The following is a 288358-nucleotide window of genomic DNA, read 5'->3' as shown; positions in this document are numbered from 1 at the left end:
TTTGGACAGAGTGGAGCAGTTCAGACCTGGAGATGAAAAGAACAAAAGGTCAGCTGGAGCAGGAAAAGCTACTTACCACACAAATGGACATGGTTACACAGTCAAAGCCCGAGAGGTAAGCGTGTTATTGTGCAGTGTGAGGCATTTCAGAATATTAAATTATCTTGAAAAAATTGTCCTTGGGTCTTTGACCTTCTTTATTTCTTCCACTTGGATGCCTTATTTATTTACCCCAAACATAAACCACAGCCTTGTTCTGAGGCTTCATCTATTTTGGGGGGTTAGTATTTAACTAAGCTATGAACGATTTGTCTCAAAGAACAATCAATCCTCATCCTCACGTTCCATCCTCCTACCCCATCCCCACAGCTTGGCCACTAACCCCTTAATGGAGCTCCAAATCTCTGTTTCTCCTTCACTCAGGAGGATTAGGCTTGTGGAACTGAGACCAGTCTCTGACAGCAGACACACTCTAGGCCAACGTCTATGGCAAGTTCTCCCCAACTCATGATATCCTTTCAGAGTCATGTGAGCTGCAGGTAGGACACTACTTGATTCCAGGACGCCTTCTAGTTGTTTCCAAGTTCGTGGGCCTGGTAGCACAGGTAGGATATTAGCAACCCCAAATATACATTAGGTTGTTAGGGCTGTGAGGAAGAATCTGTTCCAGGACTCTCTCCTAGCCTCTGGTGGTTATCTGTCAATCTTTTTTTTTCTTTTTTTAATTAAAAAAATCTATACATTTTCTAAAGCTTACTTTCCATTTACAGTTGTAACAAAATATTGGCTATATTCCCTGTGCTGCCCAATACATCTTTGAGCCTACCTTACACCCAATAGTTTGTACCTACCACCCCACCACCCCTATAATGTCTTTCCCCTCACTCTCCCCACTGGTAACGACTAGCTTGTTCTCTACAACTGTGAGTCTGGTTCTTTTTTGTTATATTCACTACCTGGTTGTATTTTTTAGATTCCACATGTGATATCATACAGTATTCGTCTTTCTCTGACTTATTTCACTTAGCATAATGCGCTCTGAGTCCATCCATGTTGCTGCAAATGGCAAATTTTCCTTCTTTTTTATGCCTGATTAATATTCCATCACACACACACACACACACACACACACACACACACACACACACATATATATATATACACACCACATCTTCTTTATCCATTCTTCTGCTGGTGGACACTTCAGTTGCTTCCATATGTTGGCAATTGTATATAATGCTGCCATGAACATTGGGGTGCATGTATCTTTTTGAACTGGTCTACAAATAACAAATGCTGGAGAGGGTGTGGAGAAAACGGAACCCTCCTACACTGCTGGTGGGAATGTAAGTTGGTGTAGCCACTACGGAAAACAGTATGGAGGTTCCTCAGAAAACTAAAAATGGAATTACCACATGATCCAGCAATCCCACTCCTGGGCATATATCTAGACAAAACTGTAATTCTAAAAGATACATGCACACCTATGTTCATAGCAGCACTATTCGCAATACCCCAGACATGGAAACAACCTAAGTGTCCATCGACAGATGAATGGATAAAGAAGATGTGATACATATATACAACGGAGTACTACTCAGCCATAAAAAAGAATGAAATAATGTCATCTGCAGCAACATGGACGCAACTAGAGATTATCATACTAAGTGAAGTACATCAGAAAGAGAAAGACAAATACCATATGATATCACTTATATGTGGAGCCTAAAATATGGCACAAATGAACCTATCTACGAATCAGAAACAGACTCACAGACGAAGAGAACAGACTTGTGGTTGCCAGGGTGGGGGTGGAGGAGGAATGGAATGGGAGTTTGGGCTTAGTAGATGCAAACTATTACATATAGAACGGATAAATGGCAAGGTCCTACTGTAGAGCACAAGGGATTATACCCAATATCCTGGGATAAACCATAATGGAAAACAATATAAAAAAGAATGTATATATGTGTATAACTGAGACACTTTGCTGTACAGCAGAAGTTAACAGAACACTGTAAATATTTCTATTAAAAAAACATAAATAAATAAAAGGAATCCAAAAGGAATCCAAACAGGAAAAGAAGTAAAATTGTCACTGTTTGCAGATGACGTGGTACTATACATAGAAAATCCTAAAGATGCTACCAGAATGCTGCTAGAGCTCATCAATGAATTTGGTAAAGTTTCAAAATACAAAATAAATATACAGAAATATGTTGCATTTATATACACAAACAATGAAGTAGCAGAAAGAGAAATTAAAGAAATAATTCCATTTATCAATGCACGAAAAAGAATAAAATACCTAGGAATAAACCCACCTAAGGAGGCAAAAGAGCTGTACTCAGAAAACTGTAAGACACTGATGAAAGAAATGGAAGATGACACAAACAGATGGAAAGATACACCATGTTCTTGGATTGGAAGACTCAATATTGTTAAAATGACCATACTACCCAAGGCAACCTACAGATTCAATGCAATCTCTATCAAAATACCAATGGCATTTTTCATAGAACTAGAACAAATAATTTTAAAATATGTATGGAAATACAAAAGACCCTGAATAGCCAAAACAATCCTGGGAAAGAAGAATCCCTGACTTCAGACTATACTACAAAGCTACAGTCATCAAAACAGTATGGTACTGGCACAAAAATACACACATAGATCAGTGGAACAGGATAGACAGCCCAGAAATAAACTCATGCACTTATGGTCAATTAATGCACAACAAAGGAGGCAAGAATACACAATGGAGAAAAGGCAGTCTCTTCAATAAGTGGTGCTGGGAAAAGTGGACAGCTACATGTAAAAGAATGAAATTAGAACATTCTCTAACACCATATAAAAAAGAGAACTCAAAATTGATTTGAGATCTAAATGTAAGACTGGATACTATAAAACTCCTAGAGGAAAATACAGGCAGAACACTCTTTGACATAAATTGCAGCAATACTTTTTTTGATCCACTTCCTAAAGTAAAGGAAGTAAAAGCAAAAATAAACAAATTAAACTTATAACCTTTTGCCTAGCAAAGGAAACTATAAACATAATGAAAAGACAACCTACTGAATAGGAGAAAACATTTACTTGCAATCTCTGATGTTCCTTGGCTTGTAGAGGCATCACCCTGATTCCTGCCTTCGTGTTCATATGGTTGTTCTCCCTGTGTGTGTGTGCACGTGTCTGTGTCCAAATTTCCCCTTTTTGTAAGGACACAGTCATATCAGATGAGCACGCACCCTAATGACTTCATCTTAATTTGATCATCTGCAAAGACCCTATCTCCAAATAAGGTCACATTCACAGGTACTGGGGTTAGGACTTCAACCTATTTGGGAGAGACATAATTCAACACACAACAGATGTCTGTGCACTAATCCCTGGAACCCATGAATATGTTACATTACATGGCAAAAGGAACTTTGCAGATGTCATTAAGCTTACTCAAAGGATTTTGAGATGGGAAGATTATCCTGAATTGTCCAAGTGAGCCCTATAGCATCACATGAGCCCTTAAAGTAGAAAATCTTTTCCAACTATGGAGAGACAGATATGTGAGGATGGAAGAACGGTCAGAGAGATGTGATGAAGGTGATGGAAGAGGGCCCCAAGCCAAGGAATGTGGCAGCCTCTAGAAGCTAAAAAAAAGAAAGAAAGAAAGAAAAATCAAAGAAATTGATATTTTCCTAGAGCTTTCAGAAAGGAATGCAGCCCTGCCAACACCCTGATTTTAGCCCAAGGAAACTTATGTCAGACTTCTGACCTACAGAACTGTAAGTTTCTAAAATTGTCTTCTTTAAGTCACCAAGTTTGTGGTAATTTTTAAGGCAGCAATAGAAAATTGGTCTTAGGTCATGTTCCCTAGAGGCAGAGCCTGAGATGAGGATTTCTGTGCAAATGATTGGGTGGGGGGAGCAGGATAGGATGCGGGCGAGGGAAGCTAAGCAACGATGTGGTCTCTACTGGAGGCTGGCTTCAGCCTGATCCTATGATGAGCTCTGGATCACAAACAGCACCACCAAGTCGGTCAGAATTCCAGAAGGCTTTTCTACCCCCATGCCAGTCAGTGACTGATCAAGGTCGTGGGGGTTTGGGGGAGAGGTTTAAGTAAGGGAGGGGCAGAGCTTGCAGAGACAGGAGCAGCTATGAGTTATCAGCCAAAGCTCCCAGTAGCTGGGAAATGAGGGTCCTACAGATAACCTTTATGACCTTCAGCTGCCTCTAGTATAGACCACCAGGACAATTTTTTTCCCACAAGTTTAGGGCACATTTTTTCCTGTGCCTCTTCAAGGACATGACCTTGCCCTGGTCAGCCTAAGGCCTCTATCTACTGCGAGATGGGGTGGGGCAGGGTGAGAGATTATTTTCCTATAGAGGGAATGTGGTGAGAAAGACCAAAGTAATATTTGGCTTTTGACATTCAAAATTGAAATATGCAGCCGGCAAGGGGCTTGCAAGCCAAGAGATGGTCTTCAGGAAAGATTTTCCAGAATCCTTTGTCACCTCTTGGAGCCAGTCAGCAAATGAACTTGGACGACTCTGCTTCTGGGTTTTTACTATGGTGGAAAAGGGGAGACCTTTGTCTGCCATGAAGGCATAGCTGGAGTCAGGAAGAAGGAAACATGACAAAAGGGAAATAAAAGTCTACCCCTTTCCCAGCCTACGAATTTGTGAAGAGCAGGAGAGTGTGAGGTGAGCAAGCAGTCACAAGGGTGTGTCCTGGGCGCCCCTTTCTGGAACGTGCAGTAGCCACACTGAGAAACAAGAGGGGCTCAGACCAACCTCAAACAGTCACCTTAAAGTCAACTGGGAGGTAATGGGATTGAGCACAGGGGTCTCTGGTCTCCCCAAGCTGCCTTCGTTCCCGGGAGGGTATGACACCTAAGTTAAGAGCGAGAGGGCCCACTACGAGTCTACCTTGGCAGGACAAGGTCACCCTGCAGGGGGCTGCACAGAGGCATCCACAGGTACCCAGGGGGCTGCAGCCAGCAGGAGCCCCGGGGAGGCCTAGTCATCCCGGGAGGGCCACAGGCCTTGACCACTCCCAGAGAATGGTCCGAGCCCAAGCTGCACCAGCAAAAAAGACATCGGTCTAGTGTCCACAAGAGGCTAAGGAACCTGCCCAAGCCCCTTTCCTCCTGGAGTTGGGAAAGTGCTGTGAGAGCCAAAGTTTTCACCAATTCAAAGTCTGAATATCTCCTCAAAGGCCCATTTACATGATCGCAACTGACTACATCAAAACCAGATTGGACATTTCATGTACGTTTTTCCCCACCAACAAGCAGGTGGGGGCCTTAGCAGACTCATTAAGGATCAAATGATAACTTTTTGGCACAGCCCCCGCGCAGGTGTTTGATCCTGCCATGTGCACCATGACGAGGGTGAGCCAAAGGGTCTTCCATGTGCTTCCTAACCTTGACGTTTTGGGATCGTGACCTGCCGCAGCGGGAGGGCCCGGGAGTGGCGAACAAGTAGAGAAGAGGCCCACCCTGGCTCTCCACGGCCGGAGGCAGCCCTGTAGCCCGAGCCCTCGTCCTCGTCCGGGTTTCTGGGGCGGAGCTGAGGGCCCTCGCTTCCGTGCTGCAGCCTCAGGCCCGGGCCCTCCAGCTCGTACTGCTCCTCTACTATTCGCCCCGCCCCACAGCAGGAACTTTGTGCTTTTCAGGGCTCACGAGTACCTCTGTCATCGGAGAGAGGGCAAAGGGCAGAGAGCTAGCCTCTTCTGGTAGTTCTCAGGAAAGGTTTGCTGGAGGGAAGGCGAGGAAGCCCACTGAGGTTACCATGAGGTTCAGAGATGGTCAGTGAGTTCCAGCAGCTCAACCAACACCAACTGAACTTGACATTCTAGAACATGTCAGTTCTGCCCCCATGATCATGGCCTCACCTGCTTTTCCTTTCACTTCGACTGCTTTGCTTCAAGTGCATGGTTTCTCCTTCAAGCCCCACTCAAATGCCACCTCCTCAAGGAAGCAATCCCTGACAACTCCAGGAAGAGATGCCTCCCTCCTCTGGGCTACATTTTGTCCTGGCTGCTAATGCAGAATTAAGTCCCTTTTGAGGGTTTCTGCCTTATTTACTTACTTATTTATTTACTTATTTATTTATTTTGGCCGCATTGGGTCTTCGTTGCTGTGCATGGGCTTTCTCTAGTTGTGGCGAGTGGGGGCTGCTCTTCGTTACCGTGTGCGGGCTTCTCACTGCGGTGGCTTCTCTTGTTGCGGAGCATGGGCTCCAGGCCCACAGGCTTCAGCAGCTGTGACACACAGGGCTCAGTAGTTGTGGCGCACGGGCCCAGCCACTCCAGGGCCCGTGGGATCCTCCCGGGTCAGGGCTCCCTGCATTGGCAGGCGGATTCCCAACAACTGCGCCACCAGGGAAGCCCCTCTGCCTCCCCTTTTAAAAGAAATTTCCGAACTCAGGTGCTGCCTTGGTCTCAGTTCTGTGTCCCCAGGGCCTGGCACATTGAAGACACTCAACAAATGTTTCTGGAATGAAGGACAGGCAGGAGGTGTGTCCCTGGACCAGGGGCATCATCATCACCTGGGAGCTTGTTAGAAATGCAGAAGCACAGGCCCCACCCCCTGGTCATTCCTATATACGGTAATGCTTGAGCACCGCTGCCTCACACACCGTGGACTCAGGGACCTGCTGCCTGCAATGTGGGCAACATTCTTCCTCAACAGCCAGACAGTAAATACTTTCAGCTTTGTGGGCCTTGTACAGTCTCTGTGGCAACTACTCAATACTGTCATTGCAGCATGAAAGCAGCCATAGACCATGTGTAAATGGGTGAGCAGGGCTGTGTTTCAATAAAACTTTATCTACAGGAACAGATGGCTGGCAGGATTTGGCCTGCAGGCCAGTTTGCCAACCCATGGTTTACCAGAAGGAAAGGTGAATGCACTCATGGAAACAATACTGTTTTGTCCCAAGCTCCCCTCCCACCCATGCTTCCACACTGAGCTTCTAAAAGGGGAGAAATTCCCAGTAACTCTTAGAGAAATGAGTAGCTTGACCTCTTAGCAGCTGAGCGCTCTTGTAGAATATCCCTTGCTTTTCATGGCGCCATTCGTAATTTGGAAGTGTTTTCTGTGTGTGAAATTTTTGAGAGGAGAGATGCTTCAGAACTCTCTTTTATTTTTTTTAAATAATCAATAAAAATGTACACGTACAAAAGAATGTATAAAACATATGTACAGTCCACAGAGGAGCAATGAACTGATAACCTATCACACGGCCTAAGAATTCAAACTTTATCTTCCCCCAGAAGCCCTTGCACCCCCATGTCCATCTATAATTGAACTATCCTGTCCACCCCCACCAGAGGTAACTGTTATCCTTAATTGTGTATTAATCTCCCTCTTGGTTTGCTTTCTATTTTTTTTATCATCTGTGCAGTTATTCTTAATTTTTTCATTTCCCCTTTGTTGAACTTCAGGCAAATGGAATCATTCTGCATGACTCCCTCTGTGACTTACGTCTTCCCAGCAACATCTAATTTTTGAGATTCGGCCACGTTGATGTAGGTAGCTGTAGTTCCCTCATGTGCACTGCTGTATAGTATGCCATTACATGCACTATGCTACCACAACTCATTCATCCAGTCTGTTGTTGACAGACACATGGGTTTTTTCCAGTTTGCCGCTGTCATGCGTCCATGAACGTTCTTGCACACACCTCCTAGTGCACGTGTGCAAGAGCTTCTCTAGGGCATACGCTGTGGAACGGGACTGCTGCTTTGTAGGGCATGCACATGGGCAGGTCTACTTGGTAATACTCAAATCTAGATTCGGCCATTCTCCCACAAGCAGTGGCTGAGGCTTCCTATTGGTCCACATCCTGGTCTCACGGATTTACTGATTCCAGTTCTTGCCATCCTTTTGTCTCCCTTTCAGTCATGGTTCTGGCCTCATGACCTTGGCTTTTCCCTTGGGTAACTCTTCAGTTCTCCCACACCATTCATTCAGCACCTACCCTACATCCAGACATCAAGTTGGGGGCTAGAGTTTGGACAAATATAAGATGTAGACTCTGCCCTCAAGGAGCTCAGCGTACTGATTACGACAGACATGTAAGAATTGCCATATGATCCAGCAATCCCATTCCTGGGCATATATCTGGACAAAACTGTAACTCAAAATGATACATACACTCTTAGGTTCATAGCAGCACTATTTACGATAGCCAAGACGTGGAAACAACCTAAATGTCCGTTGACAGATGACTGGATGAAGATATGGTACATATATACAGTGGAATACTACTCAGCCATAAGTAAAAACGAAATAATACCATCTTCGGCAACATGGATGGACCTAGAGGTTTTCATACCAACCGAAGTAAGTCAGAAAGAGAAAGACAAATACCATATGGTATCACTTATATGTGGAATCCAAAATATGACACAAATGAACTTATTTACGAAACAGAAACAGTCTCGCAGACAGAGAGGACAGACTTGTGGTTGCCAAGGGGGAGGGGATTGGGGGAGGGATGGAGGGGGAGTTTGGGATTCGCAGATGTAAGCTATTCTATATAGAACAGATAAACAACAAGGTCCTACTGTATAGCACAGAGAACTATATTCAATATCCTGCGATCAACCCTAATGGAAAAGAATACAAAAGAGAATGTATATATATATGTATAACTGAATCACTTTGCTGTACTGCAGAAATTAACACAACATTGTAAATCAACTATTCTTCATTTAAAAAAAACACAGACATATAAACAAATCTTTGTAAAATAATGTGGTTCAGGCAATGACAGAAATGCTCGCAAGGCATTACGAGAGTTCTGAGGAGGGACACTGCAGGGCTTGGGTCCAAGAGGCAAATGGCTCTGCAGACGGGGCTGGGTGGAGAGCAGTGCCAGCCCAGACACCGTCAACGTGGATTACTGATGCGCACACGTGCGCGCGCGCACACACACACACACACACACACACACACAGATTCCCACCCCCAGAGTGCAAGCTCAGCTTAAAAGGCTGTGAAGTATCAGATCTGAGTCCCTTTCCCACAGTGAAAGGAATGTGAATTAAGTTGAAGTTTCCTTTGAAAATGCTTCTAAGTTTCTAATGGTCTGGCTCCACGTGCCGGGCCACTGCCCTATACAGAGAGGGGCTTGGGAAGCCCCACACCTACAACAAAGCATCTCCCCAACCCAGGCCAAACTCACTCTGTGCTCTTAGCCTAAAGTTGCTATTAACGGCTGTTCCGCGAGGGAAAAGCAGCCTCCAACTGGGCACAAAGTCGGTGATGTCACTTATCCACCCACACGCCCTCAGAGCTATTCCCCATTTTGGCACATGGCACCTGGTGCGCTTTCCCACCCAATCACCAGTACCTGTGTCTCGTTTGGCGGGCTGCTCTGATCATCGACAACGAGCTGCCCAGAGACAGTGTATTGGTGACGTACTGACGGGTGTAGGCTTTAAACACCTCGTCCCTTAATGCGGACACAAACTCCAGAGCACCGTTGCAGGCGTGAGTCAGTTACCCCCATGGGCTGTGCCAGTTGCCTCACCCTTGCCAGGCCCCCTTCCCTCCCCAGCCCCACTTCCCACTCCCCTCCCGGTCTTTAAATACAGCACCGTCCCATGAAGCCTGAGGCCAGGGTGTGCTTTAGGGAACCCATCCTAAGACAAAAGGCGAGTATGACTGGGGGTGGCTGCCTTTCCCACCGGCTTGATTTCGGTGAAGGCTGGGCAGGGGGAGCTGACTGCTTAAAGCCTCCGACCTCTGTCCACGCCACCTGGTGACAGGCACCCTGGCCAACACTGTTCCTTCTCCAGGCTGCAAGCCACAGTGTGACAGGGCCTGACTCCCCTCACCAATGGCCCTGTCTCTCCCCATCCTTGGCCAGGTATTGCAAGCTCACCAAACTTTCTGGGCCAAGACCTTCTCTGCTCAAATGCTAACAGGTCTCCTAGAAGCCATCGAAAGTAGCTTCCTCGGTCAACTTTGCTTGGGCTAGCCCGAGTGGTTCTGCCAGGTGTCAGGGTGACAGCACAAAGGTTTGAGTGCTAAGTACTCATCCTGGGGTTACAGTGGGAAAGGGTGTGGGAGCACTTCTCCCGCGGAGGGAAGACGACCAAAGAACTCTCACTCCACATGGAGCCTTTCCTGCCCATGTTTGTTCTGAAGGCAATTCTGTTAAGAGGTGTCCTTGACCACAGAGGAGCATGAACACACTAAGGGAACATTCCTCATCTGAATGGAGCGCCTCTAAATCATGTATCTTGGCTGCATAGATCCTGCTGACTTGGGATGTCAGAACTGGCAGGTGAGAAAAATCCCTACCGTCCGTCACTTCAAAACTCATCTTCCCCCTGGGGTCCGAAGCTAGCAGAGCTGAGGAAAAAGAAAACACATCGAGGAGGAGACCCTGCAGGAAAACCAGCCAGGGCTTTCGGATTCAGAGACGCCGACATTCATCATCATTAGACAAATGAAGAGTTAAGCCAAGGGTCGGCAACCTACATTACTGGCTCCCTCCTCAGAAGGGCTGGCAGGAAGGCGAGCCACGTAGCTGGTGAGAGGCCCACGGACTGTGGCCCAGGTGCCTCGTGAAGACCTTCAGCAAAGCCATGGCCAGGAACCCTTGATGCTCCTGCCCCAATGTCTGCATCCTAGGCAGAAACTTGGTAGAAGGTCCTTGTCAACCCGAGGAGAGCGTACACGAAGCACAAGATGGGTTCTGGAGAGGGCACAGGGAGGCTCAAGAGGGAGAGGGCTCAGGGAGGAAGAGATCCCCAGGGGCATGCAGGGCTATGGCCAAGGCTGCGACGTGTTCGCCAAATCCCTTTCCTGTCTTCACTGGCACACAGCAGGATACATTTCCCAGCCTCCCTTGCATTAGGCATTGACAAGTGACTGAGTTCTGGCTAACGTAATGTGGACAGAAACGTGGACGACTCGGCCTCGTCTGGCCCACAGAACCTCCTCCAGGAGCCCCTGCGCTCCCCTCCCCCGCCTGCCTTCCAAAGGCAGAGGATCTCGCAGGCAACAGCGAAGCCCGGGAGAGCAGACCCACAGGTGGAAGGGATCTGGGGCCCTGCGTGACCCCGTGGAGCTGAACTCCCTCCCCACATGGCCAGCTGGGCTCTGTGTGAGCCACACACCAATGTCGCCTGTGTTAAGCCCCTGAGACTGACGGGTTTCTTTGTTACAGCAGCTGACATTACCTCCATTAATTCAGCAGGGAAGCTGAACCATGAGAAAAAGCAACCTTTGATGTTTCACAACTGGGACAAGGATGGGCCCCACGGACACTCATCCTCACAAGAATCTTGACAAGCGCTATGCAGGCTGACAAGACGTGAATCGGGCTTGGTCACTGGCTAGTTGTGTGACCTCACAAGGACACTTCACCTCTGAGGCACAATCTCCTCACCTGTAAGCTACAGAGAACCACATCCCGTTTCTGTGGTGGTTGTAATGCTCGGATTCAATGAGACGACACATCTGCTGTGCACACAGTGCCCCCCCTTAAATATGAGTTTCCATTCTCTTGTCTTTCTCTGGAAACTTCTCAACACTACCAGTTTTCCCCGTAATCACTGGGTGCTGTGTGACCTCGGTGAAATCGCCGAAACACATACCTCTTGCAATTTATCAGGTGCAGGAGAAAGACAGGGCCTGGTACTGGTCTGCTCTGTCACGCTGGGGTAACCGGACCGAGGCTTTCATTCCACTGATGGATCACGTTCATTTCAAGCTGCGTTTGGCTGCTCAGAGAAATTCATCCCCAGTCCTCACAGTGAGCTGGAAGGCTGGCCGGGCCCCAAAGACACCTCAGCAAATCTGCTACCCAGCTCCAGTGGCGGACAGCCAGGCGTCTGGTCCCTCGGCCTCACTCGGCCAGCTGTGAGTGACAGGCAGCAGGGAGCTGAAGATCTGCTCTGGCTTCTAGAAAAACAGCGGCGGCGGCAGCAGGCTCTACCGGAAAGCAGCCCTGCCAGCACGGCCGATGCAGACGCCCCGCTGCCCAGGGACCCACACCGGAGGGTAAAACAGCAGGTAATTGATGACTTCCCAAACTAACTTAGCAGACTGAGTCGACTCTGAAGTTTAAGACAGAGGTTTGATTCCAGCCCGACCCTAGTGGGCCATTTCCTGACAGCTCGGAGCAGCAAGCAGGAGCTGACTGTTGCTTCTTTGGCTGCAGACACAAATAATGCCTTGCAAGTGGCGGCGGCTCTAGTCGTGGGTCTCGGCCCTGCTTGCATAGTGGAATCACCTGGGAGCTTTAAAAACCGCCCTGCCTGCATAGTGGAATCACCTGGGAGCTTTAAAAAACCCGCCCTGCCTGCATAGTGGAATCACCTGGGAACTTTAAAAACCGCCTGCTGCGCAGGCTGCTGACGTCAGCGTTTCCGGGGCTGGGGCCCAGGCATCTGGGGGGGCGGGGGGGGGGGGGGTGTTTAAAGCTCCCCAGGTGATTCCACTATGCGGCCAAGGGCAAGAATCACTGGGCTACAGCCTCCAAGTTCTCACCCAGGCATTAGCTCCCTTGATGTTGGCCCCATTTGACAGAGCAGACAATAAACTCAGACAGGAAAAATCATTTGCTTAAAGTCAGATGCTTGGTAAGTGAAGGAGCTGGGACACGGCCCAGGCCTTTGGGTATTTAATTCAATCATCCTTCTCGTCAACCCTTCTGGCCTCACCTTGCTCTTCTATAAAATGAACATATCATTAACCTACCTCACAGGGTTGTTGTGAGGATGAAACAACTCGGTTTTCTTTATTTGTTTTACTTTGTATCTACATATGGCCTTCCGCTGTGCCCAGCACGACTCTAGCACTTTACAAATAATATGAACTCGGCTAGGTTCACTAAAATAGCCTCCTGCACCTTCCTACACCCCTGCGGGGAATTGCTCCAGGGAGCAGTTTAGCAGCCCCACCCGTTGCCTTCAAAATGTGTGAACTTTTTGACCAAGCGAAGTCTCGTAAGTCATGCAGAGGAAGTAATTAAGGATGTCTTTGAAAAAATTTAACCACAAGGGTGATCACTGCAGTTTTTATAATGACAAAATGGAAACACTAATGTTCGAATATAATGGATTCGTTAAATAAATGATTGCACATCAAAAAACCTGAACTCGCATGGCTCAGTTTTAAATGGTGTGTGGCACCCCTTCCATGTTATCTGACTCTGATTCCACGGAAGCTATTTTACAACTCTTTAAATTGTATAACTGATAGCGATGTGAAATACCTCTTGCTTAGAGACATGCAAATCCTGCCCTGTCCTGTCCCACAGAGGTTCAAGTGGCTGACCTCTCCCACTGTGGAAGAGGCTGGTTTTGTCTCCACTGGCACATTCATGCCAATATTCTTGATCTATAAATGTCTGTTCTTTGGATTTTCTTTCGAACTGGTTATACCAATGCAGGGGACACGGGTTCGAGCCCTGGTCCAGGAAGATCCCACACGCCGTGGAAAAACTAAGCCCGTGTGCCACAACTACTGAGCCTGTGGTCTAGAGCCCGCGAGCCACAACTACTGAGCCCGCATGCCACAACTACTGAAGTTTGCACATCCTACAGCCTGCACGCCACAACTACTGAAGCCCACACGCTCTAGGGCCAGCATGCCGCAACTACTGAGCCCACGTGCTGCAACTACTGAAGGCCGTGCGCCTAGAGCCCGTGCTCCGCAACAAGAGAAGCCACGGCAATGAGAAGCCCGTGCACCGCAATGAAGAGTTGCCCCCGCTCACCTCAACTAGAGAAAGCCTGCACACAGCTAGGAAGACCCGATGCAGCCCAATCAATCAATCAATCAATAAAATGGCAAAGGTGATGAGATGTCACTGGTGTGGTTAGATTATAATAGTGATAGAGAGATGTAGACGTGGATATAGACATAGATAGAATACTGATCTTGCTAGCACACACTGGAGAGACTCTCCTGCTGGCCTGGAAGAAACAACCACCATGTTGTGAGCTGCCTAAGAGAGCCGCATGGCGGGGAACCACGGGTGGCCTCTAGGACCCAAGAGCAGCCCCTAGCCAATAGCCAGAAAGAAGCGGGGCCCTCAGACATAAAGCCTCAAGAGAATGAAATCTGCCACCAACCTGAATGAGCTGGGATGTGGATTCTTCCTCATCAAGCCTCCAGATGAGAATACAGCTGGCCTACACCATGACTGTAGCCTTGTGAGACCTCAAACAGAGGCTCAAGCTAAGCCAGGCCTGGGCTCTTAACCCACGGAAACTGTGAGATAATAAATGTGTGTTATTTTAAGCCGCTCAATATGTAGTAATTTGTTACACTGAAATAGAGACGAATAGAGGTGTCATCGAAGAACATTCTCTTACATGAAAGACATTTACAAAACATAACTAAATTATAAGCTCAGATTATAAAGCAATATGATCCAATACCCTCACACACACACACAGAATCTGGAAAAGCAAATATAGTAGAACTTGGGGTGACTTTTATTTCCTTCTTTTCGATTCTCTGTTTCTTCTAAAGTTACTTGCATTATTAGTATAACACTAGAAAACACTGAAAATAAAAATACTGAATAAAATATTCAAGTGTTAACAGTGGTTGTGTCAGGGTGGTAAAATTGTGGTTGAATTTTATATTCCAGAATTCTAGAAAGTTATTTTAATTTTTCTACTTTGAAGAGTTGACATTTCTTGGTGTAATTAAACAAAATATCAATCAATAAATAACTCCCAATTATTTTTTTCAATTATTGAAAAGAAAATTCCACCACCAGTGCTTCCAGATTGAATTAACAGAGGAAAACTAGCCACATTGAGTCTGTCTGCCACACGGAGAGATGCAGGATAACCTAGAGCTAACAGCACTAATTCTAGTACCACATGACCTCGGTTCCAAGCCTGACTACCCAATTGCTGTGTTTTCTGAAGTTGGGCAAATTATTTAGCCTCATCTATAAAATGAGAGAATAATAATGTCTACCTCATAAGGTAAGGATATCATGGAGATTCTATAAGTCAGTGTATATAATTTATTTTTAAACGAGCATGGTATATAGCAAGTGCTCAATAAATGTTTGTTAGTGTTCACCATCATCATTATTATTATTAACCAACCTGCCATTGTAGCGGTGGCCAGTATTTCAGTCCTCGTGTTGTTCTTAGGTTCAGCTTTTAAAACAAGTGCAAAAGATAAACACAGGAATTATAATGATGGCACATTAATTCAGATATTAAAAGGAATATCACAACCCTTTAAAGACCTAAAGTAGATGCTTTGTTGTGGGTTGCTGAAGACACATTTTGCCCACTTCAATGGTAGAAAGAGGTTCTTAAATACAATTAGCGTTACGTTCTGCTAGGTGACATGGGGTGAACTGGCCCTTTAAGAATCTGAGTCAAGCTGGTTTGAGGTTGACTGCATGCTACATTAAACTGGTTAGTTATGGTGTGAGGTGAGCCAACTCTAGGGCAACGCTCTCTCTCAACATTCCAGGGCCCTCTGGGCACTGGGTGGGAGGTAGAAGCACTCCAAGGCCACCATGAAGCACAGCTGAAGAGCTACAGCTGCCCTTGGGATAGTGTCAAAATCTGGGTCGGCTGGGGCAGACCAGGCCAAGGAGACTTGACAAACAGGCTGGAGCAGGGGAGGGGCAGACATCACAGACCTACAGGCCAGGTGTCCGGTTGTGCGGCCACAGGCAATAGGCGAATGGCCAGCCAGACAGGCAGATGGAGTCAGGGATGTCCTACAAAGTTTTCATTGCCTGGGACAGACCTGGCCTTGGGTGTCTGGCAGAGACTGGTGGGCAGAGGCTAGGCCAAGCCACTGATGGCACAAGGGAGCCAAGCTGCTGGTAGCAGTGCCACAGCTAGGAGATGCTAAGGATGGCTTGTGGTCCCAAGGAGCAATTCTAAGGGAAGAGTCTCCCTCAGAAGCGTGTGACTCCAAAACACTTCCAGGGACAGGCATGGAACCACTCCCGGGGGGACAGGGTAAAAAATGAAATCCATCCAAATCTTCCCCAGGAAAACGCCTAAAGGATCCACACATCTCCTCAGGAGGACCTGTCTCCACACTCACGAGGAACTAAGCAGTGAAACAGTGGCATCCATCTTGTCTAGGTTAGGAGCTCGGTAGCACATGGGGAGGAAGGTGCCACTTATCCCCAGGCTTAGAGGAAGAATAGTGCCTCTCTGGTGGGTCAAGCTTTATCTTTATCATCATCATCATCCTTTAAGAAAACCCTTCAGATGTGTTTATTTTTGAAAAACTGGCCTTTTCAGATTCCAATCCTAAAATACCAGGACCCATTTTCTAATTCACAACCAAACAGGTGGAAACCAATTTAGGCATAAGCATTTTCCTGTGTATGTGGGAATGTCCACGATGTAACTAGTTTCCTCCCCTGGAAGGAAGGTGTCTAACTTGAAAGGACTCTCTACTTTGGTGCTATCCTTTTTGCTCTTATGGCCAAGGCCACATCCAGATTATTGTCTCCTTTGACCCAGAATACTGCAGGAGGCTTTTTACCGTGCATTTGGCTGCTAAAGCCAGCATCCCCAAATCACTGCTTTGAGGGTTCCAATACCCCCACTCAAAAGCTTGCGATGGTGCCTACATTAGTCTGGGTGAGTAATACCAGATGCTGTAACAAGCAACCCTCAAATCTCAATGACCTAAAAGTTTAATGTGATAAGGTAAAGTAGAACATGATAAAAGTTTATTTCTTGCTCATGCAAGGACCACTCTGCTGAGTGGTTCTCCTCTAAAGGGAGACTCAGGAATCCAGGTTGTATCCATCTTGAGGTTCTACCATCCTGTGTGTTCGAGGCTGAGCTGATATCACCAGCTGCCAGGTGGGGCATAGAGAGAGCATGGAGGATCTCATACGTCATACCTAGCCATCTCAACCTGGAGGTAACACAGACCCCTACCACTCACATCCCACTGGAGAGAACTAGTCATGTGAAAAGAGAGCTGGGAAAACATGGTTCCTGGCTGGGCAGTCTGCTCCAGCGACAACTCTACACTATGCAATGTGGAACACAAATGTTTGGTCATCAGCCAACCATCTATTCCACAGCACCTCTCTGCCCAGTGAATTACTTTCAAACTCTTTAGGGTGGCATTCAAAGCCTACCCCAGGGACTTCCCTGGTAGCACAGTGGTTGAGAGTCCACCTGCCAATGCAGGGGACATGGGTTCAATTCCCTGGTCCGGGAAGATCCCACATGCCGCAGAGCAACTAAGCCCGCATGCCACAACTATTGAAGCCTGCACGCCTAGAGCCTGTGCTCTCTGCAACAAGAGAAGCCACCACAACGAGAAGCCCGCACACTGCAACGAAGAGTAGCCCCCACTCGCCACAACTAGAGAAAGCTTGCACTCAGCAACAGAGACCCAACGCAGCAAAAATAAATTTAAAAAATTTTTTTAAAAAGCCTACCCTGGGCTTCCCTGGTGGCGCAGTGGTTGGGAGTCCGCCTGCCGATGCAGGGGACACGGGTTCGTGCCCTGGTCCGGGAAGATCCCACATGCCGCGGAGCGACTGGGCCCGTGAGCCATGGCCGCTGAGCCTGCGCGCCCGGAGCCTGTGCTCCACAACGCGAGAGGCCACAACAGTGGGAGGCCTGTGTACCGCAAAAAAAAAAAAAAAGAAAAGAAAAGAAAAGAAAAAGAAAAGCCTACCTCAACTTGGCTCCAATTCAAGTCATGAAGACCATGTTCTAGCCAATCAGGATGACCCAATTTGCCACCAGACATATCGGTTAGCTTGTGTTGCAAAGCAAACCATTCAAAACTTAGTGGCTTAAAACAACCACCATTTATTTAGCTCACAATTCCTCAGACCGGCTGTTTGGGTTGAGCTCACCTGAGAGATTTCTTCTGGTCCAGCGATGCTCACTCATGTGTCTGTGGTCAGCTGCCAGGCTGGCTGGGACTTTGGGTCCAGAGGATTTCTCAGCTGAGCCCGCTTGCCTTTGCTTCATGTGGTCTCTTATCCTCCTGCAGCCTAGTCCAGGCTTGTAGACACAGCAGCGGCGGGCTTGGAAGAATGAGAGGAGACTGGGCGGAGCCACCTAAGGCCCACACTCTCAAGTCACTCACTTTTGCAGCACTTTATTGGACAAAGCCAGTCACAAGGCCAGTGCAGATTCAAAGAGTGGACAAGAGATTCCACCTCTTGATCGAAGAAACTTCAAAACGACTCCACCAGGTAAGTACTGTACTTTCCATGCCTTCCACACAATGTGCCATCTACCTAAAACCTCCCCCTCTTCTTTGTCTTTGCCTGTGGACCATTCCAGCTCAAATGCCTCCTATTCCACGGTGGCTTCTGCCTTAGTTTAGGCTCTCCCCCAGACAGTCTGAGACAAGGGCTTGAGTACAGATATCGAGTGAAGAAGTGTGAGGAGTAGAACAGAGACGCAGGAAAAGCCAATATAAGGATGCTTTACTGAGATCACTGCTATGGGCATGGGAGCTGATTCCACAGGGATCCGCTCAGCTACGGGATGCCTCTCAGAACCGTCCATCCTTCAAAGTGGAGGTGGAGCCTTTATCCACCAGCTCCCATTTTGATTGGTTGAGGGTGACCCCGGAGAGCAGTATCTTCTCTGCACTTTCAGGCTGCTCTTGCATGTGGACTGAGCCAGCTCTGCAGTAGGAGAGGAGAGACCCGAGGCAGAAAGATACACGTGCAGGCTCCAAGTGGGATGCTCTCAGCCTGAGACCCTGAGCTTGCCTGGAACAATCCACTACAGCTGTGTCTGAAATCAGAGACCAGGGAGTGTTTTGTGAGGTACCAAAGAGGTTAGGTATGATTTCTCTAATGTCTGCTTGGAGGGGATTTCTCCCTCCTCAGGGATCCCGTGCTCTGAAATTCCCACCATCCTATGGCACCAATTATACACTGTTTTTAATTGCAGACATTCACATATGTGTATAATCTCTCCTGCTGGACTACAAGCTCCTAAGGACAGTGGCCACACTGGATGGAACTTTTTAGACCCCTGTGCTGGCCCCTAGCGCAAAGCCCTATCAGTTTTGCTGGCTGAGTAAGAGAAGAAACTTCCTAGATCCAAGACATTGTCATCTTTCACTCAGACACTCCTTCAACAAGTAACCGTAGGTACCTACCATGTGCAGTGCTACAAGGGTTGTAAAAAAAACAAAACCCAGCAGAAGATCCACAGTCCCCAATATTGAAAAAATTTAATTGGGTATATAAACCACACATACACCATAAAGTCTAAAAGTAAGCATGTCTAAGGCAGTGCCATGGGCATAATCTGGGGAGACGACGGTTACGCAGGGAAGCCTCAATGGAGGTGGTGATTTGGTCTGGAGGCCATAACGGAGGGTGAGCTGAAGAAGGAGATGACGCAAGAAAAGGAGGTGCCATTTTCACCAAATTGTTCAATATGTCTACAACGCCCTTCTGACCATAAATATGATACATGCACATTACAGAAGAGTTAGAAGAGAAAAAAAAAAAAAAACCCCAAAGAATAGAGCTACCACCCCGTCACAATCCTACCACCCAAAGGTATCTGCTAAAAACATTTTGATGTAGTTCCTTCTCACCTTCCTCCTACACGCTCATGTTACATGGCTGAAGTCATTCCTGATTTACTTAGCATGAGAGCCAGAAGAGACAGAGAAAATTGAGCTCAACCTCTTCACTATATAAGTGAGAAACAGGGAGCTTCCCTGGCGGTCCAGTGGTTAAGACTCCATGCTTCCACTGCAGGGGGCACGGGTTCGATCCCTAGTCAGGGAACTAAGATCCCGTAAAATGCACGGCCAAAAAAAGAAGAAGAAGAAGAAAGAAAGAAATGAGAAACAGGAGGCCCAAAGAAATCAAGGGACGTAGGAAGGCCCTAGGGCTTGAGACCAGAATGGAGGTCCCCCATTCCCAATCCAGGGCTCCTTCTTCATGCTGCTGCCTGTATTTAACTCTTCTTCCTCCCCACACGATTGTGAGTACAGACAAGAAACTTATGTTCGGGGCTTGCGATTTTCCAAATCAGTACGTGATCCTAAAATTGTCTGTCTACATAGGTAAACATTGCTGGGGAGAGAGATCACGGCTGCCGACAGAGTCACTGTGAGAGGTTAAGGCAACAACACAAATGAGAAAGCACCCTGCATGCAGCAGGGGCCCCGGAAGTGTGGCTGGGTGGACACGTGACTGGGGCGGGGTGGGGGCCGGGGAACCCCGTCTTCTTCCACACGTCCTCGGGGATGGGCTCGCAGCGCTCTGCTGCCCACGTCCCAGGACAAAATAACCAGCTTCTCAGCCAGAAAGGTGGCTCTGCCAGGTCCCCTCTGTGTCTGGGTGGATTCAGTTTTCTCTAAACTTCATGGTCCTTTGCAAAGAATGACTACAAGGGCTGCAGATGTCGCATGCTCCTGTGAGCAGATGTTCATGCCTGTAAAAATCTCAGGGAAATTATACCTCAGCCTTTTAAGTTAATGAGCTAAAACCCAACAGAACATTCTGGGCTCATTTATTATTTTCCCCCCGTACAGCAGGCTGTGGATTAGTAGCCAGGAAACAAATACGCTTCCTGGGGAGTAGCCCATGGTCACTGGAGTCACAGAGAAGACCAAGCTCTCTGTGTCTTAGCCACTCTGGTTATCTCTCTTCTGGGCTTTGCTGATGACACAAACCCTCCGGTAACAGAGGAGAAATACATTCAGGGACTCTGTGGGTGGCAAAGGAAACAACACCTCCCCACCTCTCTTCCCACCAGCCACTTCCAAATCCTCCACTGCCATCATCACCCATGCCAGGGGCGAGAATCAGAGCAGCAACAGAGAGCTTGGCAATTATTTAACCTTCCTCCTGCGCTGGAAGCCGGTGCGGTCTTGGAAAACAACATGTGTAACAATCAGGAAGGCTTAAAGGAATTTTACAAATAGAGCATTAGATGAAGTCACAGCTTGCTTGCTCTCTGTCTTTCTTTCTTTTAGTAAATGCAAGAACATCTCTTTTGGAGTGGACATATGTATACGTAAAACTGAATCACTTTGCTGTACAGCAGGAACTAACAATATTGTAAATCAACCATACTTCAATAAAATTTTTAAAAAATTAAAATGAAAAAAAAGAATCAGTGGAGCATATGGGAGAAAAAAAAAGAACATCTCTTTTGTTCACCTATACCTCAGCGTCTAAACACACTTTTGTGGGGAGGGATCAGGTTACCTGCGTAAAGCAATGCATCATTTCTCTTGGAGAATAAGGCCAGGGCATAACCTTCTCATCACCATGAGCAAAGAGGCACCCAGGCTGCTCTCTTTCCTCCCTTCCACCCAACCTCGCCTCCCTCCATAGCGGCCCCCTGCCCAAGCGTGGAGGTCAATGAGTGATGAGTAACAATCTCCCTAGCATGACGTTCTGATATGAGGCCAGGGCATTGTAAACGGCAGACTGCAAGGAACTTTCCAAAGCAGAGTCTGTTCGAAAACGCACTCCACTCCTCCCTCAGGCAACTCAGAAGGGTGCAGGTTGGGTCACAACCAGAATCCCCTCAGAGGCAGAGAGAGAGCGACATCCCTTGAAACAGAACTTGGAGAGAAAGAGCCACATGAAAATGTTGGGCTCACTTTAAATGCACAAGGGGAGAACAAGATTCCCAGGCGTTGAGAACAATTTTTAACCAGCAAACAAACAGGCACTTCATCGCTGAGCCCGTCCCAAGCGAGGCAGCCGGGATCCAATCTGGTTCTGTTGGTGGCAGTGGGCAAAGGTCCAGGTTCCCCTAGTTTCTCCCACTGGTTTGTCCATCTCTCAGTTAAATGTGCAGAGTTTGTTTTTAAAAGGCATTGCCAAAGGCTTCTCTCACAGTCTGACTGACTCACCGGATCTGTCTTCGGGTGGAGTAAATCAGGGCTGTTAGTAAGTTTGGGGGTCAGAAGCTGAGGAAGTTCCCATCTGATGCCTTCTGTTTTCTCTAGGAAAATGATGACAAGTTTATTTCCTGCAAATTCAATGCAGGTGGTGTGTGCCTGCGCGTGTGTGTGTCTTGGTGGAGGGCAGTGCTGAAGAAAATGGAGAAGTTTGAAAATAACTCTGGCAGAAAACGGGAGAGACATCTAAGGACACAGAGAATGACTATATAACAGTTTTGAGGACCCAGTAAACTTGGACAATCTAACTTTGTATATGCCATTGTCTGAACTTTTTTCCATGGGTGCAGCTACAGAGTGAATGAGTCTGAGCGCCAGACTGATCCAGGGTGGGGTTCTGTCGGGCGAGTACAATTAAAAGACAATGAGGACAGGGGGTTGAGGAGATTTTCAAAAGAGTGAAGAGTAGCTAGAGGGAAAAACAGGAACAAGATGACCTACAACTCATACGAGGCAGGATACAGCACCCATTCCCACCAGCCAGAGTGGAAAGTCTCAGAATTCACAGGGTATCAGGTACAGTATTCAGAAGCCTGTTGACTCAAAAGTGGGAAATAATGAGCCTTAAGCTGAATGCTGCCCAGTCCTGCCTAGCAAATCTTAAAAGCAAGACCCAAAAGAATCAAACCGTTTCTAAGTAATTTAACCACATCCCAGAAAAAGGGAAAGCAATTTAGAAGAATGCAAAAAAAATATCCAACACCCAACAAGGTAAAATTCACAATGTCTGGGATCTACTTTTAAAAAAATCAGGAAAGCAAAGAAGCAGGAAAAATCAATCAATTGAAACTGACCAAGAAGGGAGAAATGATCGAATTAGTAGACAAACTCATTAAAACAGTTATTATAACTGTATTCCATACGTTCAAGAAGCTAGACGAAAGAGCACAAGTTAACTGGAAACAAAAATGGTAAAAATATAGGCAAATCATAGTTCTTTAAAGCATGCGTGAAGGTTGAAAGCAAAATATATAACACTGTATGATGGGGATCTCAACATAGGTAGAGGTAATATATAAAACTATAGTATAAGGGGGAAGGAGAGAGGGATCCATATGGTCGTAAGGTTTCTACATTTTCATCGAAGTAGGAAAACACTGATTCTAAATAAAATGTGAAAACTTAAGCATGCATTTTGCAATCCCTACAGCAACTACTAAAAGATAAGTCAACTGTTTAGAACATACCATAGCACTGACCTGATGAAGGAAATACTACCTCTGCTGCAACAAAAAAGCTAATAAAATATCATAAAACTACCATCACCACAATTATTGCTCTAGGACAGGGGGTGAGCAAACTATGGCCCGTGGGCCAAATTTTTGTAAATAAAGTTTTACTGGAAAACTGCCATGCTCATTCATTTATGTATTGTATATGCTGGTTTTCATGCTACAATGGCAGACTTGAATAGTTGCAACAGAGACCACATGGCCCTCAAAGCCACAAATATTTACTATCTGGCATTCTATAGAAAAAGTTTATTCAAATATCTTTGATATCGCTTATATGTGGAATGTAAAAAAATGATAAAAACGAACTTATTTACAAAACAGAAACAGACTCAGAGATTTAGAAAATAAACTTATGGTTACCAAAGGGGAAAGGTGGTGGGGAGGGATAAAACGGGGGTTTGGGATTGACATATACACATTACTGTACTTAGAATAGATGGCCAACGGGGACCTACAACATAGTGTGGGGAACTCTACTCAGTATTCTGTAGTAACTTCAATGGGAAAAGAATTTGAAAAAGAATAGATACATGTACATGTATAACTGAATCACTTTGCTGTACACTTGAAACTAACACAACACTGTAAATCAACTATGCTCTAATATAAAATAAAAATTTTAAAAAAGGAAAAAGTATGTTACCTCCTGCTCAATTACCATACAGCCTCAACAAAACAAAAGCCCCATGATCTGTTCCTCAACACCCATGAAGGGAGGGCTTCATACAGGGACCACTGTAAATGCTACTGCAGAGAAACAAAACTCTACAACTGTGTGTGCCATGAGAAGCATGGTGTCCACCTCATTTCCACTTAAGAAACCTCTCAGGGAGGTTATCTTCACGGCAAAACCTAGGACACATATGGAATCCAAGCTATAAGAGAAAATGAGAAATGACTTTAGCTTTCAAATCCCCAGCATGCAGTAAGGCACGCTATAGAGGGTTGGAATGGAAGTGAGTGGGCAATTCGTACTATCTGTCAAACCGTCCACCCTGGTGGTCATTCAAAATAAGGAATCCACAATCAAGCCAACAGAAGGGGGACCAGGAGAAGGTTTAAAGCGGAGAATAAAAGGCACGTTACTTCTATTATTTAATTTTTCTTGAGATATAACTCACATACCATAAAATTCACCCTTTTAAAGTGTATGATTTGGTGATTTTTAGTAATGTTCACAAAGTTCTGCAACCATCACTACTATCTAATTCCAGAATATTTTATCACCCCAAAGATAAACCCCATACCCATTAACAGTCACTCCCTATTTGCCTCTCCTTCCAACCCCTGGCAACCGCTAATCTACATTCTGCCTCTACGGATTTGCCTACTGTGTACCCTTCATATAAAGAGACTCATGCAATATGTGGCATTTTGATTTGCAGCAACATGGATGGACCTAGAGATTATCACACTAAATGAAGCAAGTCAGACAGAGAAAGACAAATACCATATGATATCACTTACAAGTGGAATCTAAATTACAACACAAATGAACTTATCTACGAAACAGAAGCAGACTCACAGACATAGAGAACAAACTTATGGTTATCAAAGTGGAAAGGTGGTGGGGAGGGATAAATTAGGAGTTTGAGATTAGTAGATACAAACTATTACATATAAAATAGATAAACAACAAGGTCCTACTGTATAGCACAGGAAACTATAATATCCTATAATAAACCATAATGGCAAAGAATATGAAAAAGGATATATATATTCTTTTTACGTATATAACTCAATCACTTTGCTGTATACCAGACACTAACACAACACTGTAAATCAACTATACTTCAATTTAAAAAAATACGTGGCAGCTTGTGTCTGACTCCTTTTACTTAGCATAATGTTGCAAGGTTCATCCATATTGTAGCCTGTTTGTCAATACTTCATTCCTTTTATGGATATGTATAGACACACCATATTTTGTTTATCTGTTCTTTGATTGATGGATATTTGGGGTGGTTCCACTTTGGGGCTGCTATAAATAATGGTGCTATGAACATTTGTGTACAAGTTTTTGCATGGACATTTCAATTCTCTTGGGTATATGTGTAGAAGTGGAATTGCTAGGTCACGTGGTAACTCTCTGTTTAACTTTTTGAGGAACTGCCAAATTGTTTTCCAAAGGAGCTGCACCACTTTACAATCTTAACAGCTTTGTACAAGGGTTCTAATTTCTCCACATTATTGCAAAATTTGTTATCTTTTGCTTTTTCTTTCCTATTACCAACCTAGTGTGTATGAATGGTATCTCAATATGGTTTTGACTTGTATTTCCCTAATGACTAACGGTGTTGAACATTTTTTCACGTGTTTGTTGGCCATTTGTATATCCTATTTAGAGAAAGATCTATTCAAAGACTTCACCCATTTAAAAAATTGGGTTATTTGATTTTTATTGGTGAGTTGTAAGAGCTCTTTACATATTCTGCTTACTGGTCCATTATCAGATAAATGATTTGTAAATATTTTGTCCTATTTTGTGAGTTGTCTTTTCACTTTCTTGATAGTGTCCTTTGAAGCACAAAAGTTCTTAGTTTGATGAAGTCAAAATTATCTACTTTTTTCTTTCATCACTTATGTTTTTGCTATCATAGCTAAGAAACTATTGTCTAATTCAAGAATATGAAGATTTATTTATGTGTATACTTTCTTCTAAGAGTTGTATAGTTTTAGCTTTTGCATTCAGGTTTTTGGTCCATTTTTAGGTTAAATTTGGCATATGATGTGAGGTAGTGGTCCAACTTCATTCTTTTGCATATGGATATCTAGTTGTCCCATCACCATTTATTGGAAAGGCTATTCATACCTTATCGAATTGTCTTGGCACCCTTGCAGAAAATCAATGGATCATAAATGTAAAGGTTTATTTTTGGAATCTCAGTTCTACTCCATTGATCTATATGTCTATACTCATACCAGTACCACACCATCTTGATTACTGTTGCTCTGAAGTATAAGTTTGCAACTGGAAAGTGTGAGTCTTCCAACTTTGTTTTCCTTTTTCAACATTGTTTTAGCTGTTCTGGTTTTTTTTTTTTTTTTTTTTTTTGCTGTATGCGGGCCTCTCACTGTTGTGGCCTCTCCCGTTGTGGAGCACAGGCTCCGGACGCGCAGGCTCAGTGGCCATGGCTCACGGGCCCAGCCGCTCCGCGGCATGTGGGATCTTCCCGGACCGGGGCACGAACCTGTGTCACCTGCATCGGCAGGCGGACTCTCAACCACTGCACCACCAGGGAAGCCCTGTTCTGGGTATTTTGAGTTTCCATGTGAATTTTAGGAGAAGCTTGTCAATTTTAGCTTTAAAAACAAAGCAGCTAAGATTTTTATAGGGACTGTGCTCAATCTATAGATCAATGTTGTAATCTTAACATTAAGTCTTTCAATCCATGAACATGAGATGCCATTCCATTTATTTAAGTCTTCTTTAACTTCTTTCAGTGATGTTTTGTACTTCCTAGGGTACAAGTCTTACACATCTTTCGTTCAATTTACTCCTAAGCATTTTATTCTTTTTATTTCTTTTGTAAATGGAATTATTTTACTTTATTTTATTTTTGGATTCTTCATTGCTAGTATATAGAAATACAATTGATTTTTTAATATTGATCTTGTGTCCTGCAATTTTGCTGACCTGTTGATTAGCCCTAATTGTGTGTGTGTGTGTGTGTGTGTGTGTGTGTGTGTGTGTGTGTCTGTGAGAATTCCTCAGGATTTTCTACATACAAGATCATGTCATCTGCAAACAGAGGTAGTTTTACTTCTTCTTTTCCAATCTAGATACCTTTTATTTCTTTTACTTGCCTGACGGCCCTGGCAATAACGTCCAGTTAACTGTTGAATAGAAGTAGCAAGAAGGGGACACCCATCTTGTTCCTGTTCTTAGGGAGAAAGCTTTCAGTCACAAGTATGGTGTTAGCTGTGGGCTTTTCATAGATGCCCTATACCAAGTTAAGGAAGTTCCCTTCTATTCCTAGTTTGTTGAGTGTTTTTTTTTTTTATAATGAAAAGGTCTTGAATTTTGTCAAATGCTTTTTCTTTGTCTATTGAAGTGATTATGGGGTTCTTCTTCCTTATTAATGTGATGTATTACATTGATTGATTTTCATACATTGACACCATCTTGCATACGTGGGATAAATATCACTTGGTCATAGTGTTAAATCCTGTTTATATTTGGATTTGGTTTCCCAGTGTTTTGGAGAGTATTTATGCATCTATAATCATAATGGATATTGGTCTATAGTTTCTTTTCTTGTAACGTCTTTGGTTTTGGTATGAGGGTAATACTGACCACATGGAATGAGTTGTTAAGAATTCCCTCCTTTATATTTTTTGGAAGAGTTTGCAACAGCTTGGTGTTACTTCTTCCTTAAACACTTAGTAGAATTCATGAGCAAAGTCATCTGGTCACGGGACTTACATTGTGGGAAGTTTTTTGATTCCTGATTCAATGTCTTTACTTATATTTAGATTCTCTATTCCTGCTTGAAACAGCCTCAGTACTTGTATCTTTCTGGCCTTTACAGATTCCAATTTGTTGGCATATAATTGTTCATATTATTCCCTTCTAATCCTTGTTATTTTCACAGGGTCAGTAGTAATGTCCTCACATTCATTACTCACTTTAGTAATTTGAGTCTTCTCTTTTTTTCTTGCTCAATCTAGATAAAGGTTGGTCAATTCTGTCGATCTTTTCAAAGACCCAGCTTTTGGTTTCATTGATATTTCTCTATTGTTTTTCTATTTCATTAATTTCCACTCTAATCTTTGTCATTTCCTCCCTTCTGCTTGCTTTGTGTTTAGTTAGTTCTTCCTTTTCTAATTTCTTAAGGTAGAAAATTAGGTTATTTATTTGAGATGATTCTTTTTTTAATATAGGCATTTATACCTATAAAATTCTCTGTAAGCACAGCTTGAGTTGCATTCCAGAAGTTTTGTCTATATCTGCCTTCAATCCAGTCAGCTTTTGTTTCATGATTTTGGGGAGCCTGTTGTTACATGCACATATATTTATAATTGTTCTATTTTCCTGATGAATTGACTCTTTTATCATTAGAAAACATCCTTCTTTGTCTGTAGTACCAATGTTTGTAATAAAGTGTATTTTCTCTGATATTAGTATAGACACTCTAACGCTTTTAGCTTACATTTTCATGTTATCTTTTTCTTTTACTTTCAGCCAATTTGTGTCTTTGGATCTAAAGTGTGCCTCTTGAAATAAAAGCAAAAATAAACAAATGGGACCTAATTAAACTTAAAAGCTTTTGCACAGTAAAGGAAACTATAAACAAAACAAAAAGACAACCTACTGAATGGGAGAAAATATTTGCAAAGGATATGATCGATAAGCAAAATATATAAGCAGCTCATGCAACTCAACATCCAAAAAAAAAAAAACCCAAATAAAACATGGGCAGAAGATCTGAATAGACATTCTTTGAAAGAAGACATACAGATGGCCAACAGGCACATGAAAAGAGGCTCAGCATCGTTCATCATCAGAGAAATGCAAATTAAAACTACAATGAGATATCACCTCACATCTGTCAAAATGGCTATCATCAAAAAGACCACAAATTACAAATGTTGACATGGATGTGGAGAAAAGGGAAGCCTCCTACCCTGTCGGTGGAATGTAAATTGGTGCATCCACACTGGAAAACGGTATGGAGATTTCTCAAAAAACTAAAAACAGAACTACCATATGTCCCAGCAAATCCACTCCTGGGTATTTTTCCAAGAAAAAACAAAAATAATAATTCAAAAAGATACATGCACCCCAATGTTCATAGCAGTGAGTGTCCATAAAGAGATGAATGAATAGCTGTGTTCCTTCTCCATAAATACAGCCCATTCTGAACTCTCCACAGACTGGCCTGTAACTTGCAACACTGAGCCTTCCAGAATTGCAGTTCCTCTGCTATTCCCCAGTAAACTCAAGTTCAGAAACCCCATCAAGGCTCTGGCCTAGAGTTTCCTCTGACTCCTGTCTTTGCCACCTGAGCAAACCCTGGACCATCCTCTGTGGCCCTGCATGGCATGCAGTAACTCCCCTCTGGGATCTCTGTGTGGCTGACAGGGTCTTGCTGTTCCGGTCGGGTGTCATGCGTGAGCCTCTGATGTGGGAGAGCCAAGTTCAGGACACTGGACCAACAGAGACCTCCTGGCCCCAAGTAATATCAATCGGTGAGAGATCTCCCAGAGACCGCCATCTCAACGCCAAGACCCAGCTCCACTCAATGACCAGCAAGCTCCAGTGCTGGATGCCCCATGCCAAACAACTACCAGGACAGGAACACAACCCCACCCAGTAGCAGAGAGGTTGTCTAAAATCATAATAAGTTCACAGACACCAAAAACACCACCGGATGCAGTCATGCCCAAGAGAAAGAAAAGATGCAGCCTCATCCACCAGAACACAGGCACCAGACCCCTCCACCAGGAAGCCCACACAACCCACTGAACCAACCTTACCCACTGGCAGCAGACACCAAAAACAATGGGAACTATGAACCTGCAGCCTGCGAAAAGGAAACCCCAAACACAGTAAGTTAAGCAAAATGAGAAGACAGAGAAACACACAGCAGATGAAAGAGCAAAGTACAAACCCACCACACCAAACAAATGAGGAAGACATACGCAGTCTACCTGAAAAAGAATTCAGAGTAATGATAGTAAAGATGATCCAAAATCTTGGAAAGAGAATGGAGAAAATAAAAGAAACATTTAACAAGGACACAGAAGAACTAAAGAGCAAACAAACAATGATGAACAACACAATAAATGAAACTAAAAATTCCCTAGAAGGAATCAATAGCAGAATAACTGAGGCAGAAAAATGGAGAAGTGACCTGGCAGATAAAATACTGTAAATAACTACCGCAGAGCAGAATAAAGCAAAAAGAATGAAAAGAATTGAGGACACTCTCAGACATATCTGGGACAACATTAAAAGCACCAACATTCGAATTACAGGGGTCCCAGAAGAAGAAGAGAAAAAAAAGGGGGACTGAGAAAATATTTGAAGAGATTATAGTTGAAAACTTCCCTAAGATGGGAAAGGAAATAGGCAATCAAGTCCAGGAAGCACAGAGAGTCCCATACAGGATAAACCCAAGGAGAAACACGCCAAGACACATATTAATCAAACTATCAAAAGTTATTAAATACAAAGAAAAAATATTAAAAGCAGCAAGGGAAAAGCAACAAATAACATACAAGGGAATCCTCATAAGGTTAACAGCTGATCTTTCAGCAGAAATTCTGCAAGCCAGAAGGGACTGGCAGGACATATTTAAAGTGATGAAGGAGAAAAACCTACAACCAAGATTACTGTACCCAGCAAGGATCTCATTCAGATTCTACGGAGACATTAAAACCTTTACAGACAAGCAAAAGCTAAGAGAATTCAGCACCACCAAACCAGCTTTACAACAAATGCTAAAGGAACTTCTCTAGGCAGGAAACACAAGAGAAGGAAAAGACTTACAATAACAAACCAAAAACAATTAAGAAAATCGTAATAGGAACATACATACCAAGAATTACCTTAAATGTAAATGGATTAAATGCTCCAACCAAAAGACATAGACTGGCTGAATGGATACAAAAACAAGACCTGTATATATGCTGTCTACAAGAGACCCACTTCAGACCTAGGGACACATACAGACTGAAAGTGAGGGGATGGAAAAAGATATTCCGTGCAAATGGAAATCAAAAGAAACCTGGAGTAGCAATACACATATCAGACAAAATAGATTTTAAAATAAAGAATGTTACAGAGACAAGGAAGGACACTACATAATGATCAAGGGACCAACCCAAGAAGAAGATACAGCAATAGTAAATATTTATGCACCCAACATAGGAGCACCTGTATACATAAGGCAAACGCTAACAGCCATAAAAGGGGAAACTGACAGTTACACAGTCATAGTAGGGGACTTTAAAACCCCACTTTCACCAATGGACAGATCATGAAAATGAAAATAAACATGGCAACACAAGCTTTAAATGGTACATTAAACAAGATGGACTTAATGGATATTTATAGGACAATCCATCCAAAAACAACAGAATACACTTTCTTCTCAAGTGCTTATGGAACATTCTCCAGGATAGATCATATCTTGGGTCACAAATCAAGCCTTGGCAAATTTAAGAAAATTGAAATCCTATCAAGTAACTTTTCGGACCACAATGCTATGAGACTAGATATCAATTACAGGCAAAAATCTGTAAAAAATGCAAACACATGGAGGCTAAACAATACACCGCTAAAAAACCAAGACATCACTGAAGAAATCAAAGAGGAACTCAAAAAATACCTAGAAACAAATGCCAATGAAAATACGCTGATGCAAAACCTATGGGATTCAGCATCAGCAGTTCTACAAGAGAACTTTATAGCAATACAACCCTACCTCAAGAAACAAGAAATATCTCAAATAAACAACCTAACCTTACACCTAAAACAATTAGAGAAAGAAGAACAAAAAAACCCCAAAGTTAGCAGAAGGAAAGAAATCATAAAAATCAGATAGAAATAAATGAAAAAGAAATGAAGGAAACAATAGCAGAGATCAATAAAACTAAAAGATGGTTCTTTGGGAAGATAAACAAAATTGATCAACCATTAGCCAGACTCATCAAGAAAAATAGGGAGAAGACTCAAGTCAACAGAATTAGAAATGAAAAAGGAGAACTAACAACTGACACTGCAGAAATACAAAGGATCAGGAGACATTACTACAAGTAACTATATGCCAATAAAATGGACAACCTGGAAGAAACGTACAAATTCTTAGAAAAGCAACATCTTCCGAGACTGAACTAGGAAGAAACAGAAAATATGAACTTACCAATCACAAGCACTGAAGTTGAAACTGTGATTAAAAATCTTCCAACAAACAAAAGCGCAGGACCAGATGGCTTCACAGGCGAATTCAATCAAACGTTTAGAAAAGAGCTAACACCTATCCTTCTCAAAGTCTTCCAAAATAGAGGAGACGGAGGGACACTCCCAAACTCATTCTACGAGGCCACCATCACCCTGATACCAAAACCAGACAAAGATGTCACAAAGAGAGAAAACTACAGGCCAATAACACTGATGAACATAGAGGCAAAAAACCTCAACAAAATACTAGCAAACAGAATCCAACAGCACATTAAAAGGATCATACACCATGATCAAGTGGGGTTTATCCCAGGAATGCAAGGATTCTTCAATATACACAAATCAATCAATGTGAAAAACCATATAAACAAACTGAAGGATAAAAATCATATGATCATCTCAATAGATGCAGAAAAAGCTTTTGACCAAATTCAACACCCATTTATGATAACACCCCTCCAGAAATTAGGCATAGAGAGAACTTTCCTCAACATAATAAAGGGCATATATGACAAACCCACAGCCAACAAACTTCTCAATGGTGAGAAACTGAAACCATTTCCACTAACATCAGGAATAAGACAAGGTTGCCCACTGTCACCACTATTATTCAACATAGTTTTGGAAGTTTTAGCCACAGCAATCAGAGAAGGAAAAGAAATAAAAGGAATCCAAATCAGAAAAGAAGAAGTAAAACTGTCACTGCTTGCAGACGACATGACACTAGACATAGAGAATCCTAAAGATGCTACCATAAAACTACTAGAGCTAATCAATGAATTTCGTAAAGTCGTAGGATACAAAATTAATGCACAGAAATCTCTTGCATTCCTGTACACTAATGATGAAAAATCTGAAAGAGAAATTAAGGAAACACTCCCCTTTACCAGTGCAACGAAAAGAATAAAATACCTAGGAATAAACCTACCTAAGGAGACAAAAGACCTATATGCAGAAAACTATTAGATATTGATGAAAGACATTAAAGACAATACAAACAGATGGAGAGATATACCATGTTCTCGGATTGGAAGAATCAACATTGTGAAAATGACTCTACTACCCAAAGCAATCTACAGATTCAATGCAGTCCCTATCAAACTACCAGTGGCATTTTTCACAGAACTAGAACAAAAAACTTCACAATTTGTATGGAAACACAAAAGACCCCGAATAGCCAAAGTAATCTTGAGAAAGAAAAACAGAGCTGGAGGAATCAGGCTCCTGGACTTCAGACTATATGACAAAACTACAGTAATCAAGACAGTATGGTCTGGCACAAAAACAGAAATATAGATCAATGGAACAGGATAGAAAGCCCAGAGATAAACCCATGCACATATGGTCACCTTATCTTTGATAAAGGAGGCAAGAATATACAGTGGAGAAAAGACAGCCTCTTCAATAAGTGGTGCTGGGAAAACTGGACAGCTACATGTAAAAGAATGAAATTAGAACACTCCCTAATACCATATACAAAAATAAACTCAAAATGGATTAAAGACCTAAATGTAAGCCCAGACATTATAAAACTCTTAGAGAAAACATAGACATAAAATTCTATGACATAAATCATAGCAAGATCCTTTTTGACCCACCTCCTAGAGAAATGCAAATAAAAACAAAAATAAACAAATGGGACCTAATGAAACTTAAAAGCTTTTGCAGAGCAAAGGAAACCATAAACAAGACAAAAAGAGAACCCTCAGGATGGGAGAAAGTATTTGCAAACGAAGTAACTGATAAAGGATTAATCTCCAAAGTATACAAGAATCTCATGCAGCTCAATATCAAAAAAAAACAAAAAAAAAAAACCAATCCAAAAATGGGCAGAAGACCTAAACAGACATTTCCCCAAAGAAGATATACAGATTGCCAACAAACACATGAAAGGATGCTCAACATCACTAAACATTAGCAAAATGCAAATCAAAACTACAATGAGGTATCACCTCATACTAGTCAGAATGGCCATCATCAAAAAATCTACAAGCAATAAATGCTGGAGAGGGTGTGGAGTAAAGGGAACCCTCTTGCACTGTTGGTGGGAATGTAAATTGATACAACCACTACGGAGGTTCCTTAAAAAACTAAAAAATAGAATTACCATACGACCCAGCAATCCCACTACTGGGCATGTACCCTGAGAAAACCAAAATTCAAAAAGAATCATGTATCACAATGTTCACTGCAGCACCTTTCACAATAGCCAGGACATAGAATCAACCTAAGTGTCGATCGACAGATGAATGGATAAAGAAGATGTGGCATATATATACAATGGAATATTACTCAGCCATAAAAAGTAACGAAATTAAATTATTTGTAGTGAGCTGGATGGACCTAGAGTCTGTCATACAGAGTGAAGTCAGTCAGAAAGAGAAAAATAAATACCATATGCTAACACATATATATGGAATTTAAGAAAAAAAAAAAAAGGTCATGAAGAACCTAGGGGTAAGACAGGAATAAAGACCCAGACCTACTAGAAAACGGACTTGAGGATATGGGGAGGGGGAAGGGTAAGCTGGGACAAAGTGAGAGAGTGGCATGGAGATGTATACACTACCAAATGTAAAATAGATAGCTAGTGGGAAGCAGCCACATAGCCCAGGGAGATCAGCTCGGTGCTTTGTGACCACAAAGCAAAGGAGTGGGATAGGGAGGGTGGGAGGGAGATGCAAGAGGGAGGGGATATGGGGATATATGTATAGGTATAGCTGATTCACTTTGTTATACAGCAGAAACTAACACACCATCGTAAAGCAATTATACTCCAATAAAGATGTTAAAAAATTTTTTTAAGTTTAAAAAAAAGAAGAGATGAATGAATAAAGAGCATGTGGTGTATATATACAATGGAATACTACTCAGCCATAAAAAAGAATGAAATTTTGCCATTTGCAACAACATGGATGGGCTTGGAGGATATTGTGTTAAGTGAAATAAGTCAGACAAAGACAAATACTATATAATATCACTTATATATGGAACCAATACAATAAAACGAACTAGTGAACTTAACAAAAAAGAGGCAGACATATATAGAGAACAAATAGTGGTTACCAGTGGGGAGAGGGAAGAGGGGAGGGACAAGATAGGGGTAGGGGATTAATAGGTGTAAACTACTAAGGAGTATAAGATAAATAAGTTACAAGGATATATTGTACAGCACAGGGAATATAGGCAATATTTTATAATAACTATAAATGGAATATACCCTCCAAAAATTGTGAACCACTATGTTGTACACCTGAAACTTAAATAATATTGTAAATGAACTATACCTCAATAAAAAAAGAAAAAATACATATGTGAAATGGAAAACCCAGCTTTGCAGATTGATAAGGTGATAGATGGCAATACCAGGTGTTAAATCAACTGAAAGTTGTTGACTCAGATAAACATGACACACACACAAAAATATATTCTGCTCTATTCGAAATCCTGTTGTCTCCACTAAATAGCTGTGATCTTGCACAAGTTGCTAGAATTGGGAAAAGTAGTGATATCAATTATAGCATCAGTAAAATTATTAGTTTACTAATAATGTTTAATAAAAATATTTGCCTCAAAAAGATGAAGTGTGCCTATTGTAGACAGCATATCATGGATCATTTTTCAAATATCCATTCTGCCAATCTCTGCCTTTTGACTGTTTAATCCACTTATATTTTATAATATAGGATCTACATCTACCATTTTGTTACTTGTTTTCTAAATACATGAACTATGTCATTTTTGTTCCTATATTCCTCCATTACTGCCTTCTCTTGTGTTAAATACATATATTTAGTGTACCATTTTAATTCTCTTTTTACTTCTTTTATTATATTTTTTAGCTATTTTCTTAGCAACTGCCCTGGGGATTATAATTAACATCTTAACTTCCAATTGCCAAAGATAAAACAATTTGAACAACAAAATAACTAATGATAGCATTGGATTTTAACCCAATAAATAATATCCATGAGTCCATACTGAAATAAATAAATGATTGATTTGCATTTCGCTAATAATTAGTGATGTGGAGCATCTTTTCATGTGTTTGTTGGCCATCTGTATGTCTTCTTTGGAGAAATGTCTATTTAGTTCTTCTGCCCATTTTTGGATTGGGTTGTTTGTTTTTTTGACATTGACATTTGTATATTTGGGAGATTACGCCCTTGTCAGTTGCCTCATTTGCAAATATTTTCTCCCATTCTGAGGGTTGTCTTTTCGTCTTGTTTATGGTTTCCTTTGCTGTGCAAAAGCTTTTAAGTTTCATTAGGTCCCATTTGCTTATTTTTGTCTTTATTTTCATTACTCTAGTAGGTGGGTCAAAAAAGATACTGCTGCGATTTATGTCAAGGAGTGTTCTATGTTTTCCTCTAAGAGTTTTATAGTGTCTGGGCTTACACTTAGGTCTTTAATCCAGTTTGAGTTTATTTTTGTATACGGTGTTAGGGAGTGTTCTAATTTCATTCTTTTACGTGTAGCTGTCCAGTTTTCCCAGCACCACTTATTGAAGAGGCTGTCTTTTCTCCACTGTATATTCTTGCCTCCTTTATCAAAGATAAGGTGACCATATGTGCGTGGGTTTATCTCTGGGCTTTCTATCCTGTACCAATGATCTATATTTCTGTTTTTTTGTGCCAGTACCATACTGTCTTGATTACTGTAGCTTTGCAGTATAGTCTGAAGTCTGGGAGCCTGATTCCTCCAGCTCCGTTTTTCTTTCTCAAGATTGCTTTGGCTATTCGGGGTCTTAACACAACATTGTCAATCAACTATACTCCAATAAAAGTTAATTTAAAAAAATGAATAAAGGGAGAAAAAAATGATTGAATAATAAATGGGGATGAAGAAGCAAATATCGCATACAGAAGAATTTCAATTAATTTCATATGCAGAAAGAACGAGAGAAAGAGAAAATCACCCTTAGAACACCACAGCAATACCTGCTGCAGGCAAGATTCATTGATGTGTATGCATATGTCAAATCCATCCAATTGTACATTTTACATATGTGCAGTTTCTTGTATGTCAATTATACCTTAATATCACTGGAAAATGTATTAATCTAATACATGCTATTCTCCAGTGAAAAGTTAATTTGGTGCCTCACTCAACTAGAGAAGGTAACCTTCTGTAGGCAGAGGAAGTGTTCCAATACCTATAGCTCAGGTACCAGAGCATATCCAGGCTCTTTTGGTGGTCTGCCCTCATGCCCACACCCTTACCACTTCCAACAGCCAGCAACTGTGTTTGCCTGATGGATTTCTCTAGCTACTGAAGCCTAGTTTGCCTGCCATATGTCAGGCCAGAAGTGCCAGGAAATTAATGGCCCCAGAGGAACTGCCTTCAACCAGTGACTGCTGGGAACCGATTGGTATATAAATATCCCAGCTTCCTCATCCCTTGGGTGGAGTAACTGAAATGCGTGTTCCACACCATTTTCCAGAGTTCCACAACAAGATTATGCTCTCCAATTGCCTACAGAAGTACCTGATAATGTATCTTTTATTGGCTGCCTTCCCATACTTGTCTCACTTCCTCACTTCCCTACTGGCATTGGCTTTACTTCCAAATAAACTACTTGCACTTGAATCCTTGTCTCAGGACTGGCTTCTGGGGGTACCCAAACTAAGACAAATATGTAGTGGGCACCTTTAGTGAATAATGAGCATCTCTTAGAAATCTTGCTAACGAACATACCCCTCTTGAATAGCAAAGCTACCAAGAACTTCAAGAGCCTAAAATTTGGCCCCTCCCTGTCACGTGCAGGGTGCATGTGCAGAGGCGTCCTGAGCAAGCGCAGTGAGGACCATGTTGCTTTGGAACATCCTGCTCACCGGTACAACAGGGATTGGGAAAACCGCACTAGGCAAAGAACTTCCATCAAGATCAGGACTGAAATATGTTACTGTGGGTGATTTAGTTCGAGAAGTCTGATCACCGTATATCATGGAGTCTGGCAAGATGGCTTCTCCCAAGAGCATGCCGCAAGATACACAGATGATGGCACAAATCCTAAAGGATATGGGGATTACAGAATATGAGCCAAGAGTTATAAATCAGATGTTGGAGTTTGCATTCCGATATGTAACCACAATTCTATATGATGCAAAAATTTATTCAAGTCATGCTAAGAAAACTACAGTTGATGCAGATGATGTGCGACTGGCCATCCAGTGTCGTGCTGCCCAGTCATTTACCTCTCTTCCCCACAAGAGATTTTTTATTAGATATTGCAAGGCAAAGAAATCAAATCCCTTTGCCATTGATGAAGCTATATTCAGGCCCTAGACTGCCACCTGATAGATATTGTTTGACTGCTCCAAATTATAGATTTAAGTAAGTCTTTACCACAAAAAGTACCTACTTCTGCGGGGAGAATAACAGTTCCGCAGTTAAGTGTTGGTTCAGTTACTAGCAGACGAAGTACTCCCCCACTTGGCCCACCAACCCAACAAACCATGTCTGTGTCAACTAAAGGAGGGACTCCAGTCAACCTCAGAGGTTTACAGTACAGATGCCCACTTCAAAATCTCCATCTGTAAAAGCATCAATTCCTGCAACATCAGTAGTTCAGAATGTTCTAATTACTCCTTCATGAAATTAGGTTCAAAATCATTTTCATTACAACTAACATGGTGTCATCACAGATACTGCCAATGAATCATCAAACGCATTGAAAAGAAAATGTGAAGAAGATTATGACGTGACTATGATAATTTGCAATCTAGCTTTGATGCATGTAATACGTATACTTGGTTTTGAATCCATCGCACTGAGATTAAACATGCGTGCTGGCTGTTTCCGAGTTGTGTTTTAAAAAAACAGTATTTAATGAGTAAATATGGTTACCATATTTTTCATCTGAGATGTTGTGTTGGACTTTAATAGGATTAGAAGTGGTTTTTCGTCAGCCTTTAAGTGTAAAAAATAACTTGTAATTCATCAGTTTGGGGAAAAAAAGAAAAAGAACCTAAAATTTGTGGGGTTTTAAAATTTTTATTTAATTTATATATATGTATTTTTTTGGCTGTGTTGTGTCTTCGTTGCTGCGCACGGGCTTTCTCTAGCTGCGGCATGCGGGGATCTACTCTTCATTGCAGTGCTCAGGCTTCTCATTGAGGTGGCTTCTCTTGTTGTGGAGCATGGGCTCTAGGCGCATGGGCTTCAGTAGTTGTGTCACGCGGGCTCAGTAGTTGTGGCTCGCAGGCTCTAGAGCACAGGCTCAGCAGTTGTGGCACACGGGCTCAGCTGCTCCATGGCATGTGGGATCTTCCTGGACCAGGACTCGAACCTGTGTCCCCTGCATTGGCAGGCAGATTCTTAACCACTGCGCCACCAGGGAAGCCCCAAATTTGTGTTTTTTTCAGCCTACAATATGTTTATAATTACTGTCTATAAAACCAGTGTGATTAAAAATAAGCAGTAATATATGCAACTGACTTAGAGTGGATTTGCTCCTCACCGTTTCTGATGGAGAACTCAGGCAATGTTGGCCAACACTCAGTTTATTCTCAGCCTAACAGTATATATTTGTCTATTTGTCAGCAACTCTTCACCCCTGGAGTTTTTGTTTTTGTGATCCCTTACTCATTTGTTTTCATAAGATACATGAGAAGAAAAGACGAAAGCAAGCTCATTGCACAAAACTGCAGCTTTTTAAGGCGATTACTTATCCTAATGAGAGGGGGTGCTGAGCTCAAGGCTTGAACACAGTGGTTTTGACAGTGAACAATTTGCATCACGCATTAACGTGGCAATTACAAGCCTTGAGAAATCTAGATACTGGAAATGAAATGGTTCTGGAAATAGCAGCAGCTGACATGGTTACTTAACACCTCTGAGGGGAGAATGTTGGTAACTGTGAGAGACTGCAAAAATTGCCCCAATTCTTTACCCTTCCCTGTTTCAATATTCTCTTTGCAAAGTAACTTTGCAGTGTTCTGCTGTGCCTTGGGGCTCAGCCATGTGGCTTACTTTAGGACACCCAGACAGAGACGAACAAGACACAAGCAGAGGCTTGAAAAGAGCTTCCATGATTGGACTGGCTCGCTCCTGCCTTCTGCCAACACCACGAGAACATGTGCAGGATGGCCTGCTGGTAGATAAGAGACGTGTGGAGCACAGCCGAGTAACCTCACTCATTTTAGCCAAGGCCATCATGGACCAGCTGACAGTCAGCTAATCGCCAGATAATGTGAGTGAGCTCAGGCAAGACCAGAGATACTGCCCAGTTGAGCCCAGCTTAAATCACCAACCCTCAGACACATTAAATTTTTAGTTAATATTTTAAGCCACTGAGTTTCACCGTGATTTGTTACACAGCATTTTGATGGAGATAGATAATTAATACAGTAAAGATGGAGACTGAGGAGTATATCCTTTCTTGGGCAATAAACCCCAAAATTCACATAAAATGGGTAAATTCAGCATGTCATCCGAATACTCATAAATACCTACGTAAGTGATGGATGGATTCTAAAACACCCAGGTCAGCGGGTGCAAACCGGTGACCCACCATCCATATCCAATCTAGAGATGCGATGCTATGCCATGATGAAACCATGATATCTTGTCTTCTTTTAAGCCAGCAAGAATAATTGAGTCTATTTTAGAGAGCTTACCTCCATTCGTTTAAACTTCTTTCACTGCTACGAATAGGATGTAAAAGCTAAAACCTGGGATCAGGAAAACTTGACTCTGTGTATCACAGGGTTCAGTCAGAGAAACAGAACCATGAGGAGTGACGTAGAGTAGGAATTTATTATAGGGATTTGACCTTGAGCAATTATGGGAAGAAGTGAAACGGTCTCGGTTTGGTTGCTTCTTCTGTGTCTGGTACAGAGCCTGGGATCAGGTAGGCATGAGGTAGGAGAGAATAGGGGCCACTGGAACTGGCAAGGAACAAACTGGAACTTGCATTGATCTCCAAGCCTCCAGCCGCGATGTTTTGGGTGACGAGCAGGAGAAGCTGGTGCTCTTGCCATGAAGCCACACTGACATCTGACCCAGGATTTGGAGAAGCTGAGGAAAGAGATCCCGCGGTAGCTGAATTGTGAACCTGACTGCTGCTCTGGAAACAAGAGCAGGAGATCCAGGAAAATGTGCACTCACTGTTAATAGGGCCTGACCCATGCTGAGTTTCTGAAAGCGAAACATGGCGACTGCGTCACTTCCCCTTTGCAAACCTCCTGCAAATGTCTCCTGTGACCAACTCTAACTAGAAACATACAAGGAAGGGAACTCTGAGAAATGTAGTACCAGCTTTTAGCCAAGTCGACACATCACAAAGCCACCACATCTTGACACTTATTTGAACAAGTGAAAACTTGGCTGGAAATCAGGAGGCCAGCTATTATAACCTAAGCTTTCAATTTTTGGATGAAAACTAGAGAGACAAGAGCCATCCAATTCATACTGTGTGTCTCACGAAGCTTTTGACTGCAAGTGAGTCAAAATGGCTTAAACGTAGGGAGACTTCTTGTCTCACATGAGAAGTTCAAAGGTAGTGTGGTTTCAGAGAAGGCCAATTAATGGCTCAATGATTCCATCAGCATCCTTCCCATCTTCTTGTTCACCATCCTTAGCATGTTGGGTTTGTCCTCAGGTTTGTCTCTTCATGGTCGCAAGGTGTCTGAAGCAGTTACAACCATCACACCCTCACACACTAACATTCAAAAGTGTCTGTTTTTGACTTGTGAGGAAACCTTTCCAAGAAGTCTCCCTAGCAGACCTGTCTTGACATCCCATGGGACGGACTGGCCATATGTCCACCCTAAACCAACCATTGGCAAGGGGAATGGGATTATAAAAAGTGCGCTTCTTAGACTATGATTATCTTCTTGCCACTTTTTCTCTCATTTTGGTTATCTGCTTATGACATATGCTTCAAAGTACAATTATTAGGTCAAAAGGTATGACAGTACTTTTTTATTTTAAAAATGTAAAGCTAAACCAGCCCTGTTATTGTCTTCATTCTTCCTTCCTGAGTTCATCATTGGAGTGTTTATACACTGAGCCAACCAGCGTCTCAATGGTTTAGCCTCCCGTGAATCATATGGCTACCCATTACCTGAACCAAACTGGGTTTCTATCAGCAAAGAACAACAGGAAAGACGGGCGGGCAGTGGCTTTTTGTGTGTCTATCCATTCACCTGGCATTTACTTTACACCTGCAACTGTATCAGGGGCACTAGATATGAACGCTCCACAAATAACATACAGGGAAGGGGGAAGAATCTCTTCTTGGCCCAGAGAAATAAAATGTGAGCATCATGTAAGTTCTGGAGGGAAGCTTTAAAACAGGCAAATGAAATGGCCAACAAACCCGTAAAAAAGATGCTCGAGATATAATTAGTTATTAGGGAGGTGCAAATCAAAACCACAATGAGGTACCACTTTATATGCACTAGGCTTTCCCAGAAAACAGGGTAAATAAGTGTTGGTAAGGTTGTGGAGAAACTGAAACCCTCAAACACTGCCGGAGGGAAGGAAAATGGTACAGTTGCTGTGGAAAACCGTTTGGCGGGCCCTCAAAAAGTGAAACAGAATTATCATGACCTAGCAACTCTACTCCTAAGCATGTACCCCCCTGCCACCAAATACAAATACTTGTCCACACAAAAACTCATTCACAAATAATTCATATCAGCAGTATTGATAATATGAAAAATATGGAAACAACCCAAATGTCCATCAATGAAGGACTAGATAAACAAATTGTGGTCTACCAGGTATACAATGGAACATTACTCAGCCATAGAAAAGAACGAAGTCCTGATACATGCTACAGTACAGATGAACCTTGAAAACATGGTGTTAAGTGAAAGAAAGGTCGCATACTGTATGATTCCATCTACATGAAATGTCCAGAATAGGCAAATCCACGGAGGCAGAAAGCAGCTGAGTGGTTGCCTGGGGTTGGGGGAGGGGGAATGGGCTATGACCGCTCAATTAAACCCCATTTAAAGTATGGGGTTTCCTTTTGGGGTGACGAGGATGTTTTGTAACTAGATAAAGGTGGTGGTTGGAGAACATTGTGAATGTACTGCCACTGAATTCTTCACTTTAAAATGGTGAATTTTATGTTATGTGAACTTCATGTCAATTTTTTTAAAATCTAAAAAGTAATAGACACATGAGAGAAAATAGCTTTTCCCACCTTATTGTTAAGAATAAAGTGGTTGGGACTGCTAAAGCCACCCTGTGGTCAGGAAGAGACAAGTCTGAGGAATTACAACCTTCTAAAGACGGCAGAGCAAAAAGATGGAAGGAACCTGAGTTGTGGATAGGTTGTCAAGCCACTTAATCTGCCACAAAACCACTCTTGCTTAGGACTTTTTATTTTGTAAGATAATAAATTCCACTATTAAGATGTCCTAGGGGTGGGATATTTGCCAAATGCTTTCATTTTTTTCTCTTTTATTTATATTTGCTGCCTGGAAGCTGGCAGGCTTCTGGAGGTTTCCCTGAATGATTCCAGATACTCCCATAATCATTTTCCGGCAACTCAGCTTTTGAAAACACTCCTTTTCTATTTACCTGCAGAAACCAGACATGTACCATTCCTGCTGTTATAAAAGTCAAGCCCTGTGAACGTAACCACTTACAGAACCTAACCATTCCAGCCCTCCCAGAAACAGAGACCAAGGTAGGACAGAACACAGGTGCATCACGTCCAGATCCTATCTGCAGTCCACAGGCCCTTGAGATTCCCCAATCAGGAGGAACCTGACCTTCAACAGAATGGCTCTCTCTCTTTTTAGTCCCAATCTCACGTCAATTAATTTCAGTGTTTCCGTATACGCTGTGGGGGCCTCTTCCCAGGCCCACCACTATACGTGTACACGCATGCACAGGTGCACAGCTCCTCATACCATGCTCCTGGAGAAATGGTTTTTACCTGAAAAATCACTCAGAAATCAAAATGCCACGAATCCCTCAACGTAGCTACCTCAGCTTCCCCCAGCCCTCCCAAGAAAGCCACCTTGGGTGGAAGTGGAAAAGAGGTAGGAGGCAGCTTTCCACGTCCTGCCTCTGCCCCACACTGGAGCCATGAAGAAGGTAGCGATCCTCTGGGATACTGGAGATACGGCTGTGGGGGGGTCCCATGTCGGCAGCCACATCTGCCATCAGCAGGAGCCATGGCAGGGTCTCTTTTATGCTCTCCAAGATGTTTTGTATGAAGAACTCAACTGATGTCTGTTGACTTAAGTTTTGTGTCAGTATCACAGTTGTCACAAATCCCAACCGTGACTTATGTGATGCTGACAAAATGCTTCCACGTGCATCATGTTATTTAATTGGGGCTACAGTTATTTAATTGGGGCTACAGTTCCTTAAGGTGGATCTTCTCGTCTCCACTTTGTGAGAGGAAGCCAAGGAGAAGTTAGGAGAAGTGAATGTCACACAGCCACAGCCTGGAAGTGATCATCAAACCTCCGGCCCAGGCCTTCTGATCCCAGATCTCTTGCTCTTTCTCTTTCTGTTCTGTGTTGTGGACATCTGGGGCCCAGGAGCCAGTACTTGGCCCTAGGATCCTCCTCTGGAAGACGTGGGAGTCTCCAGGGACTCCTAACTCCCACCCCACACAGTCCAGCTCTCTGATGCTCACTTTCCTAATGTCATTGTTACAGCATCTATTTATAACTGTGCTAAGAAATGCTGCTTTCATGGCCAGGCTCATGAACTGGGGAGTAAATAATAACCCTGCAGGACTGATGTAGATAGGAACAGAATCTCCTCTAGAAACCCACTAGAAGAACCCATTGTACCTCTACGACCTTTTTTTAAACTTTTCAAGACAGTCTCGTTAAAAACTATGAATGCTGGGAGAGGTCAGAAAGGGCTTTTTATGTTTTGGCCTCTCCCCTATCCCTTCCTACTCCAAACCCAGGAAATTCTTGGTAGAATAAGGACTTTGTATTAGTTTCCTATCACTGCTGTAACAAATTCTGACAAATTTGGTGTTTTCAAACAACATAAATTTCTTATATTACACTTCTGTAATAAAAACAAAATCATGGTGTTGGCAGGGCTGTATTCCTTTCTGGAGGCTCTGGGGATGAATCTGCTTCCGCGCACATTCAAGGTGTTGGCACAATCAGTTCCTTGTGACTACAGGGCTGATGTCCTGTTTCCTTGCTGGCTGTCAGCTAGAAGCCTCTCTCAATTTCTTTGGCTGCCTGCATTCCTCATCACGTTGCCCCTTCCACCTGCAAGTCCTTCTCATGCTTCACATCTCTCTGTCCTCCTCTTCTGCATTTAAGAGCTGATGTGACCATACTGGGCCTGTTGGATAATTCCCCTACTTTAAAGTCAGCTATTAGCAACCATAATTACATCGGCAAAGTCCCCTTTACCATGTAACATAACTACATGAATCCATTCCTCATGGCCTCCTAGTCCAGATTTCTACTCAGTTTCTCTATGGTATTTAGGCTTTCTCTGTAATTGTCCTTAATCCTTCTGAGCCCCCACCAGCATCCTTTAATATCCGTATTTCTACTAAGAGTCTGTTCAAGGAAATCTAGGCTTTTCTCTATCATGCTGCCATGTCCTAAGTAAGTTACTTCACTTCTCAGGGTTAAAAACTTCCTCATCTGCATAATAATTCTAGTTTTAAATTTTAGGAGAGAGAATACTCCACAGAATGACCTTAATCATCTTCTGATGGGCTTTGGAGTTCAGCCATTACCAGGCTCCACAAGAAAAATGTCATCAAATGACCCAGTGGTCACATTCTGGCCAGTTCGAAGAAGGGGAGAGCAGTTTGGCCAAGCTGTTTGCCCATCTTGAAACCAGGGCTTTGGGGCTCTGAGATGATCTCTGAGATAGGAGCGCCTGTGTCTTCTACTTCCCAACACTGGACACAATGCCAAGGCCTGACAACCACCAACTGTCAATTTTTAATTTAACAAACACATGTCTAATGCTTACTAGGCACTATTCTAAGTGCTTTATATTTATATTAACATATAGGCACTATTACTGGTAACTTATGGATGAGGAAGTGAGGCACAGAGAAGCAAGTAACTTACTTAAGATCACACAGTTATTAAGAGACAGAGCCAGACATGAAAAGATGCTCAACACTGCAAATTATTAATTAGAGAAATGCAAATCAAAACTACAGTGAGGGCTTCCCTGGTGGCAGAGTGGTTAAGAATCCGCCTGCCAATGCAGAGAACTCAGATTCAAGCCCTGGTACAGGAAGATCCCACATGCCGCGGAGCCACTAACTGAGTGCACCACAACTACTGAGCCTGTGCTCCAGAGCCCACGAGCCACAACTATTGAGCCCAAAGTGCTGCAACTACTGAAGCCTCGCACCTAAAGCCCGTGCTCCACAACAACAGAAGCCACTGCGACGAGAAGCCTGAGCACCGCAATGAAGAGTAGCCCCCGCTCGCCACAACTAGAGAAAGCCCGCGCACAGCAACGAAGACCCAGCGCAGCCATAAGTAAATAAACATTTTTTTTTAAAAAAATAAAACTACAGTGAGGTACCACCTCACACCAGTCAGAATGGCCATCATTAAAAAGTCTACAAACAACAAATGCTGGAGAGGGTGCGGAGAAAAGGTAACCCTCTTGCCCTGTTGGTGGGAACGTAAATTGGTGCAGCCACTGTGGTAAACAGTATGGAAGTTCCTCAGAAAACAAAAAATAGAACTACCATACAATCCAGCAATCCCACTCCTGGGCATATATCCAGACAAACTATAATTCAAAAAGATACATGCACCCCTATGTTCATAGCAGCACTATTCACAAGAGCCAAGACATGGAAATAACCTAAGTGTCCATCGACAGATGAACGGATAAAGAAGATGTGGTATGTACATACAATGGAATACTATTCAGCCATAAAAAGAATGAAATAATGCCATTTGCAGCAACATGGATGGACCTAGAGATTATCATACTAGGTGAAGTAAGTCAGAAAGAGAAAGACAAATACCATATGATATCACTTATATGTGGTCTAAAATATGACACAAATGAACCTATCTATGAAACAGAAACAGACTCACAGACATAGAGGACAGACTTGTGGTTGCCAAGGGGGAGGGGGTTGGGGTTGGGGTTGGAGGAGTGACGGAGTGGGAGGTTGGGGTTAGCAGATGGAAGCTTTTATATACGGAAGGGATAAACAATAAGGGCCTACCATATAGCACAGAGAACTATTTTCAGTATCCTATGGTAGGGACTTCCCTGGTGGTGCAGTGGTTAAGAATCCCCCTGCCAGTGCAGGGGACACGGGTTCGAGCCCTGGTCCGGGAAGATCCCACATGCCGCGGAGCAACCAAGCCCATGAGCCACAACTACTGAGCCCGTGCGCCACAACTACTGAGCCCGTGCTCTAGAGCCCGCGAGCCACAACTACTGAACCTACACGCCACAACTACTGAAGTCCACATGCCTAGAGCCCATGCTCCACAACAAAAGAGAAGCCACTGCAATGAGAAGCCCGCACCCTGAAACGAAGAGTAGCCCCCGCTCACCACAACTAGAGAAAGCCCGCACGCAGCAATGAAGACCCAATGCAGCCAAAAATAAGTAAAATTTTAAAATAAAAGAAAAATTTAAAGAAAATATCCTATGATAAACCATAATGGAAAAGAATATTTTTTTAAAAGAATGGAAATGAATAAATAAAAGAGATGGAGCCAGGATTTGAGTCCAGGCAAACTCCCAATCTCATGCTTTTAACCAGTGTGCTATGCTGCCAGAATGCCATCCTTCAGGCTCCACCTCTTCTTATTCATTCTAACAGTGGGATCAGAAGAGGCGACAATAGGAAATTATCCTCCCACCCGACGCCACTGCCTCCAACTGGACCATCAGAGAATTAAGGAAGAGTGGTGCTTGGGAGAAGAATAAAAGGAGGAGGCTGAAACCAGAGTCAGGGAAGGAGGTCGAAAGTGAGGAAGTTGGACATTAATGAGCTCAAAATGTTAAAAGTTTAACCTCTATTTCTCCACGTCTTCTGCCTCACCGCAGCTTGAAGCTGACTTCCAGGGATGCTGAGAAAATTTAGAGTTAGAGAGCAGAGTGAAGAACGGATCAGCTGTGGACTTCACAGAGCCCAGCAGGCTGAACACACAGTGGAGGCCAATTAAAAATACTTGATCAAACTTATGGCTACCAAAGGGAAGGGGAAGGAGGGATAAATTAGAAGTTTGAGAATAAAAGATGCACATTACTATATATAAAATAGACAAACAACAAGATCCTACTGTATAGCACAGGGAACTATGTTCAATACCTTGTAATAACCTATAATGGAAAAGAATCTGAAACAGAAAAAACATATATATATATATATATATACACACACATATATACATATCTGAATCACTTTGCTGTACACCTGAAACTAACACAACATTGTAAATCAACTATACTTCAATTTTTTAAAAACTTGATCAAATCATATTTTAAATATTTTTTTCAATTATTGTGTCAATTATTGTGATAAATTCATTATCAGCCACTCTGCCGTCAAGGGAAAATTTCTTATTATTGAGAAATAGATCTCTACATTGTTTCTTCCCCTTACAGAGGCTGGCAAGGAAAGAATGAGGAAATACAGAAATGTGAGAGCTTCTATCGTTCTCCTATGCCGCTAAAGGTGAGGCTGCAAACTGGCCACGCAGGGGCCGAGCTGGCTCGCAGACATGTTAGCCTGCACAGTGGGGTTCCCCCCCACCCAGTGTTTTAAATTGGAAATAGTGGCCAACATATAAAAAAAAATAGGCAAGAATCCTTTGACAGATGTATTGCAAATAAGTTCTACTGTTCTGCAGTGTGCCAAAACTCTCCTAGCTGTGAATTTTGACAAACAGAAGTTCCTAATTTCAATGAAATCCAATTTATCAGTCTTTTCCTTTATGGCGACTGCTTTGTATGCCCTGTTTAAAAAAAAAAAAACCTCTTTATGAAATTCATGAAGATATTATCCTGTGCTTTCTTGTAGCAGCTTTACTGTTTTACCTTTCACATTTAGATCTAAGACCCATACTGAAATAATTTGGGGGCATGGTAGGGATCCAGGTTCATTTTTTGCCATGTGGATATCCAATTGCTCCAGCGCCATTTGTTGAAAACACCATTTCCCCACCACCCCCTACTGGATTATGATGGCGCCTTTATTGTAAATCAAGGGATCATATATATGTGGGTGTTTCTGGCCTCTCTATTCCGTACCATTGCTCTATTTGTCTAACACGTGCAACAATGCCACATTCTCAGTTACTGTGACTTTCTAGTAAGTTCTGAAACCTAGTACTGTAAGTCTTCCAATCTGTTCTTCAAGATTATCTTGACTATTCATTGGGATGGACACTTAACATTGGTGCACGTACGTATGTATCAACGTTAAGCCTCAATGAAAAATAACACAAAAGGGACTTTCTGGGGGTTAAGGGAGATGAGATACTGAGCCTCTCTCGAAGAATCAGAAAGCTAGCAACACAGAAGCCTGTATGGCAGTAGTCTAGAGCTGCCTTTCTAGACACGGTGTGCAAGCTCCAATCTGTGACAGGCCCCACCTACCGCTCCCCACCACTGAGGAAGATGGGCCACTGACATCTCTCATCTTACTCTGGACTTGCTTCACTCATTTACCTTGCTGCTTGGATCCTGGGCGTATTTGAACGAATGGACTAGTTTAGCAGAGCCTGTTGCCGTAGCTCTGGCCATATGAAGAGGCGTTCCTGGTGATGGTGAGAAGGCTGCATAGCTCTGGATAATTGAGGGAGACGGAAGGATGGCCGAGGGGCTCCTCCAGAGCAGGTTTCTCAATATGCACACTACTGACACTTCGGGCCAAATCATTCTTGGTGGTGGGACTGTCCTGGGCACTGAAGGATGTTCAGCAGTATCCCTGGATCCCACTAGATGCTCTCCCAAGTTGTGACAACCAAAAACGTTTCTAGACGTTGCCAAACGTTCCCTGGGAGCAGAGGCAGAATCGCACCCAGCTGAGAACTGCTGGCCTAGACCCAGAGCACAAACAGGAAAAACGAAGGGAGATGTGTAGGGGGTACGGGCCCTGGGTTAGGAACACAGGCAGGACCCCCGCAGTTCCCATCTACCCACCTTCCCTCAACACGCAGAACAAGAGATCTACAAAGAGGGAGAGGAAGACCGACAGAGAAAGAGTGGATGGTGCCACGGGGAGCTGTGAGCAGGACAGCGGCTTCACAAACTCCAAGGGGCATCTTCTGTGTAAAATATAAGAACAATGTCCCCTAGAGTTGTGCAATGTGTGGCCCTAGATATAAACTATTTAAAAAAGCTCCCATCTCTCTAAATAGTCTATAAATTCTGCCCCTTTCCCATTCCGAGTGACTAGGATAAAAACATCAGCTCCTCCACCATTACCTCTGCCTCTCAGAATCTCCAGAAAGATAAAGATGCAGGCTCTCAGCACACGTGGGTTGAGGTTCAAGCCAATTTCATTTGCATTTCAAAGGTCCTGCATCACGATTCTCCGTATCTGTCTTTAATTTGCTTTGTGGTCCCTTTATTTCATTCCCCAAGCATTATCTTTCTTCCCCTTGGCTTTCCTTCGGCCTCATAGCATTGATGAAGTCTAATGCAGGGGTGGAGGCCTGTACCCTGTTCCCCAGTGATGTACCAAGGATGGGAGCGGTCCACGCAGTTACAAGAATAAGGGGTACATTTTCGGTAGAAAATTTAAAAACATTAATAAATTTGACTAAAAGTCAGTCTGCTTTTATTAATCAGCGTGCACCAGCACTTCCAAAATTGTTTAGACATTTGTCAGTGATAAAACACCCCTCCCCCCGCCCCCGATTCCCTTGGTCTATGTTCCAAATGATTACTGTCGTTATTTTTTAATATACACATTTATAATCATAAGCAACATCAGCAGAGAACATAAATATTTTACACACACACACACACACATATTTATGTCCTCTGCTGATGTTGCTTTTGCTTATAATGCTACAGGATACTCACAGGTGAACCTTGAAAATTTCATACAGCTTCTGTGCCAATTCCTTTTTCCTATCAAATCTGCTAAGAGGATTTCAGGGCAAATAAAGGAAAGTATATCTGGGTTACAATCTTATTCTCAAAGATACTTTTTATTCAGTGTTTGAAAGAAAAATGCAGGGAGGGGAAAACCACTCCAATACCTGCAAACACTAAAGTTGGCTCTTCCAGAACACCTTATATTTACAAAACAATATGGCAGGGCTCTCTGAAGTTGCATTTAGCCATTGAGATGCTATACTTGGAGCATTTCCCCTCCAGGCTCAGGGGTTTTTCAAAATTGTTAAATAAACTCAACTGAGAATCCTTATTCAAATGGAATTGGATATTTCAGCTTCATTTCTAAACTCTTCATTTCTCTACTTTGATAAGCCTTCTTGCCAAAGAAAACGGGGAGAGGGGGACCCTGCACCTCTCGGTCACCTCAGAGCCCCTGATATCTCCCCCTGCCCCCAAAGAAAGAGTTGAGGATGGATAAAGTCTCATGTCATCCGGTAGGACTCCTGCCTACCAGGGCTTAGGCCCTTGTGTTCTGGGCTTTGCCCCTTTGTCCAAACACATGCCAGAAATGTAACGAATCAAACTAGCGGGCTTGGTTCATGACAGAAACACTAGTTTACAGTCTTCCAGTGAAGCATTTCAGGAGGAGGTTGGGGAAAAAAAATTGGGAGAACACAAACCACTCCTTGAATATCAGTGAAGTGACATCATTCACTGTGCTTAAATCTCAAAGCGGGCTGCAATGGCTGGGTGCTTTATGCCTTCCTGGGACATGCCAGGCCTTCTCTTCTGGCCTTGTGCCTGACTCTGGCCACTTCCTCCCCTCATTCCATCCAGAGGAGACTCTTTTGCAGTTCCCAGAAGGTGGCACGCTCTTTTCCAGCCTTGCCTTAGCACACACAGCTCCCTCTTCCTGGAACACCCTCTTTTTCTTGCTTAACGCTCCCTCTTCTAAGACTTCCATGAAGCCTTCCTGGATCGCCACAGTCTGAATTAGATGCCCCTCCTGTGTGTTCTCAGAGCCACCTGGCTTTGTGCCTTCTGGCGGATGCTGTGTTCACCGCAACTTACTCCTCCTGAGCTCACAGCTAGACTACATGTCCCAGTCACCCTTGCAGTTAACTCCTGTCACATGACCGAGCTCCAGGAAATGAAATATGCATAGAAGTGATGTGTGAAGAGAAATTGTATCCTCTCTACAGTTCTCTGTTTCTTCCACACACTGGCTAAAAGGAGAAAACTCTCTAGCCCTAGAGGAAGACGGAAGCACACAAAGAAGGGGTCTGGGTCCCTACATAACCACAAAGCAAAATGGCACAACCATGAACATCCACTCTGGACTATACATTGAATGAGAAACCTTCATTGCGTCAAGCCACTGAACTCTCAGGGCTCTTCGTTATAGATAGCAGTTAGCTGGCACTGACTAATACATCATAGTGCCTACCCCGCACTGCCTTGCAAGTCATCTGGTCTCTGTGAGTTCCTTGAGGGAAGGGACTCTGTCCTATAGGTCTCATCTCGAGCTCTTAACATAGTGTTTGATACAGAGTAGGGCCACAGTAAATATCTGTGGAAGGAAGGTCAGGAGAGGGAACAAACTTATGAATGGACACTGTAGCACAACAGAAAGTCGGCCCTAGGAACATTTTTACCCTTTGCTCAGAATTAGCTGAGACCCTAGATAAGTCACTTTTGCCTCTCTGCACCAGTGTCCCTGACTGTAAAATGTGGTTAGCAAGATCAGTAGTTCAATTTTAGTGAGCAGTCACTGTCCCCTAAAGGGCTTGTTAACAGGAAGATTGCCGGGCTCATTCCCAGGGTTCCTAATTCAGTTGGTCTGGGGTGGGTCCCAAGAATTTGCATTTCGAATTAAGTTCCCTGATGATGGTCCGGGGACCAGGCTTGGGAACCACTTGCCTAGATGATCTCAGATCCCTGGGAACGGTCAGGGCCTGGTGGTCTCCAGTGGTCAAGCTTATAAGCCAAATCATGCATGATTCTTCCAGAGTTAGTTTGGCATTTGGAACTACTAGATTGGAAATATCCTATGTGTGGCCAATTTGCATTCACAGTACGGAATAAAACTCCCACCTGATAGGAGACTGGTGGCTCCTAAAATTACCCAAGTATTAAAGATAAGAAACTGCAACTGGGGTGCCAGGTTACCTGGTGGGAATTTAAAACCAACCCTTCCTGATCCCTCCCCTTCCCTTGCACACTAGGTAAGGGTATTATGATGGAAACATTTCTGAGCACAAAGAATGCCAAGAAGAGAGCTTCCCCGGTGGCGCAGTGGTTGAGAGTCCGCCTGCCGATGCAGGGCACACGGGTTCGTGCCCCGGTCCGGGAAGATCCCACATGCCGCGGAGCGGCTGGGCCCGTGAGCCATGGACGCTGAGCCTGTGCGTCCGGAGCCTGTGCTCCGCCACGGGAGAGGCCACAACAGTGAGAGGCCCGCGTACCGCAAAAAAGAATGCCAAGAAGATGAGGCAAAAAACTTGACCCTAGATTAATCCAAGTTTTCAGTTCGGTGGAACTTTAAAATGCACTGTGAGCTGGCCATGATACCCCATGAATGCCGAGTGTCAGGTGTGCACAGATATTTAAGGACCCAGCTCAGATCACCAGGAGGTGAAAATAACCAGATCTCAGACTTTGATTTAACTGGGAAGACCTCCAACTCCTTTTCACGTCACTTGCATTAAATACACGAGACCAAATGCGGACCACAATATACTGACTGACGCTAAGACTCCACCAGAGCCACGCTTCGTTATCAGACATTTATTTTTTCACATAGCACCCCAGTTTCACAGCATGTACATTTTCCAGAGTTGGAGATTCTCAACCTACTATGTTCTCCACAGACTTTCCAACAAGTGTGAAAGAGAGGCAGTAAGGTTAGCTTGAGTCGACAAGTCACAATCCAAATATAGGACACCCTGTATTTATTTACGTTTAAGATCAATATACATACAGTTCCCAATGCTTAGCACCCGAACGAGACTCTGGCTGAGTAAAATACTAACACAACTTGCTAGCACATTATCATGAAAAGACCGAAGGCATCAAATATATACTTTGCTGTTCCTCATTTTACAGTTCAATGTAACTGTAGTGAAAAAATATACATTTTTACTTTCGAGGTTAAAATAGACCATCAACTCATTATCTCTCCAGGCCCACAGCTACAAGGAGCAAAATGGCTCTTCCCACCTCTGGCTCACTTGAACATTGGATTTGTGCTGAAGACAAAAAGAATGGCTAAAGGTAAGGGTACACCCCAGCTCCCGGGCTGGCTGCAGCTGAAGCCCTCACACAAGTTACCTTAAAACAAAATAAAACCAACACAACTCAGTTGATCCAGTCTCCATACAAGGCGGTCCCTGCGCCACCTGTCCCATTCCCAGGTCAGGGCTCCCTGAACGAGCTTTAGGATCCAGTCCTGATGTCTGACACAGTGCTTTAGGACAGAACTGGGACCAGAAGTTCCCCTACCGCAGCCCTCAAACTCCAGTTCTGGCCTGCTTAAGTTCCAGTGTCCTCTGGTCTTCAGAATCATAAACCACTTGCTCCAACCTCCCACAGTCCTGAACTTAGCTTAGAGCAGGGCAGTAGAACCCCCAAAACACAAAAACTAAACACTCCTCAAGTGCTGAGAGCAGAGCAAGACTTCTGTCACTAGAACAAATCCTGTCGATTGAAACGCTGTAATGCCTTTCGGAAAAGGTTCCTTTATCAATCATGTGCGTCAGTAAATGCAGAAAATAACGAGACAAGCCTAAAAGTGACCGTGCACCTGGGATGTCTCCCCACATTCACAGACTGGCTGTTTCAGGGAACACTTAGTAAGGCAACCTCTGAAAGTCTATTTTGGGGAGAACCAGTTGGTACTGCTCTTCACGTCTGCCCCTCTTGGTCTGCTGTTCTTACAGTTGCTCTTGGGAGGGTCACATAACCAGCTACATTTCTCACTGCAAACAGCAAAGCGGGGAGGCTCCTAGAGTAAGACTCTCATGAACTGCCATCGATGACTAATCTTTGGGCGTTGGTGGGCAGCCTCCCTTAGCCTGGGCTGAAGGGGAAGCAGAATATGCCACTTCAGGACTGCAAAAGCCCACATCCCCCCACCTCTCACCAGGAATTTGAACCACACTGAGGCAAAAATCTGTAACAAAGCACCCATAACTAAAGTGTAAATTCAAGCGATCCTTTGAAATCAGTTTCAAAAGAGTACACTTGAAACAGAGTAAACCAGTCGGAAAGAGAAACCAAAGTTACTAGCATGTTCTCTTTAACTAGAGAAGAAAAAGACCTCTCAACAGAGATTTCATTTTGTTCACATTCATAACGTTCAAACCACAACCTACTGAGCCCTACTTCTCAGCAATATGGGAAGATCTGGGTGCTATGATATCTGTAATTCTTTTTCTTTAATATTTTACAAATCAAATTCCCTTAGCAATATCTTGTCAGGATAGCCTGTGCTGAACAAATGTTTTTAGCTCTAAGGTGTTATAATGAAACTGAGATCTTTCCAACTACTACATTTGCAAATGGCTGTCTTAATTTCAAGGAAAACATCCATTCCAGACTATTTTCTCATTGATATTCTAAGAGCACATCTATCATTACCATGGTTGTGAGCTCATCTAAGAAATGGACAACTATCATTTAGAAACAGACTAGAATCAAGTCACATGAAGAGAAGAATGTTTCATGATAGTTCAGACGCTACTAGGAAATCAAAGAAAAATCCATGTTTTTGATTACTCACCCTAAACTGTACTGAAACTGAACATTTGCAACCCAAGTAACCCAAGATATATTGAAGAAAACTATAACTTACTACATATTGAGTTCATTTCAATCACAGTAGTCTATTTTAAAAACAAACTCCCATAAGGAATACAGGAATGGAATCTATTCAAAGCAACAGCTGTCAAAAGTTCTGCCAAGAAACTCAGGGTAATTTACTGCATCGTGAAAGATGAGGTGTTCTGAAGAACAAATACTTCAATCATATTCTTTCTCTTCAGATTTTAGTTTTTGCTTCAATCCAAGAGAATTATCTAGATCTAAAGCTCACTAAGACCTGTTTTCATATTAAGACTGATAAATTAAGTAAATAAAATTCAACATGGTACATAGAAAAAAACCCTTCTAATCTATTTTTAGTAATGCTCGTGGTGAGAGGACTCAACTGAGAATCCATAAAATCCCAACTCTGCCACCAGCTCCCTCCTTCTATGGATTCTTGGACTAGGAACTGTGGTTTCTTAGGGCCTTGGTCTCCCCACAAGCAAATGCAGGATATGGGAAGGGGTCCTCTCATCCCTGACATCTTACTGTGCAATGAGAAGAAAATGGGCACAGCTCCCAGCTAAGCTGCCTCCTTCTCCTAACCAGACCCAAAGCACTTCTCTAATATTTATCAAGCAGTCAGATCCCTCCAACTAAGGCAAATGCCTGCCTTGATTCCAACACACTCCCCAATTCCAGAAATCTACCTTTTGGGTTTGCTTCATGGCTGCTGGATAGGGAGGTGGCCAAAGCAATAAGCCACATACCAGAGACACTGAGGTACCCAATAAGCTGGCGATCTACTCCTACCGTGTTTTCACCGTTGGGACTGTGGGACTCCCATGGAGGAAGACCACTTAACAATAAGGTTATTAAACCCCCGTGGATGGGGGCAACGTCAACATTCTGCCCAGAGACTTCTGCCCAACAAGCTCTTACGCTTGAGTAGTTTTATAGAAGAGGTATAATGGTGATATCAATAACCCAGCCTTCCTATAAATCATATTAAAGGCTCACAGAAACATTATCAGGAGTTATAATCCTAAATTAAATAAAAGTATACATCCTATGAAAATAGAGAAAGAGAGGATGAGCGCTAGTTAGGTAATATCATGTTCTCTGTGTGTGTGGGGGGGTGTAATTGTTTTTTTAAAAATCCACTTCTAGGCAACTAAGAGACTGTGGTCACTCTTAAGTCCAGTCAAGAAGGTGCGGCGGAGATATTATTGGTGTGGGCTTTAATGCAATGCCTATGTTAAATTACTGGTTAGACTGTGCAATGCATGAGGCTTCGATTGTCCAATGCAAGTTTTTTCATTTAATGAAATCCAAGCTAACTAAACAAAACCCCAACCTCCGAATTTGGCTCACTCTGGCCTTGGCTTGATCGGAGAAAAACATGTCAATATTTTTAAAACGCATAACATAGACTAACATTCTTTAGTTTATATGTCTGCTTAATGGATATGAAGTGCTATCTGGAGTGTGTGCATATGTCCTGGAAGACTATGAGATGAAGTGCATATGCTAGTCTTTCCTGGATTGAATGGAACAAAAGGCAAACATGATAATGAAACGTCTGTGACAAGGACACTGTTGATAAAATGTGTTGCAGCCCCCAGATCTCAAAACAGGTGAAAAGAGGTTACCTAAAAAATGTGCACTCACCCATTCATAATCTTAGGAAGGGTTTAAACTGACTCTGAACCCCTCCCACAGGGACAAAAAAGGCAGCCAAAAGGGAAGGAAAGGGGGACTAGAGAAATAGTTCAAGTCCTGTGATTTTCAAAATCCAAGCAATTCAGAATCCTTTAATATGCACGGAACAGAATCAACAATTTGGTTTGTTTTGGAAAAGCATCATCGGTTGAGCGTTTCTCTTCTGTCATTAAGCTATTGATAAAGCTTAACGGAGTAAGAAAGCATTAAAACAAAAGCCTACTTCTTCTGAAAGCAGTCAACTCTACTGAAATCAAAGGCTTAGTCCCGCGTACCGCAAACCTATCCTAAGCCACTTCAGAAAGGACCTAGCACACCTCACCCCGCTATCCTAAGAATCGGTAAATTAGCAAAGTGCACAAGAGACCGCATGTCTTGCCATCCGTCTCCTGAAGTGATGTTAAAGCTGGCGAGGCCGGATACCTGGGAGGGTCGATCAATCCCCACTTGCAGCTTGAGCTTACAGGAGAAGCAGAGGCTGTGTAAATTTCTAGAGTCCTGGCTCCTGCGATTTGAGCTCACTGCTTTACATCACATTACATCACACTCCACTGCAGTGGAGGCGGCTGGGCGCCTCTGACCTGCACATAAAGCAATCCCTTCCCAAGGGCGCGCTTCACAGAGAACAAAATAGTCACACGTCCAGTGTGAGGATCGGCTTTCTTTCATTATTTCTTCATACCCAACACACTTACGATCCGGGTGAAAATAACAAAGACAAAAATAACTACCAGAGACTGTTGCATTACTGGTAACAACCATCGCCCCTTCTTCCCTAGTTTGAATGCCTGGGTTCAGACGACAAATATTTATCAGTCCAAACAGTCTCATCAGCCGTTCACATTTGACGGGTGGTTTCCAAATTCATGCATTTACAGATACGTTAACCCGTGCAGGATAGAAGTAGAGACCTGACAACTATTTATTTAATTTGATCGGGCAAGGCAGCTCAGGCAGATTTCTCTTGCCCAAAAATCTACATGAAAGGGCTGAGTTGTCTGGGTTGACGGCTTAGCTGGGCCAAGTTAAATAGATCATGGACAAAACTACTACTTTACAGAGGTGTAAAGACTGAATAAGTCTTTGCCATTCAATAGAAAACAATAGTCATGTATTATTTATAGCTAGATATAATATCAAGATGGCACTAGAGAAGCAATTTTTGGCATATAGTGGTGGAGGGCACGGCGCCAGTCTAAAGCTAATGCTTTTGTTTTCTTCTCCTTTTTGTTTTTATTATCATCATGCCAAAGACTATCCAGTTGGAATCACAATTATTATTCAGGAAACCAATCTACTGTATATGATATACATACGAAAATAAAACAAGCATCCTGAAGGTACTGGATTACAAGGTTTTGTACAAGTCATAAATTCTTTAAATAAGTAATGCTCTAAATTGTTTTTATTTGCTAGAAGATTGGTTTTGGGTAAGGAGCAACATCTAACACCTTGAGGAAGTACTTAAGAATGGGAGGTAAATCCCACTGATAGTTACAATTTCAAGTGTGATAATCAGTTGTATTTTTTCCACCACAGTAAAACATACACGTGAAGCACAAAAGAAAAGGTGATATGGGTTATATTCCGCCGCTAAGAGCTTTTGACACAGTCTCAGACATCTATGACAAGTAGTTGCGTTGAAACATTCAAAGGAAAGATCTTGGCAGGAAAGGTCACCCACTGTTACTTGAATCTTGGGGGTCACAACACAGTGACTGGACGAAGTTGTTCCAGTTGGTTTTCCAATGCAATCCGTTCTTGATGAACCTCCTGAGTTGTACAAAACAAAGAGAAGAGAGGGGTCATTTCCTGGGTTCATCCCTACTTCATCAGATACTGAAAAGAAACTTATGACTGGACCCACAAGCATTTAGGTGCCATATGACTCAAGGACAAGTGGACTGGGAGGCATCATATTTAAAGCTGGTGACCGGACACAGGAGGCTTCACAATTTGCAGTCTCTCGACTCCTTTCTTAAGATGATGAAATGAAAGTGATTGACCAACCCTCCCCACCCCCCACACCTAAATCTCACCCTCAGTTTTAACAGCGACTGGCACAGAATGATGTTAAAAATTTTTTTAAATGATTGGAAGGGAGCAGAAAAGCAAAAGCAGACTCCTAATATTGAGAGGCGAGCCATCAGGACTACATCTCTAGTTGCAATCTCTTGTTTCCACTCCAGCACCATACTGGATTAGGACTGAGGGATGAGAAAGGGCACTGGTCATCCTTCCACCAAAGTGTCATCCAGGTTCCTGCATAAATTATGGCTCAAGGTGTGACTTCTTGGCTAAAGGTAGAAAACAGGATCCACAATCTGCTATTTGGGAATTCAAACTTTGAGCCCTAAAACAGACCTACTGGCAGGGAGAGATGGGGACACGTAAAGGCACTCTGAAGTAGAATCAGTCAAGGTGGGAAGGAATTCTGTATAAAGGCTCAATTCTGGGCTTCCCTGGTGGCGCAGTGGTTGAGAGTCCGCCTGCCGATGCAGGGGACACGGGTTCGTGCCCCGGTCCGGGAAGATCCCACATGCCACGGAGCGGCTGGGCCCGTGAGCCACGGCCGCTGAGCCTGCGTGTCTGGTGCCTGTGCTCCGCAACGGGAGAGGCCACAACAGTGAGAGGCCTGCGTACCACACAAAAAACCAAAAAAACAAAACAAAACAAAACAAACAATAAAGGCTCAATTCTGAGACGTCCCAGAAGAAACAACATGCTAATAGTAGCGTAGAACTCAACAAACATTTATTCACCCACCCTCCTACCTACCATCCAACAGTCTTTGAGTATCTATCTACTATGGGCCCGATTCTGCTCTGGGTGTGATGATACCACCAAGGAACAAGATAGATCAAACCAATGCCCTCGCAGGGCTCATACTCAAATGGCTAGAGAAAGACAAGAAAGTCAAAAGAAAAAAGAAAAAAAACGAGATACTTTCAGAAGGAAATAAATAAGATGATGTAATAGAGAGTAATGTGGGGGATCTGGGAGAAAGGTGGAGAGGGTGGTCCGGGAAGGCTTCTCAAAGCAGATGCTACTGAGCAGAGGCTTGAATGAAGTGAGAGGTGAGCCACATGAAGATACAGGCGAAGCATATTCAGGGAGATAAAATGGCAACTGCTAAGGCCCCAAAGGAGGGAACAAGCTTAGTGTATCTGATGAACCAAAAGGCCTGTGTGACCAGAGCAGAGGAGACAATTAAGACCTTGGCAGGAGCTAAAGTCAAAGAGTTAGGCAGGCACCTTGTGGACAGAATAAGGAGTGTGGATGGATTCAATAAGGATTCAAAGTGTACGGCAACGAGGACTTTGAATCAGGAAAGGCATTCGGCCTAACTTAGAATTCAGAATGTTCACTCTGGCTACTACGTAGACAATGGATTGTAGCAGGACAAGAGTGGAAGCAGGGAACAGTTGGGAGGTTACTGAATGGAACCAGGTGAGAAATGAAAATGGCTTAGATCAGGTAGCAGCCATAAAGATAGAGAGAAGGAGATGGATTCTGGACATAATTTAAATCTAGAACTAATAGGAGATGTTGATGAAGGTGATATAGGAAAGAAGGAAAGGAATTTGGGATTGAGCAACTGGGCGGCTGGTAGTGTGGTATTAACTGAGAACAAGAAGATTGGATGAGAGATGGGCATTTCAAGGAGAGGGTTGGGAGTGAAGCATCTGAGATGTGTATCAGATATATTACGAGAAAAGTTGAATAAGCAGTTGTAAATACATGTCTAGAGCTTAGAAGAAAGAGAAGTACGGCTTGAGGCATAAATTTATGAGGTTGGATAGCCTTCAAAGCCATAGGATTATGTAACAACACCCAGCAAAATAATATATTGGGTTGGCCAAAAAGTCCGTTCTGTTTTTCCACAGCATCTTTCGGAAAAGCCCGAACTTTTTGGCCAACCCGATAGATGGAGGCTGCAGGTAAAGACAGAACTTAACATATGTACCAAACTCATTCCCTACTGCAACTCTACTAAAACAATTTTTTTAACTGGCGGGGTGTGCATGGTCATAGACACACAAGGACAGGGAAGACAAAAGGGAAGAGGTGATAACGATAAAATTGGTAAACTGGAAGGCAAACTGATGAATGCTGAATGAATTAGCAAATCCAGGAAAAATAAATGTGGGGATTCTCCTAGGTGCTGAATACGTCTCTTCCAGTTACGCATCATGGAACTGGAGAAAGTAACCACAGGGTGGACTTGGGGATAAACTGAACCCACTGTGACAAGGACCTGAGCTACAACTCCACTGATCACCTAACCTCCATAAGCTCCTACTCTTAACTGGTGGATCATAGTGATGTTTTGGGTCTCCTGGAATAAGTATCAGTTCAGAGCCTGTGTCCAGTAATCCCCCCTAAATCTGATGAGTCCCTTTTCCCCAGTGCACAGTCACACACTTTGGGAAGGGCTGGGAGAAAGATTAACAATATAAGCTTTTGGCTGCAGAGTACGGTCCTTCCTAAAGGTGACTCAGAGGCCCCTTTATGCAAGGGTTCTGTATCTGTAAACTGACTTAGTCTGGGAACTGACTGAGAAGCCATGACTAGAGCTCTGCTTGATGATTCTTCAGACTTCTGTCCACTAGACCTAGAACTTTTTCACTTCTACAGATCAAGTAAAGAAAAGTGAACTGCAAGCTAAGCATGGGGATAAAACAAGAACCAATCCGATTTCACACAGAAGAATCCCTGAAAGATTCAAATTGGCAGCACCAGATACCTATGAAAGTGGGAGTGAAAGAGGGGAGGATGACTGGCTTAAATAAGTTTTGCTTGAAAGTCTGCTTCAGAAGTAATTAGATCCCCGAATCCTTCCTGCCACTATGGTAGAACACTGAAGGTTTATTTCTTTGAAAGGTAAAACAGATGGCCTCTGGATTAGCAATAGAGAGATACAATTAAGGACTAGAAATTGGACTGGAAATAGGGGGGTTAAATGAATGCCCTGAATGCTGAGAACCAGAGCCCTCTCCTCCACTGAACCAGGTCTTCCCTCCATGCAGGAGACCACAAGAGTCTCCTCCCTGAGGACTCCAACCAGACCAAGAGGAAACAGCAAATGACACTGTCTTTGGGGGCTCCCCAACTCTATAGCTCAGCCAAACTGGGGGAGAATGAAGCTCAAAGTTGACAAGCCCCACAACAGGCTATGAACTTGCAATATACATTCTCATCCTCCTCCTAAATATAAGCAGAGAAGGACCATCAGCTATTGAAGGAAAGTATCTAATTAGAAGTGTACACAACAACAAAAAAAGCAAGTATTGAGGAAGAAGAAAAACTACCATTAAGAGAAGATATTACAACACCGAAACAAGAATAGGATGCCATTGAAAAGAATCAGAGAACAACAACAAAAATGAACTCTTGGTTATTAAACACAGGAGATGTACAGTTTAAAAAATAAGTATGTCTCCACATATAGACAAAAGAAAGAAGAGAAAAGAAAGAAACTAGAAAAGAAAAATTAGAAAACCAAACTAAGAAGTCCAGTGTCTGAAAACTTTCAGGAAGGGAGAACAGAGAAAATGGGGGAAGGGAGGTCAATAAAATTCAAGAAAACTCCGAGAACTGAGGAATATGGGCTTCCCAATTAAAAGGTCCTACCAAATATAGAGACCAATGGATAATAGTGACCTACGCCAAAGCAAAGGTAGGGGCAGGGGGAGGCAAAAGCAAACTGCAAAACAGAAACGAGGTCACATACAAAGATCCATAAAACAGAATGAAGTGTGACATTTTACAAATTTTTTTTATTATCATATGGTAAAATTGACTCTTTTCTTTTACTGTACAGTTCTACAAATGTTAACACATATAGATTTGTGAAACCACCACCACAAAGAGGGTTCAATACAGTTCCAACAACCAAAAAGCTCCCTGGAACTACTCACTGATATACAAACCTTCACCTCATGCATAACCCTTGACAACCAGTGGTCTGTTTTCCAGCACTATAGTTTTGCCTTTTCAAAAATGTCAAATAAAAGGAATCATGCAGTACATAACCCTTTGACACTGGCTTGTCTCACGTAGCATAACACCTTTCAGTTTCATTCAAATTGCTACGTGTATCATTCCTTTTGCCTGATGAGTACTATTTCATCATACTCCATTTATCCATTCATCCTTTGAAGGACATTTGAGTTTTTTTTCACGTTTCCACTATCATATAAAACTGCTATGAACATTTGTGTACAGGTTTTTAAATTTTTCATTTCACTAAGGTAGATACCCAGGAGTGGAACTGCTGGGTCACAAGGTTAAATGTATATATAACTTCATAAGAAAATGCCCAACAGTTACTCAGAGTGGGGTATCATTTGGCATTCTCACCACCAATTCACCACCAATTCATCAAGTTGCCAGCACTTGATGCTGTCACGATTTTCTGTTTTAGCAATTCTATCACTGTGTATACTGGTCTGTGATCATGGTTTCAATTTGCATTTGCCTAATGCCTAACAATGCTGAATATCTTCTCACATGTTTACTTGCCATCCTTATATCCTCTTTGGTGAAGTGTCTGTTCACGTCCTTTGCCCATTTTTAAATTGAGTTGGTTGAGCTTTGAGAGTTCTTATTACTGAGTTCTTTATATAATCTGGACACTAGTCCTTTGTCAAATACGTGGGCTGCAAATATTTTCTCCTAGTCTGTAGCTTGTCTCTTAATTCTCTTGACAGTGTTTTTGGCAGAGTAAAAGTTTTAATTTTGATAAAGCCCAATTTATTGATTTTTTTTGTTATAGATTGCGCTTTTGGCATCATTTCTAACCCCGGGTCACAATAACTTTTTCCTACGTTTTCTTCTACAGGTTTTATACCTTTATGTTCTACATTTGCATCTATGATCCATTTCAAGTTAATCTTTGTATCAGGAGTGAGGTCTTCGATCAAGGTTCATTTTTTTTACTGATGGATGACCAACTGCTACAAAACAGTTTCTTGAAAAGACCATCCTTTCCTCAATGAACTGATTTTGTACCTTTGTCAAAGATTGAATGCCTATATTCATGTGGTCTACTTCAGGACTCCCAATCCCTCTCCACTGATCTATCATCAATCCCACACTGTCTTGATTACTGAAGCTTGATACTAAAAGTGATTCCTCTACCTTTGTTCTTCTTTTGCAAATTTGTTTTAGCTATTCTAGTTCCTTGGCCCTTATATATAAATTACAGGATAGGCTGGTCTATATCTACAAAATATCCTGTTGGGATTTTGATTGGTTGCAATGAATCTCTAGATCACTTTGGAGGAAAAAAGTATCACTACTATGTTGAGTCTTTCAATCCACAAACAGCATATGTCTCTCCCTTTATTTAGGTCTTCTTGGATTTCTTTTAGCACCATTTTGTAGTTTTCAGTATACAGATCCTGTGTTTCACGATGAATTTATACTTAAGTATTTCATTTGGTGGAGGGGGCGAGCTATTATGAATGGTATTGTTTTTCAAATTTCTGTGATCAGTTGTTCATTGCTTGTATATAGGAATATAATTGCTTTCTGTATGACTTTATATTCTGTGACCTTCATAAGCTCAATTAGAAAATGAAATTTTAAGAAACAGTTCAATTTGCAATAGTGTCGCCAAAAACAAGGGAACAAATTTAACAAAAGACACATAATACTTACACACTCAGAACCACTGAGAGGAGTGTTTTCTAAAATCTAAACAATTAGAGAGAGAATCTTGAAAAATTTATACTACCTGATTTCAACACTTACAGAAATCAAGACCGTGTAGTACCAATATAAAGATCAACAAATAGGGGCCAGACTGAAGCTGGAATGGGGCCAGTGTGAGGCATCAGGTGAATAAATTTTCTTTTAAGGCCGAAAAGCGAGTTAACCTTACGCAAGGTAACCATGAATTACAGCAGCCACAGCAAGAACTTCTAACCCAGATAAGCTTTTCCATTTACAAGGTGCCCTAGAAAAAAAAGGGTTCTCGGCCAAGCACTCACTAAAAAAAGAAGAGGGCAAACTAATTTTCCACCTCTTCGTGAGCTTCTGGTGGCCAGGATAAGACCAGGTGGGACATCCCACTTGCTCCAGAGCCTACAGAATCCTGGGGGAAACTGGCAGAAGAAAGCAAAGGCTGTGTGGCTGACAGGGGCTTGGTGCTCCAGCCAGGTGTCAGGCCTGTGCCTCTGAGGTGGGAGAGACAAGTTCAGGACATTGGTCCACCAGAGACCTCCTGGCTCCATGTAGTATCAAACAGCAAAAGCTCTCCCAGAGATCTCCATCTCAACGCTAAGACCCAGATCCACTGAACAACCAGCAAGCTACGGTGTTGGACACCCTATGCCAAACAACTAGCAAGACAGGAACACAACCCCACCCATTAGCAGAGAGGCTGCCTAAAATCATAGTAAGATCACAGATGCTCCAAAACACACCAATGATGCGGTCCTGCCCACCAGAAAGACAAGATGCAGCCTCATCCACCAGAACACAGGCACTAGTCGTCTCCACCAGGAAGCCTACACACCCCACTGAACCAATCTTAGCCACACGGGGCAGATACCAAAAACACCAGGAACTACAAATCTACAGCCTGCGAAAAGGAGACCCCAAATACAGTAAGTTAATCAAAATGAGAAGACAGAGAAACACACAGCAGATGAATGAGCAAGGTAAAAACCCACCAGAGCAAACCAACGAAGAGGAAATAGGCAGTCTACCCAAGAAAGAATTCAGAATAATGATAGTAAAGATGATCCAAAATCTTGGAAATAGAATGGAGAAAATACAAGAAACGTTTAACAAGGACCTAGAAGAACTAAAGAGCAAACAAACAATGATGAACAACACAATAAATGAAATTAAAAATTCTCTAGAAGGAATCAATAGCAGAATAACTGAGGCAGAAGGACAGATAAGTGACCTGGAAGATAAAAGAGTGGAAATAACTACTGCAGAGCAGGACAAAGAAAAAATAATGAAAAGAATTGAGGATAGTCTCAGAGACCTCTGGGACAGCATGAAACTCACCAACATTCAAATTACAGGGGTCCTAGAAGAAGAAGAGAAAAAGAAAGGGACTGAGAAAATATTTGAAGATATTATAATTGAAATCTTCCCTAAGATGGGAAAGGAAATAGTCAATCAAGTCCAGGAAGCACAGAGAGTTCCATACAGGATAAACCCAAGGAGAAACACGCCAAGACACATATTAATCAAACTATCAAAAATTAAATACACAGAAAGAATATTAAAAGCAGCAAGGGAAAAACAACAAACAACATACAAGGGAATCCCCATAAGGTTAACGGCTGATCTTTCAGCAGAAACTCTGCAAGCCAGAAGCGACTGGCAGGACATATTTAAAGTGATGAAAGGGAAAAACCTACAACCAAGATTACTCTACCCAGCAAGGTTCTCATTCAGATTCCATGGAGAAATTAAAACCTTTACAGAAAAGGAAAAGCTAAGAGAATTCAGCACCACCAAACCAGCTTTACAACAAATGCTAAAGGAACTTCTCTAGGCAGGAAACACAAGAGAAGGAAAAGACCTACAATAACTAACCAAAAACAATTAAGAAAATGGTAATAGGAACATACATACCAAGAACTACCTTAAATGTAAATGGATTCAATGCTCCAACCAAAAGACATAGACTGGCTGAATGGATACAAAAACAAGACCTGTATATATGCTGTCTACAAGAGACCCACTTCAGACCTAGGGACACATACAGACTGAAAGTGAGGGGGTGGAAAAAGATATTCCATGCAAATAGAAATCAAAAGAAAACTGGAGTAACAATACTCGTATCAGAAAAAACAGACTTTAAAATAAAGACTATTACAAGAGACAAAGAAGGACATTACATAATGACCAAGGGATCAATCCAAGAAGAAGATATAACAATTGTAAATACTTATGTACCCAAGATAGGAGCACCTCAATATATAAGGCAAATGCTAACAGCCATAAAAGGGGAAATCAACAGTAACACAATCATAGTAGGGGACTTTAACACCCCACTTTCACCAATGGACAGATCATCCAAAATGAAAATAAATAAGGAAACACAAGCTTTAAATGATACATTAAACAAGATGGACTTAATGGATATTTATAGGACAATCCATCCAAAAACAACAGAATACACTTTCTTCTCAAGTGCTCATGGAACATTCTCCAGGATAGATCATATCTTGGGTCAGAAATCAAGCCCTGGTAAATTTAAGAAAACTGAAATCCTATCAAGTATCTTTTCTGACCACAACTCTATGAGACTAGATATCAATTACAGGAAAAAATCTGTAAAAAAATACAAACACATGGAGGCTAAACAATACACTGCTAAATAACCAAGAGATCACTGAAGAAAGCAAAGAGGAAATCAAAAAATACCTAGAGACCAATGATGATGAAAACACGATGATCCAAAACCTATGGGATGCAGCAAAAGCAGTTCTAAGAGGGACGTTTATAGCAATAAAATCCTACCTCAAGAAACAACAAACATCTCAAATAAACAATCTAACTTTACACCTAAAAGAACTAGAAAAAGAAGAACAAACAAAACCCAAAGTTAGTAGAAGGAAAGAAATCATAAAGATCAGAACAGAAATAAATGAATCAGAAACAAAGAAAACAATAGCAAAGCTCAAAAAAAGTAAAAGCTGGTTCTTTGAGAAGATAAACAAAATTGATAAACCATTAGCCACACTCATCAAGAAAAAGAGGGAGAGGACTCAAATCAATAAAATTAGAAATGAAAAAGGAGAAGTTACAACAGACACCACAGAAATACAAAGCATCCTACGAGACTACTGCAAGGAACTCTATGCCAATAAAATGGACAACCTGGAAGAAATGGACAAATTCTTAGAAAAGCACAACCTTCGGAGACTAAACCAGGAAGAAATAGAAAATATAAACAGAGCAATCACAAGCACTGAAGTTGAAACTGTGATTAAAAATCTTCCAGCAAACAAAAGCCAAGGACCAGATGGCTTCACAGGCGAATTCTATCAAACATCTAGAGAAGTGCTAACACCTATCCTTCTCAAACTCTTCCAAAGTATAGCAGAGGGAGGAACACTCTCAAACTCACTCTACGAGGCCACCATCACCCTGATACCAAAACAAGACAAAGATGTCACAATGAAAGAAAACTACAGGCCAATATCACTGAGGAACATAGATGCAAAAATCCTCAACAAAATACAAGCAAACAGAATTCAACAGCACGTTAAAAGGATCATACACCATGATCAAGTGGGGTTTATCCCAGGAATGCAAGGATTCTTCAATATACACAAATCAATCAATGTGATACACCATATTAACAAACTGAAGGATCAAAACCATATGATAATCTGAAGAGACGCCGGAAAAACTTCTGACAAAATTCAACACCCATTTATGATAAAAACCCTCCAGAAAGTAGGCATAGAGGGAACTTACCTCAACATAATAAAGGCCATATATGACAAACCCACAGCCAACATCATTCTCAATGGTGAAAAACTGAAACCATTTCCTCTAAGATCAGGAACAAGACAAGGTTGCCCACTGTCACCACTATTATTCAACGCAGTTTTGGAAGTTTTAGCTACAGCAATCAGAGAAGAAAAAGAAATAAAAGGAATCCAAATCGGAAAAGAAGAAGTAAAACTGTCACTATTTGCAGATGGCATGACACTTATACATAAAGTATCCTAAAGATGCTACTAGAAAACTACTAGAGCTAATCAATGAATCTGTTAAAGTCACAGGATACAAAATTAATACACAGAAATTCTCTTGCATTCCTATACACTAATGGTGAAAAATCTGAAAGAGAAATTAAGGAAACACTCCCATTTACCAGTGCAAAAAAAAGAATAAAATATCTAGGAATAAACCTACCTAAGGAAACAAAAGACCTGTATGCAGAAAACCATAAGACACTGATGAAAAGACATTAAAGACGATACAAACAGATGGAGAGATATACCATGTTCTTGGATTGGAAGAATCAACATTGTGAAAATGAGTATACTACCCAAATCAATCTACAGATTCAATGCAGTCCCTATCAAACTACCACTGGCATTTTTCACAGAACTAGAACAAAAAATTTCACAATTTGTATGGAAACACAAAAGACCCCGAATAGCCAAAGCAGTCTTGAGAAAGAAAAACGGAGCTGGAGGAATCAGGCTCCTGGACTTCAGACTATAGTACAAAGCTACAGTAATCAAGACAGTATGGTACTGGCACAAAAACAGAAATATAGATCAATGGAACAGGATAGAAAGCCCAGAGGTAAACCCACGCACATATGGTCACCTTATCTTTGATAAAGGAGGCAGGAATATACAATGGAGAAAAGATAGCCTCTTCAATACGTGGTGCTGGGAAAGCTGAACAGCTACATGTAGAAGAATGAAATTAGAACGCTTCCTAACACCATACACAAAAATAAACTCAAAATGGATTAAAGACCTAAATGTAAGGCCAGAAACTATAAAACTCTTTGAGGAAAACACAGGCAGAACACTCTATAACATAAATCACAGCAAGGTCCTTTTTGACCCACCTCCTAGAGGAATGGAAATAAAAACAGAAATAAACAAATGGGACCTAATGAAACTTAAAAGCTTTTATACAGCAAAAGAAACTACAAACAAGACGAAAAGACAACCCTCAGAATGGGAGAAAATATTTGCAAATGAAGCAACTGACAAAGGATTAATCTCCAAAATTTACAAGCAGCTCATGCAGTTCAACATCAAAAAAGCAAACAACCCAATCCAAAAATGGGCAGAAGACCTAAATAGACATTCCTCCAAGGAAGATATACAGATTGCCAACAAACACATGAAGGATGCTCAACATCACTAATCATTAGAGAAACGCAAATCAAAACTACAATGAGGGGCTTCCCTGGTGGCACAGTGGTTGAGAGTCCGCCTGCCAATGCAGGGAACGCGGGTTCGTGCCCCGGTCCAGGAAGATCCCACATGCCGTGGAGCGGCTGGGCCCGTGAGCCACGGCCACTGAGCCTGCGTGTCCGGAGCCTGTTGCTCCACAACAGGAGAGGCCACAGCAGTGAGAGGCCCGCGTACCGCAAAACCAAACAAACAAACAAACAAAAAAAAACTACAATGAGGTATCACCTCACACCAGTTAGAATGGCCATCATCAAAAAATCTACAAACAATAAATGCTGGAGAGAGTGTGGAGAAAAGGGAACCCTCTCGCACTGTTGGTGGGAATGTAAATTGATACAACCACTATGGAGAACAGTATGGAGGTTCCTTATAAAACTAAAAATAGAACTACCATACGACCCAGCAATTCCACTACTGGGCATATACCCTGAGAAAACCATAATTCAGAAAGAGTCATGTACCACAATGTTCATTGCAATTCTATTTACAGTAGTCAGGACATGGAAGCAACCTAAGTGTCCAGCAATAGATGAATGCATAAAGATGTGGCACATGTATACAATGGAATAGTACTCAGCCATAAAAAGCAACCAAACTGAGTTAGTTGTAGTGAAGCGCATGGACGTAGAGACTGTCATGCAGAGTGAAGTAAGTCAGAAATGAAAAATAAATACCGTATGCTAACACATATATATAAAATCTAAAAAAAATGATTCTGAAGAACGTAGGGGCAGGACAGCAATAAAGACTCAGACTTAGAGAATGGACTTGAGGATGTGGGGAGGGGGAAGGGTGAGCTGGGATGAAGTGAGAGAGTGGCATGGACTTACATATACTACCAAATGTAAAATAGATAGCTAGTGGGAAGCAGCCGCATAGCACAGGGAGATCAGCTCGGTGCTTTGTGAGCACCTAGAGGGGTGGGATAGGGAGGGTGGGAGGGAGGTGCAAGAGGGAGGGGATATGGGGATATATATATATATATATATAGCTGATTCACTGTGTTGACACACCATTGTAAAGCAATTATACTCCAATAAAGATGTTAAAAAAAAGATCAACAAATAGGTTAATAGAGTGGAATAAGAACCCATAAATAAATCACACTTATATAGTCATTAGATTTTTGACAAAGGCACCAGAGTAATCCAAGGAGGAAAAGAAACTCTGTTCTTCAAATGGTTCTAGATTAATGATACTGGTATGGAAAAAAATGAACTTTGACCCTAATCTCACAGCATACAAAAAACTTAATTCAAAATGTATCATAGATATTGGTGCAGCCACTATGGAAAACACTATGGAAATTCATTTAAAAAATTAAAAATAGGGCTTCCCTGGTGGCACAGTGGTTGAGAGCCCGCCTGCCAGTGCAGGGGACACGGGTTCGAGCCCTGGTTCGGGAAGATCCCACATGCTGCAGAGCAGCTAAGCCCGTGCGCCACAACTACTGAGCCTGTGCTCTAGAGCCCATGCCCCACAACAAGAGAAGCCACTGCAATGAGAAGCCCGTGGGTACTGCAACAAAGAGTAGCCTCTACTCGCCGAGACTAGAGAAAGTCCGCACACAGCAACGAAGATCCAATGCAGCCAAAAATAAATAAATAAAATAATAAATTTATTTTTTAAAAAAAGAGTTCCTCTTTAAGACTCATTATAATAAATTTGTCAAAAATCAAAGACAAAGAGAAAAATCTTAAAAGCAGTAAGAGAAAAGAAGCTTGTAACTTAAAAGGGACCTATCATAAGGCTATCAGTGGCTTTCTCAGCAGGCACCCTTTGAGAGAGTGGGATGATAATCCAAAGTGCTAAAAGAAAAAGAAAAAAACTGCCAATCAAGAATATGCTATTCAGCCAAGTTATCCTTCAGAAATGAAGGAGAGAGAAAGACTTTCCCAGGCAAACAGAAGCTGAGGGAGCTCATCACCACTAGACCTGCCTTACAAGAAATGTAGAAAGGAGTTCTTCAAGCTAAATGAAAGGACACTAATTAGTAACATGAAAACATACAATATACTGGGGTAAAGTTAAGTATATAGTCAAATTCAGAATACTCTAATACTGAACATGGTAGTGTGTTAACCACTTAAATCTAGTATAAAGGTTAAAGGAAAAGAATATTAAAAATAACTATAGCTACAATAACTTGTTAATGAATACAAAATATGAAAAGAAGTAAATGATGACATCAAAAACAAAAAGGGGGAAGTAAAAGGGTAGAGTTTTTATACACAGTCCAAGTTAAGTTGTTATCAGCCTATAATAGACTGTTATATCTACAAGATATTTTATGTAAGCCTCATGATAACAACAAAGCAAATACAAAAACCTAGAGTAGATTCACAAAAGATAAAGAGAAGACAATCAAAGCATACCTTTATGGAGAATCACCAATTCACAAAGGCAGGCAGTAAGAGAGGAAGAAAAGAACAAGAGCTACAAAATAGCCAGAAAATAGTAACATGGTATTCGTAAATCCTTACGTATCAATATTCACTTTAAATGTAAGTGAATTAAATTCTCCAGTCCAAAGGCATAGAGCAGCTGGATGGATTTAAAAAACAAGACTGAACTATATGCTGCCTACAGGAGACTCACTTCAGTTTTACAGTCACACATAAGAAAGAATTAAGGGATGAAAAAGATATTCCATGCAAGTAGATACCAAAAGAGAACAGGGTAGCTATTCTTTTACCAGACAAAATAGACTTTTGGCCAAAAACTATAACAAGAGACAAAGAATGTCATTATGTAATGTTAAAGGGATTAATTCATAAAGAAAATATAACAATCGTAAATATACATGCAGGCAACATCGGAGCACCTAAATATATTAAGCAAATACTAAAAGATCTGAAGGAAGAAATAGACAACAATACAATAGTAGGGGACTTCAATACCTTACTTTCAACAGTGGGTATATCATCCAGACAGAAAATCAACAAGGAAATGTTGGACTTGAACTATACTTTATACCAAATGGAGCTAACAGACATATACAGAACATTCCAGCCAACAGAAGCGGAATACATATTCTTCTCAAGCGCACATGAAATACTCTCGAGGATATATCATATGATAGGTTACAAGATAAGTCTTAGCAGACTTAAGAATATCAAAATCGTACCAAGTACCTTTTGCAACTGCAAAGTTATTAAACTAGAAATCAGTAACAGGAAGAAAACTAGAAAATTCAGAAATATGTGGAAATTAAACAAAACACTCCTGAACAACCAATGAGTCAAAGAAGTCAAAAGGGGAATCAAAGAAATATCTTGAAACAAATAAAAACGGAAACACAACATTCTAAAACAAATGGCCAACAGCTACATGAAAATGTGCTCAACATCACTAATCATCAGGGAAATGCAAGTCAAAACCACAATGAGATATCACCTCACACTTGTTAGAATAGCTATCATCAAAAAGATAAGAGATAAGTGTTGGCAAGGATGCAGAGAAAAGGGAATGCTTGTGCAATGTTGGTCGGAATGTAAATTGATCCAGCAACTACAGAAAATAGTATGCACGTTTCTCAAAATTAAAAAAAAAAGAACCATCATATAATCTACCAATCCCACTTCTGGGTATCCAAAGGAAATGAAATCAGGACCTCAAAGGGATATGTGCACTCCCATGTTCACTGCAGCATTATGCATTGATACAATAGCTAAGATATGGAAACAACTTAAGTTTCCATCTACAGACGAATGGATAAAGAAGATGTACATACATACAATAGGGTATTATTCAGCTGTAAGAAAGAAGGAAATTCTGCCATTTGTGACATGGATGGACCTTGTGGGCACTATGCTAAGTGAAATAAGTCACACAGAGAAAGGCAAATACCATGTGATATCACTTATATGTGCAATCTAAAAAAGGCCAAATTCATAGAAACAGAGTAGAATGGTGGTTGCCAGAGACTGAGGGGAGGGTCGTGCAGGAAATGGGGAGATGTTGGGCGAGGGTACATACTTCCAATCATAAGATGAATAAGTTCTGGGGATCTAATGTATAGCATGGTGACTACAGTTAACAATACTGTATTACATACTTAAAAATTGCTAAGAAAGTAAATCTTAAATGTTCTCACCACATAAAAGAAATGATAATTATGTGAGTGATAAAACAGAATGAAATTTTGCCATTTGCAGCAACATGGATGGACTTGGGGCATTATGCTAAGTGAAATAAGTCAGACAGAGAAAAACAAATACTGTATGATCTCACCTATATGTGGAATCTAAAAAAAAGTCAACAAACTTGTGAATATAACAAAAAGGAAGCAGACTCACAGATATAAAGAACAAACTAATGGTTACCAGTGGGGAGAGAAAAGGGGAAAGGGGCATTATAGGGGTAGGAGATTAAGAGGTACAAATTAATAGGTATAAAATAAGCTACAAGGATATACTGTATAACACAGGGAATATAGCCAATATTTTATAATGACTATAAATGGAGTATAACCTTTAAAAATCATGAATGACTATATTGTACACCTATAACTTACATAACATTGTACAGCAACTATAGCAACAATACTTCAATAAAAATAAATACTAATAATGAGGGTGAGAGGGAATTTTTAGAGGTGATGGGCAGTTTTATGGCATAAACTGTGAAAGACTCATGGATTTATAATTATCTCCAAACTCATCATGTTGCATACATTAAATATGTACAGCTTTATTGAGGTATGTACAATCTTATCTCAATAAAGTAGTTTAAAAAAAAAACAAATGTTATCATAGATCTAAATGTAAAAGTTATAACAATAAAGACTTTAGAAGAAAACATAGGAGAATATCTTCATAATTCAGATGTAGGCAAAGTTTCCCTATATAGGAAGAAAGTTAATAAACCGTAAGAGGAAAAAATGATAAATCAGACTTTATCAAAATTAAAAAGTTCTGTTCATGAAAAGATTCAGTTAAAAAAATTAATAGGCAAAACAAAGACTAGAAGAAAACATTCATAAAATATATACCTTGACAAAGGACTGGTAACCAAGATATATAAAAAGCATCTACCTACAACTCCAAAAAAACGGCTGAAAATGATTTTTAAATGGCCAAATATTTGGAAAAGACGCTTCATAGGGGCTTCCCTGGTGGCGCAGTGGTTGAGAGACCGCCTGCCGATGCAGGGGACACGGGTTCGTGTCCCGGTCCGGGAAGATCCCACATGCCGCGGAGCGGCTGGGCCCGTGAGCCACGGCCACTGAGCCTGCGCGTCCAGAGCCTGTGCTATCCGCAACGGGAGAGGCCACAGCAGTGAGAGGCCCGCGTACCGCAAAAAAAAAAAAAAAAAAAAAGATGCTTCATAAAATAAAATATATGAAAAGTAAATAATCACATAGAAAAGTGCTAAGGAAATGTAAAATAAAAACTATCTCACCACAGGACTTGCTAAAAATTAAAACAATAACACCAAGTGTTGGCGAGGATGAGGAACAACCAGAATTCTCACACAGTAGTGGTGGGAGTACTAAACGCTACAACCACTTTGGGAAAAGCTCTAGCAGTTTCTATTAAAACTAATTACACACAATCACCATATTACCTACTAATCCTAATCCTAGAAATTTACCCAAGAGAAATGAGAACATATTCCCACACAAAGACTTATCCAAGAATGTAGTTTTATTCAAAATAGCAAAAACTAGAATCATCTCAGGTGTCCACTAACAGGAAAATTGATAACCAAATTGCAGCATATTCACTCGATAGAACACCACTCAGCAATAAAAAGGAACAGATTACTGAGACATACAACAATGAAAATGAATCTCAAAAACATAATACTAAGTGAAAGAAGCTTTCCATAAAAGTACATGTCAGGGGACACCATTTACATAAAGTTACAGAATAGGCAACAGTATGGCCTAAGAAGTTTAGAATAGTGGTTACCTCTATGTGAGTGGGGCAGAAATTAACTGGGAAGGAGCATGAGGGAGCTTTCCGGGGAGATGGTAATGTGCTATATCTCTGATAGGGGGTTGAGATGCATAAGTAGATGCATTTGTTTAAAAGTCAGCAAGTGTACACTTAAGATTTGTACACTCATTGTATGTAAAATTTACAACATGAGAAAAACTTGTAAAAATATTGAACTCTAGTTAATGATATGCATGTTAAAATATTTAGGGGATGCATACAGATGTCTGCAATTTACTTGAAAACATGTTAAAAATAAGATGGACTGAAGGACAGGTAAGAGGGATAGAAAAACGTGATAAAACAAGTATAACGAGATGTGAATGGTAGAACTGAAGTGGTGGCTATGAAAATATTCACTGTATGATTCTTTCAACTTTCTTGTATGCTTGAAAATGTTCATAATAAAATATTAGGGGGAGCTCCCTGGTGGTCTAGTGGTTAGGATTCCGGGCTTTGACTGTCATGGCCTGGGTTCAATCCCTGATCTGGGAACTGAGACCCCACAAGCCACATGGCGCAGCCAAAAAAAAAAAAAATTAGGGCGAAGCAGGGTAGTAACGAAAGAGAAAATAAAAAAGGAAGGGACAGCAGAGATTGCTAAAGAGGAATCACCAGTGAAGTAGAAGGACAACAAGGAAAGTATGATATCCCAAAAACCAGTGAGAAAGGACATTTCAGAGGAAAGAATGGTCAACGGCCAATGGCATAGATTTTTCTGAAAATCCAAATAATGTTAAAACAGGCCCACTGAATTTGGCTGTAAGAGGGGTGTAAGCGGAGGAGAATGAAAGCCACAACGAAGCGGAGGGAGAGAAAACTGCTGGTGAGGAATAAGAGACAATAAATGAAAACAACTCTTAAGAAACTTGGCTGTGAAAAGGAGACCAGAGAGACGGGGCAGCAGCTGAAGGAGGATGTGGCGGCACTACACTGGACAACACCAGAGCATGTTTATGTGTGGGTGGCAATGATCCAGCATAGAATCAGGGGGTGTCGTGGGTGCCCCGAAAATTTATGTTTAACTCCCAACCCCCCGTACCTGTAAATGTGACCTTCTATGGAAATAGGGTCTTTGTGGATATAATCTAGTTAGAAATGAGACTGGGCTAGATTAAGGTGAGCCCTAACCCAATGACTGGTATCCTTATAAAAAGAGGGCACAATAAAAAGAGGAATTCCGACACAGACACAGAGAGACACAGAGAAAACGCCATGTGACAGCAGAGGCAGAAACTGGAGTGATGCATCTACCAGCCAAGGACTGCCAGCCACCACCAGAAACCAGAAGAAGAAAGGAAGAATTCCCCCCCAGAGCCTTCAGAGATAGCATAGCTCTGCTGACACGGTGATTCAGACTTCTAGCCTCCAGAGCTGGGAGAGAATAAGTTGCTACTATTTTAAGCCACCAAGTTTGTAGCGCTTTGTTAGGACAGCCCTGGGAAACTAATACAGGGGAGATTAATGGTGAAGAGAAACAGGCGATGAGGATGGGGTAATGTCCTTGAGAAGCTGATATGGAACCATTTCCAAGACACCAGGGCAGGAGTTAGCCTTCAAGAGGATCAGGGCCACCCTCTTACACTGAAATAAGTATAGCATCATTCATGGAGGATCTAAACAAATGAGGGGTTTACCCAGAAGGCTTGGACAATAAAGAATGCTTCAAAGAGCCTTTGTAATAGCTTCTCTGTCTTTTTAACTAGCACACAATATGCAGCCTGCATATTAAAGGTACGAGTCTTCCTCTAAGCATCCAAGAACCAACCTATGAAACTTAAATACAGCAACTCTGCCTTCCAAAAGGAGCCTGAGAACGAAGAGCAAGTCTTACCAACAGGAATGGAACCAGATGCTCAACCAATGTTTGTCAAAACACAACACAACAGACAGACACAAAGCTGGTAATCCAAATTCAGGAAGCTCCTTACCTTGAGCTGCTGCTGGAGTTCACTGTTCAACCGGGCCAGCACTGCATTTGCCTCTTTATTTTTGCGGATAGCAGTTTGAATAGCCTTCTTCTGTTTGGAAGACTGTCTACAAAAAAGTACAAACAGTTCACTGAAATAGGACTTAGAGGTCTGGATCCTTGTGGGTCAGAACTCTCAGATTCACAGTAAGTGCTAAACTAACAAGGCGTTAATGTCACAGGGCTCCAAAAATAAAATCAGATATTCACACAGGCAGGCAGGCAGGCACACACACACCAAAGGAAACAAATTTGTTGGGATGAATTATTTACACCTGAAATAATGTCCATTTTCTAACTTGAAGAAAAGCTGTGAATTGGGCCTTTTCAAACACTCTTCGTTCCATTTATCCAAAGACATTTTAATAACTATTTCTTCCCGACAAACGACATTAACTGAAATGCCCTTTTTGTGCAATTATTAATGGTGTTTAAAAGAACTGCAAGTGGCCCCGTGGACAAGTGTGAAGGAAAAGAATAGAAGAATATTCCCTTTAGCAAAAACTCCTACATTAACTTAGCCAGTCTACATACCTCTCTTTTATTTCTTTATTATTTGGCATGAATGCCTGAGTGTGTCTGTGTGTGAGTGCGTGTGTGCGTGTGCATACACCAACATACATTCTGTGGCACTTGAGAAAAACACAAAAGTGTTTTGATACTAGTCTTCCCAAATTAAGTCAAGAGTAAATTCACAGAACAGGTATAACTAAGGGGACCACACATCCCACCCAGCCCATTACCGTCTCTGCTTACACTGCCTGTCTGGCCCTAATTTTTCTCAGCACCCTCTTTCCCCCTCAAAACTGTCAATGTGGTTGTAGAACCTATATCCTTATATCCCACAGCAAGAAATACTGAATCCTCAGAGCAAAAGGGCAATCTAAGTTCCCCTAGAAAAACAAACGTATTTGTAATCACTGGGAGAAGGGTTGTAGGCCAGAGCGACTGAACTAGAATGCATTGTGACCACTAGAGAGATCTGGTGACTGTTCACTACGAATACACACTATGCTAGCCACTCTGCTCACCTGTAGAAGGCATGCTCCCTCCCCAACAAGTTGAAAGATTAATATTTTTTTAACCCATAAATAGGCAGGGAAGAGGCTTCAAAATCTATTTTTTACAAGATATAGATTGCATTTCTGGTTTCAGGATAAGACGGAGTAGGCACACTTCTCTCTATTCCTTCCACTAAATACAGTTAAAACCCTGGACATAATATACAGAATAATATAAGATGACTCTGCAAAGTGAAGTGAAGTGGAGTGAAGAAGGCAAACCAGCTAGGGAACTCAGTACCCAGGGAAAGAATAGCCATGAATTCCCTGGGTTTTCTTTTTTCACTTCATGCATCCCATCAATGCCAATGAGAGCAGATAATATAAAGCCTCCCCAAAATTCTGCTCTCTCTAGCCAAAGGACTTGGAAAGGGGCAACCTAACAAGACAGAAAATTAGACACAATATCCCTCCTGAATATAGATGTAAAATCTTTTTTTTTGGGGGTTTTTTTTTTTTTTTTTTTTTTTTTGCAGTACGCGGGCCTCTCACTGTCATGGCCTCTCCCGCTGCGGAGCACAGGCCCCGGACGTGCAGGCCCAGCGGCCATGGCCCACGGGCCCAGCCGCTCCGCGGCACGTGGGATCCTCCCAGACCGGGGCACGAACCCGTGTCCCCTGCATCGGCAGGTGGACTCTCAACCACTGCGCCACCAGTGAAGCCCTAAAATCTTTAATAAAATATTAGCAAATAGAATTCAGCAATATAAAAAAATTATATATATCATGACCAAGAGGAGTTGATTCCAGGGATGCAAGACTGATTCAATATTCAAAAAACAATCAATATAATTCACCATCTTAACAGGTGAAAGAAAAAACCAAATGATCATATCAACTAATGTAGAAAAAGCACCTGATAAAACGCAACACCAATTTATAATAAAAACTCTCAGAAAGCTATTAATAGAGGTGAACTTCCTCAACTTGATAAAGAACCTCTACCAAAACAACTATAGCTAAACATCATACTTAATGAAAAACTGAATGGTTCCCCCAAAGCTTAGGAACAAGGCAAAAATTTCTACTCTCATCACTATTTTCCACATAGTGCTGGAAGTCCTAGCCAGCCCAGTTATACAAGAAAAGGAAACAAAAGGTACAAATATTGAAAAGAAAGAAACAAAACTGCCCCTATCTGCAGATGACACAACGGTCCACGTAGAAAATTTCAAGGAATCTATAAAAAACTCCTAGAACTAACAAGTGATTTCAGTAAGGACAGAAGTGAATTTGCAAGATAGATTAATCTACAAAAATCAATAGTATTTTGATATACTAACAATGAACACCTGAAAATCAAAAATACAACTTCATTTATAAAGACTCAAGCTGATTTTCTTAGATATATCACAACATATATGTAATTTACATGCTGAGAACTATACAACACTGATGAAAAAAATAAAAGAGTATCTACATAAATAGAGAAATGTTCACAGATTGGAAAACTCAACATAGTAAAAGATGTCAACTCTCCCCAGATTGACATAAAGGTTTAACATAACTCCTATAGAAATCCCAGTAGGATTTTTGTAGCTCAAGACAAAATTATTCTAAAATCAAATGGAAAGTCAAAGGAATCAGAATAGCTAAACAATTTTGAAAAATAATTATAAGTGGGAAAAACAGAAGACATATAGCTATAGTTATCAAGTGGTGAAGTAATGAAGATACTAATCTTCATTACTATCTTGTGTGGTACTGGCAGAGGGAAAGACACATAGATCAATGGAACGGAATAAAGAACCCAGAAATAGACTCACACTAGTACAACCAATTTATTTTTGACAGACGTGCAAAAGCAAGTCAATGGAGAAAGAACAGCCTTTTCAACAAAAGTGCTGAAGCAATTCAATATCCATAGGCCAAAAAATGAACCTTGACCCAAATCTCACACCTTATATAAAAATTAACACAAAATGGATCACCAACTTAAATGTAAAGTGTAAAATTATAAAACTTTTAGAAGAACACGTAAGAGAAAAAATCTTCAGGACCTAGAGCTTAGTGAAGAGATTTTAGAGGTGACAAGTAAAGCACAATCCATAAAAGGAAAAGAAATAAGTAAGGTGGACTTCCTTAAAATTTTTAAACTTTTGCTCTGCAAAAGACTCTTTTAAGAGGATGAAAAAACAAGCCACAGACTGAGAGAAAACATTGCAAACCACATTGATTTGTATTTAGAATATATAAAGAACTCTCAAAACTCAACATTAAAAAACAATTCAATTAGAAAATGGGCAAAGGAGGGCTTCCCTGGTGGCACAGTGGTTGAGAGTCCGCCTGCCGATGCAGGGGACACGGGTTCATGCCCCGGTCTGGGAAGATCCCACAAGCCGCGGAGCGGCTGGGCCCGTGAGCCATGGCTGCTGAGCCTGTGCGTCCAGAGCCTGTGCTCTGCAATGGGAGAGGCCACAACAGTGAGAGGCCTGTGTACCACAAAAAAAAAAAAAAAAAAAAAAGAAAATGGGCAAAGGAGATGAAGAGACATGTCACCAAACAGGACACATGATGGCAAATACACACATGAAAAGATGTTCTAGCCATTAGGGAAATGCAAATTAATACCACAGTGGGATACCACTACACACGTATTAGAACAGCTAAATTTAAAAAACAGTGACAATACCAAATGCTGGTGAGGATGTGGAGACACTGAACCTCATACAGTGCTGGCTGGTGGGAAGATAAAATGGTTACAGCCATTTTGGAAAACAACTTGGCAGTTTCTTTAAAAACTAAATATACACTTAGCACACAACCCAGCAATCACACTCCTGGACATTTAGCCCAGAGAAATGAAAACTTATGTATACACAAGAACCCGTACACAGATGCTCATAGCAGCTTTATCTGTAATACTCGACAACTAGACACAAACAAAATGTCTCTCCATAGGTGAATGGCTAAACAAACTGTGGTACACCCATAGCACAGAATACTGCTTAGCAGTATTGATTTATACAACAACTTGGACAGATATCAAGGGCATTATGCCGAGTGAAAACAAGCCAAACTCAGAAGGTCACATGCTGTGTGATTCTATGAATATAACATTCAGAAAATGACAAAGTTATAGAGATGGGAAATTGATCAATGGTTACCACGGGTAAGGAGTAAAGAAGAAGATGGGGTAAGGGTGACTCCTGTACCTTGATTACAGTGGTGGTTACAAGACACACACATGTGATAAAATGGCAAAGAACTACACATATACACTATCCCAACGTCAATTTCCTAGTTTTGATATTATATTATAGTTAGATTAAATGCAATCATTGAGAGAAACTAGGTGAAAGATACACAGGACTTCTTTGTACTATTTTTGAATTTCCTATGAATCTATAATTATTACAAAACAAAAAGCATTGGTTTTTTTATAAATTTATTTATTTATATTTTATTTTTGGCTGCGTTGGGTCTTCACTGCTGCACGTGGGGTTTCTCTAGTTGCGGCGAGCGGGGGCTACTCTTTGTTGTGGCGTGCGGGCTTCTCATTGCGGTGGCTTCCCTTGTTGCAGAGCATGGGCTCTAGGAGTGCGGGCTTCAGTAGTTGTGGCACGTGGGCTCAGCAGTTGTGGCTCGCGGGCTCTAGAGTGCAGGCTCAGTAGTTGCGGCACACGGGCTTAGTTGCTCTGAGGCATGTGGGATCTTCCCAGACCAGGTCTCGAACCTGTATCCCCTGCATTGGCAGGCGGATTCTTAACCACTGCACCACCAGGGAAGTCCAAAAGTTTTATGAAAATACATGTTGATCAGAACTGGATGCCCCTACTTAAACAAATACCATGCTAAGTGTGCCAGCTTATAACAGTTTCCCCTCCTCTGGGAACTGTCTCCATCCCCTTCCCCCTCCCTCCACAGGGATGGGCCCCAGGCAGACAGTCCTATTTGTCTTAAGAAACGCTCAGCTCTGTTTTCACACTTGAACGGATGCTGGCCTGTGGTAAGCTGACCAGATTCTCTCTCCCAGGGATGTATGGGTCCTGGTTAAGAGTTTGGTTTAGCCTGGGCCCTGCACAGTGAGAATGTAACATCTGGAGCTGAAGGTGGTTGAGAAGTCTTCACAGATAAAAATGACAGAAAACAGAGAAGAATCAGGAGGAGAGCCAACAGGTATACAGTCCTCTCTCCCAATCCATCCCTGCCCCTGGTTTCCATGAGTCACCCCTGTACTCTTATAATAATGAACAGGGTTTTGCTAGCTCAAGTTGCTCTTTATGTTTTACAACCAAATGAGCCCTAAGTAACGCAAAGACAGGATCCGGCCCCAAAAACCTAAGGGTTCAGTAAAGGTGTCTAACTTGCCTCACCTCTTAAGACTTGCTTCTAGAGTTTGTCTCTCCAGGTTCTCCTAACTTCGTTACTCACTGTTCCAAGGTGGGCTCTAAGTGGCCTGGTTTCCAAGGAGGACGATGAGGGAATAACAGCAAAAAGGTGTCTATTTTGCCTGCTGCTGTTGTACGTCAGGCGATCTCTCGGTTTCGAACTGCGTACTGTGAGGCTCATCCACTGAAGGTTCTGTGGCAGACTGTCCTCCAATCCTATTCTCACGCCTTCCTGTTTTCAGTAGCATCTCCTCAGGTTGAGCTAGGCACATGGCCATGCAACTAGAAACTAGTGGCATTTCCATGTCTCCCTGGCAAGTAGATGAGGTCACATGACTAAGTCTGGGTGAAATGGATGCGAGAAGTGATGTATGCCACTTCTGAGTCATGCCCTTAAAAGTAATCTGTTTTCTCTCCATTTGCTCCTTTCCCCTTCCTGGGACCTGAAACACCAACATGTTAGAGGTGAGCCACCTCCGACCCTATGGATAAAGGCAACCCTCACAGGGATCTAAAACAAGACGACAGAAGGTACCTGGGTTCTGGGCAGGTACTCTTCTGGACCACTCACCAACTTAGACTTTTACATAAGAAAGTAGTTAATTTCTATGTTATGTGAGTGACTGTTACCTGGTTTATGTTCAAGCAGCTGAACCAATGTTTGAAGGACTATAAACTGGGGTCTGTAGATGAGAAAAATCTTCTTAGCCTTCACCCTGGGCCCTGATTTCTCCCACGGAATTCTGAGTACAGCTTTTAAGAAGTGAGTTTATACTGCCTTTTCTCTTCTTGGAAATGGTAGGTTTTCATTAGAGATGCCAATCATCAACCCCAAAGATATTCCAGTGTTGCCAAACATGAGGAGGGAAGGGAAACAGAATCCCAGCCACACTGAGAACGTCATACAGACAAGCAGACACTGCCACGCAAGCTCCTTGGAATGCCCTGGGGCGGCCCAGGACAATTCCTGGGGTTCCAGAGAAGAGCAAAGGCCACAGAGGCTGGCACAGGTTCAGTTACAGTACTGCCATACAGCATCCTCTAGTTCTAAACTGTTCAAACAACTCTTTTTTCCCAAAATCGATCCTTAGCAGATACATTAGATATGGGGAAAAAAATCAAGCTAACTTATTTCTAAGAAAAACCCACTTCTGTCCTTACGGGTAGCTCATTAATGATGACACAATCGGAGAGCTGTTTATTACTTGTAACCTGGACTCAGGAGCGCACACCCGGAGAGAATATTTTATTAGTTCCTCTCCCCTAAATGGAGCAGACAGTGATGATATCTGAAGCAGAATTTGTTTCTTATTAACAGATCAGTTCTAACGTTAATTTCCCCAAAGGCTGAAGACCATTTTGCAACTTGATTTGTGACTCTTTTCTCGGTTTTCCCAAAGACGGTATATAGTAACGACCACTCTAAATGCACTGGAGAGAGATTAACTTACTACATACAATGGATGTCTAAGGGCATCAGAGCTTAATTCTCTCCCAGAACCCTAGTTGAGAAAGGGCCATACAGACTAACCATCATGTGTCTGGCTGTCCTCTCTCCAGGTTTTAAAAAATTATGAATGCTAAGTTGCTCCTTATCACTCCAAAATAAACTGGTCTGGGACCTGAAGTAAGTCTTATAAAGTTCCCTGCCATTTACAGCACTATTTATGCTGCTGGTGGGTGCTAGCCTCTCTCAGCCTGACCCCATGTGGTCACCTAACTAGTGAAAGAGTATCATGGTGAGGGGCAGTGACCGAACAGGCAGATAAAAGAAAATATCTCCTTTCAACAAATGCTGCTGGGACAACTGGAATTCCATATGCCAAAGAATGAAGCTAGACCCCTTCATTATATAATACACAAAAACGAATTTAAAATAGACCACAGGGCTCAATGTAAGAGCTAAAACTACAAAGCTTTTAGATGCGAACACAGGAACAAATCTTCATGAACTTGATTTGGGCAGTGGTTCCTAAGGTAAATTTTTTTTAATATCTTTATTGGAGTATAATTGCTTTACAATGTTGTGTTAGTTTCTGCTGTATGACAAAGTGAATCAGCTATATGTATACATATAACCCCATATCCCCTCCCTCTTGCGTCTCCCTCCCACCCTTCCTATGGCACTGGGCAATGGTTTCTTAGGTATGACAGCAAAAGCACAAGTGACAAAAGAAAAAAATTCGATAAATTGGACTTGACCAAACTTAAAAATATTGTGCTGCAAACAGCACCATCAAGAAAGTGAAAAGACAATGCACAGAATGGGAGAAAATATTTGCAACTCATACATCTGACAAGGGACTTGTATCCAGAGTATATAAAGAACTCATAACTTAAAAATAAAAAGATAAATAATCCAATTAAAAATGGGCAAAAACCTGAGAAGACATTTCTCCAAAGAAGTTATACACATGGCCAATAAGCACATGAAAAGATGCTCAACATCACTATTCATTAAGGAAATAAAAATCAAAACTACAATGAGATACCACTTCACACCCACTAAGATGGCTATGATAAAAACCCTAAAAATCAAATAACAAGTGTTGGTAAAGAGGAGGAAAATTTGGAACCCTCATACTTTACTGGCAGGATTGTAAAATGCTTTAGCCACTGTGGAAAACAGTTTGGCAGGTCCCCAAACTGTTAAACATAGAGTTAGCATATGACCCAGCAATTCTACTCCTAGGTATAAATACTCAAGACAAATGAAAAGGTAAGTCCACACAAAAATTTGTAAACAAATATTCACAGCATCATTATTCTTATTAGCTGAAAAGTGGAAACAACCCAAATGTCCATCAACTGATGAATGGATGAATAAAATGTCATATATCCATATAATGGAACATTATTCAGCAATTAAAAAAATTAAGTTCTGACTCACTATACAACATGTATGAACCTTAAAAACATGATGCTAAGTGAAAGAAGCCAGTCACAGAAGACCACATGTTGTATGATTCCATTTAAATGAAATGGCCAGAGCAGGCACATCTATGAAGACGGAAAGTAGAGAGTGGGGCAGGGGAGAATGGAAAGTGACTGCTAATGGGCACAGAATGTCTTTTGGGGGTGATGAAAATGTTCTAAAATTACACAGTTATGATGGTTGCACAACTTCGTAAATATGCTAAAAACCACTGAAGTATACACTTAAAAGAGTGAATTGTATGCTATATGAAATGTATCTAAATAAAGTTGTCTTTTGAAAAAGATGAAGAGGACTTCCCTGGTGGTGCAGTGGTTAAAAATCCGCCTGCCAATGCAGGGGACACGGGCTCGAGCCCTGGCCCGGGAAGATCCCACATGCCGCGGAGCAACTAAGCCTGTGCACCACGACTACTGAGCCTGCGTGCCACAACTACGGAAGCCCGCACGCATAGAGCCCGTGCTCCGCAACAAGAGAAGCCACTACAATGAGAAGCCCGTGCACCGCAACGAAGAGTAGCCCCCACTCGCCGCAACTAGAGAAAGCCTGTGCGCAGCAACGAAGACCCAACGCAGCCAAAACTAAATAAGTACATTTATATATTTAAAAATAAAAGATGAAAAAAGAAGATCTCTGCGTGAACTCCACCAGCGGCCCTGCCATCCGGTTTGGAGGATGTCGTAGCCACCACTGAGTGACTAGCACTGATGTGAAGTGCTGGGGAAAGCTGGGGAGAACATGGAAGCAAGTTTGGCTGTCTGTGCCCCTGACAGAGATGCATCCTCTAGGCTGGAAGGTGGCTGGAAGATGGCCAGAGCTTTCAGTGACTATTAAGGACAAAATACACTTCCTTTATGCACTAATACTACCAGGGACCTGTCTATTTGGAAAAAACAAAAGCCATTACCTGAAGAAGAGTGCTGCACAGATTCAGAATGGGGATTGGCTTCAAAGGCAAGCTGCACCCACAGAACCTGTTGCTTTTCTTCCCGTAACAGTGTAAGCAGGAGTAACTCCGAAGCAGCCCCTGAGACCCACAGGGCCCCTGGAGCGGTGCCGTGACGTATCCCGAGCATTTGTGTTACTGACTAGTCAGGCTCACTTGAAGTAACACGCAGCAGCAGTTTTCTGCCCTGGACACCTGGCTCAATTTCACTGAGGCAAGTGATGGCTCTTCTTAAAGCCAAAGCCTGGAGAAGGATGGTCTTCTCGGTCCCGGGCCATGTCCACAGGTGTCCCCACCCTCCATCCAGCTGATCATACAGACAGATATCTTAGAAGCTCTGCATGTGACCATTCTGTGTGGAGATGCTCAACAACAGAACCCCTTCATGGGGATGAAAAGGAATCACACACCACATCTACTCAAAGTTGGGTCTGAGGGTCTTGAAGCTGGCCACGTGCACTGGGGAACATGAGGTAAGACAGGCAAAGAGGGAAACTGCCATTTATATTACTGTCTTCTTCCCAGGAAAACACACGCCAGAACAAAGAAGAGCGGTAGGAAGGAAAGGAAGAGGAGGGGAGGAGGGGAAGGAAATCAAACCAACCCAAAGCACACGCCAGCCTGGGACTTGCTGGTCCCTGGGGTCAAGTTAAGCCCATCACTTAGAAAGCCTCTTCCTATGTGACCGGGAGACTGTAATCCCATCATAGAAATGAGTAAGGTAAGACTATAACCATTAAAATCACACCTGTCCATGGTGATGAGAGTAAATGTAAGTTTACATTTACATATGTATATGCAGATTTAAAATAAACTTTCCGACCTTTCGCGCATTTATCCGTTCTACTTACTTTTGCACTGTTGGATGGGGTTTCACGGTTGCTACAGAAGCTGGCCCACCTACAGCCGTAGTAGGCTCTTGACTTTCTGTAGCTTGATTTTCAGGTCGGAATTTTCTACGGATGGGCTTTGATGGGGGCTGAGAATACGGTATATCCTGTGGATTTAAAAAAAAAAAAACCAAAAAGTTAAACAAATGCCACCCATCACGTCAATGCCCCATGTTGCTCTCGGCCTATCCCCAAGGTCAGTCGTGTGCTCTATTCAAACTCCACACCTCAGGACAAGTGGCTGATTCGTGGCTTGGCAAGACCTGGAGAGACCCGGGCATCAGATTCCAGGGGCCTTTCCTTCTTTCTTTTTCTTTTTTTTCATGCTTGCAGCCTATTACCTCTTTTGTCACCTGGAAGGACACAGGACTCAGATGCCCTCTCTCCCTCCCCTCTTTTCTTTTTTAAAGGCTGTGTGCATCTCACACCACAGGGCCTTTCCTTACTGAAGACAAAATTCACTCTTGCCTCACTTTGGGGCTTTTGGGAATATGTTCTGAATCTGTTCTAAGTTTTAAAGTTTGTAGGTCTTTGTCATATGCTCATCATTCTCCGACCCCCAGCTCCTACATCAAGCCAAGCTGACGAGCCACTGTGTCTTCTGGAAGGAGACAGCTGGCCTGCTTCCTTGGAGGCCCTGCCTCACCTGTGCTCCCGAGCCCAAGCCCACGTGCTCTGTGATGGGAGGAGGGCCTGAGGAAATGGGCAAGGAGAAAGGAGGGGGACAAGACAAACGGGAGAGCACAGTGAGTGAGCGAGCAAATGGCCCAGGACTTGGTGACATGGGTGGGCAAGGGGAGACCGTAGCAAAAAGACTAGGAAGGGGAGACCACCCCAGCCCCCAGCGTGCTCCTCGAGGCTTAGCAGGATGCAGGGCTCCCCACTGCACCTCTTGGTCTTGCCAAAAGCAAGGCCACCATATTTAGCTGGGAGGTTGAAGAGGGAAGTACAAACTGTCAGAAACATCAAGGTGGAGCCCAGGAATCATCAGGACCCTAATCTTCACAAAGAACCCAGATTCTAGGAAATCTGGACCATAAACATTCATGTCAGGGCATGAAAACTTTAAAACGGTATGTCTGCTAACAGCGGCAAGCAGCCCAGGGGAGGGAGGGGTCACAAGACCATCACAGTAACATCCTCACGCTGGCCTTACCTTCTTTGCTGGACTACTTTCCGCAGCTTGGGAGGGGGCTCTGTTCAGCTGGGGGTGTAACTCGGCCTCAGACGCTTGTTCAGACTGTAGCAAAAGATCACAGAAAGGAAAAAAATATAAAAACATAACCACCTAAACATGTACTGAAGAGAGCTTAGGAAAAGAGTTACTAAGGAGAAAGAGCCAAGGATGGTCAGGGCTGCCAATCCTCGAGAAAAGCTTCTGTAGACCCTGCTGTTCCCTCCCATCCCTCCTCCCAGCATTGTTCAGTCTTAGGGAAAGAAGTCACAGGAACGTCTTCTATAACTGGACGTATGTATTGCTAAAAACTAATGCTTCGAAAGCACAAACTAAAAATAACAAAGCGTATCAGAAAAATAGGGTGGGGAAAGAAGTTAAAATTTCAACCCGATCACTAACAAAAACAATAATTATAATGAAAAGCACTGAAAGTTTTTTAAATATTAAATTTCTGATAAAACACTCTAGTAGATATGACTCTTCACCTTAAAAAAAGGTGAGGGGTAAGCATGATGGAAAGGGTAAACAGAGGGATTCTGGCTGCTGAGTGGTATGGAGTCCGTGAATGAAAGCACAAAGACGGGGGAGGAATGGCCCCAAAGGCCTGCAAGAGAGCGGGGCCACACAGCCCGGCGAAGAGCCCAGGGAGCGCGGGTGCCCCTGCTCAGCTTCCTATCTCCCGGGCTTGCTACATTCAGCGCTGCTGGAGTCCTTGGCTTTCAGCCACTATTAGCCAGTGATGCAAAATGTTAATAACATGTGAACCAACGTGACCTCCACATTATCAGTCCTCTACTGACCCACAAGCTAATCTGCATCACAGAAAAACACACTGCAGCATACAACCTATGGGTCTGAGGGCACCTACCTCGTCGCTAAGCAGCCCTCTTCAAACCCTTGCGGGGCCCGGCTTCTTCCTTATTCTGACCCTACTCCTCCCCAACCACCGCCCCACCCAGCACGTTCCAGCTGCCTCTAGTCTTCAGAGACCAGCAGCCCAGCTCAGCACCCTCAGCTGTGTTTGTAAAGGTCCTGTCCCTGGCATCTGATGAGTCGCAGTCTCCTACTTGGAATCATTCTCTCTTCCTGTTCTGGCCCCTCTTGTCCCTCACGTGAGCGGTTTCTCAAGATCCTGTTTTCGGCTCTCCTGCTCCATGTTTCCCTCCCTGTCCACTCTTCCCCACAGTAAGCCCGTCTGCTCCTACACTTCCACTGCCCGCGCTGGAATCCTTGGTGCCCAAGCAACTCCCCGCCTCTTTGAAACCCACGCTGCAGGCACTCAACATGCGTGATTTCTAGTTCCAAGTTTTTCTTATAGCCTTCTCCTTTCCATTAAGGGTAACTGTATTATTATTGTTGTTGCTGTTGTTATTAATAGATGTGTACTATGAACCACCGAACACTTGCTATGTGTCAACGTGTTGCTCTAGATGTTTTGCATGGATTACTGCATTTCATCATCACAGTCTTAGGAAGTCGGGAAGAAACTAACGACCCAGAAGGTAAGGGACTCACCCAATATCACACAAATAGCAGAGTCCAAACCCAGGCCTCAGGTTCCAAAGCTGGGCTGTGACCACTATGCTCTACCGCCTCCAGCACTCTTGGGCCTGAGTGTTATTCACTCAAGAAGTACCTGTCCAACAGCCACGACAGGCAGCCCCTGTAGTAGCACCGGTGTTCAAGGATGAACAAGCTCTGGACCTCGCAGTCTAGCGGGAAAGCAGAGAATGAGCAGGCAAGCAGGCTTCAGGGGAATAAGCACTACAGCGAGGGTGTCCGGGGGCTACAACAGCAGCCGGCAAAGGTGACATCCCGGCTGCGAGCTGGGTGCAGAGGGGCACTGCACAGGGGTGGCGAGAAAGGAGGATTGAGGGGCCTCCCAGGCTCTGACACCCGGGAGGGCAGGCTGGGGTACCACGAGAGCACGGAGGCCAATCTCCGCAACAGGAACCGAGGGAGAAGCAGGTGGGAAGGGGAGCCTGCTGTGGGACACACTGAGTTTGAAGTACCCGGAAGCATCCAAGTGAAGTCGGTCAAGAGCCATTCACGGTCAGGCTCCCCCACCTTCTCGGGGGTTCGGACAGATGGCATCACACTCCAAGATGCACTAGTCCAATGTCAGCTTTCTGAATGGCTGAGCAAGGACCTGACAGGCACCTAGTGCAGGGCTGCCCGTGACCTGTGCTGAAGAACAGGACCTGGACCTGAGGCCCACACTCGCCTTCCACTGCCAATCCACGGCCTGCCCTGCTACGGCCCACCCGCTCTCCACAGGGACCACAGGTTTGCGCCCACATGGCCCAGCGGCCAGGCAGAGAGGAGAGAAGTGACGGACCAGTCACCCCACCTTTCAGTTGGTCAGTTCCCCTCCGCATCATCAGGCAGGTGGAGAGAGGTGTCCGTCCTAACGCTCCCTTTCCTGGGGAGTTGAGTGAAGTCTCCTTCTTGTGGAAATATTGAGGGAAATGATAAACTTCATCCTCTTTTCAACAAAAATGAGGATTCTAAGCACAGCAAAAGCAGTAGGGTGTCTGTATCACTGACTTCCTTTTCTTGTAAACATCTCTAAATCACCAACAACAATGGGGTGGGGCTTGGGAAGGATGAGGAGCAGTTGTGAGGCCTGAAAACTGTTTTCCATTTTAAAATTTACCTTCCTGGGCTTCCCTGGTGGCGCAGTGGTTAAGAATCCGCCTGCCAATGCGGGAGACACGGGTTCGAGCCCTGGTCCGGGAAGATCCCACATGCCGTGTGGCAACTAAGCCTGTGCAGCACAACTACTGAGCCTGTGCTCTAGAGCCCGCGAGCCACAACTACTGAAGCCCACATGCCTAGAGCCCGTGCTCCGCAACATGAGAAGCCACTGCAATGAGAAGGCTGCGCACCTCAACGAAGAGTAGCCCCCGCTCACCGCAACTAGAGAAAAGCCCGCGCGCAGCAACGGACACCCAACGCAGCCAAAAATAAATAAGTAAATTTATTAAAAAAAATAAAATTTACCTTCCTGAAATTGTATTCAAGGGCCTGGGTTTTCTAGCTCTATGACTAATAACAAACAACTCTGCAGTGTTAAGTCAGGCTGATCTAACCATCAGTCTCCTTAAGAGGAAACTCAAGACCTCCCCACCACTTTCTACTGGTCCAGGATCCATTCTAAATGCGTCCACCTATTAACATTCAAAAGAGCAAATCTCAGGAGGGGCCTAGAACACAAGAATCAGGAAGGACCTGGAAAGGCAGAGCCTCACCCCAGCCAGAACTTATCCCAGGAAAAGAGATGGAAAAAGAAAACTAGCTTTGTGGTTAAAAAAAAAGAAATTAAAAAAACCTGAAGATGAGACTTAGACACGCAAAAGCCCCTATTCCCAATAAACTATTCCACTTCCCTTCATGAAAACAGTGTGAAGCTCACATAAGACTTAGCAGCTGGCAAGCAGGTCAAAGTGGGAGATTCCGTTGCTATTTCTTCAGACTTTTCTAAGTTAACAATTCTGGGAGAATGAAAACCCATGAAAACAGGGGGACCTCGGTGGCTCCCTTTCTTCTCTGTGTATTAGAGAAATGGGGGAACAACTCTGCTATCAATATGGACAATACGTCCTTGTCCAAAAGTTCTTGTTGTCTGAAGCGAAATCCAATGCCTGAACTTTATGAAAGAAATAAATATGTGGATTACAATTATACTGGAGTATCAGTCCTTTCCTCATGGCTCCACGTGTAACAACACATACCTAGCTGGGACGTGACAAGCCAGGAAAAGGCACTTTTAGCCAAGAGTTCATTGAAACTTGAGCTAAGGTCCCTTTTTAAAATATAACTGTCATTTTAATACTCTCCTATCCAGAAATGAGAAACATATTTTCATTCTAAGTTTGCAATGAAAAACCTGGACAGGTCACATGGACTTGGAAGGTGCTGCCACTCAGGATGCTGAGAACTGCTGTGGGGTTTTTTTTTTTTTTTTTGCAGTACACGGGCCTCTCACTGTTGTGGCCTCTCCCGTTGCGGAGCACAGGCTCCGGACGTGCAGGCTCAGCGGCCATGGCTCACCAGCCCAGCCGCTCTGCGGCATGTGGGATCTTCCCGGACTGGGGCACGAACCCGTGTCCCCTGCATCGGCAGGCAGACTCCCAACCACTGCGCCACCAGGGAAGCCCTGCTGTGGGGTTTTGATGGAACAACATGGGCTCTGCTCAGTTGGCTCCCGGGAAAGGGACACAGGCCCAGGGAGGCTAAGCATTTGGATTCTCCACCAGAAGAAGGGATCATTCAGTTATTCAATTATACAGATAATTATATTATACATCTGATGTGTCACTTTCCAAGAATCCTCAGCTCAGGTTCTGCTTCTAGGCAACTGGACCTGAGACACCAGACAATGTGCTCCCAGAAGAGGGGAGTTAAAGTACTCTAGTATGTTTCTCCTTGGGCTGTCTCTTGAATCACTTGCTCTGGGGGAAGCCAGCTGCCAGGTCCTGAAGCCACTCAGACAGCCTTGTGGAGAGGCCTACATAAGAAGGAACTGAGGCCTCCTACCAACAGCCACGTGAATGCACCGTCTTAGAAGTGGATCCTTCAGCCCCCACCCAGCCTTCAGATGACACCAGTCCCAGCTGATGTCTTGACTGTGGCCTAATGAGAGACCCTGAGCCAGAACCACCCAGATTAGTTGCTCCTGAATCTCTAACTCACAGAAGCTATGAGATAATAAATGTTCATAGTTTTAGGCCTCTTAAAAAAATACACTCTAGTAAGTCTGGAACTTGGGGTCTAGTAGGGTGGAATAAGTGTGAACAGTGGAGAACAATGGGAGAGCTGAAGTTGGAGAAGGGCAGTGGATTGGACCACACATGGTCTTACAGATTGTCATCCTGGACTATTTATCAGCCACTCAGTACCATTCCCCACATCTATGCTCTTCCCTACACTGCAGTGGGTCAGAACCTGGGAACTACATTTATAGAATCTCCTTTCAACACAGTTCCTTACTGCCACTGAGAGTCACTCACATGAAACCAAGGAGGTGAGAGAAAACAAGCCATATTACTGCTCCTCTGGCAGCGGCGGGCAGAAAAGCATGGGCTTCAGCAGTCAGAAGATCTTGCTGTGGCCTTGGGCATTTCCCTGCAAATCATGACTTCCATGCTGCAGGCATCCTGAGCATCTCCAGCTGTTTCCTTCAGTTCTTGGAGTATCTGCATTTCCAGTAAGTTGTGGTAAAGCTGATAGCGGCAGCCTTCACTCACCTCTGCTCCTCTAGCACATCTAATTCTTTCAGTAAGCACCTAATTCCGTGAATGAAATCTCTTCCAGTGTGAAACACCTAGAGCAGTTTCTGTTTGCCTGACTACACCTTGGTTGGTACAAGGATTTGGAGCTTATCCCAAGGGCCAAAGGGGCCAATGCAGGATTTCAGGTAGGGAAGTGAGCTGACTAGATTTGTGTTTTAGAAGGATCATTCTGGACCCAGTGAGTAAAACAAATTGGAAGCGACCCATACTGGGGGAAGGGAACTCAATTAGAAGGCTAAAGAAGAAAACAAGACAAGAGACGATGGTCATTCAAACCACTCTGGTGAGAGTTAGGTTAGGCAGATTTGAGAACTCTTTAGACTGGAAACTGGATACCTCCTTGGAGATTGGTGGAGTGCGGGAAGTGAAAGAACAGTGATACACGGAGTCCTGGCTTCCATCTTAGACAATGGGCAAATGGTTGAGACAGGAAACAGTTTACAGCAAGAGCAAAGAAACATGGCAGCACAGTAGCTGAAGAAATAAGCAGACTCATCACAAACCAGTGCTAGAACAACCCACCCAATAAGGGTTCCAAGGGAACACCAGTTCCACGAATTTCTTAGAGGAGGGACTGGCAAACATTTTCTGGAAAGAGCCAGATAGTAAATACTTTCAGTTGTCCCGGTCAGTCTCTGGGTCTCCAGGTCTCTGCTGCCAACCTGCAACTCTGCTGCTGAGTGCAAAACCAGGTGCAGACAATACAAGGAACGGGCGTGGCTACATCCCAATAAACTATTTACAGAAACAAGTGGCAGGATACATTCGGTGTGTGGGTGATAGTTTGCCAGTCCCTGACCTGGAGGGGAGAAGATTCTACACATAAGCTTAGGAAACACTGCAGAGTCTCTCCCTCTTAGAAATCCAGAGAGCGTACAGCACGCCACACACCCTGAACTCCTGTGAGGTAAAGGAAGCCACTGCCCTTGTTTAACCCAGCAGTTCACAAACGTATTTGGCTTCGACTCCTCATTCTCATGTAATTCACATTACCATCCAGCAAAACTAATGTTCTGTGGAACACACTTGGGGAAACACTGACCTACAGACTGGGTTCTAGAGGAATAAAGGAAAACCATTCCATTTGATTTGAATGGCAAACTCCATTCAAGTCAAATGTACATCCCTCTGCCTCTAGCCTTGGCCAAGCGTGTGAGGCAGGGTGAGGACGTGTTGTTGCTGGGCAAGAAGGGCTCCCTCCCTGCCTCTCTGCTTTCCTGCAGTAGCAGCTCTCGCTGCTGCTGCCAACTACTTCCCTGCAAGAATTTATTTACTGCACTCCTCTAAAACCTCCTGGACACAAACACAATAAAAATCATTCCTTATGGTAGTTAAAACACATGAACAGAACACTGATAACTTATGGATTTTTTTCTGAAGTAGCTTAAAAACAACGTCTCAGGTTCCAGTTCCACCCAGGCAGGTGAGCTCACAAAGGCCCTGCGGCTCCCATCTGAGCCCAGGTGCTCATCACACCCACCCACCCACCCCCAACCTGGGCCACTGCAGAAACTTCAGTGGGTCTTTCTCCAGCCTTCGGTTTTTCCCCTGGTCTAATCCATCCTGCATAACACTGAGGAACTCATCTTGTAAAGCGCCTTCTCATCAAAACACTTTTTCTCAAGGCCCCTCGATGGGTCCCTAAGGCCTGTGGCACACAACACAACCGCTCAGCCAGTTAAAGATCTTCCATCGGGCTTCCCTGGTGGCGCAGTGGTTAAAAATCCACCTGTCAATGCAGGGGACATGGGTTCAAGCCCTGGTCCGGGAAGATCCCACATGCCGCGCAGCAACTAAGCCCGTGCACCACAACTACTGAGCCTGCGCTCTAGGGCCTGCGAGCCCCAACTACTGAGCCCGCGTGTGACAACTACTGAAGCCCGCACGCCTAGAGCCCGTGCTCTGCAACAAAGAGAAGCCACTGCAATGAGAAGCCCGTCCACCGCAACGAAGACCGAACACAGCCAAAAGTAAATAAATAAATCAATTAAATAAAATAAAGAAATAGGAAAAAAAATTTAAAAAAAGATCTTCCATCATTTGGCTCCAATTTACCTCTGCATCATAACTGCATTAGTTTGCCAATCGGGAACCCACTCCAGGCACATAAGTATTACCTGAATCTTCAAACACACCACAAGTTTCTTCTCAACTCAATTCTATTTATTCTAGAATTTCTAGCCCAGTGGTTCCCAAATATAGCTACACAAGAGAATTATCTGGGGAACTTTTATAAATTACAGACTTTTAGATACTACCCCAGACTTCTCTAATTAGAATCTACTAGGGCTGGAACATTAGAACTTCTATTTTAACAAGCTCCCTGAGTGATTTTTATGTAGCCAGTCCAGACCAGCTAGGGACCACTGATGGCCCAAACTCTTCATTTAAGAAATGAGAAAACCAAGTCTCCAAGGTCCTGGTCTGGAAAAGGCCACAGGTGCTCCAGCAAAAACTAACCAGGCTTCTTAATTGTTTTCTTCTCCATTTACCATGGAGGCAATAGGTGGTATATGCAATATGGTCTCATAAATAAATAAATACATATTTGAAGCTGTGCAAAATTTTTACCAGTAAGACTTTTATTTAAAAGTCGAGGGACTTCCCTGTTAGTCCAGTGGTTGGGACTTCGCCTTCCAATGCAGGGGGTGCGGGTTCAATCCCTGGTTGGGGAAGCTGGGATCCCACATGCCTCACGGCCAAAAAAACAAAACATAAAACAGAAGCAATATCGTAACAAATCCAATAAAGACTTTAAAAATGGTCAACATTGGGCTTCCCTGGTGGTGCAGTGGTTAGGAATCCACCTGCCAATGCACGGGACACAGGTTTGAGCCCTGGTCCAGGAAGATCCCACAGGCCGCAGAGCAACTAAGCCCGTGCGCCACAACTACTGAGCCTGCACGCGCCACAACTACTGAGCCCACACACGCCACAACTACTGAAGCCCACGTGCCTAGAGCCCGTGCTCCTCCACAAGAGAAGCCACCACAGTGAGAAGCCCGCACACTGCAATGAAAGCAGCCCCCACTTGCTGCAACTAGAGAAGGCCGGTGCACAGCAATGAAGACCCAATGCAGCCAAAAGTAAATAAATTAATTAATTTTTTAAAAAAATGGTCAACATCAAAAAAACTTTAAAAAAAAGAAACATGAATGTGTTTTTAAAAAATAAATACAAGTCGAATTTGCAACAAGCAAAGAATCACATATTCATGCTACTGACAGATTAGAAAAAGAAACTTAAGCTTCATTTACCTCCCAAGAATCCAGGCAGATCCCAAGACAGAATCACAAAGGTCAAGACTAATTTCTAGGCAGATGAGCAGATAATCCTGCTACTGTATCTAGGGGATCTCCAGCATCTTAGTGGTAGTCTCAGTGTCATTTGGTGCTTGACTTTAACCTGACCCCAATCTCTGCTGGTTAAGGACACACCAGAAAGCCCTGTGGTCAAACCCAGGCATAGAAGATGCAGAACCAACAGCCAGCAGCACAGTGGCCACAACAAACCCCATCATTCGACAGTCAGTCTCAGAGAGAAAATCCAGAGGACTGAGTTGTCTGTAAGAACAATAACCAAAATCCATGAGCCAAGTCACTTATGAGAGACAGAAATGGAGCTGAAGCATAAGCACCTGGAGGGCAGGAGCTGGGTCTTGTTTCACTCTTGCTTTCCCAGTGCCGAACTTAAAGACCAGCAAACAGCAGGTCCTCTGATTGATGTATGCAGTGAACTAGTAATGAATCCAACACTGTTTCATATTCCAGTGGACAAGTCAAAAACTTCATCCCACGGCAACTGGGGCCACAGAGCACAACAGGTACAGGGCACAGGCTTTGGAGTCAAATCCAGGCTTGGCACTGGCTCGGGCATGGGCTTAACCTCTCTGAGCCACAATTTCATCATCTGCAAAAGGGGATAATCCATCTAACTCCTAGCATTGTGAAGATTGAGCGAAACATCTGTCTAGGGTGCTAAGCACAACGACCCAGTAGCTATCACTAACGGCAGCTACTAGCATAATCGGGAGTAAAGTTACAATTGGTTTCCCAGGCACAGGATCTACTTCTGTAAGTAGAAGCTAACTCAACACGAGGGACTCTTCCCCTCTTGCCAAAAGATGAAAACCTTGACTGGGAGAGTGCTGACTCTGGCTTAGATAATAAGCAGATCCCATAGAGCAGGCTGCCCACAATCCAAATTTGTGCCACTGGATATTACTGCTACCAATACTGGAGGGAAGACATTTTTACAAATAAAAGCAGATTTCGTGGCTGCCTCAGTACAAACATCTCAGGCAGCTTGCACTGAGTATCTCTGGTGGCCCTTACAGCAGGACAGTCCAACATCAGGGACACTCGGGGGAACACTGACAGAGGAGCTCAGAGACAATTTTAACGGAAGTGGATAATCAGCAACTATAATGGACAACTAGCCCCTGGATACGAAAGTCACAAAGCGTAATCACTCAGGGATTCCTGGAACCTACTGGATTATGGACAACATCCACGAAACAGACTTCCTGTTACAACTAGAGGACTATGGGCACTGCATTTCGGTCTAAAAGAAAACTATTTGACCATAACTAGATTTGGGTTCTTTTCTAGTAATAGAACCAAGTCTGAGCCCCACCCTCTATTCATCCCATATGTAAAGCCGTATTATAACACAGCCCAAAGAGTCAACAACACAGGCCTCACAGATAAGGTGATATACGGCAAGATTCTCCTGAGACCCATTTTCCCCACTGTAGGGTTGAAGAAAGATGCTATATGAATGCCCCTTGCCACACCAAACAGACTCTTACTAAAACAGGTACCCACCACCATCAAAATTCAAAGGCATCTGGTTACGAGGCCTTTAAAAATCTTTTGCTGGTCCCTCACACCTGACATACACAGACTGGCAACAATACAATATAAAAATTTCAAAGCACCTCAAAGTCCTAGCTTCACTCGATGTTTTACCACACTTATAATTTTGAATTCCTTTCCCATTCCCATTGCTCTGTATTAGTGATGGAGTGTTTCAATAACATTTCTTCTAACTGCTGATAGCTCATACTTAGACTGTGATAAATGTCCCCTTTTGGGATGACACGGCCCTTCCTGCATGAGCCAGGTCCATCAGAGAAAAGTGGCTTTAGAAGAAACTCAATTAGAAATAGCTGGCTAGAGAGAGAGCTGTAAAAATTATGTAAGAGTTAGGAACCAGCCATAAAATAAATTCAGTATTGATGAGGATGTGGAAGTGAAATGAGAACACTGTTGATGGAGTATAAATCAGTACACTTTATAAAACCATTTGGCAGCATCCACTAAAGCTGAACATATGCTTACCATATAACCCAGAAATTCTACTCCTAGGGATAGACCCAAGAGAAATGAAAACATACATCCACTCAGAAACTCGTACATGAATATGCATAGCAGCATTATTTATAACTGCCAAAATTTGAAAACTACCCAAATATCCATCAACAGTAGAAAACAGTGATATAGAACGTCCCTGGTGGCTCAGTGGTTAAGAATCCACCTGCCAATGCAGGGGACACAGGTTCGAGCCCCTGGTCCAGGAAGATCCCACAGGCCCTGGAGCAACTAAGCCCATGCGCCACAACTACTAAGCCTGCACGCACCACAACTACTGAAGCCCACACACCTTGAGCCCATGGCTCCACAACAACATAAGTCACCACAATGAGAAGCCCACGCACCTCAATGAAGAGAAGCCCCTGCTTGCCACAACTAGAGAAAGCCTGGCACAGCAACAAAGACCCGACACAGCCAAAAAAAAAAAAAAAAAAAAGGAAAGAAAGAAAACAGTGACATATTTGCATACACAACGGAATACTATACAGCAATGATCTACAACCGCATACAACAATCTGGATGGATCACACAAACAGTGTGTAAGCAAAAGAGGCCAGACACAAGAGTATATACTACATGGTTCCACTTATATAAGGCAGGAAACAAGTAAAACTCACCTATGCTGCTGCGAGTCACAACAGTGGGAACCCTAAGAATAAGGGATAGGAACTGAAAAATAGCATAAGAGGGGCTTTCTAGGCACCAGTAATATTCTGCTTCTTGAGTTGAGTGCCAATAACACACGTGTGTTGAGCTTGTGATAATTCACTGAGTTGAACACTCAATATGTACTCTTCAATACGCATATTATACTTGAATAAAAAGTTAAAAAATAAATCCAGTAAAGCCAATTTCCTGTAATGTCCTTAAAGTGCCACCTAGTGGCACAAGTTAAATGTAAACAAGAAGGAAGATTCATTTCAAGTTGACTTGAAAAACATGGCCCCATTTCTATCAGCACAGTTTGGGACTGGGCTGGAACAGTGCCCTAGATTTAAAAACAAACGAAAAAAAACCCCACAAAACAACAAAAAACCTTTCCCCTGGCACAGAGAACACTGACACAAAGATTCAGTGGCAAAATACAGCTGTCTACCACAGGGCACACTGGTACCAATGAGCCAATGATGATGCACATCCCTTCCCAACTGCACCTGCGATCAACCATGTGGGAATATTTACAACCAGAGGTTGGCAACAGCTACAAATAGGGGCTTTTTCTTTTCTCAGAGAGAAGATTTACCAGCACACAAGTAAGGGATACCTACAGAACTTGCTGAGCAGAGCAGGGTATTCAGGAGGGAGACGGGAAGAAACAACTCCTTTATCGTGTTTTCCCAGGACAAGCTTCTTTCCCTCTTCCTCACCTTAAAGGCAAGGCCTTAGTTGGTTTCTTCTAGTTATGCTTCAGAAACACAGAGTTGAGAAGGACCACCCACAGCAAGCCTTGGAAACTGCCAGGTGAATAAATGATATTTGCTCGAGGTTTTAGTAGTAAAGTTGGAAAGACAGAGCATCTTGATCAGAAAAAGGTCCTCAAGGCAAAGCCGCAAACTATAGACACAGGCATTGCAATCCTTGTGTTTGGAGATGGTGGGTTAAAAGGCTGATGGGGGAACTGTCTTTCTGTTGATTCTTTTCCTTTTCATTTCCACTATTTACAGAAACAGGTGACATGTGGATTTGGCCTATAGATTGTAGTTTGTTGACCCCTGATGTAGGCAGAAGGCCAGCCGTGAAAGGTCACAGAAGGGAAAGAAGGTGGTTCAAACACAAGTAGTTTAGTAAGCCAGCCCGGCACTCATTCTGGGCTCGTGATCATGAAGTTCTGGCTGTCCTGCGTCTGTTCTTCTGTTTACCAACTAGACTCCACCTCTGCTTCGCTGGGCCTGTACTGATAACTATAATAGCTCATTGTTGGTGAGAGCCAACCATGTGCCAGGCACCATCCTAAGTGCTTTACAGATATTAACTCGCTTAATTATCACAACCCTATGAGAGTAGACACTACAACTACCCTCATTCACAGATGATGAAATTGAGACGCGGAGAGGCTAAGTAAATGTGTCCAAAGACACACAGCCAGTAAGAGGCAGAGAGAGGATTTGTACCCCAAGCCCACGTTCTTAACTACTCTGTCAGGCTGCCTCCCTGGGCCCACCCTCTGGGCATCCTCCACCATCCTCTCCTAGTGACACCACAGCACAGGGGGGCACCCTCCCATCCCATCTTGCTTCTCCCCTGACACTTAGGGGTGCTTCCTGCTTTTTATCACTGTGTGGGGGTGTCAGAGAAGAGAAATAAGGATTCCTTTGTTCAGGAACCTAGAAACCAGCCGTAGTTGACTCCCAGGGGAAACACCGGGCTATCTTGTTAGTTATAGGAAACATGGTGTCCAGCTATTGCCTACAATCCTTGAGCACAGAGCATGAGAAAATGGGTTTAGATGAGACACATGGAAAATGACACAGTTACATACATACACCATGAGAGACTACAGGATGGAAGGTGTTAGGCGTGGCCGCTTTCAGAGGGTGGGGAAGGGGAAAGTAGCTGGAGGAGAAGGAGCACATCACAACCCTTGTGATCCCACAGCTGTCAGCAAAGTGTGGGCCTCTCGTAAGCACATTTCATTAACACCTGATGAATTGATTAGATGAACTTAAGGCATCTTTCAGAGGAGTGATGCTAGCACAGTAAGCTTTACACAATAACATTACAAGCAAAATGTCATAAGGAGGGGAAACCGAGGAAAGAAAACAAGTTACCAGTGGTAGGATAAAGCTAATTTATTAAGAGGTTTCAGAACATAAAATGTATTGGTGATAATGTGTCAACTCTGTTGTTAAGAAAAAAGAGGTGGGCTTCCCTGGTGGCACAGTGGTTAAGAATCCGCCTGCCAATGCAGGGGACAAGGGTTCGTGCCGTGGCCCAGGAAGATCCCACATTCTGCAGAGCAACAAAGCCCGTGCGCCACAACTGCTGAGCCTGCACTCTAGAGCCCACAAGCCACAACTACTGAGCCCGCGCTCTAGAGCCCACAAGCCACAACTACTGAGCCCACGTGCTACAACTACTGAAGCCCACGCATGCATGAATAAATAAATAAATAAGAGAGAGGTTAAGAAAATAACTGTGAGACCTGGTTGCATAGCAGAGCATGGTGGGTGGAGCTGACTCTGAGCCTAGATAGTCAGGGTCAGAATCACAGCTTTAACGTGCTGTGGGTGACTGGGCAAATTTCTAGTTCTCTGTGCCTCAGTTTGCTTATCTGCAAAGTGACGATAGCAACAGAACCTACTGCACATGGTTGCTAGGATTAAATAAGTTAATATTTATAAAGGACTTAGAAGAGCATCTGACACATAAACACTATACTTAAGTACATGATAAATTTACAAAATAAATAATCGCAAAGCCTCAATGGTTTGTATACTTCTAAAATCAATTCTGAAATGCATAAATAATAATTATTTATGATGTAAAACTTCTGCCTTTTTTTCCCTTTTTGAAAGCAGGATGTGAATTACACTTGGCCTTCGGCTACACCAAATATGGCCCAGTGACCAAACTGTGCAACCTATTTTGGCAAAGCTGAACGTTAAGTCTTCCCTGGGGAAGGCACTTTAAACAATAAACGTTTTAGCTTAATATTAGGAAATATCGATACTTCATATTTAGAAAATGGGCACAGAGACTGAAAATCCTTATTAACTTGTGCTCAGCATACCTATAGTTAATTTTTATGATGTGCGATGAATGATTTCTCTCTCTCTCTCTCAAGGTTTATCATCAAATTTCTAGCACCAGCCCAGAAACCTTTCCCAGCTCTCCTGTTCTACAAAAGCTGGTTCTGTCACTTACTAACGAAGAGGTCCCAAGTAGTTCACTTCTGCTTTCTGAACTTCAACTTCCTGTTCTGTAAAATGCTATGCAATGACAAAGGAGAGCATGAGTCCAGAAGTGATAAAATTCGAAAGACTAAGACACACTCAGCAGCAAGACAAAGATCCCCGTGGGGCCAAATCACAAAGTGGCAGGCATATGCATAAAATAGATAACTAATAAGCACCTGTTGTATAAGAACAATAAAATCCAAAACAGCCCAAAAAACCCCAGGTGGTAGGCCAGGCTGAGGGTTCAGCAGCAGGTGGAGGCAGCTGAGAGCTCATACCCAGCAGAATAACAGGGATTTAAATGCCCCACATGAGGCAGGGTTCCCGCACCAAGCTCATTCCCTAAAGTCAGAGGCTAAGGTGACACCTCACTACCTACAAACCTGCAAAGCCACGAAGAAGCCTGTGAAGGTGCTCGGGGCTGCCTCCTAATGAAAAGAAGCAGAAACAGATACAACACTTTAGCCTGGTCTTGGGCTCAGCCGCCATCTGGTGACATCTGCATGATCACTTACATCTGTAACCAGACGGAAGTGCTGAACCTCAAGGAGAAGAATTGGCCCCAGACTAGAGGCCCATGGGCGCAGGGTGGTGGGGTATGGTTGGCAGGGACACCGCTGAACTGCTAGGAAGAGAGGAGCTCGGAGAACTGAGAATGAAATTGAAACTCCGATACCAAATAAGACTGCTAAGCAAATTTCCAAAAAGCATGGAAGGAAAAAAGCCAGCAGTAAGAACAGCCTCCCAAAAATAAGATGAATTCACTCCTGACTAAAATGAAGACAGAACAAGTTGAAAATAACTTTAAAATAATTTTGTTTAGAACCCACGAAGTTAAAAGTAGGGAATGCATCCTGAAAAAGAACAGAGAACTATGAAACAGAAATTGGGAAAAGTGAAACAAGAACAGATTAACATAAAAAAGAATGGACTATAAAACCTGGAATCATAAACAGTTATAAATTTGGAAGTCAAAGATTTCATCCACAGCCAACCCAGAGAGATCATGACATAAAAAGATGAAAGTACCACTGCTAGAAATAAAAGATGTGTTACCAGATATAGAAGCATAGCTAATGAGTTTGAGAAGAAAATAGAAGAAATAAGTAGAGAATCAAAACCTGCAGAGATATGACTAAGAGTCTTCTAAAATTAAAGACATGATTTTCCAGATGGAAAGTGCATACCAATCAGCATCTAGAATAAATAAATTTAAATCTATGCCTAGACACATCACAGTGAAATTGCAACAGAACATCAAAAATAAAGTTTTAAAAGCCACCACAGAGAAAAGATAGTAACTCCAAAGGAACCCAAAATAGATTCACAGAATACTCAGCAGCAACAAAAATAAATGCCAGAAGAGAAGGAGATAATACATTCAAAATGCTGAGGGAAAATAATCTTCAACCTAGAATTCTATTCATACATGCAGCAAAATTACCACTTAAGAGAAAGGGCAATACGTTTACCATCCAGAGAACATGGATGAAAAAAAACTACTAGGTTATGTATTTCAGTAAAAGGTTTATGTGAACCTCACAATTGCTGGAGTTATCCTAACTATACGATTATGCAATATTATATGCCTCATCACAAGTTCTGAGAGCATGGTCTCTTAAAAGTAGCTTCCAAAGGCCATTTTATTCTGATAGAGCTTTGACTTTTTTTTATTCTAGTTGTAATAACAGAGAGCATTTTTTCCCTTTCTCCCAATCTTTAATTGAAAGAGGAAATCTTTAAAAGAAAAACTGCCTAATTTCCCCACCAAAACAGCTATTTAAACTTCCACCAGTTACTGCAGTCCACTTCCAAATGCTCAACAGTAGATACGTGACATTTATGATTGAAACGTATAGAGACCTTCAAGGATACCCAAATTCACAAATCTACCTCTCACAAAAAGTCTCCCCAAAATAGAGAATGTACTTATATAAACAATTTATCATAAGATGAGATAGCTAAATTATAGATGAATTACTTAAGCGACCCCTTCAGACCCCTAAAAAGAGTTAATGGGAATTCACTGAGGAGTTAACTTCAAACTTCAAAGGCCCAGTGAGGAGCGAACACTGGCCAGCAACAAAGGAAAAGGAATTTAAACTCTGACCACAGCAAAGGGGCCGATCAGTGTGTTCTATGGACCTTCAAGATCACTCTCAGAGAGTAGAATATCTTACTATCAAAGTTCTACTGAATACTTTTATGTGGTACAATCAGTAAACATTTCTGTATTTGGATCTTTTCTACTATTTTCCCTGTAAACATTCTAATGGATGTCTAATACTCTATTGGGTGGATATACATACAATACTCTTAACCAGAGCCTTCTTCTTGGGCATTTGTGTTGTCTGTATTGTTTTAATTTTTATCAATAATACTAAAATAAATGTCATCATAGAACTTTTCCTTTCTTTTGAACAAGCTCTTGGGGGAAATTCTAATGGCATTTGTTGATAGCTGGCAAACTCTGAGTGCTCCTTTTAAAAGGAGGGGATTTATACTTAATCTTTCCTCCTCTATTCCAATGCCAGTATTTCATCACTCTCTCTTCTCCTTGAACTTCTCACTACGGCCATTTCCTATGCCTTTTGAACTTCTCATTCAGTGCCAGCTGTATGAAAATAGTACTTTTCAAATTCCTTTAATAAATCCTTACAAAAGGACTTGGAGAGCTCTCAAAATTCTATCAACAAAGATTGGTCTAAACCACAACTGTTTCTTCATGCTACACCAACCTGGAAATATGATTAGCTTTTTGAGTAAACTATGAAACAATTCTAGAGCTAGGTACCATAGAGTAAAATGTACTGCCAAAATCAATGTATGAAAAAAGGTCTTACACAAAGCAGAATAATCTACTTGAATCTTCAGCCTTGATAAATTCAAAACAATGTTATCTACAGTGAGAGATAAATTTATCAGAACCTAATTTTAATTTAAAATACAGCCTTTTATTTTAACTAGAGGACAACACAAGAGGAGTTGTGTCAGTCAAGCTACAGGTTTGTCAATTTTGTTGATCATCTAAGAAACCCAACTTTTGGTTTCAATGATTTCCCTGTTGTTTTCCGATTCTCTATTTATCTCCGCTCTATTATTTCCTTCCTTCTGCTAGCTTCGGGTTTAGCTAGCTCCTCCTCTTTTTTTTTAATTGAAGTATACTTGATTTACAATATTATATTAGTTTGAGGTGTACAACACAGTGATTCAGCATTTTTACAGACTATACTCCATTTAAAGTTATTATAAAATAATGGCTATAATTCCCTGTGCTGTACCCTAACCCTAACCCTTGTTGTTAACCTATTTTATACATAGTAGTTTGTACCTAATAATCCCATATGCCTATCTTGCCCCTCCCCACTGGTATCCACTAGCTCGTTTTCTTTAACTGTGAGTCTATTTCTATTTTACTATATGCATTTGTTTACCTTTCAGATTCCACACGTAAGTGATAACACACAGTATTTGTCTTTGCCTGCCTGACTTATTTCACTAAGCATAATATTCTCTAAGTCCATCCATATTGCTATAAATGGCAGAATTTCATTCCTTTTTACGGATGAGTAATATTCCATTTTATATATATACACCACTTCTTTATCCATTCATTGTTGATGGATACTTAGGTTGCTTTCACACCTTGGAAATTATAAATAATGCTGCTATGAACACTGGGTGTATGTATCTTTCCAAATTAGCGTTCTCATTTTTTTTTTGGATGTATACCCAGGAGTGGAATTGCTGGATCATAAGGTAGTTCTATTTTTAGTTGCTTGAGGAACCTCCATACTGTTTTTCACAGTACCTGCACCAATTTGCATGCCCACTGACAATGTACAAGAGTACCCTTTTCTCCACATCCTAGCCAACATTTGTTATTTGTGGTCATTTTGATGACAGCCATTCTGACAGGTGTGAAGTGATGTCTCATCATGGTTTTGATTTGCATTTCTCTAATAATTAGCAACACTGACCATCTCTTCATGTGCCTGTTGGCCACCTGCAGGTCTTCTTTGGAAAAACATCTATTCAAGTCTTCTATCCATTTTTTTAGCCAGGCTGCTTTTTTAAAAATATTGAGTTGTGTGAGCTGTTTATTTATCTTGGATATTAGTCCCTTGTTGGTCATATCATTTGTAAAGTATTTTCTCCCATTCATTAGGTTGTCTTTTTGTTTTGCGGATGATTTCCTTTGCTGTGCAAAAGCTTTTAACTTTAATTAGGTCCCGTTTGTTTATTTTTGCTTTTATTTCTTTTGTCTTAGACAGATCCAAAAATGTATTGCTTCTACTTTTGTCAAAGTGTTCTACTTTTATGCTTTCAGGTCTTGCAGTTAGGTCTTTAATCCATTTTAAGTTTATTTTTGTACATAGTGTGAGAAAACATTCTAATTTCATTCTTTTACACGTAACTGTCCAGTTCTCCCAACACCACTTACTGAAGAGACTGTCTTTTCTCCATTGTATATTCTTGCCTCCTTTGATGTAAATTAATTGGCCATGAGTGCATGGGTTTATTTCTGGGTTCTCTGTTCTGTTCCACTGATCTATGTGTCTGTGTACCAGTACCATGCTGTCCTGCTTACTGTAGCTCTGCAGTATAGTCTAAAGTTAGGGAGAGTGATACCTCCAGCTTCGTTCTCTTTTTCTCAAAATTGCTTCAGCAATTTGAGGTCTTTTGTGGTTCCATATGAATTTTAGGATTCTTTGTTCTACTGTGGGAAATGTCATGGCTATTTTAATAGGAATTGCATTAAATCTGTAGATTGGGGCTTCCCAGCGCAGTGGATAAGAATCCTCCTGCCAATTCAGGGGACACGGGTTCAAGCCCTGGTCCAGGAAGATCCCACATACTGCTGAGCAACTAAGCCCGTGTGCCACAACTACTGAGCCTGTGCTCTAGAGCCCGCGAGCCACAACTACTGAGCCCACGTGCCACAACTATTGAAGCCTGTGCACCTAGAGCCCGTACTCTGCAACAAGAGAAGCCACTGTAATGAGAAGCCCACACACCGCAACAAAGAGTAGCCCCCACTTGCCCCAACTAGAGAAAGCCCGCGCACAGCAACGAAGACCCAATGCAGCCAAAAATAAATAAATAAAATAAAAATTTTTTAAAAATCTGTAGATTGCTTTGGGTAGTATAGACATTTTAACAATATTAATTCTAACAATACAAGAATATAGGATATCTTTCCATTTCTTTGTATCATCTCCAATTTCCTTCATCAATGTTTTATAGTTTTCAGAGTATAGGTCTTTCACTTTCTAGGTTAAATTGATTCCTAGGTATTTTGTTCTTTTTGGGGCAACTGCTTTTTCGTTGTTTTTTGGTGTTTTTTTTTTCTTTGCTCTTGCTTTCCGATAGTTTATTATTAGTGTATAGAAAATCAACAGATTTCTGTATATTAATCTTGTATCCTGCAACTTTACTGAATTCATTAATTAGTTCTAATAGTTTTGAGGTGGAGACTTTAGGGTTTTCTATGTATAGTATCATGTCATCTTCAAATAGTGAGTTTTACTTCTTCCCTTCCAATTTGGATGCTTTTTATTGATATTTCTTTTTCTTCTCTGATTGTTGCTGTCAGAACTTCCAATACATTGTTAAATAGAAGTGGTGGAGAGTGGGCATCCTTGTCTTGTTCCTTATCTTAGAGGAAATGCTTTCAGCTTTTCACCACTGAGTATGATGTTAGTTGTGGGATTGTCATAAAGAGCCTTTATTATGTTGAGATATGTTCCCTCTATACCAACTATGATGACAGCTTTTTTTTTATCATGAACGGATACTGAATTCTGTCAAAGGATTTTTAATGCATCTATCGAGATGATTACATGATAGTGATCCTTCCTTTTGTTAAGATGGTGTGTATTACACTGATTTGTGAATACTGAACCATCCTTGCATCCCTGGAAAAAATACCAGTTGATCATGGTGTATGATCCTTTTTATGTATTGTTGGATTGAGTTTGCTAATATTTTGTTGAGAATTTTTGCATCTATATTTATCAAAGATGTTGGTCTGTAATTTTCTTTTTTTGTAGTGTCTTTGTCTGGTTTTGGTATCAGGGTCACGGTGGCCTCATAGGATGAATTTGGGAGTGTTGTTCTGTCCTCTTAAATTTTTTGGAATAGTTTGAGGATAGGTAGTAGCTCTTCTTATGTTTGGGAGAATTCTCCTTTGAAGACATCTGGTCCTGGGCTTTTGTTTGCTGGGAGCTTTTTTTTATTACAAATTCAATTTCACTACTAGCAATAGATCTGTTCAAATTGTCTGTCTCTTCCTGATTCATTTTTGGCAAGTTTTACGTTTCTAGAACTTTGTTAATTTCTTCTAGGTTGTCCAATTTGTTGGCATATAACTGTCTATAGTATTCTCTTATGATTTTTTGTATTTCTGTAGTATTGGTTGTTATTTCTCCTCTTTCATCTCTTATGTTGTTCATTTGGGTCCTCTCTCTTTCCTTCCTGATGAGTCTGGCTAAAGGCTTATCAATTTTGTTTATCATTTCAAAAAAACAGGTCTTGGTTTCATCTTTTCTTTTTTTTTTTTGGTCTATTTATTTCCTCTCTGATCATTATTATTTCCTTCCTTCTGCTCATTTTGGGCTTTGTTTGTTCTTCTTTTTCTAATTCCTTTAGAACGCTTAGGTTAAGTGTTTGAGATTTTTCTTGTTTCTTGAGGAAGGCATGTATCCCTATAACATCCCTTCTAGAACTACTTTTGCTGCATCCCACAGACTGTAGAAAGCTGTGCTTCTATTTTCATTTGTCTCGTGGTATTTTCTCATTTCCTCTTTGATTTCCTCATTGTCCCATTGGTTTTTTAGGAGTGTGTTGTTTACTCTCCATGTGTTTGTGCTTTTCCTGTTTTTTTCTGTAATTGATTTCTAGTTTCATACCACTGTGGTTGGAAAAAATGCTTGATATAATTTCTATCCTCTTAAATTTGTTGAAACTTCCTTTGTGCCCTAGCTTGTGATCTATCCTGGAGAACATTCCATGTGCACTTGAAAAGAATGTGTATTCTGGTCTTTTCAGATGCAATGTCCTTACTATTAAGTCCAACTGCTCTATTATGTCATTTAAGACCACTGTTGCCTTAATGATTTTCCATCTGATCTGTCCATTGATATATGGGGGGTGTTAAGGTCTCATACTATTATTGTATTATTGTCAGTTTCTCTCTTTATGTCTGTTAATATTTCCTTTATATATTTAGGTGCTCCTGTATTGGGTACATATATATTAACAAGTATAATATCCTCCTCTTGTATTGATCCCTTTGTCATATAAAATGCCCTTCTCTGTCTTTTTTTATAGCCTTTGTTTTAAAGTCTACTTTGTCTGATATGAGTGTTGCTACCCCTGCTTTCTTGTCATTTTCATTTGCATGAAATATCTTTTTCCATCCCCTCATTTTCAGTCGGTGTGTGTCTTTGGCTCTACAGTGCGTATCTTGTAGACAGCATGTACATGGGTCTTGTTTCTATATCCAATCAGGTACACTATGTCTTTTGATTGGAGCATTTAGCCCATTCACGTTTAAGGTAATTATTCACATGTATATTCTTATTGTTATTTTGTTAATTGTTTGGTGTTTTTTTAGGTCTTTCTTGCTCCTTTCTTCTTTTGTTCTCTTGTGATTTGATGACTATATTTAGTGTTATATTTGGATTCCTTTTTATTTTATGTGTGTACATCTATTATAGATTTTTGGTTTGTGGTTAGCATGAAGTTTTTATATAGCAATATATAAAATATGCTATAAATATCATATAATATATGATTGTTTTAAGTTGCCCATCTCTTAATTTCAAATGCATTTTAACAACTCTGCATTTGTACATCTAGTTGTTTTGTGTATCCCTTAAGGCCACTTGGTTTTTTAAGAGTATGTCATCTAATTTCCACATATTACTGAATCTTCCAGTTTTACTTCTGGTACTGATTTCTACTTTCATTCCACTGTGGTCAGAGAAGATACTTTGTATGATTTCAGTCTTTTTAAATGTACTGAGATTTGTTTTGTGGCCTAACATATTTTCTATCCTGGAGAATGTTCCATGTGCACTTGAGAAAAAATGTGTAGGCTGCTGTTGTTGAGTAGAGTGTTCTATAGATGTCTATTAGGTATCTATTTCCTTATTGGTCTTCTGTCTAGTTGTCAATCCATTAATGAAAGTGATATATTAAAGTCTCTATTATTGTAGAACTGGCTATTATTCCCTTCAGTTCTGTTGGTTTTGCTTCACATATTTTGGGGCTCTGTTGTTAGGTGTGTATATGTTTATAATTTTTATCACATTAATGGATTGACTCACTTATCAACACATAATGTCATTCTAAGTCTCCTGTAACAATTTTTGTCTTTAAGTTTATTTTGGTCTGATATTAGTAGAGCCACCCCAGCTCTCTTTTGGTTACTATTTGCATGTAATATCTTTTTCCATCCTTCCACTTTCAATCTATTTGTATCACTGGATCTAAAGTGAAGTCTACTGTAGACAGCACATATTTGGATAGTTTTTAATGCATTCTGTCTGTCCCTGCCTTTTTAAAATACATATATTTTCTTTTAATGTATTTTTATTGAATTTGTTACAATATTGCTTCTGTTTTTTATGTTTTGGTTTTGGGCCATGAGGCATGTGGGATCTTAGCTCCCTGACCAGGGATCGAACCCACACCCCCTGCAGTGGAAGGTGAAGTCTTAACCACTGGACCGCAAGGGAAGTCCTGTCTCTGCCTTTTAATTGGAGATTTTAATCCATATAATTTAAAGTGATTACTAATAAGGAAAGATTTACTTTTGCCATTTGCTGTTTGTTTTCCAGGTCTTACACCTGTTTTCTTCTCAATTCCTCCATCACTATCCTCTTTTGTGATTAACTGACTTTTTTTTTTAGTGTAACATTTTTATTACCTTCTCATTTTTTCCATATTTTTTTTAGTTTTTTCCTTAGTAGTTACCCTAGGAATTAGTTAATATCTTAACTTTATAACAAGTTTGAATACCAACTTCATATCAATAGTATAGAAACCTCTGCTCCTACACAGCCCTGCTGCCTCCTTATATTACTATTGTCACAAATTACATCTCTATGCATGTGTGCCCATTAACACAGATTTTAAATTATTGTTTTAAGCATTTCCCTTTTAAATCATATAGAAAAACAAAGGAGTTACAAACTAACAATGCAACACTACTGGCTTTTATACTTACCTATGTAGCTACCTTTACCTTTCTTCATTTCTTTTTAGAGTCTCAAGGCACTGTCTAATATCCTTTCATTTCAGCCTGGAGGACATCCTTTAGCATTTCTTACAGGGCAAGTCTACTAATGACAAATTCCTTGAGGTTTTGCTTATCTGGGAATGTTTCAGTCTCCAGTGACACTGTCCGTGGGGGAGTAAAGTGCCTCCCCAGGTGATCTGCTGCCATCAGTCACAGTTGAGAGACTAGATTCCCCCTTTGGTCTCTGCTGAAGCCATGTTTGCTGACTAGGAAAGCACCACTCTGGGCTGTCTACTGCTACCACATGAGGAACAAAATACCAGCCTCTCCAGTAGGTCTCTGCTGACATCAGAGGGGGGAGCATCCATGGTGTTTGGCTGGGGTACAGCAAGTATTGTTAAAAAGGTCTATATCCAGCTTAGCTACCTCCTTCCCAGTGCTTTGGCTGGGGAGTATATGTTTTTGTTTGCATCTGTCAGTGGTTCTGGGTTGCAGGCTCCTCCAGTGCCCAGTCCAGGATATATGAAAGATTTGTTAAAACTCAGGGGACTCACTACTATGCTATTCCTCAACTCCTGAGGCCCTAGTCAGCCTGCTTTCCTCTTTACATCTTTTGAAATCCTCTTTCTGCCATATTATGCCTAGAGTTTTTAGTTGTACTTAGCAGTGGGAGAGCAGGGAGAAATTAGTCTAAGCCATCTTGTCCTCAATTGTGTTTTGTGATGTTTCACCTATACTTGCAACAAAATTTTTCTTGGACCGAGGAATACAACACATAGTCAGAAACTTTAAGCACTAAAAGGATCTATCTAGTCTAATCTTCTCATTTTCTAGAAGAGATAGTAGGTCCGTCAGATAAATTTGCTTACTTCCCATAAAGCCATAGAGCTTCATAATAGTAAGGCTAAGAATAAGACCACAGACAGACACATTTGTATAATGCTGTACAGCTTTCATTACGTTCTTTCATCATCGCAGATGAAGATAAATCCTGGACCTAGATCTTCTTTCCTTAATCACTGAAACACTCACTAACATACTGTGATTTTCAGCTAATCTTCAGCATGCACCGTAGGACAGAAGAGAGTAACACTTTGGAAGAAAATGAAGATGGCATCTTAGGTGATATATGTTTGTAAATTCTCTTCAAAATAATTACTGAGTTTCTAATACATAAATACATAGAAGACTACCTCTTGACATATACTAAATTTATATTTTGATGAGCGAAAATCAGGATGCCGTATATACCTTGGAAAGCTTACAAATATGCTTCATCTACAAACCAATATATTATGGTGATTTAGTAACTAATGTACATTACATGACATCATCTGAACACATTATAGCAAAAGATCTCATGATATGTGATATACGCTCACAGGGTTCTAATTTAATAAAGAAAAAAGCCACAAAGTTTTAGAAGCAGTAACGTTTCTATGTTGTTTACATTTCAAGAATGTTTCTTGCTGTTTTCTTATAGATATTTGAAAATTGCCAGTGAGATAATACTTCATTTTACTCTCCTGAAAATGGATTTAGTATGCATGCTATACTTTAATCAAATTTACATTTTAAAAACATATTACATAACCCTGTAAGAGACTTACATAATCACTAGTAATGCCAAAAAAGAGAGAGAGCTCTAAAACTCTTAATGTCTCCCAGGAGAATTTACTATTTTGTATCATCAACTATATTAACTTAAGGAAAACAGTCTTGAAATGAAAAGATACTCATTTACAAGGACAATGTATTTTTTTTTTAAAAAAGCAAGGAGTATCAAATATTTCAGAACTTCAGGGCCTACAAACTGCCATTTGAGTTTAAGTGAGCCTCAGTCTTCCCTTGCAAATTAAATGAAGAGAGTATTTTATATCAACTTGTATCTAAGAAATCTGGCTTTGAAGTAAAGTGGCATGCCCAGCATATTCCTACTGGATTCAGTATAGCCTTAGAGACCTGATCCTAGCCAGATGGCAAAGTCAGATGACACATTAGCTGAATGGACTATGGATTCCTTTCAAGGCCATCTGTGTTCATGGCTAGTCCTTCACAACAGTACACAGAGGACTGGAGACACACAGCGACTAGTCATTCCAGCAAGACCTTCCCATCATGCCCCCTGACCCTGCTGAAATCAGTTATCACCAGAAGCCCGGGACCCCCAGGCCATTCATTGTGATCAGGGTCCCTGTCCCCACAGGGTCTGGATATATCCCCTAACCGGACTTCGTGTCTCCCACCTTCCCCAGCTTGAGAAAGCCTCCCACCGTGCCCTTTAAGAACTCACGGTGGAGCATCAACAGATCCCCTATATTCTCAACTTCTTCTTTGAACATTCCTTCCTCTCACCTTAATCCAGTGCCTCTCAATCCTGACTGCACTTCAGAATCACCTGGGAAGCTTCTACAAACTCCCAGCGCCCAGGCCTCAGTAGGTCGCAAGCTCCCCCAAACGACGCTGGTGTCCGCAAGGGTGAGCGCTGCTGTGCTGAGTGACACCCTGTGCTGTCCCCTCAGCAGCTGCTCCCCAGACAGAACTCTCTCATCAGGGGGCCTTTCCTCTCCCACAGCTCTGGCACCACCGGGACTAAACTGAGCAGGCTGGCTGCTCTTCACTGCCACCTCCAAACGTGAAATCTCTCTCGTCTAAAATCTCCTAGCTTTCCAAATTGCGGGCAGTTCCTCCAACACACAGGGACCTCTTGTACACCTGTTTCTTTGCATTTGCTTTTTCTCTACAGTAATGTTCTGAACCCCTGAGCCATTAAAAAGAAAAGTTCTCTTGTTTCTGTAAAACTCATTTCACTGGTAACCTTGGCCCTTGCATGAAGCCCTCTTGGTCTCTCTGAGCTTAGAAGTATTGCTAAAATGCTTCCTTCGTAGCGCTTTCATCCCACAATGCTATTGTAGTGCTCACTGCATTGCTCGCGAAGAGCACTTGCCGTTATAAAGTGAGAAATTAGTGGTATAAGTAGGAAAATTCGGAGCACATGAGTCTACAGGGAGCTGCAATTCATCAAATGTGGTGCTAACACAAAACTGAAAATATTATCCTTTGGACCAAAAAAAAAATCTCCTCTTTATTAAAGATAATTACACTGAAGCTGTGGCTCTATCACAATTGCTATAAGAAATCTGGCCCGAGATCAACACTATTAAAGGAATTTAGCTATTGAAGTACCACACAGGCCCCGAGCAGAAAACAGACCTACAGGACAAGCACCAACCCTGTGAATGGCATTTTACTCAGTTCATATGCACACAATGAGCTAATAAGTTTAACTAACTCTCATTTTAACACTGCTCCATATGAAACAGTTACCTCTAATTGCTTTTTAATCATTTACACTATGAATCAGTCTTTTAAAAAAAAAAAGTGTCACCTCTGGCCTCTAGCCTGAGACAAGATACTACACCCTGCTCTCTGGCCTGTCCACAGGAAAACGTGGGACCAAAACATTTGATTCTTTATATACTCACTTGGTCCTTCTTGATCTTACCTATATAGCATGAAAAATAAGATCAGTTTCTTTGAATTTATTCCTTTTCCTAACTCCAGGGCCCCATTTGTATAACTTAATCCAGATGTTCATACCATGGTGGTGCCTGGTCTAAGTAAGGGCCAGTGAGGCTGCATTTTATGCTGAAAACCTAAATCTCATCTCTCACTTGATAAAATTAGAGACAGACTTTTGGTGTATGTATGCATGTATCTATCTATCTATCTATCTATCTATCTATATATATAAACATATATATATATCTTTGTGCACGTATCTGCAACTGTACAAACTCTCTTACATACTTAAAAACTGATAGTGCATTACTGACTGGCCACATAGTTTTTTAAACAGTGTTCCTCTTGGGGGAATAAAATGTTTTCTTTATTATAATCTAGTCTTGCCCATTTATCAAGTTCTATAATATGAAAATGTTAAATCCAAAAACTTTTTATCTTAATCTCTTCTCAAAGCTACTAATAAATACAATGATTTTAATTATACCAGGCTTCCTGGTTTCTCCCCTAAGTACTACAGTTTAAGCCCTACAAAAGAAGTCTCTGTAGTTAAGTATATATATATATATTTCCAAAGTCACCTTGATTGTCCATATATACCAAAGAACAGTCAAAAAATTTTTAACATAGCAAAAGAATAACTCAGATTATTTAAGTTCTCTATAATAAAATTTGTTGCTTTTCTGTTCCTTCTTCCTCTCTCATGAGGAAGCAACGAAGAAAACACAACAAACCTAAAACACAACAATTTGAAATCCCAAGCTAATGTGTGGTAAATTTTCATTTTCACCTCTTCTAGGGAAACCTATTGGCATAAGATATAAAAATTTAACTTTAATCACATAATATACAGATGAGGTGACAGATTAAAGATGTTTGGAAATGTTCTTACCAATACCTTAAGGCTGGTGTATAATATAATCATGTGCTACGCCCTCAGGATATTAACAGTATTTTATAAATAAAGGGATGAATGGTCACAAGCTAGAAAGCTGCCAGCTTTAACAAAATTGAGCAGGTTGGGGCTTCCCTGGTGGCACAGTGGTTGAGAGTCCGCCTGCCGATGCAGGGGACACGGGTTCGTGCACCAGTCCAGGAAGATCCCACATGCCGCGGAGCGGCTGGGCTCGTGAGCCATGGCCGCTGAGCCTGCATGTCCAGAGCCTGTGCTCCGCAATGGGAGAGGCCACAATAGTGAGAGGCCCGCGTACCACAAAAAAAAAAAAAAATTGACCAGGTTGCTTTACTGTAGGACTTCAAAGCCCTTAATGAGCTGGCGTGCACTGCAAATCTCCCAGAGCAGGTACAGAGGCAGCAAATCTGTCTTACCATACAGCCCTATTAATATCTCCCAGGAGAAGGCTTCATCACAAGTAGTTTGGGAAAGACTGAAACATATAGGTGCTCCATACAGATGGTTAGGTGACTTTCTCCTGGGGCCAACAGTAGGAATTTGACACGGCACAAAGACTAAACACCACCATGTGTGGATCAGCCAGGACTTCCTCTGTTGACCGTGTGTGTCCCACGTACAGTGGGCGAGGAGGGGAGTGTAGGGGAGCGAAGTGGTGGAGGGCTCTTCTGCCTGCTTTTCATACACACCTGTTTCTATAGTCTGAAAACTCCATAGGTAGGCAGCTGAGCTGGAGGCTTGGGCTGAGTGCTAGGCTCACTGTTTACATTGTGATGGGAAATCTGATAGACAAACAAGCAGTCTCTTTCGTTAACAGTTGACTTCAGAATTCTCAGGTCCCCTCCAGCTCCTCAGTCACCAAGCCCCAGAGCAGGCAGGAAGCCCACCTAGAGCAGCTCAGATGAGGACTGCTGATAGCGGCAGCACGGTTCACAACCAGGAACTAACTACTGTCACTTGTGCAGCAGGAGAAACATAAGGAGGTTGGTCACAAAAGCCCTTTCAGACAAGTGTTCCAAGCATTCATCCAGGTGGCTCCCAAGTCCTGGTCTGAAACCAGCAGCTGGTAGATAAGCACCTCCGGAACGCCCACTAATGTTGCTGTGACAGGCTTGCTGTTGGTGTAAATCAGGAGCATCAGCTCATCTAGGTCCTCCTGGGGGACGTGGTGAAAGCCTCAACTGCCAGCGCAATGGCACCCTGTCTTCCTGTACACACGGATACTTTGACTCCAACAATGGGAAGGGGGAGGAAGCTTCAGGAGATGGACCTTGGCTCTACTGTTTACTAGCTATGTCACCTTGGGTAACTTGCTTAACCCCTGTATGCTTCAACTTCTTCAGCTGTTTTTTTTTGTTTTTTTTTTAAGGTTAATATTTATACCTACACTTCATAGGGTTTTTGTGAAGATTAAATAATGCATTGAAAGCACTTAGCACAAATGCGTGCTCTACTATAGATGCTCAGGAAACACAGCTAATAATTTAAATGAGTAGAAATCACAGCCAAGGAAGGGCAAAGATGGAACTAAAGCTTGACAGTAGTAAATAGCAGGGACTCAAACACTTGTTGACTGGTTAATTAATCTCTCGTAAAGCTAACGCTGGAATATTGAAAAAACGGTTCTGACTTATTTATATGTGGTCAGGAGGAAGAGGGGTTTAATTACCCTTCAAACTGAAGGAGGAAGCCCATGTCTCATGGTATTTGCATCTCGAGGTTGAGTGGACACTAAAGACCACCTAATTCTCTAAAAGAAGGACAAGCCAATGTTTAAAGTGGTTTCAGTGACTCAGCGAGTCCTGAGATGCACCATATGGAAACGTATGCTCTGAACTACCCAGAGCAATGAGGTAGAAACTGGGTCGCTTTATAGAGAAATTTCTCAACATTTCCTGCCCAAAGTCAGAGAGAGTCTTTAAAGATAGTTTCTTCCGGAGCAATTAATGAAAGGAAGGATCTGTAGCGCTCTTTACCACACTCCACGGATTTGCTGTTTGCTTCTCATTTTCAACTCTACAAAGAGTGTTCATGTAAAAGGCCATAGTAGCACATGGCAATAAGGCGGAATTGATTCACAGGTGAAACAGATTCGGGCGATACAGTCTCCCAACGCTGCTGATTCAGCTTTTTGTCCCAAAGGAAAATACCATCCTAAAAAAAGCACTGTGGGCGCACTAACTCCATGCTGAGGACCATTTATTTTTAGTTTATGCAGAATTAACACAGCTCCTAAAACACTGAGGAAAATATAGGCACTCAGACTGCACATACTACACAGAAAAGCCACGTTCCCCAGCACCAATCGAAGAGGCACCCCTTCTGCTCCTCTCTCTGTAATGAAAACCACATGCAACCCTCTACAGCCAAGACTGAACTGTTTCACACATTTGCTTGGTTGCTTATTGAGGAAACTGTCCCCTTTCCACATGAGGCTGGGGGCTGGCTGGATAGGAAGAAATTCAACCCCACTCTGCTCTCCCGGTCCAGTCCAGACATCATCTTGGGAACCTGACCAGCCAGTTCTGTGGTGATCAACCCTCGCAAAGGAACCACAGTGGGAGGACAACTGCCTACTGACAGTTCTCAGAAATCAACGTCGTCTCCTACCTGCGATGGACAAGGTCTCGGAGGAAGCGCAGGTGGTGGAGGTAACAATCCTGACTTAGAAGCTAAAAAGAAAAATACACACTGTTAAGGACCACCGAAAACAACACACAGCACTCTTCAACTTGTTAACTGGGAAGAGCTATCGCATTTAACAATTTAAAATTTTTAAAATCTATCTGAGGGCTTTTTTTTTCCTTAAAAAAAAAAGAGTACATGCTATTTCCAATTTCATTTTCCTCCTATCCAAAATCCAAATATCTATATAGGCTGTTGTGATTAAGACAGTGTTAAACAGTAAGGAAATGACACCCTTTGATCAAAAGACTGGAACCCAGCACAGGAAGGACAGTCAATCCCCAATTAATCTGATGTTAATTATTTAGTTTCAAATACTCTAGGCCCTTTGGCTCCTCTCCTATTTCTCCCAAGCTCTCAGCCATTACACTGCTCATTAGCTTGAGTTGGGAGCCAGAAATCCAGAATCCCAACAAGGCAGCACTGCTGCCCTGTGAGTGGGTCTGAGAGCAGTAGGAGAGGCTGCAAATGATGGACTAAAATGATATTTAGGGATTCTTCAAATATCTCAATTTCCTTTTCGCCCTCTGATCCTTATTATCAGGGATAATTAAGTCTGTTTCTAAAAAAATCTGGCCCCATTTGAAGCATCTTCTGAAAGAAAGTTTCATTCTAACTTTTTAAAAAATTTTTGTGAGATACAGAGAAAGCTGGAGTTAAGCCAAGAATGTCTGAGTTGTAATTTAACAGTGAAAACAAACATCTGCTATCGAATTATAAATAAGGCTCATGATCACACGCAAGAAATAAGTTTATCATCACACACTGGCCAAGTTAAACCACATTCTTTACAAACTCCTTAGAAAAGCACACCGTGCTCTATATACCTATATGCAGTTTATTTCCAAATCTGTAATATGTGGGCTAATATTTAAACAACTTTCTATGCCTTAAAAATAATTCATACCCTTTCTCCTGCTGCCAGGATAGGAACTCAGCTCTGTGTTTCCTTGGCAGATTGCAATTCCACTGGGCACGTAGATCTTGGGCTGCGGTTCGCCGCACACCCACTACACTCCAGGTGCCCAGGCAGGGCTCCTTACACCATCCACCATGTGGCTGACATGGTCTTGGTGCTCCAGCCTGCTGTGAGGCTTGAGGCTCCCAGGTAGGAGAGCCAAGTTCAGGACACTGGTCCACCAGGCCTCTCAGCGCCATGTAATATCAATCACCAAGAGCTCTCCCAGAGATCTTCGTCTCAACGCTAAGACCCAGCCCCACCCAATGGCCAGCAAGCTCCAGTGCTGGACGCCGCATGCCAAACAACTAGCAAGACAGGAACACAACCCCACCCCCTAGCAGAGAGGCTGCCTAAAATCATACTAAGTTCACAGACACCCGAAAACACACCACCGGATGCAGCCCTGCCCACCAGAAAGACAAGATCCAGCCTCACCCACCAGAACACAGGCACTAGTCCCCTCCACCAGCAAGCCTACACAACCCACAGAACCAACCTCAACCACTGGGGGCAGACACCAAAAACAACAGGAACTACAAACGTGCAGCCTGCGAAAAGGAGACCCCAAACACAGAAAGTTAAGCAAAATGAGAAAACAGAGAAACACACAGCAAATGAAAGAGCAAGGTAAACACCCATCAGACCAAACAAATGAACAGGAAATAGGCAGTCTACCTGAAAAAGAATTCAGAGGAATGATAGTAAAGATGATCCAAAGTCTTGGAAACAGAATGGAAAAAATATAAGAGACATTTAACAAGAACCTAGAAGAACTAAAGAGCAAACAAACAATGATGAACAACACAATAAATGAAATTAAAAATTCTCTAGAAGGAATCAAAAGCAGAATAACTGAGGCAGAAGAACGGATAAGTGACCTGGAAGATAAAATAGTGGAAAAAAATACCACAGACCAGAATAAAGAAAAAAAAAAAGAAAAGAATTGAGGAGAGTCTCACAGACCTCTGGGGCAACATTAAACGCACCAACATTCGAATTATAGGGGTGCCAGAATTAGAAGAGAAAAGGAAAGGGACTGAGAAAATATTTGAAGAGATTACAGTTGAAAACTTCCCTAATATGGGAAAGGAAACGGCCAATCAAATCCAGGAAGCACAGACAGTTGCACACAGGATAAATCCAAGAGGAAACATGCCAACACACATACTAATCAAACTATCAAAAATTAAATACATGGGCTCCCCGGGTGGCACAGTGGTTAAGAATCTGCCTGCCAATGCAAGGAACACGGGTTTGAGCCCTGGCCTGGGAAGATCCCACATGCCGCGGAGCAAATAAGCCCATGCACAACTACTGAAGACTGTGTGCCTAGAGCCCGTGCTCTGCAAAATGAGAAGCCACGACAATGAGAATCCCATGCGCCGCAAAGAAGAGTAGCCCCCGCTCACTACAACTAGAGGAAACCCGCACACAGCAATGAGGACCCAAGAGAGCCAAAAATAAATAAATAAATACATTTATTTTTTTTAATTAAGTACAAAGAAAAAATATTAAAAACAGCAAGGGAAAAACAACAAATAAAATACAAGGGAATCCCCATAAGGTTAACAGCTGATCTTCCAGCAGAAACTCTGCAAGCCAGAAGGGACTGGCAGGACATATTTAAAGTGATGAAAGGGAAAAAACTACAAGCAAGATTACTCTACCCAGCAAGGTTCTCATTCAGACTCCATGGAGAAATTAAAACCTTTACAGACAAGCAAAACCTAAGAGAATTCAGCACCACCAAACCAGCTTTACAACAAATGCTAAAGGAACTTCTCTAGGCAGGAAGCACAAGAGAAGGAAAAGACCTATAATAACAAGCCCAAAACAATTAAGAAAATGGGAATAGGACCATACATATCAATAATTACCTTAAATGTAAAGGGATTAAATGCTCCAACCAAAAGACTGGCTGAATGCATACAAAAACGAGACCCATATATATGCTACCTACAAGAGACCCACTTCAGACCTTGGGACACATACAGACTGAAAGTGAGGGGATGGAAAAAGATATTCCATGCAAATGGAAATCAAAAGAAAGCTGGAGTAGCAAATACTCATATCAGATAAAATAGACTTTAAAATATGAATGTTACAAGAGACAAGGAAGGACACTGCATAATGATCAAGGGATCAATCCAAGGAGAAGATATAACAATTGTAAATATTTATGCACCCAACATAGGAGCACCTCAATACATAAGGCAAATACTAACAGCCATAAAAGGGGAAATCAACAGAAACACATTCATAGTAGGGGACTTTAACACCCCACTTTCACCATGGACAGATCATGCAAAATGAAAACAAATAAGGAAACACAAGCTTTAAATGACACAATAGACCAGATATATTTAATTGATATTTATAGGACAGTCCATTCAAAAACAACAGAATACACTTTCTTTTCAAGTGCTCATGGAACATTCTCCAGGATAGATCATACCTTGGGTCACAAATCAAGCCTTGGTCAATTTAAGAAAATTGAAATCCTATCAAGTATCTTTTCGGACCACAACGCTATGAGACTAGATATCAATTACAGGAAAAAATCACAAACACATGGAGGCTAAACAATAAACCTAGAAACAAATGACAATGATAACATGACGACCCAAAACCTATGGGATGCAACAAAAGCAGTTCTAAGAGGGAAGTTTCGAGCAATACAATCCTATCTCAAGACACAAGAAATATCTCAAATAAACAAGCTAACCTTACACCTAAAACAATTAGAGAAAGAAGAACAAAAAACCCCAAAGTTAGCAGAAGGAAAGAAATCATAAAGATCAGATCAGAAATAAATGAAAAAGAAATGAAAAAAACAATAGCAAAGATCAATAAAACTAAAAGCTGGTTCTTTGAGAAGATAAACAAAATTCATAAACCATTAGCCAGACTCATCAAGACAAAAAGGGAGAGGACTCAAATCAACAGAATTAGAAATGAAAAAGGAGAAGTAACAACTGACACTGCAAAAATACAAAGGATCATGAGAGATTACTACAAGCAACAATATGCCAATAAAAAGGACAACGAGGAAGAAATGGACAAATTCTTAGGAAAGCACAATCTTCCGAGACTGAACCAGGAAGAAATAGAAAATATAAACAGACTAATCACAATCACTGAAGTTGAAACTGTGATTAAAAATCTTCCAGCAAACAAAAGCCCAGAACCAGATGGCTTCACAGGCGAATTCTATCAAACATTTAGAGAAGAGCTCATACCTATCCTTCTCAAGCTCTTCCAAAATATAGCAGAGGGAGGAAAAATCCCAAACTCATTCTACGAGGCCACCATCACCCTGATACCAAAACCAGACAAAGATGTCACAAAGAAGAAAACTACAAGCCAGGGCTTCCCTGGTGGCGCAGTGGTTGGGAGTCCGCCTGCCGATGCAGGGGACATGGGTTTGTTCCCTGGTCCAGGAGGATCCCACATGCCGCGGAGCGGCTGGGCCCGTGAGCCATGGCCGCTAAGCCTGCGCGTCCGGAGCCTGTGCTCCGCAATGGGAGAGGCCACGACAGTGAGAGGCCCATGTTCCGCAAAAAAAAAAAAAAATTTTTTAAAACTACAAGCCAGGGGGCTTCCCTGGTGGCGCAGTGGTGGAGAGTCCGCCTGCCGATGCAGGGGACATGGGTTCGTGCCCCGGTCCGGGAAGATCCCACGTGCCGCGGAGCGGCTGGGCCCGTGAGCCATGGCTGTTGAGCCTGCGCGTCCGGAGCCTGTGCTCCGCAACGGGAGAGGCCACAGCGGTGAGAGGCCCGCGTACCTCAAAAAAAAAAAAAAAAAAAAAAAAAAAAAAAAAACTACAAGCCAATATCAGTGATGAACATAGATGCAAAAATCCTCAACAAAATACTAGCAAACAGAATCCAACAACACATTAAAAGGATCATACGCCATGATCCAGTGGGGTATATCCCAGGAATGCAAGGATTTTTCAATATACGCAAATCAATCAATGATACACCATATTAACAAACTGAAGGATAAAAACCATATGATCATCTCAGGAGACGCAGAAAAAACTTTTGACAAAATTCAAGACCCACAGGCTTCCCTGGTGGCACAGTCGTTGAGAGTCCACCTGCCGGTGCAGGGAACACAGGTTCGTACCCCGGTCCGTGAAGATCCCACATGCCGCGAAGCAGCTGAGCCCGTGAGCCATGGCCACTTAGCCTGCATGTCTGGAGCCTGTGCTCCGCAACAGGAGAGGCCACAACGGTGAGAGGCCCGCGTACAAAAAAAAAAAAAAATTCAACACCCATTTATGATAAAAGTGCTCCAGAAAGTAGGCATAGAGGGAACTTACCTCAACATAATAAAGGCCAGGGCTTCCCTGGTGGGGCAGTGGTTGAGGGTCCACCTGCCGATGGGGGGGACACAGCTTCGTGCCCCGGTCCGGGAAGATCCCACATGCCGCGGAGCGGCTGGGCCCGTGAGCCATGGCCGCTGAGCCTGTGCGTCCGGAGCCTGTGCTCCGCAATGGGAGAGGCCACAACAGTGAGAGGCCCACGTACCGCAAAAAAATAAAAAATAAAGGCCATATATGACAAACCCACAGCCAACAAAATTCTCAATGGTGAGAAACTGAAACCATTTCCACTAAGATCAGGAACAAGACAAGGTTGCCCACTGTCACCACTGTCGTTCAACATAGTTATGGAAGTTTTAGCCACAGCAATCAGAGAAGAAAAAGAAATAAAAGGAATCCACATCGGAAAAGAAGAAGTAAAACTGTCACTGTCTGCAGATGACATGATACTTATAAATAGAGAATCCTAAAGATGCTACCAGAAAACTACTAGAGGTAATCAATGAATTTGGTAAAGTAGCAGGATACAAAATTAATGCACAGAAATCTCTTGCATTCCTATACACTAGTGATGAAATATCCGAAAGAGAAATTAAGGAAACACTTCCCTTTACCACTGCAACAAAAAGAATAAAATACCTAGGAATAAACCTACCTAAGGAGACAAAAGACCTGTATGCAGAAAACTATAAGACACTGATGAAAGACACTGAAGATGATACAAACAGATGGAGAGACTTATCATGTTCTCAGATTGGAAGAATCAACATTGAGAAAATGACTATACTACCCAAAGCAATCTACAGATTCAATGCAATCCCTATTAAACGAACAATGGCATTTTTCACAAAACTAGAACAAAAAATTTCACAATTTGTATGGAAACACCAAAGACCCCGAAGAGCCAAAGCAATCTTGATAACGAAAAACGGAGCTGGAGGAATCAGGCTCCCTGACTTCAGACTATACTACAAAGCTACAGTAATCAAGACAGTATGGTACTGGCACAAAAACAGAAAGATAGATCAATGGAACAGGACAGAAAGCCCAGAGGTAAACCCACGCACATATGGTCACCTTATTTTGACAAAGAAGGCTAGAATATACAATGGAGAAAAGACAGCCTCTTCAATAAGTGGTGCTGGGAAAACTGGACAGCTATATTAAAAGAATGAAATTAGAATACTCCCTAATACTGTATATAAAAATAAACTCAAAATGGATTAAAGACCTAAATGTAAGGCCAGACACTATAAAATCCTTAGAGGAAAACATAGGCAGAACACTCTATGACATAAATCACAGCAAGGTCCTTTTTGACCCACCTCCTAGAGAAATGGAAATAAAAACAAAAATAAACAAATGGGGCCTAATGAAACTTAAAAGCTTTTGCACAGCAAAGGAAACCATAAACAAGACGAAAGGACAACCCTCAGAATGGGAGAAAATATATGCAAACGAACCAACTGACAAAGGATTAATCTCCAAAATACACAAGCAGCTCATGCAGCTCAATATCAAAAAAACAAACAACCCAATCCAAAAATGGGCAGAAGACCTAAACAGACATTCCTCCAAAGAAGATATACAGATTGCCAACAAACACATGAAAGGATGCTCAACATCACTAATTATTAGAGAAATGTAAATCAACCACAATGAGGTATCACCTCACACTGGTCAGAATGGCCATCATCAAAAAATCTACAAACAATAAATGCTGGAGAGGGTGTGGAGAAAGGGGAACCCTCTTGCACTGTTGGTGGGAATGTAAATTTATACAGCCACTATGGAAAACAGTATGGAGATTCCTTAAAAAACTAAAAATAAGGGACTACCCTGGTGGCACAGTGGTTAAGAATCTGCCTGCCAATGCAGGGGACACAAGTTCAAGCCCTGGTCATGAAGATACTACATGCCACGGAGCAACTAAGCCCATGCGCCACAACTACTGAGCCTGTGCTCTAGAGCCCATGAGCCACAACTACTGAGCCCATGCGCCACAGTACTGAAGGCTACGCACCTAGAGCCTGTGCTCTGCAACGAGAGAAGCTACTGCATTGAGAAGCCCGTGCACCACAACTAAGAGTAGCCTCCGCTCACTGCAACTAGAGAAAGCCCACACACAGCAACAAAGACTCAATGCAGCCAAAAATAAATTAATTAATTGAAAAACAAAACAAACAAACAAAAAACCTAAAAACAGAACTACCATATGATCCAGCAATCCCACTACTGGGCATATACCCTGAGAAAACCATAATTCAAAAAGAGTCATGTACCACAATGTTCACTGCAGCTCTATTTACAATAGCCAGGATCTGGAAGCAACCTAAGTGTCTATTGACAGATGAATGGATAAAGAAGATGTGGCACATATATACAATGGAATATTACTCGGCCATAAAAAGAAATAAAATTGAGTTATTTGTAGTGAGGTGGATGGACCTAGAGTCTGTCATACAGAGCGAAGTAAGTCAGAAAGAGAAAAACAAATACCATATGCTAACACATATATATGGAATCTAAAAAAAAAATGGTTCTGAAGAACCTAGGGGCAGGACAGGAATAAAGATGCAGACACAGAGAATGGACTTGAGGACACGGGGAGTGGGAAGGGTAAGCTGGGACAAAGTGAGAGAGTGGCATGGACATATATACACTACCAAATGTAAAACTGATAGCTAGTGGCAAGCAGCTGCATCACACAGGGAGATCAGCTCAGTGCTTTGTGACCACCTAGAGGGGTGGGATAGGGAGGGTGGGAGGCAGATGCAAGAGGGAGGGGATATGGGGATATATGTATACATATAGCTGATTGTTATACAGCAGAAACTAACACAGCATTGTAAAGCAATTATTCTCCAATAAAGATGTTAAGAAAATAATTATTCAGATAACAAAAAAATAAAATAAAATAAATCATAGCAATGTGCCAAGAACATAAAGGTTTTTGCGTATCACTTTTGATTTGACCCAGCTAGCTCAGACAAGCTAGAAGGTGGAGCTCAGGGCTTTCCACAAAGGTAACTCAGAGTAATTTCATAGAGATTTTCCTCCTGAGCCAGTGCATGGATGTGGTACAACCATGTTGGCCCATCAGTGATTTCTCTCAATCTGTCTTTCATTAACATTTATGAAACACATCAGTGAGTCAAAACTCCGGAGGTGGTGAGACCTTGAACAGCCTTCGGTAACAAAGCATGTAGCAAGAGAGAATGACAAAAGCCTCAGGAATTATCCACCTCAGGGCCCCCACTCTATAGGTCCTCATGGATTGGGCCTTTAAATTAAGGGTTACTTTAAAAATAAAATGAAAAAACCAACAAAACACAAAATTTGTGCTTGCTTTTAAAGGAGAGGTCTTGCACCAGAATGAAGTGTATGTTACAACAACCATTCAGGGCTTTCCTGGTGGCGCAGTGGTTGAAAGTCCGCCTGCTGCTGCAGGAGACACGGGTTCGTGCCCCGGTCCGGGAGGATCCCACCTGCCGAGGAGCGGCTGGGCCCGTGAGCCACGGCCGCTGAGCCTGCGCGTCCGGAGCCTGTGCTCCGCAACGGGAGAGGCCACAACGGTGAGAGGCCCGCGTACTGCAAAAAAAAAAAAAAAGAAAGAAAGAAAAAAATGAGGAAAGTAATGAAAAGTAAAGAAAGTTAACTGATAGGGGATCCTATTTCCCATCCTTCAGGAGAAGGGCGTAGACCCTTGAAGATCTGGTTCCAGCTACACCTCATGCTGTTTTGGGCTTCAGGATCCCTGCCCCTGTGGTCCCTTCTGCCTCTAATTCACCTGGATAACTCAGAATATAGTAAGTGACCAACAAATATTTGTTTGAACTAACATAAGAAAGAACTATACTATTATGCTACATTTTTAAAAAGCTGACTGAAGGAGTTTAGGAGCAGTTAGATTCTCAGATTTTTCTCACACATTCTGCACAGTTTCAGCCTTTCTCCCACTCCAGAAAAATGCTAGAAATATTTTCTTCCCCCGGGAGGACACAAGGCCCAGGTGAAGGCACAGGGGCCACACTGAAAACAGTAAATGTAGGACTCTGGACGCTGAGACACTTCCAGCCCTCTCCCTATCTGCTCCCAGACTATTTTACCCAGAGACTAGAAAACTGCTCCAGGGAATTGGACCAGCCAAGATGGAGGATCTAGATATCAACATCAAGAGATCTCCAAGAAGATGGTTCAGCCAGATCATTCTACCATGAAGCCCACGCATGGCAAGTCCCATCCACTTACTCATGAATTCCAATCAGCTTTTTAGCCCCCATTCTTAAATATAAGCAGGTGATGAACTACCACCAGATATCTGCAGAAAATTTTCTAACCTAAGACAGAGCAATAAAAATAGAAAACAGTTGGCCTCAAAGAAACAGATTAGATCTATACAAGGAGAAAAAATTTTAATGTTATTAATATCATCAGAATGATTATTCGGTTTAATCCAGAAATATTTAAACATTTACTATGTCCCAGGCACTGTTTAAGGCGCTGGGAAAATATCAGTGGGAAAAAAATACACAGGAAAAAAAGTCTTATCCGCATGAAGTTTATATTTCATTGATAAGACAGATAATGGGGTAGGAGTGAGGGATGAAATTTTTAATACAGTCAACAGGGAAAGCCTCAATAAGAGATAAAAAATGTTATTTGCAAAGATGAAATAATGGGATGTTACTGAAAACAGAATATTCAAAAAATTAAAAAGAGCGCTTGGAAATTAAAAACATGACAGCAGAAGAGGAAAAGCTTAATAGAAAGGTTCAAAGTCTAAGGAAATCTCAAAGAAAGTAGGGAAATATCCAAACAAAAGTTCCACAAAAAGAAATAGAGAAAATAGTAATAAAACAATTAACTAGTTCAAGAAAACTTCCCAGAAATGAAGAATATAAGTTTCTAAATTAAAAGAGCTCACGGAGGGACTTCCCAGGTGGTGCAGTGGTTAAGAATCTGCCTGCCAATGCAGGGGACATGGGTTCGAGCCCTGGTCTGGAAAGATCCCACATGCTGCGGAGCACCTAAGCCCATGCGCCACAACTAATGAGCCTGCGCTCTAGAGCCTGCGAGCCACAACGACTGAAGCCCACATGCCTAGAGTCCTTGCTAGAGAAGCCACTGCAATGAGAAGCCCGCGCACCGCAACAAGGAGTAGCCCCCACTCGCCACAACTAGAGAAAGCCCGTGCGCAGCAACGAAGACCAAACGCAGCCAAAAATAAATTAATTAAAAAAAAGAGTCACTGTTTTTGAAAAAAATAAAATAAAAGAGCCCACTGAGTACCCAGGACGGTGGAAGAAAACAGACCCATGGCACAGCACATCAACGTGAAATTTCAAAAAACTGGAGTTAGAAGATTCTACTATTTTCCACCGGGGGTGGGAGAGGAGGGAAGGCTACATACAAAGGATCAGATGTCCAAATGGTTTTAGATTTCTTATTATACCACTGGAAGCTAGAATTCATTGGAGCAGTACCATCAAAATTCTGAAGAAATCTGATTTCCAACCTATGATTATATACCCGAACTAGCAGCCTGCGTGATGGTTCAATTAAAGACATTTTTAGACATTCAAGGTCTCAAATTGAGCACCATGTACCCTTTCCAGGAAAGCTACTCAAGGATGTGCTCTACCAAGACAAGAGTAAACCAAGAAAGAGTAAGACATGAGGTACAGGATGAAGGAGATCCAACATGGGAGAAATAGGAAGGGGATCCTTGGATGACAGTATAGGAGAAGCCATGATGAAAACTACATACCAGGCATAGAACACAATCATTTTAGATTTCCTCAAAAAGATGAAACTAATACCTGATGTTTCAGAATTTCATAAGAGTAACCTGAGAAAACTGAGGGAGTCTACAGTTGATTCAGGGGCAAGTACACTAAAAAGAAACATGATTATTCACTCCAAAGCAAACAAAAATCTGTGCAGTAGGAAAAGTGAAAAATTTTCTATATGACTACATAGCCATAGTAATAATATAAACACTTAATATTAATCTAACCAAAATGATAATACTATATTGGGGTGGAAGAGGGGAAAGGTGACAGGGGAGGGAAGACAGTAAATGATGACTAAAACTGTAAAGTCAATGAGAGGTTATACAAGTATCTTATTTTGAAATATGAAGGAAATATCAAAATAAGCAACATTAAAAACTCTGTAGCAGGGCCTTCCCTGGTGGCGCAGTGGTTGAGAGTCCACCTGTCGATGCAGGGGACACGGGTTCATGCCCTGGTCTGGGAAAGATCCCACGTGCCGCGGAGCGGCTGGGCCCGTGAGCCATGGCCGCTGAGCCTGCGCGTCCGGAGCCTGTGCTCTGCAACGGGAGAGGCCACAACAGAGGGAGGCCCGCGTACCGCAAAAAAAATAACAACTCTGTAGCAGAGTGCATTCTCCCAAGTCTTGAGGTAAATCAATGGCCTCAGAGGAACTTCCCACACTTCAGTTTGTCCCGTCAGTTCACCACGGAGCCCTGGCCTTCAACGCCATGGTATCAGGATATCAGCTGTGATTACTCACTTTTGCAGCTTCTTCCCCCTCTTTCCAGAAGTCATGTCCACTGACCTTCAATCAAGAGAAGGGAAAACTAAGAGTTCCCACTCATTTCACTTCACTTCAGATTTGGAGCATCAGTAAGAAATCTCAAGACTAAAAGATCCCACATGCTGCAATGGAGATCCCACACAGGGCAACAAAGGTCCCCCATGCTGCAACTAAGACCTGGCGCAGCTAAATAAATAAATAAATATTTTAAAAGAAAGAAATCTTAAGATCTGCCTACTCACACACATGGCTCCTGGAAGGAGGCAGGCAGAGCCAAGAGTGCACCGCCAAGCCTCAGTTTTTCCCTTAGCTGCTACCCTTTCCCCCCAAAATGGCACTAGCTCATGCATCTTTCCTTGTTTGCTTGTTGCTGAGAAACTTCTTCCATGTGTTTATGATTCTGTGTTCATTTCCTTTAATGGCAGGAGATATTAATCTAGCTTCATTCTTCCAATTTTATGTCTAATTCATCTTTTGGTCTCCCGTGGCGCCTAAGCACACTACCTTGTGTTTAGTAAGTACACAGTGGGTGAATAACTGGAATTTAATTTAGTGAAAAGTCTTTCTTATAATATTTTCAGCCCATTCATGACCTTAAATTAGATTCAAATATTTTATCCAGCATGCTCTAATCACTTTTTTAAAAAAAGTACACCTTCAAGCAAAGTGAAATTGAAAATGTACTTCAGCTGAATAATCTCGTGTACACATGCAAAAGATGACAATATACCTGTTAATAGTACCACCTGCTTTCCCAGAAAGGAAGAGGAGAGAAAAGAGGGGAGGTGAACACATTTTCTGCATACATTAAAAGCAACCGTACCCGTGAAGCAATTACAGGTTTATTCCTAAAGTCTTAACAGTTAATAAGATGGGACACCAGATATCAGTAAGGCTTTGTCAAATAAGTGTCTATCAACAAATAAACGGATAAAGATGTGGTATGTATATATACAAAATGGAATAGTACTTAGCCATAAAAAAGAACAAAATGTTGCCATTTGCAGCACCATGGATGAACCTGGAGGGTACTATGCTCAGTTAAGTCAGAGAACAGTCAGCACTGCATGTTTTCACTTGTATGTGGAATCTAAAAAATGAAATAAGTGAATGAATATAACAAAATAGAAACAGAATCATAGATACAGAGAACAAATTAGCGGTTACCAGTGGGGAGAGGGCTGAAGGGAAGGGCATGATAGGGGAAGGGGATTAAGAGATATAGACTACTTAGGTATAAAATAAATAAGACACAAGGATGTAATGTACAGCACAGGGAATACAACCAATATTTTATAATAACTTTAACTGGAGTATAATCTACAAAAATATCGAATCACTATGATGTACACTTGAAAGTAATACAACACTGTAAATAAACTATACTTGATTTAAAAATTTTTTGTAAGTGTAATCAGGGAAAAAGTAATAAATACCCATAACTTGAAAAATAGATTAAAAACTTCATAAAAGAAACTACCATTTAATCCTAAATTCAGAAAACACAGTAATAATTTCCAGTGTTTATTAAATTTATTGAAAGATATGCATCTTCTGACACTGATCTGCTGAATCTCAGCTTCTTAGTATCTTTATCCAAAACACTAAGCTCTAAAATTTTTTATCCTCTTACTACATTATGCTTAGAAATTTCCCAACAAAATATTATTCATTTATATTACTGCCTATTTACTAATTTCCTTCAGATTTTTACAAAGCCCCAAATCAATGACTAAATGAAAACATGTTCCAATTTACTGAGTGGAAATAAAGCAGCAGATGTAGCAACCGAAAGCTTCAAGGAACAGAAAGCCGATTCTTTGGGGGAATAAAACTTGGAATAACTTCAGCTGTGGAAAAGGGCTCCCATTCCCCCAAACTAGGAATATTTTATGAAAAAAATAAAAGCATTCAAATGCCAAAGGAAAAAAACACCCTTAAAGGATGGAAAATGTTGAAAGAAGCCTGCCTGTGGGACCTACACTTTTAAGTATCAACCAAGTAGAGAGTTGGCCATATGCAAAACTTCAAGGATTTCATCAGTAAGGATCATTCTTCTTCTTGGCAAGTTTATAAAAATGGCTATTTCTTTGTAAAAGAAATTGTTCTTTCTTTCTCTCTTTTTTTTTTTTTAGAATATTTATTTATTTATTTGGTTGCACTGGGTCTTAGTTGCAGCTTGCCAGCTCCTTAGTTGCAGCACATGGTCTCCTTAGTTGTGCCATGCGAACTCTTAGTTGCAGCATGCATGTGGGATCTAGTTCCCTGACCAGGGATTGAACCCAGGCCCCCTGAATTGAGAGTGTGGAGTCTTACCCACTGCGCCACCAGGGAAGTCCCCTTTCTCTCCTTTCTAATCACAAAAGCATGTGTGAGCCTCTGCCTGCCCCCTGATCACCCAGTTACACATAGTGATGGGTTCACTACGTCATATACACCTATATATATATATATATATATATATATATATATATATATATATATATATATGATGAAGTGTGTGCCAGGAGTACCTTTCCAACAATACCTGCCTTGATCCCCTGATAATGACCAACTTACCCTAAAAAGAATAAAAGATCATTAAATTCTCTGTTAAGCGGAATAATTTTTTCACCAGTTAAAAGAAATGTACTTACATATGCCTTGGAACTGTTCAAGAAGGAAAATACTAATGATTGCGTTTGGAAAAGTATTGAAATCAAATTCCATTCTTTCACTTTACAGATGAGAAAATTAAAGCCTGGGGCAGTAGAATGACATCATCAAGGTCACAAGGCTACTGTGATGCAGCAATCAGTATCACATTTTGAACCTATAGGACAAGTAGTGGTAAACAGCAGAAGAGGGCACTGAGATGGGAGATAAGCAGCTGCAAAGGGGTTATTCTATACCCAGAGAATAAGTATGTCAGAAGGCTATAAATCAAGAATACTGAAACTAAAGGATGCTTCTGCATATGCTACACACCACAAACTCATTTAAGTAAGATGCTAAACACTACCTAAAAATGTGCCACTGCAGCAAATATTTAGCCTTCTGATTCATATGAATGCCTCTTCGCAAGCCTACATGTAACTCCCCTGCTTTAGAAAATATTCAGTGTAGTAATGGCATACGGACATACAGATCAATGAAACAGAATGGAGGGTTGCGAAATAAACCCTTATATTTACAATCAAGTGATTTTCGACCAAGATGCCAAGGCAATTCAATAGGGAAAGGGGAGTATTTTTTCAACATACAGCACTGGGACACGTGGATATCTACATATAAACAGAGGAACTTAGACCCTTACCTCACACTATACACAAAAATTAAATCAAAATGGATTAGAGATGTGAATGTAAGAGCTAAAATTATAACACCTTTAGAAGCAAACAGGAGAAGATCTTCAAGACCTTGTGTTGAGCAAAGATTTCTTAGCTGTGACACCAAAAGCATGATCCAATCAGGAAAAAATTCATAACTTGCATTTCATCAAAATTCAAAACTTTTCTGCTTCAAAAGACACGGTTAAGAAAATGAAAAGACAAGGCACAGACTGGGGAGAAATCTTTGCAAGTCACATGTCTGATAAAAGACTTGTGTCCAGAATATACAAAGAACTCCAGAGTATACAACTCAACAATAAGAAGACAAACACCCAATTTAAAAGTGAGCAAATGATTTGAGTAGATATTTCACCAAAGAAGATATAGGAATCACTAATAAGCACATGAAAAGATACTCAATATCATTAGCCATCAAGGAAATGCAAATAAAAACCACAGTGAAATACCATGTCATACTTACTAGGATGGCTATAACAAAAAAGATAATAATAAGTGTGGGTGAATATGTTAAGAAATAGTAAGCATTGCTGGTTGGAATGTAAAATGGTACATGAACTTTAAAAACTAGTTTGGCAGTTTCTTTAAAAGTTAAATTTAGGGACTTCCTTGGTGGTCCAATGGTTAAGACTCTGAGCTTCCAATGCAGGGGGCGTGGGTTCGATCCCTGGTCAGGGAACTAAGATCCCACATGCTACTCGGAGAGGCCAAAAAAAAAAAAAGTTAAATATAAATGTACCATACACCCAGCAATTCCACTCCTAGGTATCTTGCCAAAAGAAATGACAACGTATGTTCACACAAGATTTTCATATATTTAAGTCCTGACATCATTACTCATAATAGGCAAAAAGGAAAATCAACTCAGATGTCCACTGAACTGAAGAATGGATAGACAAAATGGTGTAGCCATACAATGGAATACTATTCAGCAATAAAAAGAAATGAAATACTGATACATGCTACAACATGGATGAACCTCAAAAACATTATACAAAGTAAAGGAAGCCAGACACAAAAAATCCCATATTGTATGATTCTATTTATTATGAAATGTCCAGAAAAGGCAACTCTACAGAAACAGAAAGTAGATTAGTAGTTGTCTGGGGCTGGGCATTGAGATTAACTCTAAGGCATGAAGGGATGTTACTGGGGTGCTGAAAATGTTCTAAAACTGGAATATGGTGACAGTAGCAAAATTTCATAAATTTACTAGAGATCATTGAGTTGTTCACTTAAAATGTATGAACTTTATGGTCTGCAAATTATACCTCAATAGTTGTTTTCTTTAAATTGAAGTTGATTTACAATGTTGTGTTAGTTTCCAGTGTATAGCAAAGTGATTCACTTTTTTTTATAGATAAAGATATATATTGTTTTTCAGATTCTTTCCCATTATAGGTTATTACAAGATATTGAATATAGTTCCCTGTGCTATGCAGTAGGATCTTGTGGTTTATTCAATATATTTTTTTAAAGCTACGCATGGAGAAAAAGTATAATCATATGCGAATACAGGTGAAGCAAGATGGGTGAAACACAGTGATAATTATTGAAGCTACGGGTTCAGCATTCTATTCCTTTTCTCTCTCTCACAGACACACATAAGGTTTTTTTTTTTTTTTTTTAAACATCTTTATTGGGGTATAATTGCTTTACAATGGTGTGTTAGTTTCTGCTTTATAACAAAGTGAATCAGCTATACATATACATATGTTCCCATATGTCTTCCCTCTTGCGTCTCCCTCCCTCCCAACACACATAAGGTTTTTGATAATAACTTAATTTTTTAATCATTAAAAGAACAGATATATTCCTAACATCTCCAAGTACTTATGAAGGCAAAACTTCCTTTCCTGTCTCCCTGAAGTACCTCAGGGAAATCTGTCCAACACTGTAAATCACGTAGAAGGAAACAGGAAAATGATATTAGTTTCTTGCATATAGAGGGCAACAAATTTATTCTTTAATATATTATTTAACTTTAGATATTAATTAGTGTTATTACCCACAGAAAAATCGTAAGGCATGCCTCCCAAATTAAATTAATATAGATTGCTTTCGCTGACACCAAATCTGCTGCAACAAAGATCTGAACAAAGATTTCCCATCTTCAAAGGATTCTGATGGAGAACAAAACAATTACATTCTCTGGATCTCAGTCTCCTAGCCTGTAATATGTGAGAGTTGGCCAAGATGACAAGAGAACTCCAGTTCTCTTTTAGCACTGACTTTCTATGATTCTAGAACTTATTTGCCAGTGTTTACCAATAACTCCTTGTTCCTGCACCATGGGATATGTGACATGGGTTAGCTAGCTCTCAAATGGAGACACAGAGTTAAATGACAAAAACAGATAAGATTTAACTTCGGTGAAAGACAAGTTTCATTTCTCATATTACATTTACATAAATGTATTTCTCCTAATCATTTTACTACTAAACTCCTTAAATCACCAGCCTTGTGTGTGTGCACACACGTGCGTGGGCACATGCATGCACACGCGAGCATGTGCACGTACGCACAGGTATGTGTGTTGGAAGGAAGGAAGGTAGGCAGGAAGGAAGGCAGGCAGACAGGCAACCTGGAGAAAGAGTCTATTGGAATTGTCTCTTTTCCACGATGAATTTTTAAAATATGACATATAGTCAAACCAACTTTTAGTCTTAAACATTTCAAAATGAATTTGTGATAACTACTTCACACCCAAGTTTCTTAATCACTCCACAACCTTTTGCAATCTGAATTAATCCTACCATGCCAATGGACTCCTCTGACTTCCTACAAACTCCTTCGCCCCTAGTCTCCATTCTCCTTGGCCAGTCAGTGGACTTTTAGACTTACAGTCTCCACCTATTCCTGAAATACACTCCTCCCTGGGTATGTCAGGTCATGGTACTATGTCCCTTACTGAATTCATGTACTCTCATGGCTTCAGGTCCAGTTGTCAAGACAGAGGAATCTAGTGTTTACACAGAAGGTCCTGAAGGGTTTTGAGGAAGGAGGTGACACATCATAGTTGTGCTCAAAACACTTAATCCTGTTGCTCTATGAAGTAAAGAATGAAGCAAGCAAACCAGACTGGAGATTGCTTAAGTAGCCTCCCAGGCAAGTGGTAATAAAAACTGAACCAAGGCAGATACCGAAGAAAAACGAACAGAATTTGACTGCAAAAATCATATCCACCCTTCAGAGATTAGCTTACACAAGTCTGCACACCCCTCCCCAACACATCCACAGATCATACTAGTTAGAAACCACTGAGACTCAGCACCCTTCTCCCATGTAACTGTAATACTGATTGGCAGGATGTGGCCATATCCATATTCCTCTTGGAATTCTCCATAGTACCAAGGACACAGTTAAGTGCTAAGTACTGGTTAAATGAATAAGACACTTTTCCTGATCAACAGTACTGAAGTCTATTTCAGTTTTCATACAATTCTATAAACTCAAATGCATATAAGGAATTTAGTGATGTACGGACAATTAAATTGTATTGTGGTACTCTTCAGCTCACTAGAATTATATGGGTCATAAGGAAAATGTCCAACAATAGGAAAATGGTTAAATAAGCCATGGTCCAAGTTAATAAAGGTAAAAGAAATAAAATAGAGTATCGCCATTCTGCAACTTCCAATGAAAGCATGGATCTATAAGCAGTGGTTTGCTAGAAACAGCTCATACCAGCTTGTGAGAGCCAACTGTGCAGATCTGTCTAAACCCCACATTCAGCGACCCAACAGTAAGAGTGAAATTTGCCATGGCAGGAATGTTTACACCATAAAAACTGATAATGGCCAGTTGTTAACCATTTACTAACATGCCGCCAGATGCAGGCAATGGTGATCAATACCTGATAAAACCATTATTTGAAAGGCTGTTGGGGATCTTTGTCATAATGGATGAATCAGGCTAATACTACGTGAATCCACCGATCAATCAAACATGACAAAAACAGAGACATTAGACATTGAGAACCTCCTAACGTGATACAGTACGAAGTACACAGTTATCAGTTGGACGTCTTCTTGCCGAAAGTAGAATCTGATTCTAAAGAAGTCTAGATCTATCTGCTCATTTATAGGAAATACAGGAGATGGAAGAACAGAGAACAAGTCAAATACAGAACGTGGAAATGTCTACGGGGTGGATGATTTTCTTACGAATGAATGAATAGCAAGGGAGGGGTTTAAAAAGGACCCTATCAATAAAAAGAGACTTAACAGATGGCAAAACAAGTACAATATGCATGTTGCCCTTGTTTGGATCCTGACTGGAACAAGCCACTATAAAAAAAGACATACTTGAGACAATTCAGGGAATCTGAACGCTGGCTAGATATTAGATGATATTGAGGGATTATTGCTAAGTTTGTTACATATGATAAAGCCTTAGTCATTTTTTTAAAAGGCCTTATCTGTTAGAGACACATATGAAGTATTTATGTATAAAACTATACACTACCTGGGATTTGCATCAAAATAACCTGGGGATAGGGGTTCTCTACTTTTACACACATTTGAAATTTTCCACAATACAGCTTTTAACGGAGTAGCCAGTGTGTAGAGCACATATAAAAAGAATGACATGGGCTTCCCTGGTGGTGCAATGGTTGAGAGTCAAGCCTGCCGAAGCAGGGGATGCAGGTTCGTGCCCCGATCCGGGAAGATCCTATATGCCGCGGAGCGGCTGGGCCCGTGAGCCATGGCCGCTGAGCCTGCGCGTCCGGAGCCTGTGTTCCGCAACGGGAGAGGCCACAGCAGTGAGAGGCCCGCGTACCGCAAGAAAAAAAAGAATGACAAAATTACCAGTACTGATATGGATATATCTCCAAGAAATAATATAGTATGAAAAAGCATTGGGGGAAACATGCACAGCGTGACGCCAATTATTTTAAATACAAAAAACAAAAATGATGTCACAGGTACACATATACATTAATAAGTGCACTAGAAAATGTCAGAGAAATACATTCCCAGGGGAGGACACTGGGCTTGGTGGGGATGAGGTTAAGGGACGCATCTGTAATGTATGAATTTTATACACGAGAAAGTATTTTTCTATTACTCAAACGAGTTTTACAAACATTTTAAAAATAAAGGTTACACTAATATTTCCCACCCCATCCTCCAGAGATTCCAGTCCTGTTCCTCCCCACACTCCCTAGTTAAAGCACTCAGCCAGCAGGGAGGGCTGTAAAACTGGACGGTGGATCTAAAAGAGAAAGCACGCTGCCCAACGGCAGGACCAGCTGTACCCTCACCTCAGTAGGCCTCTGTAAACCTCCAACTTTTTGTCTTTTACAGATACAAAGCATGCACTGTGCTACTATAGAAACTCTCACATCACTTACTGGAAAAGAAGAAACCTCTATAAATAGAGAAAGGAACAGGAAAAGGCAAAAAGAAGCCAAAGACAGACAGTACACTGCAACCACAGCTTCGAAAGGCTGAGACTGGCCTGAGTCTGGATGAACACACTGAACACTGGCACAGACAAACCTGAAGCACCTGGACTGTATTTTTTTTTTTTCCCAGTACACAGGCCTCTCACTGCTGTGGCCCCTCCCGCTGCGGAGCACAGACTCCGGACGCGCAGGCTCAGCGGCCATGGCTCACGGACCTAGCCGCTCCGCGGCACATGGGATCCTCCCGGAGCGGGGCACAAACCCGTGTCCCCTGCATCGGCAGGCGGACTCTCAACCACTGCGCCACCAGGGAAGCCCTGTATTTTTACCTCCAAAAATGTTCACCGAGCCCAACAGCCCAGTCACATCTACTTCTCTATGTTTAAATGAACTTCCAGACTTCAAATCTCATGACAAAGTGACACTATACCTTTCATAAAAGCCAACACCTTTTATCTATCAACCACTGAGAAGCCGAAGGGGAAAACTTCATGAATTCTGAGTGTGTTACTTCTCACGATAGACCCCTCCACAAACAAGACCAGGCCTGAAAGCAAGGATTCAGGTCTAGAAAATTGGAAGGCATTCCCTGGCCCTTCAAAGACAAATGACTGCAGTAGCAGCCAGTTGTCCAGGTCTGGAGATGAATCCCAGTCCTCGGCTGGCTGGTGAAGCAGGGTGAGGCCTGCAACCAACAGGAATAATAGCATTCTGCCTTCTACCCTCTCTTAAGAACTCAATCTGCAGCAGAGGCACCTGAACAGAGAGAGACGTGCGTAGTAAATATCTGGCCAAATAGACAAGTTGGGAGAGGCAAGTAGGGTAGAGAGAAGAGAAATACTTGCCCCTTCTTGAGGCAGCGGAGCACAGGCTCCAGCATTGGACTGCATGAGTTTGAGCGTTAGCTCCACCATCAACTAGCTCCATGACCTGGGCCAAATTAACTTCTGTACCTCAGTTTCTGCATCTCTAAAGTAAGTATAAAACAGCATCTACCTCATTAGGATTGTTGTAAGGATAAGAGTTAATGCATATAAAGTACTTTAAATGTGTCCTTTGTACAAAGTAAGCCTCGAATTCATATCAGCCGTTAACACTATGATACCTAGTACTTGGTGTTAATGGAGTAGAGAGCCCAGAAACAACTCTTGCAAATAGGGAAACTTCGCTTAGGACAGAGTGGACATTGCATACTGATGGGTAAAGAATATACTATTCAATAAATGGGACTAGATCAATTGGTTTCACAAATGAGAGAAAAAGTAAAACTGGTTGCAAGCATTCAGTAATGATTCTTTCCATGTTTCCCAAACACTAAAAGGGATTTCCTCCCTGACTTGTGGAAAGATGCAGGATTAGATAAACAGTTTGAAGTCGAATAATGAGTATGTTCCCTACCTCATTATCTAAGTTAAGGATAAGCTGTGTCCAGACAACAAATAGACGGGTTCAACAAAGTTACAGGATATAAGGTCAATATACAAAAAACAATTATATTTCTATACACTAGCAATGAAGATTGCAAAACTGAAATTAAGAAAACAATTTCTTTTAGAATAAAATCAAAAGAAATAAAATATAGTCATTCCTCAGTATCCCTGGGGGATTGGGTCCAGGACCCGCTGTGGATACAAAAATCCAAGGATGCTCAAGTCCCTTATATAAAATGATGTAATTCTTGCATATAACCTATGCACATCCTCCCATATACTTTAAATCAGCTCTAGATTACGTATACTACCTAATACAAACGGTTGCTGGTGCACAACAAAGTCAAACTTTCTTGTTTGGAACTTTCTGGAATTTTTTTCCCTAATATTTTCAACCCACAATTGGTTGAATCGGTGGATGCAGAAACTGAGGATACAGAGGGCTGACTGTAAGAATTTGAAGAAGTACAAATTTGTATGCCGAAAATTACAAAACATTGTTGAAATACTTAAACAAATGAAAATACATTCTTCCATTAAGACTGGAAGACTTAATATTGTTAAAATCAAAAACAGGGCTTCCCTGGTGGCACAGTGGTTGAGAGTCCACCTGCCGATGCAGGGGACACGGGTTCGTGCCCCGGTCCGGGAAGATCCCACATGCCGCGGAGCGGCTAGGCCCGTGAGCCATGGCCGCTGAGCCTGCACGTCCGGAGCCTGTGCTCCGCAACGGGAGAGGCCACAACAGTGAGAGTCCCACGTACCGCAAAAAAAAAAAAATCAAAAACACCATGCGTACACCATAAATATATATGATTTTTATTTGTCAATTAACCTCAATTAAGTTGGGGAAAAAATATTAAGATAGCAATACTAATCAAACTAATCTACAGATTCAATACACTCCCTAACAAAATCCCAGCTGGCTTTTTTTTTTTTTTAATAAACAGAAATTAACGAGCTGATCCTAAATTTCATATGAAAATGCAAGGTACCCAGAATAACCAAAACAATCTTGAAAAAGAAGAATAAAGTGGGTAGTTATGCACTTTCCAATTTCAAAACTTATTACAATTCTGTAATAATCAAGACAGTACGGTACTGGCATAAGGATAGACATATAGATCAATGGAATAGAAATGAGAGTCCAGAAATAAACCTTTACGTTGATGGTCAATTGACTTTCAACATGGGTACCAGGAAAATTCAACAGGAATCAATCATTTTCTCAACAAATGGTACTGGGACAATTGAGTAGCCACATGCAAAAAAAATGGATCTGGACCCCAGCCACATGCAAAAAAAATGGATCTGGACCCCTATCTCATGCCATATACAAAAATCAACTCAAATGGATCACACACCTAAATGTGAGAGCTAAAAATATAAAACTGTTAAAAGAAAAGGGGAGTAAATTTTTGTGACCCTGAGTTAGGCAATGGTATCTTCTTTTTTTGTTTAATTTATTTATTTTATTTATTATTTATTTTTGGTTGCTTTGGGCCTTTGTTGCTGTGCGTGGGCTTTCTCTAGTTGCGGCGGGTGGGGGCTACTCTTCGCTGCGGTGCACGGGCTTCTCATTGCCGTAGCTTCTCTTGTTGTGGAGCACAGGCTCTAGGTGTGCAGGTTTCAGTAGCTGTGGCGCACAGGTTCAGTAGTTGTGGCTTGCGGGCTCTAGAGCACAGGCTCAGTAGTCGTGGCACATGGGCCCAGCTGCTCCGCGGCATGTGGGATCCTCCCAGGTCAGGGCTCAAACCCGTGTCCCCTGCATTGGCAGGCGGGTTCTTAACCACTGCACCACCAGGGAAGCCTTAGGCAATGGTTTCTTAGATATGACACCATAAGCACAAATGACCAAAGAAAAAACAGATAAAGTGGATGTCATCAAAATGAAGAACTTTTGCACTTCAAAGGACACCATCAAAAAGCGTGAAAGAACCAACCCACAAAATGAGAGAAAATATTTGTAAATCATATATCTGAAGAGGGACTTGTATCCAGAATATATAATGAACCCTTACAACTCAACAAAAAAAGACAAATAACCCAATTTAAAAATAGGCAAAGATTCTGAATAGACATTTCTCCAAAGACGACATAAATGTAGCCAATAAGCACAGGAAAAGATGCTCAATATCATTAGTCATTAGAAAATGCAAATGAAAACCATGATAAGACATCACTTCAGACCTACTAGGATGGCTAAAATAAAAAGGACAGATGGTAACAAAGGTTTCAAGGATATGAAGAAATTGCAATCCTCATACATAGTTACTGAGATGGTAAACTGGTACAGCTGCTTTGGAAAACAGTTCAGTAGTTCCTCAAAATGTTCAACAAAGAGTTAACATATAACCCAGAAATTCCACTCCCGTATATGCCCAAGAAAAAGGAAAACATATACTTGTTTACACAAAAACTTGTACATGAATGTTCACAGCCGTACTATTCATAATAGTCAAAAGGTAGAAACAACCGAAATGTCCATCAACTGATAAATGGATGAATAAAATGTGCCATATCCATAAAATGTAATATTATTTATTCATCCATAAAAGGAATGAAGTGCTGGTTCATTCTACAACATGGATAAACCTTGCGAACATGATGCTAAGTGAAAGAAGCCCATCACAAAACACTATATATATATATATATATATATATATATATATATATATATATATATATATATTTGTCTAGAACAGACAAATTTATAGACACAGAAAGTAGGTTAGTGATTGCCCATGGCTCTGGGGAGAGGAGCGCGGTGTGGAGAATGATTGCTAACAGGTATGGGGTGTCTTTTGGGGTGGTGAGAATGTTCTGAAATTGGACAATACTGGTGGCTGTACAACACTGTGAATACACTAAAAGCCACTAAACTGTACACTTCAAAAGGGTGAATTTTATAGAACGTGGATTATATATACCTCATAAAGCTTTCATTTAAAAAAAGAACTGTCTAGACTGACAAACTGAACCCTTGGCTGGCTATGTACTGTGGACCCCAAAGTCTGGGCATGGGGCAGGAATCCCATAATTCCACTAGATTTCAAAATCCTACTAGATTTTAAAAGGGAACAAGTAGCTCTCACAGCAATGATACAATAAGGAAATCTATAAGGTCACAGCCATCTGTGTGGCCAAATTCATCCTTTAGAAAACTTGAAAGGCAAGTTTGGTCTTGAGACCATCTCTTACTCCCAAGGGGTTTACCTTTTCTAAAGTTACAGAAAGAGGGCTTCCCTGGTGGCGCAGTAGTTAAGAATCTGCCTGCAAATACAGGGGACACAGGTTTGAGCCCTAGTTGGGGAAGATCCCACATGCCTCGGAGCAACTAAGCCCATGCACCACAACTACTGAGCCTGCACTCTAGAGCCCGCGAGCCACAACTACTGAGCCCATGCACCACCACTACTGAAACCCACGTGCCTAGAGCCTGTGCTCCACAACAAGAGAAGCCACCACAATGAGAAGCCCGCGCACCACAAGGAAGAGTAGCCCCCGCTCGCCGCAAATAGAGAAAGCCTGTGTGCAGCAACGAAGACCCAGAGAAGCCCAATAAATAAATTAATTAATTAAAGTTGCAGAAAGAAATATTCATCTGTAGAAAACCCAGGACAGATTGTTCTCAGCTCATCACTCAATAAACACATCCCCCCCACCACCAAATTAAGACAGAGCCCTTATCACAACCCTTTGCCCATCCATACATCTCACAATGGAGGCTACGCGAAGTCCTCCAAAACTATTCCTCAGTGCTGGAGGGCCACTGAGGAGGAATCCGAAGAACATATCAGAGCCTTAAACAATGCTCTGGAATGCTCTGTCATTTCAGCTCCATTCTAGGAGGTGGCAGCAGATCGGTTGTAAAAATACCCTGGATACAGATTGGTAGGCAGGTTTGAGACAGGTAGAGTCATCCGGGAAGGCCATATGTGGTACTCTCAGGTGCCATCTGGTCACTGCAGCTATAGAGTGAAAAGTATATTTTTTGTACTCAGTAATATCTATACGTGAGGCAAAACTGAAGAGATACAAATGGATATTCGATGAAAAGTAAGTTTCTCTCTTACACCTGGGCCCCGGTCATCCTATTCTCTTCCCCAGAGGCAACCACTGTTACCACTTTTTCAAGTATCCTTCCGAAAAACTGTCTATACAATGAAAAACATACGTATCATGCACCAATGCCTTTCTCACTCGTCTCAGACAGCTCTCCACTTAGTACACGTACCTTATTCTTTTTAACAGCTTCATAAGATTCCATGAGATAGATGTACCATAATTTCTTAACCATGGAGGGAACTTTTATTATCAGTGTGTCTAAAGCAAAGAGAGGACATTATCTACCCATGGACAGATACTACCCATGGATGTGTTTCGTTTGGCCATCGTAATGGTTTTAACATGTGGCTCTCAGTGTCCTCGGCCATACGGGATGTGGTGGAAAGAGCTGTCCACCAAAATGCACTCTCCTTTCTTAACGTAAGCGGGGTGGCACTGGGAAGTGGCGGCCCTGCCGGGGACTTCCTTTCCCACTGCGCTGAAGCTAGCTCTATCCAAGGGACCAAGTTGCCCCTGTTAGATTTGTGCGGACATGATGAAGATTCTTGGTCTGAATCTCTAAAGGGATGGCTACGTCTCCCCCCGCTCCCCGTAATCTCTGCCCTTTCTGCCAGGCGGAGGCTCAGTGGCTGGACAGGGCTGTGTGCAGCACTGAGGCAGCTGACCGTCACTATGGAAACCTCGGGCTGCAAACCCATGGCTTTGGAGGAGGCAGGGCAGTGTCAAGAGTGGGAGGAGGGGAGTTCCCACCCCACACAGTGAAACAGAAGAAACCCTTTTATGAGGGGAGGGGGGAAGCCTTATGAAAACAACTGTTCCAGTGAGGAAAAAGAGGTTAGGATCTAAAAAGTATCGTCTTCACTGGCTGATTTTTCTCACAGGAATTTCAGGAATAAAACATGTTACGTGGCTGTAAGTATAGAGCTATAAAATCTAAACCTCACTGAGCAAGTCCCAGGCTTGACTGCCTCTAGATTTTGTATGCTTGCATCATCACTGCCTTAGACCTTCTTGCACATTTTTTTCTCTCCAACAGAGCAGCTACAATGGGACTGTGAAAGGATGGCTCCACGGCCTGAATCAGCTATGACAAAGGTGAGCTCCCTTTTCCGCACAGCGATCCTATTATGTCAACTTCTCCCTATGAAAACACACGCTTTAGGTGTAATGCTAGCACCTACCTATCTCGAGCCCTGGGATAGTCTAGATTCCTGCAAATCACATGTTCACACCCTCTTTGCAGATATCAAGGTTAAAGCCAACTATCCCACGCTGCCAGAGTTGGCCTGGTTCATTTTTATAGATTTACAATCTAAAACAATCCTTCATTATTCTTCCCCATATTATGTTACCTATCATAAATTTGAAGGCATTAGTGCCACCCACTTCTGAGCTATTCCTTCCTTCCCAAGAGTCCTTTGAATGCTATCTGAATCCTACACCGAGTCTGTGGGCTTGCCCCCGCTTGGTCTCCTCAGGCTCTTATCCTATTTGCTTCTCCCTCTGTATAAACATCATCACCACTATGTAACAACCATCTCACCTTTTCCTTCATTTCCCTCTTTCACTCTTGCGTCTTTGCATCTTCTCTCCATCCTACTTCTTCTCCACACTATCGCTCCACCTTAGGCTACTCTGACTCAGCAACTTAGCCTCATTCACTCTGTTTTTCACAGTCCTGTGATTCTCATTTTTAAAAACATTAGCTTCACTTTATCTTTCCTTTTCAACTCAAGTTCATATCTTATTTCATCGCACATTATCTTTCCCTGTTTTCTTTACCCTTTCCTCGTTCTTCTATTGTTATAAACAGGATGGCCTAGGTAGAGTCTGTCTTAAGTGATAAAGTTGGCTAAAAGATGGGGTACTGGGGGCTGGAAGAACACGGACCGCATGAAGGAGCAGGTTAGCTTAGCCTCCCCAAGGCCACCTTCACATTCCCAAGGGCTTGAGATAAGACAGGTCCAGGCCCTCACAGGAAAAATGAAGAGGAGACAAGCGGTTTCTGTGGTTGGGCAAAGAGCAGGAGCGCCGGAAGCTAAGTGTGCCTCCACTCGGGCAATTCACCAAAGAAGAAATATTAATGTCTAGTAACAACACAGGAAAAGATGTTCAGGCTCACTAGGAATCAAGGAAATGCAAACATCTGTCTATCAGATAGGTAACGATTAAAAAGATGAACATTACCCAGTGCTGATGAGGGTGTGAGGAAACACTCTCAGGCGACGTAACCAGTGGGATAAGTTCATAAGGTACAAGTTTTTGACAGCACAGTTTGGCAACCTGTATCTACACTTCAAAGGTATATGGCCTCTGACTCAGCATCTCCGACTTCAGCCCAAGAAAATAAGTAGACAAGGAAACAAAGACATAGATACGAAGTCATTAATAACCTCTACCTTGTTTATGACATGAGAGCAGAGAGAGGTTGGTGGCGGAGCCTGGGAAAGAGAGGTCCATGCCTCCGTGGGGGCGGGCGGAGAGGACAGAAACAGAGAGGGAAGGGGAGGAGAGGGCAGCAGCATGTGAGCACGAGAGGACACTATGAGAAGAGACAGGAGAACGAGATGGGGGGAGACGGGGACACAGAAAGCCCCACAGGGCGCAACCAACCACGTCACCCAGGCACGAAGAAATGACACAGCTCCATATTATGAAAGAGGGTTAATCAGGAAGCTCAGGATATAGGACAGCAAGCACAGTGTGACCCAGCTTAGCTAGAGTGACACATAAAGACAAGTGTGGCAGAGGGGTGACTATGTGGGCACCACGGTTCTCGCTGACGGTGCTGTGGTGACTGGTTTAGACTCTACCTCGTGCTTTCCTAGCTTGTCAGAGTTTTAATAAGTAATTTCTAGCAATATGCACTACGCTAAAATTCTACACAGTTTAGACAGAGCCTTGTACTTTCCTGTGAGAATTAACCCACAGGCAAACAAATTAAGTAGATGAAATGGTACCACCTGCTTTTCATAATGCAGACATGCTGTTTCTCATGTGATCACTTTAAACTGCTTGTTAAAATTTCATTTGTGTAAACCTGTACTGGAAAGACAGTGGAATTAAGCTATGAATACAGATGTCACCCACCTAGCTATTCTTTGGCATTTATCAAATGAAAATACTTTTCCCTTGAAGTCCTATCAACATCGGAGACGTAAAGAGAAGCCGTCTGAATTCAGGCTCTCCTGAAAGCAGCCCCTACCGCTGGGACTTGGGAGCGGGCATTTGATTTTGGTGTGAGGCGAGCACGACAGGGCAGGAGGGCAGCGGACCCAGACAAGGTATGTTAATGAGGGGCTACTGCCACAGGTGGCCACGGCTCGGTACCTCTGCGAGCCGTCCTGGGGACTGCGAGGAACGAGGCACAGAACTGTCCCACCGGGGGTCAGGAAGTCAGGGGCTTTCCTCAGAACCCCCTCTCCCCGTCGGTCTGCCGTGGGAGTGAGTGCCTAGGAGCCAAACATGGCACTACTTGAATGACATCTATTACCTCATCAACACCCTGTAATTCTCTGGAGGGTTGGTCCTGTTTTCGAAATTAGGAATCTGAGAGGCAGAAAAGATTAAGCCACTTGCTGAAAATCAGACAGTTAATAAGCAGCTGAGCTGAACTCCAAATTCAGTCTTCTCTCTCCCACTCTCGGGTGCCACGTGGTAAAGGCCACGGCCCGTCCATTCTCCAGCATAGCTGGCGCTCCTCGTGGGGAGAGAGACACAGTCTGAGGGGGAGGGGCATGTTTCCAGCCTCTCTCCTTGCGAGGAAAACGTATGGAGATGGCTGCCCAGATTGTTTTAATCTTCTTGTGTCCACAGAAAAATCTTCTAGGTCAACATCCACCAGCCACGTGAATTTTTTATAGCATCATCATCCGTGGCTACTCCCACCCCAAATACCAGTTACTATGAAACTATGCCAGAATTTGGATCAAAGTATGGGGGAAAATTCAAGACAAATTTTTATCTGATGAACTCATGGCAGAGAATCAAATTTCATAGAGAGTTCCAGATTCTGGTATATTAAAAAACAATCTATAACTTTACGATGAGGAGAGTACTTTATTAGAACAAATAAAACATGCTGAGCTCTGCCGGGACACAGGGGTCATGCTCATGTGTGAGCCAAGGAGATTCTTTCCTTGCTTTAGTAAAACAGATAATCATCTGCAAATCACTAGCATCTGAGGTTGGCTTGATTTAAAATGCACAGAGATACAGAAAAAGTTCCAGGAAATCATTGTATTTAGAGCTTGCCTGCATTAGTCAGTGGAAAGGCCCTTGCACCTCCCAAAATAACACTTGGGACAGCAGCTGTACGCTAGCACCTTCACTCATGTGAAGGCATGGCTCGCATCTGCGGTTCCGCAGGCTCCCGGGAGAACAGCTCCTCTTCACAGGGAGCCAGGGGAGCAGACAGGCCGCCCCACACTCCCCACCTCCAGCCCAGCTGTACAGCAGCTGCCTTGAGCAAGTCCCATCCCCAGAAGCCCCAGAGCAGCCCAACTGAAGGAGCCCTTGACCCAGATGCCCACACTAAACACCTAACCATCAGTCAGATTTAGAAAGCAGAGCCCCCTTAAGCATTAAGCCTGGAGGACACAGGATCTGCACCAGAAGGATAAAATGCAGAAAATTCTGGCGCCAGGCATTGACCACCGAGACCTTTCACAGAAGAACGGCATAAGCGTCTGAGGAAATCACAGATGGCAATCCTGGACACAAATCACCACGACGCAGAGAACAAGACCCTGGCCACACACTCAGTGCACTGTCTGGGGAGGAAGCATTTTCATCCTCTGGGTACAGAATTTCATAATTCCTGGTCCATAGCAAGTGTGGGCAAGGCTCCAGACACACGTGATATCTATGGGCCAGCCACGTGAAGGCCATCCGGGCCAGGTCTGCTCGTTCTCTGGACCCACAGAGGCCTCTGTAGTGACACCCATCCAATGACTCCAACAGGAAAGGGAAGGGCTGGGGCGCAGAGGGGCACTTCACCTGGCACACTGGGCTGGAAGACTTTATTCAGATCCAAGGAGGAGGCTCTGGAATGGGTTTTCTGTGGCCGCGGTGGCGGGGTGGGAGGGTCCTCGCCCCTCTTCATGGCCTCTTCTATGGAGGTGCTAGAGTAGGATCTGCAGCAAAATAAGGGAAGGTCAGAAGGCAGACAGCAAAGCTTTCCTCTCTGAAACTGGGCTGAAACAGAAAATACCCACAAAAGGCAAAGCGACTGCCAAGGCTTGCTGAGTTCCCGGAGGAGCCGGGCACGGTGCTGCTCCCTGGATACCACACCAGCTGCAACAAGCGCCCGACCCCCAAACCTGAGTCACAACCTTTTTTAACCTCTTTGCTCTTATTATACCTTTGACCTGAACTTACCCCAGAGGGAACGCTTTCTGTAAATTCAAATCCATTTCGATTGGAATTGTTAATAACACGTAAACCCTTCCACTTAGGTACTTCCATACTTTAATAGAAGGGCTTCATGGTATTAACTGACCGCAGAACCCTTCTCCTGTTTACATGCAAACGTGATAACAGGCACATATGGAACTGGGACAGATAAGCTGAGAGTAAGAATCAAATGTTCAACGGAATATGCCACAAATGAAATTCAGGAGAGGAAAACACACATCAGTCAGGTTGAGGGGCCTTGTTTGTCTTACCATGAGAAATACAGGTTTGGGGAAATTTTCAAAGCAAAAGCCTCCTCTTAACCTTCTCTCTCAATCTGTAACAAGGCAGGAGCTAACTAGGCAATTTCAGAGATTATAAGTCCAATTCACGGCATTTAATGAAAAAGGAACTAAGTAAGTTGCTAAAGGTCACATAGCTAGAAGGTTACATAGGTTTCATTCAAATTCCAGTCTCAGTTTCTAAATTATATCTTTAAAATGTTCTGAGACTGCCTGCCTATGAGCCAGGGAAGAAAACTTGGGGCACAGCTAGACTATATATTAGAGCCCTACTTATTTTCTAAATTAATTCAACTCAGTACATTACTCTATCGCTTGGGAATAAGTTTGCGGATGAATTCCCAATATGATTTTCTAAGAAGCTCATGTGTACATCTTATATCTGTTCTATTCAGCTTCTGAGCTAACTTCCTGTCAAAGAAGAAAATGACCTTTGATCAGAGATGTGTCCTACAGATAAATTAAACTCAGAAAAGTGTCTTGGTATTTAGCTATTACAGTGGCACTTGGGAAATTAGAATCTATCCATTACTATTAAGCAACTTCAGTTCTCGGTAAAGCTGGTTTTGACATAGCAAGTTCTTATTTTCCTGAATAACTTCCTCAAGGTTTCTTTGTGGTAGTTCAGAGGTTTTTTGTCATGCAAGGTTGCAATCTTTAATAAAGCCACCATAATGGCATGTGACATGCTCTGGGGTGGTCCCTGTAACACAACTGGCAAGACACGCAAGACAAAGGCAGGCAGGAACTAGCAGGAAGGGTGCTCTGATCCTTTCAACCAGAATAAAAAGGAATCCATAGAAAAGGACAACAAAGTTTTCAAATGGGAACTCTTGATTAAAAAAGGAAAGTAGAGACCCTGGCTAGAAAGAACTTTCTATGTCAGATACAGCTCTAGTGACATTTTTCACTCAAGAAAGAGAAAATAATGTGTACATGTATAAATCATGTGTGTGCGTGTGTATATATACACACATACATATAATTGAGCACACAATCTCAAACTACATCTTATTCCATTTTACTTCCATATATAACCTGCGTATTTGTATTTTTATATGGAAAGTTAAATGAATATCCAATAAGTGATACAGTAAAACTATGACTGCAACCAATTAAAACATAAATGTGCAGGGAATCAACAAAATGATGAACGTAGCAGTGTTAGAAGGGTGATGTCCCTTTCCCTTACATTTCTACATGGCTTTATTATTCTAAAAAGGAGGATTAAAATAATTTAATTCTCACGGTCTCATTAAGGACCCAGTTGGGTGCAGTGAAAACAAAAACATCCAAATTAGACCAAGAGACCAATCCCTAAAAGAATCGTATATAAAATTTAGCAGACATATTAATAATAGAATATGTGACTGAGATTTTGTCATTTCACTTGCTTTGAGAGGAAGCCGGCAGAAGTAAAAACTGTGAGGTTCAATTTCTGCCATTCAGAGAAGGGTTTGCCTACTAGGAAGGCAGATAAATGTTACTATTCATACATCCTAAAGCCAGCATGGACTAACTTGTAAAAGATCCATTCATCCTTCAAAAACAGGATGAGCAAATGTGGTGGCCATTGAGAGAAACAGGAACTATAACTTCTTTTCCTACCAAAATGAATTAGTGTACCTATTATTTTAAAAAATATGAACACAGATATCTGTACCTTCTACAAGGGGGTAACTCTTTGACTTACAAGGAGACGAGAGCTCCTTAAATTGGCAATATTGCAAGCATACAAAATACGATCCGATTTAAATTCACTTTCTCAGGAATACATCTAGCAGCCAAAGGAAGAAAAAAGTCACTAAGAGCCAAAGCAAAACTTGGAAAACACACACGTAGCATCCTGTCTCCCACTGCAGTCTACTGGTAAAGAGCAGTCTCAACACCATTTCCCCTCTCTGAGGTTCTAGTATTTCCATGAGAGTCTGTATTTCTCTTCATTCCTCCCTTCTGATGTCTGATGTCAACCACAGCACTGCCTTACTGGCTCTCCCTCTTCTACTAACCTCTACTGACTTAAAAACTGTGAAGTTGAGAAGAGGCTCTAAGAGGATGAAACGGTCCACAAACACTGCTTACCTGAAGTTCCGAGCTGCACTGAAATTGCCGAAGCATTTTAGTTCCCTACTCTAGATTTTATCCCCCAGACTTCCTATTTTTGGGTGTGCACCTTGTCATGATAGGACATTTCAGTGTTAGTTACCTTTTAACGGTATTTCCCGCTTTCCAAAGCTACTTTCCCCCTATTCGTTATCATCCTGCAGCAAGAGGGTCACATCACATTGCCCCTTCTTTGTGTCAGGTGGCTGGAGAGCAGCAGCCCCTCCCCCAGCACCAACAAACCCAGAAACTAAGCGCCTCCCCAGCAGCACTGCGGGCTCCAGTCAGGCCCCTCATGACGAGTGAACTCACCCTCATCCTAAGCTTCAAATTGAAGGGAAAAGATTTTGGGTTGGGAGGTTTGTTTCTAGTCAGGGGCATGGCACAAAGGGCATTCAAGTAGAAGTTAAACAAACACTACCTGGATCTTGGTCTTGCTTTGAGACTGTTGGAATCCTTAGGAGTGGCTGAAACAAAGATTAGTTGTTGTTTGCTTGGGTTTCATGTCTGCAGTTAAACAGGTTTTAAGCAGCACCTGGGCTAGTACAGAACACATCAACAGGTAAACATGAGGTACAGGTATCCGTGTGGAAAACTTGACCGCTTCCACATTTTTGTGATTCCATAATTTTATTTCTAAAGCTAAAGGCACAATTAAAAAGAAAGAAAAACCAACATATTTTTCCTCTCATCAGAGCATTAGCCATGAAGCCATTCTCAAATCGAAGTTGATTAATGAACCAATTCCGGCCTAAAAGACAACTCTCTCAAGAGGTTATCTATTTATACAATGATGGGTTCAGACTTGAGGGTTTCTTGGTCTATCATGATAGCCTAGTAATAATAGATTTTGAACCAGTCTCCCCTGAAGGCTAGGAAGAAAACTACTGGGCTACATATTTTAAGATTTTCTTAAAATACACCACCAGGACCACATGACCACAAGAAATCAAAGTCCCACAGTTAAGTCTAAATGATCTATGCAGCTTTTCCTATAAGAAAATATTCTTGTGTCCCAAATCGTAGAGAGAATATTATGAAGTGAAATCACTAAAATATTTTGTCAACCATACAACTTTTCCTTCTCCAATTTAAATCATGAACTAGCTTGTTCACTACCAACACACATGGAGCCTACTTTCCCATCATAAGTTGTTGGGAGTAATGAGAAATACTTACAAAAACATTAATCCTCTTTTTACGTTTTCAATCCTCTGTGGAAGACAACTTTAGAAACCACTAGCTGTGCTACGGTTTTGCAAACGTTGTAAATTTTTCATCATAAAATGTCATAAAAATTCAAAGAAAAAGTGCTACTAACTAGGAGCAAGGAGAATATAGTTTGTATACTGTTTGCACAAATTTTTCCGGAAAGAAAATGTCGCACTGCATGATGCCATCCTCTTGAACATTACTCCAAAGATAAAACCCCTCCTTGGTATGAAGCATGCTGGATTTCTGACGATCATTAAACTCCTTGGGTTGGATAAGCAGGGCAGAATGCGGAGCTGAGATGCTAACAAGGCCCAAAGCAAACTAGCAACACACGTCCCCTTAGCTTCAGTCAGCTATAGAAGACGTGCTTTTCTCCCAACTGAAGCGCTCTGGCTTCTTGGAGTGAGGACACGGGCACCTTTTCACTGCAAACCACTGAAAGGCTGCTGGAGCCCCGAGAAGCACGGGAGGCCCAAGCAGCGTGAGCCTGCCTTGGCCGGTCTCGTGCGCCCGCACGAAGATGGACAACCACCTCCCCAGCTCCAGCCCCCTGGCGGCAAAAGATGGCGGCCCAAGAGAGCCTTTCCTCCAGCCCAGCAGGCTACCTGGGGCCACCTGGGGCTGCAAGGGCCACCCGCCACGGGGCTGAGGGCCACCCTCCAAGCGGGCCGCCCACGGCTGGCTCCAGCCCACTTCTCTCAGGCCCCACTGCTTCCCAGAAATATGTGCGCAGAAGTCTCAGCCATTTTGAAACACTGTTCCCCAAACCAGACCGCGGTGACCGTTACTTCCTTTGTCCAGTGCCACTATCTTTGTCTTTGTGACGGGGAGGCGGGGGAGGGATGGGTGTGGAAGGAGCGGGGAACCCTGCTGGTGAGAGATAGACAGGCAGGCAGATGGCGTGATGGGTGTGGCTGAGCCGTGGAGACCAGGCTAGGAGTCCTGAGGTCCGGGGGCTACTCCTGGCCACGACCCTCTCTAGCTATGACCTCCGTGAACCTCAGTCTCCTCGCCTACAGAATGAAGATAATAAAAATGAGGCCCCTTTCTCACTCAGAGAGATAAGAAAGTGAAGGCACTTTAAAAACTTAAATGTATTCTAGAATTGCAACGTATTACTGCTGTAGGGTGTTCCTAATTTTTCAAGCTTAGAAATCTGGTTTTGAAATTCAGTTCCTTCTAGGACAGCACGGGAGGTGCAGGTGAGTGCAGGGAATGGAAAGAGAGACCAAGGGGTGGCCGCCAGCAACTGGGCAGCTGTGAGAATCACCAACAGCAGGCTGAAGACTACAGCGTGAGGGCGAGCAGGCCCTACGCCCTCGGCAGGACCTGGAGACACACAGAAAAAGATGGCCACGGTGCAGTATAGCCTTTTGAATTAGGCTAGAATGTGCCGTTAGCTAAGAAATCCATCAGATTCCACTAATATGTACATGTTCAGTACTTAAAAGGGTAAGGGTCTATGAGAAAAATATGTAACAAGGAATACCGCATTCCCTGATGACAGAGTCCCATATCCCATCTGTAAGCCACCACATTTTCTTCACCACCATTACTATTATCATGGTTATCACCACCCACTGTGGAAGGAAGAGCAAAAGAGGGAAATGAGATCCCAGGCAGGGCTGGTAAGCTTCCACAGGTTCGAGATCAGAAAAAGCTGGAGCACACGATTTTAAAGTCTTCCATCAGCCTCCAAGCCCCTGAAAGTCAGACTCAGCATTTGGAGCATGTGAATATCCACAAAAATGGCAAGGGCAGGTTGGGTCAGAATCCAGGCAGAAGCCCACGGGCGGATCACAGCTTCTCACTGAGCTGGGCAGAGGGAAGAAGAATGAGAACTTCCTAGAACACTCCAGGCATGTCATCTTTCCAGGAAACAGAAACAGGATAGGAGGGCAAGCCTAAAGTTTAATTCTCCAGAAGGCGGCAACTCAACTGAGGTGAACTGCCCACATGGCACGGACAGCCTTCCAGAATTAGAAACCACCACCTTGAAACTCTTGTGTCTCCCGCTAGGAATCCAAACATTCCCCGGAAAAGAGGGTATTAAATACATTTTCAGATGAGGGATTCCCTCATATCCACTCCAGAAAGGGCAGCAAAGGGAAGAACAAATCAGAAACCACATAGCATGCTCCCAGACAGAATGTGAAACAAATTCAGATATACTTCACGTACTGTGGCACGCACACCCTGATAGGTTCTGTCTGGTGACGCCATGCCCCATTCAATGAAGGAATGTTGAAAATGACATCTAAAGCTCATGCCCCAGAGAACACGTAATGCTCATGGGAAAAATAGGAAGAGTTATTAGCCTAAAAGGCTGTTGGAGAAGCACAATTTAACTCTCCAAATTTAAATAACTTTTACTGATACCATAACACGAAGTTTATAAAAACTAGGATGTATCCACTTCATTTCCAGAAATTAAGAGTTGGAAAGTACCTACCTCAGGCATCTATCCTACACAAATAGAGCATTTCCGCCTATGATGAAGGAACCTGAATCAGTTCCAAAAGCCAAAACTAGGCTTGAGAATTCCTACCACTTTTGGAGTCATAGTTGATCTACGATCTTAATTTTCTATTTCTTAACGTCGCTTTCTAGAGGTAGTGGTTCCCAAAATAGGCTGAACATTGGAACCCCCTGGGAGGGAGGGGCTGCCTAAAAATACAGATTCTTAGGCCTCATCACTGCAATCAATCATATAATCTCGTTCATATTCATTCTCCCTCCCTCCGTCCCTCTCTCTCCCTCTACCCCTCTCTCTTTTAAACCCTAAATGAACTTAGTGTTTGGGAAATACTGTACTGTAGCATAAGCCTCGATGTATATTGATTCCTTCGTTCCAACTTTAAAAAAATAAAGCCTGGATGATAGCTAGTAAACCAAAACAAACATGATTTACTTATGAAATATTAACAGAGATAACACTAAAAGAGAAAGCAGCAACTTGTTTCATGTGCTCATAACCAGAGCTCCAAACAGTAATGCCATCCCTAGCCAGTTTGTTCTCAGCTAGGTTCAGTGATGGCTCTGTCGAGAAAGCTGAGGCCACAGGCCTGACCATCTCCATGGTTCCCAGACACAGTTCTGACTCTCCAAGAACCTGGGCAAATACGACTTTTATTTCTCTACTTGGAATCCACTCCATGTGTAAGCACATTTACCTGCCTTCTTGGTGGTGAAGCATAATGAAAGCGTTTGAGATTTATGCTTTGGAAATGGAAAGTTTCACCTGTGAGCCTCCCATTAATCCACCCCATCAGCTTACTCTACACAGAAATCACAATGGCTTGTTGAAATCTTCCCAAATCCAAGCCTTCTCAATCTTATACTTAGTGACAATGAGACCCTCGATTCAAACTGAGAAATCCTTTCAGTAAAACCTATATTCAGAAATTAAAAAGAAATCACCCTCTTCTCATACCTGAGAAGAGGGGAGGAGTAAAAAAGAAACCAAAAGGTTTCCTTAGAATAAAACACAAGACAAATATTTGGACAGAAATATATATATATATATATATATATATATATATATATATATATATATATATATATATATATATATACTATCACAGATGTACCAGTTTTCTCACTGAAACTACAGGGTTGTTTTTGTTTGTTTGTTTGTTTAAGAAATAACTACATTAAAAATGTATTAAATTGGTTTTCTCCTACCTGAATCCTCGGACATATCCTTTGGTAAGGCTTCATCCGTAGCACTCTTCAAAGCTAGCAGTGTTTCGTTTTGTTTTTAAAGAACAAGAGAGGGAAAAGTAAAGAAAAAAAAATTTATGTCTCAGACACATTACATTAAAACAAAGAACCCCTAGTCATCACTTATGAAAACGGTGTTACAAACATCTATAAGTTGCTATAGCACTTACTAAAACAATAAAAGTCTCCTAAACTATGGTAACAGGTTCTCCTCCTACAGAGAACAGAGGTATTTTCAATGTTCCAGAGAGAGTGCCTCTAGTGGCTGGGAGGAGTATTACCAGGAAGTATCAAATTTCCCCATTTCTTTCCTGACATCCAGAGCAAAGATATAAGGACCTCTCTGAGAGTGAGAGCCAGGATTCAGGATTTTTAGAGCTCGCGAGGTTATTCCAATGGGTAGTCAAGGCTAAGACCCACTAGTAAAGACAGTAATCAGAGTACTTGCTGCCACAGACAACATCTAGGTCTGCCTGCCTCTCCTGAGCAAATACTGAAACAGAGAGCATGCAATTACTGTTTCCTAATGGGAAACATTTTTCATGTTTAACTCCCATACAAAGCTACATCCATGGCAGGTCACGATAACAAAACCTGAAATAACTTCACTGATTTTTAGTCCCTTCAGATAAGCCTTTCATTCATGGGCAGTGAATCAATAACAGATAATAGAAGGAATACGGGCTTGAGAATTCGAAAATCTTGGTTCTCATCCCTGCTCTTTTTCTTACTGAGCAAATAATTCATACTGCCTGAACTTTAGTTTACTCATCTCTATATTTTATGTGATAAAACATACCAGCCTCCATTCCATTTTGTGAGGACTGAATCATACAGTGCATGAGGAAGGACCTGATAGATTATAAAGCATTATATAGAAGTACGGCAGGAGGTGGGGTGTTCCTCCTGCTCTTCTAGATAAGTCCCAGGCCAACTCATCCCTGTGCTTGATGCTAGCTGTAACACGGAACACCGTGCTGCACTGCTCTCACCCGTCCAGTAAGATAAGCAAATCATCACAACCCAACACCCACAAAGTCACAGAGAATAAAGCCCAGGGGCAGAAACTCTCTCCAGAAGGTAACTTCCTCGAGGATTAGACCAGTGTGCAAATGTGCATGTATATTGACATTCTGGGATCACATCTGCCAACACAAGATGTTATGCTAACAAACCGTTCAGCTTCTAGTCATTTCCTAATTAGTACGACCAGATTCCAATAAAAGGTGTTGGAGTAGCCTGAGGGTCAGCAGTGAGCACAGGGTCATAACTGAAGAGCTGTGGACACTCAAGGTCTTGTTACCACTTTATGAACTATAGTTTCGTCACAGCAACTGGAACTACTTAATCCATCCAAATGTTTTCATATACAGAGAACAGTCCTCAGATGCTCTAGAAGCCAGCCACTCCAAGAGAAGTAGATTAAAAATATACATAGGTAAAACATCCCTAAAGGGAGAAAACTCATTCTTTCCATACCTTGTTTGTCATCACCAGTCATATCTTGGGTAGGGACAGGAAAGTCGGCCATGTCTTTAATAGATAGCTTCTTGGAAAAGAAAAGTAAATTAATAATATGGGTTGGAATGGAAATGAAGTGATGTGCACATCTGATGCAAATGTTTTTAAAAGCTATGTATCTTGCCAATATTTCTGTCTCCCATAAACCCTGACATTTAATACTATTTTATTTTTTAGATTTCTAGTGGGGTATAAGTTAATTTGTATTGAAAAATTTATATACATAGAGGGAAAAAATAATGACTTAGATTGAAGTACATGTATAGACCACACATTATATCTCAATCTGGTGTGGGACTCAGCCAGAGTTGTGGAGCGTTTGCCCACGACTCCAGTCAAGAACAAACCTGTGCTCTAGGTACTTTCTCACAAGCAGAGAGAGGTTCTGACAAGTGGCCCCATCACATGGGTATTTGCCAGGATCTCTTATGTAGAGGGTGTTCAACCCTGATTCAAACAGCCTCCTTGTCATGGAATAAGAGAATTTTACTGATGAGCAGAACAAAATTTTCTGCTAACTCACTGAAGGAAGAAGTCCTCACTTACACTAAGAAGATGAATACCCAAATTGATCAAGTATTGATTAGTTTAAAATTCTATGTAAAATCTACTTACTATAATTTCTTCTACACTCTCAATTAACATGGACTCTGTCCTCTGATAAGATTAAAGGATAATACATATTCATAGTTGATATATATATGTAAACACATTCTAGAAAGATATATAAAAATTGAAGGGTGATTGGTAGGTGGGAATAGGGATAAGAGGAGAACTTGCCATTATATGCCTTTTGATATTCTTTTTATTTTAAACATATTAAAAAAATCAAATAAAGATAAATTTTAAAACTTAAAGAAGTAGGGTAAATTCCTGGAGTTAGCTGGTGCTCCAAAAGGTTAACTGGTTTACCTCTCAGAATCTGAACAGCCCAAGAGACCTAAGCAATACTTCTGTTTTCAAACTGTTTCAAAGAATGGAGTTAGAATACTGCTTGGTGGTAACCTGATCTAGGGTTTAGCCATCCACAGGCAAGTCATTCTTGGCATTACAATGAAGCCTCCAGATGTAACTGAGAACAGAGAATGTATCTCAACAGCGCCCTTCTTTCATTTTCTTGTCCCACGTGGATTGTAATCCAGATCCTTAGCAGAATAAAATAATTTAGGAGTAGAAAATATGGATAAAAAGAAATCCAAAAGAACACTGTTGGAAGAAATTTTAAAAATCTAAATAAAAGGAAAGACACCCCGTGCTCGTGGTCAGAAGACTTAATATTGTTAAGATGGTAATATTCTCTACATCCATCTACAGATTTGAAGCAATCCTTCTTGCTTTTTTGCAGAATTTGACCAGCTGGTCGTAAATTTCATATAAAAATGTAAGGGACCCAGAATAGCAAAAATATTCTTGAAAAAGAAGAACAACTTACCAGAAAGTTATAGTAATCAAGACACTGTAGTACTCACATAATGACAGACATATAGATCAATGGAATAGAATTGAGAATCCATAAATAAACCCTTAAATTTGTGGTCCACTGATTTTCAGTAAGCGTACAAAACAATTCAGTGGGAGAAAACTGTCTATTCAATAAATGATACTGGGACAACTCGATATCCATATAAAAATAAAGAATGAAGTTGGTCCTCTTCTTCACAGCATATATAAAAATTCACTCAAGATGGATCACAGACCTAAATGTAAGACCTAAAACTATAAAACCCTTAGAAGAAAACATAGGAATAGACCTTCATGATCTTGTATTAGGCAATGGTTTCTTAGATATGACACCAAAAGCACAAGCAAAAAAAGAAAAAAATTAGATAAACTGAACTTCATCAAAATATAAAACATTTGTGTTACAAAGGATACTATCAAGAAAGGGAGGGCTTCCCTGGTGGCGCAGTGGTTGAGAGTCCGCCTGCCGATGCAGGGGACACGGGTTCGTGCCCCGGTCTGGGAGGATCCCACATGCCGCGGAGCGGCTGGGCCCGTGAGCCATGGCCGCTGGGCCTGCGCGTCCGGAGCCTGTGCTCCACGGCGGGAGAGGCCACAACAGTGAGAGGCCCGCGTACCGCAAAAAAAAAAAAAAAAAAAAAAAGAAAGGGAGGGAAAAACAAAGAAAAATACTTGCAAATTATACATTTAATAAGAGATTTATATCCAGAATATATAAAGAACACTTACAACTCAATAAACAACCCAGTTTATAAATGGACAAGGGATAGGAATAGCTATTTCACCAAAGAAGACATACAAATGGCTAATTAGCACACAAAAAGATGCTCAATATCAGTCAGTAGTCATTAGGAAATTCAAATCAAAACCACGAGATACCACTTTACTCCCACTAGGGTGGCTCAAATCAAAAAGACAGATAATAACCAATGTTAACAAGGATATGGGGAAACTGGAACCCTCATACACTGCTGGTGGAGGAATGTAAAATGGTGCAGCTGCTCTGGAAAGTAGTTTGTGAGTTCCTCAAAAAGTTAAGCACGAGGTACAATATGATCCAATGATTCCACTCCTCAATATATACTCAAGAGAACTGAAAACATGTGTGCACACAAAAACCTGTACATGGACATTCAGAGCAGCATTTTTTCTAACAGCCCAAAAGGGGAAACAACCCAAATGTCCATCAGCTGAAGAATGGACCAACAAAAATCGTGTTAGTATCCATACAACGGAATACTATTCAGCAATAAAAAGGAATGAAGCACTGATACATGCTACAATGTGAATGAACTTTAAAACATTACACAAAGTGATCTCATCACAAGAAAAAAATTTTTTTCCTAATTCTTTAATAGCGTATTTATGTGAGATGATGGATGTTCACTAAACACAGTAATCATTTCAAGATGTATGTAAGTCAAATCATTTTGCTGTATGTACACCTTAAACTTATCCAGTGCTATATGTCAACTCTACCTCAATAAAACTGGAAGATCAAAAGCAAACATTATACTAAGTGAAAGAAGCCTGTCACAAAAGACCACATATTTTACGTTTCTATTTATATGAAATGTCCAGAATAGGCAAATTCAGAGACAGAAAATAGCTTAATGATTACTAGAGGCTGGGGAAAGCGGGGAACAGTAGATGACTGCTAATGGGTACAGGCTTTCATTTTGGAGTGATGAAGATGTTCTAAAATTCGACTATAGTGCTGGTTGCACAACTGTCAATATAAAAAAATCCACTGAATACTTTATACAAATTGTATACTTTAGATGAATATGGTATATGAATTATATCTCAATAAGCCTGTTTACAAAAGAAAGAAATCCAGTAATCTAAGAAGCACTGCTAAAGACAAGTGTCGCTGAAATTATAATCTTTAATTCTTGATGGAAATAAGTACATGGTACAGCTCTGCTGTCTTTAGAAAAAGATGTACTGCTGAGCAAACTTCTCAAGACCTGACTCAGCTATAGCTCCATTCACAACAAACACCTTTATGGAGTCATCCTTCACAGGGCTGCTACCAAGATCTATCTAAACTCCAAGCATGGGGAATTCCCTGGCAGTCCAATGGTTAGGACTACATGCTTTCACTGCCGAGGGCCCAGGTTCAATCGCTGGTTGGGGAACTAAGATCCCACAAGCCATGTGGCGTGGCCAAAAAAATAATAATAATAAAATAAAATAAACTCCAAGCATGCATTCCTGTGTTTAAAATATCTCCATTTCCAGGCTTCACAGACACCTGGATATTCGCTCCTTTCCTTTTAGAGACGATAAGTGAGTACATGAAGAACAGCAACATGAGCCAGTAATTAATTTCCCCAAAAACAAACAGCATTATTTATCTCTGTTGGAAAAGCAGAGACCATCTGATAGCATGGCAAGTTGGAACAAAATGTTTAACTAGAAAAAATGTGAATTATGACGTTTTTAGTAAATCACCCAACAACAACATAATTTTACACAAGCAGGGGTACCCATAGCAAAAAAAAGTTTTAAATAAAACAAAAAATAAACCAAAACAAACAAAAAATAAAACAGGGCAACTGTATAAGACAGTTGTAGAGATGTCTGTCCTGGCCTGACAGACAAACGTCTCCGTACACTGTCAGCAACCCCAGAGTACACCGAGGGCCGGGAAAAGTGACTGACAATCAGACTTGCTTCACCATCACACACATTCTACAGAAAAAGAAATTGAAAAAGCCAAAACTCTTAGAATGCACCTCTATCGCTCCACCTGAAATCACCTTATCTCCTTCCCAAGAGTAGAAATCTGCTGAGGAAAGGAACACGGAGGCTACGACTCAAAGAAAGAGCAGTAGAGAGGCCAAGAGAGACGTTATCAGAGGGGGCGCAGCAGAAGCAGGCTTGATTCGCTCAGAGAAGAGCAGAGGATGGCATCCACAACATGCACTACAGGCACGAGAGCCTTGTGGGAAAGAATAAATAATCACACACAATCACAAGAAATTTTTTAAATGGCCCTGTATCCTGCCTTTGACTTCTATCATCTTGCAACGTCAGAGCACTGTAATAGGAGCCTATGAACAAACCTCCATTTATGAAACATTTCCAGACTTTTTTCAGGGTGGGAACAGCAGATATCATAAGTTGTCATCACAGCAATCATAATGGTGGTGACGGTGACGAAAGTGCTGATATTAACAATAACCATAAGGACCCCTAAAGCACACAGTTAAGCCCCTGCATCAGCGGCCCAACGTTATAGGAATTCTTCAGGTTTCTCTTGAGGATCATCCAAATCAGGCAGCTTTCAATGTGATCTGGGGCCCTCATATACAGTTCTCAAACCTCCTCTCAAAACTGTTCTGATTCATTACACCTTGTTAATAATCAGCTGCTAAAAATACAACTTTACAATGTTTACTTCAAAATTAAAGCTCGGTTAAAGTAAATAACCTGGCTTACGTTTTCCTGGCTTAGTTTGGCTATACCTAAATTTCACCTCTAAAAGGTCAAGAGGCTACTTTGCTTTTTTCACCAAATCTAGTTTTAGGGAGAAGAGAAAAAAAGATAATTATAGATATATCTGGTGTCCAGATTTGAAATGCTGAGCTCCAAAGTAAGTACTAAGTATTAAGAGAAATCGTTATGAAAGCAAATTTTCCAGAGTTTGTAAAGAACAATCAGCTAATGGATTTAATAGTACACACATCCTTACTTATTAACATATGAAGATCTTTTACCTCCATCCGATTCAAGTCACGGGGTTGTTGGTTTGCTGGCACTGACTCAGAGTAAGAATCAAATAACGCACACTCCCACTTGGGCTTAGGAAAGGCTAAGAAGAAACAAAAGAATGCATAAGAATATATACTATAGTCATGGTGGTCATTGTTTCCTAGCAGCTTTTCTGTGCTTGGTAAATAGAGCAACAAAATCAGCCAGCTCCTATATGCGAGAGATGGCACTAATCACGCTGAGGTAGTATTTCAAGTTCTTTACGTATACAAGCTAGTACTTCTGCCATGCCCACTTTACACGCAATAAAACTAAGGGGCAGCGAAGGTAAGCACCTTAGTCAAGGTCAGAGAGCCAGTAAATGAAGAGCAGGGGCTTGAACTGCCAGCACTCCTGCTGGAAGGTCCATGCTGTCAGCATTTCATGTTGTAACACAGAAGTCATTTTCCACCTTAACCATCACTATCACAATACTTCAGTTTCAACTAAGCTACTAGCAGCATTTTAAAATGGCAGTAACTATGGTGATAGTTTGAATACCATAAACATTAACTGAGGAAATACTTCATTTTAGCTATTACTACTGGAAGTAAACAGACAAGATCTTACAATGATATGTGCCGAAGAAAGCTTTATGAAGTACTCATTTCTTTTGGTTAGCAGGAATAACAAAAATAAGAACACAAGTTCTTCCTGATTTATAACTATGAAATAATCACATTATGGGTTTCTGCCAACATAGTATAGTGACAGCAGCTGTTAGCTGGGTAGCTGAGTGGATCAGCATAAGAAAAACCATCCTACCTGGTAAGCTAACACTGAACACTCACACTATTTCTTAGAAACAGATTCTGTTTCACCACTTTTGTCACAAAGTAAGTAAAAAATAAATGTCTCAACAACTAGGAAAATTGTCATTATTCCAAAGAGGAAAAGCAGACTGTGGTAGACAGTAAACAGAAGCTACAAATCAAATTTGTCAAGACCAGCTATTAAGAAATCAAAATTTTAGTGCCATGTTTAAAAACATTTTTTGAATCAAATGTTAAAAATAGATTGGCAGGGACTTCCCTGGTGGCACAGTGGTTAAGAATCACCTGCCAACACAGGGGACGTGGGTTCGAGCCCTGGTCCAGGAAGATCCCACATGCCGCAGAGCAACTAAGCCCTTGCGCCACAACTACTGAGCCTCGCGCTAGAGCCTGCGAGCCACAACTACTGAGCCCGCGAGCCATAACTACTGAAGCCCGCGTGCCTAGAGCCCGTGCTCCGCAACAAGAGAAGTCACCGCAATGAGAAGCCTGTTCGTCGCAACCAGAGAAAGCCCGCTCGCAGCAACAAAGACCCAACACAGCCAAAAATAAAATAAATTTATTTAAAAAAATTTAAAAGCACAGAGAAGACCCAAAGAGTTCTGGCCATTTTCTTGAACCAAATACAAAAATAAACAAGGTTAATAAACCATTTAAAAGTCAACTACTAAACCCTTAGGGTTTGCCATACTATCACTAAGTTTGATGGGACTTTATGAGGTCTCATGGTTTTTGTTAGAACTATTTAATTATTACTTAAGATTAATCCCACAAACTCTGGAAATGATGTGCAATTTTTGTTTAATTGAAGGGTATATGATGGATTCTTCTTCAGTTGTTTCTATATAAATGCATGCTCCATAAAAGGCCATTAAGAAATGGGGGGTGGACTTCATTCAAAATAAAGGGAGATGCTCTTGACTGAGGCTCTATTTTTTACACTCCCCTGTACTGCGTAAGCAAGGTAAACGCAGCCATTTGCAGCAGTAAAGGAATCAAGAGGCTATTTCTCTTTTGTTAATACACTTTTTGCTCAGGGCTTTCAGACCTTTAAAAATTTCATCAGTGACTTTTGAAACACTCCGTGAAACACCTGAACACCTACAAAGTGACTCCTCAAATAAGAAGTCATGACACCCAGCCTAGGTCCCATAGCCACACCACATAAGAACAAGGAAACAGCATTCCTCAAGACCCCAAACAGGAAAGAGAGGGAGGAGAGAGAGCGAGACAGAGACAGGGACACAGAGAGAGACACTAAAGAGGAAAAAGAGCAGTGCATCATGCTGCCCAACTGCAAACTAGTTCCTGGGGACCCCTGAGGGTCTCCCCCAGACTGTAAGGAAGGGGAACACGCTGGAGTCACGGCCCGCTGGAGTCAGAAAGCAGCTGCTATTAGCAAAGTCCAAGCTCTGAAACAAGTAATAGCTTTTGCTCTCTGAACCCTCCCCTTTGTACATTTTCTGAGGGCCTCTGGGCAAGATCCCAGAATGGGTCATGCTTCCCCCAACATGTTCACCGGTCCCTGGCACCAGCCACATACTTAGTCTCTTCCTTTTGGTTGAGCCTCCACCCCGTCACTACCTAACACAGAATGACAGACTTTTTATTTAAGAGTCAGAGACCCGAAGACTGACTTAGATAAGTCACTGGGTACTTTGAATCTAGTGTCATTATGAGGAGGGGACAAGACAAGATAATCTAAGGCCTTTCCAGATCTAACCAGGAAATTTATGATCTGTTCATGACTAATCACATTTTCTTTAGACACTGTTTCCCTCATGCCAATAATCATCAATGACTAAGCTCTCATGTTTTAGAGGCCCTCTCTAAAAAGTGAGAAAGTCTGTTGAAAGCACCAGCTATTTCTGGACCCTTTCGATGAAGGCTATACTTCTGTGAATAATAAAATTCACATCAGAAATCAGCCCACTGCCTTTGAAAGGGCAAGAGACACTATTAATTTTTTCAATCTTCCAAAGAAGTTAATACAAAGGTTGGACTCACTACGACTCTTTCCTAACCAAAGGATTTGGGGGTAACTGTTTTATTAATGAGAAAGACAAAGAGAGCTCTATTCTAACTTTCTGGCGTGCTAGAATGTTCTATATCTGATTGCAGTTACATGGGTGGATACATATTTTAAAAATCGAGTGTACATTTAAGATCGGAGCCTTTCATACATTTCACTGCATGTAATTTTTAAACTTTTTCATTAGGTACAAGACTCCTAGTCCATTCCGTTGCCCAAGGCCACTCGGGGACATCGGGCTGGGCCTAAAGATGGTAAGTCAGCATTGGCTCTACAGGAAGATCTTCCTCCTAATTTTTTATCAGCTGGGGATTCAGTAGTTGCCTGGTCCACAATTTTCATGAAAGGGTTACGTGGCTTTGGTTCAAATCCACCCAGACAGTACTAGAATGGAGATAAAAGATGACTCACATTTGCTAGATCATCCCTATGACTCACATTATAAGTTGTGAGAGTCTAATATCAGTTAATGAACAGTAACTGTATATACAAAGGACTCCACAAAGTGTCTGGACAACATCTTAAGGAACAAAACTCTCTTCCAAGATCTGGAAGGAAACGCCTAAGGTTTAGGATTTATGATGAGGCATTACCTGCTTGCAGGTACTCCGGCTGCAGAGTTGGAGGCAGGCTCTCAGGCAGTGGGTAGCCGTTCTTCCGGGCCACAATGAGATGAAACGCAGCACAGAACTCCGGCAGGCTCAGGGCTCCATCGCAGTCAGCATCGCTCAATTCCCTAAGGAAAGCAGATGTTATGAGCGTGTAACACGGGGCTCAGAAGGAAAGTTACTCAGCCTCAAACATGCAAACACGACTCCCAGGCTCTCTGGTGGAGGCCCTGCAGGGTCCCCAAACCCATATAAAATCTCAGGGGGCCACACGGAGGAAGAAAAATTGACACCACTAGCATGAGTGGCACTTTATAAATAAAAATTGAAATTCTCCAGATTCTCCAAATAGATCTGTTTTACAACAGACTACACGAGTTAAAAAAAACTATGGGACAAAAAGGAAAACGATGCCCACAATTCACACTTAGTTGACAGTCATTCAGTAAATGAGTTGTGTGAACAGCCCCGGACTTGGTGCTCAAAACAGTCAGAGGAAGGGCTGGCCCTGCCCTTTCACCGGTGTCCTGACCATTATTCAGTTACCCAAGCTCAGATACAAGCACTTCATTTCTCAGCTTTAAGGAAAAACCTTGAACTTTTCAAGTTGCAAATGTTGTATCAAAACTTTGCTTGAGAATTCCCTCCTGGGAAAACACAAGTAAGCTCAGTAAATACTGGCTGAACTATGTTTTCAGATAAAACTAGCAACTAGGGAAGGCTGGAACCAGATGAGATAGAAAGGAAGAAAGGGAGAGGCTTGAAAAGGCTTATCTTTGCTTCAGCCGTTGTTTCCCACTGAAAAGCAGAGGCCTATCTGCCAAAGTAACTAAGACCCCATAAGCTCAACCAGCCTCTTAGGTGTACAGAGATGAGTACACTTGTGTTAGGACAAGCAGAGCGAGAAGGCATATACAATCATAGTAGAAAGGGGGTTACTATTTGAAAGAAAAATCACGGAAGGTAAGCTCCGGAACTTTCCTTTGGACCCTTCACATCCTTGTCCCCCTTGAATATTCAGAAAGCACCAGCTCCCCGAGGTGAGGAGCCAACAAATTGTTTCAAACACTGGGTGGAGAGAATCCCACAAAGCTTACATGGATATGTCTCAACAAAAAGAGAGAAATCCTCATGCCAATAATGTTAAGACTGGGAATTCTGCCAAAACAGACTGTATTCTTTACAAAATGATAGTTTCTCTTTTGTCCTAGCTTTAAAGCCTAATAAGGCTTGCCACTTTTTTTTTGAATGCTATAATATATTGCCGAAAAACCGAAATTCAGCTCAGGATCCCAGATACAGTGGCATTCACAAGTGTCAGTGGAATAGTTTTCCAATATGATGCACAAAACATGACAAGCAATTTTAAACCCTAATTTTTTTGTAAATCCTCATGAAAAAAGTTTTACATAAATATTCCAATACTTTAATTATATATTTATCACAGTGTGGTCTCCCACCCAGTCTTGAGGAAGAAGAGCCCACACGCAGCCGGGAGTTTACAGAGGTATGGAGCGTTTTCATAAACGCAAACAGAGCCATCTGGACCAACCAGCGCAGCCCTTCTGGAGCCGGTGATGGAGCCGGCACAGCAGCAAAGCACCGGGCACGCCACATGTGCAAGTCTGAACCAGGGCCCAGCTGATAAACACCAGCCAAATTTACGAAGCTCAGAGGCAGCGAGAAGAGTCAAATTTAACTTAATTCCAAAATATCTGTGGAACTTCTGTTCACCTGGCCTCATAAAATATTATAAAGAATAGCTTTTCAAGGTTCTCTGGTCACTTACACCACATCAAGTAGAAAAATCTGAAAATAAAACACACAAGATGGAAATTCTCGTATGCTCACACAACTGCTTAGACTGAAAAGGCATCTACGTGAGGACGATAATTAGGAAATTGCTTTTTAAATAAGAGCCCAAACAGTGCGTAGTATGTGCCAGACACTATTCATTGTGCTTTTCATATAACTTACTTAATCTTCAAAGCAACAATAATCTAAGTTCTTTTCATTCTCTTAGTCTGATTTTTTAAAAATTCAAAAGATTAGATTTTTAAAATGCAAAAGTAGGAGCTAAGGGATGGCTATGGATAACAGTATGATACTATGAGGCATTAACTGTACTTACCATATATAGGAGAGTTCTGGAATGGAAAGCTTTGATTTGGTGAAGAAGTTCTTGGCCACAGAACCTGTCAAGAGCCATTGTTTAAATAAATCATGAATTACTTATCTAGAGCAGCTTTTATATTTATATGTAAATGAATCACCATTTTTTTCATTCAGCAATTCCTACCATATAACCACAAATATAACAATTATTCATCAAAGAAACTACGAATTGTGTGGCTAAAAGCAACATACAAACGGCTTTTAAAAGAGTGTGTAAATTAGAATAGGGCAAAAGAACTAACGGCATAATACTTAATTATGACATGAAAATTATATGAATTCCTTCTTTGTATTTCCAAAAATCTTCAAAATTTACTAAAAATTCAAAAGATAGCTATCAAAATTATCAAAGTAAAAATCTGTCGGGCACTTTTAATGAACAGATGCAAAAGTAATACACGATCATGGTAGGAAACAGCAAAAAAGAAAAACTAACACCATTAATCTCATCATACTAGAGATAAGACAGACATCTTGAGAAAGCGTTTCAGTGAGATTTAAGATCTCTTGGTGGCTCTTCAAGAATCGTATCCAGGGGCTTCCCTGGTGGCGCAGTGGTTGCGAATCTGCCTGCCAATGCAGGGGACTTGGGTTCGAGCCCCGGTCCGGGAAGATCCCACGTGCCGTGGAGCAACTAAGCCCGTGCGCCACAACTGCTGAGCCTGCGCTCTGGAGTCTGTGAGCCACAACTACTGAAGCCCACGTGCCTAGAGCCTGTGCTCTGTAACGGGAGAGGCCACCGCAGTGAGAGGCCCGCGCACTGCAACGAAGAGTAGCCCCTGCTCGCCGCAACTAGAGAAAAGCCCGCGCGCAGCAGCAAAGACCCAACACAGCCAAAAATAAATAATAAATAAAATAAGTAAATTAAAAAAAAAAAAAACTTACACATTTAAAAAAAAAAAAAAAAAAAAAGAATCGTATCCAGGAACCTCTTGCTACTTTCTTTATTCATTGCAAATTTACCAATATCAATGGAAATCAGGTAATCATTTCATTTTACATGTAACGTAGCTTCAAGTCCCAACTGCACTTAAAATGTTTAGACCCAATCCTTATTGAGATTGAAATTTTTATGCTTTCTGCTCTCAAAACAGTTTCACAATTCAAAAGCCTCAAGTCTAACACAAAGAACACTCAAATCAAAGCCCTAAACTCTATTCTAAACTGATAAAGTCAAAAATCTTTCCTTAGCCAGCACGAGACTTCTAACTGGCCTTGAAACAAAGGATTATAGTGGACCCTAAGGCAGACTTATTTTCCTTTGATAGATGAAGGATCAAAGACAAAGTACCCTATAAACGAATGAGCCTTCTCCCCAAGAGCATCCTGGAAATAATGCTGACCCAGGACTGTTGGCCATCCATGCAGCCTCCTTGCCTTGTCAAACATTTGTCAGAAATGTCTTGAAAGCCCATTTGCCAGCTATTTTATACAAAGAAAGGCATTCTCCCCTAATTTCATTCTTCTTTTTCCCTCCTGATCTCCTTTCTTGAAAGTATAATAGGCTCAAACCCACAGCTAGAGACCTGGCCTGGCCTTCACACCGTAGAGAGAGACTGTCGGCCCACGGTGTCCCAGAGTGGTTGGGTGGCGCCCACAGGGAAGATGATGGCTAACGAGGTCAGAGAAGGAGCATTTGAGCAAGCCAGGTGCTCCCTCCTTCGGTGCTGACAGAAGTTCAAACGGGGAGCTGGAACCCTCGCCCCAGCCCCACCCTCAAGCAACAGAGTAACCCCAAACAAGCCTCCTTTCCTTGCTCTCTCCAGCCATTTTCAGATCCACCCGAGAGCCACATGTGGGGCAGAAGAGGTAGAAGGGAGGCTTAAAAGCTGTCAGCAGTCAAAGATCAAAACCATGAATCCAGACTTTTTCTTACAAGGGGTCTCTCAGCCCAGTAAACTACAGCTACCCACAGCATTGATCCATCAGTGACTGAATGTTAATACATCCAATATATACAGATCTTTAAAAAATAATAAAGACCAGTAAACCACTGTAAAAATGGATTGAGCTATGAGAGTTCAAAGAAATAGATGCAACTGACTCTTAATCATATTGAAAAAAAAATGTTCAACCTTGTTCGTGAGACATCTGTAAGTTAAAGCCACACAAAGACATGATTTCTTGCCTATCAGATGGGAAAAATACAAAAGTTCAATAACGTGTTTCAATAACAAGACTATGGGAAAACAGGCACCTCATACAATGCTGGGGGGTGACAAAATGGCACAACCCCAAAGAAGGGGTGTTTTGCAAAATCACATTTGACCCGGTAATCCCACTTCCAAATTATCCAAGGATACACTAACAAAAATATAAAAAGACATATGCAGAAGGCTATTTACAAGAGAAATATATGTAATAGCAAAGGACTAGAAGTAATCCCAATAAAGAATTGGCTGAATAAATGACTGCACATTCACACAATCTGTAAGAAGAAACAAGAAATATCTCTACATACGACTACAGAGTAATCACCAGAATATATTAAGTGAAAAAAGCAAGGTGGAGGAAAGAGTAAGTAGTATGCTACCACTTATCTAAGAAAATATGGAGATAAGAACACACACACACACATATATAGAGATATGCACATATATGTATTTGTTTCTATTTTTAAAAACAGACAAATAGGCCATTAAACAAGATGTTTACCTATAGGAACAAGGAAGGAACAAGGTAGAGGAGATAGGGACAGGAACTAGACTTCTTTGAATGTAGTTTGTTTTGTAGACTCAACTTGAGGACTGTGTTAATATTTTATATAAGTAAAAAATTAAATTTTAAGAACACAATCCCTAAAACTTGAAATCAAAACAAATAAAACTGAAAAGCACAAAGTTGGAGAACTCTCACTATGCAATTTCAAATACTTACTATAATAATCAAGACAGTGTGGTACTGGCCTTAGGCTAGACATACAAATCAGTGAAACAGAATTGGTAAAGAAATAAACCCTTACACTTACAGTCAGTTGAATTTTGACAGGGAACCTAAAACAATTAAATGGGGGAAAGAAAAGTTTTTTCAACAAATGGTGCTGGGACAACTAGATATTCACATGCAAAAGAATGAATTTGAATCCCTACCCCATATCATATGCAAAACTTAGCTCAAATTGGACGAAAGAACTAAATATAAGAAATAAAACTGTAATATAGGGAATTCCCTGGCAGTCCACTGGTTAGGACTCTGCGCTCTCACTGCCAGGGCCCAGGTTCAATCCCTGCTCTGAGAACTAAGATCCCACAAGCCACACGGCGCGGCCAATAATAATAATAATAATAAAACAAAATTAATATGACCTTGGATTAAGCAATGGTTTCTTAGATATGACACCAAAAGCACACGCAACAAAAGAAAAAATAAACGGAACAGCAAAATTAAACTTTTTTGCTTCGCAAGATACCATTAGGAAAATAAAAGGACAAGCCACAGATTGGGAAAAGAATATTTACGAATCATATGTCTGATAAGGAACCTGTGTCTAGAATACACAGAGAACTCTTTCCACTCAACGATTTTTTTAAAAAAATGGCAAAGTATCTGAATAGGCATTTCTCCAAAGAAGGTATACAAATGGACAGTAAGAGCATGATAAGATGCTCAATGTCATTCTCCATCCAGAGAGATACCACTTCACATCCACTAGGACGGCTACAATCAAGAGATAAAAACAAGTGCTGGCAAGGATGTAGAGTAAGACACTACTGGTGGCAACGTAAAATGGTGCAGCCACTTTGGAAAACAGTCTGACTAGTCCTCAAATGGTTAAATACAGAGTTATCCTATGATCCAGCAATTCCACTCCTAGGTATATATCCAAGAGAAATAAAAACATACATCTACACAAAAACTTGTACACAAACGTTCACAGCAGCATTATTCTTAACAGCCAAAACAACCCAAAAGTCAATCAACTGATGAACAGATAAATAAAATGGTGTCTATCCATACAATGGAATGATATTCATCCATAAAAAGGAACGAAGCTCTGGTACATACCGCAACATGGATGAACCTTAAAAACATTATGCTAAGTGAAAGAGGTCAGACACCAAAAAACACTTATTATGCAATTTCATTTATATGAACAGCCCAGAACAGGCAACTCTATAGAGAGAGAAAGTAGTTTAATGGTAACCTAGGGCTGGGGGGTGGGGAGAGCAGGAATGGGGAATAAATGCTAATAAGTAGGTAGTTTATTGGGGGGAGGTGCTCTAAATCTAGATTGTGACTATACTACACTAAAATCATTGAATTGTATACTTTAAATGGGTGAATTTAGAGTATGTAAATTACATCTAAATAAAGATGCTTTCTAAAAAGGGACATCAACTAATTGCAATGTATGAACCTCTCCTGACCTTGATCAAACTAAACTTTTTTAAAAGGCATTTGTGAGACAATTGGGGAAATCTGAACAAGACTTGATATTAAGTAATTTGTGGGGTTTTTTTTAATGTGCTAATGAGTTGTGGTTATGTTTTTAAAAGAGGCCTTATCTTTACAGATACATCCTGAAATATTTTCAAATGAAATAGTCTGGTAATTGCTTCAAAACCATCTAGGCTGAGAGAGGGTATAAATAAAACCAAATTGTGAGAGCTGACTGATAGGTACATAGGAGTTTGTTATACTAGCCACTTCAGTTGTGTCTGTATTTGAAATTCTGCAAAATGAAAAGGTTAAAAGAAAATAAAAACATTCCTAACAGCTGCCTATTTGTATCTGGCTAAATATCTGTATACATTGTGAAAAAACTCACTCAAGCAGTGGGTAAAGTTAGCAAGTGGTCAATAAATGCAATCTGGGTTTCTGCTTTTTTTTAAAATCATGTTGTCAACGTTAATTTTTTGTATCTACAATATTCTGCCTTCAAATAAAGCCATTACCACCAACCAGAAAATGATATCTGCGTTTATACAGGTACATTTCAACTACGGACCTTATTTCACGAGAGAAAATTAATCTTAGTCCACACTGCGATATGTCAGGTTACAATTATCAAGGACATATTGTTATTCTTCACAATTGAAGTATAAAAAGGAAGTTTTATGAATTTGTCTTCCAGACTCTACTATTTCACTGTTTGTTTAGTCTTCAGCCGGGTGAAATGTAGGCACGTGGGAATTAAATCAGTTCCTCTCAGCTTGAATTTTGCATGAGAATTCGATAGGAATATGTATTTCTGAAGATAACCCAGAAGAACTAACATGTGGACATAAAAATGCTGGCCAATTTTCCTCCCATATTTTCTCTCAGAAAAACCAGAGGAGAAAGACTGCAGCCAAAGAAAACGAACATGAACTTGAACTCTAAGGTGTATATAACATAAGGAGACCTGTGACAGCAACTCTTTGGGAGGCTACACTATGTCCTTGCTGTAACACCAACATAGTGAGTATGCAATTAAAGGTGCGGCACTAATTTCAGGAACTGCTCCAGCTAATAAGGCACAGGATCTGAACCAGGATGCTCCAAATTCCCATTTAACCCCCCTTTGAAACGGAAACATAACTTTCCCAATATCACTGCCAAGTGTTTTTCTGCACGGTTTATAATTGATGAGACATTCAACCTCAGAGAAAAACAAACTAAAATCATAGAAGGTTGTTGTACTCATTTTGTGTGGACTATTTCTCAAGATGGGCGCTGTTATTTATGTGAGACAGTGAGCTGGGACCCGTGTTCTCACCCGCCAGACTTTGTTACCTGAAATGAAGGAACTCGGATCAGGCTGAAGGGACCGGAACTGGTTGACATAATACTCTCGCTGCTCTTCCGTTATCCTCCAGGGTTCATCTGGGTAACTACTGTTGTTATCCTGCAGTTCTCTCTCCACTGAAAAGGACTTTAAAAAGAAATCAATAAGCAGATGCTCACAGAATCTGTCTTTTGTGAAACAAAGTAGAAATATTAAACCCAAGCATTATAATTTTTTTTCCTCAAGGGAATGAATTTAAACACCTTGTGAGGAGAATTTAATGGGAATGTAAACTTCTGAAGGTCAGATATCATGCTTTATACCTCTCTTTTGTATTTCCTAAAGTTGTTAACAGGTCTGAGCATGAAATACTGAACACTTGGGTGAGTGACAAAAGATTTTCCAATGTGATGAAGGGGAAAAAAATACAATCGTTCTTTTCTTCAAATATTCACCACATTTTGATCCTTTCAAATTAGTTGAGTAGATAGTAAGATAATCTAGATTCTTTTTAAACCATTTTTTAAAAATCTAGAACAGCTATAACCACACCATCTTTCTTTCTGAGGTATTCCCGTTGTATAAATCTGGGAATCAAAAGCTCCGAATCAAGTCCCACGTCCCCAGGTCCCACCTGAGTGGCAAGTCAGGATCACCAAACCTCTCCTTCCACATCTGTGAACTGGGGGTTCTACTTAGTAATAGAGCTGAGTGCAAAGATGGGCTGTCATGGTACCACAACAAACAGGGTAACAAGGGGTGCATCCGACCTGCCACTAGGGGGCATGCAAGTCAAATTTGAGATTTTAAGGATACAGAGAACCAAAGTAGTAGCGCAGGAGAAAAGAGCTCTGCTAAGCAATGGGGAAAGAAGCAAAAATGGTGATTCTGGAAGGAGCAGCACAGGGCTTTGCTGCATCCCTCCCATCTACCCTAAGGCTAAGGTGCTACTTGCCAAGGGCCACCTTCATGGAACTAAAAGGTAAACACAAGGAGGGTGAGCCTTTAAGACAAAAGGAGACTAGGAAAGAAGGGGAGAGGTATTACTACTAATACCCATCAAGGTGCCTGCTTCTGAATGAACACACTACCAAGTTATTAATCATTAGGAGGGTATTCTACTCACTATCCCCAGAAAAGACAGCAGACCATCTCTGCCCCCTGCCTCAACCTCCCCAACAAACACACACCACATTCTGGAAGTAACTCTTCCCTGGAACACTTGGCTCTCCTCTGATGCCATTCAGAGAAGAAACAACTCTGTAAAAAGTTTGAGCTGTGATATGACCTTGAGATGCCATCTTTGAAGTTTGCATACTAGATGAGTTTCCACTAAATCTAAATCAAACCGTTTTTAAATGCCCTGAAAGTCACTATCCAGTAGTTAATGCCTTAAATTCATAGAGTGTTTTGAAATTTACAAAGCATTTCATACACCCCTATCTCACCTGAGCACCTCAAACATTTGAGAGGTAGACACAGCAGGTATTAGTATCCTTTTCCCAGATGAGGAAACCAAGGCTCGGAGAGCTTAAGGGACATGCCCATATCCTTCACTGAACCCCTGCAGTCAGCAAATACGTGCCCACTTTTTTTTAATCTGTTGCCAAAATCTCCATGCTAGGTATTGGCTGCGCATTCCCTGGCGCTGACATGGAAGCTTCTACTCCCCTAAAATGCACTCTCCTTCCCACCTGGAACCGAAGCTGCCATACCCAGTCGTTGCTGGTAGTGTCATCCCATAACCATCTGCTCACCCTACTTCCTCTCCCATATTACTTGACCCCTGAGCGGCATCAGTGGTCTCTTAGCAGGTCTCAAGTCTAATCTGACAGCAGGAATCGGAAATGGACAGGAGAAAGTGACCGATTCCTCTGCTTAAAAGCTTTCAGGATGACCTATTGCCCAATAAAACAAATCCCCCTCCTCCACCTGGCTTTTAGGGTCCTTATAATCCAGCCTCCTTCTTGGTCACTCATATCAGGCTTCTGATAGCCCACATGCTCTCTCCTCATGGGTCAGGTTTGCATCTTCTCCCCAGACCACCCTTCCTCTGATCCCAGCCCACTCAAATCCTACCCATCTGAGCTTCCCTGGTAGTGCAGTGGTTGAGAATCTGCCTGCTAATCCAGGGGACACGGGTTCGAGCCCTGGTCTGGGAGGATCCCACATGCCACGGAGCAACTAGGCCCGTAAGCCACAACTACTGAGCCTGAGCGTCTGGAGCCTGTGCTCCACAACAAGAGAGGCCACGACAGTGAGAGGCCCGTGCACAGCGATGAAGAGTGGCCCCTGCTTGCCACAACCAGAGAAAGCCCTCGCACAGAAACAAAGACCCAACACAGCCAAAAATAAAATTAATTAATTAATTAATTTTTAAAAAAATCCTACCCATCCTCAAGTCCCATGGCCCCAAAGGACTCTCTGACGTACCTGCCAGGTCCACAGCCACCGCAGAGGCGCTACCTGCCCCCAACCCCCAGCTCAGCTTGGCTACGAAGATGGGTCTGGAACCACATGTGCACAGCATGGCCCACCTCATGCCCGGTCTCCCCCAGCTGAGTCCAAGTAAGTGTGGGTGGGCTCACAGTTGCTGGCCTCTGGGATGCTCTGGCACAGAAAGCTTTTCTCTAGCGAGAACAAGCTGCGCCAGATGCTCATTCTTGTGGATGTGGATAAAAAGTAGAAAGATCAACAAGCAGAGAAAGCAGACCCTGAGCAGATGCATAGCAGGGCGGGGGTGCCAAGCAAAGGCCAACTGGGACTTAAAGTCACAAGGGAGCAAGAAGTGAGCACAAGCAGAATCTGGGAGGAGCGCAAGTACTAGAAAGAGTCCAGGGTGAGGGTGGCTGCTGGCAGCCAAAAGGCAAATGGACAGTGAAGTCTACTTCAACTAGTCTGTTCATGGCGGAACAAACGTGAATAACCAAGAACTCCCATTCCTGGGGACCACTGGGCCAATCCTTGTCTCTCATTTCTTGGATTCCCATGAGAACCCCAACCCCTTCCTCCTTCTCAAGAAAACTTAAGAGCTAACAAGGAGAATTCCTGCTCCTTAAAACCAAAAGTGCCAGGGCTTCCCTGGTAGCGCAGTAGTTAAGAATCCGCCTGCCAATGCAGGGGACGCGGGTTTGAGCCCTGGTCCGGGAAGATCCCATATGCCGCGGAGCAACTAAGCCCGTATGCCACAACTACTGAGCCTGCGCTCTAGAGCCTGCGAGCCACAACTACTGAGCCCACGTGCCACAACTACTGAAGCCCGCACACCTAGAGTCCGTGCTCCGCAACACGAGAAGCCACTGCAGTGAGAAGCCTGCACACCACAACAAAGACTAGCCCCCACTCGCCGCAACTAGAGAAAGCCCGCGCGCAACGACAAAGACCCAACACGGTCAAAAATAAATAAAATTAAATTAAAAAGTGCCTTCCAACAATGAGAGAGGGCATGTGAACACCAGGCAACCCGTACCTGGTGTGGCCCTTCTACCAGCCTGCCCGAAACATCTTAACCTACCCCCATCTCTTTCCCCTCGCTTCTCACTGCATGTTTTGAAGTAATTTGATAAATCAAGTGATTTGAGCATCTTAGAAAATATGAATCCTTATTATAAGTATGCTAAGTATCACACAGTTTGAACATTTAAAGTGCTGTTTGTTACATATCTTCATTCAGGTTTCGATCTGGAGGGCGAGAACCATATCATCTTAGCCTTCATTCTGCACATAGCCCCTAGCAGGCTCAGCACAGACACTACAAAAGTCGGGTGGGGGCCACTTATTGACGGGCTCTAACAACTTCACGGGTATGTCTTATGCTGAAAGAGATGCAAAAACACTACTCTATGCTGCGTGTAATGAAAGAAAGCCCATGAGTCCATTTCATATTTTATTTTATTTTTTTAAAGAATAACTTGATTTTTTAAAAATATTTATTTATTTGGTTGCACCAGGTCTTAGTTGCGGCAGGCAGGCTCCTTAGTTGCGGCATGCATGTAGGATCCAGTGGGATGGAACCCAGGCCCCCTGCGCTGGGAGCGCAGAGTCTTATCGACTGCACCACCAGGGAAGTCCCCATTTCATATTTTAAAGTTTGAGATCTATCAACAGACGTCCCTGTCGGTCCCATGGTCTGATCTCTATGGAGAGGTTTCAAGTTCCTTATTCATTAAGTGAGTGATTTCAGAGACAGGTGGAAGGGGCGGATCACATTCCACGTTCCCTGAAGCCGAAATATTCCAAAAGAAAGCTAATCTATACTACAAGAAGCCAAATGATGTGAACTTTGCTGCAGAAACACTGACCTGCTCATTCATTCATTCATTCATTCACAGACACTTATTCAACATCACCAACATCCCAGACACTAGTCACTAGGGATACTCTCTGATGGTCAAACACATTCTTTCTCCCAGGAAGCCTAGAGTCCAGTGAGGGAGAAAGACGGGCAATCGCAAAACAGTGAGGTGTGAGCTATGGTGAGACAGGGAACTCTGGAGCTCCGCGGCTGGGAGTCGTTCCACCGACCGCCCGCATCCGTATCACCTGGGGACTCGTCAGAAATACAGAAGCCCAGGCCCTACCCCACACCTAGTGAATCATCAATTCTGGGAGTGAGGCTCAGGCATCTGCGATTTAACAAGCACTCTAGATGATACAAAGCACACTCAAGTCTGAGAAGCAGTGCTACAAAACACGCAGGGCAAGGCAAGGAAAAGGAACAGCATTGGCAAAGACATCTTAAAATGCCAGAAAATAGCCATCTCCTGAAAGTAGCTTGGTTGAGCTACATACGGATAGAATGGGCTGACAGTGCAGAGGAGATGCGAGTGGAGCTGCCTCAAGACGGTCCAGACCAGCGGTCCTCAACCTTTTTGGCACAGGGACCAGTTTCGTGGAAGACAATTTTTCCACGGACCGGGGGCGTGGGGCGGGGAGAGGATGGTTCAGGCGGTAATGCGAGCGATGGCGCGCGGTGGGGAGCGGCAGATGAAGCTTTGCTCCCTCGCCCGCCACTTACCTCCTGCTGCACGGCCCGGTTCCTAACAGGCCTCGGACCGCTACCGGTCCACAGTTCAAGGGTTGGGGACCCCTGGTCCAGACCATGAAGGTTCAGGTGCACCAGGTTAAGGGCTTTAAACTGTATCTAGAAGACAATCGGGAGCCACAGATAAGTATGACACAGGCCAATGAATCAGATTTGAGTTGCAGAAAGATCACTTCAGTGAGGAGAATGGAAGGGAAGACTAAAGGTCAGAAGACCAATTAAGGCCATATCGGCAACCCCGGCCAGAGGTCAAGGTGGCCCAGAGGTAGGGAGGGCTATGAGGGGAGTAAGAGAAAAAAGCCACAGGGCCCCCACCAGATGAAGGCCCATTCCAGCAGCAGGATGGCTGCTTGAGACCTCTCTGGCAGCAGCTAGGGGGCCATCTCCTCCAAATGAACCCATAAGGCAACCGTAACAAAGACGTGAAATCGGTCACCTAAGAGAGAATGTCTAATTGCAAAGACTGGAGGCACTGGGCAATGGGGGCGGGGGAACGATGGAGCCTTGGACTTCCGAGGAGAAGCCGGAACCAGGAAGAGACCCACCTCCGTGTGCACCCAACAGGAGCCCCAGTTCCACTCCAGCTGTAGTGATTTGCTTGGCTGGGTGGAGATTTTTGCTACTTGGTGCCAATTTTGAGCTCTACCAGCGTTTTTAAGAAAATATAAAAGGAGGGAGAGAGAGAGAGAACAAGAGAGACAGAGAATCTTCCGCATCTGTGTGCTTAAGCCTCATACATATGGTTCATTATACAGTTTCTCTAGACACAGGAGAATTAGATTTGCTTATATTTAAAACATTCAAACCCTTGGTTTTGTTTCAAGTGAAATGCAAATATCTGGCACTGCAACTCGTTATCTCTGGGGAATACAGGCTGTTTATAATGAAAGAGACTTCAAAAGACTCATTAAAAAGTAATACTATTGGGCTTCCCTGGTGGCGCAGTGGTTGAGAGTCCACCTGCTGATGCATGGGACACGGGTTCGTGCCCCGGTCTGGGAAGATCCCACATGCCGCGAAGCGGCTGGAACCGTGAGCCACGGCCGCTGGGCCTGCGCGTCCGGAGCCTGTGCTCCACAGCGGGAGAGCCCACAACAGTGAGAGGCCCACGTACCGCAAAAAAAAAAAAAGTAATACTATTAATAAAATCCCAAAAGGTGACATTTACCCCTGAAGTATCTTAAAATCAAACATAGATGAAAAGTATGAATTGCAAGGAAGCACTGCTGTCAGGGAGAACTTAAGAAGGGGGTGTGTATTGTTTCAACCACAGAACATTTCTCTTTAGAATATAACCCCACCCTGCAGGCCTCCTGTCAATGCTGCCTTAGAGTCCAGCCACTTCACCTAAGGGTGCGATGATCTTTGTTAGAACAACATCCTTTTGGTGCCTTAGCAAATAAACTGTCTGGGGGAGGAAAACCTCCTAGCAAGCCCACAGTGACTCTGTGAGGACACCTCCCCTGCCAACGACCTTTTGGAAATAAGAACACCATACTGCGACCACTGATCAAAGCATGATCTCATGAGCAAAGATATGAGAAGACTCAACCACCCTAAAGGGGAAGACTGGCTCACAGGCTGGTAAGACTAGAGCATAGCCCACGTGACAATTAAGCTGTCTACAGAAAGATCCAGGGATTGATCCGTCATGGGGCAGAGAAAAAAGAAGAGTCAGGGAAGCAAACGATAGCCGTGCTTCTATGTGCGGTTATGGTGGCTGTCCTCTGACCACTCACGCCCTACATGCCTGGTGTACAGGTGTCACCGAGTGGCTGCCCAGACAGTAATGACATTTTCCAGCCCTTCCTGCAATTAGCCACAGCCATGCAACTGAGTTTTAGCCAATGCAGTGGGAGCACAAGTGACCTGCACCACTGCCAGGCAGGCCTAGCACCCCGTGGTCCTCCTCTACGCTTGTCCCCATCAGCCCACTGAGAAGGGGCGGCACAGCCACAGGACAGAAGCAGCCTGTCAGCTGAATCACCATGTGGGGGAAAGCTGCCTGCCAATCTGCGAGATGAGTGAGAAGCAGACCTGCTGTGGGAAGTCATTAAAATGCGGGGCGTATTTGTTAGAGCGGTTGTTACTCCAACCAACCTACCCTTCAAGCGAGGCCCAAAGGAAAGGCACACCTGCTTAGCGCCAACAGCACAGCCACTCCTGCATTGAAGACGAAGCATGAAGCCATCTTCCTTTTGTAATCTGACCACCTAATGACCTGAGACCGCTCTGAGCCCAAAAAGCTTTCTAATTTGATTGTTCACGAAGACTGTCTTCAGGGACAGCATGTGGATGCATCTTTACAGCCGTCTTTCTATGCTTGGTTAATATGAGTTTGATAGGAGATTCTCAGGGAGGAAGTACAGAGTAAAGAGAAAAGACGGTTGTGGTAAAACTGGAAAAAACTGGGAAATGGGGAATGAAGAAAGGAGCTAAAGAAGGAGGTGGAGCTCTGCGATTTTGTTTTTCACATTCGACTGTTCCGTATCATACTCTATAGCCTCATTTATACTGTTTCCCACCTCACTCTCATTCTAATGTTAAGGCCCATGAGGACAGGAAATTTTGTCTATTCTGATAACAGCTATACCTCAGAGCCTAGAAAAGTGCCTATCACATGGGAAACACTCAAAAGACGTTTGGCGAATAAGTGAACAAATAAAATAAACAAATGATGGGACAAGCTGTCAATTCTGACTCATAGACAGAATGGTTAACCTGAGCCCTCCTATAATGACTGGAGCTGAAGTTTAGATGCACTTACCAAACAACTGTCACCCAAGAGTGTAAAGGCTGGGCCCTCTCCCTTACCTATGAAATCAGAGGGGGAAGAAAACTTTTTTTTTCTTTTTCTTTTAAAATACTATAGATTCGCTGGAAGTTGCAATAAATAACTTCTGTTTTTACCTGTAGCAAAGTTAGTTACAATTAAATCCTAACAAAGCAATTCAACTTTATCAGTTTCTTCGTGGAAATAAATTCACAAAGATGCCTTTAATCACATACTGCCTAACTTACTTAGGGATCTAATCTCAACAGCTTAGAAGGCTGAAGCCCAGACTATAGGAATCTGAGTCTAATGAGCAATGCACAGTTGCTGCTTATTATGATAAACTAAAGTTTTCAGATGATCACCACAGACATCAGAGAATGTCAGATAACATGTATTCGTTACGTGCCAGACACTGTAAGCACCTAATACTCAGGATCTACTTTCATCTTCACAACAACCCTGCACAGTAGGTCCCATTAGTCCCATTTTGCAGAACAGGAAGCTGAGGATTAGGAAAGGGAAGTGACTTACCAAGACCACAGACCTAGTAAATGGTAGAGTCAGAACATGAACGGAGTCCAGAGTGTATACTCACTCAGCGAGCTCTGTGGTTCCTCCCTCTTAACCATCCATCCATCCCTTAGCCATGCACCATTTCCTTTTAAGAACTAACCTCACTGTAATGCCTAAAATATTGCCGCAATTCTGCAGATTGAGGATCTGAGTTGAGGATACAAATATCCTATACTTCCACTTCCCCCTCCATTACCTAGTTTAGTTGTAGATTTGGGCCAATGAACTATTAAATCATACAGACAGAGCACCATCTTATTTCTCACATAACTTTTGCTTATAAGCATCTGGCATGCTTTCGCATCAGGAAAGAACCCTGTAGAGAGCCATACAATACAGATATTAAATCACTGCACTGTTATTTTAGTATGTGGCACTAACACTATTTTGATTAACAAAAGAAATGCTTATGAGTAATCACTGTCTCCAATTCTTCCACCGGGAGCCAAGATCTCCTGCTCAGAAGGGCATTTTTCCTTTACGATTGTCAGGATTTTGCTCTCCGCTTAGAGGGGAAGAGCAGGAGAAAGCAAGAAATCAGCAGTAAGAAGAGCCTTGGATGAGGCTGCGGGCTTCCAGTGCTATTACACTAACATGCCAGCCCCATCCTTGCTGATGAGGTCAAGGCTGCCTGTCTCTTCCCCACTGTCGTCCCCTTAACACTCAAGGCAGCCTGAGGTCAGATGGGAAACAGATGCACCAAGAACTCAGGCTGAATCCACGGAATGCTTTAGAGAGTGAGGCTACAGACTGGAGGTGCAACAAGAGTGCAGGTTCTGGGGCTTCCCTGGTGGTGCAGTGGTAGAGAGTCTGCCTGCCGATGCAGGGGACGCGGGTTCGTGCCCCGGTCCGGGAGGATCCCACATGCCGCAGAGCGGCTGGGCCCGTGAGCCGTGGCCGCTGAGCCTGTGCGTCCGGAGCCTGTGCTCCGCGACGGGAGAGGCCACAACAGTGAGAGGCCCATGTACCGCAAAAAGAAAAGAGTGCAGGTTCTGGAGGCAGACAGGTTTGGGTTCAAATCTGGTATGGTCACTTACTCACCATGAGACCTGGGTCACTTACTTCACTTCTGAGCCAACAGTTCCCCACCTACCTCTCCGGCCTCACCTCCCCACGACTCCAGGCTCCAGACACACCAGCCCTCTTCCAGTACTCCATGCTACACGGGGCACAAGGGCTCACTAGACACGGGCTCCACCCCCTCTTAGCATAACGCCCTGCACTGCAGACAATGGCTACATAAAAACTACACCTTCTGAACACCTCTGCTGTTAGAATGCCACACTGGAGTCAGGTTCCACTAAACACGCCCACGGAAGACATGAAGAACTGAGTCGCACGGTGAAAGAGGCAGGGAACACATCGTTCACTCTGCCAGCCTTGGTCATGCAGGTGGGGCACCGGGGTGAAAGCTAGGGCAGCAGTTGCCCCATTCCACAGCTCTGCTCGCGGCAGAGGCCAGGCTTCCTTAGCTACCAGTTCTGCTGTGGGGTTTAGGAATTGTTCCTGCAATCTCAGAACACAGTCTGAATTTTCAGTCCTTCCAAAGAGTTGGCAGGCTCTCCACACCCCTTATTATAAATCCCTATTTGCTTCAGCTAGTCAGAGTAGATTCTGGTGTCAACAGTGAAGCATGCCCTTTGTCCCGACTTTTCCTGGGGTGTGAGACACCCCTCTCCTCACCTCCCAGCACCATCCCTCCAAGTCCTCCTTCACAGCTTAGCCCAGCATCACTTCTTCAGGGAAGCCTCCCTTCACTTTCCAGCCCCAGGGCCGATTTCTCTGTTATACGCTATCCAACTGCTCTCTTGCCTTCAGGGCAATTGTCAGTTTTCCATTACACATGCAGAGGCAGGATTCCCAACCATCTCCCCCCGCTCGACTGCTCCTCCACAGCAGGGACCATGTTTGTCATCCTCAGGGCATGCTGGCATGGCGGCTGACCCACAGAGGCCACTTAGTAAGTACTTCTCAATGGATGAGTCGAGGACACAATCTGGCAGGCAGTCCACCCTGCAATCAAGACTGCTGGGAGGACGAAAGGGCACAGACTAGTGAAGAGGCCGGCACAGCACGGGGCCCGGAGAAGCACTCTGTCGGCAGTGCCTCTTGCTGGGACAGATGATGGGGAGCATGACATCGCCTGCTGCCCTGAGATCGGGGGATACTGATGCACTTAGGGGTAAAATGGTGCCCCTGTAAGGGAGCCTTTCCTGTTCACACCACACTATCTACTGAGACCAAAGGGTCCTAGGAAACAAACACCACACTCCCTTCAAGCTTTACAAAGTACTCTCTGACACCAGGAGTTCAACTGGGTGTTTCCAGTTATATCCAAGAGGCTAATTCAGAGGCACCTTGTCTACCAAATCAGTGCGGGCCCTAGCTACTAGCAGGAAAGTTCTGGACACCATAAGCCTTTAATGAAATGCTCACAGCTGGGGTGGAAAAGCAACACTGACCCCACAAATAAAATGTGCTTATTTGCTTTCATCTAACCAACCTGTCTAACCCCATGGATGCTAGAATCCTAATATGTACCAGCCTACCATTCTTACGTTCCCAACCGCCTCTAAGCATGGATTCTGAAAGGCCTTAAGGCGGCACCCCAATCAGTCATGATATTTACTGAATCAATATCTTTGTCCCATAAACATCCTTCAATCTCTATCACAGGCACCCTCCTCTTATATCCTAGAGTCACATTTCTTTCAACGATCCAGTATCTCTTCACTATTCTCATCTCATAACACAGAACATTTTTGCCTTTCATGTAGAAGTGTCTCCCAGTGAAGAAACCAGGTGACTGCCATCACTTTAATCATTAAGAAGTGTGGGTACATGGGGAGCACCTGGGGAATACCATAAGCGACAGCTACAAAAGATTTAGGCTGAGAAAAGTAAATTTCAGTATCATTCAATAAAACGTTTCAAAAATAAGGGATAGAAAATCTGAAAAAGAATTATAAGTAGATGAAGGAAATAAGCAGGGAAAAGAGGCTGGATGCTATGAAAAATAGGACCTCTTTGTGGTAATAACAGGGACCACTGGGATATCTGTGTGTTCTAGGTAGATTTGGGGAAGTAGAACACATCAACCTTTCACCCCTTAGGAGATGACCAAACTCCATCTAGGGTTTCAAATCAAATAGGGAGTGAATCTGGTAAAACAAGATGTCAAACCAAGAGCAAGTCACGTGCATTCCGATAAATTTTATCAAACCAGTTCTTCCTGTTACACACAAAGGCAAACACACATATACCCTCTCCCTCCCTCCCTGCTGTCCCTCCCTCCCTCCTCCTCCTCCCCCCTTTCCCCTAACCCTTCCATTTTGGTCAGAGGAAGAGAATTTAGTTGTCTGAGCAATGCTGAGAGGTACACACACACACACACACACACACACACACACACACACACACACTCTGGTGACTTTTACCATCCCTAAAACAGAAAATTTTCCCAGCCCTAACCTCTAGCCATAAGCTAATTCAACTTTACTGCCATAAAGGTAGAAACAAGAAATCAGTGCCAATGGGCCTGGGGCACTCCAGAACCAAAGAGAAGTGGGGTCCCTAACCTCCTCTAAGGGCATCAGGGGCCCAGGACCTCCTCTCGACCACACAAAAGAAGTGCTAATTAAAACTACATCAAGATTTCATTTTTCACCTATCAGATTGGCCAAGATCCCTAAGTTTCTTAGCACACTGCGTTTGCACGGGTATGAGAAAATACACACTTTCACACATTTGTTAGTAAGTGTGTAAATGGCCACCGCCTCCAATTTGAAAATCTCTACCAAAAATTTAAAATGTGTAGCCATTTCACCCAATTATTCCATTTCTAGGAACTATTCCTACATATATACAAACACTGTGATTGCAAGTTCTAGCTATTGATCAGAGGGGACTGGTTACATGATTTCTGGCAGATGTACACAAGGAAATACTATGCATTCGATAAAACCAAAAAGATGAGGACATACTCTGTACTCTTACAGGCTGTTATTAAAGCTTATTGATAAGTAAAAAAAATGCAAAGTGCACAACAGATGTATAGTACGCTACCACACATGTAAAAAAGTGGAACGATATATTTTGCATATATTATATATAATTACATATAAGAATACCTATATTCACTTGCATATGCATAAAATAATCCTCTAATGATACAAAAGAAATGGGTCATGTCAAGTGCCTTGGGATGGGGAACTGGATGGCTGGGAGAAAGAGTGGGAAGGATACTTTTCTCTCTGTACTCTTTTGTATCTTTTGAATTTTTTACATTTTTAAAAAATTTTTAATTGCTCTGAAGAACAAGAGTATTTGAAAGCTCACAGCCCATAACCCAATAAAATAACAGCATGGTGTTTACTGCAGAATCTGAAACAAGCAACCAAAATCTTCGGGCGCTTTGGCTGCCGCCTAGTGAGGAAGGAGATCATCACTAGGCGGTGTTTGGGCTCCAGCCACTCGGGTGAACGGCACGTGGTCGGCCTGCAACCTGAGGACTAGTGGAAGTGGCCCGGTGCTGGAGGAGACGCGGGGAGCTTCACAGGGGGCAAAGTCAGAGCTCGCAGAAAAGGGGCGAGGGGAAAGATTCCTAAGTAAGGGGGAAAGGCCTGAGGCCCTACTGAAAAAAAAACCCAGCCCACACACAGACCAAATGATGCCTTGCTAGGGACATCCCAGACCCTGAAAGAGCCACCACGGGCTGGCTACCTCCTGGATCATCGCCCCGGGCTGAGCATCAGGGAAGGGAACCACAGAGGCTGGGACAGGACCTGGTGTGCCCTACTTGCTTCCTGCTTCTTTCTGCTCCAAACTCGGAGCACCAGCTTCCTTATGACTCAACTCTCAGCCACCTCACTTCATCCCACCCCAATCCTTCGCCACAATAATCTCTAGTTTCTAGTCTCCTTGTCCTCCTGGCATGCTGGTCCAGTCTACCTATAAAATAGCTTTCCCACCACAGAAAGTTCTCTCAGTGCAGTGTCAGCCTCCCTGAAAGACTGTTTCTCCCTGTTCCCATCAAAACTCTTAGAATGAACAATTCACTTGTGGTGACTATCAATTCTCTCCGGATTTATGCCAATGCCACTCCAACAGAGTGTGGGGGTATTCATTTCTTTCACCACCCATGACACGGTCTTTGCTATTTAGATCCACACCAAAAGGACCAAAGGAGCAGACAGTACCCATCTCTGGCCATAAGTACCTATGGGCTAGGGTAGGGGGGCACGGCAAGAAATTGAGATTGAGTGAGAATGAGGGGAAAAAGGAGACAACTAAGTTAAATACATGTTTTTCAAGTTGCAGACTTTTAGATTTATATGGTGGCTGGCTACCAATGTCTAACATCTCCTCCTATACCTGCTCATCAGAAAACTTTCACCGAAAACATAGCCAAACCCCCAATTAGAATGGCACGATGATAAAGTTCTCTAAATTCTGTTTGTCATTATTTTGTCTTTGAAATAAGAAGAGCACCAAGTATTGAGAATTTGCCCCCAAAAGACTGTTAAGTTCATCCTTCCATAAAGAGAAAAAAAAAATCACAGCATGTATGTTTTGGGTTTAAAAAGTAAGTGTGAAAAAAAAAAGTAAGTGTGTTTGGTTTAAAATAAAAGATATTTTTTAGTGGGATCTGGCTGGAAGGAAATTGCATTTCCCAAACCAGTCTCCCTAAAGCCACGTAAAGGTATACTGCATATATTAGATATATAAGAATACCTGTATTTGCTCATATACGCATAAAACATTCCCGGGATAATACAAAACAAACAGACCACACTGGCTGCCTTTGGGAAGGAAAACCAAGAAAGATCAGACGCCCATCCCTCCAGCTGATCCTCACGGATAAATGAGCCGACGAGCAATGAACTGCTTTTTTTTTTTTTTTTTTTTTTTTAAAACATCTTTATTGGGGTATAATTGCTTTACAATGGTGTGTTAGTTTCTGCTTTATAACAAAGTGAATCAGCTATACATATACATATGTTCCCATATGAACTGCTTTTTAAGAATGAAAATACGTTAACCTCACACGTACAAGAAATATTAGGAAGTTCTCACACTTCGTGTTATCAATGGAGAAAAAGCATAGATGAATTGAGACAAAGGAGAAAACCCAGAAGGCAAGACCGAGGCTGAAGAGTAAGGTTCCCATGCAGAGAACACTGACTGTGTGGGAAACACTGGGCAGCTGTGCGGGGCCTGCTGTGGCTACGGGGGTGCGCAGGGGCCCGACACCAGCGCCCCGAGAGCCGCGGGTGATCTGCTGGGAGCAGTGGGCAGAGAGGGACAGGCTTCAATCAAGGGGGCAGGGGATCACATTCGTGTTTTTTAGGATGATTTTTGTCCAAGACGAGGATAACGGATTTGAAGAGGCCAGTGGTGGAAGCAGGAAGAAAGAGTCAGAGGCTGACAGATTAGATTAGGTGACAGAGGGCAGCATGAACTGAGGAAGTGCAGAGAAACGGACAATGGAGAGAGGTATTTAGAAAGTGATATGGCTAGTACTCAGTAGCCGATGGGCAGACGGGATGAGAGGGGCATCAGAAACAGCCAGCCGTGTACTGGCCCACGTGCCAGGGGCGTGGAGCCAGGGGCAGGAGGGTGAGAACTGCTTTTGTGGGGAAAGACACATTTAAAGTGACAGTGGGGGGACTTCCCTGGTGGTCCAGTGGCTGAGACTCCGTGCTCCCAATTCAGAGGGCCCATTTCAATCCCTGGTCGGAGAACTAGATCCCACATGCATGCCGCAATGAAGAGTTCGCATGCCGCAACTATCATTTAAAAAAAAAAAAAGGATCCCACATGCCACAACGAAGATTCCGCACGCGGCAACAAAGATCCCACGTGCTGCAACTAAGACCTGGGGCAGACAAATAAATAAATAAATAGATATTTAAAAAACAAAAAAAAGTGACAGTGGGACATTCAAGTGAAGACATCTGGCAGGTGGTGAGATGTGGCCATCAGGGTCCATGTAGCTAAATAGTAACAGAGTGAGAACTAGACCCAGGGATCCCCAACACACAAGGGGCAGGTGAAGGAGGGAAATTGAAATAAAAAGCTTAGGAAGAGGCAGTCACAGAAGCAGGAGACAAACCAGGAGAGGACAGTGGGAGCAGGAGGGTCAATTCTAAACCCACGCCAGCAAAATCACAAACGACTACGTGACCTACGTGGTTAGGATCACTTGTGAACAGTAAACCACAAAATGACCTATCAACACACCACGACAGAGAAGCAGGAAAGAATATTTACCATTTCTTTACACACCACTGTCAACCACCCACCAACATAGGACGTGCTCAGTATCTGAAATTTCAAGGGGAAAAACATCCAACACCTGAACGAAAAAATCAAAAGTGCGAAAATATTAAGACTGTTCATTCCAATGGCTGGGACTGAATTCCACATAAGCACCTCTGAAATGCCAAGCCCATGAGCTGCAACACTGCTGACCCAGAGTCCCTAAAAGCCTTCCCCCGTTCCCAGAGGCCACCCCTCTTCCAATCAGGCAGGAAGGACTTGAATACAAGGCCACAGAGGAAGCTAGGAGAGAGCGAGGCTGCCATCAGCCCACGCGCATGGCAACATGGGGAATGAGTGACCCCGGCCCAGCCTAGCATCACACCCAATCCCTATTAATCCCCTACCACCAAAATCTTCCACTTTACATCCTCTCATCTACATGGCTAACTCAGGTTGGCATTTTGCTGTCTGGGACATGGAGTTCAACCAAACCAAGTTGAAAGGAGTAAGAAGGAAACCTAAGAACTGAAGAAAGAAAAACACATCAGCCATGAAAACCACAGACTGCTGTCCCGAAAAAGGCCCCTTGCTCTCATCTTAAACAGAAGGCAATGCTCCAAACAGGAGGAGGGACCTACACTGACACCAAACAAACATTAAGGGAATCAGACTGCTGCAGAGTACTACAATGGTCTGTTAAATCCATTCCAGCTCATTCGTGTTACAGAAAAGAGAAGGAACTTGCCCAAGGGCATGCAGAGTCTGCCTGGACCTGGGTGAGAACGTGTCTGGCTTTTCTGCACAATCCCATGAGTCCTTCTAATGGCCAATGGCTGCCAAATACTTCTATCCAGCCCCAGCTCTCCCCAGAGCTCCAGCCCCATATATCCTACCGACTCCTTGACACGTCCTCTTGGCTGTCTCTAAAGCTCAAATGCAACACCGATCTCATGATCTTGCCTCAATACTCCCAACACTAGCTTTTCATTCAGGGCTTCTAGGCTTAACAGATGACATCACCATCCATGCGGTTCCTGAGACAAAGGCCAGGAAATCGTGTCCAGTGTTTGAAATCTAGCCCTACCAGTTCCTAGCTGTGACCGAAGGCAAACTAAGTAAGGTCTTTATACTTCAGGTTTTGTCATCTGAAAAATGGGATAATGACAGGAATTACCTCCTAAGATAGCTCTGAGCACTGCAAGAGAGGTGTGTATAAAGTGCTAAGCTCATAGAAAACATCTTTGTACGCACAGCTCCCTCTATCCTCTTGCCTGCTCTCCCCCGCCCCACCCCCCACCTGGTTAACATGGTTCAACCCTTTCCCTTTCAGCTGGAGTGTGACTCCCCTCTGCAAGCCTTCCTTGATCAGCCCCTGCCTGCCACGGCCAGGACCTAACTTCCCGCCACCATTTTTCATCCTCAAACCACACTGTAATTTCCACTCACCACATATCATAATTATATATTTACTTTGTGATGGTCTGATCGATGGCCATCTCCTCCAAGAGTCTATAAGCTCCATGAGGGCAGGGACTGGATGTGTTATACCTCATTTTTGTATTCTCAACACAATACCTGGCACTTAATAGGTATTTAGTAAACATTAGTTGCTTGAAGCGCTCAAGAAGCACGTTTACCAGCAGAAAAACGGACCTAGAGATTAGAAGAGAAGTCCCAGGACACCAGTCCAAGTGAGAGCCCATGGCAATCTCAGCCAGGTGGCTACGCAGAAAGAGCCCAGTGAGCCCCATCCAACCACGGCGAGGTTCGGGATTTACTGCTTGTTTGACCGTCATTCTAACAGTTCAGGATGTGGTCTCCACAGCACTAGAACAGACTCTGTAGAAACATGCATGGCCACACCTCACAGATTTTTTACATGAATCCCAGTCCCTCCGATACCTTTCCTAATGTAACCATCACTCCACAGTGGGTGTGATTCTCATGTTTAAAAACACGTATTTTTGTACCACAGGACCTCTAAATGCAGCCAACTACTCCATCTGCGGCTCAGCTGAAGAAACAACTGTCTGTTCCAACCTGGGGGTAAAACTGAGCTCTACTGGACCTAGGTACCAATAAGGGATTTTCAGGAATATTTTTACTACACCCTATGTTTATTTATACAGCAACTCTAGAACCCAGCCTCCTTGTAACATGGGACTCTAATGTATATAGGAAAGTATTTGAAAGAGCAGGTTTTGACATTGGGCAGGCCTGGTTCGAATTCTGGCTCTGCCACTTACTAGTTATGAATGAAACCTTAGACCCATGACTTGACCTCTCTCGGCCAGTTACCTCATCTATACTAAGAGACACAACAATACCTAGATCTGATAGTTGGAGGAAGAATTATACACAAATACACAGCATATGGCTGAATTATCTACCACCTTTAAGAAAATTCTTTGTACACAGAGATCTACCGCAGAAGTTAAGTTCTGTACCACGCCTAACACAGAGCCCCATCCCCAGAGGCTATAAAGTGAACACCTCAATCTCCCTTTGCCTTGTTTATTCTCTTCTAGAATACCAGCCCACTTCTTTATGGGACTATCTGACATCACCCATCTACTGTGAGAAATCCCTGAGCATAAATGATCCTTCTTCCTAAGTTGGACAATTGAAATGTTATACAAACCACCCTACTTCCTCTTGTCTTCAGAATCAAACAGCCAATCCAGTTTTCTCAGGGTTTTTCTCATGCTGACATACACATACACCCTTTTTCGGGACTATGACTTCACCAGCATAGGACTCAGAAATACTACACAAGATAACAGTTGCAGACACGGGAAAAAATAAGAGCTCTTTATCCAAAGGAAACACTGGAGAAAGGGAAGCTGAAATTTGTTAAGTTGTGGTGTAGCCAGGAGAAAGTGGGAGATCACTTGTGCTTCTGCCATATGGTATCGATTACAAACAGGAAACTAGTTGCTGCCACTTGTAAAATAACTGTTCTCCAAACAGCATTGAACTAGGCACTGAGAGAAAATACAGGAGAACCACCTCTGCCTTCCAAAGCTTGCAGTATAACTGGAGGCACAAAACAAAATGGGCAATAGCGAACTATGCACTGAATAAGTAATATTAAAGAATAAGGCAGAGATAAGATAGGCTGTTTTGGGAAAAGTAGAGGCCTCCTGAAGGAGGTGCCTGCTGATTAAGCAGATAAAGGTGGAAGGGCATTTTAGACATACCAAAGACTAAGAACCAGCCCGGATTAGTCTAGAGACACTGAGAAGGGGAGAAACACACACAGTAGAAACAATTTAGGAAAATACACAAGCAACAGAACAAGAAGTACAATATTTGCATTAGGGGGCAGTTTTATGTCCTGCTTACAAAACCAAAACAAACAAACAAACAAAAACAGGGCCATCAAGAAGCCATACCCCCGAAGTCTCCCACTGGCATAACCCCACAGCGGCGTCACTTACCCGGATAAGGGAAGCCTGATGCCGAAGGGGTTTTGCTCCTGGGCCCCCCAACGAGGGTCCCTCAGGCTGGACAAGGGGCTGTCTAGCTTCATAAGGAGCTGAAACAGCAGGAGGGAAAGTCAGCATGGTAGACAAAGATTCCACGCAAAAATTATGATTTCACACACAAATTGCTACAGTGTCTGCTTTTCAGGGAAGAATTAGCGAAAGAATTAGAGTTTACAGGGAAAGGGCAACCTAAGACAAACAAACCTTGGTGCCCCTGGGTACAATTTAACTGAACAATCTAAAGACAGTCACCCAATTCATGATAAGGCAGGAAAATATTTATATCAGGTTAAGATTAGGAATAAATTAGAAAGGTGGAATGGTGTGAATCTAAACTGGGATAAAAAATAATGAGAGTAGTTAGAAAAGTGCCACGGGCTTCCCTGGTGGCGCAGTGGTTGAGAGTCCACCTGCCGATGCAGGGGACACGGGTTCGTGCCCCGGTCCGGGAAGATCCCACATGCTGCAGAGCGGCTAGGCCCGTGAGCCATGGCCGCTGAGCCTGCGCGCCCGGAGCCTGTGCTCCGCAACGGGAGAGGCCACAACAGTGAGAGGCCCGCGTACCGCAAAAAGAAAAAAAGAAAAAAAAAAAAGAAAGAAAGAAAAGTGCCATGTTTTAAGTGTTCAAATTCTAAATATAAGGTAAATTCTATATATACCCTGCTATTTAAAAGGCTTCCATTCATCATCCACACCCCCAAAGAAGAAAAGGAATATGCATTTTGAACATTAAGAATCAACATTGTCATTTATTTTATTTTTTTAATACTTCTTTTAAAATTTATTTATTTGACTGCATTGGGTCTTCCTTGCTGCATGCAGGCTTTCTCTAGTCGCGGCGAGCAGGGGCTAGTCTTCGTTGCGGTGCATGTGCTTCTCATTGTGGTGGCTTCTCTTGTTGAGGAGCACGGGCTCTAGGCGCGTGGGCTTCAGTAGTTGTGGCTCCTGGGCCCTAGAGTGCAGGCTCAGTAGTAGTGGCGCATGGGCTTAGTTGCTCCGCGGCGTGTGGGATCTTCCCGGACCAAGGCTTGAACCCGTGTCCCCTGCATTGGCAGGCGGATTCTTAACCGCTGCGCCACTAGGGAAGCCCCTATTTTGTTTTATTTTTGAAAATAAATGCCACTGTCATCTTTTCCTTAACGGAAAATGTAAAACCAAGTAGAGAAAACTACAAAAAGGAATAAATGCATTTTATATTTATTATTTTATCACTTAATAACCAAACTAAAAATAATTTTGCTACCTTGAAGAAAAAGTTTTAAGCCACCAAAATGAATGCATTTTTTTCATTCCTTTTATTTCCAGAACACTTAATAACAACCTTGCCAATATGGTAGGAAAAGTTAAATGTAACCAGGTAGTATTCAGCTCCAACAGAAAGGAGAAATTATCACTTAAAATGAAACCATTTCTGATCTCTGTGGGTTAACAGTTCAGGTTTTTGGAAGTATATAAACAAGTAAAATGCCTGTTTTCTGTAGCTTCTTATAAATAAAATCAGGTAGAGACAGCAGAGCAGCCTATTACGGCATCACCTTCAGCACACTCTGAACTTTTTAAAATAAAGAAGGTATAACAGCACGCTAAGAACAGCAAACCACTCTTGGCTCACAACTGCTCTTTGTATTTCCTCCAAGGAACTGGAACACAGTATTATAACACATTAAATTACATTAAAACATCAAAATCACTGCCTGGCAAACCATGACATGGATTTCCTGACCCTGCTAAGAATGTATTAAAAATACAAAACCTGCAAAAGAAACATACACAGAGAGCACATAGTCCAAATCTTAAATAAGTCTCACATGGTAAGCAGGTGCTGCCCTCAAAGAAGGATTTTTAAGATCATTCCATTTTGATGGAACATCAAATTTAACTCCTCTCAGGAGGCTTGAACCACAGCAAACTGTACCACGGCTGGGATACCAGTGGTCATGAGCTTCTCCTGGGAAGCTGACCTCACATGCCTCTGCCTCTGGCTCCCCTCAGAGGGAGGGAGCTTCTACTGCTCAGGAGGGACACGTGTGGAGGGAGGGCGCCTGGCCCATAGCTCCAGTCCCTCACCAACAAGGGTCTTCCTTCCCTTGGAAGAGACAAACACATCTTATCAATAAAGCCTGAACACTCAGCCGCATGGTGGGTCATTTTTGGAGAAGCCTGGCCTCAATGGCAAATTTTCTCTTCCTACTCCTGTGGGAAGTCTGAGTTGTCCATACCTGCCTGTGACTGGAAAGATGAGTGTCTAAAGCCCTCTGGTCGCAAATCTTAGACACGTGCTCCAATCAGCTCTACTGGCACCACAGCTGATATTCAGGCCACCATCAGTCTGACTCCTGCCTCGCTCCTCAACTAAAGCTGAACTCAGGAGATAAAAAGGTAAAAGGTAAAAGGCTCGTTGCCTCTACTCTCCTTCCTCCCAAATAAAGCCTGAAACATGCAACTCAATGCAAAATAAACAATTCTTAGATCCCCTTATAAGAGGCTGAATAAGGAACTAGAAGTACCACCTTTCTCCAAGGAGAGGAGTATAAAATGAACCCTAAAGATTTCATCACTCTGAGATTCGTGTCAAACTAGAACAGAGACCACAACTACCTGCCCCATAAAGACTCCCCATCTGCAGTCACCCCATGAATGATATCCAGAAGGTGACTTTCAAGAATACTTAAGAGCTTCAAAAATAAAACGGGGGCTTCCCTGGTGGCGCAGTGGTTGAGAGTCCACCTGCCAATTCAGGGGACACGGGTTCGTACCCCAGTCTGGGAAGATCCCACTAGCCGCGGAGCGGCTGGGCCCGTGAGCCATGGCCGCTGAGCCTGCGCGTCCGGAGCCTGTGCTCCGCAGAGGGAGAGGCCACGACAGTGAGAGGCCCGCGTACCGCAAAATAAATAAATAAATAAATAAAAATAAAACGGGTGCCAGATTCTAGAGACACAAAAGGAAATATGAGGGAATATCTGAGCACCTACAATGTGCCACGAGTTATGCTAGGAACAGATGTTTACATAACATTCCTCGTTTCATCCACAGAGCAAACCTCTGAGGCAGAGATTATTCCATTTCACAGATAAGGGAAACTGAGGCTCAGAAAAGCAAAATACCCATAGTCACAGAGGCTAGAAATGGACAGAAATGAGAAATGTAGGCCCACTAAGTCTACCTTTAGGCCCTGGAGACGAACATCACAGCCCATGCTCTTAAGTGAGAAGATACCTAGAACTGATACATCAGAATAAGATGTATAAGAAAAAGTGGAACAGACATTGATTCTAAGGTAAGACATTAGATATCAGAAGAAACAGGTTATAAGAGTCAAAAGTAGTTGCCTCTGCCTAGAAGGAACATACCTCAATGTAATAAAGCTCATATAAGACAAATGCACAGCTAACATCATACTCAATGGTGAAAAGCTGAAAGCATTTCCTCTAAGATCAGGAACAAGACAAGGATGCCCACTCTCACCACTTTTATTCAACATAGTTTTGGAAGTCCTAGCCATAGCAATCAGACAACAAAAAGAAATAAAAGAAATCCAAATTGGAAAGGAAGAAGTAAAACTGCCATTGTTTGCAGATGACATGATACTATACATAGAAAATCCTAAAGCTGCCACCAGAAAACTATTAGAGCACATTAGTGAATTCAGTAAAGTAGCAGGATACAAAATTAATATGAAGAAATCTGTTGCATATCTATACACTAACAAAGAAGTATCAGAAAGAGAAATTAAGAAAACAATCCCATTTACCATCACATCAAAAAGAATAAAATACCTAGGAATAAACCTACCTAAGGAGGCAAAAGACATGTACTCAGAAAACTATAAGACACTGATGAAAGAAAACGGAAGACGACACAAACAAATGGAAATACATACCATGTTCTTGCACTGGAAGAATCAATACTGTTAAAATGACTACACTACCCAAGGCAATCTACAAATTCAATGCAATCCCTATCAAATTACCAATGGATTTTTCACAGAACTAGAACAAAAATTTTTTTTAATTTGTATGGAAACAAAGACCCCGAACAGCCAAAACAATCTTGAGAAAGAAGAATGGAGCTGAAGGGCTTTCCTGGTGGCGCAGTGGTTAAGAATCTGCCTGCCAATGAAGGGGACATGGATTCGAGCCCTGGTCCAGGAAGATCCCATATGCCATGGAGCACCTAGGCCTGTGCGCCACGACTACTGAGCTTGCGCTCTAGAGCCCGCGAGCCACAGCTACTGAGCCCTCGTGCCGCAACTACTGAGCCCATGCACCTAGAGCCTGTGCTCTGCAACAAGAGAAGCCACTGCAATGAGAAGCCCATGCACCACAACGAAGAGTAGCCCCCACTCGCCGCAGCTAGAGAAAGCCCGCGTGCAGCAACAAAGACCCAATGCAGCCAAAAATAAATAAATAAATGTATTTTTAAAAAAAGAATGGAACTGGAGGAATCACACGCCCTCACTTCAGACTATACCACAAAGCTACACTCATCAAAACAGTATGGTACTGGCACAAAAACAGACACATAGATAAATGGAACACGACAGAGAGCCCAGAAATAAACCCATGCACTTATGGTCAATTAATCTACGACAAAGGAGGCAATAATATACAGTGGAGAAAAGACAGTCTCTTCAATAAGTGGCGCTGGGGAAAGTAGACAGCTACCTGTAAAAGAATGAAATTAGAACATTCTCTAACACCATACACAAAAATAAACTCAAAATGGACTAAAGACCTAAATATAAGACCAGATACTATAAAACTCCTAGAGGAAAACATAGGCAGGACACTCTTTGACATAAATCAGAGCAATATATTTTTGGATCTGTCCCCTAGAGTAATGGAAACAAAAACAAAAATTTAAAAATGGGAGCTAATTAAACTCAAAAGCTTTTGCACAGCAAACGAAACCATAAACAAAATGAAAAGACAACCTGTGGAATGGGCAAAAATATCTGCAAATAATGTGACTGACAAGGGCTTAATTTCCAAAATATACAAATAGCTCATACAGCTCAATATCAAAAAAACAAACAACTCAATAAAAAAATGGGCAGAAGACCTAAATAGACACTTTTTCCAAAGAAGACAAACAACATGAAAAGATACTCAATATCGCCAATTATTAGAGAAATTCAAGTCACAACTACAATGAGGTATCACCACACACTGGTCAGTATGGCCATCATCAGAAAGGCTACAAATGGGGCTTCCCTGGTGCAGTGGTTGAGAGTCCGCCTGCCGATGCAGGGGACGTGGGCTCATGCCCCGGTCCGGGAAGATCCCACATGCCGCGGAGCAGCTGGGCCCGTGAGCCATGGCCACAGAGCCTGCGCGTCCGGAGCCTGTGCTCCGCAACGGGAGAGGCCACAACAGTGAGAGGCCTGCATACCGCAAAAAAAAAAAAAAAAGGAAGTCTACAAATAATAAATGCTGAAGAGGGTGTGGAGAAAAGAGAACCCTCCTACGCTGTTGGTGGGAATGTAAATTGGTACAGCTACTATGGAGAACAGTATGGAAGTTCCTTAAAAAATTAAAAATAGAGTTGCCATATGTTCCTGCAATCCCACTCCTGGGCATATATTTGGACAAAAGTCTAATTTGAAAAGATACATGCACCCCAATGTTCAAAGCTGCACTATTCACAACAGCCAAGACATGGAAGCAACCTAAATGTCCATCAACAGATGACTGGATAAAAAAAGATGTGGTGTGTATACTTATATACATATACACACATATACATACAATGGAATATTATTTACCCATAAAAAAGAATGAAATAATGCCATTTTCAGCAACATGGATGGACCCAGAGATTATCATATTAAGCAAAGTAAGTCAGAGAAAGAAAAATATATTACTTATATGTGGAATCTAAAAAAGTGATACAGGACTTCCCAGGGGGTACAGTGGTTAACACTCCGCGCTTCCACTGAAGGGGACACGAGTTCAATCCCTGGTTGAGGAATTAAGATGCCACATGCTGTGTGGAGAGGCCAAAAAATAAATAAATAAATAAGTATTTACAAAACAGAAACAGACTCACAGACATAGAAAGCAAACTTATGGTTACCAAAGGGCAAAGGAGGGGAGGAATAAATTTGGAATTTGGGATTAACAGATACACACTACTGTATATAAAACAGATAAACAACAAGGACCTACTGCATAGCACAGGGAACTATATTCGATATCTTGTGATAACCTATAATGGAAAAGAATCTGAAAAAGAATACATATATGTTATATATATATATATATATATATATATATATATATATATATCTGAGTCACTTTGCTGTACACTGAAACATTGTGAATCAACTGTCCTTCAGTTAAAAAAATAAACATTTTTTTTAAAAAGGAAAGAAAGTAGTTGCCTCTGGAGACCAGAAACAGGTTGAGTGGGAAGGAGAAGTATTACTGCCATTTAAACATCATCTTTTAAAATATAGATAAAATACAGATGGCAGTATCTGCCTCTGAGGGTTGTGGTAAGTAGAAAATAGTGCACATAAAGAACTCTGAACAATGCCTGACACGTAAGTCTTACCCAATGAGCATAAGCTATAGATACATCCAGCAAAGGAGGCTAGCAGGAGCCCGGAAGAGAGGCAGAAGAGAGGCTCTGAATCACAGACTGGTCCAAAGATGCTCAGTCTGATTTAAAACATACACATACACCCCTTTAGCCAGGAATCATGGCAGGGTCTTGGACAGAGAACCACCCCAGAAAAATGTATTCCTAGAAAATTGTCCTAGCAGCTAAGCTGCTTTCTGAAAATGCATAAATCCAAGTTTAAGGATCATGATGTAGGAAGGAGCAACAGAAACTTAGAAAACAATGTTTCAAGAACAAAAGAGTACCCACAAGGAGATGTCACTTCACATGTAATAGAAAAGCTAAGATTAAAAACACTGAAGAAAGAAACTAGAGTACCAACTGCTGGCAAGGAGCACTGAACTCTCATATATTGCCAGTGGGAGTATGCAGCCACTTGGTGAAACTCTTGGGCAGTTTCTTATACACCTACCCTAAGGTGCAGTAATTCCACTCCTAGGTGTCAGGAAAATGACAACAATGTCACAAAAAGACACACACGAATGTTCATAGCATCCTTATTCATAACAGCCAAACCCTGGAAATAACCTAAATGTCCATCAACAGAAGAATGGATCGTCACACCATGATACATTCATACAATGGAACAATACTGGGTAATAAAAAGGAACAAACTATTGAGATACAACACCATGGAGAATCTTAACCACTGTGCTGAGGGAAAGACACCCGAGAGCACAGTCATTCAATATGATTCCATTTATATGAGGTTCTAGAAAAAGCAAAACTAGCCTACGATGATAAAAATCAGAACTATGCTTGCACTGGGGGGGCACGGGCGGGGAGGGAGTGACTGGAAAGGGGCATCTCTGAGGTGATGGAAATGTTGGTTTTAATGTCAAGCAGACTACTTTTTTATTGAAGTATAGCTGATTTACAATATTAATTTCAGCATAGTGATTCAATATTTTTATAGATTATATTCCATTTAAAGTTATTATAAAATAATAGTTGTATTTCCCTGTGCTGTACAATATATCCTTGTAGCTTATGTATTTCCTACATAGTAGTTTGTACCTCTTAGTCCCCTACTCCCCCACCCTGCAACCACTAGTTTGCTCTCTATATCTGTGAGTAGGTTTCTGTTTTGTTATATTCATCTATTTTATTTTTTAGATACCACATATAAGTGATAACATACAGTACTTGTCTTTCTCTGTCTGACTTATTTCACTAAGCGTAATTCCCTTTTTAGGTCCATCCACATTGCTACAAATGGCAGAATTTCATTCTTTTCTATGGCTGAGTAATATTCTACTGTGTGTGTGTATGTACGTGTATCTTCTTTCTTCATTCATCTGTTGATGGACACTTAGGTTGCTTCCATACCTTGGCTATTGTAAATAATGCTGCTATGAACACTGGGGTCCATGTATTTTTTCAAATTTGTGCTTTCATTTTCTTCAGATATATACTCAGGGGTGGAATTGCTGGATCATATAGTAGGGAAATATTTTATTCATGATCAAAATGGTGGATACATGAGTATATCCATTTGTTAAAACTCAAATTGAAGATTTTATTTTATTTTAAAGAGTTCTTTTTCGATATGGACCTTTTTTTTTGTTTTAATTTTTGGCTGTGTTGGGTTTTTCTTGCTGTGTGTGGGCTTTCTCTAGTTGCGGCGAGCGGGGGCTACTCTTCGTTGCAGTGCGCAGGCTTCTCATTGCGGTGGCTTCTCTTGTTGCGGAGCACAGGCTCTAGGCACGTGGGTTTCAGTAGCTGTGGCCCGCAGGCTCAGTAGCTGGGGCTCGCGGGCTCTAGAGCGCAGGCTCAGTAGTTGTGGCGCACGGGCTTAGTTGCTCCGCAGCATGTGTGATCTTCCCGGACCAGGGCTCAAACCCGTGTCCCCTGGATTGGCAGGCAGATTCTTAACCACTGCGCCACCAGGGAAGTCCTGATGTGGACCATTTTTAAAGTCTTTATTGAATTTGTTACAATATTGCTTCTGTTTTATGTTTTGGGGTGGTTTTTTTTGGTTTTTTGTTTTGTTTTGTTTTGGCCCCAAGGCATATGGGATCTTAGCTCCTTGACCAGAGATCAAACCCGCACCCCTGCACTGGAGGGCGAAGTCTTAACCACTGGACCGCCAGGGAAGTCCCTCAAGTTGAAGATTTTAAATGTGTGCATTTTATCACATGTTAATTTTACCTCACTTTTTTTTTTAAAAAAGGCTAAGAAAGAATGAAAGCATGGACAACCTTGACACACGCCGCTAAAAGAGCGAAGGAGAGAAGCAGGTCATTTCCTTGCCACTGGGGGAATGAAAGCCCAATTTGAATGGAATGAGGAGAAAATGGAGCATGAAGCAGAGAGAGCTGGTACAGACAAGTTTTTTAAGGAATATTAGAAAAAAAGAGTAGAACCTGGTGACTCGGTAGAACAAAAAACGACCCACCTGTGAATTAAAATCCAAAAACTAGGCACCATGCTAGGCATAGGACTCCAATTTCCAAACCCAGATGAAATTAAGGAAAAAAAACCCACTTCTAAAAATAGGGAAATTCGGAAGGAGAGACTATAAGGAAAATGAAGAATTCTCAACCCCGTTTTATTTCAGACACCAATGGGACACTCAGGTTCCAGGGCAGTGATTTTTCGTTCCTATCCCCCAACAACATTATCTTGCATTTGCATAGGATTCAATTTCCAATCAGATTTTATACTCATGTTCTCGCTTATCCTCACAACACCCCTATAGGATACTATTACTCCATTTAAAAAGAGGAGAGGAAAATCATGGTTCAGAGCAGTAAGTGGCTTGCCCAAGGTCACATAGCTAGTCACATAAACCCTCACCTTCTGATTCCAATCAAAAGATTTTTCCATCATGCTACACCTGCTTCTCTCGGCAAGATTATAGTCTCTTTAGTCCAGCCTAGCACACATTTTGTTTTAAATCTGTTTCCCTCTAGAAGTCACCACTATTTTCAATGCAGCAAAAACCTGCAGAAACTGGGTCACTTTCAGTTACAGCTCACCGAATTTTAAAAAAAGGCGGGGAGGCGGGGGGAGTTACGGATATCCAATTCTAGAATACCTTTAATTGGTCATATCTTAAGCTAGGAACCTGAGCCCCACAAGGACAAGATGCTACAGTGAATTTATGGAGCTTTAAGCATTGCAGCCAGGGAGTCAACTCTGCAAGTTATTCTCAGAAGCAAGTAACGTATTCTACCACTAACATGGCCAGCACAGTGCAAATGTGAGCAAGCAGGCAACCCCACAACTGGGCACTTCACACACCTGAGCACAATGCCTCCCCTGGCATTTCCCTTATTCTTAGTCCCAAACACAAGAGCTAAATATTTTCATTTATGTGCTCAGTCTTTAAAGGTTGAATCAACTCTTCTGCAGAGTTCTATTTTTTAAGTAGTTTCATAAGAGCAGTTATCATATAAATATGTTTGGTGGCTTTGCAGAAAGGAATAACTATTCCAAAACAATACAAATCCTTCACGTGCTATGTTCCTGTGTAATGAAATTTGTATATGAAGGATTAAATCATCTAAATCATTATCTACAAGTCTAAAGATGAACTAGTTTGTAGGACAGAAAACAAGGCATTACTAACACAGATTTCATTTTATATTTTTTTTAACCTTGCTTGAGAGTATAAAATTAAATTCAGCCCTGTCTCCAAAGCCAGAGGTAATTAAGTCAGGAGACTGAGCAGCTGGTGGCGTTGCTGCCCGATAGATGAAGGAGCCTCTAAGACACTGCCTGGGACAGCTGGCCTCTTACCTGGATGCATCTGCTCCGTGCTTTTCCGCAGTTTGCTGTAGCCATGGCTCAAGGGCACCCTCTGGTAATGAGGCGGGGAAGAAGGAGGGGAGGCGAGGGGTGACATCGTGGGAGACTGCGTTTCCTGCTTCAAAGAACCAGAGCAGAGTTCAGAGACGATCACTCAAGGAGCCTGGCGCTCTGAGCTGCAGTTATGAAGTATAACGCAACTCTACTGCCAGTAAGCAGGCTGCTTTAATAAATGGAGGAGATGTTTTCTCAGAAACGCAGCTTGGTTAAAAAGCAGTGTCTGAGGATTCAAAAGTCTCCCAGAGAACAGTCTCGCCGGAGCTCAGTTACCTAAATTACTAAAACAAGCCTGAAACACTTCCAGTTACTCCAATAATATTTTCCTTGGGGAAACGAAAGACACTGATCACATGAAATAACATTCATACTCCCCAATTTTGATCTCTTCGTGAACAGATTCAATTTTCATTCATTAATAAAGGCTCCTATTTCCTGGATTTACACTTACCAAGTCTTCCAACAATGTGGATTTTTTTTTTAATATTTTAAATGGTTAATGCTAAATATTCTGGGACCTGGCTAGCCAAAGTAAAATGCCAGCTTTTTTTTTATACTGAGAAATTGCAAAACAATTCATTATGGGTAAACCACTCCAACTAGCCTATTCCTAAACACTAGGATGGAGCCTTAATAAACTACAATTCAAATCTCAACTCGAATGTGAACTTTATGTAGGACCCCAGGCAAGACAAGCAACCTTCTAACTCAACTACTGGGTTTCCTCCTTTTTTTTTTTTTAATGCTACCAATAGACTGGTAACTTTGGAATACCCAAGTAACAAGGAAACAGTACTTTTCATCAATATAGAGACTATATAGGTGCTCTTAGTCAAAAATAATAATAATAATGCAATCTGAGATACTAATCAAGTACTCTTTTTCAAGTAAAAGAAAAGAATATTTGCTTTGAATTGTAAGCTCACACCCACAGACTGGGTGGGCCTAGCATAAGCCCAGACTGAAGTGAAAGGATGTGTCCTCAATCACGCAGCCAGGGGATGGGCCTGGAAAGTTCCCAGGGCATCCAACCATCCTGGGATAGTGGACCCTCATTCCTCTCCAAATGCTGGTGGGAAAACATGCCAAAGAGTATTGGCTGAAGATTCTGATACAGGCATACCTCATTTTATTGCACTTCACAGATATTACTCTTTTTTTTTTTTTAAACAAATTGAAGGTTTGTGGCAACGCTGCATCGAGCAAGTCTATTGGCGCTGTTTTTCCAAAAGCATTTGCTCACTTCACGTCCCTGTGTCACATTTTGGTAATTCTTACAAATATTTCAAACTTTTTCATTACTATTGTATTTTTAAGGTAATCTGTGATCAGTGATCTTTGATGCTACTACTACTTGCTAAGATGACAGCAGTTTTTAGCAATAAAATATTTTTTAATTAAGGTATATACATTGGGGGTTTTTTTAGCCCTAATGCTCTTGCACACTTAGTAGACTACAGTATAGTGTAAATGTAACTTCTGTATGCACTGGGAAACCAAAAAGTCGTGTGACTCGCTTTATTGTGGCCGTCTGGAATGGAACCCGCACTACCTCCAAGGTATGCGCCTGTACACCTTTTTAATCTAAATCCCTAAAAAAAAATCAAATCAAATCAATCAATCAATCAATCCCTGAAGAACTAGTTTAAACATATGAGAATTATGAAAGCAACAGAACATGCTACACCTAACTTAAATATGAAACTTCTGCAACGATACCTCAAATATCCAGCATTATCAGGGTGAGCCATATACATTAGTTTTCCAACTTAATCCTTTAATTGTCTTGCATTTGAAAACATTTTGATTGGTCTTCCTAAACATAACAGATTTCTCTTCCTTATAGAAGATACTATAATTGAATATAATTTGACTTTTCTGCATAATTCAGTATCTTATCTTCTTTGGAAGTATGCGATGTACCCTGATGCACTGAGGGTTCACTAATGTGTAAGTCTATTTTACCTCTTCTTGATAGGCTCACTCATCTGGAATTTACACTTTGGTCTCTACCAGTCACTATCTGACTATTGCAAATAGTGGTCTAATTTTAAAAGCCCATCCACCCTATTCTTGTTCCGGCTACACATGTAATGGCAGCATTTCCCAACACAGCACTCCAAACATGCTCCCCAAGAAGGGATTCCCTGGTGAAAGGAGTTTAGTACATGCCGCTGTCCATGTCTCTTTATTGCAGGACTTCTCAGGGCTTTTACTGTGCTAATGTGCACTGTGAACGTCTAAGACTGAGTATTTAGCCTTTCCCCCAAGAATAGGCCATGAAGCAGCATTCTCCAAACATATCTAACCAGAGAAACCTTTTCTCCAGGTTTTTTTGGAAGAAAGGACTTATTAAACACTCCCAGAAGTTACATTTCAAAGAACCCATTTGGAAATGGTGATTAGAGACATCAAATAAGTGCGTTAAATCAGTAGCCTTACTTGAGACACAATTCTACATTAAAGTAAGCTCTAAATGGCCCATAGGTGGCTCATGGTAATGGTAATTTCTATGCATCAGCCTCTTCTCCTTGCTACAAGGAAACTTTACTGGCTCACTTCCAAGTCTATAATTGTAACCCAGATGGTGCAATTCACTGGAAGCTCGACAGCAGCTAAGAGGCACTGCTCTGTGAGGATTCACGGTCAAAAGCAAACAGACATGCCTGATCAGACTATTTACCTGTTTATCCTCATCATCCATTCTTTTGAAGGTATTTTTTTCTGTGATTAAATACGGAATCTGAACTTTAGTTCCATGCAGCTCAGCCATGTTCCCAAACCGGATCTCAGCATCAGTTTTTGACATCATAAAGCGAGGCAGCGGCAGTTCTTTAGGAGCAGAATCAGAGAAGCTCAAGTGAGACTTTATTTGAAAACTGCAAAAAAGGGAACTCAATGGCCAAAAGATGAGTCACTTTTGAGGAAAAATTCCAGAACACTAAATATAGATTAAATTTGATTTCAACACAATAAGGACTCCTATAATAATGTCATAATAGAAAAATGCTACAGTTTAACACGGTATCCTGGCTCAACGTTTTTAAATGCTGTTGAATCATCGCAGAACAAATTCAGGTTTTGGACAGATCTCCCACTTCAGCCTTCAGTTCGGCACCAAGAAAAAGGATGTGACATCGTAGAACTCAGTATCAAGTGACAAACGGTAGCAGGCAGAACTTATATAGTGCTTATTATATGCCAGACACTGTATTAAGATCTGCAAATATTAACTCATTTGATCCTCACAACTCACTACAGTAAGATGATCATTAGCCTCCTTTTATAGATGTGGAAACAGAGCAGAAGGAGCTAAGAAGACACAGCTCATCTGTGGCAGAGCTGGCTCTTCACCAGCCAGTGCTGCTGACCTACAGAAAGGCCCCTCATTCCCAGGACAAACCTACTGCATACAACACTTTCTCACCTTATGTCATTGCTTAAAGAATTTTCACACTCAGTCTCCAGTTGTCTTTTCATAATGGAATAAGGAAAATGGTATAAAGTTAGAGCAATCAGTCCAACGTTCAGTCAGAGTCTACTGTCAAAACCATTAGCTACACTCTATGCCACAAAGAGCTGAAACCCAACTGTCTGGTATATTTACTTAGCTTTCAAATTTCTAACAAAACTATTCTGAAAACAGAAATGATACTTTGGCACACTTCGAGTTCTCAGCACAGCAAATCACACACAACACAGCACAAGAATGCCAAAAATGGGTATAATATTCTGGATTAGGCATAATGATTTGCATCTGGATCCATTGTTCGGGATAATACTCATCAGTGTGCCTCTGCCTTCCCTTAGCTCCCTCTTCCAAAAACACAGCTGCACTTCCAATGATTGAAGCTGTGCTAAAGCCAGAAAACCTCTTAGCAACAGCAAGCAGTATCCCAGCTCCCCAGGCAAAGAAGGCCCCTGGTTCTCTAATATCCACATCATGTTTATTTTTAGTTGCTATGTCCACATTTGATTTAAAGAAGTAGGCAATATGACAAATCCCTGCGTGATCAATCAGCCAAGGGCCCAAGAGACATAAATAGAATAACCAATCTGGAAAATTAAACCAAGACTTTCCTCTAAAGACAGGATGGCCACCATTTTTCATGTTTTACTCTTCCCTAACCATGGCAGCTCTCCAACACTCAAGGCAGGAATGGACTTCAAAAGAAAAAAGGCAAGAAAAAAGAAAGTCTAGATTCTTAGTAAATCAAATATCAGCTAATCCTATGGTTCTCTTCTCAGAAAGGTATTTGTTTCAACTCAGTCTGCAAAAAGGATCTAAAACACATGGAACGAGATCACATAAAATAACTTGCACTCTAATCTGCCCATGAGAGGATGATGCTACTTCCAAGCCCTATTTGAGGGAGAAAAGAAGTAAATGCTTGGCATTTGTAAGCTCCCTGACCAGCGTTTCACTGGTGTTCAACAGATAACTCTGGGAGCAATGGAACACAAACCCGGCTGATGAATATCAACTATTACACTAGAGCCCCCAGCTGTCCTTTAGGACACCGTCACATCACACGCTCTCCTTCCCTGGCTATGACATTTCTCCAAAATTGTTCACCTGGGAAAGAACCTCCCTCCCCCCGCCAGTAGCAAAAGACAAAATACAGCTGAATTTCGCTCGTACTTTCTTTGTCTACAAGGTTTTAAACAACTCTCACTTAACACAACTGTAACCATATATAATGATATCCCTATCATTGAAAAGGTTAATGAAGGTGCTATTTTTCTTAAGCTGCTGCAAGCTTTTTTTTTTAATGCTGCAAGCTTTTAAAAAGTGAAAAGTAAAACTCTAGTTTGTCGATGTTCAGTCTAAATGTTGTTTCCTAGTCATGTGTACACCAAATGTAACAGGGCAACTTTATTAGAAAATTAATCAATAAAGTACCTGCTATCCAGTGCTTTATGTCAAGTAATCACAGGAGAAGATTTATTTGTAGTAGTTGTTTAGAATCTTTTCTCCCAAACTGAATTAACACCAAGAAACACATCAAGAGTTCAAATGAAATACTGATAAGGGCCAAGGACACCATGAGCACAGCAATCATTTGTTTCACAATGGCATCTTACATTGTATTCTTTGAACACAGAAATGCTTTGTATATTAAATAGAAATGACTACTTTTCCCTTCCACAAAGAGAACTATGCCTCTCCTTTTTTAAACATGTGACCCTCTAAGGGAAAAAATCCTGTTTTCCCACGTTTGATGGAGTCATGAATATAAGAAATACTTCAATCTCTCCAATTCATTAGAAGAAACATAAGCAGCATAAATGCAGTAACAAATGGCAAATTACAAAGTGGCAGCTGCTGTGCAGTGTCCTCCAACGCTGTCCACTGGAAATATAATGTCAGCCACATATATCATTGTAAATAGTGTAGTAGCTACATTACCAAAAAAAAATGTTAAGTAAAGAAGCCAGTGACAAAAATACAAATACTGCATCGTTTCACTTACATGAGGGGTCAATCGTCAAACTCGTAAAAACAGAAAGTAGAATGGCGGGTGCCAGGGGCCGGGGGTGAAGGGGAGTGGGGAGTTGTTTAACGGGGGCGGAGTTTCCATTTTGCAAGGTGGGGAGATTGGTCGCACAACAACGTGAATATACTAAACACTACTGAACTGTACACTTAAAAATGGTGAAGATGGTAAATTTTATGTTCTATATATTTTGTCACAATTAAAATTTTTCAACGTTGAAAAAAGCACAAAAGATACAGGCGAAATTAATTTAGTGTATTTTAACCCAATGTTATAGATTACAGCATGTGATCAAGATAAAAATTAATATAATAGTTTACATTCTTTTTTCAGACTAATGCTTCAAACCCCCATGTGTACTTACCTGTACCACAGACCTCAATTCAGATACACCACATCTCAGGCACTCAGGCGCCGCAGTAGTGTGGCTACTGGCTGCCCTACTGGAACAGCACAGTTTGGCTGATGGTTGCTATGAAGGAATATGGACCATTATGGCCAGAAACCTGGATTTGACTAAGAAATACTATAATGTTAAATGTTAACAACTAACTGATTTCTTCTTAAATTACGTAAGGAGTATTTTGTATGGAGGGATGATGTACATAAAGCTTAAGTGTACCACTTGAAGACTTTTAACAAATGTATGTATAAGCTCATAGCAAACACCCAAATTAAGATACATTTCCATCATATAGAATTTGCCTTCATATCCCTTTCTAGTTAATCCCCTCGCCTTGTCCCACTTAGCAACCTATTCTAATTTCTAAATCCACAGATTACCTTTGCCATTATAGAACTTCACATAATGGAATCATACAATATTAATCTTTGTGACCACCTTCTCTGACCAACACTTTGTCTGTGATAATCATCCAATGCACCACATAATCATCCAAAGACATAGTTCATTCTTTTTCATTGCTATGGAATAATCTATTTTTATGAATACATTGAAATTTTTTAAATCCAGTGTCCTGTGATGAACATTGGGGTTGTTTCCAGTTTGGAGCCATTAGGAATATAGCTGCTGTGAACATTCTTATAAATGGTTTTTGACAGGCATGAATTCATTTATCTTGGGGATATACCTATGGACCACATTCAACCTGCTGCCTATTATTATGTACAAAATAAGCTATAAGGATGTATTGTACAACAGAGGGAATATAGCCAATGTTTTATAATAACTACAAATGGAGTATAACCTTAAAAAATTGTGACTCACTATACCGTATACCTGTAACTTATATAATATTGTACATCAAGGTATACTTCAGTTTTAAAAAATAGTATTACCATTTAAAAAAGAATGGGTTTGGGCTTCCCTGGTGGCGCAGTGGTTGAGAATCCGCCTGCCAATGCAGGGGACACGGGTTCGAGCCTTGGTCTGGGAAGATCCCACATGCCGCGGAGCAACTAAGCCCATGCGCCACAACTACTGAGCCTGCGCATCTGGAGCCTGTGCTCCGCAACAAGAGAGGCCGTGATAGTGAGAGGCCCACGCACCGTGATGAAGAGTGGCCCCCACTCGTCGCAACTAGAGAAAGCCCACGCACAGAAACAAAGACCCAACATGGCCAAATAAATAAATTAATTAAAAAAAAAAAAAGAATGGGTTTTACATTTTTGAGTGTTTGGAAAACATCAAAAGAAAAATATTTCAGGACGTGAAAATTATGAAATACAAATTTCAATGTCCATAAATAGTTTCACTGGAACACAGCCACACTCTTTTGTTTACATATTGTCCACTTCTGCTTTCACAGTTCTGGGGCAGAGTTGGATATTTGCAACAAAGGCCATATGGCTCACAAAGCCTAAAATATCCACTACCTAGCCCTTTACAGGAAAAGTTTGCTGACCCCTGTCTTACACAATACAGTGGTTCAAGTAAAATGTAGTCTTACTAAAACAATACAGTTGCATTTAATGGAAAAATATTTTACATTAATTGACTTTTAAATTTTAAATAATTTAAATTAATTATTAATTTAATTAAAAATTCAATTCCTCACTCGCACTACACACATTTTTAATGCTCAGTAGCCAGCCGCATGTGGCTAGTGACTACCATATGAGACAGCACAGTTTAGATGGTTGGCCAAAAAACACTACAAGGCAGCTACTACTGGTATACCCCTTCTCCAGGTCAGCCATTTAAGCTCAAAGAGATTAAGAAACTTGCCTGAGGGTACACAAATAAAGAGTGATGGAGCAGGGATTCAAAATCAGGTAGTCTACTGCTAGGGCCTACACTCTTAGCCACTAGGCTACACTGTCATCCTGAAAATTAAAATAGTCTTTGTATTGCAGGTTTGAACATTCAGGCTGAAACTGTGGCGTGTCAGAGGGGGAAATGGTCTAGAGAAAATCTACTGGAAGTATCCACATCTTACAGGTGAGGAACTAAGCCCAAGAAGGGGAGGGTGGGTCTTGTCTTACTCATGCAGCAAAATGGTGGCAGAGCTACAGCCTTAACAACACTCCTGGCCTCCTGGGGCTCCCTTCTCTTCCCACTACTTTTCGTCACCCATCCACTTATACCAGTTACTTATAGGTTAACAAAAATTAATTACAACGATGTTCAGTAATTCCAAAGTGAAGCCGAACACACACATTTTCCTTAAGTTACTTTGGGAAAACATCAGGTTGGTCTTACTAACCCAAACCTGGGTTGATCAAAGCCTTATAATTGCCTACCTGCGCTATCCACCTGTTAATTTGGAAAAATTTGTTGCTAATTTGGAAATGGGAAGCTAGAGAGCTAGATGAGCAGGTAAAGACTGCTGCGGGAAGGCTGATCTTATAATTTTTTGGAGGGGTGATGGTAAGTTACAGTTATCCATTATCAATTTCATAAAAGAGCATTTAACAAAAGGAAACCAAAAAAACCATCTTAAAATTGAACACATTTCCTTTTATAAATAACTCACTCCTTTGTCCTAATTCTTCCTCCTTTCCCTGCAGACTGTGCCAGACTACCACCAGGTCAGGAATGAGGAACACAGCCCTAGAAACCACATGAATCACATTATTGCACTACTGGGGTTCAGAGACTCCCCTTTAAAGGGGCTGTGGAAAAAAATCAAGGGGTCTGTCATGTTGGATAAGAAAGTAAATTACATCTTTATTCTCCCTACCCTAACCATAAGTTAGCATTTCTTTCAATTATGAATGTAAGCAATGAACTGCTGTAATATCGTCAGCAGTGCTTGCAACTTTGTCACCCGCCGAAATCAGATATTTTTATATCACATTACAGTTGCTGTGGACATCCTGAAGTACTGTTTATGTTCATCACTACTCTGAAAGTAAGCTAGTTATTTGGATCACAGATCTTTTATTTAATACATTAATAAAGAAGCATGTATACTGCTATATAACAACTTTTTAAAATATCTCAGTTTTAATTTCAAAATACAGCTGACCCTTGAACAACGCAGCTTTGAACACTGTGAGTCCACTTATACGCGGATATTTTTCAAGAGTAAATACTACAGAACTACACGGTCTGCGGCTGGCTGGGTCCATGGATGCGGAGGAACCGCGGATATGGAGGGCCAACTATAAATTATACATGGATTAACCCTCCAGTTGTTCAAGGGTCAGTTTTAATTGGTTTCCTTTATAATCCCACATCGTTGTACGCATTTAAAATATTACTCCAAAACAGAGACACAGATGTAGAGAAAAAAACGTATGGCTACCAAGGGGGGAAGTGTGGGGGGGTACAAATTGGTGGATTGGGAGTGACATAGATACAGTACTATGTATAAAATAGAGAACTAATGAGAACCTGCTGTATAGCACAGGGAACTCTACTCAGTGCTCTGTGGTGACCTAAATGGGAAGGAAATCCAAAAATGAGGGGATATATGTATACATATACCTGATTCACTTTGCTGTACAGCAGAACACAACATTGTAAAGCAACTATACTCCAATAAAAATTTTTTTTAAAAAAACAAAAACATTACCCCAAGAAGGGGTCCAGAAGCTTCACACTGCCAAAGGGGCCCATGGCACCAAAAAGCTTCAAAACCCTACTCTTGACCCCGCTACACCTTCCCTCGGTCCTCACACCCACTCTTGGCCTGTCTTCAGAAAGGAGGAAGGTACAGGAGCTCCCAGGGCAAATGTTCGCACGTGGTTTCCTCTGCAGGAATTCTCTGCTGGCCCTGAACTTCACACCCGCCGTCCGCACTTCTAGGTCAGCTTTCACCAAACGTGTCGCCCCATCTCCCACTAGGGTGAGGCCAGAGAGAAGCCTGGGGCCAGCCCTCTCAGGGCCGTGGAAAGGCAGTATCAGCACTTGCAGGGCCCGGGGAGCGAGCGCAGGGAGTTATACACCCTGGGCGCCTCTTGTTCAGGCCCTGATGTGACCAAATCTGTACTCAGAGCTTAAGCAAAGCTCCTGAAAATACTCCACCCAGCTGTCTTTAGAAGTCACTCTGAACCCTGGCTCCACAGAAGAATCACCTGGGGAGCTCTGAAAACCCCCTCGCTCAGGCCACACGCCAGACTAACTTAATGATAATTTCTGCAGGTGGCCCCAGGTACTCGTATTTTTTATTTTGCATTTAAAGTTACCCAGATGGGGCTTCCCTGGTGGCGCAGTGGTTGAGAGTCCGCCTGCCGATGCAGGGGACGCGGGTTCGTGCCCCGGTCCGGGAAGATCCCACATGCCGCGGAGCGGCTGGGCCCGTGAGCCATGGCCGCTGAGCCTGTGCGTCCGGAGCCTGTGCTCCGCAACAGGAGAGGCCACAACAGTGAGAGGCCCATGTACCGCAAAAAAAAAAAAAAAAAAAGTTACCCAGATGATTCTCAAGGGCAGACGAGGGTGGGAACCAAAGCCTGAGAAAGATGACTTCTGTAGGCATCCCTCAGGAGTTCCAGGTGAACCTGAATTCCAAATGTTTGAGTTTAAAGAGTGGCAGCTGATTAAGACTCGCTCCCCATGCACAGGCATTTATGTCTTCACTCATTCAGTCATTCATTCATTCAGTCATTCATTCAACAAACGTGCTCTGAGTACCCACAAGGCCCCTCAGTGCAGGGATTACCAGAAGCTCCTCCTTTCCCCTTGGACTTGCAGACTGCTAAGGAAGACAGACAAAATACTTGTCAAACCTGTAAAGGAGTATTTACAAACTCTGATAAAAGTGCTAGGAAGGAGCAGGCGGTGAGAGAGAATAAAGTAGGGAGGGGCCTGCCACATTACCTAGCATTATCTAATGGGCCCATCCAAGGAGTACCTCATTCCCTAGGGATGTGTGCTTTTTAAGTTACTATTTACTCTTGATTAGGCATTTTACAATTCTGAAAGGGTAGATATTAACTTGTAGAAAACTGTTAGCTAACAAATACTTCTTGTCTGACAGCAATGCAAATGAATTTTATCTTAGAAAAGAGTGTAATAACCCAGTTACAGTTTTATTGCACTGTAGGGCATTAATCAATTTTATATGTAATTTAGCAATCTTATTCCAGCATTCTTTCTTTCCATGACTATAAATACTTCTGACTTTCTTGAACCAGCTTTACTACATGCTGGTTCCTTTGTTGATGAATTAATTTGACAGGACATACTTTAGAAAGGATGGTGGGGGGGCTTCCCTGGTGGCGCAGTGGTTGAGAGTCCGCCTGCCGATGCAGGGGACGCGGGTTCGTGCCCCGGTCCGGGAAGATCCCACATGCCGCGGAGCGGGTGGGCCCGTGAGCCATGGCCGCTGAGCGTTCGCGTCCAGAGCCTGTGCTCCGCAACGGGAGAGGCCAAAACAGTGAGAGGCCCGCGTACCACAAAAAAAAAAAAAAAAAAAAAAAAAAAGAAAGGATGGTGGGGGCGGCCTCGGAATCCTGAAGAATAAGGAGGAGGAGCCAGCATAGGAAGGAGAGGGGGAAGAACAGACCGCTAGCAACCCAACACCTCGACATACCATATGGTCTTTCCTACAACAGGAAAAGAGGTGGCCCAGAAATGGCTAGAAGGCCAGTGAGGCTGGGGGACAGACTGCAAGCAAGAAGAAGAGGTTTGAGATGAGGATGGAGAAGTAGGCAGAGACTAGGTTATGCAGGGCCTTACAGATCAGTGTAGGGACTCCGAACTTAGCACTATGTACAACAAGCAACGACTGGGAGGGTTTCAAGAAGCTGGATAAAACGATCTGGTGGCTATTTTGAAAAGACCACTCTTACCGCTGTGTGGGAAAAGAGACTGGTGTAGAGAATAGAGAAGGCCAAGAAACCAATGACAAAATCATCGTGGTGCTCAGGTGTGGCTGCAGGTGGCCTGGTCCAGCAGAAGCAGAGAGATGGAGGGAATGGGCAGTGGATTTTGATGGATTATATTGTGAATGAGGGAAAAGGGGGAATCAAGAAGGGCTTCTACCCACATGCTGTGCAGTGCAGCCATAAAATAAGAAAAAATAAATATCAAAAAAAAAAGAATGGCTTCTAAGTTCCTGGCTTACGCAACTGCATATGGTAGGGGTATTCAGCAAAATGGGAATGGCTAGGGGTTAGAGGTTAACATACACACAGGCACATGTCATTCATGAAATAAGGGTATGACTCTTACAGAAGGAAGGGTAGACTCACAACTCCTTGGGTGTGATAGGGCCTTTTAAAGGTAGCAGCCTTTCAGATTAGGTTCTCAGAGAGCATTCTCTTTGGCCTTCAAGGTTTGTGTCATCAAACATTAAGCTAATGGATTTCAAGCAACAAATCGGAAAATGCTAAGTAGCAGCTCAAAGTTTGGCCCTGTCTTGCCCTCATCCTTACTCAACATATGCTGACTACAAATAACTATCACTTAATAAATCTTTAAATGAAGGAAGGAAATTCAGAATTAACTCTGAGTATACTTAAACCCTCAGAGGTAAAAGGCAGCATCAGGATTTATAAAATACAATGGAGAAAGCCTTGTATTTGGGAAAAGGGTTAATCCTTTACACAAGTGATAACTTAGTCCATCCCTTCCACCCCGTCCCCCCAGGAAATTAAGCTGTAGATCTGAGCACAAATCAGGTAAAAGACTTCAGTCTAACCAAATATAAGCAACAAAGGTGTCAGAAGTTTATTCTTTTATACAATAAAGCAGCTCTTAACTCTTCCAGAAGATGAAGTTGGGGGATACTACAATAAAGCTTAATGACCATTTACAATGGAATGGAAACTATCACTGCCTACCACAAATCGAAATTCAGTGAGCTGTAACTTTGAACTAATCACAGCAAGTGAATGATAGCAGTGACCATTAGACACCAAACCGGCCACTGAAATAATACTTCATCATGAAACCTATTTTGGAACCAAATTTTCTAATACTGAGGGATGCTTTGAGGGTCAGATTTTTCTTCCCGTTCGGAAAACATCCAGGATTACAGATTAGAGTCAGCACCTTACTAAACAGAAAGAATCATCAAGAAGAGACTACTCTGCATAGCAATGAAGAGCACGGGAACTGGAGGCTGAGCTCCTGGCTAGAGCTGGTTAGAACCCTACAATCCTTAGGCAAGTTACTCAACCTGACCCACCGCAAAGCAGGAAGCGAGCCTTTATTCCATTAGGCACTGAGATTTCAATGGTACTCGTTATCACAGCTTATCGAAGGCAATGGAAACTGACACAATTATCTAATTTAGGTAGATGTCATGAGGACTAAATGAGACAGCGTCTGACACCCACTAAGCCTTTAATAAAGGTTAGCAGGATGATTGCGGCCTCCTGATGGTTAGTGTAAAAAGGTTTCATTTCCATAGTCAAGCTATCAGAATCTTCTCTGCTATTTGCAGCTGTCCTACAAGGTTGTCATGGACTAACCATAAATCCTCAACCCACGTCGAGGTCCACCAGGGACTTCACAGAACAGGTAGGAACAGCGGAGTCATTTTTATCTCAAAATGAGGAAAAGGACAAAGTTCCTGCATAGCTGTGTGGCCATAGGAAAGTAATTCATATCAGAGTGAACTAAAAAAGGACCTCAGCACATCCACTGAATAATCAACTTCTTTAAACAGCCTGGTAAAACCAGTACTGAAGCAGTGCAAATGATGCTAAGAGTTTGGGGCTTTACTTTTGGTTTAAGTGCTCAAGTATGTCCTGGGTTGGGGGCAGGGATAGCAAGGTAAGAAAATGGTAAATCAAAACTTTGAGAAGATAAATTCATTCTGCAAAAATCTTGGTAGCCCCCGAGTACTTAACAATCATGAAAACAGTGCTTTGGGAATTGGGAGATTAAAAGATGATCATACCTGACGTGCCTGGCAGGGAAAGAAGAGAGACAGAAGGGGCAGTTCCACTCAAATTCTCCTAGTTACTCAGCCCTAATAGAGCCTTAAACGACATTATAGATTCCTCGAGTGGAAAATTAAACGGTCTTATTATTTTGCCACAGGCTCTAGAATCCCCGTCCCAATCTTTGCCGGCTAAAGAACGAAATCTATTTTTAACTGCAAGTGAGTTAAAAGGAACTAATCTCAGGTCACTCTCTGAATTTTTTTCTCATTAAAAAAGAAAAAAAAAAACACTAAGATACCTGGTAAGTTTTATTTTACTTTAAAGAACAGTTGGAAGAAGAAAGGAAAAATTCCACAAATGCTTATAGAACAGGCCTTAAACCCACTAAAAATGGTTATCATAAACAGGAAACCTGTCATGGATAATAAAATGTATCAACGGGAGATACTTACCACATTTAATACTCTCTATCCGCACGGGGAGGCCAGACTGTGCTGCAGCAATTAATTTCAGGGCAACGTAAAACTGTGTTGGACCAAAATAACCAACCCGCTTGGCACCACAGAGTTCTGTGATCTGAAAACAGACAAGAGAAGGGATGCTGAAAACTCCATTTCATAACAGCAAAATGAGACAAAATAGATTATGAAATCTCAAGGATTTCATGGGGTAACTAACCAAAAAGTCCCTGGAGAACCTATGGGTACACGCTGGTTGGATTCTTTTTCCTCCAGTTTGCAGGGAGGTTTTCGATTTGGATAATTCAATTCTACCTACGCGTGATGTTTCAGGACTGGGTGGTTATTCCTCCTCTTCCAAAGATAAAAATAAAGGTGACAAAGAATGGCTGTTAAGCTTCTTACAAAAGAGTGACTTTTTCAGGGGGTGGATTGTAACATACAAAGTCTAAAGTCTAGAAAGTCACCGGGGTGAAGAGAGAACAGATTAGTCATAATCACTACTTGTGGATTATCCTAGTTGATCGAAATTAAAAGTGAGTTATTTTTTTTAATTATTTTTTTTAATTTATTTTATTTTATTTTTTTGGCTGCACTGGGTCTTCGTTGCTACGCATGGGCTTTCTCTAGTTGCAGTGAGTGGGGGCTACTCTTCGTTGCAGTGCGCGGTCTTCTCCTGGCGGTGGCTTCTCGTTGCGGAGCATGGGCTCTAGGCACATGGGCTTCAGTAGTTGTGGCTCACAGGCTCTAGAGCACAGGCTCAGTAGTTGTGGTGCATGGGCTTAGTTGCTCCGCGGCATGTGGCATCAGGGCTCGAACCCATGTCCCCTGCATTGGCAGGCGGATTCTTAACCACCGCACCACCAAGGAAGTCCCTTCAATGACTTCTTTAAAGTTACTTCAAGGTAACAGATACTCAAAAGTTCAAATAATAGTAAGTGGGGGTGAAGAAGTAACAAGCACCCCCCACTCCCTTTGGTGCCCCAAAGGAAAACACTATACATTTCTTCTAGAAATGTTCTCAGCATATATATATAGCACACACCTGTTTTTCTTGTTGCTTATTCAAACTTTATGAAAATAAAATACCACATACTATTTTGCAACTTGCTTTTCATTTAGCATCATCCCCTGAATATTTTTCTCTAGCGCACAGTTAAAATTACCACTTTATTTTAACAACTGCATAATATTCTGCTATAAAGATACACTGTGCATTTTTTATTATTATTCTTAGTTGGTCCTATGGATAGAGTTTTAGACTTCCAATAATTAACCTAACAAACACTTTCAGAACAAACTATAAACAGACACTAAGTAATCTGAAGAAAATTCCTATTGAAATTCAACTGGGATGTCAACAAAAAACAGCAGAATAAGGGTCTCCAAAAATTCTCTCCTCCATCAGAGCAATGAGAAACCAACAAAAATGGACACAACTCTGGAAATTAACCAAAAGTCTGCAGCAATGCGGGGAGTGTTTATTCAAGAAAAACAGCTGAATCTCAGGAAGAACAGCAAGCTTTGTGGCATTTTAAGTGGCCTTACTTCCGTTCTCTCCCACCCGCATTCCAGGTATTTTCACTGTATTGCAGGCATCCCCTGCCTGCAGTCACAGCGAGACTGGCAGCCACAGAAGGAGTCAGGACAGAGCTGGGCTTCTTGGATGTGAAGACTACTGTTTGTCATCAAACTCAGGTAGTTTTTCACTATTATTTCTTCAAATATTTTTCTGGCCCTCTCTCTCTTTCTCCTGGTGGTACTTCTGGTACTTCCAGTAGCCCACAGTCCACCTCTCCTAGCCCTAGACTATGAGCTGGGGTTGGGGGGAGTGAGTCCTGTCTTCTCGGCTAGACCCACCGAAAACAGAGCCTCCACCATGTGGAACTGGTGGGGTTGGGGAGAGGAAGAGGTCGTGGCTCAAAGGCTGCTGGCTCACTGTTCTTACTAAGATTTAGGAGATTTTCTTGAATAAATGTTTCTACGTTTGCTGTATGTCTTCAGGTCAATCTCCAGAGACTTTAAATGATTATCCTTTACAATTTTTACCAGTTAAAAGGCTCTTTCACTGGAAAGAGGATCTGCTGAGTTTCTCACACTGCCATTCCAAAGTCTCAACCCTCCCGGATTCATTCTTGAGTGGAGAAGCAATAGGGTGTTATGGTAGAGAACAGTTCTTGGAGTAAATGACTCAGGTGTGAATCCTGGCCCTAGCACCAACCGGCTACCTGTATAACCTAAGGCAAGTTACTTACCTCTCGTGCCTCAGTCTCCCCTTAAGTGTAAACAGGTACTTACCTCATGAAGGCTAAAGTAGTAGTGCCCACAATAGTGTCCATTCAATAAACATGCCATTGTCTAATTTTTTGGTCTACTTGTTTATTTTGTTCCCATTCTAGCTGCATATTAGAATAACCCGAGGAGCTTTTGAAAAATAGAGACCTAGCCTCCACCCCCAAAGATTCTGCTTTAATTGGTCAGTGGTGTGGCCCAGGCATGGGTATTTTCGTAAAGCTCTCAAGGTAATTCTAATGTGCAGCCAAGGTTGAGAATCACTGCTCTTTGGTAATCTCATTCTTTCCCCAGGCTTCAGTGACCATCCAAATGCTAATGATCACCAAACCGCTCTCTCCAAACCTAACAACTCAGATACTTCATGCACTTTTCCAAAACCCTACTGGACAACTCTACGTGGATACCCTAAGCCATCTCAGACATAACATAAATTAAATAAGCCCTATTCATCTGCCCTTCCCCACATATCCTTGAACCTACAGATCTTCCAGCAGCCCTCACCTCAGTTGCTGGCATCAACAATTCCATATCCCAAATCAGAAACTTATCTTCGATGCTAACCACATCCACATCTATCACAGAACCATCTGCCAAATCAAGGCTATCTTCTCCTTTGCCTTGCCTTAATCCTTCCTAATATCTCACCTGGCCATCGTGACATATTTTATTTTTTAATAGAATTCACACAAATTACTGTACAGGGACAGGTTTCTTTTTTAAAGTGTGACTTTCATATAATAGTGTGTCAGTTTTCCTCAGGTGTACAAGGAGGCATCAATACTTATTAACAAAATTTGTTTCTAGAAGAAACTTAAACTTTTTTCCAATAATTTATATATTTAGCTTTTTATTGAAGTATATTTCTATAGAAAAGCATAATATACAAACAGAAAAGCATACAAATAAGTGTATAGTATGTAGTTAGATGCGTTTTCACAAATTGAATACAACTACATAACGAGCACCCAGATCAAGAAATAGGGACTTTGCTGGTGGTCCAGTGGTTAAGACTCCACGCTCCCAATGCAGCGGGCCTGGGTTTAATCCCTGGTCAGGGAACTAGATCTCACGTGCCTCAACGAAGATCCCGCATGCCCCAGCTAGGACCCGGCGCAGCCAAATAAATAATTTTTTTAAAAAAATGTAAGAAATCCAAACTTACAAGCCTCTAGAAGCCCCCCTTCAAAGCTCCTTTCAGTCACTACCCACCCGTCATTTTCCTAACTTCTAATACTACAGATTAGTCTTGCTTGTTTCTAAACTTGTTTGTGACATTCTTCCAAGTTGTTGAGTGAAACTGTGGTTCACTCATTTTTGTTGTCACTCAGTATTTTTTGATCCCCTGCCACTGGACATCTGTATGGTTTCCAGTTTCGGTGGGGATTGCGGGGGAGTACTGAAAGTTCCAACCCTCTAGCCATCTGGTTCCCTGGAAGCAGCTTCCAACCTTGTTACCTAGGGACTTTTCCAAAAGTCACCTCGTTAACATAAAAGACACTTTTATTGCTCTTATCACAGGAAATCCCAAGGGTTTTTGAAGCTCTGTGCCAGGAACTGGGTTGAAGACCAAATATATATTTCTTATTATAAAATCACATCACAATAGGCCATTTGCATGTAACTGATTCTCTACTAGGCTAAGCTCCATGAAATAGGGAGATGCATGTCTTGCTCACCAGTTCCTTTCCCTGCCACGTTGATTATGCTTAATAAATAGTGGTTGAACAAATAATTTTCTCGAACCAGTCTCTCCTCAGCTCATCTTCCAACTCCAGTTCATCCTCCATAGTGCCTGCATATCTGCCTTTTAAAAGCTAACAATACTGTTCTCATGCTTCAAGGCATCTCAGCCTGGATCCCCACCACCTCAGGACAAAATCCTATCTTCTTAGTGCAGCACTAAAGTTCCTTCACAACCTGGCCCTGAGCAGCTTCTCTAGTTTCATCTCTGGACACACACATGCACACAATTCTGTAGCTGCATTCAGCTTCTCCTGCTTTCCCAAGCACATCCTGACCTTCTACATTTCTGTGCCTAAGGTACACGGTGCAGAAGACGGGAAACTAAACAGCCTTGAAGTCAAGGTTGGTCAGGCTGAAATCTAGTTTCCTCGTATATATTGATAAAATAGAGATATTGCCTCCCCCATAAGACTATGAGGGAAAAAATTAAATAATGTACTAAATGAACCTGATATGATGCTTAACGGTGTTCAATAATTGTTGGGTTCCATCCCATTCACCTCGACCTAGAACATCCTCACTCCCCACTAGATTAAACTCAAATGTTACTACTCTGTAGCTCCTTCTCAAGTCACCAGGTATAGTCTCTTTTCCCAGTGTACTCTCTGACTATTCAAATGTCTATAAATGTCTATCACATGATACCTTATTGTCTTGGATTTGCTCCAAAATAAAAGGAGGAAAGGGAGTAACTGGAGAGTATGGGTGAAACACGCATTACCAAGAGTTGAAAATGCCTGAAGTTGGGTGACGGGTTTGTGAGGGCTCATCCTCCTACTGTGTATGTTTGTATACATTTTGAAATTCTCCATATTCAAGCTTTTTAATGTCTATTTCAGCACTTATCAAATATTATAATTATCTGTTTATCTCTGCCTCCCATTAAAATGTCTTCTCTCCAAGGGCAATGGTTAATTTCTATTTATCTCCTAGCGCAAGGATAGGCATACAGGATACAGTCCAAAAAATTCTCCATCAAGTGAATGAAGCAACCCTCACAAATAAAAAGTAATTGAGTTGTTTGTTTGTTTGTTTTTCTGGCTGCATTGGGTCTTCGTTGCTGTGTGCGGGCTTTCTCTAGTAGCCGCGAGCGGGGGCTACTCTTCGTTGCAGTGCGCGGGGTTCTCACTGTCATCACTTCTCTTGTTGCGCAGCACAGGCTCTAGGTGTGCAGGCTTCAGTAGTTGTGGCCTGCGGGCTCTAGAGCGCAGGCTCAGTAGTTGTGGCACACAGGCTTAGTTGCTCCGTGGCATGTGGGATCTTCCCGGGCCAGGGCTCGAACCCATGTCCCCTGCATTGGCAGGCGGATTCTTAACCACTGCGCCACCAGGGAAGCTCAAGTAATTGAGTTTTATAATACATTCCTTATTGTGAATAAATAAATTACACATCTTCGAATACAGGATTGCCTATACATGGAAAAAAACTAACATCATCAATATAGGTGTCTTGCAGAGTAATTCCTAATATTAAGAAACTGTAATCCTTGCCATGTGAACAACTTAACAACTATATTTCAGTCAGTGTTAATTTATTATCAAGGTAACCTTCCCTTACCACAACTATCACATAGAACTAGAAAAGCTCTTAACTAAAGGTAACTGAAATTGCTGCTAAAATATTCACTGTGGTACTTCAAGACTAACACCCAAATCTGGCATTAGTAAACCTCCTCATTTACCTTGGAATCTGTCCTTTGCTCCCATATACCAGTAGAATCACTGCTTTGTAGCCAATGTAGAATATACACACATAAGTGAGGTAAGCCCATAGGCCACTCTTCTTGCTCTTTGTACACCAAACCTCCATGAGACATGCCAAGAACTTTCTGAAATAGTCAAGCCCCAAGGATGATAAATTATAGGCCTTTGGAACTTACATATGGAATCTCGTAAGCTTGAGACTTCTCAGTCCAAACTGCAGGTTAATTCTGTAAGTTTTTTTTTCTTTATTGAGGTTCAAAATGTTCTAAATCTAAATTCTCCATGGAAAAGTTCTAAATTGTGGGTAGAAACGTTTTAATGCAATCTAAAGAAAAAATTGTGGTGCTTTATCCCAGATACTCAACTAGCAGGAGATATTTTATGTAACTGCTCCTTCAAACAGTCCCAGTTGCCAAGATTTTCTCAAAATAAAGAAAAAATGAAAAGACTCCACTCCTCTTCTTTAGTCTAAACTCCAAACCTGCAACCCTCTCAGCTGGACCCATCTTAGGTTACACATTGTGCAAAGTTCTGACACATAACAAGAACCTATGGACTCATGTTTGTTTTCTCAGGTGGAAGGCAAGAGATGGGATGAAAAAAAAAAAGGAATGGATGAAATCAACTTCCTCACAGCCTACAGATGTACGCTCAACTGTCGGGGTGCTGGACATGCATCAGAAAAACTCACTGACCATTTGGGAGGAACCTGGACCAAGTTCTGGAAGAAGATGGAAGGCCACTAAAATAGCTTCCCTCCTACCTAATTCTGAAAGATTAAGTGGCTGTGCTGAGTAATCAGTCCACACCCGTTCCAGTTTGCCTGAAATAATACTTTCCTTCCGAGCTGAAATGTAATAAATTTTCAAAACTGTTCAAAGGTTTGAATAAGCTTCCTCCTTCAAGTATTTTTAAAGACTTCCTCAGAGAGATTTAAAAATTCAAAGTCCTGGTGTGAGGGGTTGGAAGAATTCTCCAAGAACATTAGTGGACCCCTATTTTCTATTCTCCCTCCACCACAGCTCCCCAAGTTCATAGTCTCTGCTCACAAACCTACTCCTTCAAGTCCGGCCCCCAGACTCCTGAGACCTCACACACCATCCTCCACATTCCCTCCAAGATATCTTATTAAAACAAGACCGCCCCCCCAACTCAAGCAGGCTTCCGGGGCTCCTCGTGCCCTTTCTTGTAAAACCCAGAGCCCTGAGCATGGTTTTGAGGCCCTCCCGTCTGGCCCAAACTACCTTGCCAACAAGCTTGTCTCCTCCCCTTCCTGCATCCAAGGCTGCAGCCACTCCAGATGCCAACCGGCCTCTCAACACAGCACAGCCATGCAGGCCTCTCGGCACCTGGCATGTCTCCCACCTGGAAGCTGGATGTCTCCGCACTTCTTTTTTGTTCGTTTGTTTTTAAATGTTTCTTTCCTTTCTTTCTTTTCTTTCCTCCCTCCCTTTCTTCCTTCCTTCCGGCTGCGCTGGGTCTTAGTTGTGGCACATGTGATGTTCGTTGCGGCATGTGGACGTCTGAGTTGTGGCATGCGGACTTCTTAGTTGCAGCATGTAGACTCTTACTTGTGGCATGCATGTGGGATCTAGTTCCCTGACCAAGGATCAAACCCAGGCCCCCTCCATTGGGAGCGCAGAGCCTTACCCACTGGACCACCAGGAAAGTCCCCCTTCCCCACATCTTTACCCTCCAGACTCTTTCTTCAAATCACCTCAAGACCAACCTTATCTTTGAAACCACAGTCAATTCCATTCTGTATTCCCATAGTCCTTTTCACTACTTTTCTGTCACATCACTAGCCTTTTAATAGAGCAAAATCACTATTCTGGTCATTGTCTCCCCTGTACCCCATCTGTTTCCCATACCCCTCAAATGCCCAGCACAAGGCAAGAGTATATCTTTATCATTTGTATCCCCCAGGACTAATACTTTAGGATGCTTACTACATAGTTGGTTGCTCAACGAATGTTTGTTGAATTAATTGGCTTTTACAGCCCATAGTACCAGAATGTTCTTCTTTCTCTCATCTTGTAATTACTTTTACAAGTGACTGCTAAATGGGCTTTAGTCATCTCACACCATAGAGGCTGAAGAGCTCCTGCAGGAATATAACAGCGTATTAGCTGCTCTGTCCCCTCCCTGCTCAGTCAGCTAGGAGGGACCAGGCAGGGTCAGAGAATCAGGATCAGACTACACCACGCTCTGCCCTGGCCCTCAGCCCCTTTCCCTGACTCTCGGCCCCTTCCCCTGGCCCTCCACCCCTTCCCTTGACCTTCGGCCCCTTCCCTTCCCCTGGTCCTCCACCCCTTCCCCTGGCCCTCGGCCCCTACCCCTGGCCCGCAGACCCTTGCCCTGGCCCTCGGCCCCTACCCCTGGCCCTCGGCCCCTTCCCCTGGCCCTCGGCCCCTATCCTTGGCCCTCGGCCTCTACCCCTGGCCCTCGGCCTCTACCCCTGGCCCTTGGCCTCGCAATCTAGAACACCTCAGTGGTTCTCCAGCCACTCAGTGTGCTAAAGATGCATCACGGCCTTCTGCCTCCAGCCTCCTTCTGCTTAGCATACCCCCAGGAGACGCCAGCCTCCATACAGGCCCCCTCGAAAACAGAAATAAAGAGGATTTAAAGTACATGTGTAAAAGTTATACCTCAGCCTCTCGGGAAAGAACTGAAGAGTGAGGTCCACTGTCCTGGGTTTTCCTCTCCCACTCATGTAAATGTTCTAAATATCAAGAGGGACTTTCAGTCCAGAGGGACCTGGGTGAGCCACCCGAGAAAATACAAACCCCCAGGTCTGATCACCCAACATGAGGCGCCCCAGCACATGCCTAAGCCAAAGCCCCATCCCGTGAAAGAGAAAACAGACATTCAGGGCTCACGTGTGATTTCAGACACGGAAGCCCACTAATACCTGAAAGTACTTATTAAAGTATCCTGGGCACCTCCCCACTGAAAGTACCACACTCAGTGCCAAGACAGGAAGTAAGCCGTGCTGAACGAAACGACTTACTCTTTTCTCTCTCTCTCATCCTCCTCCAACTCCCTTTTCCTCCCTGCCTCTTTTTCCTCCCTCCCCCACCTCTAAATAGTTTACCATTCACCTACCAAAACAGGACTATTCTCCTACACTATCCCCCCATCACCACCACATCTGAGGGAGTCAACATTAATATTATCACACAACATATGGTCCATACTCTCATGTCCTCAATCGTCTTTAAAATGGCCTATAGAACTGAATTTCCCTTCTCCCATCCAGGATTTAATCAATGTTTGTGCATTACATTTTTATCTTATGTCTCCTCTGTCTTTCCCTAATCTAAAACAATCCCACCTCCGTTCTTCACTGACACTGAATCCTTTCAAGAGTTCAGGCCAGTTGTCCTGCAGAATGTTCCACATTTTGGATTTCTGTTTCCTTGGGATAACATTCAAGTCAAACATTTCTGGCAAGAACACCACACAGGTGGCACTGTGATATAGTAAGAGGTACACAACAGTGAGGGGTACATAATTTCAGAACATCCCACCACTAATTGCCAAGCTTGGCCATTTGGTTAAGAGGGTGACTGCTAGATCTCTCCACTGCAAAAACATATTTTCACATAGTACATTGAGACCATTTGAAAATTCTATCCCCTGACAAGTCAGCTTTTGACTCTGCCCAATACTAATTGCAAATAAGTCTAGCTAAATTACATCAGCATCTAAAGAACTGGAATCTTAACACAAAAATCGTAACAAACGTGGGGATGATATTTATTCCATGAGGTGGCTGTCCTTACCTCCAGTTTATGCACAAATAAATGCCACAATTCAGAAAGTTCAGTGAGATGTTCAAGGTCACAGGTTCAGAGCCAGTACTCAGACTTACATGTGCCTGGGTCCAAATGTAAAGGTTTTTCCATTACATCAGGGGTTGGAAAACTGATGTTCACAAGCCAAATCTGGCCCACTGCCTGGTCTTGTATGTGCTGAGAATGGTTTTTACAGATGAACATTTGCAGTCAATTTGACGACAGGGAACACTAACTTTGAATTCTGTGAGGTAAAATGTTATCCCCAAAACAAGAATTCCATGCTTCTTACTAGTAGATCTGTATTAATCCCCCACCCCCGCAAAAAAACACTTGTACTCAATTATCATATTTTGAATTGTGTCAATAAAAACTTTGTGGAAGTTTGCTTTCTCTCTTGTCATATAAGTACTTATACAATATCCTCAATTTTGCCTCTTGGCCCGCAAAGCCTAATATTTACAACCGGGTCCTTTACAGAGAGGGTTAGCAAGCCCTGATAAGACACTGCCTCCCAGAGGCATTACATCCTGCAGATACGCTCAAAGCCGGGCAGAAAGGTATTTTCCTAAACTAATCAGCCACACTAAGTAAATTCCAACTTAAAGAGTGAACATTTCCAGTAGAAGAAAAGAACACACATGTATCCCCACCCATTTTCCACCCATTTATATACATTTGTTTAAATTTTTCAGGAGCTTTTGAACTAAGGCTTCCTACATTACTATAAACTTCCACAACAACCAACTGGAGCCATATTTCAGATATGAGCAAAATCTATGCAGTAATTCACATGCTAAAAATGATATTTTGCTTTTCTCAGCCTTATTGAGGTAGTATAATTGACAAATAAAATTGCCATATATGTAAAGTGTACAATGTAATGACTTAATGTGCGTATAGACTGTGAAAGGATTCCTACCATCGAGTTAACTGACACATTCATCACCTCTCATATTTACCTTTTTTGTGTGTGTAAGAACACTTAAGTTCTACTCTCTAAACAAATTTCACTTACACAATACCATTATCAACTACAATCACCATGTTATACAGTAGAATCTCGTATCTTATTCATCTTAGAGCTGAAAGTTTGTACCCTTTCTCCAGTGACTCTCCCTATTTCCTGTACCCCACAACCCCTGGCAACCACCATTCCATTCTGTTTCTATAAGCTCAACGTATTTTTTTCTTTTTTTTAGATTCCATATATAAGTGATACCATGCAGTATTTGTCTTCATCTGTCTTATTTCACTTATTTGCTTTTTAGTTTTAAAAGGAGAAGGTGTTATAAATCTTCATGACCATTCTTCTTCATAACCATCCCTATGCATCTGTCAACACATAATGATCCAAGATCTCCCAACATGTAAGCTACTCCCAAGTTGCAAATCAATTCTGGAAGCTCCATTATCTTTCAGATCCCCCAAGATGCCATTTAATTTAGGACCAGAGAGCCTATACTAAATTGGAGACCGAATCCAGCCAAGATTTAATTGATAGATGAATGAATGAATGAATGGCAGAGGTTATGACCCCAGATCCAGCTTGTCAACATTTGTGGCCCAAGGCCAAAGCTCACCCCAGTAGTAGGGAAGACCCAACCTGCCACTCTGGCTCACATGGAATCTGAACAGGGAAAAAACTCTGGGCAAAAAACTAGGAACTTACACACTGCCAATGGAAGCACAGAACAGTATAGAGACCATTTGGCAACACCCATAAAAATTACAATGAAAAATAATAATTATAATCAAACTTTGGATCTAGTGATCCTACCTCTAGGAATTTACATTCCACTTTATACAAGCAAAATGACATATGTACAAGTTCATTCAATATGTATCATCTAAGATACAGATTTGAAAACACCTAGAGGTCCATCATCTAAAATATTAATCAATCGCGGTTCATTCACACAACAGAATTCTAGGCAGCTCTGGTAGAGATCTGTCATATCTGTGATTGCCCATCATCTCTTAAAAAGCCTTTCTCTACTGAGAAATTTCTCATATTACAAATCTCACGTCCCAGCTTGAAAGCTGAGAATCCAATTCCTAGGCTCCTCTGCAGCTAAACTGCAAACACGTGACCAGGTCTCCATTGATGGGAATATCCACACAAGACTTTGCTTGAGAAGTAAGAAGTGTAAGACAAGAGACTGCTCAGAGCTTCTACTTTTGCAGGGGAAGCTGCCTTCCTGGCTCAGGATGATGGTGGAAGCAACTGCAGTCCAGTCAAATCCCTGCTCCCTGCTGTTCAGTACAGGCAGGAGCACGGGTGGCTCCCACTGAATACTAGAACTATGCACGGCTTGGCCATTGTTTCTGGAAAGTTAGATGTGCCCTCTTCTTCCAGCCCTCCAAACGATTCCATGAGTTACCTAAAAATCCTAATACCTTTTTGGCTTAACCATCTGGAATGGATTCAGTTGTTTGCCACGAAAAACACCAAATAAAAAAGAATGAGGAAGCTCTTTGTGCACTCATATGGAAAGATCATTAGGTTAAACTGCTGAAAAGAAAAAAGCAAGATGCACAATAGGGCATGGCAGGTATTTTTTTTAAAAGGGGTTGAATCATGTGAATGTATGATCTATTTTTAAAAATGAATTCAGAAAAATTGTAAAGAGACAAAGCCTGGACTTCCCTGGTGCTACAGTGGTTAAGAATCCACCTGCCAATGCAGCAGACACAGGTTTGAGCCCAGGTCCAGGAAGATCCCACATGCTGCGAAGCAACTAAGCCCATGTGCCACAACTACTCAGCCTGCACTCTTGAGCCCGTGAGCTGCAAGTACTGAGACAGGGCACCTAGAGCCCGTGCTCCGCAACAAGAGAAGCCACTGCAATGAGAAGCCCACGCACAGCAACGAAGATTAGCCCCTGCTCGCCGCAACTAGAGAAAGCCTGCATACAGCAATGAACACCCAACGCAGCCAAAAATAAAATAAATTAAATTAATAATTTTTTTAAAAAAAGAGACAAAGCCTAAACCCACGTCAGCAAGAACTAGTATAGACATACCCCAAAACCATTCACCTGTCACCTGCTCGAAGGGCGATTTCAAAACAAAGTGCCCACCTGGAGAAAGCTGCAAAAGTCCTTCCTCACCAAGCCCAGATTTCACACATATAAAGTGCTGTTTCCTCTAAGTTGTCAACATAGGACAAGGCAGCAGCTTGCTTTATCATTTTTTTGATCTCTATTTTATTTATTTCCTCTCTGATCCTTATTATTTCCCTCCTTCTGACTTCAGGTTTTGTTTGTTGTTCTTTTTCTAATTCTTTTAGGTGGTAGGTTAGGTTGTTTATTTGAGATTTTTCTTGTCTCTTTGAGGAAGGTCTGTGTCGCTATGAAGTTCCCTCTTAGGACTGCTTTTGCTGCATCCCATAGATTTTGTACAGTTGTGTTTTCATTGTCATTTGTCTCAAGGTATTTTTTTTTTTTTTTTTTTTTTTTTTGCTGTACGCGGGCCTCTCACTGTTGTGGCCGCTCCCGTTGCGGAGCACAGGCTCCGGACGCGCAGCCACAATAGCCATGGCTCACAGGCCTAGCTGCTCCGCAGCATGTGGGATCTTCCCGGACCGGGACACGAACCCATGCCCCCTGCATCAGCAGGCGGACTCTCAACCACTGCACCACCAGGGAAGCCCTCTCAAGGTATTTTTTAATAGCAGCTTGCTTTATAAAAACTAGTCATCTTTGTCAAAGGTAGCTCTATCTAGCTGGGTGACCATGAAGAAGGCACCTGACCTCCCTCGGTCTTCCATGTCATCTACCGGAATGAAGCAGTCAGACTATATAGAACACAAAGCTTTCTCTAGATCCAAAAATTCTAAAAAAAGGAATTGAACCTCTCCCTCTGGCACTTATCACTTCTACTTGTATTATGGTTCTAAGGATACCTGCTACATCCCCCTAAAACAAGGCTATAAGTCTCTTGAGGGCAAGTCCTGGATTTCTTTTTAAAAACCATCCTTGCATTCCCCACAGCACACATCCCACTGATTTCTCGTTAGGAAGGCTTACGGAATGAATTAAATATGCCTACTTTGACTTAACTCTTCACTCACTAATAGAACCCCTATGCATGTTGCTTTGTACCTCTGAATTGTGACTTACAGGTGAATATATCAACCTATTCCCCCAAAAAATTTTTAAGTTTTAAAGGATAGCAAGAACCTGACATGAGCTCAGGTAAATCATTTTGTAATCACCAAATTTCAAGCAAGCAAAGGCAAAGAGAAACACAGTTGACCCTTGAACACAGGTTTGAACTGCACAGGTCCACTTACAACATGGATTTTTTTTTCAATAGTAAATACTACACGAGCTGCAGCTCATTGAATCCACAGATGTGGAGGAACCGCATATATGGAGGGCATACTCCAAGTTACATGTGGATTTTCAACTTTGGAGGATCAGCGCCCCTAATCTCCATGTTGTTCAAGGGCCAACTGTACAACGTATCTTCCAGGGCTTTGAATGTACTCTGTTTTGTTTTGGTTTGGTTTGGTTTGGTTTGGTTTGTTTGGCAGGGGGGGAGACGGGGGAGGGAGAAGGAACATTTTTGTATTAAAAGAAAAAAATATGGGGCTTCCCTGGTGGCGCAGTGGTTGACAGTCCGCCTGCCGATGCAGGGGACACGGGTTCGTGCCCCAGTCCGGGAAGATCCCACATGCCGCGGAGCGGCTGGGCCCGTGAGCCATGGCCGCTGAGCCTGCGCGTCCGGAGCCTGTGCTCCGCAACGGGAGAGGCCACAACAGTGAGAGGCTCGCGTACCGCAAAAAAAAATATATATATATGCTAAGGGGTCGAATATGATATTAATACGGCTCTTAAAGACAAGAATTCAAAGACATTCAACACTCAGGCTAGCTTCTTTGGTTTTTGCACAGTGGACTGGCATATATAGGTTTGACAGAGTGATTCTACAGATTTTTTTCATCATGTACCTAGATCGTCTTCTGGAATGAGGAAGGATTATAGGTAGTGAAGAGATTTGATAACAATGATTTCTCATTATGACTTTTGTTATCTAGGCCTTCTTCGGCAAGCCAGTGCCACAGCTCTGGAAGCTGCCCAAGCCAGCTGCACACATGCGGGCACCCTCATCAGGGTCAGGAGTTCCTCGGGGCTGGCACCTGCCCAGGGTGAAACCAGGATCTAACAGCTCAAGGCGGAGGAGAGGGGAAGAGTGCACCGGGAGTGAACCACCGAGGTACAAAGGAAACACCCCCGCCACCACAAGAAGAGAGTCACTGTGATGGAGGAGAACGGTTAGGGGAGGAGAACAGTAGAATCCCCAGTAAGAACTAATGTTCACTGACGGCCGACTGTGCGCCAGGCACTCTCTTAAACGCCAGGAATTGATGAGATGAAGGAAACATACACACACAAAAAAGCAGTCTTAACACTAGAACTGAATTAAAATGCAATTACAGGTCAGATTACAAAAGAAACTTTGTTTGGGGATTGTGACCCAGGTTTCTAGCCTCTACACATCACAGTATTTCATACTGCTGGAGGCGGCAAAATCTCAGGTGAACACACATGCTGCCAGGATCATACAAAGCTTTTACTGGTTCTGGCAACTCAGACTTAACCTCAGCAGCCAAAGGGTTCGCGTTTCAATTTGTTTACTGACATTTTTAGTGCTTTTCATAAATAAACTTACAGGTTGAGGTTATTTGGCATTTTTATAAGTTTGTTGATTTTGGTCCATTCTATATTTTATATCTTTTATTTTATACATACTTGTGCACACACGCGCGCGCGCACACACACATTTCATTTTTAAAGAAACTAGTGCCAAAAAAAATGAGAGAGAGAGAAAGGAATAAAGAAACTAGTGCCTTAGCGAGACGAACAGAGCACACCAGGACATCTCACGTAAGTGGAGCATCCGTTTATTATACACAGATCCTTGAAATGCTTCAGAGGGAATGAACAAGTGCAAGTTCAGTCTCAGATCACACCAGAGTTCTCAGTCTCCAGTATGAACCCAGACAGATTGGAACCTTCCAGCAGAGTTAAACTTATACCAGGCACAGCAGTTTCTGGTGGGGTAGGCAACCTGACTTCATTAATTGGGTTTCTTTGTCGAGTTCCTAGTGAAGACCCTATCCAACTGTTAAAATAACAAACGCCCCACTCACCTCCCCTCTGAGGATGCTGACCCCCATCAAAACAGGCTACTGCAGGGCACCAAAGCTGGAGACGGCCCCTCCCTGTTCAAGACAGTTCTCCTCCACCCAGCATGGCCTTGTGACAACCAGCACACTCAGTGCCCCGCATCATCATGGCAAATCCAGATGGCTTTAAGGGGCTTCAGCCCAACTAGCTGGAACCCAGCCCCAAGCCTATCATGCTATTGCTCCTACTGTGACCCAGTGGCTACATTATATTGACCAAACCCACCTCTTTCCATGACCAAATAAATCCCCTTTCTATGCCCCAGCTACACAAGTCCATGCTCTTCCCTCTCTAGCATGACAGACACCCATCACTGAAGGCCTGGCCTTGCTCTCACCTGTCTGTCCTTGTCCTGCACCTCACCCCCAGCTACCTGCTGACACTTCCCTGATGCCCAAACTTTCCCTGCTCTTAGATCTCCTGCCAATGAGCTGTGCTTGCCAGGAGGGACATCCCTAGAACCCAGGAGGGGTGGGTCCTCCCTTCAATCACATGGAGACACTAATTCATCAGCCCAGACAGACTGCATTGCCTGACCTGATACAATCTACCCGTCCCCCTAAACAGGTGCCCCCACCACAATGGATGAGCTGAGACCTAGGTCCTGATTCCTCCCAAGGTATTCTTTCCCAAGTCTGCTCCACTTTCACAAGTCATGCCTAAAGATTTGACAACTTAGAGATAACTGACGCAGAAAGAAGAGTCCCTGCCCTCAAAGGGTTTCTAATCTGTTGTTATGGACTGAACGTCTGTGAACCCCCCAAATTCATATGTTAAAACCCTACCCGCCAATGTGACGATATTAGGAGATGGGGCCTTTGAAAGGTGATTAAGGGGACTTCCCTGGCAGTCCAGTGGTTAAGACTCCACGCTTGAACTGCAGGCGGCACAAGTTCGGTCCCTGGTCAAGGAACTAAGATCCCACAAGCCGCGCGGCAAAAAAAGAAAGGTGATTAGGATGAGATGAGGTCCTGAAGGTGGAGCCCTCAGGAATGGAATTTGTACCTTACAGAGTCACAAGAGAGCTTGCTTCCTCTCTCTGCTCCCCACCATGTGAAGACACAGCCAGAAGTCGGCAGTCTGCAACCCAGAAGAGGACCATCCCCAGAACCCAGCCATGTTAGCACCGTGATCTCAGATTTCCAGCCTCTAGAAATGTGAGAAGTAAATTTCTGTTGTTTATAAGCCACTCAGTTTGTGGTATTTTGTTACAGCAGCCTGAGCTAAGTAAGACATAATCTGATTGGGGTGTGTGTATCTAAGAAGTCTGAGGAAAAAGGATGAACATTCCTCAAACACCCACTACCCACCCTCCAGGCAGTATACTTTTCTCTTTTATGTTTCATTTCTAACATTTAAACTAATCCTACATGAATGGTTTTTCAGATAAGTACTTCAGGGTTTAGAAAGGTTATTAGAGAAATTCTGGAAAATGAGAAACCACCTGAACTGAAAGATCTTGCCGCCGACAATTTCTATTAGATGTCATTTGAACCAAATTCACTGAGCGAATAGGCAACCCCTTACGTTCACTAAGATACCATCCATTCAGTCCTCTTAGGTAGCACACTATGGCAGTGAATGGAATCAGGCTTACCAACTGAAAGATACAAACTATCTGCACCTTGGCAGCCACAGATAATACAAATTAGGTCCCACGATTCCCCGGCCTTCCAAATGGCCATGGACACACATGTGTGAGAGAAGGAGCAGGTGTAAAGGGTACAGCCTCAGAACTCAGTATATTCTCTCACATGAACCAAGGAATGAACCACAAAGCACACTCCATCCTAACCGTGTTGTAACCAGCTAAGCTAACCAGAATACAGAACAGAAACTGATTAACATTTGCCACTTTTCTTCTGCTGCCCAGCATCAGAACCCCTTTCCAACGTTTATGAAATTTTCCACCTGCCTCCAGCTCAATAAGCTAAAAACGTGAGATACCCACTTTCGTGATTTCTTCTCAATCAGGGTATGGGCACAGCACCTAAGCGTGGCCAGATACAACACACAGGTGTTTGAATCAGTAATGAGTGATGTGAGGCAGCAGGAATAGTAGACCATTGTATTCTGGAAACAGCAGCAACCCCAGTGCCCAGGGGCGGCAAGGTGCCCAGCCTCATGCCCGACGTCCAGGGCAGGCAATGTGTGGTGTGGCTGGAGGCATCCAATATTCAGTAGCTACAGTTCCAGCATCCTCACCGGACCAATTCTGTGCTGTAATGAGCCTGTTGTTCTGGCACTGTTGCCCTTAGCTGTGCATTTTTCAAGATGTTTCTCCAGTTTTCTGAAAGAAAGACTGAGCTACCCAATATCCTGCCAATAAACTCCCTTTCTGCCTAAATTACCCACAGGTAATTTCTGTTACTAATGGGACAGTGTTACTAAGAATCCTGGGTGTTACAGAGGACAGGTCAAAGGCAAGCCTTGATTGGTCCAGAGCATCCAAACCTGGCTGTATCAATCATTTACTGCTGCAAAACAAACCACCCCAAAACTTTAAAACAACATTTATTTAGTTCATAGTTCTGGGGATCAGCAATGTGGGCTGAGCTCAGCTGAGCAATGATACCGATCTAAGCCAGACTCTGCTGAACTCAGGTGGGACTCGCTTATACTTCCGCAGTTAGCCTTGGGCTGACTGGGCGCCTCCATTCTCCTCCACATGGCCTCTCATCCTCCAGCTGGTGAGCCTGGGCTTTTTCACATGGTGGCAAAGTTCCCAAAGGAGCAAGAACTGAAGCTGAAATCCTTCTTCAGGCCTAGGTTCAGAACTTACCCAAGGTCTCTTCTACTGTATACTATGGTCAAACCAAGTCACAAGGCCAGCCAAGACTCTAAGGATGGAGACACAGGCTCCACCTCTTGATGAAAGGAGCTGTACAGTATCGGGGGAATTTTGAAATCTACCATACCTGACTGTTTCATACATAGCCCCATGGGGAAGCTGTCACAATAGGGATTCCGATTTATTAGAACTGCTTACATCTAGAATCTGTGCTCTCACAACCATTCCCTTTGACCACCACCAATACCAGCCACTGATTCAACAATACCTAACTAGAAGCAATAAACACACAGTGCTCAGCCTGCCAACTCTGCAGCCTGTGAACAGTTTTGTACAGGGCAGGCCCCTTGGATCTCCCTTACTGTAGGGCATGCTGAAGATTATGGACTACAATCATGTGGCATCAGACAACCAGATCTCTGGCTCTGGGCCTTTCTCTGAACGTCAGCTTTCCTCCCTGGCAAAGCTCAAAATCAACATTTTCTGCATATGAACAAATCGGTACTTTGACCACTTCAGGCAGAGGACTAGTTAATATGCCTAAGTTACAGAAAAACTTACTATAACTTGAAGGGAATCTTAAAAAGCTCTGAATTTAAAAAAAAAAAAAAAAAAAGCTCTGAATTTATTTGAAAAGATTTAACTATATCCTTTTCCAAGAGCCACTCAAATTGTCAGACCCACAAACTGAAATTAGATGTTTCCCTGACAACTGTTGAACTGAGAAAGGGAGGACTCCTGCAAGAAGTCTCCATGGAAACCACCCAATCCTTGCATCAACCCATTTACCTTAGACTTTGGCTGACATTCAAGCACATCAAATCAGCAATAAAAATGTAAGCAAGATGGGTGTTCCCTGGCAGTCCAGCGGTTAAGACCCTGTGCTCCCACTGCAGCGGACATGCAGTTTGATCCCTTATGGGGGTAAGATGCTACATGCCGAGCAGCACAGCCAAAAAAAAAAAAGTAAGGAAGATGGAAGGGCTTTGGAGCAATGAAGAATGTCAGTGTTTGGTACAGTGAGATTTTCCAGAAAAAAGAAGGCATGATCAGTCCAAACATATCAGGACTCAGATTAAGAAGCCTATGCATAGCCAACGCTATCTTTTTTTTTTTTGGCTGTGCCACACGGTACGTGGGACCTTAGTTCCCCGACCTGGGACTGAACCCAGGCCCTCTACAGTGAAAGCATGGAGTCCTAACCATTGGACTGCCAGGGAAGTCCCCAACCCACTTTTCTTAAATACACCAAAAAGAGGTTTTGAAACAACAGTGTCTGGTTTTCCTAGGGCTGCTGTGACAAAATACCACAAAGTCAGTGGCTTAAAACAACAGAAATTTGTTGCCTTACAGTTCTGGAGGCTGGAAGTCCAAAATCAAGGCATCAGCAGGGTTCGCTCCTTCCAAGGGTTCTGAGGAAAAATCTGTTCCATGCCTCTCTTATGACCTCTGGCAGCCCCAGGAGGATCCTTGGCTTGTAAATACATCACTCCAATCTTCATCGTCCCATGGCATTGTTCCTGGGTGAATTAGGAGTCCACCCTTCTCCAGTATGATCTCATCTTAACTTCATTACATCTGCAAAGACCTACTTCCAAATCAGGTCACATTCCAAGGTACTGGGGGTTAGGACCTCAACGTATCTTTCTACGGGGACACAATTCCACCCACAACACACAGTTTTTATATAAAGTATTTGATTTTACCTATTCACTAAGTGTTTGTTACAGCAAAATGATAGCTCTGTTTAATGTACAGCTTAATCAAAACATAAGGCTTGTACTTGGTGACACAACCACACTGAACTACAATGAAATCTGAGCAGTGCAACATCTACTCTGGGCAGCCATGTGCCCACCTCAAAAATGGACTTTCTACTACCATAGAGAAGAAGGGGATAGGGATCAGGGAACAGCAAGAAATCTCTATCACACAGGCAAAGAGAAAAATCACTCAGGAAAACAAGTCAGTGTCTAGACACTCTGGTCCTTAGGTGAGCACCCACTGCAGGAACAAAATGATAAAAGTTAATGGTGGTTGGAAATGACCTTGGAACTGAAATGAAAAAACCAGTTTCTGTATAACAGAAAACCAGAGGCAAAAGGTACTCAAAGGGCATACACTGAATAGCATCTCAAATTAGCAGTACTTGAGGAAACAAGTCAATCATATACCTTTGTACAGAGACTCACATGGATCCCTCCATGGCTCCATTTCAGAACAAAACTGGGCCAGGGCCTTAGAACATCACCAAATATAAAAGTGCTACATTATTTAATATTTATGATTCTTCTGACTCTGATCCTTTCAGATCATTTTTTTCCTAAAATACTTCTTTTTAAATTAAAATTTTTATTTTGAAATAATTATAGATTCACATGCAGTTGTAAGAAATTATACACAGAGGCCCTGTGTAACCTTTACCCAGTTCCCCACAACGGTAACATCTTACAAAACTATAATGAAAGAACAAAACCAGGTTACTGACTTTGACACAGTTAACATAGAGAACACTGCCATCACCACAAGGACCTTCATGCTACCCTTTTACAGCCAATCATTTCCTTCCCACCCCTGCCCCCTCAACCACTGAGAACCACTAATCTGTTGTCCATGTCTATAATTTCGTCATTTAAAAAAAGTTATATAAATGGAATCACATAATATGTACCATTCAGGACTGTCTTTGTTCACTCAGCATAAATCTCTGGAGATCCATACAGGTTGTTGTGTACATCAGTAGTTCATTCCTTTAAACTGCTGAGTAGTATTTCATGATACGGATGTACCAGTTTGTTTAACCATTCACCCAATGAAGGGCATCTGTATCATTTACAGTTATGGGCTATTAGGAATGAAGCTGCTATAAACATTTGTGTACATGCCTTTGTATGAACATAAATCTTCATTTCTCTGGGATAAATGCCCAGGAGTATAATTACTGGGTCCCATATGGTAGTTACATATTTAGTGCTTTTAAGAAACTGTCAAACTATTTTCCAGAGGGGCTGTATCACTGTACATTCCCATCAGCAAGGGATTAGTGATCCCATTTCTCTGCAGCATTTAGTGAGGTCACTATTTTTTAATCCACCTACTCTGATAGGTATGTAGTGATATCACATTTGGCTTTAATTTGCATTTCTCCAATCGCTCATGATGTTGAACATCTTTTCCTGTGCTTATTTGTCATTTGTATATCCTCTTCACTGATATATTTCTTCATGTCTTTTGGCCATTTTCTCTTTTTTTCCATTTTCTACTTGGACTGTTTGCTTTTTTTAATGTTGAGTTTTGAGAATTTTTACTATATTGCAGATAGTCCTTTGTCAGACATTTGCTTTGCAAATATTTTCTCCCACTCTGCAGCTTCTCTCCTTTTTTTTTTAACATCTTTATTGGAGTACAACTGCTTTACAATGGTGTGTTAGTTTCTGCTTTATAACAAAGTGAATCAGCTATACATATACATATATCCCCATACCTCCTCCCTCTTGAGTCAGCCTCCCACCCTCCCTATCCCACCCCTCTAGGTGGACACAAAGCACCGAGCTGATCTCTCTGTGCTACGCGGCTGCTTCCCACTAGCTATCTATTTTACGTTTGGTACTGTATATATGTCCATGCCACTCTCTCACTTCATCCCACCTTACCCTTGAGACTCCCCGTACCCGCAAGTCCATTTTCTATGTCGGCGTCTTTATTCCTGCCCTGCCCCTAGGTTCATCAGAACCATTTTTTTTTACATTCCATATATATGTGTTAGCATACAGTATTTGTTTTCGTCTTTCTGACTTACTTCGCTCTGCATGACACTCTAGGTATTTCCACCTCACTACAAATAACTCAATTTCCTTTCTTTTCATGGTTGAGTAATATTCCACTGTATATATGTGCCACATCTTCTTTATCCATTCATCTGTCAATGGACACTTAGGTTGCTTCCATGTCCTGGCTATTGGAAACAGAGCTGCAATGAACATTGTGGTACATGACTCTTTTTGAATTATGGTTTTCTCAGGGTATATGCCCAGTAGTGGGATTGCTCGGTTGTATGGTAGTTCTATTTTTAGTTTTTTAGGGAACTCCATACTGTTCTCCATAGTGGCTGTATCAAATTACATTCCCACCAACAGTGCAAGAGGGTTCCCCTTTCTCCACACACTCCAGCATTTATTCTTTGTAGATTTTGGATGATGGCCATTCTGACCGGTGGGAGGTGATACCTCATTGTAGTTTTGATTTGCATTTCCCTAATGATTAGTGATGTCGAGCATCCTTTCATGCGTTTGTTGGCATTCTGTATATCGTCTTTGGAGAAATGTCTATTTAGGTCTTCTGCCCATATATGGATTGGGTTGTTTGGTTTTTTTGATATTGAGCTACGTGAGCTGCTTGTAAATTCTGAAGATTACTCCTTTGTCAAGTGCTTCATTTGCAAATATTTTCTCCCATTCTCAGGGTTGTCATTTCGTCTTCCTTATGTTTTCCTTCGCTGTGCAAAAGCTTTTAAGTTTCATTAGGTCCCATTTGTTTATTTTTGGTTTTATTTCCATTTCTCTAGGAGGTGGGTCAAAAAGGATCTTGCTGTGATTTATGTCATACAATGTTCCGCCTGTGTTTTCCTCTAAGAGTTTTACAGTGTCTGGCCTTACATTTAGGTCTTTAATCCATTTTGAGTTTATTTTTGTGTATAGTGTTAGTAAGTGTTCTAATTTCACTCTTTTACATGTAGCTGTCCAGTTTTCCCAGCACCACTTATTGAAGAGGCTGTCTTTTCTCCACTGTATATTCTTGGCTCCTTTATCAACAATAAGATGACCATATGTGCATGGGTTTATCTCTGGGCTTTCATTCCAGTTCCATTGACCTATATTTCTGTTTCTGTGCCAGTACCAAACTGTCTTGATTACTGTAGCTTTGTAGTATAGTCTGAAGTCAGGGAGCCTGATTCCTCCAGCTCCGTTTTTCGTTCTCAAGATTGCTTTGGCTATTCGGGGTCTTTTGTGTTTCCATACTAATTGTGAAATTTTTTGTTCTAGTTCTGTGAAAAATACCATTGATAGCTGGATAGGGACTGCACTGAATCTGTAGATTGCTTTGGGTAGCACAGTCATTTTCACAATGTTGATTACTCCAGTCCAAGAACATGGTATATCTCTCCATCTGTTTGTATCATCTTTAATTTCTTTCATCAGTGTCTTATGACAGTTTTCTGCATACAGGTCTTTTGTCTCCTTAGGTAGGTTTATTCCTAGGTTTTTTATTCTTTTTGTTGCAATGGTAAATGGGAGTGTTTCCTTAATTTCACTTTCAGAGTTTTCATCATTAGTGTATAGGAATGCCAGAGATTTCTGTGCATTAATTTTGTATCCTGCTACTTTACCAAATTCATTGATTAGCTCTAGCAGTTTTCTGGTAGCATCTTTAGGATTCTCTGTGTATAGTATCATGCCATTTGCAAACAGTGATAGTTTTACTTCTTCTTTTCCGAATTGGATTCCTCTTATTTCTTTGTCTTCTCGGATTCCTCTTATTTCTTTGTCTTCTCTGATTCCTCTGGCTAAAACTTCCAAAACTATGTTGAATAACACTGCTGAGAGTGGGCAACACTGTCTTGTTCCTGATCTTAGAGGAAATGGTTTCAGTTTTTCACGACTGAGAACAATGTTGGCTGTGAGTTTGTCATTATATGGCCTTTATTATGTTGAGGTAAATTCCCTCTATGCCTCCTGTCTGGAGGGTTTTTATCATAAATAGGTGTTGAATTTTGTCAAAAGCTTTTTCTGCATCTATTGAGATGATCATATGGTTTTTCTCCTTCAGTTTATTAATATGGTTTATCACATTGACTGATTTCGGTATATTGAAGAATCCCTGCATTCCTGGGATAAACCCCACTTGATCATGGTGTACGATCCTTTTAATGTGCTGTTGGATTCTGTTTGCTAGTATTTTGTTGAGGATTTTTGCATCTATGTTCATCACTGATATTGGCCTGTAGTTTTCTTTCTTTGTGACATCTTTGTCTGGTTTTGGTATCAGGCTGATGGTGGCCTCGTAGAATGAGTTTCGGAGTGTTCCTCCCTCTGCTATATTTTGGAAGAGTTTGAGAAGGATAGGTGTTAGATCTTCTCTAAATGTTTGATAGAATTCGCCTGTGAAGCCATCTGGTTGTGGGCTTCTGTTTGTTGGAAGATTTTAATCACAGTTTCAACTTCAGTGCTTGTGATTGTTCTGTTTATATTTTCTATTTCTTCCTGGTTCAGTCTCAGAAGGTTGTGCTTTTCTAAGAATTTGTCCACTTCTTCCAGGTTGTCCACTTTATTGACATATATTTGCTTGTAGTAGTCTTTTAGGATGCTTTGTATTTCTGCAGCGTCTGTTGTAACTTCTCCTTTTTCATTTCTAATTCTATTGATTTGAGTCTTCTCCCTTTTTTTCTGGATGAGTCTGGCTAATGGTTTATCAATTTTGTTTATCTTTTCAAAAAACCAGCTTTTAGTTTTATTGATCTTTGCTATCGTTTCCTGCACTTCTTTTTCACTTATTTCTGATCTGATCTTTATGATTTCATTCCTTCTGCTAACTTTTGGGGTTTTTTGTTCTTCTTTCTCTAATTGTTTTAGGTGTGAGGTTAGGTTCTTTATTTGAGATGTTTCTTGTTTCTTTTGGTAGGATTATATTGCTATAAACTTCCCTCTTAGAACTGCTTTTGCTGCATCCCATAGATTTTGGGTCATTGTCTTTTCATTGTTATTTGTTTCCACGTATTTTTTAATTTCCACTTTGATTTCTTCAGTGATCTCTTGGTTACTTAGTAGTGTACTATTTAGCCTCCATGTGTCTGTATTTTTTCAGATTCTTTCCTGTAATTGATATCAAGTCTCATATCACTGTGGTCAGAAAAGATACTTGATAGGATTTCAATTTTCTTAAAGTTACCAACGCTTGATTTGTGGCCCAGATACGATCCATCCTGGAGAATGTTCCATGAGCACTTGAGAAGAAAGTGTATTCTGTTGTTTTTGGATGGAATGTCCTATAAATATCAATTCAGTCCATCTTGTTTAATGTATCATTTAAACCTTGTGTTGCCGTATTTATTTTCATTTTGGATGCTCTGCCCATTGGTGAAAGTGGGGTGTTAAAAGTTCCCTACTATGATTGCGTTACTGTCGATTTCCCCTTTTATGGCTATTAGCATTTGCCTTATGTATTGAGGTGCTCCTGTGTTGAGTGCATAAATATTTACAATTGTTATAGCTTCTTCTTGGATTGATCCATTGATCATTATGTAGTGTCCTTGTCTCTTGTTACAGTCTTTATTTTAAAGTCTATTTTGTCTGATATGAGCAGTGCTACTCCAGCTTTCTTTTGATTTCCATTTGCAGGGAATATCTTTTTCCATCCCCTCACTTTCAGTCTCTATGTGTCACTAGGTCTGAAGTGGGTCTCTTGTAGACAGCATATATATGGATCTCATTTTTGAATCCATTCAGCCAGTCTATGTCTTCTGGTGGGAGCATTTAATCCATTTACATTTAAGGTAATTATCAGTATGTATGTTCCTATTACCATTTTCTTAATGGTTTGGGGTGTGTTATTGTAGGTCTTTTCCTTCTCTTGTGTTTCCTGCCTAGAGAAGTTCCTCTAGCATTTCTTGTAAACCTGATTTGGTGGTGCTGAATTCTGTGAGCTGTCACTTCTCTGTAAAGTTTTTAATTTCTCCGTGGACTCTGAATGAGATCTTTGCTGGGTAGAGTAATTTTGGTTGTAGGTTTTTCCCTTTCATCACTTTAAATATGTCCTGCCACTCCCTTCTGGCTTGCAGAGTTTCTGCTGAAAGATCAGCTGTTAACCTTATGGGGATTCCCCTGTATGTTATTTGTTGCTTTTCGTTGCTGCTTTAAATATTTTTTCTTTGTATTTAATTTTTGATAGTTTGATTAATGTGTGTCCTGGCATGTTTCTCCTTGGATTTATCCTGTATGGGACTCTCTGTGCTTCCTGGACTTGATTAACTATTTCCTTTCCCATATTAGGGAAGTTTTCAACTATAATCTCTTCAAATATTTTCTCAGTCCCTTTCTTTTTCTCTTCTTCTTCTGGGACCCCTATAATTCGAATGTTGGTGCGTTTAATATTGTCCCAGAGGTCTCTGAGACTGTCCTCAATTCTTTTCATTCTTTTTTCCTTATTCTGCTCTGCAGTATTTATTTCCACTATTTTATCTTCCAGGTCACTTCTCCGTTCTTCTGCCTCAGATATTCTGCTATTGATTCCTTCTAGAAAATTTTTAATTTCATTTATTGTGTTGTTCATCATTGTTTGTTTGCTCTTTAGTTCTTCTAGGTCCTTGTTAAACGTTTCTTGTATTTTCTCCATTCTATTTCCAAGATTTTGGATCATCTTTACTCTCATTATTCTGAATTCTTTCTCAGGTAGACTGCCTATTTCCTCTTCGTTGGTTTGCTCTGGTGGGTTTTTACCTTGCTCCTTCATCTGCTGTGTGTTTCTCTGTCTTCTCATTTTGCTTAACTTACGGTGTTTGGGGTCTCCTTTTCGCAGGCTGCTGGTTCGTAGTTCCCACTGTTTTTGGTGTCTGCCCCAAGTGGCTAAGGTTGGTTCAGTGGGTTGTTCAGGCTTCCTGGTGGAGGGGACTGGTGCCTGTGTCCTGGTGAACGAGGCTGGATCTTGTCTTTCTGGTGGTCAGGACCACATCCGGTAGTGTGTTTTAGGGTGCCTGTGACCTTATTATGATTTTAGGCAGCCTCTCTGCTAATGGGTGGGGTTGTGTTCCTGTCTTGCTAGTTGTTTGTCATAGGGTATCCAGCACTGTAGCTTGCTGGTCATTGAGTGGATCTGGGTCTTAGTGCTGAGATGGAGATCTCTGGGAGAGCATTCGCTGTTTGATATTATATGGAGCCGGGAGGTCTCTCGTGGACCAATGTCCTGAACTCAGCTCTCCCACCTCAGAGGCACATGCCTGACACCTGGCCGGAGCACCAAGACCCTGTCAGCCACACTGCTCAGAAGAAAAGGGAGAAAGGAAGGAAGGGAGGAAGGGAGGAAAGGGTGGGAGAAAGAAAGGGGGGGGGGGAGAGGGAGGGAGGGAGGGAGAGAGGGAGGAAGAAAAGAAAGTTATTAAAATAAAAAATAAAAAGATTATAAAAAATTAAGAAGTAATTTAAAAAAAGAAAAAAGAAAGAAAGAAGAGAGCAACCAAACCAAAAAACAAATCCACCAATGGTAACAACTGCTAAAAGCTACAGTTTAAAAAAGAAAAAAAAAGACAGACAGAATCCTAGGACAAATGCTGAAAGTAAAGTTATACAGGCAAAATCACACAAAGAAGCATACACATACACACTCACAAAAAGAGAAAAAGGAAAAAATATATATATATCTATATAAAAAGGAAGACAGCAACTAAATCAATAAACAAATCTACCAATGATAATAAACTCTAAATACTAAACTAAGATAAACATAAAACCAGAAACAAATTAGATGCAGAAAGCAAACCCCAAGTCTACAGTTGCTCCCAAAGTCCACAGCCTCAGTTTTGGGATGATTCGTTGTCTATTCAGGTATTCCACAGGTGCAGGGTATATGAAGTTGATTGTGGAGATTTAATCTGCTGCTTCTGAGGCTGCTGGGAGAGATTTCCCTTTCTCTTCTTCATTCGCACACCTCCTGGGGTTCAGCTTTGGATGTGGCCCCGCCTCTGCGTGTAGGTCACCTGAGGGCGTCTGTTCTTCGCTCAGACAGGACGGGGTTAAAGGAGCAGCTGATTCGGGGGCTCTGGCTCAGACATGCCGGGGGGAGGGAGGGGTACGGATGCGGGGCAAGCCTGAGGCACGCCGTGCGTTCTCCCGGGTAAGCTGTCCCTGGATCATGGGACCCTGGCAGTGGCGGGATGCACAGGCTCCCAGGAAGGGAGGTGTGGACAGTGACCTGAGCTTGCACACAGGCTTCTTGGTGGCAGCAGCAGCAGCCTTAGCGTCTCATGCCCGTCTCTGGGGTCCGCGCTAATAGCCATGGCTCGCACCCATCTCTGGAGCTCCTTTAAGCAGTGCTCTTAATCCCCTCTCCTCGCACACCAGGAAACAAAGAGGGAAGAAAAAGTCTCTTGTCTCTTCGGCAGCTCCAGACTTGTCCCCGGACTCCCTCCCGGCTAGCCTTGGCGCACTAACCCCCTGCAGGCTGTGTTCACGCCGCCAACCCCAGTCCTCTCCCTGCGGTCCGACCGAAGCCCGAGCCCCAGCTCCCAGCTCCACCCACCCTGGCGGGTGAGCAGACAAGCGTCTCGGACTGGTGAGTGCCGGTCGGCACCGATCCTCTGTGCGGGAATCTCACCGCTTTGCCCTCCACAACCCTGTTGTTGCGCTCTCCTCTGCGACTCCGAAGCTTCCCCCCTCCGCCACCCACAGTCGCCGCCCACGAAGGGGCTTCTAGTGTGTGGAAACCTTTCCTCCTTCACTGCTCCCCCCCACTGGTGCAGGTCCCGGCCCTATTCTTTTGTCTCTGTTTATTCTTTTTTCTTTTGCCCTACCCTGGTACATGGGGAGTTTCTTGCCTTTTGGGAGGTCTGAGATCTTCTACCAGCGTTCAGTAGGTGTTCTGTAGGAGTTGTTCCACATGAAGATGTATTTCTGATGTATTTGTTGGCAGGAAGCTCCACATCTTACTCCTCCACCATCTTGAAGGTCTCCCCTGCAGCTTGTCTCTTAACAAGATCTTTACCAGCATAAAATGGATTTGATGGTATCAATTTTATCATGTTTTTTTCTTTTATGGATCATACTGTCAGTGTCAAGTCTAATAATTCTTTGCCTAGTCCTGGGTCCTGAATATTTTCTATTTATTTTGAAAAATTTATAGCTTTAAGTCTTACATTTAACTTTGTGACCCATTTTGAGTTATTTTTTGTATAAGGTGTGAGATTTAGATAGAGGTTCTTTTTTTCCTTTTTACTCTCTTTTTTTTTTTTTTGCCTACTGATGTTCAATTGATCCAGCACCATTTCTTGAAAAGGCAGTCTTTCCTCCTCCATTTAATTACTTTCACACTTTTGTCAAAATCAATTGGGTATATTTCTGTGGGCCTATTCCTAGGTTCTTTGTTCTGTTCACTGATCTATGTATCTATTCTGCCACCAATACCACATAGTCTTGATTACTATAGTTATATAAGTCTTGATATCAGGCAGATTGATTCTTCCTACTTTATTCTTCTTTTTCAAGACTGTTTTAGCTATTCTAGTTCCTTTGCCATTCCATATAAATTTTAGAATAACCATATCTGTATCTCCAAAAATCTTGCTGGGATTTTTATAGGAATTATGTGAAACCTATACACATCAATTTGGGGAGAACTGACATCTTACTACATTGAGTCTTCTAATCCGTGAACATGGCATGTCTCTCTATTTATTTTGATCTTCTTTGACTTCTATCATCAGCACTGTGTACGTTTCAGGATACAAGTCCTGTGCGTGCTTTGTTAGATGTACACTTTATTTTCTGAACAACTGTAACTGTTATTGTGATTTCAATGCTAATATACAGAAATACAATTGATTTGTATATGTTTTATCCTTATCGTGCAAACTTGCTGAACCCACTTCAGCAAGAAGTTATTTTGTACATTCCTTGGGACTTATACAGAGACAATAACATCCTCTACAAATAGGGGCAGTTTTATTTCCTCCTTTCTGATCGTATGCCTTTTATTTCCTTCTCTTGCCTAACTGCACTGGCTAGAACTTCCAGAGCAATGTTGAAAAACAGAGGTAGGAGGAGACATCCATGCCTTGAAAATGAACCCAGAAGAACCTCAGAGATGTAACAAGAAATGAAGAAAAATAAAGTAGTAAATATGTAGATAAATATAAATTAGTAGTTGGCAAACTAAGGTCTGCAAGCCAAATCTGGTCCACTCCCTGTTTCTGTAAATAAAGTCTTATTGGAACATAGGCATGCACCATCAATTACATATTATCTATGGCTGCTTTGGCACTACAACAGTGGAGCTGAGTAGTTGTAACAGAGCCCATATGGCCCACAGAAGCTAAAATATTACCATCTGGCCCTCTACAGAAAAAGATTGCTGAACAAACAATGCCTGCATAAAATAATCTCTTGCAGAGTTTACTATATAATACTAAAGAATGTAAGACCTGAAACCATAAAACTCCTAGAAGAAAACATAGGCAGTATGCTCTTTGACTTCAGTCTTAGGAATATCTTTCTGGGTATGCCTCTGCAGGCAAGGGAAACAAAAGCAAAAATAGACAAATGTGACTACGTCAAACTAAAAAGCTTCTGCACAGCAAAGGAAACCATCAAGAAAATGAAAAGACAAGTTACTGAATGGGAGAAGATATGTCAGATATCAGATAAGGGGTTAATATCCAATATATATAAATACATGCACCTCTATTTCATCACAGCATTATTTACATCACTACAATAGCCAAGATATGGAAACAACCTAAGTGTCCATTAACAGATGAATAAAGATGTGGTATATATATACAATGGAATACTACTCAGCCATAAAAAATGATGAAATCTTGCCATTTGCAACAACATGGATGGACCTTGAGGGTATTATGCTAAGTGAAATAAGTCAGATGGAGAAAGACAAATACCATGGGATTTCACTCATATGTGAAATATTTTTTAAAAAAACTAAATAAATGAACAAACCAAACCAAACAAAAACAAATACACAGATACAGAGAACAGAGTAGTGGTTCCAAGGTGGGGGGGGAGTTAAATGAGTAAAAGGGGTCAACTGTATGGTGATGGATGGAAACTAAGCTTTTGGTATGAATATGCTATAGAGTGTGTATGATTAGAAACATAATATTGTATACATGAAGCTTATATGATGTTACAAACCAGTGTTACCTCAATTAAAAAATACATACACAATACTAAAATATACGGTAAAAATACATTGGGAGGTGGAAGAAGTAGAGTTAAGAGCCTTGAATTGTCCAGGAAAAAAGATAAAGACAAATATTAATAACATCCCCTAAACACATCCTCTTAGGTTCAGAAGGTAGAAGAACCTCCATCTACTCTCGTTTTATTGTTTTTCAGACAAATCACAGCAGAATCACTCACCTGCTAACATCACTGAACAGCAAGATGCTATGTGTCTATAATAAATCCCTCTTTAAAATATCTACAAGTAAAAAAAAAAAAAAAAAAAATATCTACAAGTGGTACTCACCAGTGCCAAACCATCCATCACCATGCTATTCACTGCTAGGATGACCAGACCAACCATCCTGGTTTGCCTAGGCCTGAGGGGTTCCCAGGATGTAGGATTTTCGGTGCTAAAACTGAGAAAGTCCGAGTTGGTCACCCTCCTTCCAGCTCCAATGGCCCACACTAGTGAAATGGACTGAGCATGGCAAGACTAGTCCTTCTCTTTTCCATTCACTTCTAGTAGCCTAGTGAGCAGGTAAACAAGTGGAACTCATTAAAGTCAAGCACACCACCTCGCCTACAGGTGTCACTTACAATTGCTCCCCAAATGATGTCTCTAAGAGAACACAAACTCCTTGGCTCCTTAAAGGTGCAGTGTGTCAACAAGTTAACTGAAAGAGAAGAACTCATGGATATCTTGTCAGGCTCTAACTTCTCACTTCCTAGATCCCAGCGTCCTACTAAAGAATACCAATATGTAGCACAAAAACAAAATCTATTTTAATCTAAGAGAACTGGGAAACTTCCAAAGAGCACCGACCTGAAAAATCTTGACAGAGCAGAAGAAATTGATTTTCTACCAAAACCATGCAGAAGATTAGACTCAGATTTAGGCCAATAAAAGATTTACATTCCATCCAAGTCCCAATATAACATGATGCACAGATGAAAACATGCTTGTGAACTGATATAGCTGACACACATTAGAAAGGCCAAAGTAAAAATCAGCTCTTAAGAATGCTAGTCCCAAAAAAAAAAAAAAAAAAGAATGCTAGTCCCAAAGGCAAAAACACAACATATAAGTTGCATAAAATGTCTGTGATGAATCATAGCATAATCGGTTTTTCAAATAGATTTTCATAATTAATTTTTATTCTCATTCTGGCCCCTTTTCAAAATGATTGCCCACAAAACCACAGGATCAGAAAATAATATCTGTCATGCATTTATAATAATCAGAAAATTCTTAAAATTAATAATGGATATCTTAAATTACTGAAACTTCCAACTTTCACATATTAGACAACTACTCCACCTCCCCACTACCACCCATGCAGACAATTGTTGATATCTCGTTTTTATTATAACCTCTATTAATTATGGTAAGGTCCCCAGCACTAAGAGTCAGTAGTAGTATTGGAGACCAGCCTAACCTTGATTGATATAGGCACCTACCCTGGGCAGTGTACAAAGAAAGGCAGGTCTGCCCATCAGGTGGCCACCTATTCTGGCTACAGTGAAAATTAAGATTAAAGCTGTCTCTCACAACGCTCTTCACTTTCTCAAGTGTTCTTCAAATACTGATCTTTTTTTCAATCTTCCTATATCTAAAAAAGAAAAATATGGTGCATAGGATATCAAGTCAACAGATAAAGTCAAGAAAAGGCATCACTGTATAAATGAAGCATGACATTGGGACAGTAGGAATCAAAAACGAAAAGTGAGTTAGCCAGCCTCCATGTCGAACTGGTCACATCCAACTGAACACAATTTTGAAAGAAAAAGGGGGCTTCCCTGGTGGCGCAGTGGTTGAGAGTCCGCCTGCCGATGCAGGGGACACGGGTTTGTGCCCCGGTCCGGGAAGATCCCACATGCCGTGGAGCGGCTGGGCCCGTGAGCCATGGCCGCTGAGCCTGCGCGTCCGGAGCCTGTGCTCCGCAACGGGAGAAGCCACAACAGTGAGAGGCCCGCGTACCGCAAAAAAAAAAAAGAAAAAAAAGAAAAAAAAGAAAAAGGAAAATACTTAAAGGAAGCAAGAAGCTCTAAGCCAATGCAATCAATAGTGGTTCAAAGTAATGGGTTGATCCCTGAGGTGGAAATGTTTTTGATTTCATGGTCACACAGTTAAATACAATAAATCCATATAGCTCTGTACCTAGGCAAGGCCCTTCCTTAATTCCCAAAGCTCAAACCAAGTGTAATAAACAAAAGTACAGTTAAACTGCTTCAGGAAGAGGACTCATCAACATCCTCAAGTTTCAGGAAAACCTATGTGAACCTTAAAGATATCTAGAAAAACTCAGTTCTGAATCTGTTTAAACAAACCCCCTTTCCAAGAGCCACTCGAATTGATGGGCACCACATAAACTGGAAGGGGATGCTTCCCAGCAATGGCTGGCTGAAGAAAGGAAGAGCTCCTGCAAGAAGCTTCCACGGAAACTGCCCAGTCTTTTTACCTACCATTTATCTTATACTTTGGCTGTCACTCAAGTATACCAAACCAGCAATGAGAACATAAGGATGTTGGAAGGACTTTAGAAAATGAAGAATTCAGTGTTTGGTAGAGGGTGATTTTCCAGGAAAGAAAAGAAAGCATCAGCAGCCCAAACTTCTCAGGACTCAAGAGGCCTCTGCTAGTTCAGCCCACTGAAATACAAATCTCCCAAATGAAGTATTTGCAACATAGCTTTTATAATAAGTATTTGATTTTGCCCATTCACAAGTGTTTATAAAGGCAAATTTATAAAGGCAAATTTATATTTTCATTTATGTTGTGAATGATTTGGGTATTTTAAAGTATGAAATTCTGGTTTGAAATTTTAGAATATGAAAAGGAAATGCAATTTATAATTTTGCAACTATGGGATATAAGGATCCTACGTATGTGGCAACCAGCCTCCAAGATGGCCCCCAATAATCTCCACCTACTAGTATTCATGATGTCTTTGTACAGTCCTCTCCCACATTGTATCAGGGTTGTCTGTGTGACCAACTGAAGTGATGATATGTGACTTCTGAGACAAGGACATAAAAGATGCTACGGCTTCTCTCTTGCTGTCTCTCTCAGACCCTCACTCTAGGGGAAGCCAGCTGCCATGTCCTGAAGACACTCAGGCAGCCCTAAGGAGAGGCCCACGTGGTGAGGAACTGAGGCCTCATGCCAACAGCCATGTGAATAAGCCATCATGGAAGCAGATGCTCCATCTCCAATCAGGCCTTCAGATGATGGCAGCCCTGGATGACCACTTGACTGCAACCTCAAGAGAGATTCTGGGGCTTCTCTGGTGGTGCAGTGGTTAAGAATCCGCCTGCCAATGCAGGGGACACGGGTTCAAGCCCTGGTCTGGGAAGATCCCACATGCCACGGAGCAATTAAGCCCATGTGCCACAACCACTGAGCCTACACTCTAGAGCCCACAAGCCACACCTACTGAGCCCGCATGCCACAACTACTGAAGCCCGTGCACCTAGAGCCTGTGCTCCACAAGAGAAGCCACCACAATGAGAAGCCCGCACACCACAACAAAGAAGAGCCCCTGCTCGCCGCAACTAGAGAAAGCCCGCACACAGCAACAAAGTTCCAATGCAACCAAAAATTAATTAATTAATTAATTAATTTTTTACAAAAAGAGAGATCCTGAACCAGAAACACACAGCTTAGCTTCTCCTGGATTCCTGATTGTCAGAAACTGTGTGAGATAATAAATGTCTATTGTTTCAAAGTGCTAAGATTTGAGGTAATTTGTTACACAGCAATAGATAACTAATACAACACATAATTGTTATCACTTGGGCATCGCCTTCCTTTCTTTAGGTTGAAGCCAATGCTAAACAGGTAGTATGGTAGTGTGGAAAGAACAGGGTTCTGCAGGCAAACAGATTTGGGTCAAATTCTTAGGCCCACCACCTACAACCTGTGTATTCTTGGTCAAATTACTTAATTCCAATGCCTCAATTTCTTCATCTAAAACAATATGGAGATGAGAAAATCAATTTCATAGAGTATTTGTAAAAAAATCAAAACAGAGTGGCTCCTTGAACAACATGCATTTGAACTGCACAGGTCCACTTACGCACAGACTTTTTTAATAGTAAATACTACAGTACTGCATGACCTGTGGTTGGTTGAATCTGTGGATGTGTAATCACAGATACAAGGGAACTACAGATTCGGCGGACTTCACACATCATTTTCCATTGTGGGGAGGGTCAACACCCTGAACCCCACATTGCTCAAGGGTCAACTGTACATATAAAGAGCCTGGTACTAAATAAGCATTTAATGTTAGTTCCCTCGCTATTTTAAGGGGTAAATGATTCTGCTAAAATTGAGACAATTTATGAACAAAACTTCAATTAAACTAAACTACTAAACCCTAGGAAAGCTGGAAAAGAACCCTTTTCCCAAGGATGCGAGGGAAGACTTTGAAGCCATCGCCCGGGCCTACCACGTAATTACAAAAACAAGGGGGCCACCCTGTGTGCTGAGTGTGTTATATAACTTAATCCATTTAACCTTTTCTCAACACCCCTGCATTAATCTGGGTAAACTAGGTTACACTAAAGCAAGGTTTCTCAGCCTCAGCACTACTGACAACGTGGGCCAGATCATTCTTGGCTGTGGGGGCTGTCCTGTGCACTCAAGGGTGTTTGGCGGCATCTGCCCACTACATGTCAACAGCACCTTCCCCAGCTCTGACAACCAACCAATGTCGCCAGACACTGCCAAATGTCTCAGGGGAAGGAGTGCAAAAATGCCTCTTACTTGAGGACCTGTGTGCTAAAGTATCAAACAGTCACCAAATCTTAAAGGCTTAAATTGACATTTTTTTCCTTGCTCATGCTACAAAGTCTATTCAGTACTGGGACTCTCTCTGCCCAACGTTATTGTCATCCTGTGTCTACATCACCAGTCGCCATGGCAGAAGGTAAAAGAGACAAGACAAACCACATGCTAGCTCTTAAAGCTTCTGCCTGGAAGAAGGCACACATCGCCTCCCCTCACAGGCCACTGGCCAAAGCAAATCCATGGCCAAAGATGATATCAAGAAAGGGACACTGAACTTTTGTAAGCAATTATGCAGTCTATCGACCCCTAAAACATCCAGAGGTACTAACATTTTATAGACGAAGAAAGGTATTCACAGGTAACTTGACAAAACTCACCACAGTCTATCAAGATTCAACCCATATTTACTCAACACGCATACAAAAAAATCAACGTTCTCTCCACTTTAACACTGGTTTTCAAACTGTTCTCTATGGAAGTGAACAGTTTCTATAAGTGCTTCAGAGATTCTATAACATCTAATTTGTTTTTCTTTTTTTTAAAATACATGTTTTTTTAATTTATTTATTTTATTTTTATTTATTTTCGACTGCATTGGGTCTTCCTTGCTACACGCAGGTTTTCTCTACTTGCGGTGAGCGGGGGCTACTCTTCGTTGTGGTGCACAGGCCTCTCATTGCAGTGGCTCCTCTTGTTGTGGAGCATGGGCTCTAGGCGTAAGGGCTTCAGTAGTTGTGGCTTGCGGGCTCTAGAGCTCAGGCTCAGTAGTTGCGGTGGGCGGGCTCAGTTGCTCCACGGCATGTGGGATCTTCCCGAACAGGGCTCGATCCAGGGTCCCTTGCATTGGCAGGCGGATGCTTAACCACTGTGCCACCGGGGAAGCCCTAAAAATATATTTGATTCTACTCCTAAGTATATAGCCAAAAGAACTGAAGACAAAGGCCCACATATAAACCTATACATGAATGTTCATAGCAGCATTATTCCTAAAAGCCAAAAAGTGGAAACGACTCAAATACAGTAAGTCCCCTACATAAGAAAAAGTTCCATTCCAAGAGCACGTTCGTAAATCCAATTTATTCATAAATCCAACAAAGTTAGCCTAGGTACCCAACTAACACAATCAGCTGTATATCAATAGTACTGTACCATAACAGGTTTATAATACTTTTCACACAAATAATACATAAAAAACAAACACAAAAAATAGAGAAAACAGGGTTTCCCTGGTGACGCAGTGGTTGAGAGTCCACCTGCCGATGCAGGGGACACGGGTTCGCGCCCTGATCCATGAGGATCCCACATGCCGCAGAGTGGCTTGGCCCGTGAGCCATGGCCGCTGAGTGTGCGCGTCCGGAGCCTGTGCTCCGCAACAGGAGAGGCCACAACAGTGAGAGGCCCGCGTACCGCAAAAATAAATAAAGAAAGAAAGAAAAAATAAAGAAAACATTTTTAGCCTTACAGTCCAGTACCTTGAAAAGTAAAGCAGTACAGTACAGCAGCTGGCATCCAGGGGCTGGCATCGAGTGAACAGGCAGGAAGAGTTACTGACTGGAGGAGGGAGAGGAGGTGGGAGGTGGTAGAGCTGAAGGATCATCAGCAATAGGAGATGGAGGGCAAGCTGCAATTTCACTCATGCCTGACTGTGATGCCACCGGTTCTGGCTCCTTGCTGGATTCAATTCTATCTACCCTCTTGAAAAAACGATCCAGTGATGTCTGGGGAGTAGCTCTTTGTTTCTCATCATAGATGACACGGTAGCACTGGACTGCATTCTGAACGGCTGCTGCAACCTTCATGTACCGTTCTACGTTTGGATCCTGTGCCTCAAAAACTAATAATGCTTCCTCAAATAAAGAAAGTCACTTGCTTCCGGACATCCTGGGCTTGAAATAAGGATACTGTACTACTGTACTCTATACAGTACTGTACAGTAAAGTGCACGAAAGCACAACCATTTCTAGAGGATGCATGCATGTAACAATGTATGCCAGACACAAGAACTAACTTACGTGACTGGACGTGCGAACGCACGTTCGAATCTTTGAAGGTTTGCATGTAGAGGACTCACCGTATTCACCAATGGATGAATGGATAAACAAAATGTGGGGTGTGTGTGTGTGTGTGTGTGTCCACAAAGTGGACTATTACTTGGCCAGAAAAAGGAATGAAATACTGATACATGCTAAAACATCGATGAACCTTAAAAACATTCTGTGAAATCAAAGAAACCAGACACAAAAGACCACATATTGTATGATTCCATTTATATGAAATGTCTACAGTGGACAAATCTATAAAGACAGAAAATAGATTAGTGGTTGCCCAGCGCTAGGGTGGGGGGCTGCTAAAGGGTATGGGGTTTCTTATTGAGAGTAGTGAAAATGATCTAAATTTGATGGTGGTAATGGTAGAACAACCCTATGCATATAGTAAAAACCACCATATTGTACACTTTAAATGAGTGATTTGTGTGATATGTGACTCATATGTAATAAAATTATTACCCAAAACAAGTTTCCCAGAATAGAAATGTTTGACTTTTTTTTTTTATCGTTGCCATCTCTTTTTTCCAGATCACTATAAAATAAACATGATACAATTTTTGCCGACAGGTGGGGATAATCAAGGTTCCCAGGTACAGTGCTTGATCCCACTCTGAAAACCTGCTTCCCTACAGGGAGAAGGAGAAAATGTAATCTGGACACAAAAGGTGGAGGACCCAGATTCACAAACCTGATGGAGAATAAAAATGAATTTGAAATTTCACACACAAAAAAATTTTCTTTTGGGCTTCCCTGGTGGTACAGTGGTTGAGAATCCACCTGTCAATACAGGGGACACAGGTTCGAGCCCTGGTCTGGGAAGATCCCGCATGCCGCAGAGCAGCTAAGCCCATGCGCCACAACTACTGGGCCTGAGCTCTAGAGCCTGCGAGCCACAACTACTGAGCCCACATGCCATAACTACTGAAGCCCGCGTGCCTAGAGCCCGTGCTCCACAACAAGAGAAGCCACCGCAATGAGAAGCCCATGCGCCACAACAAAGAGTAGCCCCTGCTTGCCGCAACTAGAGAAAGCCCGCGTGCAGCAACAAAGACCCAACACAGCCAAAAATAAATAAATTAATTTTAAAATTAATTTTTTTTTCTCTTACAGGACAGCACTTGTCATACAATCCACAAGAAACTGAATCAGAAACTTTTCTCCCCTCCCTTGGATTTAACAGTGTTCTACTGCACTGCAGCCCATCAAAGACCAAAAACCTTTTCTTCTCAAACTTCTGTCCGTGGTAATAACTTATCCCCTGAAGACAAATCCTCAAATGAAAGTCAAAGGTGACTGCAAAGTACTTTGCAGGGCCTACATATGAGCCAACAGATTCCCTTTTAACCTTTCATTTGTTTTAAAAGATTTTCAATGAAAAGCCCTTAAGTAGGAAGCTGCTTTCTTAAATTATGGTCAGAAAATAAGATATGATAACTCTTATAATCTGCACTCTATTAAGAAAGAGGTTCTTCATTTTTTGTGCCATGGACCCTTTGGCAGTCTGGTGAAGCCTTTTGGATCCATTTTAGGAATGACGTTTTTAGATGCAAAAAATAAAATATAGGACTACAAAGGAACCCAATTATATTAAGACAGTTATTAAAATATTATAGAAATTTGTAATATAGTAATATATATGCTCTTTTATTATGGCATCAAGTATCAAGAAGTAGCAGAAACTGATAACTGCCAAAATTTTGAAGTAGTGATCAGCACAAATGATATTTCAAGATATCTGCAACAGCTATGATGCAATGTGGAACTGATTTGCTGATGACAAAGTCACAGGTGGGGCTAATAGTACTGTGATTCGTCGCTTGCATTCATTAATTCATGAAAATACTAAATATCCATTGTTAGTCAAAATAAAAATTTCCTTTTTCTCCATTCAAGGTCAGGGTCCCCTTGAATTCTATCCGCAGATCCCTTGGAGATCTGAGAACCCAGGTAAAGAATCTATGCTTTAAAATGAGTATAATAACCTAAGATGTGAATCCTTACCAGACAGGTGCAAATTTTAAGATGTCTGGAAACATCATTTAGAATGTTTTCTTCAGAAATGACATAGAAACAAAGGTTGTGATTTTTGTCATTTGTTTTTCATACTGCCAATGCCTTGTACCCAGCACACAAGAAAGTGAACATTAAATAAATAAATAAATAGTATCGCCGGGGATAAAAGAAGCCAGCCACGTTCACTTTTATTCTGGACATTCTCTTGACATAAATCCTGTTGTTAGACTTGGCTGAATGCCTAGAATTTTATCTGGACTAGCCCTTAACCACAGGAGAGAAAGCAAATTTTATATACACTACCCCCAGAATTTATCCTCCACCTACCTCCTACACTCCTTGAGATTGTTCTCAGATTTCTTAATCAATATTGAAGCAAGTAAAATCTCCTGTGGCTATGAATTTTGGCAGTCTTAATGGTATCCATGGAAACGTCCTAATTGAAAACATTCAGTTCTCATTGGATCATCTTATCGCATGAAGCATTTAAGAGAATTCGTTTAAATCCTCCCACATATTTGACACCCTATAAAGAGTCTGGCAGTGCTAGGTAATACATATATGGTACGGGGGGAAATCTGCAATCTGTGCATTCAAAATAATTCTAGAGAATGGCTTATGGACACTCAAAACCCCGACTAGGATGTGCTCACAACGCTTGGTAAATTTAGCATTTTGTATGCAATATAAACAGCACTCTGAAGCTTATCAGAAGTTTCCTTTTTTATTGCATTAAAAACTGACCATTTATTAACTTATGCCATAGAAGGTAAGGAGTCAGAAACCGGGAACCCCTGGCTTTCTCACCTTTCAATTTTCCCTCACATGTTATTTATTAAAAGGTCCAAAATTTCTAGATAGCATCAACATTGCTTTTCCTACTTTAAAGATCCAGTGCTACAAATAATAAACATAGCATCATGAAAAGATCCAGCTCTACTATTTTTCTCTTGTCCAAGGCACATCTGTTTTGTGTTACCCATCGGTACTAGTGTGAAGAGGGTAGAAAATCAGATGCTGCCAGTAAGGAAAGCCATTTTATCTCTTTATATTACCTCATCTTCCTTATGCGTAAAACGGTGGCGAGGATGCCGGGCCCCTCTTTGACCAAAAACTCAGATGACTGTGACTGAACCCAGGCTTTACTGTCACCCATCCTACACCCCAGAGGCGCTGCTCTTCCTCCTCATGCTCCAGGGCTCACTCAGCAGGAGTGACTCACGAAAAAAAGGAAACACAAGGGCACAGAGAGAGCATGGATACCAGCCAAGGCTGACAGAATTTCAATAACCCGGGATTAGAAAAGCTGTACAAATATATTTATTATCAAGATGTTTCAACTTGTCATTATTACCAGCTTACTTCTATTGAGTAAAAGGTTCTGTGCTCATGCCAGATGGCCAGGAGAGCATTAGGAAATCATTTCCGAAGGACGGTGCTCAGTAATCCGAAACAAGGCAAAAGTTGAACCCCCTGCTATTTGGACAACCCATCATCCACGGGAAGAGCAGAGGCAATGAAGTGTTCCTTGTTTCCTTCAGGTTTCTACCTTGATTGGGTTATGACAAAATAAAATGATAACTATCACAATCCCAGTACCAAATATGTTTTCCAATATTTAACTGAATTTAAAATAGAGGAAAAAAAATAGAGGCTTTTGTTTCATCACCACCTAGAAGAAGCACAAGTATCCAGGGCCCACTATGAGTGAAAAGCCTAAGTCGTGTGGTATTTCATCCCCACATGATGAAATACCACAGGGAAAGAGATTGGCCACGGACACCGACAGGCCATTCCTAAGAGTAAAGAGGCCATGTTGAGAGGGGAGTCCCAGCCATCCAACCAACACCACCTAGAGCAGAAACAATCTGCCCAGCTGACACCTTCCAAAATCCCCAACTGACAAAACTGTGAGAATGGTTATCACTGTAAACCACTAAGTTCTGGGGTGGGTTTTTAGGTGGCAATACAGAACCACAACAGGTGGTCATCACTTCTTGTCATGAGTTTTGGTACCAGCAGAGAAGTAACGGTGAGGTCACCTGACCATTCTTCAGATTAGTAGAAAGTGAACGAGGCTCCCTTCCTTGTAGCTGGCTCAGGAACGCAGAGTCACTTACCCTCAATCCTCAGGCAAAAGTTCGTTTCAGCAGGAAGTGGGTCACCTGACTTCTGGCCAATTCATCCCAATAGGAATCATTAAGGCCCAGGGGCACTAACAGTGAGGGGCTACCTCATTCAAGTGAACGTGAAGGTCTCCCAAGAGCAGGAAGCCTGGAGTCGCACTCTAGAGTAACTGCCGACTCTTCAGACGAATGACCTCTTGCCTCTAGGAATCCTCTCTGTGTGAACCCCCAGAAAAATCCTGTGCACTGTCTGGCAGGCACCTAACTAATAGTGGGTTATGCGGCCAATCAAGGTGCTAATCTCTCAAGAGCAGGACACTCACAGGCTAGCCCTGGAATCTCCCATCCATCTACTGCCCACCTGAACCAAGGAATCTGCCAACAGTCGCAAGGTCTTGTCAAATTTGCCAAGGAAACCAGGCTACTTGGCTGTGCTACCTATATTCTACGGTGCTATTAAAATTAGTCTATAAATATTCCTAATACGGTTAGAAGAATGACTGGGAGTGGGTGAGCCCTCAAAGAACACTGACGACTGTTACTAAGAATAAGGACTCCTTTCTACTATGCAAAGTGTGTTACAGTTTTGTCCCAAAGCACCCTTTGGAGAGAAGTTAATTTTGTTATGTTCACTTTACAGACCAGGGAATACGGACACACAAAGACCACAGTGGGAAAGTGTCTTTATGAACGCTGGGCATCTAACACTGCTAGAATTTATTCAAATTTATATGTATCTATATATATATATACCAAGCCATGTACAAAAGCATGGATGATGAGAATGACTATATCCAATTGGTAGACAGCCAAGATGGAAAACATAAGAGGCAATGTAAACTCTGGTCTGCCACCCTAGAGGAGTAATTTTACCTCTCCGTGCCCTTATCCCATCTAAAATACCCAACCCCAGAGGTAAAGATCATCAAACTAATGACTATTTCTGTTAACTTTCACAATAAAACTGCTTCCCTTACCAGGTTTTGGAGTTACTAAACAGTAACTCGTGGCAAAATTCAGAAATTGCCCTACATTACACGGCAAGTAAATTTTTATCATATTTCTGGTATGGGAACAAAAGTCGAGTGACCTTATCCCAGGTAACACAGGAAGCTGGTGTTTACTCTAAAATACCATTATTATGGCATATAAAACAAGGTTACCAGGAGCTGGGGGAGAGGGGCAATGGAGAGTTATTGCTTAGTGAGTACACAATTTCTGCTTGGGATCATGAAAAAGTTCTGGAAATGGAGAGCAATGATGTTTACACAACTTTGCGAATATACTTCATGCACTGAAATGGACACTTAAAAATGGTTTAAATGGTATATTTTGTATATATTTTACTACAGTACAAAAATTTTAAGGGAAAAAATGCCTGCATATGAGAAAATCCAACAGCTGTGAATGGCTAAATCATGCATTAACATTTCAATGGTAGAAAATGAAACAAGCAAAAAAAGTTAAAACAGTTTGGATTTCATGTTAGGTATATGTCAATCTGAATGATTCTGAAAGACTTTTCAATCATTATTTTTCAGTCTAAACACTGTTGTGAGAGGCTTCACGGTACTGATCACTCAGATACTTCATACCTAAAAACAATTCAGGCTTAGACAATACTTTAAACAAATGATTAAAATTTAAATCACCAATGAAGGGCAATGAGACATCATGTGTCCCCAAAGCATTCATTACCTGAGAAGGGCACGTCCCTGGTGCAGTATCCAGACAAAAATGCACAATCTTCATCTAAACAAGAGAAGCCACCAGCCAAACCCAAATGTGCTACATTCTACAAGACAGAGTCATGAAATGTCATTGCTCAGAATGTGAATGTCGCAAAGAAAAGCTTACAGGAACTATTCCAGATAAAGGAGACTAAAGAGCCATGACGAATAAATTCAATTTGTGATCCTGGGTTGGATCCTGTATCAGGAAAAAACAGAAAGATTCCTACAAATAACATTTTGGGGACAAGTGATGAAATTGGAATATAGGCTTCAGACAAAAGTACTGTATCAGTATTAAATTTCCTGGGACCTCCCTGGCGGTCCAGTGGTTAAGACTTCACCTTCCAATGCAGGGGGTGCAGGTTCGATCCCTGGTCGGGCAGCTAAGATCCCACATGCCTCGCGGTCAAAAAACCAAAACACAAAACAGAAGCAGTATTGTAACAAATTCAATAAAGACTTTTTAAAAAATGGTCCACATCAAAAAAAATCTTTAAAAAAATTAAATTTCCTAAATTTGAATAACTTATGTCCTTATATACAGTTTTCGAATTTAATACTTCAGTGGAAAACTGTTGAAAACAATTATCTTGACTAGATACTCACAGTAAGGCTAAAGAAAAAACAACTGTCCTGCTATAATCTAGTTAGTGAACGTGTTTCTCACAGGAATGTGAATTAGCCATTATGAAACTTCTTTATGTGTATACTAGAACTAAACAAATAGATAAATATATGAGTTTAAACTATTAAGGCATAAAAGTATGATGTATGCAACCTAATCGCAAATGGTTTAGAATAGATAGATGATAGATAAATGGATGGATGGATGAACGGATAGATATAAAGTACATATCTGGAGTGAGAGAAAAAAATAAGGCACATGTGGCAAATGTTAAATCTAGGTAAAGAGTGTACAAGATTTCTAGGTACTATTTTTACAACTTTTCTGTCAATTTGAAATTACTTCAAAATAAAAAGTCTAGCCTGGGGTCCTTGCCACTGCGTGGCAGAAAACCACCTCCATAAACAGAAATGCCGACACCAGGAAGGAAAGCTTCTGTTGTGTTAAGCCCCTGAAAGTTGGGGTGCACAGATGCTAACATTACACTAACCAAGATGATAGACTTTTCTGTAACTGATCTTTGCTTCTTACAGGGCACAGATCTAGTTTCACTTAATCAAATGTTTATCACAAATACTCTAGAAAATGATATGAAATTAATGGATATAGATCAACCAATAAATGGTAAAAATTAATGGGCAGAAGTCTGAGGAGATATAGGATATGTGCATAGCCTCAAAACACCTCCTGCAAGATGCTTTAAGTATAAGGGAAAACATATTCCCCTAAATTAGTGAAGACGCCAATTTAAACAAGGGATCTTGGTAAATGTCACCATGTAATAAGGCATATTAACATTAGGAAATCCATGATACAATGCGTCATCATGGAAAGGATGAAAAGGATGCATCATCATTTTTCTAGTAACCTTGCCAGAAATGTACAATCTCATTCAAAAAGACTGAGGGACATTCTACAAAATAACTGATCAGTACTCTTCAAAAGTGTCATGAAAGACAAGATTAAGAAACTGTTACAGACTAGATGAGACTTAAGTAAATTCAACATGGGATCCTCGATAGTATCCTGGAATAGAAATAGACCACCAGTGGAAAAACTGATGAAATTTGAATTAAGGTCTGTAGTTTGGTTAATAATACTGTAGCAATGTTAATTTCCTACTCTTGATAATTGTACTATGAAATATAAGATGTTAACATTAAAGGAGCAGGGGGAGGAATAGAGGGAACTCTGTACTATTTTTTTGCAACTTTTCTAAAAGTCATTTTCCGTAAACTCAACTCTTGGGTGACTGAATGAATATTCCTACTGGATTGAACATACATGTTAACCTCCACTCTCACTCAAAACTCCACTAGAATAATAATGCGAGACTTTTTTAAAAAGAAAAAAAAAGGCTTAAACCTACAAGCCCAAGAGAAAGGGAAAGAAGAATAAAATCATAGTGGCTAGAAAACAGATGGACATATAGTGACTGCAGGAAGCGGAAAACAAAAAGGTCATTTCATAGAACTGACTCCGGGAAAGGACCCAACTCCCTCTGAGGTGGTAAATACAGCTAGAAGCAGGAATATAACAGTACTTCAAACCTAAGACACCAATATTTCAGGTAGCACTAATAAAACACAGCCAAATAAGATATGATATAATACTTTACCACTTAGCATTTATCTTAGACTTATTAAATGAGTTATTTTAGACTTAGATTTTTCATTTATTACTCACACATTCACAAAAAGGAAAATAAGCAAAATTAATTGTTCAAGGTTTCCCTAAAACTTCCTCACATTCAGAATAGGACTTTTGTCAATCTTTTTGACTAAGAGTGGTCAATGTCCCTATTTTGCACAGTGTTGTCCTCTGTGCCATCAATAGCATTCAGTGATGCAGTATTTCTTAAAAGAATCCACAAAAAGAAACTGGAACCATTAGTACTCAGCTTTGAAATTATGTAAAGCTAGACTATTTTTTTAATAAATTTATTTGTTTGTTTATTTACTTTTGGATGCTTTGGGTGCTCGTTGCTGTGCGCAGGCTTTGTCTAGTTGTGGTGAGCGGGGCTACTCTTCGTTGTGGTGCGCAGGCTTCTCATTGTGGTGGCTTCTCTTGCTGTGGAGCACGGGCTCTAGGTGCGCAGGCTTCAGTAGTTGTGGCACGCGGGCTCAGTAGTTGTGGCGCACCAGCTCAGTAGTTGTGGCACACGGGCTCTAGAGCGCAGGCTCAGTAGTTGGGGCGCACGGGCTTAGTTGCTCCGCAGCATGTGGGATCTTCCCGGACCAGGGCTCGAGCCCGTGTCCCCTGAACTGGCAGGTGGGTTCTTAACCACTGCGCCACCAGGGAAGTCCAAAGCTAGACTATTTTTGACTCTTGCTTTCAGTTTGCTGCTAAACACTGAGGGAGCATCCAATTTACCACCTTTCTCACTATCCTCATCCCCATCTCCTACCCATTCAGTTCCTAAGAGTTAACAGTGCTCCAATCTAGACTCTAGTATCCTTTCTCAACCCACTAACACACAGTATGCAAGTTTTGATGAAATTTAAGATACCACCAATTGTGAAATGTCCTAAGTTTAAGTGGTGGGGGAAAGGGGAACATGTGTCTCAAAAATAAATAAAACAAATCAGCAAAGTGTGGTACTGGTATAATGACAGAAATACAGATCAATGGAATAGAATGGACGGTCCAAACATAAACCCTTATATTTATGGTCAACTGATTTTGGACAAGGGTTCCAAACCCATTCCATGGGAAAAGAATGATGCTAGGACAACTTTGCAACAAATGATACTAGGACAACTGGAGAGCCATATACAAAAGAATGGGAGTTGAACCCCTACCTCATACCACATACAAAAATTAACTCAAAAGGGATCGAAGATCTAAATAAAAGAGCTAAAACTATAAAACTCTTCAAAGAAAACACGGGGGTAAATCTTTATGATCTTGGATTAGGCAATGGTTTCTTAAATAAGATACCAAAAAAAGACGTAACAAAAGCAAAAAGTAAATAACCTCATCAAAATTTTTGAATTTTATGCTTCAAAGGACACCATCAAGAAAGTAAAAAGACAACCCACCGAATGGGAGAAATGTTTAGCAAGTCACTTATCTGACAGGAGACTTGTATCTAGAATATATAAAATACTGAGTTGTAAGAATTCTTTATAAAGACAAATGACCTAATTTAAAAACCGAGGACTTCCCTGGTGGTGCAGTGGTTAAGAATCCGCCTGCCAATGCAGGGGGACATAGGTTCAAGCCCTGATCCGGGAAGATCCCACATGCCGCAGAGCAACTAAGCCCGTGTGCCCCAATTACTGAGCCTGTGCTACAGAGGCCACGAGCCACAACTACTGAGCCTGCATGCCACAACTACTGAAGCCCGTGCGCCTAGAGCCTGTTCTCCGCAACAAGAGAAGCCACCGCAATGAGAAGCCCGCAACGAAGAGTAGCCCCGGCTCGTCACAACTAGAGAAAGCCCGTGCACAGCAACGGAGATCCCACATAGCCATAAATAAATAAATAAACAAACAAACAAAACAGTGGTGGTTTGAAAAAAAATAAAAATAAATAAAAACGGGCAAAGGGCTCAGACATTTCTCTAAAGAAGATATACAAATGGCCAATAAGCATCTGGTATCATCAACATCATAAGTCACCAGTAGAATGCAAACTAAAACCACAATGAAATCCCATTTCTCATCCACTAGGATGGCTATAATCAAAAAGACAGACAATAGCAAATGTTGGCAAAGATGTAGAGAAATTGAAATCCCTGTATATTGCTGGTGGGAATGTAAAATGGTACAGCACTTTGGGAAAGAGTCTGGCAGTTTCTCAAAGACTGAACATGGAGTTACTGTGTGACCTAGCAATTCCACTACTAGGTAATTAACCAAGAGAAATGAAAACGTACATCCACACAAAAACTTGTACCAAAATGTTCATAGCAGCATTATTCATAATAGCCAAACAGGAGAAATAACCCAAATGTCCATCAACTGATGAATTGATAAATAAAATGTGGTATGTCCATACAACAGAATATTTCCGGGCCATAAAAAGTACTGGTACATGCTACAACATGGACGAACATTGAAAACACTGGTGGCCTAGATATATTGGGATTGGAGGTGACTGTTAGTGGGTACAGGGTTTCTTTTTGGGGTGGTGAAAACATCCTGGAAACAGGGTGTGGAGAAAAGGGAACCCTCCCACACTGTTGGTGGTAATGTAAAAATTGGTACAGCCACTACAGAAAACAGTATGGAGGTTCCTTAAAAAATGAATAATAGAGTTACCATATGATCCAGCAATCCCAGTCCTGGGCATATATACAGAAAAGATGAAAACTCTAATTCAAAAAGATACTTGCACCCCAATGTTCATAGCAGCACTATTTACAATAGCCAATACATGAAAGCAACCTAGATGTCCATCAAAAGAGGAACAGAGGACTTCCCTGGTGGTCCAGTAGGGTAAGACTCCACACTCCCAATGCAGGGGGCCCAGGTTCAATCCCTGGTCAGGGAACTAGATCCCACATGCATGCCGCAACTAAGAGTTCGCATGCCACAACTAAGAAGTCTGCAGGCCGCAACTAAGACCCGGCACAGCCTAAATAAATAAATAACAAAACACTGACTCCTAGGTAAGATGAGGTATAGATCCAGATGTACAGAGCCTCCCACCAAATGAAATGGAATAAACAAAACTTTTAAAAAAAAAAGAAAGAAAGAGGAATAAAGAAGATGTGGTATATATATACAGTGGAATATTACTCAACCATAAAAAAGAATGAAATGATGCCATTTGCAGCAATATGGATGGACCTAGAGATTATCATACTAAGTGAAATAAGTCAGTCAGAGAAAGACAAATATCATATGACATCACTTATACGTGGAATCTAAAAAAATAATATAAATGAACTTATTTATGACATCACTTATATGTGGAATCTAAAAAAATAATACAAATGAACTTATTTACAAAACAGAAACAGATTCACAGACATCGAAAACAAATGTATGGTTATCAAAGGGGAAAGGGGATAGGGAGAGATAAATTAGGAGTTTGGAGTTAAAAGATACACACTACTATATATAAAATAGATAGGGAATTCCCTGGCAGTCCAGTGGTTAGGACTCCACGCTCTCGCTGCCAAGGGCCCAGGTTTAATCTCTGGTAGGATCCCACAACCTGCCAGACACGGCCAAAAAATAAAAGATAAAATAAAATAGATAAATAACAAGGATTTGCTGTATAGCACAGGTAACTATATTCAGAATCTTCTAATAATCTATAATGGAAAAAATTTGAAAAAGTATATAAATATACTTATAACTGAATCACTTTGCTGTACACCTGAAACACACCATTGCAAAGCAACTATACGTCAACAACAACAAAAAATATTCTGGAACTAGACAGTGAATATTCTAAAAACTGAATTGTATACTTTAAATGGGTAAGTTGTATGGTATGTGAATTACATCTCAATAAAGCTGTTATTTAAAAATTGGGGAAACGAGAAAAAGGAGAAAACATATTGCTTTAAAATAATTGCACGAATGTTCCAAAGTTGATTATGTTGAGTATGTTAAATCCAAAAGGATGAATGTAGAAGATACAATCTTTATCATACAGAGGATTTACTAAATTGAAATAGCACAATCAGCGCAGGTGGTTTAGTGAGAATTACTAAAGTATCAAATGTTTATGTTGGCTGATAGCCCAAAAGTAGAAAGCAATATAGTTAGAAATAAATAGAGCTGGGGGAATTACAATTACTGACCTAACGAAGGAAACATATTAACTAGTAAAATGATAAAATTCATTACGCTCCCTGATTTGGGAAGGGTTATGAATATCTGTTACGATAAAAACCAATATGGGTATAGAAAGAGAGCTGAAATCGAGTATATTTGAGATATGCCATAGCACAGGAAACTACGCTAGTAAGAACAGTAACAAGTAGAAGAGAGGAAAGTATAATACACACCAAAAGAGAACCTGTACATAAATCCCATCTGCTTTTATTATTCAATACAATCTCCCATTCTAGATGTAGAAGGATAAACAGCAGGGGTTGGCAAACTTCTTCGGTAAATACTCTAGGTCCTATGGGCTATATAGTGTCTGTGAGAACTACTCAGCCCTCCATTCTAGTGCGTATAGGCCACGGACAATATGTAAACATCTGAGTGTGGCTGTGTGCCAAGGAAACTTTGCTTACAGAAACTGAAATTTGAATTTCACGCAATTTGCATGTGTCAAGAAACATTATTTTTATTTTTTCCCAACCCTTTAAAAATTTACAAACCCTTCTTAGCTCATAAGCCATACAAAAAAATATAGGCAACAGGATGGATTTGGCCCATGGGCTGTGTTTGGCCGTCCCCTGACAGAAGAATGCTTTCAGTATCAGAAACACTTCAACACACTGGCAAGCAAGAAGGAGCAATCAAGTCTTACATAGCACAGTACTTACTCACCAGAAACCAAAAGGCATACTAATAAGTATGCCACATCTGGAAAACAGTGACAAAAACCTTTCAGAATGTTTATGGGAATTAAGTGAGTTAATACACAAAAAAAGTTCTAAGAATAGTACTGGGTACCCAGCAAGCCATTCACCAACTATTTCTGATATCATCAGCAAAAACATATTCATACTGACTCCAAGAGAAAATACAAAGGTAATGATTCCATTTCTGTAGTAGTACAATGCATATGAGAATTAGAGCAATAACTTTCAAGGCTAAAACTCCAAGCCATGGTATTTCTCGAGAGTCTAAAATTCTAAAAACTAGAGTAAACTTTATTTCAGCACTAGGAAGCTGTTATTTACACATAAGACAAATTTCTAGAAGGAAGGTGAGAGGATGACAAATGTTTGAGAGTTACCACTAAGAAATTGCCCAAAGGATTTTTTTCAAGTAAAATTCAAGATTAGGATCAAGAGTCCATCCTTGGCTACACATGAAACCAATGCTAAAACCAGCAGAGGAAACTGACTTTCATCAAGAATCTGTTCCATTTAAGAACCTGCAAGAAATGAGTATTTGATCAACAGCTCAGAACTCATCTAGTCCACCTGACCACGTGCCACATTTGGATTTATAAGGACAAGGCACTTAGGAAGAACCATTTGTTGAAGAATGAGAGAATTATACTACTTGCCCCCCACTCAATCTTGTGTTGCACACCCTGTAGCATCAACAGAAAGAATAGAGAAGACATTTCCTTATCACCATGAGAGGTGGCTTCAATCATATTTACCTGACATGCAAAGAAAGACATAATTCACAATACAGAGCACCACTACCCGCCCTTTACAGATTAAATTGCATTTTGAGAGAGAAGAGCAAATCAATACTCGTTTCTATTTCACAACCTTAAACAATGGAATGCTGACAAAGCACCCTGCTAAACACTCACCCAACCACCTGTCACCAACATCACCCTCGACACAAAGGGCTATTTTTATGTAGTACACTACTGAGGTAGATAATATCCCATTGCCATGGCAACAAGTTTTCCAGAAGATATGCTAGCCCATGAAGAAAGCAAAAAAAAAACCAAGCTATTTCTTTGCATTTGAGTTTACTTTGCAGTATATGAGGAGGATTCTACGTTTTTTAACAGCCTTGGTTTGCTCAACAGGGCCTTGGTGAGTTTGAGCAATGCACAGAGAAATCCTGAGTCTGCGCGCACATGCGTGCAGACACACACACACACACACAGCTATTTTGGGATGAGGAAAAATCCCTACAGGAATCCTATCCTTCAGGGAAAGAAAAAAGCCAAACTAACACGAGGCCATATCCCTAAATATTATAATACACTTTCCACTCCCCTGAACTAACTCATCTCCAGTTCTAGGGTGCCGTTCCCACCATGTGCAGCCAGTCCTCACAGAAGCTCCCAGAGGCTCCATGGCTGCATGTTTCCCGGTGCCCTGAACAAGAACAAACACTGCAACCGTTGGAAATGCCTGCCCCACTCTGATCGAAAAGCACCCACTCGTACACACCCCCATAGCCTCAAGGCCTCCCGGGAGAAGTGAGAAGAAGCCCTCTCAGCCCTCCTGGAGGGCAGGGCAGCAGGCCGGCCCATCGCGAGTGGACTCCCACTCTCCCCACACCGGCTGTGCCCCCTTCTCCCGAGGATCCAGGGCTCTGGGTCCCAGCCCAGCTGGCACCCTGAGCTGGCTCTTCCTCCATCCGTCCCCCAGAGCCCCCTCCAGCCCCTCGGCCCACACTCTGCACAAGAGGCCAGCCTCCGTGAGCTTCCACATGCAGGCTCCCATGCCTCCGGCCTCCAGCACGGCAGCCAACAGGGGACAGAGCCGGCCACTTGTCCCTCAGCTCCCATCCCACGCCCTCCTGGCCACGGGGCTGCCAATGACCATGCCCTTCCAGACCACTGTTCCTGCAGGCGAAGCACCCTTCGCAGCCCTGACAGCAACATTCCCGCCCCTGGCCCCTCAGAACCAGGGAGGCCGAGGCCGCCAGCCACCACTGCGCTCCACGCCTCCGCGCTCCTGCTCTCAGTCAACCTCTGGGCACACCACGCCTGAGGGACCCTGAGAACCCCAACTGCTGATGGCTTCCTTGGCCTCAAAGTTGAATCGGCCTGGCCCCGAGACTGTCCCTTGTTCTGCTTCACCCTACCACAGAAGCACCTCAGAAACGGTCCAAACCCTACTCAGACACGTGCCCACATGATCACCGCTTCAAGCGAGAACTCCCACACTTAGACAGAACTGCCATGGAAGCAACAGCCTCTCCACTGAGAGGTCATCAGGAAACCCCCCTTTCTTTTTTAGTTTGCCTCTTTAACAAAGACGGAATTCCATAACACGACACTGTAAATTAACTATATTTCAATAAAATGAATTTTTAAAACTTTTTTTTAATTTAAAAACAAAGACTGAATCCCAACCCAGATAATTCTTTAAAGGACTACTAGAAGTCACTTATCTACGTGACTGTGGGCAAGTTACTGAACCTCTGCGCCTCTGTTTTGTTTTCTTCGAACTGAGGATGATAATACCTAACCTAGTGGCTTGGTTGTGAGAATTAAATGACATGAGCGCTCTACAAGTTATAGGACGAGGCCAAGTACATGGTAATCAGTTAATAAATGGTAGCGGCTACCACGACTGTATATATGTGGACACCATATATCTACAACCAGAGTAGATTTTTCCCCAGGGGCATTTGGCAATGTGTGAAAACATTTTTGTGGTTTATTTTTTAAAGGTTGCTTCTCTTTTTTTCTTTTTATTTTTTAATATTTATTTATTTGGCTGCACCGGGTCTTAATTGCGCACATGGGATCTTCGTTGAGGCATGCGGGATCTTTTTGTTGTTCTTGTTGTGGCATGCGGGCTCTTAGCCGTGGCATGTGGGATCTGCTTCCCTGACCAGGGATCGAACCCAGGCCCCCTGCATCGGGAGTGTGGAGTCTTAGCCACTGGACCACCAGGGAAGTCCCTGGAAACATTTTGGTTGTAACAACTGGGGAAGGGACAGATACTAACATCTAGTGAGTAGAGCCCAGGGATGCTGCTAGACATCCTACAATGCATAGGACAGCTTCACTGTAAAGAATGATGTGGCCCAAAGTGTCAATAGTGCTGAGGTGGAGAAACCCTGATCTAGAACAAAGAATAAGTTAAAAGAAGCTAAACATCCACGTGCTAATTTCACTGCTTCACTTCCATTGCCATCTCTCAGTAATAGGACCATAAAACCACCAGAGCGTATGCAAAGGACAGGAGTTAAAACATTTTTAAATAATTTTAAAGAGAGCCTAAAAAAAAAACAAACTCAAAAGGCAAGCACATCAAACATCTCCTGGGGCAAAAAGCTGTTCATGTATAATCATCTGTTTTTCACAAGGCTGACCCTGAACTAAGGGAGAAACAAAGAGATCACTGTATTAAATATGTTCTTTTGAAGGCATCAGGGGCAAACATTATGCATTTAAGAAAGCCTGCTTTGAAAAAACAAACAATTCTTAATTGCTGGCATTTATGGGATTTACTTCAATTAGTCAGTAAATTAACACAGGTGAAACACTTAATCACCCCCAGGAGGCTGAACAAAAATATTTTTCTGTAAACTGAGGGCAAAGTGTTACAAATGAATTAAGTCAAAGCACACATTTACTACTAGCCTAATATTAATAGCCTCTCCTGGTCCTGAATTAAATTATGAGGATAGCTGAGTTTCTCCAGTCTGTAAAAATCACTTTTTCCTGTAAGTCCATGTTCTAGCCAGCCTCTGAAGTAGAGATAATAGTGGTAAATAAAACAGGCCCAATAGCCAGCTGGCGCGTGCTCCAGAGGGGCTCTCTGGAGTGAAGTGAGATTGAGAGGGCCAGACAGAAAGGTCAAGAGCAGAGACGGTTCAGAGCTGGAACTGCAGCACGGACTTGAGGGTGAGGTCCTGGAGGAAGCAGCTGAGCATCCATTCACTCTGGGCTTCCTTCCCCCTTACAGGACAGACAGGGGAGGAGGGGGGAACAAGAGCCTTATGGAATCTCATTCCTGACCCAGACTTGCCAGCACTGCTGCTACCATTCTGACTTTGGAAACAATTAGCTACGTAGAACCGGAATTTCTAGACACCTCACAAGTCTTTCAAGCAGGGCTTCTTAACCACTTTTGTGCTTTGGACCCCCCTTGGGCAGCCTGCATTGACCTCTTCTCAGAATAAATTTAAATGCATAAAAGTAAACACTTAAAATACACAGGATTACTGTATAGCACAGGGAACTCTACTCAATGCTCTGTGGTGATCTAAATGGGAAGGAAATCCAAAAAAGAGGGGATATATGTATACATAGAGCTGATTCACTTTGCTGTACAGTAGAAACTAACACAATATTGTAAAGCAACTATACTCCAACAAAAAAATTTTTTAAAATATACAGGATTATTGGGAATTGCCTGGCAGTCCAGTGGTTAGGACTCGGCACTCTCACTCACAGGGCCCAGGTTCGATCCCTGGTTGAGAAACTAAGATGCTGCAAGCCGAGCAGCACGACCAAAACTAAAATACACAGGACTGTAAACAAAATATATTGAACTACAGCTATCAAATATTTAAAAAAACAAGTTTGTGGTGGAAATACATGTGTTTATTAACACAATGATAAGATCAGCCAGTGTCTACAGCAGGGGTCCCCAACCCCCGGGTTCCTATTAGGAACCAGGCCACACAGCAGGTGAGTGGCCTGCAAGCAACTGAAGCTTCATCTGCTGCTCCCCGTCACTTGCATTACTGCCTGAGCCATCCCCCCACCCACCCCCAGAAAAATTGTCTTCCACAAAACCAGTTCCTGGGGCTTCCCTGGTGGCGCAGTGGCTGAGAGTCCACCTGCCAATGCAGGGGATGCCGGTTCGTTCCCCTGTCCGGGAAGATCCCACATGCCGCGGAGCGGCTGGGCCCATGAGCCATGGCTGCTGAGCCTGCGCGTCCGGAGCCCGTGCTCCGCAACGGGAGAGGCCACAACAGTGAGAGGCCCGCGTACCACAAAAAAATAAATAAATAAAATTTAAAATAAAAAACAAAAGTTCTATTTCTATAAGTGATCAAGTCACAGGAATTGCTAATGCTACTGTGGTTTATTGCCTACAATGCATAATAGAAGGAAATGCTCAATATCAGTTAGGGGTCAGTAAAAAGAAAACTGTATTTTTTCCCCACATCTAAATTCAAAGACCCCTCAGAGCTGGACCCAGATTAAAAAGGCCTGCTTTATTCTGTGCAGGAGCGAGCATGCACAGCATTCACATCTGCTTTTCCACTTTTTTTCCCGCCTCCTACTAGTTAAGAGGAAAAGCAAATTGTCTAAAGACTAAAATTGAAACTAATGCCTAAGAAGATTTGCCAGTCCTACTTGGCATAAGAAAATGAATTATGCATGAAAATGTTTTTTTAAAGACAAAGAAATTTGACATGAGTGGCTGAGCAAAAATATATCTATTCTGACCCCCCAAAGCTAACCAGAATAATTTTCTGCTTCAGAAAACTCTGGAAGGCAAGCGTGGTAGAAAGATCCTAAGGTGACCCCCCTTCCAAAAATTCTCACCTCCTGGTAATCTGTGCTTTTTTATAATCCTCTCCCCTTGAGTGCAGGCAGAACCTGTGACTTGCTTTGAACCAAGAGAATATGGCAAGGTGATGGGATGTCGCTCATCTAAGGTGACTGGAGAAAGTGAATCTCCTGCTGGCCTTAAAGAAGCAAACAGTCATGTTGTGAACTGCCTATGGAGAGGGCCATGTGGCAGGGAACTGCGGGTGGCCTCTAGGAGCTGAGGGCTCCAGTCCTAAAATCACAAGGCACTGAATTCTACCAACAACCATGTGACCTTAGAAGAGGTCCCCAGATGCAAAGAGGAAGGCCACCTGGCCAATGCCTTGATTTCAGCTTTGTGAAACCCTGAGCTGAGGACCCAGTTAAGCCATAGAAACAATTAGTAACAAACATGTGTTGTATTAAGCTGCAATTTACATTTCTGGAAATTCATTCCAGAGCAATAAACAACTAGTGCAGTAACCAAAAGACGGGGTGACCTACCATCCAAGTTTGCCTAGGACTGTCTTCGTTTGAAAACGGAAAGTACCATGCCCTAAGAAACAACTCAGTTCTGAGCAACCCAGGTTGGTTGGTTGCTGCTATGGTCTGAATATGTATGTCCTCCCAAAATTCCTATGTTGAAATCCTAATGCTCAGTGTGATAGTATTAGAAAGTGGGGCCTTTGGGAAGTGCTTAGGCCATGAGGGTGGAGCCCTCATGAATGGGATGACTGCCTTATAAAAGAGGCTCCAGAGAGATCCCTAGCCTTTCCCATCATGTGAGGACACAGTGAGAAGTCACAGGCTATGAACCGAGAAGGGAACTCTCACCAGAAGGCAACCACGCTGGCACCTTAGTCTTGGACTTTCAGCCTCAGAAACTGTCAGAAATAATTGTCTGTTGTCTATAAACCACCCAGTCTGTAGTATTTTGTTATAGCAGCCAGAATGGACTAAGGCAGTCGCCCACTAATAGACGTGTACTGAATAATATAAATACAAAATACTAGACCCTGTGCCTATAGGAAACAAACAGAAACTTTGAAAAAACCTGGAAAGGAACCAAACCCTCTTTTAAAAGTTACCAGTAATTAGCAAAACAACTCAAGGGAATTCCCTGGCGGTCCAGTGGATAGGATTCCAGGCTTCCACTGCCAGGGAAGGCTGGGGGGGGTGGGCGGTGTCAATCCCCAATCGGAAACTAAGATCTCGTAAGCTGTGTGGCACAGCCTTTAAAAAAAAAACCTCAAGATTTCCTCAAAACCAATTTTCTATACCCTTAAAGTAGAGCATTCCCCAGTTATGTGTGGGAAACTAGGACAATGTTCAAATCCAGCTTGCATTTCTAGTCTTCACGTTGTTTTTCAATTTCCCTATTGGTTGCCCCAGATGATTTATTTTAAATCAGTACTCAAACATCATTACCTTAAAGACTGGCAATGGCTCAATGATATGAAACCATCATTCACTCTTTTTTTTTTTTTTTTGCGGTACGCGGGCCTCTCACTGTTGTGGTCTCTCCCGTTGCGGAGCACAGGCTCCGGACGCACAGGCTCAGCGGCCATGGCTCACGGGCCCAGCCGCTCCGCGGCACGTGGGATCTTCCCAGACCAAGGCACGAACCCGTGTCCCCCATATCGGCAGGCAGACTCTTAACCACTGTGCCACCAGGGAAGCCCCCCATCATTCACTCTTGCCGTTTAACCATAAGCCACAGGTATTAAACCCATGCATGTTCCCATCCCCTCTGACCATCCCCAGGTTCCCTCCTTAAAGATAAACCCTATGGAATCATATGATGTCTGAGACTTGCTTCAGGATAAAAGAGGGGGCAAGGAACAAGGTAGGAATGCAGATGGAATGGAATTGACCGAGTATTGATGGTTGTTGAGCAGGGGTGGCAAGTGCAGAGGAGTTTAATGTATTAGTCTATCTGTTTGCTTGTTTCCATTTTTTTAAAAATTAGAAAAAAGCAAGCCTATGACACCCTAATCAATTAACTGTACTGTAACACTATCAACAATACCAGTGTGCTTTCTCTATCTAAGAAGGCATTTTGAATGTTTGTACATGTTTAGAACAGTTCCCTAGTCATGTAACATTCTATATATATATTTTTTAAAATGCCACCTACTTTCCATAAGCATAAAGGTCTCTACAGCCATTGGGACTTCCCTGGTGGCGCAGCGGTTAAGCATCCGCCTGCCAGTGCAGGGGACACGGGTTCAAGCCCTGATCTGGGAAGATCCCACATGCCGTGGAGCAACTAAGCCCGTGTGTCACAACTACTGAATCTGCACTCTAGAGCCTGCGAGCCACAACTACTAAAGCCCACGTGCTGCAACTACTGAAGCCTGTGTGCCTAGAGCCCGTGCTCCACAACAAAGAGAAGCCAGCGCAACGAGAAGCCCGCACACCGCAACAAAGAGTAGCCCCTGCTCGCCGCAACTAGAGAAAGCCCGCGCACAGCAACGAAGACCCAACACAGCCAAAAATAAATAAAAATAAATAAATTTATTAATAAATAAATAAATGAGGCATTGTAAGAGCAGGTAATGAAGATTTTTTAAAAAGAAACATAAATGAACTACAGCTACCTGTGTCAACAAGGGCAAACCTCAAAAACAAAACAATGAGAGGAAAAGCAAGTTGCGGAAGGTTACAGAGTACTATACTCCTCCTTCTGAGTTGAAAAGCCATACAAAACAATTTATCATTTTAGTGACACATGTGTATATATACATGTATGTACACACTATATATATACACACACATATAGCTATAATAAAAGTACAAAAACTTTTCAAATCATGCACACCAAATTCAGGACAGTAGTAACCTCTGAGGTGAGCAGGAAGGGGAATGGGACCAGAGAAGGGGTCACAGGAAACTTTCACACTAACTGGGCTGTTTTACTTCTTATGCTGAGTAGTGGGTACACACTTATTGTTGGGTAGTCCTCTAGTTTTACACACCAGAAATTTTTTTTTATAAGAGTTAACAAGGTACTATTATGCAAATGTCCTCCTTTTAACCAGACAATGGTATGGCTCTGGAACTTCCTTTATCTGCTGGCATTCATTCTCTTTTACAAAAAAAGAACACTGTTTATCTCAAAAGCACATATTCCAAGTTACCCTTTTAGCATGCTGGCCTCTATCTCCCTAAAGCATATGCTACAAAGGGATATGATATAAAGATGTAAAAACAGAAAACTGTTTCATTTGCATTAAAAAAATAGTTCTGGCTAATAATCCAACAACTGGAAGAAGTTCACAAGAATTTTGTCTTTTGCCTATAGTTGTTTTTAACGATTAAACAGTTGCGTTAAAGAATTACAAGAAAACCCTTAAATATGAGTTCTTCCCAAAGGTGAGTCCGTGCGCAGAAATTTTTTAAATATCCTCTACTTCTCCTAGCTTTGTTTTACTTCTTTTCCTCAATCAAAGCCACTGAAACAATCAGACATTACTTACTGGCTTTTTTCCCATTCAATAATTTCCCCTGATAATACGAAATCAACAGTGTTTCATAACTATTTCCCTTAAAGTCTAAGAGTTAACTGTCAAGTCAGCGAAAGACAAATAATGTATGCATGATCTCACTTTTATGTGGAATCTAAAAACAAACCAACCAACAAAAAACTGGAACTCATAGATACAGAGAACAGATTGGTAGTTGCCAGAGGTGGGGGTGAGTGAAATGGGTGAAGGTGGTCAAAAGGCACAAACTTCCACTTATGGGACCTCCCTGGTGGTCCAGTTAGTAAGACCCCGCCCTCCCAATGCAGGGGGCCCGGGTTCGATCCCTGGTCGGAGAACTAGATCCCACATGCATGCCCCAAATAAGAAGTCCACATGCCACAGCTGAAGATGCCGCATGCTGCAACAAAGGATCCTACATGCTGCAATGAAGATCCCACATGCCGAAACTAAGACCTGGCCCAGCCAAAATAAATAAATATTAAAAAAAAAACTTCCAGTTATAAAATAAGTAAGTCCTGGGGATGTCATGTATAGCATGGTGACTAAAATTGATAATACTGTATTATGTATGTGAAAGATGTTGCAAGTAAATCATAAAAGTTCTCATCACAAGAGAGAAATTTTTGTTAACTATGTTTGCTGATGGATATCAGCTAGACTTACTGTGATGATCATTTCGCAACACATACAAATATTGAATCATTATGTTATATACTTGAAACTAATACATCATATGTCAATTATATCTCAATAAAAAATATTATCTGAAAACAGTTAACCATATAAAAATGAAAACTGGGGGCTTCCCTGGTGGCGCAGTGGCTGAGAGTCCGCCTGCCGATGCAGGGGACGCGGGTTCATGCCCCGGTCCGGGAAAATCCCATATGCCGCGGAACGACTGGGCCCGTGAGCCATGGCCGCTGAGCCTGCGCGTCCAGAGCCTGTGCTCCGCAAGGGGAGAGGCCGCAGCAGTGAGAGGCCCGCATACCGCAAAAAAAAAAAAAAGAAAAGAAAAAAGAAAACTAATTATAATGACTACTTGAAATATGCACAGCATTCTCAAAGACTAAGACACCATCCTGAAAGACAGATATTATAAAGGAGTCTATATAGTTTGTTAATTCATTACATCAAGCAGAAAACTTGCCAGTTTAAGGTAGATACTTTTGTTCTAGCTGTTATATTTTCTTACTCAAGCCCTAAAAAATAAAAACATTTGCACTGCGGGACTTCCTTGGCGGTCCAGTGGTTAGGACTCAGCGCCTTCACTGCCAAGGGCCCGGGTTCGATCCCTGGTCAGGGAACTAAGATCCCACAAGCCCCGTGGCAAGCAAGCAAGAAATAAATAAATAAATAAAACGTCTGCTTTGGAATGTAAGCTCTGTGAGGACAGGGGTTGTGTTTGATTCACAGCTGTAACCTCAGCATCTAGAACAGTGCCTGATGCACAAAAGAAACTCAGATACCTCAAATACACATCCAACCCAAGTCTATGCATTCTAGTAAAATGCTGGCCTTTCAATACCAATGAAATACTTCACAACCTGGGAAACCAATCACTCTAACATCTATAGCTCTTTGTCTTGAAGTATTAAACAAAAACTATTTACCTGTTTCTCAGACATCCATATTTACTTTTTCTAATTTCAGTGTTTTACTCTAACATTTTTGTACCTAGTACTAGAATCCTGTTTTAAAATAAATCACGACTTCCCTGGTGGCACAGTGGTTGGGAATCCGCCTGCCAATGCAGGGGACACGGGTTCGAGCCCTGGTCCAGGAAGATCCCACATGCCGCGGAGCAACTAAGCCCGTGAGCCACAACTACTAAGCCCACGTGCCACAACTAGTGGAGCCTGTGCACCTAGAGCCCATGCTCCACAACAGGAGAAGCCACCACGATGAGAAGCCCACACACCACAACGAAGAGTAGCCCCACTTCGCCGCAACTAGAGAAAGCCCACGCGCAGCAACGAAGACCCAACACAGCCATAAATAAATAAATAAATAAATAAATTTATTACAAAATAATAAAATACATCAACACCTCTCTATAAAGAGACCAAAACGCCTTTCAAAATAAGCTATTATGATGCACTTAAATATAATCCAAGACAGAAAATAAGCATATGGAAAGATCCTAAACATCATATGTCTCTAGGGAATTGCAAATTACATCAACAAGATACCACTATATACCTATGAGAATGGTGAAAATCTAGAACACTGACAACACCACGTGTTGATGAGGATATAGAGCAAGAGGACCTCTCATTCATTCCCGGGGGATTGCAAATGGTACAGCCACTCTGGAAGACAGCTTGGCAGTTTCTTACAAAACTAAACTCACTCCTACCATATGATCCAACAATCACACTTACTGGTATCTACCCAAAGGGGTTGAAAACTTAAATGCACACAGATGCTTACAGCAACTGTATCCATAACTGCCAAAACTTGAAAGCAACCAAAATGTCCTCCAGTATGTGAATGGATAAATTGTGGTACATCCAGACAATGGAATATTATTCAGCACTAACAAGAAATAAGCCATCAAGCTATGAAAAAACATGGAGGAATCTTAAGTGCATACTACTAAATGAAAGAAGCCAATCTGAAAAGATTACATACTGTGTGATTCCAACTATACGACGTTTTGGGAAAAGGCAAAACTCTGGAAACAGTAAAAAAGATCAGTGGTTGCCAGGGTTTGGGAGTAAGAACAAGGGATGAATAAGTAGGGCACAGAGGATTTTTAGGGCAGTGAAACTACTCTGTATGATACTACAATGATGGATACATGTCATTATACATTTGTCCAAAACCAAAGAATGTACATCACCAAGAATAAACCATAATGTAAACTATGGACTCTGGGTGATTATGATATACCAATGCAGGTTCACCAATTGTAAAAAATGTACCCCTCTGGTGGGGTGTTGATAATGGGGGAGGCTGGGCATGTGTGGGGCAGGGTGTATATGGGAACTCTGTGTACCTTCCCCTCAATTTTGCTGTGAACCTAAAACTGCTCTGACAAGATAAAGTCTATTAAAAATATATACATATGTATTTCAACTGAAAACAAAATCCCTAAGATAACTCACTTCCATAACAAAGTAATAGGTATAGTGGTTTATTTTTATTCCAAGGAGGAGACAAAGTAAAGTATTTTTATAGAACATTTGCTTCAGGTAAGATTTTCAACCTTCCTGGAACATTATGGTAATCTTAACTGTATGCTTATTAAAAAGAAAAAAAATCTGTTACCATAGAAACTACCAGGGCTAGTTAATGACTCCATGACTTGGGCAGTTATACCTGTTGGGTCACTTAATTAAACTTACAGGTTCCTGTTTAACAGAGAAAGGCTAAAAACATCTACATCTGTTTAAAGAGAGGCTAAAACACTCATGGGGTAGTGCAAATCAGGATAAATGGAGTGCACGTGTGTACTGGGAGCACACACACCCAGACACACCACACCACACACCACCAAAGTGGTCAGTAAAAATTAGGTGGCTGCCGGCTGCTGGCTTTGGTTTGAATCTCTTCTGATTACATTTCTCTGTCCAGGATGCCTTTGATGTTCATGTTCACCTGTACGAAGAATATTGGGTTACTGCATTGCGTTAAGTTAATGGGGAAGGATATATTTTGTTTTGCTGGGCTGAATAAGGGAGCTTTAAAGCTCTGAGAGATTTACCACAAGCAATATTCTAGGGATGTCCCCTTTTGCCAGCATCTTTTGCAAGCAGGTTTCGACTAGACATCAAGAATATAATCTCATCCATACAATGGCACTGTGCCTTGAGTTCTTTTTAAATCTTAAACACCTCAAGGGAGCATAAGTTCTCACACCAGGAAAGCCCCTTCCCCAAGTCCTTAGGAGAAGTCAACCAACATAATTCATATTTAATATGCCCACCATCTCTTATCACACTCCATATATTACTGACAACAAAATAAGCCTTAACAGGTGCCCAGCTGTCACTTACTTGCTGTGTGGCCTCAGTCACTTACTCCTCTTTCAGTTGAGAAACAGCAACAGCATTTAATAAATTTATTATGCTTGGGAGTATTCTGAGGGCCTCATGTAATAGCTGTGGTTTGTGTTTTAAAATATTGACTTTTCCTCTACCTGGTCTAGCTTAACTGCTCAACAACAGAGGCTGAACTGTCTCCATAGCAAGGACTTCTTAAGGGACAAACAGCCATGTTAAGGTCTGTGAATACTAATTATATCTTCAGAAATCTTGAATTCTGAAAAGTGAGAGATTACAGGGTGGCTAAAGTTATGCTCACAAACAGACAGAGTGTATGCATGCCCCAGAAGTATAAAATGCAGTCAAGTGATTAAAAAAAGTCTACACACACAATGATATTATAAGTGAACCATAAAACCCTCAATACTCCTTTGGAACTGGATTTTAAAATACCACTCCCCACTTGAAATATACAACTGATGTTAACGTTCATACTGACTCCAGCTTTTAAGAAAAGGTTCATTTCACATTTGGGGCCTGATATTAAGAATCACCAGGCTACCCTGGTAGTTCAGTAGTTAAGAATCCGCCTGCCAATGCAAGGGACGCAGGTTCGAGCCCTGGTCCGGGAAGATCCCACATGCCGCGCAACAACTAAGCCCGTGCGCCACAACTACTGAGCCTGCGCTCTACAGCCTGTGAGCCACAACTACTAAGCCCATGCTCCACAATTACTGAAGCCCGAGTGCCTAGAGCCGATGCTCTGCAACGAAGAGTAGCCCCAGCTCACAGCAACTACAGAAAGCCCGCATGCAGCAACGAAGACCCAATGCACCCAAAAATAATTTTTTAATAGTCATTAATTCTAAAAAAAAAAAAGAAAAGGAAAGCACAAAACAAAAACAGTATCTACTGTGCATCATCCGCCTCCTTTTTCAGGTACGGAGCAGCCAAAAGGATGTAGCTATGACACAATTACTTTGTAATTCTATTTCAAGTCCAAATAATGATAAGATGGGAAACTACAACTGTCCCCCACGGTGGACGTCTGGGGTCACCTCTAGCCCTAAATAGGGAGTTTGTCTCTGCCTTGACAGACGTCCTCTTGCAGCCCTGTGTCCCTGTTCTGCAATTTGTCATTAGACTTGCCAGTTTAATTCTAATATGCAGAAATATGTTACCGGGCAAATATAGATAGTAGATACGTATATATTACAAGTAGTATATAAAGCGGACAACATTCAGTGGTGGGCCCCCGGCCCTACAGACAAACACATACCCTTCAAGTTCCAATCCTGCAAGCGCCCACCCACCCAGGAGAGGGAAGGGCAGGAGCCTCGAGCAGAGGTTAAACCAGACATGAGCCAAAACAAACACCACTTCCAGAACAAGGCAAACTTTGGGTCTGGGAGGCTGCAGAGCCCCAGAAACGGCCGGGGAGAGGAGGGAGTGTCCGTCAGCCTCAGGGGAGGAAGATGAGGAGCGCACCCAGCATTGCTGAGCTGCGGAGGAGGCTGGTGTCCCCTGGGGGACAAGGGCGTCGCCGCCATTCCCGGCTGCGAAGCCCCTCTTCTCCGCAACCTGGCCAAGGCCTCTGGGTGCCTGTCGGTAGCCCTGTCGCCCCACCCCGCCCCCCTGTCCCCGTAGAAATGGTCCCCACAGACCCACAGGGGCAGGGGCGCGGGGACCTACCTGGTGCAGCGTCTCGGCGGGCAGCTGCGACGCCCGGAACAGGTCGGCCACGGGGCCCGAGGCTGCGGTGGACGCGCCGGGGGCGGCCCTGGCGGCCTCAGGGGGCCCGGACCCGGGGCCCCCGCCTGCGGCGCCGGCGCAGCGCGCGAAGAGCTCAGAGTAGCACTGCTGCTCGCCCTCGCTCAGCAGCAGTGGCGGTCCAGAGCCGCAGCCCCCGCTTGCTGCCGCCTCCATGGAGCCTGAAAGGGGGCCCAGCGGAGCACCGTCCCCGGTTGAGGCGCCGCCGCCTTCACCACAGCCTCCGCCGCTTCAGCCTCGGCCTTAGCCGCCGCCGCCCCGACGCCCCGCAGCTGCCGCGCGGCCGCTTCCTCCCGGCGCGCGCCGGCCCCGCCCCCGGACTTGAATGTTGTGCCTCCGCCGCGCGGCACATGGAGACAGGCGCGGCGCGGCCCAATCACGGCCTGGGATCGCACCCCGGCCCCGCCCCGCCCCGCCCCGCCCCGCCCCGTGCGCGCCGGGCCAGGTAAGTAACTCCGCGCGCCTCCCGCCTTACGGACGGTCACCTGCTCAGCCCGCGCTGCAGAGTCTAGAGGGCAGGAGCCAGCGCTGTTCCGCGTCCACCCTGCGCGAGAGGGGCATCTTTGGCCCTTCTCCCTGGCCGGGAAGGGGAACATCTAGACCCACCTGGAGAATGGTGCTTTTCATGGGGCGGGAAAGGCTGTGGTGTTTTCTCCCTAGGACGCTGGAGCAAGTGTAGTGCCCACGACACGCCGTGCCCTTCCCAGAAAGGGACGAGGCATGGGAAATTAGGCTTCGCTTTTTCCATGACAGTACCCCTTATGTCCTGAAAAGCTGGAGGGCAGAGATCTCCATACGAACCAGGGTCCCATTGACTCCTATAGTGTTCTAGGTGGCGACGGGGTTAGGCCACTTTCTCAGCCAAGGCTCAAACCTGGAGTTGAGCCTTAAAAAGGAATAACATCG

At 42.2% G+C, this 288358-nt stretch overlaps 1 protein-coding gene and 1 pseudogene across 2 annotated transcripts; one reads left to right on the top strand and one right to left on the bottom strand.

Annotated features, from left to right (window-relative positions):
* The first annotated feature begins 37991 nt into the window (after nucleotides 1–37991).
* Nucleotides 37992–38807, top strand: LOC136142784 (transcription initiation factor TFIID subunit 9-like; annotated as a pseudogene).
* Nucleotides 38808–59300: 20493 nt separating this feature from the next.
* On the bottom strand, nucleotides 59301–287596 carry REPS2 (RALBP1 associated Eps domain containing 2). 2 transcript variants are annotated; one of them, XM_065900931.1, is made up of 18 exons: nucleotides 287375–287596; nucleotides 221339–221462; nucleotides 209831–209979; nucleotides 207082–207208; nucleotides 196666–196763; nucleotides 177578–177716; nucleotides 171819–171882; nucleotides 169673–169815; nucleotides 166241–166335; nucleotides 161013–161082; nucleotides 159495–159548; nucleotides 155017–155062; nucleotides 151795–151931; nucleotides 120633–120694; nucleotides 89755–89838; nucleotides 88560–88705; nucleotides 78399–78504; nucleotides 59301–59369 (listed from the first exon to the last, which is right to left on the bottom strand). In XM_065900931.1, the coding sequence occupies exons 3-18, from the start codon at nucleotides 209957–209959 to the stop codon at nucleotides 59301–59303; spliced, it is 1569 nt and encodes a 522-aa protein (XP_065757003.1). In that variant the 5' UTR covers nucleotides 209960–209979; nucleotides 221339–221462; nucleotides 287375–287596. The 2 variants fall into 2 exon arrangements, with proteins under 2 accessions (XP_065757003.1, XP_065757004.1); XM_065900932.1 differs by having other exon boundaries at nucleotides 207082–207205.
* Between the last annotated feature and the right edge of the window lie 762 nt (nucleotides 287597–288358).

This window comes from Phocoena phocoena, chromosome X (assembly GCF_963924675.1).
Source record: "Phocoena phocoena chromosome X, mPhoPho1.1, whole genome shotgun sequence".
Classification (NCBI taxonomy): Eukaryota; Metazoa; Chordata; class Mammalia; order Artiodactyla; family Phocoenidae; genus Phocoena; species Phocoena phocoena.
Note: the sequence above shows the minus strand (reverse complement) of the source record. Positions and strands in the feature narration are given on the sequence as shown.

What these genes read in the sequence shown, in the direction of transcription:
- REPS2 (XM_065900931.1), bottom strand. Translation starts at nt 209,959, where the DNA reads ATGATGTCAAAAACTGATGCTGAGATCCGGTTTGGGAACATGGCTGAG. An exon ending in CGAGACCTTGTCCATCGCAG is followed by an intron (nt 89,839 to 120,632) that starts GTAGGAGACGAC and finishes CTTTTGCTACAG; the next exon opens with TCTGAACAAGCGTCTGAGGC. An exon ending in CCCCATCCAACAGTGCAAAA is followed by an intron (nt 78,505 to 88,559) that starts GTAAGTAGAACG and finishes ACTTTTTTGTAG; the next exon opens with ACAGTCTTCCAAACAGAAGA.